The following is a 259,316-nucleotide window of genomic DNA, read 5'->3' as shown; positions in this document are numbered from 1 at the left end:
TTTTTTTTTTATTATACTTTAAGTTCTAGGGTACATGTGCATAATGTGCAGGTTTGTTACATATGTATACTTGTGCCATGTTGCTGTGCTGCACCCATCAACTCGTCAGCACCCATCAACTCATCATTTACATCGGGTATAACTCCCAATGCAATCCCTCCCCCCTCCCCCCTCCCCATGATAGGCCCCGGTGTGTGATGTTCCCCTTCCCGAGTCCAAGTGATCTCATTGTTCAGTTCCCACCTATGAGTGAGAACATGCAGTGTTTGGTTTTCTGTTCTTGTGATAGTTTGCTAAGAATGATGGTTTCCAGCTGCATCCATGTCCCTACAAAGGACACAAACTCATCCTTTTTTATGGCTGCATAGTATTCCATGGTGTATATGTGCCACATTTTCTTAATCCAGTCTGTCACTGATGGACATTTGGGTTGATTCCAAGTCTTTGCTATTGTGAATAGTGCCGCAATAAACATACGTGTGCATGTGTCTTTATAGCAGCATGATTTATAATCCTTTGGGTATACACCCAGTAATGGGATGGCTGGGTCATTGGTACATCTAGTTCTAGATCCTTGAGGAATCGCCATACTGTTTTCCATAATGGTTGAACTAGTTTACAATCCCACCAACAGTGTAAAAGTGTTCCTATTTCTCCACATCCTCTCCAGCACCTGTTGTTTCCTGACTTTTGAATGATCGTCATTCTAACTGGTGTGAGATGGTATCTCATAGTGGTTTTGATTTGCATTTCTCTGATGGCCAGTGATGATGAGCATTTTTTCATGTGTCTGTTGGCTGTATGAATGTCTTCTTTTGAGAAATGTCTGTTCATATCCTTTGCCCACTTTTTGATGGGGTTGTTTGTTTTTTTCTTGTAAATTTGTTTGAGTTCTTTGTAGGTTCTGGATATTAGCCCTTTGTCAGATGAGTAGATTGCAAAAATTTTCTCCCATTCTGTAGGTTGCCTGTTCACTCTGATGGTAGTTTCTTTTGCTGTGCAGAAGCTCTTTAGTTTAATGAGATCCCATTTGTCAATTTTGGCTTTTGCTGCTGTTGCTTTTGGTGTTTTAGACATGAAGTCTTTGCCCATGCCTATATCCTGAATGGTACTACCTAGGTTTTCCTCTAGGGTTTTTATGGTATTAGGTCTAACATTGAAGTCTCTAATCCATCTTGAATTAATTTTCATATAAGGAGTAAGGAAAGGATCCAGTTTCAGCTTCCTACTTATGGCTAGCCAATTTTCCCAGCACCATTTATTAAATAGAGAATCCTTTCCCCATTTCTTGTTTCTCTCAGGTTTGTCAAAGATCAGATGGCTGTAGATGTGTGGTATTATTTCTGAGGACTCTGTTCTGTTCCATTGGTCTATATCTCTGTTTTGGTACCAGTACCATGCTGTTTTGGTTACTGTAGCCTTGTAGTATAGTTTGAAGTCAGGTAGCGTGATGCCTCCAGCTTTGTTCTTTTGACTTAGGATTGTCTTGGAGATGCGGGCTCTTTTTTGGTTCCATATGAACTTTAAAGCAGTTTTTTCCAATTCTGTGAAGAAACTCATTGGTAGCTTGATGGGGATGGCATTGAATCTATAAATAACCTTGGGCAGTATGGCCATTTTCACGATATTGATTCTTCCTATCCATGAGCATGGTATGTTCTTCCATTTGTTTGTGTCCTCTTTTATTTCACTGAGCAGTGGTTTGTAGTTCTCCTTGAAGAGGTCCTTTACATCCCTTGTAAGTTGGATTCCTAGGTATTTTATTCTCTTTGAAGCTATTGTGAATGAGAGTTCATTCATGATTTGGCTCTTTGTTTGTCTGTTATTGGTGTATAAGAATGCTTGTGATTTTTGCACATTAATTTTGTATCCTGAGACTTTGCTGAAGTTGCTTATCAGCTTAAGGAGATTTTGGGCTGAGACAATGGGGTTTTCTAAATATACAATCATGTCATCTGCAAAGAGGGACAATTTGACTTCTTCTTTTCCTCACTGAATACCCTTTATTTCTTTCTCTTGCCTGATTGCCCTAGCCAGAACTTCCAACACTATGTTGAATAGGAGTGGTGAGAGAGGGCATCTCTGTCTTGTGCCAGTTTTCAAAGGGAATTTTTCCAGTTTTTGCCCATTCAGTATGATATTGGCTGTGGGTTTGTCATAAATAGCTCTTATTATTTTGAGGTACGTTCCATCAATACCAAATTTATTGAGCATTTTTAGCATGAAGGGCTGTTGAATTTTGTCAAAAGCCTTTTCTGCATCTATTGAGATAATCATGTGGTTCTTGTCTTTGGTTCTGTTTATATGCTGGATTATGTTTATTGATTTGCAAATGTTGAACCAGCCTTGTATCCCAGGGATGAAGCCCACTTGATCATGGTGAATAAGCTTTTTGATGTGCTGCTGAATCCAGTTTGCCAGTATTTTATTGAGGATTTTTGCATCGATGTTCATCAGGGATATTGGTCTAAAATTCTCTTTTTTTGTTGTGTCTCTGCCAGGCTTTGCTATCAGGATGATGTTGGCCTCATAAAATGAGTTAGGGAGGATTCCCTCTTTTTCTATTGATTGGAATAGTTTCAGAAGGAATGGTACCAGCTCCTCCTTGTACCTCTGGTAGAATTCAGCTGTGAATCCATCTGGTCCTGGACTTTTTTTGGTTGGTAGGCTATTAATTATTGCCTCAATTTCAGAGCCTGCTATTGGTCTATTCAGGGATTCAACTTCTTCCTGGTTTAGTCTTGGAAGAGTGTAAGTGTCCAGGAAATTATCCATTTCTTCTAGATTTTCTAGTTTATTTGCGTAGAGGTGTTTATAGTATTCTCTGATGGTAGTTTGTATTTCTGTGGGGTCGGTGGTAATATCCCCTTTATCATTTTTTATTGCGTCTATTTGATACTTCTCTCTTTTCTTCTTTATTAGTCTTGCTAGCGGTCTGTCAATTTTGTTGATCTTTTCAAAAAACCAACTCCTGGATTCATTGATTTTTTGGAGTGTTTTTTGTGTCTCTATCTCCTTCAGTTCTTCTCTGATCTTAGTTATTTCTTGCCTTCTGCTAGCTTTTTAATGTGTTTGCTCTTGCTTCTCTAGTTCTTTTAATTGTGATGTTAGAGTGTCAATTTTAGATCTTTCCTGCTTTCTCTTGTGGGCATTTAGTGCTATAAATTTCCCTCTACACACTGCTTTAAATGTGTCCCAGAGATTCTGGTATGTTGTATCTTTGTTCTCATTGGTTTCAAAGAACATCTTTATTTCTGCCTTCATTTCGTTATGTACCCAGTAGTCATTCAGGAGCAGATTGTTCAGTTTCCATGTAGTTGAGCGGTTTTGATTGAGTTTCTTAGTCCTGAGTTCTAGTTTGATTGCACTGTGGTCTGAGAGACAGTTTGTTATAATTTCTGTTCTTGTACATTTGCTGAGGAGTGCTTTACTTCCAATTATGTGGTCAATTTTGGAATAAGTGCAATGTGGTGCTGAGAAGAATGTATATTCTGTTGATTTGGGGTGGAGAGTTCTATAGATGTCTATTAGGTCTGCTTGCTGCAGAGATGAGTTCAATTCCTGGATATCCTTGTTAACTTTCTGTCTCGTTGATCTGTCTAATGTTGACAGTGGAGTGTTGAAGTCTCCCATTATTATTGTATGGGAGTCTAAGTCTCTTTGTAAGTCTCTAAGGACTTGCTTTATGAATCTGGGTGCTCCTGTATTGGGTGCATATATATTTAGGATAGTTAGCTCTTCCTGTTGAATTGATCCCTTTACCATTATGTAATGGCCTTCTTTGTCTCTTTTGATCTTTGATGGTTTAAAGTCTGTTTTATCAGAGACTAGTATTGCAAACCCTGCTTTTTTTTGTTCTCCATTTGCTTGGTAAATCTTCCTCCATCCCTTTATTTTGAGCCTATCTATGTCTCTGCATATGAGATGGGTCTCCTGAATACAGCAGACTGATGGGTCCTGACTCTTTATCCAGTTTGCCAGTCTGTATCTTTTAATTGGAGCATTTAGTCTATTTACATTTAAGGTTAATATTGTTATGTGTGAACTTGATTCTGCCATTATGATATTAACTGGTTATTTTGCTCGTTAGTTGATGCAGTTTCTTCCTAGCCTCGATGGTCTTTACATTTTGGCATGTTTTTGCAATGGCTGGTACCGGTTGTTCCTTTCCATGTTTAGTACTTCCTTCAGGGTCTCTTGTAAGGCAGGCCTGGTGGTGACAAAATCTCTAAGCATTTGCTTATCTGTAAAGGATTTTATTTCTCCTTCACTTATGAAACTTAGTTTGGCTGGATATGAAATTCTGGGTTTAAAATTCTTTTCTTTAAGAATGTTGGATATTGGCCCCCACTCTCTTCTGGCTTGTAGAGTTTCTGCTGAGAGATCTGCTGTTAGTCTGATGGGCTTCCCTTTGTGGGTAACCTGACCTTTCTCTCTGGCTGCCCTTAAGATTTTTTCCTTCATTCAACTTTGGTGAATCTGGCAATTATGTGTCTTGGAGTTGCTCTTCTCGAGGAGTATCTTTGTGGCATTCTCTGTATTTCTTGGATTTCAATGTTGGCCTGCCCTACTAGGTTGGGGAAGTTCTCCTGGATGATATCCTGAAGAGTGCTTTCCAACTTGGTTCCATTTTCCCCCTCACTTTCAGGCACCCCAATCAGACGTAGATTTGGTCTTTTTACATAATCCCATACTTCTTGCAGGCTTTGTTCATTTCTCTTTCTTCTTTTTTCTTTTGGTTTCTCTTCTCGCTTCATTTCGTTCATTTGATCCTCAATCGCTGATACTCTTTCTTCCAGTTGATCGAGTCGGTTACTGAAGCTTGTGCATTTGTCACGTATTTCTCGTGTCATGGTTTTCATCTCTTTCATTTCGTTTATGACCTTCTCTGCATTAATTACTCTAGCCATCAATTCTTCCACTTTTTTTTCAAGATTTTTAGTTTCTTTGCGCTGGGTACGTAATTCCTCCTTTAGCTCTGAGAAGTTTGATGGACTGAAGCCTTCTTCTCTCATCTCGTCAAAGTCATTCTCCGTCCAGCTTTGATTCGTTGCTGGTGATGAGCTGCGCTCCTTTGCCGGGGGAGATGCGCTCTTATTTTTTGAATTTCCAGCTTTTCTGCCTTGCTTTTTCCCCATCTTTGTGGTTTTATCTGCCTCTGGTCTTTGATGATGATGGTGACGTACTGATGGGGTTTTGCTGTAGGCGTCCTTCCTGTTTGATAGTTTTCCTTCTAACAGTCAGGACCCTCAGCTGTAGGTCTGTTGGAGATTGCTTGAGGTCCACTCCAGACCCTGTTTGCCTGGGTGTCAGCAGCAGAGGCTGCAGAAGATAGAATATTGCTGAACAGAGAGTGTACCTGTCTGATTCTTGCTTTGGAGGCTTCCTCTCAGGGGTGTACTCCACCCTGTGAGGTGTGGGGTGTCAGACTGCCCCTAGTGGGGAATGTCTCCCAGTTAGGCTACTCAGGGGTCAGGGACCCACTTGAGCAGGCAGTCTGTCCCTTCTCAGATCTCAACCTCCGTGTTGGGAGATCCACTGCTCTCTTCAAAGCTGTCAGACAGAGTCGTTTGCATCTGCAGAGGTTTCTGCTGCTTTTGTTGTTGTTTAGCTGTGCCCTGTCCCCAGAGGTGGAGTCTACAGAGACAGGCAGGTTTCCTTGAGCTGCTGTGAGCTCCACCCAGTTCAAGCTTCCCAGCGGCTTTGTTTACCTACTTAAGCCTCAGCAATGGCGGGCACCCCTCCCCCAGCCTCGCTTCTGCCTTGCGGTTAGATCACAGACTGCTGTGCTAGCAATGAGGGAGGCTCCGTGGGCGTGGGACCCTCCCGGCCAGGTGTGGGATATAATCTCCTGGTGTGTCTGTTTGCTTAAAGTGCAGTATTGGGGTGGGAGTTACCCGATTTTCCAGGTGTTGTGTGTCTCAGTTCCCCTGGCTAGGAAAAGGGATTCCCTTTCCCCTTGCACTTCCCAGGTGAGGCAATACCTCGCCCTGCTTCATTCAGCTCTCGCTGGTCGGGCTGCAGCAGCTGACCAGCACCGATTGTCCGGCACTCCCTAGTGAGATGAACCCAGTACCTCAGTTGAAAATGCAGAAATCACCGGTCTTCTGTGTCACTTGCGCTGGGAGTTGGAGGCTGGAGCTGTTCCTATTTGGCCATCTTGCTCCGCCCCTCATGTTGTGAATCTTCCACTTTTCAATGGGGTTGTTTTTTTTCTAAATTTGTTTAAGTTCTTTGTAGTTGCTGAATATTAGACCTTTGTCACATGCATAGTTGGCAAATATTTTCTCCCATTCTGTAGGTTGTCTGTTTACTCTGTTGATAGTTTCTTTTGCTGTGCAGAAGCTCTTAAGTTTAATTAGATCCCATTTGTCAAGTTTTGCTTTTGTTGCAATTGCTGTTGGTATCTTCATCATGAAATCTTTGCCAGTTTCTATGCCCAGAATGGCATTGCCTAGGTTTTTTTTCAGGGTTTTTATAGTTTTCAGTTTTACATTTTAGCCTTTAATCCATCTTGAGTTGATTTTTGTATATGGTATGAAGAAAAGGCTCAGTTTCAATCTTCTGCATATGGCTAGCCTGTTATCCCAGCAGCATGTATTGAATAGGGAGTCTTTCCCTATTGCTTGTTTTTGTCAACTCTGTCAAAGATCAGATGGTTATAGGTGTGCAGCCTTATTTCTGGGGTCCCTATTCTGTTCCATTGGTCTATGCGTCTGTTTTGGTACCACTACTATGCTGTTTTAGTTATTGCAGGCCTATAGCATAGTTTGAAGTTGGGTAATGTGATATCTCTGGCTTTGTTATTTTTTCTTAGAATTCTCTTGGCTATTTGAGCTATTTTTTGGTTCCATAAGAATTTTAAAATAGTTTTTTCTAGTTTGGTGAAGAATGTCATTGGTAGTTTGATATGAATAGCATTAGATCTGTAAATTGCTTTGGGCAGTAGGGAAATTTTAATGATATTGATTTTTTCTATTCATGGGCATGGAGTGTTTTTCCATTTGTTTGTATCACCTCTGATTTCTTTGAGTAGTGCTTTGTAATTCTCATTGTTGAGATCTTTCAGCTCCTTCATTGGCTGTATGCCTACATATTTTATTCATTTTGTGACAATTGTGAATGAGATTGCATTCTTGGTATGGTTCTCAGCTTGGCTGTTGTTGGTGTATAGGGATACTAGTGAGTTTTGTACATTGATTTTGTATACTGAAACTTTGCTGAAGTTATATCAGATTAAGGAGCTTTTGGGCAAAGAATATGGGGTTTTCTAGATATAGAATTATACTGTCAGCAAACAGAGATAGTTGGACTTTCTCTCCTTCTGTCTGGATTCCGTTTATTTCTTTCTCTTGCCTGATTTCTCTGGTTAGGACTTCCAATACTATATTGAATAAGAGTGGTGAGAGAAGGCATCCTTATCTTGTGCTGGTTTTTAAGGGGAATGCTTCCAGCTTTTGCCCATTCAGTATGATGTTGGCTGTGGTTTTGTCATAGATGGCTTTTATTATTTTGAGATATATTCCTTCAATATATAGCTTATTGAGAGTTTTTAACATGAACGGATATTGAATTTTATCAAAAGCCTTTTCTGCATCTACTGAGATGATTATGTTCTGTTTATGTGATGAATCACACTCGTTGATTTGCATATATTGAACCAAGCTTATATCCCAGGGTTAAAGCTTACTTGATTGTGGTGGATTAGCTGTGTGATGTGCTGCTGGATTCAGTTAGCAAGTATTTTGTTGAGAATTTTTACATCAAGGATATTGGCCTGAAGTTTTTTTCTTTTTCTTTTTTTGGTGTGTCTTTGCCAGATTTTGGTATCAGGATGATACTGGCCTCATAGAATGAGTTAGGGAGGAGTCCCTTCTCCTCAATTTTCTGGAATTGTTTCAGTAGGAATGGTATCAGCTCTTTTTGGTATATCTGGTAGAAATCAGCTGTGAATTTGTCTGGTCCTGGGCTTTTTCTGGTTGGCAGACTATTTATTACTGATTCCATTTTGGAGCTAATTATTAGCCTGTTCAAGGAATCAATTTCTTCCTAGTTCAGTCTTGTGAAGGTGTGTGTGTCCAGCAATTTGTTCATCTCTTCTAGGTTTTCTAGTTTGTGTTTGTAGTAGTTTCTGATGGTTATTCGTATTTCTGTAGGGTCAGTGGTAACACCTCCTTTTGCCATTTCTAATTGTCTTTATTTAGATATTCTCTATTTTTTTTTATTAGTCTGGCTAGTGGCCTATCTTATTAATCTTTTTAAAAATCCAACTCCTGTATTCCTAATCCTTTGAATTTTTTTTGTGTCTCAATCTCCTTCAGCTCAGCTCTGATGTTGGTTATTTCTTGTCTTCTGCTACCTTTGGGGTTCATTTACTCTTTTTTATCTAGTTCTTTTAGTTGTGATGTTAGGTTGTTAATTTGAGATCTTTCTAGGTTTTTGAAACAGGCATTTAGTGCTATAAATTTCCCTCTTAACACTGTGTTAGCTGTGTCCCAGACATTCTGCCCTGTTGCATCTTTGTTCTCCTTAGTTTGAAATAATTTCTTAATTTTTGCCTTAATTTCATTATTTCTTTCCAAATTATTCACAATCAGGTTAATAACTATGTAATTGCATGGTTTTGAGCTTTTTTAAAGTATTGATTTCTATTTTCATTGTGCTTTTTATGATTTCAGTTCTTTTGCATTTGCTGAGGATTGTTTTATGCCTGACTGTGTGGTTGATTGTAGAGAATGTGCCATGTGGCAATGAGAAGAATGTACATTCTGTTGTTTTTGAGTGGAAAGTTCTGTAGATGCCTATCACATCCATTTGGTCCAATGTTGAGTTCAGGTCCTGCATATCTTTTTAAAATTTCTGTCTTGATGCTCTTTTTAAGACTGTAAGTGAAGTATTATTGTGTGGAAGTCTAAGTCTCTTTGAAGGTCTCTAAGAACTTGCTGTAGGAATCTTGTGTTGGGTACATATCTAATTAGGATAGTTAGGTCTTCTTGTGGAATTGAATTATTTACCCTTATGTAATTTACTTCTTTGTCTTTTTTGATCTTTGTTGGTATAAAGTCTGTTTTGTCTGAAATTAGGATTGCAACCCCTGCTTTTTTCTGTTTTCCATTTGCTTGGTTGATTTTCCTCCATCTCTTTATTTTGAGCCTATGGGTGTTACTGTGTGTAAGACAGGTCTCTTGAAGGCAGCATATCATTGAGTCTTGCTTTTTTAAAAAAAATTTTATTTTTATTTAAATTCAGCTTGCCACTCTGTGCCTTTTAAATGGGGCATTTAGGCTGTTTACAGTCAAGGTTAATATTGATACATCTGTATTTGATCTTATCATCATGTTGTTAGCTGGTTATTATGCCAGCTTGTTTGTGTGGTTGCTTTATAATGCAACTAGTCTGTGTACTTAAGTGTGTTTATCTATTGGCTGGTAATGGTCTTTCTTTTCCATATTTAGTGCTCCTTTCAAGATCTCTTGTAAGGTGGGTTTGATAGTAATGAACTCTCTCAGCATTTGCTTATCTGAAAAGGATCTTATTTCTCCTTTGCTTAGGAAGCTTGGTTTGACTGGATGTAAAACTATTGGTTGAGGATATTTCTCTTTAAGAATGTTGAATATTGGCTTTCAATCTATTCTGGCTTGTGGGGTTTCTGCTAAGATGTATGCTGTTTGCCTGATAGGATTCCCTTTATCTCTAGCTGCCTTTAACATTCTTTCTTTCATTTCAACCTTGAAAAATCTGATGATTATGTGTGTTGGGGATGATCTTCTTGTGTAGAACCTTGTAGGAATTTTCTGTATTTCCTGAATTTGACTGTTGGTCTCTCTAGTGACATTGGGAAAGTTTCCATGGATGATATCATGAAACACACTTTCCAAGTTGTTTGCTTTCTTCCCCTCCCTTTTAGGTATGCCAATGATTTATAGATTTTCCCCCTTTACATAATCCCATGTTTCTCAGGGGTTTTGCTCATTCATTTTTCATTCCTTTTTTCTTTATTTTTGTCTGACTGTCTTATTTCAGAAAACAAGTCTTCACGTTCTGAGATTCTTTCTTCAGCTTGGTCTATTCTGCTGTTAATACTTTCCATTGCATTGTGAAACTCTTGTAGTGTGTTTCAGATCAGTAGCTTTACAAGATCAGTTAGGTTACTTTTTATACTGGCTATTTCATATGTCAGCCCCAGCATTATTTTATTGTGATTCTTAGTTTCCTTGGATTGAGTTTTGCTGTTCTCCTGAATCCTGATGATCTTTATTCCTATCCACATTCTGAATTCCTTTTCTGTCATTTCAGGCAATTTGGCCTGGTTAGGAAACCTTGTTGGGAAACCAGTGAGGTCATTTACAGGGCATAAGACACTCTGGCCATTTGAGTTGCTGGAGTTCTTGCATTGTTTTTTAAATTTCTGTGTGTGAGTGTTCCTTTAAATGTGGTATAGATTGAGTACAATCAATAGACTTCTTTTCTGGACATTTTCACATGACCAAGGCTTTGTACAGGGTCTTTATTTATAGCTGATTCTTGTCTTTGGCTTCACATGGGGGTAAGTTAGTGAGGTATTTTTGGTGTTGAAGTTTTGGGGTTTGATCTAACAGGTGGTGCTTCAATGTAGTGGTCAGTTGGTAGGCTCCTGCTGAGTTGTGCCACTCTCCTATATTTCTTCACAGTTGCAGTCATGCTCCCTTTAATGCTTAGAAACTGTGGACTCCTGTTCCACTTGAGTGCTGACTATAGATCATGGCTTGGCAGTCACTGCAGGCAGTCAGTGCAGTCTATGCACTGCAGCTCTAAGGTGATTTCAGGGTTTATATTTCCTCCACAACTTGGAGGCAGTAGAAGAAGGGACCTTAGTAGTGGTCGTGGCTGAGAGTCTTTTACTCATCTCCTAGAGAGATGCAGGCCAGCAATTGCTCAGTGTGAACAGCCTGGGATGGGGGGTGGTCTGTGCTGTGGGCCCAAACTGTGGGCTTCCTGCCTGGTGATAAGCAGTGAGGATGGGTAGGACCCATGGGAGACAGACTGGCCTCCTTTCCTTAGGTTGATTGCAGCTTGTTGGACATGTAGATGAGGTACTCGGGGTTGTTACTCCTTCATTAGTCCAAGGTTAACAGTGGTAGTACCACTGCAGAGGCAGTGGCAAAGAGGCTTTTGATTGCTCCTGGTGGTTCCACCTCGGAGAAACACACAGCTGCTGTTACTAGGACTGTTCAGCCAATGGAGTAGGGCAGTTGCCCTGTTGGTGTGAGCTTGGGCTCTGCCTGTCAGGGAGCAGAGAGCCAAGGCATCACTGAGAGAAGAGACTGATTTCCTCTCTATATGGTGATTGTGCTAAAAGCTTGGGTGTAGCCTCAGGCTCTTTGTTTCTTCCCAATACCAAGGGGCAGCAGGGATAGATCTGCTGTTGTAGCAGTGGCAGAGGGGCTGTTGTATGCCTCTGGGAGCTTCTGCTCAGAGAAATTCTGGGCTGCTACCAGTAGATATGCTCAGCTCTAGGGGGGATGACTGTACTTTGGTCATGAGCTGGGGGCCCTGCTTGGTGAAGTGAAGAGTTGGGGGTGAAGGTTCCTAGGGAAGAGGGGGTGAACTTCTCTCCAGGGTGTTTGTGGTGTGCTGAATATACCATCGTGGTTTCTAGGCCTTTTGTTCCTTCCCCAGCCCAAGGACTGCTAGGGTGGTAACACTGCAACCACGATTGCAGAGGGGTTGTGGCTCTGAGATTTCCTCCTTGGAGAAATTCTAGACTGCTTCGGATTGAAGTGGTCAGGCAGGGGCAGGGTGGTTTTGCTGGAGTCCCAGATTAGGCAGTCCTGCCCAGAGAGAAGTGAGGACCGGGACCTGTGTGAACAGTCCAGCCACTTTTCCGTAAGGTTGGTGTTCTGTGCTGGGGATCTGCACCAGCCCCTGGACCCTACGAACTCTCCAGTGCTTAGAGATAACAATGGCAAGGGCTGTGAGACAGCAAAGATGGCAACATGCCCCTCCAACTGGGAACTGTCTCCCAAGTTGTTGCAGAGCTGATATTGGTTCGATAGCCCTGGTGAGGGGTGGTTGGAGTCTCAGACAGGGAGGACCCACCCAGTGAGGAGATACAGGATTAGGGACTCACATAACAAACAGTCTTGCCACTTTTCCACAGGGCTGCTGCAGTATGCTGGGAACCTGCTTTTGTCTCTGGTCACCTCAGATTTTCCAGTACCTGAAGGTATCAACACTGAAGGCTATGAAACAGCAAAGATAGTGGCCTCCCCTCCCTCTGGGAGCTCTGTCCCAAGGAGGTACAGACCTGTTGCTAGCCTGAACACACTGGCAGGAGGTGGGTGGACACCCTGGTTGGGAGAGCCCACCTAGTCAAGAGGAATAGGATCTGGGACATGTAAAAAAGCAGTCTGGCTGCTCTTCTGTAGGGCAGCTGTGCTTTGCTGGGGTCACATTAGCTCCTGGTCACTGTGAACTCTCTAAAGCCTGAAGGCAACAATGGCTAAGATTGCTTAAATAGCAAAGATGGCAGCCTACCTCTCCCATTGGGAGCTCTGTCTAAGCGAGGTTTGAAACTGCTGCCGGCTGGAAAACAGTGGCAGGGGCAGCTGGAGGCCCTGGTTGGGAGATTCTGCTCACTGAAGAGAAACGGGATTCAGGACCTATGTGGATAAGCAGTCTGACTGCTTTTCTGTAGGGCAGTTGTGCTATGTTGGAGGATGACTCCAGTCCCTAGTCATCACAGACTCCTTGGAGTTCAAGGGCAACAATAGCTAAGGCAGTCAAACAGCAAAGATGGTGGCCATCTTTGGATGGAAAACACTGTTGAGCCAGTGGCTGGAGACCTGCTCAGCAGGCCCCACGAGGTGAGGAGAAGCAGGGTCAGGGACCCATGTTAAAAAGCAGTCTGGCCGCTTTTCTGTAGGGCGGCTGCACAGAAGACAACAATGGTTAACTCTGTGAAACAGCAAAGATGGTGGACTGCCTCTCACTCTGGGAGCTCCATCTCAGGGAGATGTAATGCTGCTACCAGTGGCTAGCTGGATCCCAAGCCAGTGGGTCTTATCCTGTAAGGTACTATGGAAGCAGGGCCTGCAGCTCATCACTGCTTGGCGTCCTGTATTCAGCCCCTTTCCTAGGGGTATCCGTGGGGCAGGGGTGTGTGTAACCTCTTGCTTTGCCAGAGTTGCAGCTGCTTTTTGCTGGGAAAAAAGAGCCCCAGATATCTAAGGCTCCCAGGGTTCTGTGTGTGCCTAAGCAGCTACTCTGCTGAGACTCCACAGAGTTCTGCATGTCAGACTGAAGGCCCTGGTGGAGTATGTTCATGAGGGGATCTCCTGAGCCAAGGGTTACAGAGATGCATGGGAAAAGTGTGGATCCCCAGGGTTGCTCACTCACTCACTGCTTCCCTGGCCTGGGGAGGCTCCCCTGGCTCCATTTTGCTGCCACATAGGTGGTCGTCTTGCCTTGAATTTCTCCATTCTCTGTGAGTTGAGTTGTTTCCTTGATGAGTCTCAATGCATGTACGTGGATGTTTCAATTGAAGATGCTGTATTTACCTGCCCTTGCTGTATTTTCTTGCCCTTTCTATTTCTCTCCATGAGTGTGCACACCAGCTACTTCTAGTTGGCCATCTTTGCCAGCATTTTTATTTGATTCTTTTTTATGACTGAGTAGTATTCCATTGTGTGTGTATGCGTGAGTACACACACAATGGAATGCTGTATTGTCTTTATCCAATCATCTGTTGATGGACACTTAGGTTAATTCCATGTCTTTACTATTGTGAATAGTGCTGTGATAAGCATATAGATGTAAATATCTTTTTAATATAATGATTTCTTTTATTTTGGGTAGATACCCAGTAGTGGGATTGCTGGATCAAATAGTAGTGTTTTTTTTTTTTTTTAAAGTTATTTGAGCAATATCTCTACTGTTTTTCATAGAGGTTGCACTAATTTACATTCCCACCAACAGTGTATAAGTGTTCCTTTTTCTAGGCATACTCATTACATCTGTTATTTTTTGACTTTTTAATAGTAGCTGTCCTGACTAGTGTAAGATGATATCTCATTGTGGTTTTAATTTGCATTTCTCTGATGCTTCATGATGTTGAGCATTTTTTTCATGGTTGTTGGCCATTTGTATGTCTTCTTTTGAAAAATGTCTATTCATGTCCTTTGCCCACTTTTTGTTTGTTTATTTTTTTAAATTATTATACTTTAAGTTCTGGGATACATATGTAGAACATGCAGGTTTGTTACATAGGTATATACGTGCCATGGTGATTTGCTGCATTTATCAACCAGTCATCTACATTAGGTATTTCTTCTAATGCTATCCCTCCCCTAGCCCCCCACCCACCGACAGACCCTGGTGTGTGATGTTCCCCTCGCTGTGTCCATGTGTTCTCATTGTTCAACTCTCACTTATGAGTGAGAACATGCCATGTTTGGTTTTCTGTTCTTGTGTTAGTTTGCTGAGAATGATGGTTTCTGGCTTCATCTAAGTCCCTGTAAAAAAACATGTACTCATCCTTTTTTATGACTACATAGTATTACATGGTGTGTATGTGCCACATTTTCTTTATCCAGTCTATCATTGATGGGCATTTGGGTTGGTTCCAAATCTTTGCTATTGTGAACAATGCTGTAATAAACATATGTGTGCATGTGTCTTTATAGTAGAATGATTTTATAATCCTTTGGATATATACCTAGTAATGGGATTGCTGGGTCAAATGGTATTTCTGGTTCTAGATCCTTGAGGAATCACCACACTGTCTCCTACAATGGTTGAACTAATTTACACTGACACCAACAGTGTAAAAGCATTCCTATTTCTCCACATCCTCTCCGGCATCTGTTGTTTCCTGACTTTTTAAATGATCGCCGTTCTAACTGCTTTGCCCACTTTTTAATGGGGCTATTTCTTTTTTGTTGTTCAGTTGTCTGAATTCCTTGTAGATTCTGGATATTAGTCCCTTGTCAGATGAATAGTTTGCAAATATTTTCTTCTATTCTGCAGGTTGTCTGTTTATTCTGTTGATTATTTCTTTTATTGTGCATAAGTTTTTTAGTTAAGCCCCGTTTGTCTATTTTTGTTTTTCTTGCATTTGCTTTTGAGGCCATAATTGTTGTGAATACTTTGCCTAGGTCAATGTCCAGAAGAGTTTTTCCCATGTTTTCTTCTAGTATTTTAATAGTTTCAGGTCTTACATTTAAATTCTTAAACCATCTTGGGTTGATTTTTGTATAAGCTGAAAGGGGAGGGGCTCCAGTTTTATGCTTCTGCATATGGCAATCCGATTTCCCCAGCAACATTTATTGAAAAGAGTGTCCTTTACTCAATGTATGTTTTTGTCAACTTTGTCAAAGATTGGTCAGCTGTAACTATGTGGCTGTATTTTTGGGTTCTCTATTCTGTTCCATTTATCTATGCATCTATTTTTATACCGGTAGGATGCTGTTTTGGTTACTATAGCCTTGTAGTGTAAAGTCAGGTAATCTGATACCTCCAGCTTTGTTCTTTTTGCTTAGAAATGTTTTGGCTATGGGTTCTTTTTTGATTCCATATAAATTTTAGGATTGTATTTTTCTGTTAAAAATTGTATTCATATTTTGATAGGAATTGCATTAAATCTGTAGATTGCTTTGGGTAGTATGGTCATTTTAATGATATTGATTCTTTTAACCCATGAGCATGGGATGTTTTTCCATTTGTTTGTGTCATCTATAATTTCCTTTACCAGTGTTGTTGGGGTCCGTGCTGGGGGTGGTGGAGAATGAAAGAACACACACAAGACAAAGACACACAGAGAACATGGCGGCCGCACTCAGAGCCTCTGCCTTACTTTATTTATACCCCATAAACCCCACGTCAGCAGAAAGAATGCAATACAAAACAAACTTTCTTTTCTCAGATGTAACCTTCTACTCAGTTCCTTGTTTCTATGCTCTTCCTTACCTGCCCGCCTTCTTGGCGCCTACGGGAGTTCATTAAAAGTTCAATTGGAGATACTGTCCTTGAGCCCTATCTATTCTCAGCATACTGTTTTCAAAGGCCCCTGCAAGTGTTTTGTAGTTTTCCTTGCAGAGAGCTTTTACTTTCCTGGTTAAATATATTTCTAGGTATTTTGTTGTTGTTGCTATTGTTAATGGAATTGATTTCTTGATTTGATTCTTAGCTTGATCATTATTGTTATATAGAAATGCTACTGATTTTTGTACATTGATTTTTGTTTTATCCTAAAACTTTCCTGAACTCATTTATCAAATTTAGGAGTCTGTTGGAGGAGTCCCTAGGGTTTTCTAGCTGTAAGATCACATCATCAACAGAGATAATTTGATTTCCTTCTTTCCAATTTGGATACCTTTTATTTCTTTCTGTTGCCTGATTGCTCTGTCTAAGACTTCCAGTACTATGTTGAATAGGAGTGGTGAAAGTGGGCATCCTTTTCTTGTTCCAGTTCTTAGGAAATGATTTCAAGTTTAACCTGTACAGTATGATATTGGCTGTGGGTTTGTCATATATTGCTTTTATTATTTTAAGGTATGCTCCTTTAATGCCTAGTTTGTTGAGGGTTTTTGTCATTAAGAGATGCTGAATTTTATCAAATGCTTTTTCTGCATCTATTGAGAGGATCATATCGTTTTTGTTTTTAATTCTGTCTAAGTAATGAATCACATTTATTGATTTGCATACGTTGAACCATTCTTGCATTTCTGGGATAAATCTCACCTGATCATAGTGTAGTATCTTTTTGATGTGCTTTTGGATGTGGTTTGCTTGTATTCTGTTGAGGATTTTTGCATTTATGTTCATTGGTGATATTGGTCTGTAGTTTTCTTTTTTTGTTGTATCTTTGTCTGGCTTTGGTATTAGGATGGTACCAGATTCATATAACAAGTTAGGAAAGATTCCCTTCACCTCAATTTTTTTAAAAGAGTACCTGGAGGATTGGTACCAGTTCTTTATATGTTTTACAGAATTTTGTTGTGAATCTCTGTGGTCATTGGCTTTTATTTTCTTGGGAGATTTAAAAATTACTAATTCAGTCTCACTACTCGTTATTGGTCTGTTCAGAATTTCTATTTCTTCCTGAATCAATCTTGATTGGTAGTATGTTTCCAGGAATTTATCCATTTCCTCTAGGTTTTCTAGTTTGTGAGCATATAGTTGCCCCTAGTAGTCTCTGATTATCTTTTGTATTTATGTGGTATCAGTTTTGGCATCTTCTTTTAAATTTCTGATTACGTTTACTTGGATCTTCTCTTTCTTTCTTGGTTAGTCTAGCTAATGGTTTATCAACTTTATCTTTTAAAGAATTAACTTTTTGTTTCATTAATCCTCAGTATTCTTTGGTTCTTAATTTTATTTAGTGCTGCTGTGATTTTTGTTATTTCTTTTCTTCTGCTGGCTTCGGATTTGGTTTGTTCTTTTTTTTCCTAGTTACTTGAGGTGCAATGTTAGGTTGTTACTTTGTTATCTTTCTTTCTTTTTTTTTTTTTTTTTTTTTTTTTTTTTTGATGTAGACATTTAACACTATAAACTTCCCTTTTAGTGCTGCTTTTTCTACATCTTAGAAGTTTTGGTATGTTATGTTTCCATTTTCATTTGTTTCAAAAAATTTTAAATTTCTATCTTAATTTTGTCATTGACCCAAAGATCATTCAGAAGTATGCTTAATTTCCATGTATTTGTATCGTTTTGAGAGTTATTCTTGGTATTGATTTCTAGTTTTATTACACTGTTGTCTGAGAAGATACTTGGTACAATTTTACTTTTAAAAAATTTATTAAAACTTGTTTTGTGGCTTAATACATTATCTGTCTTGGAGAATGTTCCCTGAACTGATGAGAAGAATGTCTATTCTGCCATTTTGGGGTAGGATGTTCTATAAATGTCTTTCAGGTTCATTTAGTCCAAAGTCCAATTTAAGCCCAGTTTTTCTTTGTTGGTTTTGTGTCTCAGTAATCTGTCTAGTGCTATGAGTGGAGCAGTGACATCTCCCGGTATTACTGTATTGCAGTCGATGGCTTTATTTAGGTCTAGCGTTATTTGTTTTATGAATCTTAGGGCTCTAATGTTGGATGCATGTGTATTTGTGATCATTATGTCCTCTCGTTGAATTGATCCCTTTATCATATTATGACTTCTGTCTTTTTTTTTTTTTTTAACTGTGGTTGGCTTAATGTCTATTTTATCTAATGTAAGTATATCTACTCCTTCTTGCTTTTGGTTTCTGTTTGCATGGAATATCTTTTTCCACTCCTTTACCATCAATCTATAAGTGTCTTTTCCAGAAGGTGGGTTTCTTGTAAGTAGCACATAGTTGGTTCATGTTTTTGTATTCCTTCTGTTAATGTATATCTTTTAAGTGATTCATTTAATCCATTTATATTTAATGTTAACATTGATTATGTGATTTTTCATTATTGTCATAATATTAATTGTTATCTAGTTGCTTTGTAGATTATTTGTTTCTTTCCCCCACCACCCCCATCTGTGGTTTGGTGGAGTTCTGTCATGTTGCCATTTATTTATTTCTCTTTCTCCTTTATGTGACTGTTTTATAAGACCTGTGAGTTTTATACTTCATGAATTTTTATGATGGTGAATAACAACCTTTTGTTTTCCATGTTTATAACTCCTTTGGACATTTCCTATAGGGCTGGCCAAGTACTCACAAATTCCCTCAGCATTAGCTTGTCTTGGAAAGAATTTATTTCCTCTTCATTTATGGAACTTATTCTGGCAGGACACAGAATTCATGATTGGTAGGTTTTTTTAAGCACTTTGAAAATGAAATATCTTCTGGCTTGTAAAGTTTCTGCTGAAATTTCCACTGTTAGTCTGACAAGGTTTTCTTTATAGGTGGCTGGATGCTTTTCTCTTGCTGATTTTAGGATTTTTTTTCTTCATGTTTACTTTAAACTGTCTGATGACAACATGTCATGATAAAGTCCTTCTTGCAGTGTATCTTCCTGGTGTTTATTGGGCCTCCTGTATCTAAATGTCTAATTCTCTTGCAAGACTAGGGAACTTTTTATGAATTATTTCCCTTAATCAGTTGTTAAAACTTTTTGCTTTTTATTCTCCCATACAAATCATTGGCATTCCCATGGACTCCATTGTATACCATGAGTCTATATATTGGTATTCCATTGGAATACCAATGATTTGTATGTTTGGAGACTTTACGTAGTCCTATACTTCTTGGAGATTTTACCTAGTCCCATATTTCTTGAAGACTTTGTTTATTCTTTTTTCATTCTTGCTTCTTTATTTTTGCTTGACTGGGTTAATGAAAAAAGCCTGTCTTCAAGTTTTGATGTTGTCTCTTCTGTGTATTCTAGTCTACTATTGGAGGTTTCAACTGTATTTTGTTATTCATTCAATATTTTTCATTTCCAGAAGTTCTATTTTTAAGATATTTATCTCCTTGGTAAATTTCTCATTCATATCCTGAATTGATTTTTTTTGTATTCGTTTTCAGATGTCTTCTGAATCTTACTGAGCTTCTTTAAAAATCAATATTTTGATTCTTTATCTGGCATTTCAAAGATTTCATTTTGGTTAGAATCCATTACTAGAGAGTTAGTGTGATTTTTTGGGCAATGTGTGATAACACCCTACTTTTTCATACTTTTAATATTTTTATTTCTTATGTTTCTTATGTTTGCTAGCTACCTTTCTCACATCTATACCAGCACTGGAAAGGACTATGATGAGCATGTGCTGCCATCCATCACTATAGAGATCCTCAAGTCAGTGGTGGCTCACTTTGCTGTTTCTTCTCATCTGAAGAAACAATCATTTCTTATTTCTTATTTTTGCATTTACTTTTATTTGGACAGGATTTTTTTTTTTTTTTTTTTTTTTTTTTTTAAGATCCGAAGTGATTTTACTTTTATTTCCTTCACTTTAAGCCAATCTTGAAATTTCACTGTGATTTCTGGGGTCAGGGCAGAAGGAAGGTGGTGTTAAGAATCATCAGGGCTGTAACTCACTTGGCCCATGGAGGTGCAGGCAGGGTGGGCCCTCACTGGGGCAGCTAGAGGAGCACAGACTGCCTGCTGGCAGGTAGGTGATGTTCCAAGAGCATGAGAGCTGGTACACGATATCCTCTGTGGCTTACAGCTTATGCAGCTCAATCAGACCATCCCCTGTGGTGGTCAGTGAGTTGGCAATCTGCTTGGCTGCTTTGGAGTTGCCCTCAGCAGAGATGATGGCTGCCTTTTTCTGCTGCTCAGCCTTTTTCCACCACAAATCTGGCCCTCTCTGCTTTCTGCTGAGTCACCTGTTTGGCTTTCACCACTTCTGTGAACTCCTTCCAGAAGCTCTGATATGCCAATGACATGTTGTCTAGGATGAGCCCAAAGGTGGCTGCTCACTCCTTAAGGTCATTGCTCACCTGCCTGGAGACCAGCTGTCTCTATGTGATTAGTTCTCCAGCATCAAAGTGAGCCACCACTGACTTGAGGATCTCTATAGTGATGGATGGCAGCACATGCTCATCATAGTCCTTTCCAGTGCTGGTATAGATGTGAGGAAACTGGCTAGCAAAAGCCAGAAGAAGATGTGGAGTGTGATGTTGACATTCTGTAAATCTTTGCTACCTATGATGACTGGCACATTACATAGCTGAGATGGCAGTCAAACGTAATTGGTTTCTACACTCATGGGATGAAAAAGTGAATTCCTTTCCCTACCACAATGTTCTGTACTCCATGGAATTGGTCAAAGACAATAACTCTGCACCCAGCATCCACATTATGTAAGGCAGAGTTCGCCACATCTGCTGCAACAGCTAACGGTGGGCCAAACTTGCTAATGAGCTCAAACACTTTGGCAGTCATGTTTCCTTGTGCTGGAGCTTCCCACACCTGCTTCCACTCTGACCTCCACAAGAATTCCCCAGCCACAGATGGAACTTTTTAATTTTTCCTTGAAGCTGTGACTATAAGGTATGTTGAGTAGGGCCATTTTGCTTTGCTTCTGAGTGTGGTCAGTGGCAAAGACTGGTTACAGATAACCTTAGGGTGGTAGGTTTCTCAAATGCCAGTTGTAGTAGTTGTGTACCAGTTGAGACCACAGGCTTACGGTCTCCTGAGAAGCTGGAGGCGTGGGGGCCAAAGAAGCTTCTCTCATTCTCAATTGCTGTGCAGTTGTGTCCGCAGATTTTGTATTTGGTTGTGCTACTTGACCCCCAGGCCAGTAGGTGGCACTTGCAGGTAAGAGACGGCTAGGGTGGCAGCAATTGGGTTTATCTTGATCTTTGTTTACCAGGAGAAGTTTTCCAGTGTCCCAGGCATTGGACTGGGCTGTGGGATGCTCAGTGGTTGGGATTCTAGGCTCAGCCTCAGTGGGAGTTGTGGGGGTGAAGCTGTTGGAGCTGGACTAGCCTAGCCTGCCCTCAGCCTTCCTAATTGTGGGTGCAAGTATCTGCTCTGATGAGCCCAGGGTGCAGTTGCCAAATGCCTTGAGATGTTCCCAGGTAAGGAGTGAAAAACAGCCACTGCACGAAGTTCCTTGCATGGGAAGGGAGGGGTGGCACTAGCTCCTAGACTAGGTGAGTGGGTGTGGTACTCACTTATCTCTCACTCCCCAGATCCAGCTGTGCTCAATCCCTCGTTTTGACCAAGAGAGCAAGGTTGGGCACTCAGTAAAGTTGCATGCAGATTGCCTTTAGATTGCAAAGCTGTTCATGTCTGCAAATTTCACCACCTGTGCAAAACCACAGCTCTCCAGAAAATTTCCTCCTTCTCTGATCCCATGAAGAGGCAGAGCCCAGTTCCAGTGCCCATAATTGCAGCACACTCCAAACTTGCTCCTCAGTTCTGGCTATGGGAGCTCCTCCCTCACTCCAGACCCAGGACTCCAATCTCCAGCCCAAGACTCTCTAATGCCCACGGCAGGCACTGCTGCTAAGTAGCCTTATCCCACCAAGTTTGGGATGGGCCAGGATTGAGAATACTATCCTCCAACTGGGTCCCAGATTTGAGAAAATGCCTAGGACATTTCTCAGTGTCTTTTCTTCTCACAGTATCCAAGCCTTTCCCCCAGTTAGCTCCAGGGCTTGGGAGGGACAAGGTGCTTTTGGTACAGTTCCCCAGTGGAAAGGTGGAATGTAGACTGATATGCTTTGGGTCTGTGTGCCCCACCAAGTCTCATGTCGAATTCTAGTCCCCAGTGTTGGAGGTGGGGCCTGGGGGGATGTGGTTGGATCATGGGAGTGTATTTCTCATGAGTGGTTTAGCGTTATCCTTTCAGCACTGTTCTTGTGATAGTGAGTGAGTTCTCATAAGATTTAGTTGTTTAAAAGCGTGCAGCATCTCCCCTCTTACTCTATCTTGCTCCTGCTCCTGCCATGTGAGACACTTTGCTCACCTTTTGATTTCTGCCACGATTGGAAGCTTCCTGAGGCCTCCCCTGAAGCAGAACCTGCTATACTTCCTGTATAGCCTGCAGAACCATGAACCAATTAAACCTCTTTTCTTTATAAATCACCCAGTCCCACATCTTTTTTACAGCAATGAGAGAACGGACTAACTCGTAGAAAGACACTGTCTTGGCTTCTCATGTACTGGGGCTTCACTCACATTTCTCAGCCAGATGTTGCTGTGCAGACTGCTTGCCTACCTTTTTTTTCCTGAGATCTGAAGTGTCCTTTGCTTTTCTGTTGAATTCTCAGGTTCCTTCTTGAATAAAAGATCACAGTGTGAATCTTGAAATATTGTTTTGCTTCTTCCAAGTAGGTGAAGGATGCTAGAAAAGCATCTAATCTTCCATCATGGAGGAGAAAAGCAGAATTGTTTTTTAAATGTTTATTTTACTTGGGTTTTATTGAACTTCTAAGATTTGTGGCTTTATAGTCATCAAATTTGGAAATATTTTAGCCACATTTTTTCAAATATTTTTTTGTCCCCACTTTAGTTCTCACCTTTTATTCTGGACTCGAAATACATGTATTTTATTCTGCTTGATATTATTCCACTAGGGCTTTTTTAAAAACTTTTTTCCCTGTGCTATTCATTTAAAGTAGTCTCTGAATTAGGTATTTGTTGCTGCTCAACAAATTATTCTAAAACTTAATAGGTTAAAACAATGATAAATATACATCAAATGATTTCTGTGGATCATGAATTTGGGTGTGACTTAGCTAATGGTTCTGGCTTGGAGTGTCCCTCATCAAGTTGCAGTCAAGATATTGTCTTAGGATTGCAGTTATTTGAAGACTTAATAAGGGCTGAAGATATACTTCCAAGATGGCTCACTTACATTGTTGGCAAGTTGGTTCTGATTGTTGGCAGGAGGTCTCTGTCCTTTGCCATTTGGACTGCTCCATAGTTGCTGTCATTTGAGTGTTTTTGTGACCTGATAGCTGACTTCCCTCATAGCAAGTGATTCAACTGAGCAAGATGAAAGAGGAAATGTCATTTATGACAGCTTTAGGGCATAACTTCAATTTTGCTCCAGTCTGAAGATCACACAGACATATCAAATCCAGGTATTACACAATGGGTGGGTATTACACAATGACACAAGTACTAGGAATTGAAGATCATTGATACCATCTTGGAAGTTGGCTACCATGGTTTCTATTGTTCTGTCTTTAAGTGTACTGATATTTTCTTCTGAACTATCCACTCTGTTTTTCAGTTCATTAAGTGACTTTTTTTTTTTTCATTTTGGATACTGTATTTTTCATCTCTAGAAGTTCCATTTGGGTCTTTTATTATACTTTTTATTTCTCTTTTCCTCATGTTCATGTTTTCATTTAGATTCTTAAGCTTATTAAAAATGTTTGTAAAAACTCTTTTAAGGTTCTTGTCCCTGAATTTCATTATTTCTGCCATTTTGAGCCTGTTTCTGTTTATTGATTTTCCTTCTGGTATGGGTCACATTTTTCACTTCTTTGCATGCCTAGTTATTTCTTATTGGATGCTAGACATTGTTAATTTTATATTTTAATAAATAAGTTATATTTTGTTGTATTTTTTAAAGGAATACTGAACTTCGTTCTGGCAGACATTCATGTTACTTGATTCGCTCAATCCTTTTGAAAGTTGCTTTTTATCTTTGTTCAGGAAGGTTCAGAGCAGCCTTAACTCTAGAGTTAATTTATCCTCACTTTTAAAGCATGACTTTTCTGAGGACTCTACCTAATTATGTATTATAGTACCTCTCCACTCTGTCTTATGGAAGCACAAACTATTTTTAGATATAAGTAAACTCTAGGAATTGTTCGGCCTCCTGATTTTCAGTGATCTTTCCTTGGCTTCATAGTTTCAACCCGATCATATACAAATTGGTCATCAGTCAAAGACTCAGTGAAAACCCCTTTCAGATCTCCAGATTTTCTTTCTAGGCAGCTCCCTCCTCTTCATTTCTCTGTCCTAAAAATTCTAGGCATTTCAGCCTCCCTGAACTTCTATATGTGTCTTCACAATTCCTCAAGAATATCGTCTCTGTTTGGTTGCCCCTCTCTGTGCTGTAGCCTAGAAACTGCCTTCAGGTTTCTAGGACAATCATAGGGGTTAACTTATTGGTTTCCTTTCTTTCAGTATCAGCCTTGTGGTTCCTATTATCAAAAGTCTATGAATAATTGTTTCATATATTTTGCCCTGTTTTCTAACTGTTTTTAGTAGAAGAGAAATTCTTATACCAGTTAATCCTTGATGGGTGAAAGCAGAAATATGTGGGGCTTTGGGGAGAAGCTGAATAGTCTGGGCACTGACAAATGAGAACAGTTGTTGGTAGTGCTGGAGTAGAAACTGGGAGGCCTCCTCTTGTGCCAGGCAGGGAAGAGCTTTTCCCTACTCTTGACTTCCTTGAAATCAAAATGTGTTTACCTAAACACATTTTGGTCCTCTCCTTATTCTTTTACTTACTTTACCTATGGGGAGGTTCACGAAACCTGGTTCATGTTTTGGGCTAGAATAGCTGGCTTAGTCCTGTTCTCCTGCCTTATTTTGGGAGTAAGCCCAGGGGGCGATATGCTGATATAAGAATGAGGCATGTAACTCAGTCCCTGGGATTCAGGGTGCTCACTGAGTTTGGAGTTCCTGTGGAACATCTAACTGGAGATGAAGACAACTCCTACAAGATAGGGAGTTGGATACATGGGTGTGGGGCTCAAATGGACTGCTATTTTATAGCTGTGTGAAGAAGATGACTGGTAAGAAGGGATTTCTTGAGGGCAGTGTCTGGAATGAGGTGGAAATATCATAGATTTGTTGAACAAATGAATTAATGAGTTCATGAATAGCCATTGTTCCCAATAGAAGATAATTCTAAATACTAGGAAAACTCATACATATGTAATGAGACACGTTAACTACATTATGGATTTATTATTCTGTGACTACCACTGATTAATTTGCTAACTAAATTTTTGATTGATTTTTGCATATAATAATACTGTGAACTTCTTTAGAAATAAAAGGTGTGCTAAAAAAGATAAGAAAAGTTAAAAATTTTTGGGTGAGATTAACAGCATATTGTTCATTAGTTGCTGAGAATTGGTTACACCTATTATTGTGAGTACGGTTAATACAGCTCACATTATTCAGCCAGAGAAATAATATCTAATTACCAGGGGTTATATAAAGTAACATAAGTAGGAAGAAAGATATTATACTAAGGGACAGAGAAACTAGTTTTGACATACGGGTAAGGAAAATTAGATACCAATCTGACTTTATAACACTACAAATTTTATTACAGAAGACATTAGCAATTTCTATTAACATTTATAGATGACCTTAATTTAAAAAAATGTTTTGAAATAGAAAAGAACTTGCATACATTCATGTAAATCTGGTATACAAGGGGCTTTAATCTGTTACCAAAAGAGAGAAGCAAATTGACACAATTTTTATACATATTAAATCAATTTTGTCTTCTCACTTGAGAGCTTTAAAATAATAAAATGATCAATATGCAAATAGGGTGAACTCTATTTGCTACCAATTATCTGTATTAAGGAAAAAAGCATTGAAAGGAATTAAGTAAACAAACAGGTTTTGTTTCATGTTGCAGGCCATTTTAATATGATTCTTACTGATAACTCAGACTTAAGATGACTAAACCGATTTAAAAAAAAATGTCTATATTGACCAGGATTTTAGAATTGTATGGATATAAAGAATAGTAGGAGCTAGAAAAGTACCCAATCTTTGGGGTAAAGGATAATGTCAGTAAATCTGATTCATATTTTAATGCCACTTCTCTGTTTAGCTAACTAAAGAGTGTGAAAATGAGTTAAAATTTTAATGCAACAAAAACGATGTCAAGAAACTTGGATGTTAGCCTGACCGTTCCTGTAACTATCTATAGAACATCAGAGCATTAAGTAACCTCTCCAGGGATGCAAAATGTCAGAATAGGATCTATGTTTCCATTTATTTATGTAATCAGTATTTACTGAGTACCTAATATATAGCAGAGGCTGGTTTGGATTCTGAAGATATGGTGATGAGCAAGACAAATAAAGCTTCCATTTAAATTGCTTACAGTCTAGTTGGAAAGGGAGAGACAGAGAATAAGTATATAAACAAATATAGTATCAGAAAACGCTGAGTGCAATGAAGAAAATATGAGATAACAGGATAAAAAGTGACAGTGGCAGTAGGCTGCATTAGACTTGGTGGTCAAGGAAGGGTTTTCTAAAGAAGTAATTTTTAAGCTGAGATGATAAGGAGAAAGTCATTCAAAGACTTGTGGAAAGGTTGCTCCATAATAAACAAATAGCAAATGTAAAAGCACTGTTCCAAGAACAAGTTTGGAATGTTCGAAGAGACATAATAAATAAAAGGTGGAGGGAGGTGGGTATGACATGAAGTTAGACAAATAGGCACAGATCATTTCCACCTACCGTATTTTTTATCAGTTTTATTGAGGTATAATTGACATACAATAAATTGCATGTATTAGTTTCCTAGGACTGCCATAACACAGTACCATAAACTGAGTGGTTTAAAACAACAGAGATTTATTTTCTCACAGCTCTAGAGGTCAGAAGTCCAAGATCAAGGTGTCTGCAGGGCCATGTTCCCTCTGAAGCTGCTGAGGTAGGATGTATTCCAGGCCTCTATTGTAGCTTCTGGTAGTCCTTGGTTTGAGGCAACATAATTTCATTCTTCACATGGCATTCTCCTTGTTCATGTGTCTGTGTCCATATTTCCTCTTTTTGTAAGGGGATATATCCAATCATATTGGCTAGTGGCCTACTTTACTCCAGTGTTATTTCATATTAATTAATTTCATTTGTAATGAACTTATTTCCAAATAAGGTCACATTCTGATATACTACAGGTTAGAACTTCAACATTTGAAATTTGGGGGTACATAATTCAACCCCTAACCCTGCATATATTTTGGTAGGTTTTAACATATGTATATCTTGTAAAACCATCATCACAATCAAGATAATGAACATACTTTTCACCTCCTAACTGTTTCCTCTGCCCCTTGGAAATCCTCTTTCTTCCCCTTCCTTGTCTTTCCTCATCCCCAGGCAATCATTAATCTGCTTGCTGTCTTACATTAATTTGTATTTTCTGGTATTTTATATAAACAGAATTATATGGCATGTACTCTGTTTTGGTCTATGTTAATAATATTAAGATTATAACATAATTATTGATATTAATATCACTGCTATGTCAGTAGTTTATTCCTATTTATTGCTGGCAAATATTCTATTGCATATGTATGACATATTTGTTTATCACCTGTGGATGGACATTCAGTTTGTTTCCAGTTTGGGACTATTAAAAATAAAGATGCTATAAATGTTTGTGTACAAGTTCATGGATGAATATATCCTATTATATCTCTTAGATAAATACTTAGGAGTGGAATGGTTAGGTCATATTGTAGGTGTATGTTTAACTTTTTGAGAGACTTATGAACTGACAAACTTGTACCATTTTATGTTTCCATCAAACATTGTACGCAAATTTCAGTTGCTCCACATCCTTGCTAACCCTTGGTATTTCCAATTTTTAAATTTTAGGCAGCCCAAGAAGTGTGTAGTGCTATGTCATTGAGGTCTTAATTTGCTTATCTCTGAGACTAATGATGAAAATTTTTCATCTGTTTAGTTCCCATCTATATAATTTTGTGAAATGTCTATTCAAACATTTGCTTATTTAAAAAATTGGATAATTTTTTCTTACAATTGAGTATAGCAAGTTCTTCGTATATTCTGCATACAAGTTCTTTATCTTAGGTATAATTTGCAAGTTTCTTTTCTTTTAGTTTGTGGTATGTCTTTGTTGTTTTAACAATGACTTTTGAAGAGAGAAGTTCTTAATTCTGACAGAGTCCAATTTATTGTTTTTGAAAATGGATCATGCTGTTGGTGTTATATCTAAGAAAGTTTTGCCTAATTCAAGTTTTGCCTAACAAAAGTTTTATTCCGTGCCTTCTTCTAGAAGTTTTAGAATTTTAGTTTTTATATTTCATGTTAACATTTGTATATAATGCAAGCTATGTATTGAAGTTATTTATTTTAAAAAAGTATTTATTTTTATATATGGATAACGAATTGTTCCAGCACCATTTGTTGAAAATACTATTTATTCTCTACATAATTTCATTTTCACCTTTCTTGAAAGTCATTTGATCACATGTGTGCAGGTTTATTACTGGACCATATTTTGATCCAACGATCTGTCTTACCACCACTTTCTTAATTACCATAGTTTTACAATCTTGAAATCAGCGATTCAATAAGATTTTCTACATAGATGGTCATGTTGTATGTGAATACAATTTTACTCCTTCCTTTCCCACCTGAATGTCTTTTTTCCTTTGGCTTATTGCATTAACATTGCACGTACAGAACAGTGTTTAATAGAAGATGCAAAAGCAGACATTTTTGCCTTTTTCCTGATCTTGGAGGAAAAGTATTTTGTCTTTCAATATTAAGTATGATATTAATCATAAATTTTTGCTGATGCCTTTTATTAAGTTAGGAAGTGTTCTTCTATTCCAAGTTTCCTGAAAATTTTTTCAGGAATGTATGTTGGATTTTGTCAAATGCTTTTGTGTATGTGGTTGTGTGTGCGTGTGTGTTTCCATTGAGATCATTGTAAGCCTTTTATTTTTTAGTCTGTTAGTATGGTGAATTTTCTTAATTGAATGCAAACTAAACTTGCATTCCTGAAATAAATTCCACTTTGACCATGATGTATTATTCTTTTTATGTATTGTTTATTTTGTTTTGCTAAATTTTGTGAAGAATTTTTGTATCTATGTTCATTACATGAGGGTTATTAGTTTGTGGTTTTCTTTTTTGATAATGTCTTTCTTGTGAACTCTGTCTACCTTGGGGATCCATGGACTCCCAGGTCTATCTCTTCAATTTGGTGATGCTTCTGGCCTCTGCCTTGGTAACCTTTCCTGCCCTATGGCTCAGAAAGTTTCTCCAGGCAGTTTCTTCCTGTTTGTTTCCTATGTCTCTCAGATCACGTACTTTTGTTACCTGACGTCCAAAATGTATAGAGACATTATTTTATATATTTTGTACTGTTTTATAATTATTTTGGGTGAGAAAGTAAACCTGGATCAGAAGCACAAATTCAACATGCCTGGATTCTTTTAACAGTATGAGATCATATACATTAAGGCCTCTTTAGCAAGAAAATCACTACCCAAATGCATGATATTTATTATAGTTCTTCTAGTAACAGGCCAAGTGTTTATATAGTTGCCCATTACATATGTACACACACACATACATATATATATCTCCCAGGGATAGGTATATAAATCCACTAGAAAATGAGCTCCTGAATCAATGCTTTATATACAAAGGAGGCACTCATTCCATTAGAAACACATATCTAATATTCTTCCATTTATCATACTCTTGTGTTAGCATCTTGTCTGAAATTAGATTGGCACCCTCATTTCCAGTTTCCCTGTTTTCAAAATTATCTTATTACATAGTAGCTCACATTCCCAAGACTTTGGAGCCCCTGGCATGGCCATTTCTCAGTATATATCTGTTAAAGGAAATATGGCCTGAGGATACCTCTGTGTTGTGAGTTCCTACATAATGAACTGCAACCTAACTTAGTATGTAAACTAACTGAAAGCCTAACTTAGGAGTATACTTTGGTAACAAACAGCTGAGTTTCAGCTCATCACAGCAGCTGAGATTCAATCAATTATAGGCAGCCAGCTGATCAGACTTTGTCCAAGTAAGGCAAGTGCTGATCTATAATGAAATCAAGCTGTTTCAGTATCTCATTTCTACTTTCTGTTCATAAATGCTGTCTGCCCACATTGAGAAGCAGAGTTCTGTGAATCTCTTCTGATTCTGAGGGCTGCCTGATTCAACAATCGTTCTTTGCTCAATTAAACTGACAAAAACAAGCAATGGGGAAAGGATTCCCTATTCAATAAATGGTGCTGAGATAACTGGCTAGCCATATGCAGAAGATTGAAACTGGATCCCTTCCCTACACTGTATAGAAAAATCAACTCAATATGGATTAAAGCCTTAAATGTAAAACCTAAAACTAAAAACTCTGGAAGATAACCTCGGAAATATCATTCCAGATGTAGGACCGGGCAAAGATTTAATGACAAAGACGACAAATGCAACTTCAACAAAAACAAAAATTGATAAATGGGACCTTTAACTAAAGAGCTTCTGCATTATGGCCCAGAAACTTTCTCCAGTCTGTTTCTCCCTGTCTGCTTCCCATCTCTCTAGGATCGTGTACTTTTGTTACCTGGTATAACAGCAAAAGAAACTATCAACAGAATAAACACACAACCTACAGAATGGGAGAAAATATTTGCAAACTATGCATCTGACAAAGGTCTAATACCCAGAATCCATAAGAAGCTTAAACAAATTTATAAGCAAAAACTGAAGAACCCTGTTAAAAAGTGGGCAAAAGACATAAACAGACACTTTTCAAAAGAAGATATATATGTGGCCAAGAAGCGTATGAAAAAATGCTCAACACCAAAAATCATTAGAGAAGTGATATTACCTTTTCATAGAAACTAAAGTGGTCAAGCATGCCAATGTCATATAGCAAGCAAATGGCAGGGCCAAAATTTTATCTCAGGTCAGCTTGACATCCTGTCAGATGTGGCCATGTTCCTCAGACAGTCATTCTTTCACACGTGTAAATTTTACTTAATATCTTAAAATCTCCCCCAAAATATTTTGAACTACACATTTTGTTCTAAACAAAATTTTTAGATGAGGAATAATTTTATATATCTTTACATGAACATTTAGGTAAAACTTGAAGCACTCAAGCCCCAAATAAATTTTTATTCCCAAGACTTACTTAGATGATGTTAGAGTGTTTTTTGAATTTGGCTTTTCCCATTCTGTATCTATCTTTTATTAATATTAATAAATAAATATTAATAAAGAATAAATTTAAAAGGTAATTTATTTTGAAACAGGAGAGAGGAAAATGCATGCTTCAATAATGTCAGCTTCCAGGGAAAGATATTGTGAGCTTGTTTGTCTAAATACATTTTATTTGTAGTTCAGTATGAATTTTCAATAGATGCTTTTCAGATAAAAAAGCAGTAAATCAAATGCAATTATATAAACAAGAAGATCAGAGGGGATTATCCTGAAGGGTATAAAATGAACCAAGAGCTTTTAGTTTGGGTCATCACAGCATCTGCTCACCAATGCAAAGTAAGGTAGGTATCTATAGTAAGAAGGCTCTGTGAAATGAAATGTTCTTAAGCTATTTTTTTTCATTTTCACCATTTTACCATTTTTTAGAAAGTGGAAAATGCTGAAAGATAATTTGCTTCAATAGGCTCTAATATTTTAAATTATTGCTCCAAATTGTTTAGTAGTAGATGAAGGTGAGTGAACTACATACATAAGGATAAGGAAAAAATTCATTGACTTAAAGAAAGAGAAGCAACTGGTTAGTTCCCTAATGAAGGATATTTGATATTCATGGCTTTCTTCTGTTTTCATTTTGATTTAAATATTGTTGTCAATTTAATGATCTGTGTATTAAATCCTCTCAATTCCTGTACTAATGGTCATCTTTTATGAAAATATGCTTCTGGAAATGTTAGAGCAAATTCATTTTTGAGTACCTGCAGGGGTAATGTGCTCTGTATTATAAGTTCTTTTTAGTTATTTAACAGTTAAACCACCTTTGATAGTGTTTAACACACACACACACACCTGCTGTATAGCACATTTTGCTTTCTAGAAAAATATGCTGCTTTAATGAAGTTCCAGGATTATTCATAGGATAGGCAATTAGTTCTTTTCATAGTAAGGGATTTGGAGTGTAAAAATTAATGAAGGAAATTGGCAGAGCAGAGAGGAAAGTGTTTATTAAGAATGAAGCATTGGGAGCAAAAATAGGAGGAAAAAAGAGAGGAAAGGGGCAAAGGAAAGAACATATCTTGGAATAAGAAAATATGTTGAAAGTAGGGACATATATGGTCATGCATCTGAAGAAGGCATCTCATTATTTAGGCCCTGCCTGAAACCATGCCTTCTATGTTTAGGTACCCAACAAATTATTTATGATGATTTCAGATGATTAAGTGGCAAAGATGAGAACCCAGATGATGATGAAGAAGAAATTGTGGCGTATCACAGAGGAAGGGATTAACTAACGCTGATTTGTACAGTGTTATATAGCTATATGATCTTTCTTATATAGAGTGCCAAGTGTTTCACGTGTATTGTTTTATTCTTTTTATGACTTTAGGAAAGGACATATGGAAAAATGAAGGCACAAAGACATTAAATTACTCAGTTGCACACAACTGCAATTAAATCCTGAAGTAGAATTTAGATCACTAACTCTTAATCAATCAATCAGATCTGACACTAATTTATCATATAGAATTACAGACTATTTGTGCTGTGAAGATTTTCATGATCATCTTCTGGTTCTAAGCCTTCCTTTTATAGATGAGAAAGTTGAGGTCCAGAAAGATTCTGTGGGTGAAGTTTTACTATTTGCAATAAAGAAATAATGGAAAAGGCACAGTTCTTGCTTTCTTTATGCCCACAAAGTTGTACAGCTACTGTGGCTGGTAATTCAGCACTTTCATTTTCTACTTTTGTTACTTTAGAGTTCTACATTTATAGGAGAAACTTAAAAAATATAGAGTATCCATAGTGAGTATGACAATAACAGGAAAACCAAAACAAATTTTCATCCTACATTTTAAAAAGGGTCGCTTGTACTTGTCACTTTCTATTTTGCAGATGGGGAAATAACACCCAAACAGATTATACATTTTAGTCAAGTTCTCATAGATTTATGGAAGAATTCTGTTTCTTAATTTTTAGACCAATATTTTCATCACCAGGTCACCACATCGATTTTATACAGAATCATAGAGCTAAAAGGTAAAATATGTGAAGTTAATTGTTTCCTATAGAAAAAACTCAGTAGCTGGCTGTCTAAACAAGCCAGAACTATAATGACCATGATGGGTAAGCATTTTACATAATTTAGCAGTTAGTAATGTTAAGATCCTACAGAGGATCCTCAAGGTCTGTATCTCTAAAATACTGGGACCAACTCTGTACCACAGAGGGAGCTGACATTTGAGAAGCGCTTGAGAAAGCCAGGTTCCATGAGTAAGGAATTTGTATGGTTTTTGCTCCTTAACTCAAATACCAAAAAAAAAAAAACCCTCCATAGAATGTTTGAATATGCAACATTTCATTTAAAAGAATTTGTGAGAAAAACCCCTGTTATTTTAACCTTTAAAAGTTAAGTCTTCCTAAAATGGGTTACTTTCTTGTGTAATAAGAAGTATAGTAAACATAAATCTTTGATAATTGTAGGTCTTAAAGTCATAATCTGGACTCTTTCAGAGCACTAGAACAATCTGTATTTTTATTATTTGTGTTCATATTAGCTCCTCCACTGGACAGTCACCCCTTTAGGTAAAGGACCGTATCTTTTCCATTTGTGTCTGTCAGTGCCTGTTTCAGACACTCAATATATGTTTATCTAATTTATCTGCAATTCTTATTCTAGGAATAGAAGGTTGATTGAAATGACCACTAATCTCTGGAATCCGACATTTAAAATAAATCCCTGGTAACCTGTGTAATGTGGTTTTCATGGTTTCTTATAAGTTGATTGAAAAAAAAATCCTGGTTAACTGAGGCTGAACCTATGAGGTTTCAGTTAACATAGGTTTTAGTGTATATAGCTTAAAGATGCTGTTTAGGTATAACTGACAGATTTGGGGGAAATCTTGGTACTTCTGATTATTGAACAAAATATTTTGTAAATTATAATTTATTTAATAGAACAAGCAAACAAGTTTATGTTCATAGACAACAATAATACTCCATTAAGGTATATATTTTCTTTACTGACAATGATACTTGAGAATGAAAAAAATCCAGACACATCTAGCTAGCTGTACAATATTTGTAAGATTAAAAAAAAACTTCTTAAATCTTCAAGGTGATCAACTTACATCCAAAAGTCTGAAATTTAATTACTCTTCCTCAGTAGTAGAACTAAAATATTTATGTCATAACATTATCCAGAGGTATAATGATATCAATATCATATCAATGTCATATTGATATGATATATCCAATATATCATATAAATATAACTATATCCGATCAATACATATTGATAATGATATCCAATTGATATTGAACAAGTTCTTCATCACACAAGCTCTATTGAGATGCATGTTCTGTTTCTGCCTCTGAGGCACTGTGGATCCTCTATTTTCTTCCATGCATCCAAAAATTATTTAATATTCCTGGCTAACCCATAATGGAGCTGTCATCCTTGATTGTATTCTTCTAATTGTGTCAATCTTTTTTTTTCTTTTTTGCCTGTTACTCTTTTTGAGAACAAATTACATACCTCTTTCTGTGTAAAATAATCTTTTATTTGTTCCAACTGTACATATTTCAACCTTAAAGGGATATCCTAAGGGTTTGGAAGTGGGATCGGGGGTTCCTAGATTTCTGAGTTAGCCCCTTAATGCCAGTAGTAATTTTAGCTGACCTTTTTTGGACTTTATCTTTCTGGCATCTTCCTTGACCAAATGGTAGAATTATAAGCATGATTATATGCATTGGGATGGTATTGAGGTTTGGTTATACTTTTTCTTGGCTTATTTGCCCTTTCTGATTTTAACCAATAGGTTCTTTAATTTTGTCTTTGATTTAGCATGACGGCTGTCTTTCTGATGTCCATGCTTTTTGGCCTTGCATGTGGACAAGCGATGTCTTTTTGTATTCCAACTGAGTATACAATGCACATCGAAAGGAGAGAGTGTGCTTATTGCCTAACCATCAACACCACCATCTGTGCTGGATATTGTATGACACGGGTATGTAGTTCATGTTACTACTTTTGGCTGTAAATTATATAAGCCTTTAAGAAGTCCGTTCCTATATAGAAAGGAAATGAAATAAATCACAGCCTCGTTTCCCAAATCTAATGGTTATTGACTCCTTAGAAGCAGCGTACACAGGTTACAATATTATGTGAATCTAGTCAGCACAATGGATGCAGATAATTTTGTAACAGTTTTATGTCCCAGATTTACTTAAACCTTATCTTGTTCCCATGATCAATGATAAAAGAGAGGAGGGTGTCACTTTTATCTCTGTAGAATTCAGCGTGGTTAAGTTGGTATTGGAGAATGGGGCTAAAGAATTCTTTCCCAGTTGTATTTGTGATGAAGGAATGTAAGTGAATTTATTTTTATGTTTCTATTTCTATACGTTTCCTAAAGTCCTGTCACATTATGTTCTCTTTTCTGTTCTTTCCTCAGGATATCAATGGCAAACTGTTTCTTCCCAAATATGCTCTGTCCCAGGATGTTTGCACATACAGAGACTTCATCTACAGGACTGTAGAAATACCAGGATGCCCACTCCATGTTGCTCCCTATTTTTCCTATCCTGTTGCTTTAAGCTGTAAGTGTGGCAAGTGCAATACTGACTATAGCGACTGTATACATGAGGCCATCAAGACAAACTACTGTACCAAACCTCAGAAGTCTTATCTGGTAGGATTTTCTGTCTAATAGTGATATAATTTGCAATTTGGTTAAATGTGCTTGCCTGAAATAAAGCTAACAAAAATATTATGTTTCACAATATCTTATGTTCATTTTGAGAATTATTTAATCCATACCCATACCTACACAGGCGTTAGAGAGCTTAAGCGGTTTTAGAAGAAAAGTTGAATGAGTGGGCCTTCTGGGCTCAGTCGAAGGATGGTTTTCACGTGAAAGAGCAGAGTGGAGGTTAAATGGAAAACAGGGATATGAAATGCCAAAAAACTCGCATTGAGCAGTCTCTCCTAACAGAGGGCCAGGAGGTTTCTGTGATATAGAAAGTGAATGTGGGATGACTACAGAGTTATGAAGAGTAATGTGATCAAAAGCTGAAGGAACACATGGTGTCAGAATACTGGAGACATCTACTTCAAAAGGCTAGAAGCAGGGCTGGCATGGAGGTGGGGAGTAAGGAGCATGTGGAATCTACAATGTAGTGCTTTATTCCTGGTCATTCAAATGCACTGGATAAAACTCCACCCAAACTCAGAAAAGTCTAGGAACTATTTTCTTTTCTTTCTTTTTTCTGTTTTTTTTTTTTTTTTTTTTTTTTTTTTTGGGAGTGGGGGAGATGGAATCTTGCTCTGTTGCCCAGGCTGGAATGCAGTGGTGCGATCTCGGCTCACTGCAAGCTCCGCTTCCTGGGTTCATGCCATTCTCCTGCCTCAGCCTCCCGAGTAGCTGGGACTACAGGCGCCCACCACCATGCTCGGCTAGTTTTTTTTGTATTTTTAGTAGAGATGGTGTTTCACCATGTTGGCCAGGATGGTCTCGATCTCCTGACCTCATGATCCACCCGCCTTGGCCTCCCAAAGTGCTGGGATTACAGGCCTGAGCCACCGCGCCCGGCCTATTTTCTTTAATTAATTACTCTGGTGCACCAACTGACCTATAAAAGTTATACCCCAAAAAGTCAGTTTACAAAGCCTAGAAAAGAGGCCACGATCACTTTACATGTGAAAGTATAAATCCTTCGTAGTCCTTCAAGTAATAGGAGATGCTTTTCAGCATTTATACCAAAAGCAACTGGGGCTGTTTTGACTTTTAATGTAATGAAAAACTAGTATGACTGTAAAAGGTTTTAGGGATGGGGGAGAGTGCAAAGGGATTTGAGAGAGTGGAATTATCCTAAATTTTAATCTAAACCTTCATCAATATTGAAACACTGTTTTCTGGTAAATGTGCTTGGTAAGCAGCTGTTTATTTTTCTTCTCCTTCCTTAGATACTCTTTCATGAGAATTTGGTTTCAACAGATGACTGACATGAGACAGACCTAGTACCCTGCAGACTTGATCTCAAAAAGATGATATATCCTCTATTTGTCCATTCCTTTTCATTCACACTGCCCCCACCAAGGCAAAAAACAGTTTTCAGCAGGGCCAGTTGCCTTTGCTGTATTCTACAGCCACCAGTTAAATTCAGCTAGGCATACTGTAAATGTCTGTATGCTGATAGTGCACGGTGGGTGGGGGTGAGGAGGGTGGTGGTGGTAGTGGTGGGGTCCTGTAGATGGATTAGTACAACGAGGAGGGAATAAATGTGTATTTACATACAAAAGTCAGAACCCACATTATTTTACTTTAATATCTGAAGTTGATATTTGTGTGGTCTCCACATATTAATCTAGGGTTTTGGGTTCTCATATCAGCTGATAACACGGACATTTAAAGCTGCATACCACTTAAAACTGTATGTCAAATATAGATCTTTGATTAATAAATACAAAGTCTAATGTTCAAATCTAACTGGCACTAGTCACAAATGCCTTCATGGATTCTGAAAAAGTTTTTTCAAGGATTTGAACTGAGTCTAAGTGTAATAAAAATCCGTTGATAAAGGTAACTTCCACTCTGCTGTTCACTGTTGGGTTCTTCCCTACTTGCTCATCTCTCCTGGTTAATTCCCACTTATAAGACAACTCTAGCTCACTTTCTCTACTTCTGCTACCCTCCTTCTACCTGATGTTTCTGCCTGCTTAGCATCCATGTCTCTTTTTCCGGTAGCTGCACCTTGATTTCCCTCTGGTGTTCTCTTCACTTCCAGTTTGAGTTCAAGTGGTTTCAGTGGGGATGATGAGGGTGGGTATGCTACTAGGCTCAACCAAACCTGGACTATTAGAAAGACAAGTGATTGGCCTGTTGGGGTTCCTAAACTGACAAAATGTCAGCCTGGAGTTGCTGCTGGCCATCTTTGGCATCTCTTGGAAACAGCTAGCTCTCCAATCCAGTGGAGAGCAAGAGAGACTGAGGAGAGAGAGGCCTATTGTTATCATTTGAGCCTAACCTGAAGCTGGCTTCACCCCTTAAAAGAAACCATAACTTCCCTTTTCTGCCCAGTTAGAGTTAGGTTTCTGACACTTGTGCAACTGAGAAGTTCTGATGAATTCAGCATCTTTCCCACTAGTTTCAGAAGATGCTCCTAATTCCATTCCTCATCTCCCCCAGGACTTTGCTGTTTGCTCTTGTATTTTCTCTTGCTTCCTTTTTCTTCATTTCTTTTCAGTACGAAGCATCCTTAAATCTCTTCCCATCATAAAAAAAGCAAAAGCAAAAAAACAACCCTCTCTTGATCCTCTGCAACCATCTAGTTATTTGCTCCCCCTCTCCTTGAGTTCTTATTTCAAGTTTTTGTGTCTGTGTGTGAAAGAGCCCACTACACTAACCAGCTACTTCCTCGCTTCTCATTCTCTTCACAGTCATCACAATTTGGCTTCCACTATTGTCCCCTCTTGAAATTGTTTTCAGTAAGGTCAACAATGACTTGCTAATGGGCCAATATGCAGGACAAGTGTTAGTCCCAATCTGCCCTGACCTCCCTTCTTCCCTAGAGGGCCCAGTGGTCCTCACATATCTGGATTCAAAATGCAATACATCTTATCCTAGCAGCCTTGCCAATGCACCAGGATGTTTTAGTTTTGTTGTTTTTAAGTAGGACCCAGAGTTCTTTGTCTTACCACCAAGAAAATTAAGGAACATGAACACTAGGGTGAGGATGAAGCGAAAGTTTAATAAGCGAAAGGAGAAAGCTCTCCTTTAGAGGAGCTGGGACCTGAAAGAGGGTCGCCATTCTACAGTGGAATACAAGGGCTTTTATAAACAGGCTAGTAGGGCAAGATATTTCATTTACATAAGGTGTGAAAAAGTAGTTAGGACTAGGTGTTTCATTTGTATAAGACACGAATTCCTGACAGCTCCTCCCTGTCCTTTTGGTATGCATGTGGACTCTTAGCCTAAGTTACTCTATGTTACTTAGTTTCCCTTACTGTGCATGTGTAAGGGGGCAGAATTCTCCATTGTGGACTTGCCAGTTTCTGTGTTACTGCTCTTGGGCATGTTTCAAGCAAGCCCCCCCTCCCTCCCCTGTGCAAACTCCCTTATCTGAATATGTTCAAAAAGGAAAGGAATGTGCTCACTGAAGCCTACTGTGTATAAGTGACCCTTGCTAATTACACAGAAGGCATCTTCGTAGTGGACCTTACCTCCTTATCTATGCTTGCAGTCTGATCTTTCAGGCCGTTCCTTTGTTAGACAAAAGGAATCCTATGGAGGACTTATCCTAGCTATGTGCCTAACTGGTTCCTTTCTCTCTTTTTCCTCATTATGGCATTTATAACCAGTCTTAATCAAGATGAAATCCACATTTTCTTCTTTTTTCATGTTTTCTTTCTACCCTCCTTCTCCAAGAGGACTCAAAAGCTATGCCATGGTCTTTAGCAGGCAACAGTAATGTAGGTCTGGACTGTACTTTTGCTTGGTGATTTTGCTTGATTCTGTAGTGACGAAGATTCCAAACTTTGTGAAGGAAGGCCAGTGTGGAGATAACTTTATGTGTCATATTGACACTTTGGGCATTCATATTGACATTTGGAGCATATGAGAAACTTGGGTTTGTATTAATTCAGCCTTGGATATCCTAAGGACTTATACCCATTAAAGACAGTTTTGGTGGCAGTTGTTCAAGTAACTGTTATCCCCAGGAGATAAGCCCTATGAACAGTGGATTTCTGGAATGTATTTACCCTTTGTTGTTATAATGAGGATATTTTAAAAAATCATTTTGCATTGGTGAAGTCTTTTTACGTTTCAAAAGAAACTTACATATAATACCTTACAGGTACATGTTATTGTAAAAAATGAAGGATCATGCTGAAAAAAAGTAGAAACCTTTTGTCCCTCTTAAAATATAACAACATAAATTTGATTTGGATGAGCCTGAACTAAGATGATGCAGTTAATCTACTAGCTTTGAAGGCCCATGAGTGTTCTTCCCAGGGATGGGGAAAATGAAGTTGTTGAAATTGAGGAGCTGGTGGTCAAAGAGGATATCAAAGGGGCCATGAACCAGGAAAGCTGGGGTGTGGTGCACCTATTAAAGATCTAGTGGCTTTCCCAGTGGCCATGGAAACTGCATTTTACCCATGACAGAAGGGTACCTCTTCCTTTTCATCTTTGATAAACTTGTTTCAGAAGGGAAAACATGCTATCTCCTTCACTGCCATCTTCCCACCAGCCTCATTCTCACCCAGTCAAATCTATAAACACTGTTCACAGGGTAAGGAGAACAATTATTGTTGCTGACTGCATGGGGAAACACATTGGACCCTGCATCAGTGTGCAATTTTATAGCTTGAACCATGGATAACAAAGGAGCAGTTCTGCAGAAAAGAGGTATAATTTACATAAAAATATTAATTAAAATACAACTATAGTTGATCCTCAGTATCTGTGGGTTCTGCATCTGTGGATTTAACTGACTACAGATTAAAATAATTTGGACCAAAAAAAAAAAGGTTGCATCTGTACTGAACATGTATAAAATTTTCTCTTGTCATTATTCCCTAAACAATAAAGTATAACAAGTATTTACATAGCATTTACTTTGAATTAAGTAAATGAGTAATCTAGAAATGATTTAAAGTATACAGGAGGAGCTAGGAAGTGGGGCAAGATGCCGGAATAGAACCCTGCAGTGACAGTGCCCCTACCCGCAGGAACATCAAATTGAACAACTATCTATAAAATAAAGCATCTTCGAAAGAACTAAAAAATCAGGTGAGAGATCACAGCACTTGGTTTTAATAAAACAACAAGGAAAGATGCATTAAAGAGGGTGGGAAGGACAGTATTGCATTGCCTATACCACCCCATTCCCAACCCCAGGCAGTGCAGCACAGAGAGAGAATCTGTGTGCTTAGTGGAGGGAGAGCAAAATATGAGGGATTTTGCACTGGAACTCAGAGCTGTTCTGACATAGAACACAACACCAGGCAGAATTTCTCTGATGCTCAAGAAGGGAGCATTTCAACCAGTCCTGGGACAGAGGGGCATCTTTTGCAGCAGGAGGAGGAACACAAGTCACAGCTGGCTTCACTACAGGCTGACTAAAGTGGTCTGGGGCTCCAAATAAATTCAAGTGACAGTCAAGCCATAGTGACTCTCATCTTTGGGCAAACCTTGGTTTTGCATCGGTCTTGGAGGCAGTGGGATTGGGATGTGACCTGGTGCAAACACCAGCTGCAGCAGCCATGAGAGTGCTGGTGTCACCCCACCCCAACTCCAGGCAATGCAGCAAGGAAGGAGACTCTTTCTACTTGGGGGAACAAGAGGTTACTCTTTGTCTTGCAACTGAGTACCAGCCCAGCCACAGTAAAACAAAGCACCTAGAAGAATCCTGAAGCCCCTATTTCTAGGCCACTGCTCCTGGACCACACTTCTAAACCCACTCCAGACCAGGAGGGAATCCACTGCCCTGGCAGGGCAAACCCAATTCTTGGCTGGCTTTATCACCTGTTGACAAAAGTGGCCTTGGGCCTTGAATAAACATCAGTGCAGTCAGACAATAGCAGCCATGGGCCTTGAGTATCCCAGTCCTATGCTGGTTTGGGAGGTCATGGGTATCAGATGCAACTCAGTGCACTGCCAGCTGCAATGGCCACAGAGTGCTTGAGTCACCCTTCCCACAACACCAGGTGGCCAACCCCAGAGAAGGACTCCTGCTTGGGGGAAAGAGAGGGAAGAGAGTGAGGGACTTTTCCTGGGTATCCAGGAAATTCCCTTATTTTCCCCAAGTCCATCAGGGATGGATATCCAGGAATCTGCAAAGAATCTTAGTGTACGTGGGCTTTGGACACCCTCTAGTGCTGAAATAGCTGTAATGACACAGGCTTACTGAACTCAAAACTCTTCAGAATTCTTGGAAGGCCTTCTAAAGAAGGATGAGGGTAAACAAGGCCAGACTATGAAGACTGGAATAAATACCTAACTCTTCAATGCCAAGACATTAATGAGCATCCAAAAGCATTTACACAAAACTTCAGGAAAATATGACCTCACCAAACGACTAAATAAGGGGCCAATGACCAACATTAGAGTGGTGGAAATATGTGATATCTCAGACAGGAAATTCAAAATAGATGTTTTAAGGAAGCTCGATGAACTTTAAGAAAACAGACAGAAAAAATTCAGAAGTTTATTAAAGACATTTAAAAAAGAGATTGAAATAATAATAAAAAAGAAATAGAAATCCTGCAGCTGAAAAGTATAACTGATTAACTGAAAAATGCATAATCAGAGTGTCTCAACAGCAGAACTGATCAAGCAGAAGAAAGAATGAGTGATTTCAAAGACAGGCTATTTGAAAATACAAAGTCAGAGGAGAAAAAAGAAAAAAGATTGAAGTACATTACGAGATCTGGAAAATAGCCTCAAAAGGACAAATCTAAGAGTTACTGGCCTAAAGAGGAAGTAGAGAAAAAGATGGGGTAGAAAATTTATTCAAAGAAATAACAGATCACTTTCTAAACCTAAAGAAAGTTATGAATATCCAGGCACAATGAGGTTAGAAAACACCAAGCACCTTCAACCCAAATGAGACTACCCCAAGGTATATAATAATTACACTCTCAAAGGTAAAGGATAAAGAAAGGATTCTAAAAGCAGCAAGGGCTGCTTTTCTTTTGAAACAAATAACATATAAAGGAGCCCCAATATGTCTGCAGAAACCTTACAGACCAGGAGGAAGTGGGATGACATATTCAAAGTGCTGAAGGAAAAAACTTTCAACTGAGAACACTGTACCCAAAAAAGCTATCTTCCAAACATAAAGGAGACAAAGACTTTGCCAGACAAACAAAAGCTGAGGGAATTCATGAGCACCAGATCTGACTTACCAAAGATGCTAAAGGCAGTTCTTTAATCTAAAAGAATAGAATGTTAAAGTGTGACAAGAAATCATCAGAAGGTATAAAGCTTATTGGTAAAAGTAAATACACATTCAGAATATTCTCATACAATAATTGTGGTGAGTAAACCACTCATATCTTTGGTATGAAGACTAAAAGACAAATCTATCAAAAATAATAACTACAACATTTTGTTAAGAGATAAGAGACATAAGGCTGGATGTGGTGGCTCATGCCTGTAACCCCAGCACTTTGGGAGGCCGAGGGGGGTGGATTACTAGAGGTCAGGAGTTCAAGACCAGCTGGCTGAAACCCTGGCTCTACTAAAAATATAAAAAATTATCTGGGTGTGGCGGCAGGCGCCTGTAATCCCAGTTACTAGGGAGGCTGAGGCAGGAGAATAGCTTGAACGCATGAGGCAGAAGTTGCAGTGAGCTGAGATTACGCCACTGAACTCCAGTCTGTGTGACAAAGTGAGATTACGTCTTTAAAAAAAAAAAAAAAAAAAAGAGAGAGACAGAGAGATAAACCACAAAAAACGTTATAAATGGAGACAATAAGAAGTCAAAAAGTGGAGGAAGATGGAGTTAAATTGTAGAGTTTTTTAGTTGTTTCTAAAAACAACTAAAAAAGAAACAACTAAAAACATGCTTGTTTGCTTCTTTTCTTTGTGACCAAAGTTATCAGTTTAAAACAAGTTATAACTTTAAGATTTTTTTTTTGTCTCATAACAACCACAAAGCAAAAACCTACAATAGATACAGTAAAAATAAAAAGCAAGGAATTAAAATGTAATACGAGGGACAATAACCACAGAGAAAGATAGTAAGAATAAAATAAAGGTCTTACGAACCAGAAAACAAATAACAAAATGGCAGTAGTGTTTACCCATCATTAATTACATTGAATGTAAACATGGACCAAATTCTCCAATTTAAAAGACACAGGGTGACTGAATGAATGAAAAAACAAGACCCAACACTTTGTCTCTTTTTAAATTAGAAACTGTAAAAGGAGACAAAGAAGGTCATTATATAATGGTAAAGGGATCATTCTGTAAGAGGATATAACAATTGTAAATATAATAGTACCCAACATCAGAGCACAAAAAGAGAGCTAGATTCCAGTACAATAATAGTAGGGAACCTCAAAACCCAACTTTTGTCAATAAATAGATCATACAGAGAGAAAATTAACAAAAAAAGAAACATGAAAAGTAAACTACACTCTAGACCAAATGGACATAACTGACATTTTCAGAACATTCATCCTACTGCTGCAGAATACACATTCTTCTTGCCAGCACATAAAAACAGTCTTCAGAAAAGACAATATGCAAGGTCACAAAACAAGTCTTGAACTCAAAAAATTGAAATAATATTAAATATTCAGGCTGCAATGGAATAAAATCTAGAAATCAATAACAAGAAGAATATTGAAAATTGAACAAATACATGAAAATTAAACAACACGCTCCTCAATGACCAATGGGTCAATGAAGAAATTAAAAATATTTTTAAAATTCTTGAAACAAATGAAATTAGAAATACAGCATACCAAACCAATGGAATACAGCAAAAGCAGTATTAAGAAGGAAGTTTATAGTAATAAATGCATATATCAAAAAAGTAAAAATACTTCAAATAGATAAACTAATGATGTACCTTAAAGAACTAGAGAAGCAAGAACAAACCAAATCCCAAACTAGTAGAAGAAAATAAATAATAAAAATGAGAGTAGAGATAAAATGGACACTAAAAAACAATGCAGAAGAGCAACAAAATGAAAAATGAAATTTTTTAAAAGATAAAAATATGACAAAATTTTAGCTAGACTAGGAAAAAAGAGAGACCTAAGTAAATAAGAGACAAAAAAGGAGACATGAAAACTGATACCACAGTAATACAAAAGATTATTAGAGACTTTTGAACTATATGCCAATAAATTGAAAAACCTAGAAAAAAATGAATAAATTTCTAAATACATACAATTTACCATGATTGAACCATGAAGAAGTAGAAAACCTGAATAGATTAATAACAAGTAATAAGATAAAAGCAGTAATAAAAGCCATCCATCAAAGAAAATCCCAGGACCTTCACTGCCAAATTTTATCAAATATTTAAAGAACACCAATTCTACTAAAACTATTCCCCAAAACTGAAGAGCTAATTCAATGAGCCCAGCATTACCCTGATAGCCATACCAAACAAAAATACAACAAAGAAAATGACAGACCAATATTCCCGATGAACATAAATGCAAAAATACTCAACAAAATACTAGCAAACAGAATTCAACAACACATTAAAAAGGTCATTCACCATGATCAATTAATTGGGATTCATTTCAGGGATACAAGGATGGTTCAACATACACAAATCAATAAACATTAATAGTAACAAGGACAAAAACCATATGAACATTTGAATAGATACTGAAAAGGCATTCGATAAAATTCAGTATCCTTTATGATAAAAACCCTCAACAAACTGGTGATAGAAGGAACATAATACAAAACATTAAAAGCCATATAAGATAAACCCACAGCTAACATCATATTGAACACGGAAAAATAAAATATTAAAAGTCTTTCTTTTTTTTTTTTTTTCTTTTGAGACAGGGTCTCACTCTCTTACCCAAGCTGGAGTGCAATGGCATGATCTTGGCTCACTGCAACCTCTGCCTCCAAGGCTCAAGCAATTCTCATGCCTCAACCTCCCAAGTAGCTGGGATTATAGGCATGCACTACCATGTCCTGCTAATTTTTGTATTTTTAGTAGAGACGGGGTTTCACCACGTTGGCCAGGGTGATCTCAAACTCCTGACCTTGTGTTCCACCTGCCTCGGCCTCCCGAAGTGCTGGGATTACCAGCGTTAGCCACTGTGCCTGGCCAAAAATTAAAAGATGTGGAAAAAGACAATAATGCCCACCACCTTCACCACTTCTATTCAACATAGAACTGGAAGTCCTATCCAGATCAATTCATCGAGAGAAAAAAAGGGCATCCAAATTGGAAAGAAAGAAGTCAAGTCATCCTTGTTTGCAGAGGACATGTTTTATATTTAGAAAAACCTACAGATTCCACCAAAAAAATTGTTAGAACTGATAAATGAATTTGGTAGAGTTGCAGGATATAAAATCAAAATAATAAAAAAATCAGTAGTATTTTTATATGCCAGCAGTGAACAATCTGAAAAAGAAATCAAGAAAGCAATCCCATTTACAATAACTACAAAAAAATGTAGGAATAAATTTAACCAAAGAAGTGAAAGGTCTCTATAATGAAAGCTATGAAATGCTAATGAAATGAATTGAAGAGGACAGAAAAAAATGGAAAAATATTCCATGTTCATAGTTGGAAGACTTGATATTGTTAAAATGACCATACTACCCAAAGTGTTCCACAGATTCAATGCAATCCCTATCAAAATACCAATGACTTTTTTTCACAAAAATATAAAAAAAAATGCTAAAATTCATGTGGAATCACACACACACACAGAAACCCAAATAGTCAAAGCAATCCTCAGCAGAAAGAATAAAAGCTGAAGGCATCACACTACCTACCTTCAAAATATACCGCAAAGCTATGGTAACCAAAACAGAATGGTATTGGCATAAAAACAAACACATAGACCAATAGAACAGAACAGAGAACCCAGAAATAAATCCATGCATTTATTTTTTTGACAAAGGTACCAAGAACTTACACTGGGAAAAGAACAGTCTCTTCAACAAATAGTGCTGAGAAAACTGGTTATCTACATGCAGAAAAATGAGACCAGACCCCTATTTCTCACCCTACAAAAAATTCAAATGTATTAAAGACTTAAATGTAAGACCTGAAACTATGAAACTACTAGAAGAAAACACTGGGAAAATGCTTCAGGACACTGGTGTGGGCAAATATTTTTGGGGTAAAACCTCAAAAGCACAGGCAACCAAAGTAAAAATTGACAAATGGGATTACATCAAGCTAAAAAGTTTCTGCACAACACAGGAAACAATCAACAGCCACTATGCAAAACAGTTTGAAGGTTCCTCAAAAAACTAAAAATAGTACTACCATATGACTCAGCAATCCTACTGCTGGGTATATATCCAAAAGATAGAAAATCAGTATATCAAAGAGATGTCTGCATGTTCATATTTATTACAGCACTATTCACAATAGCCAAGATGCAGAATTAATCCAAGTGTCCATCAACAGATGGATAAAGAAAATGTGCTATATACACACGATGAAATATTACTCAGTCATGACAATGGCTGATTAATGAATAAAATCCTGTCAATTGCAGCATCATGGATAGAATTGGAGGATATTAAGTGAGATAAACCAGGCACAGAAAGACAAATATCATCAAGATAAATCATGTTCTCAGTCACATGTGGGAGCTAGAAAAATTGATCTCATGGAGGTAGTAAATACAATGGTGCTTACCAGAAGCTGGAAACGGGAGCAGGCAGGGAGGGATGAAGAGGGGTTGATTACTGGGTACAAAAATACAGTTAGATAAAATGAATAAGTTCTAATATTTGGTAGCACAATAAGGTGACTATAGTTAACAATAATTTATTATATATTTTAAAAGGCCTAAGAGATCTGGAATGTTCCCAACACAGAGAAATGATAAATATTTCACGTAATAGATTTCCCAATTACCCTGATGTGATTATTACACATTGTATGCTAATATCAAAATATCACATATATCCCATAAATATGTACAACTATTATGTAATAATAAAAAAATAAAAATTAAAAAAATAAAGTATATGAGAGGATATGTATAGGTTATATGCAAATACCACACAATTTTATGTAAGGGGCTTGAACATCTGTGGATTTTGGTATCCACAGGGGATCCTGGAACCATTCTATGAATACTGAGAGATGACTGTATATGCAATAACAGTCCTTAGGGTGTTGCTTTTAAGTCAACTATCAATAGCAAATTATAGAAGGGTTACCACTGTTTTTTTTAAATCACATTATTTGATTGGTAGTTAGACATTTAGATAAGTTGGGTGAAGGTTTGTAGAAAGACACTATAGGACTTTAAGATAAATCAAGCAGGCAATTTCAGTATATAGAAAATTTAATATGAAATCACTTAAAATATTTCAACATTAAGAAGTTTTAGTTCAGTGCCTTGGCATGAGACGTTTAAAAGCATATTTGGGTCTAATCTCAAATTAGTTCAGGGGAACAGAAATAACTGAAAATTTATGTATATGTGTATGTGTATATATATACACACACATATCTATATATACATGTATATATTCAAATTATATATGTATAAAGATATTTGTAGAATCAAGATATATAGGGATTATATATCTATATAGATATACTATATGTGTCTATACAGATATATATATTTATCTTCTGTGTGTGTCTGTGTATATACACATGTATAAAATCTATATATAGATTTTATATATAAATCTATTGTACATATAAAATCTATTGTAGCTTAGTGGTGGAATTTTCTAATTTTTCTCACACACATATTTTGGAAAGCTTACCCCCAAAGGGGCACATTAATCATACATGGAACAGAACCCTTCTCTTCTACTTTAATTCATTTCTTTTTAAATTTATTTATTTCTATTCTTCCACTTTTAACTATTGTCGTCTCCTTTAAAGTTGTTAATTTAGGTAGGAAATTAAACTCACTTTTGTGGAATCAGAGATAATTCTGAATTGGAAAGAACCCGAGTATGCACTTGGGCCTGTTTCCTGTCTTCAGGCAAAGAGATAAACTAAAGCTAAGAGAGATGGACTGTCTGTTCTTTGCCTAAAAGGTCACATTTCTCAACTACTGGGATACAAGCTATATTTCATGAAGTAATTTTTGTAAAATAATTTTTCTTTAGCTATAGACACAGTAAAGTAGCTATGTATAATTAAGATTTTAGCTTGCCTCAAATATGACCTTTATTCTTCTAGAAAAGTTTCCTCCTAAATCAGTAGCAGTAGCAAGTATGGCAGAAAGAGAAATGTGGTTCTCCATGGGAGAGAGACTATTTCAAGCAGTTATATCTTTTTAGCAAAATGTTTTGTGAGGTTTTTTGGGAGTGTGACACTTTTAGTGCACACTCAAAGACTTGTGTTTTCACATGTATAGAAGTTCACTTGGGGGTTTCCAAAGCCTCCCGTATTTTCACTTAAGTGTGGCCTTACAAAATGCAGTTTAAAAAAAATCTATGGTTTACTAAATGTAACATGTTAAAAATTACTGAAAAATTTGCCAATGTAAATCCTAAATTTGGGTTTACTAACTTAAAATGAAGCATTAAGACCAAAAAAAAAATTGAAAATTTTATTTTCACAGGGGATTTGCACAAAAAGAACATATTTTTGTTCTGTGTGTATACAAGCATTTTTGTTTCCTTAACTTGTTTCTGTTGTCTGCACACAACTAGAAGATGCTTTTCTTTATTTTAGTTTGGCCAAAGATGCTAATGGTTAAATTATGAAGGACTTTGCTTTATTTATTTTAAGTGGTGAAAACTGTAGTTCTTAATCTATGAAGAATTCTCCAGGTGGAGATATAAGAAAAATACAAAAAATTGGGAAAACATGTAAACGTAAGTTATGAGGTATTTCAAAGATACAGTGCCAGTAAAAATTCTCTTTCCCACAATTTTCAACTGCCAGATCTCTTGCTTTAGTCTTTTTGTCCTTATATTTGGAGAAATAGAAGAGTTTGAGATAAAAGTCCCTTTGAGGATGTGAGGGTTGCAGTAGTTTACAGCAGGGTCAGAAAAGGAAAGTAATAAAGCAATATTTACATGTTTTTGTATAAGAACAAAAATATTTCCTTAAAAAGTTGTTAAAAGGTTTTTAGTCCTATAAACACTCACTTTTATAGGGCACATGATTGTCTGTGTGACTTCTCTTTCCAGAGGAAGGCTTTTTTATTTTTAAATTCTAGGAAAGCATGACTTATTCAAATTAGATTTTCCATGCTATATTTAGTTTTACAGATGTGTTTAGTTCTAAAACTGTGGTTTACTGTATTCTGGGGAGAACATGTATATAAAAAAAACCCAGGACACCCTTACAACCAACTTAGATACAGTCAGTTTTAACACTCCACTGTGATCTCTCAATTCTTACAGCTTATTGCTTCCATTAAGAAGAAATCTCTGAATTCTCTGCATCCAATTTTCAATGGCTACAGTCTGAGAAACTGACCCATTATCACTTTTTCTAAATAACCAAGTTCTCAAAGTTTCTGGAAGCTCTTTGATCTTTTCTTCTGGGAGTGAAATAGGTTGTTTCTCTTATATAACAAGAATCAGGAATTCCCAGCAAACAGATTTCATTATGTATAAAGCATATTTCAGAAACACACAGACCACACATGAATATGCTCTCAGTCAACATTCACAGGCATTCACTCAAGGGGTAAACCAGTAATGAGCCAAACATATGTACTCATGCAAATGTACAATTGACAGCAAATTATTTTAGATACTAATGTCATTTCAGTATTAAAAATGAGCTGGGAGACAGCTCCTGTGACATTTGGTATGAAAGCTTTAGATTGCAATTTTCATGTAGAAGTAGCTTCATATCACATCTCGTGAGTTTCGTATCGCACAGCAGAGGACCATACTGAATATCATGCCAAAGATCTGAAACAGAAGGAAACACTCATCAGTGACTTTGAAATGGGTACTGATTGGTAAAAAGTTCAGCAGACTTCCTGTGTGTCTAACTCAAGTTAACAAATAATTATAACCAATAATTACCAGTTACAAATCACATTTTAGTATGTTACTTAAGGCTATGGGGTAAAGATTTCCAGATTAACTGTTTAAATGTATATGATTATTGTTAACAAGTAATAAGGCTCTGCGGGGTAAAGATTTCCAGATTAACTGTTTAAATGTATATGATTATTGTTAACAAGTCACAAGGCTCTGCTTTAAAGGAACCTACCCTGCTTCAGAATTATCAAACCGTTCTGACTACTTGTGAAAGACAGATACAATACTGGCTTTGGAATTTTATATTTCAGGTTAATCCCAGATCTCTTTTATAAGTTTATTTTGAAAATTGTGTTCATAACCATTTGTTGTTTAGATATGCTTGTGGTCTAAATAATTTTCTATTGTTGGAAAAGCTCTGATTTTTTACAACAGTGTCTGTATAGCAAAAAATGGAGTATCAGCTGGGTGCAGTGGCTCATGCCTGTAATCCCAGCACTTTGGGAGGCTATGGTGGGAGGATCGCTTGAGCTCAAGAGTTCCAGACCAGCCTGGGAAACATGGTGAAACCTTGTCACTACAAAAAATACAAAAATTAGGCGAGTATGGTGGTGTGTCCCTACAGTCCCAGGTGCTTGGCAAGCTGAGGCGGGAGGATCGCTTGAGCCCAGGAGGTCGAGGCTGCAGTGAGCTATGATCGCACCACTTCACTCCCTGGTGACAGCGAACCTGTCTCACAAAAAAAGAAAAAAAAAGTAGAGCATCACTTCATTTTTGGTTCATTTTTAAGGGCAAATGATACTTCACTGTTTAATGCAACAGTTTTAGCAAAGCATAAACTGGTGTTTATACTATGACATTATTGACTTTTACCTTTTGGATAGTTCTCTGAGAAGTCGAATACTTGATTGAAATCAATATCCACTTCCATGGTTTAAATAGAAGAATGCCAAAGATACTTCTTGTCTGCAGTTATTTCCCCTACAATTTTGTAGAGCCCATGAAACTCTATCTGTAGGCACCATTCTATAAACTACTGTCAATGCTTATTTTAAAAAATGGGTAATGTAACTTTCTGGTTCTCTCCTCAATTCCATCCTAAGTCAGACTAAGATCTGTAAATGTTAAATTCAATAAGATGAATGATCAGTTGTTTTGAAAAGGGAGGGACAGAAGCAGGTAAGCAGGGCATGGCCAGGAACAGGATTTCAAGCTTCTGGATGACAGGACTCAGTACCAGTATGCAGCACAGGAGACACCCAATGGACATTTAGTTAACTGATTACATTGTGCAACCCTCACTTTACAGAGAAAAGAACTAACGAAGAAACCTGGAGGTGCCGACTCAAGATAGGCTCGCTATGGGCATTTCCCCTTTACCACTGCCATAAGGTTGGATGTAATCTCTACCCCATCGTGGCTTCAGTGAGACTTCTTCAGTCTCAGCCTACTGCTGACACGAGTCAGGGGTGAATGCTTCTAGGCTTCTCATTTGCTGAGATTGTGAAACTCTCCATTATGTAGCACATGCTCAGACCTACCTCAGGATTGTCCTTTGGGGAGCTGCAGAACTGCAGCCAGGCTATCCCCAGAGCAGATGGGGAGGACCTGAGAGCTGTCCCTTGATTTGGAGGGCCTCAGTAGAGTATTTCCAGCCACTTCCCCACCCCTCTGTGCTCTAAATACAGAAAAGGGGAAGGCGCTTGTGTGTCCCCTGATAACTGCAAATTCACTGATTTCCTCACAATTCCCACAGCCCTTGCCTTAGTTTAGGCCATGAATTAATCTACATAGAGGGCTAGAGACTAAGTGCCATCTTAGTATTAGCTATTATCACCCAACCCCTGGAAAATGGAAATCACCCTTTAACCAGCCTCCCAAATCCAATCTTGCCTCCCTCCAACCTTTCCTCTATCCTCTACCACAGGTTCTTCCAACCCTTGGTGACTTCCCTCCCCTCAAGGATGAAGCCCACCCTTTCAAAGGGGCATGCAAAGACCTCAATGATGTGGACGCAACACTCTCTCCGTTACATCTCTTGCAACTCCTGCCATACCTGTCCGCTGCTCTCCGTTCTTCTCACACACTCTTCTTTTGTACTTTAGAAGTACAGAGCCACCTGGTGGTGGCCTGGATGCACTACGCTTAATACCTTCTATGGCATTGCCTTTGCCTGGTAGATTATTCAGAGAGCTGGCATTTGTTGAGTGCTATATGTCCCAGACACTTTACCTGTAATAATTTGTAATACTACTTTATATGTAGTATCCCATTTAATTTTCACGGCAGTCTTATGAGGTTTATATATTAACAAGATGAGGAAATTGAGGTGTAGAGAAGTTAAGAAACTTTCCTATGATCTCAGAGTTTGCAAGTGGTGGAGTCTAGAATTAAATCCAAACTATGTGATGCCAGAGCTCGCCCTATTAATCTCTATGCTCTGCTGCCTCTTAAAATCATAGATGAGAGAGATTAACTTGATATGTTGCATTGAATTTGTAACAGTAGAAAGAGACCCAGAACTGAAAATCATTTATCTGGGTTACGGATGGTAGCCTTAAAATGGGAAGTTAATAACAATGGTACACTCAAGGTCATAATGAGTTAAAGTTGAAATTTGTATTATATTTTAGAGGACAAACTATTAATATATTTAATGAGCTTTGTTCTTAGAAGATATAATACATTATGAACAAAGGTCTTTTTTCTTTATGAGAATTCTCTCTTAAGATACTATTACACTTGAAGAGAAATGAGATGCAAAGTTTCAAGGCTTTTAGAGGGCAAAAAAGGTAAGTTCTAGAACTTTCTCACCGTGAGACCTGCAATTCCAATACCGACAATTCCAATGAGCTGGAGCTTAACACTGATTATGGTCTCAATTTCATCGATGCAATTCTGTTTTGAGGAAAAAAAGCCAGGAATAAAAACTGATTGTATGTGTCAATCATTACCCTGATCCAATCCTTTCCATCCCTACAGTTCATTCTGTGAGAGTCAATCCACGCCAGCTTCTACTCGTGTTTCAACAATTCATCTTTGATAACATAATCTTGATAAACTTAACGCAAAAATGCAGTTTGGGGAAAAAAATAGAAGTCTCTCTTTTGGGTGAGATTTTCATGTTTAGGACATTGGCTTCTTCAGAGCCCTGAAATATAACTGGAGGAAGTCTGGTTCCAAGGAATCTAAAAATTTGGAGCCACTTCTTACTTGTAGCAAATAAGTAAAATGCCCTTAAAACAATAACTCTTTGTTTTCATATTGTCATTTACAGTCTAAAATACTTTCTATGTCTTTGATCCAATTTACTATGCAAGGTAGGCATGACCTATTAAGAAACTAAAAAGTCTTAACAGATTCAAGTTAAACAAAGGAGAGCCAAGAATTAGAAAAGCCAAGTCTTGGGAGCTAAAAGACCATTCTTTTCTGTGGTGGCTGGGCTGGGCTGGGTGGGTTCCTATCCTTTCATCTGTGCCCATAAGAGACCTGTGCAGCATAGATTCAAAGGGCCTTCATGGATGTGGGGAAACTTAGACAGAAAGCCAAATAGATCACCTGTAACTATTATTAGTTTCCCCAACTTCAAACACTCCTATTTGGAGTGCTCTTAAATAGCCGGATGCTCTCAATCCAACAGTATCCTCGGGTTGTTCAGATCTGTTCGCTTGTCACTGGTTGGTTCCTTCTGATACCATCTGAGCTATGTGAAACCCTCACTTCTCTCTTTGTATTTCCGATCACACTTCATTCATTCAACAAACATTTCTTGAGCCTCTACCTTGCATTAGTCACTGGAAGAGGGGTGGCAGATGCAGAGACAATAGGATATGGTTTCTCCTGCTTTCTGGGAATTCACAGTTTAGAGAAGGACACAGATCCACAAGAGAAAGCTATAATACATTCTGCCAAAAGTATGAAAACTACTGTTATATAGATTGGCTCCCTTACTTAGTAGAAAAAATGAGAGGCAACCTATAGCAATTCTTTCACTCTTCCTCTCCTTCTCCTATACACTTAGATGCTTCCTTCCTTCAGTGCCAGGCATTGCTGTAGGTAGCAAGCACACTCCTGACTCCTTTTTCTCTAATCAGAGTCAAAGAGGTACCCTTCTCTGTTGAAAGTTAACCTCGTGGCTGGGTGTGGTGGCTCACACCTGTAATCCCAGAACTTTGGGAGGCTGAGGTGGGTGGATCACCTGAGGTCAGGAGTTTGAGATCAGCCTGGCCAACATGGCGAAACCCCATCTCTACTAAAAATACAAAAATTAGCTGGGCATGGTGGCACCTGCCTATAATCCCAGCTACTAGTGGGGCTGAGGCAGGAGGATCACTTGAACCTGGGAGGCAGAGGTTGCGGTGAGCCAAGATCTTGCCACTACACTCCAGCCTGGGCAACAGACTGAGACTCCATCTCAATAAACAAATACATAAATAAAAATAAAAGAAAGTTAACCTCATATCCTGCTTTGGGTCTCTCCCTCAGCTCCTCAGGAAGCCTGTGCTGCCAGTTACTTTTTTTCCTTCCTATACATTCAGCCTCTCCTTATCCATTGACATTTCCACTTATCCTATTACCATGCTCAAGTTCTTCAATCAAAACAAACAAAACAACACTCAAGATTGTCCTCCTCTAGTTCTGCCATTAGGCCCTCCTTCCCTTCATTGCCAGTTTCTTTTTGTAAAAACCAAATGTACAAAAGATATATTGGCTTTAGTCACAAAAGGAATACATGCTTCTTGTATAAATCTGGAAGAGAGATTGTTTTAAAAAAAGAAGTATCTGTACTCTCACCATAAAAGGTAATAAATTTGTTGGTGATACTTACACACACAAACACATCTTTATATTCAACATAAAGAATATATAAACACATTCTTTATATTCAACAGTGTGCTTTTTTAACTTAACAACTTCAAAAATGCCTTGCTTCACTAAAAAATTCTTTGAAATCATGATTCTTTTTTTTTTTGGAGACAGAGTCTTGCTCTGTCACCCAGGCTGTAGTACAGTGGCACAATCTCAGCTCACTGCAACCTCTGCCTCCCAGGTTCAAGCGATTCTCCTGCCTCAGCCTCCTGAGTAGCTGGGATTACAGGCACATGCCACCATGCCTGGCTAATTTTTGTATTTTTAGTAGAGATGGGATTTCACCGTGTTGCCCAGGGTGGTCTTGAGCTCCTCAGCTCAGGCAATTCACCTCCCTCTGCCTCCCTAAATGCTGGGATTACAGATGAAATCATGATACTTAATGGTGGTAAAACATTTCATCATATGAATATACCACAATTTATCTAAACAATCCCCTACAGCCACATATTAACGGCCTATCCAGCGTTTTGTTCTTATGAATAACATGTAATGAACACGGTTTGCACAAAAATGTGTGTCTGCATTTCTGATTCGTTTTCCTTAGAATAAACTCCGAGAAGTGGAATTTCTGGATAGAAGGGCATAAACATAATTCATCCTCCAGTCTTACACAGTCATACTGATCTTTAAGACTATTTACTAATTTCTCTGAACAAGCTCATCACATCACTCTCACCAAAACTGTGTATTATTAAGGGGGAAAAAAAAAACACTTGGTCAATTTCATAGGTTAAACAACAGCATCTCTTCATTTTGATGTGCTATTAATTTTAAATATTACTTTTAATTTCCTATATTTTCTATATGTTTAATGGTAATGTGGACTTTGGCTTTTGTAAACTTTCTTTTTGTGTCCTTGGCTCAAATCCAAACTTCTTGAAAGGATGCTCTCTCTCCTCACATCTTGCTCTCTGAAACCTGGGCTCTGTCCTCACTCCATCCCTCATAGCACGCACCAGTTGGTTCCTTACATGCTAAATCCTGCCAGCTTTTCAGTAGTTATTAGTGGACCTTCTTAGGCTTTTAGTTCCCCACACAAACCATGGCATTTCTACTTCTGTGCTGTTGTTTACCCTGGTCTCTCTGCAGGCAGGCCTCCCCCTCCCGCTTCCTGCCCAGTGCTAGCATAATTACTTTCCATTCTTGAAGATTTAGCTGAGACATCATTACCTCCAGTCAGCCTTCCCCATCCCCCAGCCTCTGGCCTCTCCTAAGTGTCTTTCCCTCTGTGCTTTCGGAGCACGATGCACATTCCATGCATGCCTAATCACTGCACTGTACGGACTTCATGTTCATCCCTCCTACTAGACTGCAATGCAAGCTCCTTGGGAGTAGGAACCTTTTCTCCTTCCCCTTTGCATCCACAGTGCCGAACATAAGGTAGGCAGCTGATCAATACTGAATTGCCCTCAACAGCAGCATATGGGCCTGGTGACCATTCCCTCTCCTTCCTGCAGTGTCTCCTCACTTGTGTCTGGCTGCCCCTCCCAGTTTCCTTCTTTGGCACCTCTTCTTTTGCCCACCCTTAAATGTGGTTGTTCCCCAGGGCTCTATCCTCATCCTTCTTTTCTTCCAAGTCTAACGGATCAAATCCGTATTTATAGCTTTAAGTTTCCCATCAAGTGCTGACACTCAGACCTCTCTCCTGAGTGACAAACCAGATTTTCCAACTGCCTACTGGATATTTCCACTTGGAAGTGCCACTGGTTCCTCAAAATCACCATGTTAAACACAAAGCTCATTTTTCTCCACAACTGGCTCCTTTTCCTCTCTCCCTCAGCTCCGTAAATGACACCATTATCTATGTAGGTGGTGAAGCCAAAAACCCAGTAGTGGATTCTCCTCTGATTTTTAACTGGTCACCACTCCTATAGACATCACTTTCTAAAAGACCCTCTTTAACATCTCTTGCTAACAACAAGGGCAGCAGCCTTCCCAATGGGTCTCTTAGCTCAATGCTATTCATTTTCCATCAATCCTCTATGCTGCCACTAGAGCAAATTTGGTAAAATGCAGATCCCATCCCAGATTCTACCTTCAATGGCTTCCTAAGCTAGCAGCATGAAGGCTAGACTTTTGGTCTCACAAGAGTGCCCTTGGCCCTTTGAGTACAGGTCCCTCCTTTCTGAAGTACTCATCTCCCACAGGCAACCTGGGCTTTCAGACACTTCCACCGCTGGCACTCGCCTGCAGACAGCTACCTTTTCTCTCCTCCATGCCTTTGCCCTGTGTTTCTGCCAGAAATATCCCACTCTTTTTTGCTTGCTTACTGAACTCCTAGTCATCCTTCAAAATTCATCCTGAGAATCACGTCAGGGAAGCGCCTGTGGACCCTGGAATCCTATGCCAGGTTCGTCTGCTGCACCGTCCTGCATAGCCTTAACTCAGCCCACGTGCTGTACATGGCTCCTGTGCGGGTCTCCCCTGCCAGACGTGAGCACTTTGAGGGCAGTGCTGTCTTGTTCGTTTCATCCAACTCAGAAAGACCCAACCAGTGTTAAATGGGCAATTCGGGACACAAGCTGGAGCTACAATCTCATCCACCCCATTCACAGCCGAGGATCTAAGAACATCTACATTATTGTCTCCATAGTCTCATAGTTCCCTCTCTCGTTCCCACATTGTATTTTTCCCCAATTACTTTGCTGACACTGTATGACAAAAGTCATTAATGATATTCTAACCAACAAATCCAACAAACTATTTTTGGTCTTCATTTACTTGTCTCTTCCCAGCATTTGACTTTATGGGTGAACCATCTCCACTTTGGCTTCCCAAGTAGACTCTGACTCCTCCTTCACAGTCTCTTGTGCTGGCTTCTTGGCCTCCGTCTGCCCCTGAAATGAGGGAGCCCCTGCTCCTTCCTTGTTCTGTTCACTCTCCCTGGTGCTCTCGTTAACTCCGAGGGCTTCGGCTACGGCCAAACTGCTCAGTTTCCCACACCGTGTCTTCATCTCAGCCTACCCATAAGTTGACAGGCACATAAAGTACAAACTTGACCAAAACCAAAGTTGTCATCTGTCTCCAGGATCTGCGCCTTTCCCTATAATCAGGGAGTGGAACCTCTACCCACCCAGCCACCCAAGCAGAAGTCTGGAAATCTTAGCCCCCTTCCTTCCATTCACTCACCACTTGTACCCACTAAGTCACCCAGGCCTGTTGATTTTGCCTCCTGAACGTCTCTTCAACTGTCACTTCCTTTCCATCCCTACTGTTTCTGACTTGCTGTGGCCGCTCATCCTCTCTTATCAGGGTGACCACAAGTGCCACCTAAGCGGTCTTCCTCCATTACTCTCCAACCCTATTCTATCCTTCACACCCCAGCGGCCTGAAAATACTCTCTACAACTCAAAGCGGATTTGCTCATTCTCTACTAAAATCAATGGCTTCCTCAAACTTCCAGGTGTAAAATCCTGCCTTTGCCTGCTTTTCTCAACATGTTACCCAGTGCTCTCCGTGGGTTCCCTGTTCTCCTGCAGTCCTGGAGTTTTTCAGGTGGCCGTGTCTGTGTTCCTGCTGCTTCCTGGGCTTGCAATGACCCTCCTTTGTTAGAACTCAGCTCGGGGACCCACTCCTCTATGAACCTTTCCTAAATCTGCTGCTTTAGGGCTCCCTGTTCAGACTTCTTACATAGCACTATTGCCCTTGACTAAGTCTGTGAGGCCGCTGAGCACAGGGACCATGTCTTTTTCATCTCAGAGTTCCCAGAAACTGGCATAGTGTCTGACACACAGAACTGAATAAAGGAAGCATTTATCAGTGCTTGGAGAGGTGTGGGACAACATTCTTGGGCACAAACTTCAGCCCTGGTGACCTTAATTAATACCATAAGCAGGTGGCATCACTACTGGAAGTTGGCATACCATCTTTCCCCAGGGCATCGGGGGACTGTGACACCGCATTGCTTCACTTATTTCACATGGAATAAGGCCAAGCCACAGAAGCCACTGAGAGAGGGCCTCCCAGAATCCCTGAGGTAGGAACTGAGCCCCTGGCCCTACCCTGAAGGCAAAAACACCCCACACTACAGGTAGAGCAGGAACCTTGGTAGAAGCTTACCTTGTGTCCTAGAAGCTCCTTTGGGCATGTAGGCTGAACCTGTTCGGAGCTTTCCTTTCCACAGCACTGAAACTAGAGAGTCAGAAAAGAGACTTCAGGGCCAGGAAGGAGGAGCAGCAGCTACAAGTCTGGGCACCCTGCTAAGGACTGGGGTGCCGAGGCGGCAAAGCAGCTCCGAGGCCCAGTCACTGCAACCCAGACTGCTATTTCTGGAAGGAGAGCGAAGAATCACACAATCATGCTGGCAAAACAAGAAAATGACTTCGCTAAAGCCATCTGAGTTTATGATGGGAAGTGACTCAAGGCAACCCAAACAAGGCAAGAAGCTAATTGACAATGTCTGTGTAAATGGTTGCTTTTTAGAAAGGGGTTGGGGCTTTAGATTCCTTCTTTCAGACTGGGGGTCATTTAACCTGCTGAGGAGCTCAAGTTTTAAGAGCTTCAGGAAGGACTCATTAGCTGGGAATAGTCTGGGAAAGAGGGGAGAAGTGGCTGCAGGAAATTCCAGGGTCCGAAAGACAAGATTTGAAGATTGGCCAGCAAACAGGTATCCTGCCTTAGGCTAACTGGCCCTTTAAGACAAAAGAACCTGTGTGCTGCCTCAGGTCCTGAGGGCAGCTGAGGTGAAACTGTGTAAATGTATAAATGGTAGCCACTTTCCAGGACATAACCTGTCCTAGACGAGAACTAGGTACCTGAAAACACCTGACCCAGAAATTCACAGCTACTTCTCCATATCACAGTGTCTAAAAAATGAGAATGACTCTGGCCTGGCCCATCTCCTCTGCAAGCCTTCCGTGATTAACTGCATGTAGCTCTGAGCACTCCATGGACAGCACAGTCCCACTGAATGTTCCAGAAGGGAGTGTAGCTATCTCCCATGACCCTTCATTTTCCAAATGAGAGAGTTAAGTGAGTATCAGGGAGGCCAAGTAACTCGCTCAAGGTCATGAGCCTGTGAAGTGGCAGAGTGGCAGCTAGAAATTAGTTTTTCTGACTTAAAGATCACACTTGTTTCTGTTACACCACAATGCTGCCCTCTGACAGAGCCTGCTATTTATTTGGGCTCCTTTCTCCGTAACCTCGTTTGTGCTCTTTTGTCTCTTTGGGGCATGTGTCTTTTGGGTTCATGCTCTTCTGTCCCTCTTGTGAACTCTGTGTGACAGGCATCTTTCCCTTCTAGGGTTCCACACATAACGCAAACTATGGCCCTCGAAAGGGCTAAAATAGGGGATGCTACTTGGCTTTACTGAATTTATTTTTATTTTTCATCCTGGTGATTGGTGAGAACCTGGCTCAGACATAATCTTGAGAAGCTGCGATTTGAAGGAAGAAGTGAAGTTACTCACTGTTGAGTGGAAGGTGATGAGCGTCCCATTGCCTTTTCCCCTATCTTTAAGGTAATCATTATAAGCCTCTTCATACATGGTCTGAACATGGCGGATAGCCTGAAAAAATACCAGGAAAAATGAGGGACTACTGAGTGGGAAGTTTCAAACATTCTCCTTTCATCAAGGAAAATCCCTGCTTCCACATCTTTCAAAAATACTGCCTGTCTCATAAGAATGATACAATGGACTCTGGGGACCTGAGGGAAAGGGTAGGAGTGGGGTGAGGGATAAAAGACTGCACATGGGTACAGCGTACACTGCTCGGGTGATGGGTGCACTGAAATCTCTGAAATCACCACTAAAGAACTTACTCGTGTAACCAAACACCACCTGTTCCCCACAAAACCTATTGAAATAAAAAAAAAAACACAAAACTGCCTTTCCATAGGTATTTTGGGATAATTCTGCACATCTGGAGAAGATTATAGTTTCTGGAGTCTCCAAGATGCTTTTGAGGATGGAAGGATAGACTAACCAGAACAGTTTTCATGGACTAGAAAGATTTCTGACAGTTCCCAAACCCGGCTGGGCTTCAGCATCAACTGGGCCCCAGATTCCGGGGCTCCACCCAGGTGATTCGGATGCATAGCTAGAATCGGGACTTATACATTCCTGTTACCCCATTGGGTAAAAGCATTCAAAGCTTTTTATGACATGGTTTAAAAGATATTCATCACCAAGGAAAACTTTCTACATTCAAATATCACATAAAGCTTAGAGAATGCTTTTTCTAGTATAAAAGCTTGTGATTTCAAATCCACAGAAATCTCAAAAGGTCCTAAGATTCCATTCTACTTCTGTATGTAGCTGAATTTAAACTAACCTATGAACACAGCCAGCTACTTTAGAAAAATTCAAAAAGAGGTGACATTTACTATTCTACATGTTTACTGTTTTTATAATCTAAAATAAGTTCATAAACATAATATTAATGACACAGGAGTTAATGTGAAATACAGCAGACTTAAGTTTCCATTCTTCCTCCTTTTCCATTCCATTCTCTTCTATCCCACAGTGTGTTTTACCCTCCTAGAAAGGTTACTTCCTCTGTGTGTCCTCCTGATAAGCTATTCTGGACACCTAGAGTTGGGCAGCAAATATAAACTGGCTTCACTAGCCCACAGCAGGGCAGGCTCTGGTCTTTGAGAATGAAACGGCCCTGTCCAGGTCAATCCTTAAGAAGAAATGACAGTCTGACAGGGGATGAGAATCTAGATTCTTTCTCAAGTCTGTACTCTAACTCTTACCCCATTTCAAACTGGGGAAGAATCTTAAACTAGAGATCCTTTTTTTTTTTTTTGGTTTTATTATAGACCACTTCATAAGTCTAATGGAAGATATGAACTATCTCTCCAAAAAAATGTGAGCATGTATATATGCACACTCATACACACATATGCTCAGTTCTGCACACCACTTCTAAGTTAAAAAGTTCTGTTAAAACTACAATAATGGAGATTATTTGGTTTCTTAATAATATTGTGGGTATCAATATTCTAAAACTTTTAACCATCACAGAAAAACATCATAAGTAATTTACTTACTACCCCCTTGCCTATAAAAGCAAACACTCCAGTGGTTACTTCAGCAGCAAATATCACCAGGAGGCAGGTAAAAAACTGTAGAGGAGAGAAAATACTAATTTCATTAATTTAATACCTTCTCAATTTATATATTTCGCACCTTAGTTTCCTTATGTAACGGCTGAGTCGCTTACATGTGGTTCGTTCGTTAATTCATTCATTCATTCATTCATTCATTCAGCAATTGTTTATTGGGCATCTATTCTGCACCAGGTACTGTCCTTGGTGCTGAGTATTCAGTGGTGAACAAGATAATATTCCAATGTCTCTGCTACCACGGACCTTGGATTGGACAGGGGAATATACGATAACTGAGTAAAGAAATTAAAAAGTGAATAAGGTAAGTTCAGATAGTGATGTAAAAATCCCACCACCTAGAACACCACCTGGCACCTATGTGCTCAGTAAATACTTGACAAACACAAAACATCTAGAAAGATATAAAATAAGGCCAGGAGAGAGAGAGTCACTGATGCAGCTTGGGCATGGGGAAGGGGGTGACTTGAGACTCTAGTCTGGAAAGTCTTCTTTGAGGAGATCGGAGTAGAGGTGAGGGCGTGTCCTTCTGGATGGATTTCTGTTCTGGTCTATGGATTTGCTCTGATCAAACCTAGTTCAGTGATAAACAAGACAGAAATGTGCTCAGCAGTAGGAGAAAGAGAAAGAATGAATGGCAAAGAAACAAGTTAGACATTTCATGTAGTAAGAGATCAGAGGCTATGGCCAGAGTTAAAAATCCAAAGATCACAATGAGTAATGAGATGAGAGGCTGCCTCTTAAAACTGCTGTTTCTGACTCCCTGTGGAGAAATATCAACACTTTCTCTCCTCCTGCCCCTCTTCTTCCCTTCTGTTTCTCTTAGGTTACACTGGCATTGAATGTATAGCAGTTAATTGAAATTATCTGATTTTTTTTAAACAGAGGTTGCTTGTTAAAATAAGCCACAAGAGGGATTTTGGTTAAGTTATTGATCTCAAACATAAATGTTTTCCTCGTAGATAACAGTGCTTCCCTGGCTATAGAAACCTTTCAGCTGTCTCACCCACTGTGAAATATACACACACACACACACACACATAATGTATACCTATATATGTATATATATACACATATATATGTATATGTATATATACTCATATAGGTATACATACATATATATACACACACACATATGCATATTTTTAAGAACAATCATAGTCACCCCTTACAATTACTAAGTACTTTTACTCCCAAAACATCTTTACACCAATGACCTCATTTCTTTTCACACTTCCCATATGAGGCAGGAACAAAGATAATATTTTTTTTCTTTTTTCTTTTTTCAAGACAAGGTCTTGCTCTGTCGCCCAGGTTGGAGTGCAGTGGTACAGTCATGGCTCACTGCAGCCTGCCAACTCCTAGGCTTAAGTGATCCTCCTGCCTCAGCCTCCTGAGTGGCTGGGACCACAGGTGTGTGCCATCACACCTGGTAGAGACTGGGTCTCCCTGTGTTGCCCAAGCTAGTCTTGAAGTTCTGGGCTCCAGAGATCCTCCTGCCTTGGCCTCCCAAAGTGATTACCGGTGTGAGTCATGGCACCTGGCCCTAGGTAATATTATTCATATATAAGAGATGGAGAAACCAAGACTGAGGGAGGAAAAGTGCGTGCCAAGGGTTCAGAGAGTCCATGGAGGAGCTGCAGCCAGGGGCCAGAGGCACTGACTCCCTTCAGATGCAGGCAGTTCCATCACTACCATCCCACCATTTACCCCCACACCCCACTTACTGATCCAAGCACACATTGCGACTCCCTCATGGCTCCACAGCACCCGAAGAAACCCACGGCCATCATCAGGGCCCCGGCTCCAACCAGAACGTAGAGCCCTGTGGGGAAGAGATCAGAGGAGACCATTGACAGCCAACCGAATGCCTCCATGACCAACTAGGCTTAAGACTCTGGGCACTGCAGAGCATTCTAATAGTACCACAAGGTACTATCGTTACTGCCGTGTTTAACACAGAGGAACTGAGTCCCAGAAGGTTAAGCAGTTCGCGTCAGGTCATAGAGCTGGTGCTTGGCAGAGCCGGGAGAAAAATAGCCGTGAGCCTCAAAAGGCTGCCCACATCCCAACTCTGTCCTGCCTCTCCAGTGATGGAGGCAGCCATCATTCAGGTGGGGATTTCACTTACTACTTAGTCAAGCCCCAGGTTACATTTCTTACAGAGAAAGGAAAGGGCAGAAGTGCTCTGGTTCTGAGAGAACTAAAGCCAAGCCTTTTTGTATCTCCTTCTCTGATTCTGAGATAAGTTAGAATACAATGTGCGACCTGGCACTTGTCTTACTTGGAATCATATTAATGGTCTCTATTTCATTTTTTGCGTTTTACTCATATGAGTCACCTGGAAACCACGCCCATTAACAGGGAGGGTGGGGGCTGGTGCCCTGCCTCCATGGGGAACCCCTGGGCCTGGCATTCAGGGTGCTTCCTGGGGCTCCTCTGGGTTGCTGATGGTGGTTTGTGGGCAGATCTGACAGTTCACAGACCTACTAGGAGCCACAGGCGAGGCTGCTCTGCTTCCTGCCCCACCCCGGGCCTGGCCGCAGGGTTCTTTTCAGGGCCCTGAGGCCCTGCTGCTCTGTAGCCCTGAGGCGGGTATTTATTTCCTGCTGTTCCAGCTCTGGCACCTCCTCCCTTTCCCTTTTCTCTAAAAGAATAATTTCATGAGGGAATGGATGTGGTAATGCGAGAAACGATATCATATTAAAAATAATAGTGTTGTTGGCCCCACTGCTTAAACACTTTATTGTTTTTAAAAATGTCTTTCACCAAAGGTCTAATATCCAGAATCTATAAGGAACTTAAATCAACAAGCAAAAAGCAAATAACTCCATTAAAAAGTGGGCAAAAGACATAAACAGACAATTCTCCAAAGAAGACACGCAAGCGAGCAACAAACATGAAATAATGCTCGTCATCTGTAATCATCAGAGAAATGCACATCAAAACCACAATGAGATACCATCTCATAACAGTCAGAATGGCTTTTGCTAAAAAGTCAAAAATAATGGATGTTGGCAAGGCTAGGAGAAAAGGGGACACTTTATACACTACTGCGAATGTAAATCAGTACAGCCACTGCAGAGGGCAGTTTGGAGATGATTCAAACAACTGAGTTGAACTACCACTCGACCCAGCAATCCCACTGCTGGGTAAATACCCAAAGGAAAATAAATCATTCTACCAAAAGGGCACATGTTCACTGCAGCACTATTCACAATAGCAAAGGTATGGAATCAACCCAGATGCCCATCAATGGTAGATTGGATAAAGAAAATGTGGTACATATACAGCATGGAATACTATGCAGCCCTGAAAAAGAACAAAATCATGTCCTTTGCAGCAACATGAATGCAGATGGAGGCCATTATCCTAAGCAAACAATCACAGGAACAGAACATCAAATACCACATGTTCTCACTTATAAGTAGGAGCTAAATATTGGGTACACATGGACATAAAGATGAGAATGATAGATACTGGGGACTATTAGAGGGGCACAGTGGTTGAAAAACTAACTATTGGGTACTGTATTCATTACCTGGGTGACAGATTCAGTCATATCCCCAATCTCAGCATCACCCAATATACCTTTGTAACAAACTTGCCCATGTACCCTGATTCTAAAATGAAAGTTGAAAAAGAAAAAAAAAAGTCATTCACTGTGTTGCAATGTTTTCAAAGCTCTTTCACTTCCATCATCGTATTGGCTTCTCAAAACAACCTGGTTAGGTAAGCAAGGACTGTTATTTCTGTTTTACAAATGGAGGTCTGAGAGACAAGATGGCCGCAGGTAGGATGCCCTGGCAGGGCGGCAGCAACACCACCATATTCAGCTCCTTCACGAATGTCTCCTGGTGGACCACCTTGCTACAGAACATGCCATTGCATCCGATTGCTACTGCCACAATTGCTACATGATGCCGTTTGCAGACCTATCATGAAGTCACAGCCTGCAGACGAGTTGCCCCCCAAATCCTTATCCATCCTATGCTCCAGCCACCTGGGAATTCACCACAATCTGACTGTGACCTGCTCTTTTCCATTTTGTGCTTTTGCAGGTTCTCATATTAGTCTCTCATTATAGATTTCAAGTCGACAAACAAACCTTATTCATCCTCTCTAAAGAATGCCTTGCACAAGGCAGAATTCTCGGTCGGTGTGCATTGCATGAGTAGATAAGACAGAGAAAATCAAATCAGTTCCAGGCTGGCTGGCTGTCATCACCCATCTTTGCTTAGAGATACATGCTGGAAACACATCTTAGCAAACATCCACAGAGGAACTACATAGCTGGGCTCTCCAAAGCCAAGCACAGGAGGATGGTTGCTTCACACCCCGAGAAACCCTGGAATAAGGAAAGAGGGAGGCTCCTGAGGAGGCGGGAGGTTCACTGCACAGGGGCACAGAGGTTTGAGGAGGCCAGAGTTGCTCCCCACTGTAAAGGAAACTGTCTGCTCCCTCCAGGCAACAATCCTTATCCTGCTGAAATAATGAGCTTTTCAGGAAAACGTGCTTATGTGAACAATATTTCATTCTTAGGCCATCAGAATCCCAGAGCTCATGGCAACAACAACCTGAAGCTGCCCTAGCAGCTTCAACTTTAAGGCCTCTTCTCAGCCAGCCTCTGTTTTGTATGTGTGGGCCTGTGACTCAGCCCAGCTCCAAATGAGCATTGCTTACTGGAGTTGAAGGGAAAAGCAGAAGAAATTCTACAAGAGGAGAGGTTCCCTGGGCCTGCTGGATCCAGTTCCAAATCTGGCTACAATACTCTGCATGCCATAAGGCTACCTGTGGCTTCCAAGGATACTTTATCCTTCTTATGGTGTGCCCCTCAAAAAATAGCTGCTGAATGTAATTAATTAATTTACAGCCACATTTTAAATTCCAAGATGGTTACTGTAGAGCGCTCTCCTTCCCATAGGAGCAGGTGTGACAAACGTATGACCTACTTCCCGAATCCCTCACGCTTTCCGAGTCCTATTGCCTTTGATTTGAAAAATAGAAAACACTGAAATTACATTTTCATCATGAATAGCTGAGCTTTGGGATGCCAGTGATCTCTGGGACATGCTACCACAAGTACTTTCCTGGGACACCTTCTTTTTAAAAAATTTAAAAAGTATTAAAAAGTTTTTTAAATTAATATCTCACTGATAGATAATATTTATACATATTTTGGTGGTACATGTGCTATTTCAATGCATGTATACAATGTGTAAGGATGAAATCAGTGTCATTGGGATATCCATCACCTCAAACATTTATCTTTGTGTTGGGAAGTTAAAATCTAAAAAAATTCTTCTCATCTAGCTACTTTGAAATACATAAAAATTATTGTTAAATATAATTTCCTTACTGTTCTACAGAACACAAGAATTTCTTCCTTCTATTTAACTGTATTTTTGTACCCATTAAGCAGCTTCTCTTTATATTCCCACCCCTCTACCCTCCGCAGCTTCCAGTAACCATCAATCTACTCTCGACCTCCAGGAGATCCACTTCTTTAGCTCCCACATGAGTGAGATCACGTGATATCTGACTTTCTGTGCTTGGCTTATTTCACTTAACATAATGGCCTCTAGTTCCATCCACGTTGCTACAAATGACAGGATTTCATTCTTTTTATGGCTGAGTAATATTCCATTGTGTACATGTACCACATTTTCCTCATCCATCCATCTGCTGATGGACACTTATGTTGACTCCGTATCTTGGCTATTGTGAAAAGTGCTGAAATAAACATGGGAGTGCAGATGTCTCTCCGATTTACTGATTTCCTTTCTTTTGGATATATACCCAGCAGTGGGAATGCTGGATGATAGCTCTAAATTTATTTTTTGAGGCACTGCCATACTGTTCTCCATAGTGGCTGTACTACTTTACATTCCCACCAATAGTGTATGAGGCTTCCCCTTTCTCCATATCCTCTCCAGCATTTGTTATTCTTTCTTGCTTTGATAATAGTCATTCTAGCTGGGGTAAGATTTGGAACATGTTCCCAGGCAATTCCATCACTCTTTTCTTAGGTTTCAGAGTTTTCTTTTAAGCTAGAAACATGATTTTAGTTAACATAAAAATGAGAGAGAGCCTTCTAACGGCCTACTGGGATAAACTCATTTAAAAAAGGTTCCCCCCTTTTAGGGACTGGATGTGGTCATCAATTTTAATGGCTTTCTAGCAGCAGATGGTTTTACATAATCTGCTAATGACCATTTTTTATCTAAAAAAATTTTTATGTCCCTACATTTATGTCCCTTCTCTCTCCCTTCCAGTATCCCCTGAATGCATATAATAATGCAAATATCTAGAATATTGAATGCAACTTAGTTTTTGGGAAGGGCAAGTGTTTCAGCTTTAGGATGTTTTCACATTTTGAAATGTTTGCATTACACTGGTCGAGCATTCCTAATCCAAAAATCCAAAATCTGAAATTATCCAATGAGCATTTCCTTTGAGAGTCAGACTAGTGCTCAAAAGGTTTTGGATGTGGGGGAATTTTGGATTTTGGATTTTCAGATTAGGGTTGCTTGATCTGTAGTAACAATAGCCAATATTTACTGAGGGCTCACCACAAAACAGATACTATGCTTAAATATGTTCATATTTCACAGCTGAAGAATCTGAGACACCAAGAAATTAAAAAATTTATGTAAGATTGCATAGCTAGTGAGGGGAAAAATTGGAATTGAACCCAGGGGAGCCTACTCCAAAGTGTACCCCCTGAACCCCTATGCTTTCCTTTTAGCAGTAACTCTGAAGGACAATAATGCTCTTAGTTAGAAATTAGTTCATTTTGCAATTTATAAATGGCAGTACAGTTATTTTTCCTCTTCCTTGAGAAAAGTACTTGAGATATCTAGAATTGACGGTTCCTGGTTTTTCCTCTGAAAGTACAGGGCTGGCAGCCAGAAATCCAGGCCTGCCAACTATGGCTTTAGGTAAGTCCTCCTACTCTTCAGTTTTGTTAGCTACAATATGGAAATGATTGTCTATTCCAACTTCTTATAAAAATGCTCTGGAGAAACTGGCTCAACAATGTAAGCTACAACACCTCTCTGGTATCCAGTTACCATGGATGTCAGGTACAAGTGAAAACGAAGTAAAAAAATACGACCAGCGTGAGTCAGAGTTTTTAACAAGCCAAGCCACCCCCTTGGTGTTCAGCACTGGAATGCTTTCCTTATACGTAACATTCAGCCACAATCGGAGCCAGGCTTGGAGACTCTGAGTGCCACAGGGAGAGACAGCTGCAGTCAGGCTGCGATCCTGGAGAGCCGAGTGGCTCCTGTGTGTGTGGGCAACCCCTTCTTGGAGAAAACCTGTTAATATTCTCTGCTCACAGACATGACTTCATGCCCCAAGCACACAGTCTTTCCAGTTTTCCAAGGTCTGAGGGGCTCACTCCCTACTCTGTAACTCTAGAAAGAAGCCCCCGGGGTGTCTGCCCACTCCAGAGAGGGACTGTAACAGGAAGTCCGATGGGCAGGTTGCTGGAATTTGGAAGACATGGGGCTTCTCCCAAGAGTGCCCTGAAAGAGACTAGCGTGGACGGGGTCTAGGAAACTCTGAGCAACCCAAGCCCTCCTCTGCCAGCATCACTCCGGCCAGGTCCTCTCTTCTACCCTAAGCAACCAGTGGACACAGAGACCTTGGAAGGGCCTCCAGGCCTTGGCCTGGATGCAGAGGGCCCTGAGAAGAGACACAGGTGGCAGTCAGTCAGACCACCCTCTCGCCCTGTCCTCATTTCCCACAGTTGAATCCTCCCGCCCTGGCCTGGGATTGACCACTCCCCTGGCTTGGAGGTTATGTCTGATCTTTATCACAGGGAGGGAAACTCACTCCATCCCCAAGGAGAGAGAACCAAGGATGCCAGAAAGGAAAGCTTCCCCCAGAAGATGGGACAATTTCCCTTACAAAGTCTGGCAGTCATCTACCCCGAAGCAGGGACCTAAACAATGTGTCTTCCTGGGGTTCCTCTCAGAGAGGAGAGTCAAGGCTGGAAGGGCTTACTTCTTTAAGAACCACCTGAATGTACCACGCTAGTTTAGGACACTCCTTAACAAAGGGGTGATAAGAGTTCAATGGACTGATTTATCTGGAACCTATTCTGAAAAGGAAATACCCAGATCAATGAACGGTGCCTTGTGACAATGGAGCGAGATTTTCCAAACACTGGGCCTGCTTGTTTCCTAAAGTGCTATCACCTCACACTGTGTGCAGTGCAAATCCATAAACAGTATCCTAGTGTATTTTTCTCCTTGTTTTATTGCTGGAGAGCAGGTATCTTTCTTATTTGGAAAATTATTCACTAAGGAAAAAATGTCAATTTCTACAAACATGTCTATTGCTCTTTCTATTTATATTATAAGACGTATTTGAAGGAGAAAAAAGGTACCTGACTTCACAAAGACTTCTTATTGCCACTATCCAGAGAGGCAGCACTGGGAGACAGAGCAAGCACAGACCTGGCTGTCGGCAAACCTGGGTTCCAGGCCGAACCTCACCAGGAGGAGCTGAGAAGCCCTGGCTGACTGCCAGCCCCAGGTGCTTATCCACAGTCTGTAGTTTCCTTATTCTGCATGGTGCTAAGTTTCTATGATGACCCACTTCGCTGAATTTTGAGCATGGATCGTAAGTGCCTTTACCACCAACCACTCTGGGCTGCCTTAGGGAAGGGAGATGTGGTGGACGAGGAACGAAGGGTGGGTAAACCCATATCATGCCCTGTGACACCAAGGGCAAGCAGGAGGATTCAGGCCCTGCTGTGGCCTGCTGTTTTCCCTGCCCAGGATCCACTTCTTTTTCTCTACTGGGTAAAGGGAACTCCTCCATTCTCTGCCCATGTGGTTTGAGAGGGCTGACTCACCTCCAGCTCCATGGTGGGCATGAAGCCCAGGCATATACCCACAAGCAGCTGTCCACAATGACAAGTTCAAGGATGGGCACGAGGTCCAATATTGCCAATAAGAGTTAGGCCCGGGGCGTTAGATGGATCTGTTGGAATGAAAGAAGCATGTTCTATTTCTGGAGTCACTCTGGAAATGGAGCCTAGAGCCACTGGCAGCCGTTTTATCACATGGAGAAGAAACCTGCCTAAGAATGGAGCCAAAGGAAAGCAGGGCCAAGAGATGGCTCCAGACTGAACTCTGGTCACATCACCTGAGTCCCTGAGGCCAGTATTAACCCTTGACCTTTCAAGTATGTTACTCAATAAAGGTCTGTGTTGCTTCAGTCAATTTGAGTAGGTGTCTGTGATTTGCAATACGAAGAGTCCTGATAGACATGTCCATAAAGATAGGACATAATGAATAATTCCTCATATCTCAGGAAGTGTGTGTATTGTTTGGTTTAGATTAGAAACAAAATCAGGAATGTGTGTGCGGAGCCAGTTCAGCCTCCGGCTCAGCACAGGAATCTCCTGAATAAAACACACAATTCTGATTCTTGCCACGATAGTGGTTAAATATGACATGAAGGAGAGCTCACTTTCATCTGTGGAAGTCTATTCAACTTTTTGATGTATCCAATCATGAAGGTTTTTATGTGGAATTGACATCTACAGCTGTGAAATGGCTAGCAGCCTTTTGTTTCTGGAGAAACACAGACTGAGGCTTCTCCCGGGGAGGTCTTCCATCTGTAGCTCCACGCAACGGCCCCTCCCTCTGACGGAGCAGGGACCCCTTACTCATACCTGTAACTCAGGTTTCCATCAGAAAGTCATGAATTATTACTGAGAGGCTTGACTCTGCCTCTCACTCACCTCTTTTGCCATTTTGATTTCTTCTGTCCCTGAGTTTGATTAGGCAGGCTTAAAAATGTTTAATAATGTTTCTTGTCTTTCTGTTTCTTTCTTCTTAATTCCTTCTGCAACCACTGTGGGTTATATCCTAATTTCCCAGGCCTGATTGTATCAATCATCTGCCTTTTTTTTTCTGTCCTGGGATTCCCCTCTCATTCTACTTCTGCCATAATAATCTCTTTAAAATGCAGTGCAGATCATACCTTACCCCTGGCCCCAAATCATCCTTCGACTGTTTACCAACTTAACCCTGACATTCAAAGGCCTCTATACTTGTCCCCTCTCCCTCCCCAACAGTCCGAATCCTACTGCCCACCATGTCCCAGTCCTCAGACTCCATTAGAGCCCCCTGCCCCGCCCAGCTTGCTAATCCCTCCCCACAGTCATGCTTTGTGCATGCCTTCCCAGTCCCCATTTTTCCTCTTCTCCATTGATAACAGCCTGGTCTTTAAAACCTAACTTAAATTCTTCTTTCCTTACCAGTTTAGAATGACCTCTAAAGCACCCACTGCAAATACCACTTAGTTGGCATTTAGTCACATGCTAATTTTTATTGTAATTTAAATTGTGAGGTCTATGAGTCTTTTCATTTATATTACAAGTTACACGGGAGCAGTTACAGAATTCTTATACATTTTGAGTGACGGCAGAGCCCAGGACTGTGACGGCTGGCCAATGGATTATATTGAGGTTATACTGATAGGTTATATTTTCTTGTCTCAAATGTCCTTGTCCTGTGCATACTTCCTGGAAACCATGTGGGTAGAAAGGAGCATTTCAGTTTTATGTCTACGGCAGATTCCTCTGCTTCTTCATTGTCACAAAATCCCAATCTTGTCCAAGTGTCACAGGCCCTGTGGGGGGCCCAGGCCCCTCCCCAGGCCCAGGGGAGGGTGTGAGGGTGTGAATATCAATTAGTCAGAGATCCAATCATAGTAATTCGCTTCTTGGCCATGATTGGCTTAGGCCTGAATACAGAATGCAATTTTGACTAAGAAGCTGCAAGGGGAAATGTGTTGGCAGATTCTGAAAAAGGTTTTACTCATTCAAAAAAGGGACAATATGAAGCGAAATTTTCTTTGTTCTCTTTTGGATGTTGCTGTATGAGAATATGATGCTTGGAGCCACTGCAGCTATCTTTTAAGGGGAGATGTCTAAGGACACTGAGGACAGCAGAGACGGGGAAAGAACCTGGGCCCTTGATGACTTTGTTCAGCCTTGAACAAATTCTGGAAAATCCCCATCTCCAGACTTCTTTTACTATATTTCATCACTGTTGAGATGGTTTATTTTTTGGTATATCTTAACATGCTGAAATTAGAATGCAACTTTTATGGTATGTCATAGCTAAACTGGTAGCATTTTTTCCTTTCTTAGTGGAACCTAAAATAATTGAGTGTTTTACAAAGAGCCACATCTAAGATTTCCTGAAATGTGGAATGTCCTTATTGTTATCCATCTTTAGTAGGTTTTCTGCTACTCTCCTCTAAAAGTATCCTAACTGACACAGCTCTTCTCGTCGCAGGAGGATGCTGTGTGGGAAGAGTGTTTGTAACAAGAGGCAGCACAGCTGCAGGCTGGCCTTTCTGGAGGATGTCCCTGCTCTGAGTGGGGCCTGCACTCTCTCTGTCCTGGAAGAGACTCTACTCTTCTTGTGATTTAGAGCAAATGACCTGTGCAGGATGCTCCTCCTCCCCGCCATAGAGGTCACCACAGCCACTGAAGCTTACTCTATGGCTGGTGCAGATCCTAAAAGAGCCAGTCATATGGGGGTGTCCCCTATAATGACGATGGTCTTGGGCTTTTTGAAATTTACAGTCTTAGTCCATTTAGCTGGAGAATGAGAAAAGGCCACAGGAAATGCTAGAAGTAGGTCAACTAATCCCAGGGCAATAATGCTCAGCCCCTACTAAGAGCACTGCCTTGCGGGGAGGCTGCACCTTACCCTACACTCCTCACCCCTTCCTACTGTGGCAGGGGCGGAGCTATTGCCCCTTCCTGCTGGAGCCTCTTCCCAGGGGTAGCCCTCTCATCTCCTCTCCCTCCATCTCTCCCTTCCCTCCTTCTTCTCTCTCCTCTCCTCCTCTCTGCAGTCCCTAGTCATGGAGAGACTGAGATTAGCCCCTTCAAACCTGTATTTTGAGTTATGTTTTTTCCTACACAATTTAAAACATAAGATCAGAAAATAAAGTCCTGCAGGGGTCCTGTGTCACCCCAGATGGGCTAGTGAATGACACACTTGTGGTGTAACCACTTTACTCCAGGGGCAATAGGGACTTTTCTCATTCTTTGAAATAAATTTTAATTGCATTTCCTTGAGACTTCTTTCCCTGAAATGAAGCACAACAGGCTGCTCTGACTGGCTCCAGCCTCCCTTGATTTTGGAGAGTGGAGGAACAGGCCACGTGAAGGCAATGGGAAGGGGTCACAACAGCTTCTCTACCTGTCTCCAGCACACAACCAGTGCACAGGGGCTCAGGGGGGGCTCCTTTCAGGCTCTTTCCCTGCCCCTCTTCCCTCCCGCTCCCACCAAAGTTTAAGTGCTGCTTCTGCTCTAAGCCTTTGCACAGCCCCATCTACTCCGAGCTGGAACTTAGGGAAGCTGGAGTCACTCACCCACATAGAAATACTCTGGGGACTTGTCCTCTGATGATAACTCCTTTATGGCACCTCCGAACCGAAACCATAGTCCAAAAGCAATGACGGCCGATCCAGCCAGCTGGAAGGCAAACAACACTGTGTTTACAGTGGAAGCGGAACGAGCACGCACAGATCCGAGAGCAGGCTCCAGGCACAGGATGCTGACGAGGTCACCCCTTTAGAACTCACTTAGACCACCCTTCCCATTTTATAGGGGAGAGAATGAAGGCTCAGAGAGGTGAAGTGACGTGCACAAAGTCCCTCAGGCCCTTGATGTGACATTGGACTGGGTTTTTCGGATTCTGAGAGCAGGGTTTTTCCATGATGCCAGGCTGCGCTCTGGTTATGGGGCACACTCAGCACAGCCAGGGAGGTGTCTCAAAAGCAATATTCCAATCACATTCCCTCTGGAAGGCATCTGCCCCCTGCCTTTTTGTCCCTTGCTGGGCATGTCGGATCTCTTCACCCACACCACAACGAGAGGTGACAACGTCTCAGCTGCCAGGTCACCAAGAGCAAGATGAACTCCAAGACCTCAGGGAAATCCACTTTTCTAAATGGGAAGACAATACAGCAACCTCAACCTCAGAACCCACCCACACCTCGTGAGTGCACAGTCTCCAAATAGAAAGCTGTTTTAGGGGCACCTGTAACCCTCTCCCCCTATCCTGTATGGTCACTGCCCTCACTGGGGATGGTTTTGCTGGTAGGGAGATAGCCCAGTCTTTTTTTTTTTTTTTTTTTGGTTGCTATTTTGAGTTTCCATGGAAAGTGAGAAAGGAAAAAATAATTTTCTGAAAAAGCATGGTCTGTGTGCTGTGTGGCTCATGGAGAGGCTGAGTGGCTGGCGCAAGCAGTGGCTGGGCAGGCTGGCGGCTGGTAGAGTCATCATCCGGCTTCCTTTGCTTCCCTACTCTGAAGGCTTTTGTGAGGCTCAGCATGGAAGTTGGAAGCCCTTTCTGACATCTCAGGACTGTCACTGCTGCGTGCCAGCAGGCTCTAGCCACGGTGTTCCCTCCCCACAAACACTGCTCTCGAATTTCACTGTATCAATCCATCAACAGATACTTACTGGGCACCTTCTGGGCTCAGGGCACCACGGGAAAGTAAGCAGAGATATAAAAATAGCCTCCTAATTCTGCTGGCCCATCTAGTTGCTGTTGGGCTGCCCTCGCCTACCACTAAATGAACAATTTAGAGGCTTCCCCTGCCCAAACAGAGCAGAGCACACACAGATGCTGGGAACAGGAGCATGGAGGATGGAAATCAGAGGAGCAGAGGTCTAAAAGGCAAAATCACACCAGACACAGCATAGTCCTTTTTACACAGGAGACTTCTATCTTGCCAGGCAGCTTATAAAGCACCCAGAACTAGCCTTCTGGACGATCTGGCTGGATTTCTATGAGGACTCTATCCCTCTTCTCCTTCTATCCCCCAAGGCCAATTCCCTTTGCGGCCAGTTTCTTCAGAAAAGAGGTGTGATTTCAGTGAGGAGGAGTCAGAGGGGCAGAATTCTACCAGCTGGACTCTCCCTTGTGGAGTAACTAACAGTTTCCAGTACTTAGAGGAAAGCACTAATTGGATAATGTGAGGGGCAGCTAAAGGAACCGGGATCAATCAGCTTTTGAAAGACGTCTGCGTTAAAAAAAGGCTGGCATGGCATGGAAACATACTGAAAGGAGTCTTGCTAAAACACCAACAATATCTTTTTAGGGCAGGATTTCAGGTGACTTCTTTCCTTCTCAGTATATTTTCTAAGTTCTCTGCATTAAGCGTGTATTTCTCTGTGGCTTTAAAAATATATTTTTAAAGTGTTACACGGTAGTTTCTATATTCAATCCAGAAAAAGTGGGGAGAGTCTTCTTGGGCCATGCTTTAACTTGGGAGGACACCAGCTTTGAGGTCCTCGCTGTTCCTGTGCAGGAAAGAGAGCAATGCCGTTGGTCAAGCACCTAGGTTCCTCCTAGGAGCACTTGGAGGCTGCCTGGGACAAGTCTGCCCAGCAAAGCGTCTCAGGCAACCCTGCACGCCCTCATCTCTGTGGCGACTTGATGGAAAGACACAGTTTCCAAATACAAAGCAAAATCTATTGACAGAGGCATCGGGCCAAAGCCAGCAGCCACCGAGCAGACTGTGGAGGAGGTGACTGGTCCCAGGGACACCCTACCGCGAGGCCACAGTTTTGGAATCTCTGTACACAAACTTTAATTTATAGCTGTCTGGGATTATCCTTCCAGACGGAATACATGTGTCCAGTTCTGGCACAGATGTGTTTGATGCATAATGGAAAATTAAAAGAGAGGTTGCAATTTAAAGCCATAGGGCAATGGGGAAAAATCTGCGCTTGCTCATCCATGCCCCTAACCCCAAACCACACGGGTTTCCTCCTGGGTCAAGGAAACTGTGGCTTAGCTGAACGTCATCACTGTGTGGAAGGGAATCCTCCCAGCAGGCTGCTGCCGGCTGTGTGAGGGATGCTGTGGGTAAGGACCTGGCCAGGGCTGATGCTGCTTGTGACAAGAGACAGGGTGATCACTGCTTTGGAAAGTGGCATCGGCACAGACCACACAGCCGTTTGGTCCTTCTTAACTCACCATTCCTGTAAGATTCATGGAATGCTCTGTGTTCACTGGGCTTTGGTTGGTCTATCACACACTAGAAATTGCTTGAAAAAAATTCACACCGGTTCCAGTCCAGTCAGGAACAAAGTGAGCATGTCAGTGTCACTAAGTTCTCAACACTCCCTGTATTCCATAGAGCTGGAGGAAATGGTCTCCCCAGTGACCTGAAGGAAGTCTTCAAACCTCTGTAATCCTAAATGTTAACCCAATGAGGCCAAAACTGCCTCATGCCCACATTTCTCTCTTCTCCCTTTAATCTCAACCACTCTTTTGCATTCAGACATAACATTGCACCTCAGCCAATGTTAAAACAAATAAGAAATGAGAAGCTACCATTTTTTTAATGGTTCCTTCTTCTGCCCTAGCCACATCTTTCCCTGCCTTTCTTCTTTGCATGTTTACTAAGAATAAACTATGGTCCAGGGCAGGTACTGTGCTCAGTGTTAGGGAAACGATGAAGAAAAAGACATGGTTCACAGTCTAATGTGGTAGATAGCCACATAAAGTACTGAGTGCACTATAATGCAGGAAGTGTGCTGAAGAGGAACAGCGTGCACACTGCCAAGGGACTGGAGCAAACTGTAGCCACTGGCATGCAGAAGGAGTCATTACATTTTGATTTACATCTTGAAGAATGAGTGAGAAGTCACTGGGCAAGGAAGGACTGGCAGCAGAGGCAAACTCCAGGCAGAAATGGCAGCACAGGCGTGCATTTCCTTACCTCGATGCTGTGTTTGTTAAGGAGAGTCTGGGGGAGGTCGGAGGTTGGGGTTTAAGAGGGTGTGGGGCAGACCATGACTCGGCTTCTACTTTGCTTGCTACCATCTTGGAAAGCCCATAGCAAGGTCTGCCTGAGGGGAGGAGGAACAGAAGCCCACATTTTGATGGAAACCATCAGGAACATGAATACTACCTGGATGTTAGACATAGCAAGGAGCCAAAGGCAAAGGCTTGAATGGCTGAGGACCAGAGACAGGACACCAGGGGAGTGGATGTGGAGAGCTGTGAGAACGATGATGTCACTGTACCCACTGAAGAACTTTGCTGAGGGTTGCCCTGCTTCCAGCACCAGCGCCAATCCCCGTGCCTTTGGAACAATTAAGACTAGAAACATTGTTGATTTTCAGAAACAGACCTTTTCATACAGAAGCAAAAGTTGGACTTTGATGTTAATCCCTTAAAATACACGTATTGAGCACCCATTATGAGTCAGAAGCTAGAGTTTCAGAGATGAGGAAAGTCCAGTCCTTCTCCTGGGGCTCGAGGAGACGCTAATCCCCACTGGGTGGCCCAGGAGGGGATCCAACCCTGCGGGTGGAAAGTCAATCCAGAAGCAGCCCACCAGAATGCACGTGAGAAGATGCCAGAGAGCATCATTTTTTGAGTCCTCCCTCCCTTTTTTTTGACAAGGTCTCACTTTGTCGCCCAGGCTGGAGTACAGTGGTGCCATCATAGCTCACTGCAGCCTCAACTTCCTGGGCTCTAGTGATCCTCCACCTCAGCCCTCCAAACAGCTGCGAATACAGGCGCACACCACCACACCAGTTAATTTTTGTATTTTTTGTAGAGACGGGGTTTCACCATGTTGCCTAAGCTAGTCTCGAACTCCTGGACTCAAGTGATCTGCCCACCTCAGCCTCTCAAAGTACTAGGATTACAGGCATGAGCCACCGCGCCCAGCTTCATCATTCCTTTTCTGAGGACCGGTTGTATGTGAGGTACCCACAGAATGTGATAAAATAGTATTTAAGGGCAAGAGTGTGCCAACTATTAAAAAGAGGATGAGAAAAATAGTTTAAAAAAAAAAGAAAGAGATAAGAATGCAGGGAAAGGAACAGATAGTGACAATAATTCCGAGTCATTAAATAGGGGATCATCAGATATGGTTATAGTATGTATTGTCAGGGGCAAGTTCTTTCAGTAGCTAACCATATTCTAGAGAGTTTGGAGGACACAAAATTGCAAATTGTAAGCATATGTCTTTAGTGAAAACAATGTGTGTTCTAAAATTGCAGAAACAGAAGAAGGACTGAAAACCTGATTAGAAAGCATTTCGAGCAAAGTGGATGGACAAAAAGTTTTCTTTAATAATGGCTATCTGCCAAAAACAAGTCATCGTACATGAAGCAGAGCTTGCTAATAGATTTTTATTTTACTGTACTTACTTCCATTTTCCTGGGATTGCTGATGAGATGTCCTATCTTGAGGACATATTTTTTCATTTTAAAAAAAGACAAGTTTCACGAATTGCAAACACAGTTCCTAGGGAGGCGCTGTGGTCGGAGTGGGTGGTGCTGAGATGTAGGAATGCAAAGATCATTCCCCATTCTGGGCTCCCCTAGTCTGCCCAGCTGTCCTCCTTTTCCCTAAAGTTAGCCAACCAGATCACCAAGAGCAAATACCTGCTATCCACTTTCTAGCAAACCCAGCAAAAAAAAAAAAAAGCCCACTTTTGGGGTAAGAAACATCATTTAGGGAAGTTCTAGATAGCATGTGCACATATACCTAAGTGGGAATCACAGGTGCTGGCCCTCAGATGCTCCAGCTACAGTTTCAGATCCTTCGTGCCCCTGTGGAGGTCTCTGTTCTTGCTGTTCCCTCCTCCCCCTCCTGACACCCATTCACAGCTCTAACATCAGTTCCTCAGGGAAGCCTACCATGGCCTAGTTAGGTACCTTCCTTTATATCTCACATCATGTTTTCTACTTACATATGTCCATTTTTTTGGTAAATTAAGGCCTAAGCACTGTGAAGGCGGGGACAGGGTCTATATTGCTATTTCCCAAACATAATCCCCTTTGCCCTGCAGAGTGGGCTCCCAATAGACATTTGCTAAATGAGTGAATGGAGGACCTTCACAAAGATGCTATGGACTGAATTGTATCCCTCCAACGTGCAAAATTAACAGGTTGAGGCCTAACCCCCAGTGTGAGGGTATGTGGGGATGGGGCTTTGGGAGGTAATTAGGTTTAAATGAGGTCACGAGGGTGGAGCCATCATGAAGAACTAGTGTCCTTATAAGAAGAGACACCAGAAAGCTTGCTCTCTCTCTCTCCACCACATGAGGACACGGCAAGAAGGTAGCTGTCCACAAGCCCTCACCAGGGAGCCCTCACCAGGGAGCCCATGCCAGAACCCAACCTGACCTCCGACCTCTAGCATCTGACCTCTGACTTCTAGTCTCCAGAACTGTGAAAAATAAATTTCTGCTTCAGCTACCCCACTCTGTGGTATTATTTTTTTTTTAATGTCAGCTTGAGCTGATTAAGACAGGCTGACAGGAGCAAATGCGAACAACCTCCTTCACAAGTCTCCAAGGGAATACTTCACAAAGTGCTATTTTCAAACTCGTCTGCACCTGGGAAACACTGCAGATACCTTGGAAGGCACTGTGTGAACACACTGTCGAATATGTTCAGCAAAACACTTGCCCCAGAAACAGAAAACAAAACTAGAGCACGTAGTATCAGTTCTGTGTTTTCCTAAGCCTGCAGAAATGTGTGTTGTGCACCATCCGTGGGCATAAAGAAAAAATCTACACAAAGTAAATCTACACAATGTATATATGCCTTCCACTGGCAGGGGCATATGAACACAATACAATTATGGTGACACACACACACACACACACGTGCATGCTGCACTCAAATGAAAGAATGAACAAAATCAGTTCTGTATTCTGGCTTTTCCAGGGTGAATACCAACTCATTTGCAATTCTCTTCTTTGGGATGAAGTCACAAAATTGGAAATGATGCTTCAACCCTAGAATTTTCATTAAATGCTTTTAAGCTAATACTTGCTCTTGGTGGCAATTCTCATCCGCGTTGGAATCACATAATGAACACTTACGATTCTTGATCTGATTGTAAATCCCATTATGACACCCCATAAGGATAATGGAGTCTCACCCTCTTAGCAGGCAAAAGTCAGAAGCACATTTGCTCTGGAAGATGATCTGAATTTTCTCAAATAGGAAAACCGGCTCCCAAGATTTTTATTATGTTATACAGTGAAAGCAAGGCAAGGATTCAGATGGCACTTCTTCAAAATCAAGGGTTTTATCAGAAAAAATGTGAGAATTGAATGCCATACGACATCCACATCAAATAGTCTCTGAGGGACCTTGCTACCTTAGCCTTCATCAGGACCAGGTGAGTGGGAACTGAGAGGCAGGACTGTGGCAGCATGTGATGATAAGGCTGTGTTAGTTTGGAAATGCATGGCAGCTTCTTTAGGTACCAGTGTTTCTGATCTCCCCATTATTTTCCTCATACAATTTCCTAAGAAAAAGCTCACTCTAAGAAAGACTTTGTTCAGGTAAGAGTATATTTTACAATCAACCAATGCTTAATTCTTTGCACTGATGGAAGGGTGCTGCAATTCAGGCCACAATAAAATCAGGAGCGTTCCATTCATTTCTGGAAAGAACAGTGGGCAACACATTTGTGCCAGATGTACCTTCAGTTTGTTTAAATTGTTATAAAGTTAACTTGCATGGGTCAACCAACATTGCTGGGGGCAGTTTATAAGTGCTGGAGAAATATAAGCTCAGGGGAAGGAAACTAACTTGAGATGAAAAGCTTGCTGCAAATGATAGAGCAGATAATTTACACATAGACAGTGGAAAGTGTGTTGTTTATTCAGTGATTATACATAATGTCTTTTCTCTTAAAAATATAGGGGGAAGGAGGAGGAGATTAGGGAACATCAAGAATTAGGAGAAAGATGATGGCTGTGTAGTTTTCTTGCTTTTTATTTTTTTGAGACAGGGTCTTACTCTGTTGTCCAGGCTGGAGTGCAGTGGCCTGATCACAGCTCACTGCAGTCTTGACCTCCCAGGCTCAAGCGATCCTCCCACCTCCTACTCCCACTACGGGCATGTGCAACCATATCCAGCTAATTTTTTTTTATTTTTTTGTAGAGATGGGGCCTTACTTTGCTGTCCGGACTGGTCTCGAACTCCTGGGCCCAAGTGATCCTCCTGCCTCAGCCTCCCAAAGTGCTGGGATTGCCACCATGCCCAGCCTATGTAGTCTTCTTTATACAGCAAAGTGAATGTCATAGACTACTGGCTAAGGATTCCAGGGAGCAGATGGCTTACTCAAATGAAGATCAAATATGTACAGAGCTAAAATCCAGCCTACCAAGTCACAGAAGTGAACTGAACACAAAGTCCGCCTTACTTACCTCATCAAGGGGATAAGCCCAGGGAGGAAAAAATGGTCTTTTCTAGGTTCTCTGGACTTCCTCCTTGGAACACCCAACTGGCTCTCACCCTAGGCCTGCCCTCTGCATATATAATCACTTCTCTTGGAGGCCACAGTGACTACTGTGACATCTCATCTATCTAGAGCTTTACATAAGCAAAGACAATACATTAAACACAATTTATGTATAGTGGTTGGGAGAACTACTTTGGAGCAGATAAACAGATTCTTAATTATTGATCAATAAATATGATCTTCATCCAGTTTTAGTTGTTACAGAATGACAATGGTTAAAAAGATGTTTCAAGTAGAACTAAGGCTAGATTAGAAAAGCCAAAACAATTTGTTTAGTAAGAAGTTAGCATGGGTGGAATCTAGCAGAAATTGTGAAAGTCTAGCTTGGTGCGCTATAGAGATTTTTCTTAAAAGCCATTTTACGAGGACCTGTTTGAGGTCAGGAAGGTGCAGCACTGGGCCGTTCACACAGGGCTAGATAGACTCTGGCGTGAGCAGGGAGACAAAGTCAGCTCCCTGGATGAGTGACAGCAGCCTCCAATGCACCCCTGGCCCTGCTCAGCCTTGCTCTGCCACCTCTGTTAATAAGCTGACTCCCAATCACCATTATAACGTGGGGGACAGAGCTTGATACACATCCTGGAATATCTGCCAACTGCTCTTCTAGAAATTCACCTCTTCTGGGTGTTCAGAGTGCATAACGATGCCCTTAGGGTAATAAACACATGCGCGCATACAGTACTTAGGTGTATAAAGGAGTTGTAGTGGATAAAAATGGGGGTTCTAGGCATTTGGGTTTGAATCAGGCTCTGGCACTTACTGGTCCTATAATCTTGGGCAAGCCACTTAACCTCTCTAACCCCAGCTTCCTCATCTGCAAAGTGAAGGTACTATTAGTGCCTCCTAAAGAGACTAAATGAGTTCATGTTACACACTGAGAGCAGTGAGTGCCTCACACTTCGTGTTATTATGTTGGTAGACTTGCTAATGTTACCTTCAAACTGAAAGCTTAATCTTCAAGACAGGAAACATCGCTCCCACGGTTCCAATAATGCGGTCTGCTGCAGCCGTCCTCTACTCATTTTTATTTTAGATCTACACTCCCTCTTTCCATGACAGCTGGAATTCCTTTCGGTTTTTTAAATCTTCTATACTAGAAAGTCAGTGGCCTTTTGTGGAAACTATGTCTTCTCTCTTTAATGGTTTTAAGGACTCATAAGAGAAAAATATGAATAGATGTATTTATGAGTGAAAGAATAACTATATTTAGGCTAGGGCTGTCAAGTAGAACTTTCTCCAATGATGTAAATGTCCTATATCTGTGCTGTCCAGCATTGTGGCCATTAGGCACCTATGGCTATGGAGCTCTGAAATGTAGCTAGTGGGACTGAGAAAATGAAGGTTACATTTCATTTAGTTTTAATTAATTTAAATAGCTACATGTGATCGGTAGCATAGCCCTCACATTGGACAGTGCAGATCTAGAATTCACAAGCTCGTCAGAGCTTCAACCTTCCTCTCTGATCGTCTGTAAACTTCGAGTGGTTACGAGTGTAGACTCTGGGGACACACACAGAGACACAGCTCTGCTGCCGGCCAGCTCTGAGACCTGGGCAAGTCTCTTCAATGCTTCAGACCTCTGTTTTCTCATATGTAAACTGGGGATGATAACTGCTACTATTTCATAGGGTTGTCGTGAGGATTAAATTAGTTAATAATAAAATGTGCCTGGGAAAGCAGCCGGCACATAGTGTACATTTATACAGTGCTTACTATTCTTCAAATTTTTGCTCCTGAAATTAATTTTTTAAACTGTCTCTTGATATATACCCTTTCTCAATTTCCATCTTACTTTTCCTCTGCCTGAAACTGATCAGCAGTGTTCCCAACCTCTCTCCTGCTTCTTCTCCCATATGCCTTAGTATTTTAGGCATCTCTTTGTACCTGTGTTTCTGGAATGCATCAAGACTAAATCTGACACTGAATATAATCTCCCTGATCACAGACTTCACATTCTCCAAGTTGGCAGCATTTCTTATACCTTATATTCTACATGCTCCAATAAATTAAAACAATGAAAAGAGCATGGGGTTTAAAGTCAGAAGACCTGGGACATACCACCTACTGTGCCTGACTTTCAGCTTTCACAACTGTAAAATGGGAATAATTACACTATTTCACGAGATTGTTGTGATTCATGATCAGGTGGGATAATGCATATGAAAGCACTTTATAAACTGAAACATCGTATGAATGTTAATTAGCATTGTTATTTTTGCTCCCAATCAAATTCAAAGAGGATGAAAAAGGCAGGCCAAGGTAACCCGAGGTAATTCATCTGTAAGACGTGCTCCCAGCCCAGCTGGTATTTCCATCTTACTGGCAGCATTCTCGCTTTAATTCCTTAGCAACCATGACATGATTTGTTTCAGTGCTCAGTATAGCATCACTTGTTTTAAGGGAGCAGCTTCGCAATATTAACTGTCAAGGTTGGGGGATAGAGGTTACGTTCTCTTTTGCCACACATGGTTGGAGACCCAAAGATACTTCATGGCTGATGTTCTAGAATAACACGGTGAGATGCAATGAACAATGGACAGGTGGCCTCCCAGTAATTCCAGAAAGTATCAAGTATTTGCATAAAAAAGAGACTTAATAAAGGTAAAGTGGTAACTGAAATTAAAAGAACAGCCAAAAACAAGCCAAGTGAGTAAGCCAAGAAGTAGGGCACACCCTGCTTCAGTCAGAAAAAAAGTGCCACTGCTGAATCTCTGATCTCTTCAGACCACATCTAAAACAGGGGTTCTAAAAGCATGTGCCCAGACCAGCAACAAGAGCATCACCTGGGGGCTTGTTAGCAATGCTAGACCCACTGAATCCGAATAGAGCTGAATAAGCTCCCTAGGTGATCTGTACGCACGTTAAAGTCTGAGAGGCACTGATCACCAAAGGTTTTCCCATTGCTCTTCCTTGGCCTCCACTTAGTAGCACAGAAGCGGGAAAGGAAATAAACAGATCCTGCTCCAAGGTCAGTGCACACAACTCCCTTAGCTGGAGCCATGCTTAACTCTATTAGGTGCTGAGGGACTGGGAGAAAGGGGATGCCAAAAGGACATAGTCCCTGCCCTCAAGGAGCAAAGACTAAACAGGGAATAAATTCTAATCAAAGGCAAAATGGAGGCTAAATAAAGGCATGAGTGCCTCAAGATCAAGGACTGTGTCTTAATCATCTTTGAATTCCCAGCACTTGGCAGGGAATTGTAGAGGAAGTGATCTTCCCTTTTGACTCCACGCCCTTGATAAACTCCGACTCTTGCCACCTTGCTTGCTTAGTTGGATGTAAAACACCTGCCTGCTTCATCGCGCCTTTATGAACCTCTTGGATTCTAGATTCTACTTTCCCATTTGTACTTCTAGTATTTAAAAACAACAACTACTACTATCTTATGTTATTATTTACTGTATGCATGAACCATACTTAAAACCTTACATATATTAACTCATTGTATCTGCACAAAGTTCATAGATTGATATTAGTACTTTAATATGTCCATCATACAGATGAGAGAATGGAGGCTCAAAGAGGTTACACAACTTGCCCAAAGTCCCCTAGGTAGTAAATAATGGAGGCAGGAATAAAGTCAGGCAGTGTGATGCCAGTATCCACTGCCCAGGTTTTCGATTCCTGGATTTGAACTGCCACACTGCATAGGTCTGTCCGAGGTCTACCAGAACCCTGGGACCATAGCTGTGGCTTCTTCAGACTGTCCCCTCTGGTAGACTCCCTGTTCCTCCCAGCAATGCTAGGTCCCCCTCTAGGTCCACACTAGGGGACACTGGCCCCTGTTGCTCTCTTTCCACCTTAACAAAAATCAGAAATGAAGATTCTCCTACAGCGAAGCTGAGAACATTCCTATCTGCCTTATGGGCTGGTCTCCAAAGGATACTTTCTTGAGGTATTTTTTCCTAAACCAACCTCTCTGACAAGTGATTGCTCTGAAGTTACTGTTTGAAATAAATTTGGGAAAGAGGGGAAGGTGACCTCTATAAGATTCATGTGAGTCAAACTTCTTTGACTCCCAAGCCTGCAAGACATGGTCTTTCTTAAACTCACCTGTTAGGCATCTCCAAGTGAAAACCCAAAGCTGTATTAAAATGGTGAGAAGGAAAGGAGGGCAACTTCAAACTTGCCATATATGGAATCTGCTTTTCAACAATGAACAGCTCTGCTTCCTGTGGGTCAGTACTGCTGAGCAGCTAGTGCAGCACAATGATAGGAAAACGCTGACCATACAACAATAAACCAAGGAATAAACAGCGCCCAGGTTTTCCTTTAAACCAACATATGCGGCTTGGTGGGGGTGTAGTGTTTTATTTATATTGCTATGCAACGTAGGAAAAAAATAAAGGTGATTTCAATGAAAGGCACAGGAATATGCTGTGCTATCTGATCTCGGGTCTGAATTTAGACATGACAGATGTTGGGAGGGGTTTCACCTTAGACATTAACCATGATAAGAGAAATTAATGTAGTGGGGTTAATGGCTAGGCTTGACTTTGTTTTTAAAAATTCAGCGGTGAGTACAGTCAGCGGCCCTGGGCCAGGGAGTACTGTGCTGGCTCTGGCAGGGTCTGGTTGGATGTTTATGAAACCAGGAGCACAGCCTAGGGAAACTTAAAGCAAGCTGCCAGAAGAGGCTACAAATTGATCTGTTAAATTGCAGATCACCAAACGAACCCTGCCCCGCCTCTGTGCTTACCTCTGGCGAGGTTCTGACTGGAAGGAAGTGCTGTCACCCAGGGAACCGCGTAACTCAGAGGGGCAGGCATGTGAGCTTCTAAGGGCGTGTGTGTAAATGTTACACTGTAGTCACAGCTAAAGCCTGGCCTTCCAGGAAAACGATCCCCCACCCCTTTCCCAAACTTCCCACAAAGCCCTCCAACCAGGAGAAAACAACTTCAGAAACTAGAGTGGGGCTTTTCTGGAATCAGGTTCCCTCAGTTACAGTGAAGGCAAATATCTAGATACTTTATCCCACACAGCTACTTTCCTTAAGTCATGAGGTGCCTGTTTCAGTTGCCACTTCACTCTGGTTGCTGCCTCCGCCCCCACCCCCATGAAACTGGGGGAGAGGAAGGTCCTTCAGTTCCCACTGCATGCCTTCTATACGCCACGCACTATTCTAGCGCTGGGGATACAGCTATGAGCAAAACAGAAAAAACAAAATTCCTGCTCTCAGAGTGTTTTAAGTTCTAGTGGGGGAAAATCCACAAGTACAAATTGACAAGATAAGGTATAGTTATCCTCAAATGAAGACAAATTGCAAGTCACTTGGCAAACTTATATGCTATTCCCCAACATGAAAAGAATCAGGAGAAAGAGAGCTAACACTTACTAAATGCTTCCTATGTGCCAGGCACTTGATAACAAAAATAATAGTTAACATTTTTTGCATATTTCCTATGTCCTAGGCTCATAGGAAGTTGAGGTGACATACTTTACATATTCCCTCTTAATCCTCTCAATATTTCTGTTACTCCAATCGTACAGAGGAGAAAATAAGCCTAGAAGCAAGAATAACTTGCTCAAGTACACCCTGTTTGTGCAGGCACGCCCTGCTTGGGATCTCTGCACTCCAGCCTGATGGCTTTGACAGTCAGATGGTGGCACACACTCCCCCTTGCTCTGCTCCTCTGCTGGTGGATGGTCAGTCACCCCCTCGCCTTTGCCCAGCTCCATTCTACCAGTCCTTCCAGGTTCAGCTTAAATAGCTCCTTAAGGAGAACTTTTCTGGCTTCTCATGATGACTCTGATCCTTTCTCTAAACTTCTTACTTAGATCACATATAGAAAAGGTCAGATCTAACCTCACTGGTTACACATTCAGGCACTCAAACATTGCATGGCTCCTACTTCCTTTCCTTACTGTGTCTATGGTCAACAGTGTGATACTTGTCACTTGATTCCACACTGTCTTATTTTTGTGTTGTTCCATATCCCTTGGTCTCGTTTCCTCAGTGAGATGAGCAGCTTAGGGAACTGTGTTTATATTTATACATTATTATTTGTTTAATCATTGTTTAATAGAGTGGGTCTCAAATTTGAGCATGGATCAGAATTATGTGAATGGCTTGTTAAATTAGATTGCTGGGTCCTTCCCCCAGAGTTTCTGATTCAGCAAGTCTGGGATGAGCTGAGAATGTTTTGTTCATTTGTTTGTTTGTTTTTGAGATGGAGTTTCGCTCTTGTTGCCCAGGCTGTAGTGCAATGTGGCAACATCTTGGCTCACTGTAACCTCTGCCTCCCGGGTTCAAGAGGTTCTTCTGCTTCAGTCTCCCAAGTAGCTGGGATTACACGCACCCACCACCATGCCTGGCTAATTTTTGTATTTTAGTAGAGATGAGGTTTCATCATGTTGGCCAGGCCGGTCTCGGACTCCTGACCTCAGGTGATCCGCCTGCCTTGGCCTCCCAAAGTGCTGATCTTACAGGCATGAGCCACCGTGCCTGGCCTGAGAATGTGTATTTCTGACAAATTCCCAGGATATGCTGACGCTGCTGGCCCAGGAACCACATTTGAGAACCACTGGTTAATTGAACGTACCACAATGCTTAAGAGAAGGTAGGCGGCTGGGTGCGGTGGCTCATACCTGTAATCTCAGCACTTTGGGAGGCTGAGGTGGCCAGATCACGAGGTCAGAAGACCAAGACCATCCTGGCTAACACGGTAAAATCCTGTCTGTACTAAAAAGACAAAAAAATTAGCCCGGCATGGTGGAGGGCACTTGTAGTCCCAGCTACTCGGGAGGCTGAGGCAGGTGAATGGCGTGAACCCAGGAGGCAGAGCTTGCAGTGAGCGGAGATCGGGCCACTGCACTCCAGTCTGGGCCACAGAGCGAGACTCCATCTCAAGTAACTTAACCAATTTGAGCCTCTGTTTCCTCATCTGTAAAAAATGGGGATAATAATAGTATATGTATATCAGGACTCTTGTGAGGATTATATGTAATAATGAATGTCATATGCTTAGCACTGTCCCTGACGCATTGAAAACATTCAATGAATGCTTCCAACTATTACTGGAAAGGCTGATACAATATCAGGCACTAAATAAGGACTGAACCCAGTTGAAGAATTCCTCCTCAGGCTTAAAACTTCTTTTGAATTCATAAGCAGTGAGAACGAAGGGTGTCACTGTGGCATGACATCTATAATTAACAGCTTCTGAAATTAAGCCAGATTCCTAAAAAATACAACACAAAGGGTCTTCAGAAACCCCTCTCCCCATAGTATGCTTAATGTAAATCCCCATGTGTACAAAGGCCATGTGTCTCTTTAAAGTTCAGGGGATGTCTGGGAGGTACCTCCTTCACACCTTCCACTGCTGAAGGATACTGAAGAGCTTAGAGTTGCTGGAGTCATCCAGGCATCTGAGCTAATGGGTTGACAGACAAAAGCGGAACCCATCATTCAATAATTAATTACTTGCAATCATGGGAATACAACTTCCCCCAGAGCAGATAGGACAGCCACCTCCTCCAGCCTGGTAGTTTCAAAGCACCCAGGCCCTGGCTGCTCTCAAACCTCTTTATCCAAAGCAAGACCTACGTTTTCCCTCAGGGTCTAGCTAAGCAGTTACACTGACTGACATTCTCTTAAGAAAGCCCAAGAGGAAATGTGCAGAAAAGACAATTTCCAGACCTTGTCTCACAGTCCTCCAGGGCCTGGGACAGGGTATCCAGGGATGTAGGTTTGGTCTAGCTGTATCCCTGTCTCGATAATACAGGAGACAAGGGTCAAGATCCTATCACTCTGTGAACCATGAATCCTGGGAATGCTGTCAGTTCAATGAAACCCTGCAAAGTTGAATGAGATCATCTCTGGGAGGATTAGTATTTAGCAGGGGCTGCGGCTGGGGGTTGTGGAGAGATGCTGCTGCCCTTTGGAAGCCCTTCCATTCCCCATCCCCTTCTTAGAAGAGCAACCACCACCTCCTCTCACCCAGCGGTACCCTTACCCTGATGCCCAGAAAAACGATGATCCCCCGCCACCACAATGTTCATTCCTATCTCCAATTTCTTAAACAAAACCTTCAGAGCCAGGTACTCTGTCCACACACTCGAACGGAGCACCACCCCAGGCAGCCCCAGGGCAGGCGTTTCTCTCCCAACACCCTGGCCAGGCCCTGGTTCCAGCTGGTAGGCAGAGTGAAAAGGGGGTGTGTGCAGGGGAGGCTGGAGGGGAACAGGGACCGCCAGGGCCCCAAGTCCTCCGGGGGTGAGGAGAGACCGGGTTCCCGCACCTGGGGTCACCAGCTGGGAGATAAAAACCAAGGCAGGTGGTGTTCCTTCCAGGAAAGGGCCACACGGTGTATCTCCCCTTCTCACCATTTCTCATTGATCAACCTTCTGTGTTCCCGTTCTCTTCCCTCCAGCCCTCCCCTCCCTCTTTGTTTGCCTTCTCCTCGCCTCCGCGTTTGAGCACCCTGCGCTCCCCACGAGCGCGACTCGGACGCCGCAGTCAGCTCCCCGGGGACCCCGGCCCCGCGCCCGCCACCCGGCCCCCTGCCCTGCCCGGCCCTCCCGGCTCCTGGTCTCACCCAGAAGAGCAGGTTGAAGCCGAGCAGCAGGTACTTGATGCACCGCAGGCCCCCGCGGAAGCGCCCCATGCTGCGGCCCGGCGGCGGGATCCCCAGTCCCCAGGCCCGCGCTGCCAGCGCCGGGAGCGGCAGGCGCCGGCGGGGAGGGGGAGGAGCGGGGAGGACCGGGGCGGGGCCTCCAGGGGGCGGGGCGGGGCGCGGCGGGGAGGGGCGCGAGGACCCCAAGCGGCGAGGCTGGCGACGCGTAGGGGCGCCGGGGGATGGAGATCCAGCGGCCCGAGGGAGCATGTCCGCTCTTCCCCCGGACCCAGGGACCACCTTCCTTCCCTCCCGTGGGTGCACTGCTGCTGGTGGCTATCCGAGCACCTGCAGGGCGTGAGCGCCCACCGGGGACTGGGGACCTATTTAATCAGCGCCCAGTGCGGAGACTGGTTTGAGGCCCGGGCGATGCTTGAGGGATAAGCACTTGGTCTCGTGGCTATGGAAATCTAGGAAGGTGACCTCGGGTAGAAGAACTAAGTGGGGTCCGAGGTTGCCCCGAAGCTGACAGGACCCGTGGCGGGGCACCCGGCTGAGTGTCCAGGGCTGCGGCACCGCGGTGAGGAGCAAGCGCACAGGCCGCTTCTAGGGGACCCTCCCTCCGGCCCCTCCCCCTCCTCGGGGGACTCTTACCTTAATAGGCAAGAACTGGGAGAGGGCGCGGGAGGCGGCGCCCTGCGTCCTGAGAGTTGCCCCCAACCCGGTCGGCCAGTGAAGGGAGTCTGACTTCTCACATCCTGCCGGGTTCCGCTGATCGGAAGACTTGGAAGGATCCCAGATTTTCGGGATCTTAATTACGATGTGGAGATGGGAGAAAGGGGGCGGTTTTTGTTTTGCTTTGTTTTTATTAAGTTAGGCTGTTGGCAGGAAAATCAGACTCCCACTTCCATTGACTAAGTGTCTACAATATGTGGTGTCAGACAGTATGGGGGAGACAAGAAAGTGTAAAATTCGGAGAGCTTATGCATAAATTCAGCAAAACTTTGAGTGCCTATTATAGGCCAGACATAGTAGCAAGCCCCAGGGACTCAACAGTGAGGAGACCGCCAGGCCCGGAACCACATCTCTGGTGGTGCAGACAGATCTGTAAGCAAATAAGGTGAGAAGAGGTGGGCTGGGTGCTAGACAGCTGTGCCTGGCCTGACTGCCTTAACCAGAAAAGGCATTGCTAAGGAGAGGGGCCTGATCTTGTCTAGAAGAGGGAGCCCAGGCGGAAAAGATCAGTCCGGGAAGACGGCATGTGCAAAAGCACAGGGCTGGAGAGAACAAGGCCTCCAAGGGAGTTCTGAGAACCGCAGTTAGCCTGAGTGAAGCCTGATGGGGCAGAGTGAGTCAGGAAGGCAGGAGGGCCAAATCACAGCTTTCAGTCGGCTGACCAATGTGCAAAACTGTCCTTGACCCCGAGTATCCCCACGTGCAACATGGAGATAATAGTACTCCCCTCATAGAGTTGTGAAGATTAATGAGTTAGTATTTGTGAAGTGCCTAGAACAGTGCCTGGCACAGAGTAAGTACTGCATAAGGGTTAGTATTATTGTATCACACTCTTATCAGTTAACCATTCCGTTTCTACCATGTTGCCATCTTTGCCTACCTCTGTGTCTTTGGACATTTGTTTGAATATCGACTCATTTATAAAAATGAGTAGAAGACAGAAGAGTGAAAGTGCTGATTCTAGTAATAAACATGTCTCCAACAATGAAATAAAGACAAAGATGGAAGTCATTAGGTATGCAGAGAGAAGTGAATCATTAGCTTCAATCAAACACTTATAGTTCTATATCTGTCACCTCTGTTTTAGTATAAAGGAAAAGAAGTTAAAGAGTAGTGTCTGGTACATAGAAGGCGTTCAATAAATCAATGAAATGAATAATGATATTATACTTTAAATATATCGTTGAATTTTGCATCTCTAAGACAAGAGATTACATAGAGGGAAGAGAACCCCTATTGTAACATATACATCTATTGTTTGTTTTTTTATGCTACAATTTTAGCACATATGTATTAGAGACAGATGCTGGCTGCCTGTCAACATAACAGTTTCAGATCTTTAGTATAGACTTGCCCAGTCACTGTTTCACAAAGTTATATGTCTTAGGGGAAGCTGACCCTTGACAAGAGTAAGCTAAGGTAATCCCATTTGCCTTGTAGTTAGTTCAGGAAACAAACTGACAAGCACTCTGACTAATGGGATGGGAGTGGTGTCTACTGAGGGGCCAGATGGTCTTCTTCCTCTTGAGGCTGTTGGATCTGGATAATATACATAGAGTTGCTATATCCATCTTCATACCAGCCTGAGGACAGATCCAACATTGAAAACAGCAAAGCAGGAAGCTGAAAAAACCAGTCATAGGTGACATTAACCATAACTGAGTTAGCCATTTCTGAAGCCAATTGAGGTTTAGGTTTTTATGTACATGTATGTGTATGTGTGTGGATGCATGTGTGTTAGTCCATTCTCGTGTTGCTATAAAGAAGTATCTGAGACTGGGTAATCTCTAAAGAAAAGAGATTTAATTAGTTCACAGTTATACAGGCTGTACAGGAAGCATAGTGCTGGTGTCTGCTTCTGGTGAGGCCTCAGAAAGCTTTCAGCTGTGGTGGAAGGTCACAGGGAACCAGTGTGTACATAGCGAGAGTGGGAGCAAAAGAAGTGGGGAGTGCCACACTCTTTTAAACAACCAGATCTCACGTGTGAACTCAGAGCAAGAACTCACTCATTATAGGGAGGATGGCATCCAGTCATTCATGAGAAATCCACTTCGATCCAATACCCCCCACTAGGTTCCACCTCCAACATTAGGAATTGCCATTATCAACATATATGTATGTATTGTGCCTGAAAGGCATCCCATACATTTTCAAGGGTATATTACTATAAGAAAGTACAGGACTACATTAAATGACATAATAAGAAAGTTAGCCTTTAAACTGTCACTGGCATTGCTCCCTTTTCTTTCTTTCCTGTCTTGAGCTCAGACATGATGCTTGAAGTGCTAGAATGTTTTGTGACTATGAAGAACGGGCAAGACAATTGCAGACCTTCCAGTTAGGACATCGTGGAACCACTGAACCAATACCAGCAGCCACCTAACTCCAGATTTCTTAGTATATAGGAAAAATAACTCTTTTTGTTTGACTTTGTGTTCTGTTGCATGTAGCTAAAGATATTCCTAACTGGTAGAGGGAAGCCAATGCATTCATTTTTGGATCTGCTGAGTTTTAGATATGGTGGGAAATCCAGATGACATGGAAATATGATTGGATTCTGGAGAAAGGTTTGGATGGTAAGTTTAGGGTAAAGGTTCTTCAGCAAATGGTGATAAATAGAAGTCAGTGGTCTTTAAACTTTTGCCCACACATGCCCTCAAATAGTTACAAAAATATTTTCTCTTGCATTTTTTCCCAATATTTTATTACATACAAAATAATTGAAATAGTTGGGCAAGGAGCACCGTATACTCACCATCTAGATTCTACAATCAACATTTTGCTTCGGTTGCATTTCTTATCTATACACTTGTCCATTTCTCAATCTACCTTGTTTTTTGATTCACTTCCAAATAAATTTTAGACAATATGTTTCACCCCTAAACTCTTGAGCATGCATAACATTACCTAGAGTTCAAATATCTATTTACTATTTTTCTAAAATTTACCTCAATGAAATGTACATTTTAAGTATATTATTTAATAATTCTTGACAAATGCTTTTGCCTTTGTAACCCCAAATCCTATTAAGATATAGAATATTACTGTCACCCCAGGAAGCTTTCAAGTTTTCATATAACCCTTCCCAGTCAATCTTTGCCCACATCCCTCCTACAGGCAAACACTGTTCTGATTTTCTTTCACTATAGATTACATTTGCCTGTTTTAAACCTTCATATAAATGGCGTTGTATAGTATTACCCTCACACATTTTTAAGTTACGTGTAAAATTATTTATTATAAGTTTGAATATTTTCAGAGATGTCACTTCTGGTGTGTCTTAAATATTGACTTTTAAAATCAAATGACCACATTACTCATTTTAATACCTCCAATAGAAACTGAATGCCAGTATGATCTGCTACCTGTTATCATCCATTTAAAAACTACATGAACAAGGCCGGGAATGGTGGCTCACACCTGTAATCTCAGCACTTTGGGAGGCCCAAGGCAGGAGGATCACTTGAGTCCAGCAGTTTGAGACCAGCCTGAGAAACATAGTGAGACTCTACCTCTACAAAACAAATGGACAAAATTAGCCGGGTGTGTTGGTGCTCACTGTAGTCCCAGCTACTCCAGAGGCTGAAGTGGGAGGATCCCCTGAGTGTGGAAGGTCTAGGCTGCTGTGAGCTGACATTGCACCATTGCACTCCAGCCTAGGTGGCAGAATGAGACCATGTCTGGGAAAAAAAAAACAAGTTCCTTTTTAACAGGGTGAAAATTTTAATCTTTCCTTTTGCTTCTTGAACTTGTATTTCCATTTTACAAAATGTCATCCTAAATTAATGCATGTTTATGCTTGAAAGATTTTTCTTGAATGTCCTTTTATATCTGTCTGAACAAAATTTACTATGTTTATTAAAAGAAATTAAACTTTTCCCCTGAGACCATAAGGCTGTGTTAACTAATTTCTTCTAGATCAGGGGTGTCCAATCTTTTGGTTTCCCTGGGCCACATTAGAAGAAGGATTATTGTGTTGGGACACACATAAAATACACTAACACTAATGATAGCTGATGAGATTTTAAAAAATCACAAAATGCTCATAATATTTTAAGAAAGTTTATGCATTTGTGTTGGGCAGTATTTGAAACCATCCTGGGTCACATGCAGCCCAGGGTTGGTCAAACTTGTTCTAGATTAAGTTACTGTTAAAATTATTTTTGGTACACAAGTGGTTAAAATCGTATACTAAATTTAAAATATAGCTTTAAATAAATAGTCACTAAACTTAAAGGTAAAATATTGCTGGAAATGCATCTCTTAATGATATTGGTGGGATTGGTATTTTTTTTCTACTAGTTCATATATCTCTGAATGAATATTATTGCTAAAATCACAAGGCTCACCATAAATTCCCTTAATGGTTTTCATTGTTTTGATATGAATATTGAAAAACTCTGTTTAGACAAATAAGTAGATAAAGATGGAAGATGTTTTTATAGCAATGCCAATCAATTCTTTAAACCTCTTCTAAATTATGTACCCCAATTCACACACTGATACATGCGTATATGGTAATTCCCAGTGTTGGAGGAGGGACGTGGTGGGAGGTATTGGATCATGGGAGTGGATCCCTCATGAATGGCTGGATGGCATTCTCCCTATAATGAGTGAGTTCTTGCTCTGAATTCACGTGTGAGATCTGGTTGTTTAAAAGAACATTGCACCTCCCACCCTTGCTGTCACTCTTGCTATTAAACTATTTTTAATGATTAAATCAGCTGACAATTCCATTTGGCCTTTCTTCAATTTTTTTTTTAATTATAATTTTTTTTTTTTTTTTTTTTTTTTTTGAGAAAGAGTCTCGCTCTGTCACCCAGGCTGGAGTGCAGTGGCATGACAAAACTCACTGCAGACTCTGCCTCCCAGGCTTAAGTGATCCTCCCACCTCAGCCTCCCAAGTAGCTGGGACCACAGCTATGTACCACCACATCTGGCTACTTTTTGTATTTTTCTTTTTTTTTTGGTAGAGATGGGGTCTCACCATGTTGCCTAGGCTGTTTTCAAGTGATCCCCCTGCCTCGGCCTCCCAAAGTGCTGGGATTACAGGTGTGAGCCACCTCATCTGGCCCTTTCTTCAATTTTATTGAAAGCGTAGAGTTGGAACCCTTCTAACTTACAAAGGCATTTATTACGCATATTATAGTTATTTACTTTCTCAGCACCTACAGCAACTTTGCAAATTGGTGACCAAGAGATTTCTACAACCTGGGGAAATATACCCGATTCAGAATGAGTGAGCAGTAGCTTGTGGAAGATATCTCGGTTGTAGGCATATTCCCAGGCAGATTGATTCTAGGAAGGAATACACCTGGAAATTAACAAGCGGCAAACTGATTTTCTTAAAACTGTTTGTGTTGGAGCACCTCTGGAAAGAGTTCTTGTATCCCCAGGACATGCATGCCTCAGAGATATACGGCTATCTTAAGCCATAAGAATGGATGATATGCCCGGGAAGAGTGTGAAAAGGGTCGAGAACAGAAACTTTAGAGCAACAACATTTTAAGATGTGGACAAAAGAGATGTGACACTTTAAGGAGACTGGTAAGAAATGACCAGAGACATAGGAGTAAAATCAGAAAGAAGTGGTGTCACAGAAGCTGAGTGAGGAGTTTCTCGATGGAGGCAGTGTCCACAGTGCAAAATACCTTAGCAGTGTGAGGTGAGAGAAGAGTTCATTGCGTGTACTGATTTGGTACCTTAGGACACTGACAACCTCAGCTATTGCCACCGCAGAAAAGTGGGGGTGGACTGGGTAAGCTGGGCCACAACTTAGGAGGGAATGAGTGGTAAGGAAGTCATAATAATTGCTCTCTCTCTCTCTTTTTTTTTTTTTAAGTGAGAAATATGCTTTTTGGTTAACTTTTATTTTAAGTTCATGGGTACATGTGCAGGTTTGTGATATAGGTAAACTTGCACCATGGGTTTATTTGTGCAGATCGTTCGTCACCCAGGTATTAAGCCCAGTATCCATTAGTTATTTTTCCTGATCCTCTCCCTTCTCCCACCTTCCACCTTCCTATAGGCCCCAGAGTGTGTTGTTCTCCCCTATGTGTCCATGTGTTCTCATCATTTAGCTTATCATTGAGAACATGCGGTATTTGGTTTCCTGTTCCTACATTAGTTTGTTAAGGATAATGTCCTCCAGCTCCGTCTATGTCCCTGCTAAGGACATAATCTTGTTCTTTTTTATGGCTGCATAGTATTCCATGGTGTGTAGGTACCACGTTTTCTTTATCCAGTTCACCATTGATGGACATTTAGGTTGATTTCATGTTTTTGCTATTGTGAAGAGTGCTACAATGAACATAGGCTTGCATGTGTCTTTATAATAGAATGATTTATATTCCCTTGGGATATACCCAGTAATGAGATTGCTGGGTCAAATGATATTTCTGTTTTTAGTTCTTTGAAGAATCACCACATTGCCTTCCACAATGGTTGAATTAATTTACACTCCCACCGACAGTATATAAATGTTCCTTTTTCTCTGTAACCTTGGTAGCATGTGTTATTTTTTGACTTCTTAATAATAACCATTCTGACTGGTGTGAGATGGTATGTCATTGTGGTTTTGATTTGCACTTCTCTCGTGATCAGTGTGATGGTGAGTATTTCTTCATATCCTTGTTGGCTGCATGTATGTCTTCTTTTGAAAACTGTTTGTTCTGTTCATGTCCTTTACTCACTTTTTAATGGGGTTGTTTTTTTCTTTTAAATTTGTTTAAGTTCTGTATAGATGCTGGAGATGAGACCTTTGTCAGATGCATAGTTTGCAAACATTTTCTCCCACTCTGTAGGTATTGAAACTGGGTATTGAAGGAACATACCTCCAAATAAAAAGAGCCATCTATGATAAACCCAGAGCCAACATCATGCTGGATGGGGAAAAGTTGGAAGCATTCCTCTTAAAAACTGGCACAAGACCAGGATGCCCTCTCTCACCACTTCTATTCAACACAGTATTGGAAGTCCTGGCCAGAGCAATGAGGCAAGAGGAAAAAAATAAAGGGCATCTAGATAGGAAGAGAGGAAGTCAAACTTTTTCTGCTTGCAGACAACATTATCCTATATATACAAAATCCCATTGTCTCAGCCCAAAAGCTCCTTAAGCTGATAAACAACTTCAGCCAAGTCTCAGGATACAAAATCAACGTGCAGAAATCACTAACTTTTCTTTTCTTTATTATTATTATTTTTAGATGGAGTCTTGCTGTGTCACCCAGGCTGCAGTGCAATGGCACTACCGCGGCTCCCTGCAACCTCCACCTCCCAGGCTCAAGCAATTCTCCCTCAGGCTCCTGAGCAGCTGGGACTACAGGCGCGTGCCACCATGCACAGCTAAATTTTTTTTTTTTTTTTGGATTTTTAGTAGAGATGGAGTTTCACCAAGTTGGTCAGGATGGTCTCAAACTCCTGACCTCATGATCCGCCTGCCTTGGCTTCCCAAAGTGCTGGGACTACAGGCATGAGCCACCACGCCCGGGCAAAAATCACTAACTTTTCTATAAACCGACAACAGTCAAGCTGAGAGCCAAATCAGAAATGCAATCCTGTTCACGATTGCCACACACAAAACAAATAAAATACCTAGGAATACAGCTAACAAAGAAGGTGAAATATCTCTGTAAGGAGAACTACAAAACACTGCTCAAAGAAATCAGAGATGACACAAATGAATAGAAAACATTCCATGCTCATGGATGGGAAAAGTCAACATTGTTAAAACGGCTATACTGCCCAAAATAATTTATATATTCAATACTATTCCTATTAAACTACCATTGACATTCTCCACAGAACTATAAGAATTATTTTAAAGTTCATATGGAACCAAAAAAGAGCCCAAATAGTCAAGACAATCCTAAGCAAAAATAACAAAGCTGGATGCATCACATTACCCAACTTCCAACTATACTACAGGGCTACAGTAACCAAAACAGCACAGTATTGGTACAAAAGTAGACACATAGACAAATGGAACAGAATAGAGAACCCAGAAATAAAGCAGTACACCTGCAACTATCTGATCTTTGACAAACCTGACAAAAACAAGCAATAGGGAAAAGACTCCCCTGATAAATGGTGCTGGGATAACTGGCTAGCCATATGCAGAAGATTGAAACTGGACCCCTTCCTTACAACATATTAAAAAAATCAACTCAAGATGGATTAAAGACTTAAATGTAAAACCCCAAGCTATAGAAACCCTGGATGACAACCTAGGAAATACCATTTTGAACAATTAATTGCTCTTTCAAGAGACTTCGTTGTGAGTGGTGCAGCAAGATGGGTGGAAGCAAGCTTCCTTTTCTTTTTTCTTTTCTTCCTTCCTTTCTTAATGGGGAAAGATTTAAATGTGTTCATAGTCCTGGGAGAAGGTGCCTGGGGAGAGAGAGGTTGAAGGAGAAGAAAAGCAAGAGGAATGTTTCTGAAGAAATAGAAAAGGACTGAGAACCAGACACTGATGGGGGCTTGCATTTGGAAACAAGGAAAATAAACAAGGGTGGAGCTGTAGAATCATTTTGTATTATATATGTCATAGCCCTGGTATCTGAACGCTCTGTGATCTGACTTTGCTGCCTGTGGATTTTTCTACGTATTGATTTAAGTGTCTTGTTCCTTGTGTATTATGTGATTTTTTTTTAAAAGCTGTAAACCGTTTACTTTCCTTGAAAATTTGTGGGAATTCTTTAAGTCCTTTGTTGAGATTTTATTCCTGCAGAGAGGATTTTCTTTGCCTTCTGCAAATCATCTCGAGGCAGTACCACAGTGTTAATTCAGACAACAAATCCATTTGAAGGCTGGCTTGTGGTTACAAGGTCTCAGGGGAGATTTTCCCCACTCCAACACCAAGATCAAAACATATACATTTCTTCGTCCTCTTTCGCACAATGGGTTTATTTTTCATCTACTCTTCCCTTGAGGGTGTATCCTTTGGGAGGAGGTACCAGGTTTGGGTGGGGTCTCCTAATACACTGTCTATGTTAGTGGCATTTGAGGCTTTACTTCACAAACCCCAAGCCGTTGCAGCTGTCGAAACAGAAACCCAGGGCAAAAGGTGGCTCTGGTGCCTGCTTACTTCGAGTTCTGGTTTTCATTTCATTTTGGCCTTTGTAGATTCTCTTCCTTTTGCGCTAGCCCAGCAATGTGGTTTTATTTTTACATTCTTACATATTTTATCCAGTGTCTTAGTTTCAGTCGAGAAGGTAGTTCAGGATATCAAATCTGCCCTACTGCTAGAAAAGGAAGCCTGGTGTGCCTGCTATCATAACTTTGGTTTTGATAAGCAAACATGAACAGGTTTTGACTGCTGGGTTTACAGCATACGAACCTTGTTGCTATGCAGCTGTTGTTGGAAAATAGTCTGTGGGCTCAGAGTTTCTAAACCAACCGTTTATTGGATGCCCAGAGAAGGAAGGAAAGCGAGGGCCCTGGCTTGCTGATTACAAACCATCTCCATGGTCACAGGTTGCTGGGTGCTCCTTTTACAATGTTTTCCCAGCAGCATTCAGGCAGCAGTAGCTTCCTTTGATCATTTTTCAGTTTCTGTTATTTGCTAATGAGAGAAAGTTTATACCTGCTTGTGGGGACATGAGTGAAGAAAGAGAAGGGACTTTGAAACAGGAGAAGAGAGCAAACTCAAAAGGTAACTGATTGTTTCCATAGGACCCTATGGGAACAACTAGCCCATTTTTGTTTTCATTTGTGCAGCCAGTTGGGGGAAGGAGAGAAACATAACTCATCCAGGTCTGAGGTCTAAGTTTGAATATTTATTGTGCCTCACAGATGATCCCCATTTGAATCATCCAAATTAGGAAAGAGTTTAAAAAATTACTGAGTAATAGCCTGGCAGAATGTTAATGTGACTTTTCTTATTGTCTTTAAGTTTGAACAGAGGCCCCAAAGGCTGAGAGCAAAATTGTAGGTACTTAAGTACTTTTACAATCTAAAGCAAGGTGCAAGATTGTCTATATTAGCCAGACATTATGCATTTATATAAGAGATTTATTATAAGGAGTTGGCTCATGTGATTATGGAGGCTGGTAGTCTTGAGGTCTGCAGTCAGCAAGCTGGAGACCCAGGAGGGCCAATAGTGGGGTTCTAGTCTGAATGCTGTCAGGCTCCAGACCCAAGGAGAGCTGATATTTCAGTTCAAGTCCAAAAACAGGAAAAGATCTTGTCCCAGGTCAAGCACTCAGGAAGGAGTTCCTTTCTACTTGCAAAAGGGTCACCCTTTTTGTTCTATTCAGGCCTTCAACTGAGCAGATGAGAGCTGCCCTTTAAGAATGGCAATCTGCTTTACTTGGTCTACCAATTTAAATGTAAATCTCATCCAAAAACACCCTCACAGGCATACCCAGAATAATGTTTGACCAAATATTTGGGGTCCCCATGGCCTAGTCAAGTTGACATATAAAATTAACCATCACAGGGAACAAAAGAAATGTAAAACAGTTGCCCAAATTGAAAACATACAATGAGATGGTAAATTTATACCCACATATATCAGTAACTTCTGATGAAAATAATCAAGAAAAAGAGAGATTGCACAAATAACCAATGTCAGGAATAAAAAAAGATTAGTAACTCCAGATCTGCAGACATTTAGATAATAATAAGAGGATAATATAAACAACTGCAAATAAATTTGAAAGCTAGGTAAAATGGACTGATTCCTTTGAAAAGTAACATCAGAATGGACTCAGTGAAAATTAGAAGTTTGAATGGTCTTGTAAGCATTAAAAAAATTGTGAAAAATTCTTTTCACAAAAACAGAAAAGTCTAGCCCAGATTGTCCTTCATTGGTGAGTTCTGCCAAATGTTTAGGTATGAAGTAACTCCAATCTTATGTAAACTCTTCCAGAGAATAGACAAGGAGGGAGCGTTTAAAAAATACTAAAATGATGAGACTCATAGCATGATCTTGAAACCCAAACCTGAAAAAGACAGGACAGTAATGAAAAGGAAAATTATAGGTCAATTTCACTTATGAACATAGATGCAAAAATCTTCAGTGAAGTAATAGCCAACAAAATAGTAATATCTCACTTATTTGTGGGATCTAAAAATCAAAACAATTGAACTCATGGACCTAGAGAGTAGAAGGATAGTTACCAGGGGCTGGGAAAGGGAGTGGGGAGTTGGAGGGGAGGGTGGGGATGGTTAATAAGTACAAAAAAAAATTAGAAAGAATGAAGAAGACCAACTATTTGATAGTACAATAGGGTGACTGTAGTCAATAATAACTTAATTGTACATTTTAAAATAAAAAGTATAACTGGATCATTTATAACTGAAAGAACAAATGCTTGAGGGGATGGACACCCTCTTCTCCATGATGTGCTTATTTCACATTGCATGCCTGTATCGAAATATCTCTTGTACATCATAAATACATACACCTATGATGTACTCCCCCAAATTTAAATAGATATGTAGTAATACATAAAAAGTCTAATACGTCATGACTGTATAGGGCAGGAATACAATGTTGATTTACATTTCAATCAGTATAATCTACCGCATTCATAAAGGAGAAAAATTCTATGGTCATCTCAGTAGATACAGAAAAATCTTTTGATAATTCAACATCGATTTGTTGTAAAAATTCAAGCAACTAGGTATAGATGGGAATTCATTGCTATAAGATAAAGTTTTGGTGACAAGACAGATTCCTGCCATCACTACTACTACTCATCACTGTACCACAGAGCTTAATAAGATAAATTAAATGTATAAGGTTTAAAAAGAAAGAAATAAAGTTGTCATTATTTGCAGATGATCTAATTGTGTGTTTATTTTGATTTTCTACATAAAAAATAGGTTACTAGAATTAATAAGAGCGCTTACTAAATTTTCTGATGATTACAATAAATGTGAGAATATCTTTTCATTATATCAGTAATGAATAAGAAGCTAAAATTTAAAAGAACATAGCTTAAAATAGCATAAGAAGTATCTACTCTCTAGAAAAGACATGTAAGAACTTTACAGGGAAAAATTAAAGTCTTTGTTGGGTAATGTTAAGGAAGCTGTTAATGAATGGAGAGATAAGCTATGTTTGAATTAGAAAAACTGACATTTTAAAAATGTCAATTCTCTCCAATTTGATGTATAGATTCCAAGCATTTACAATAAAAAAATCTTCACAAAGATATTGTTTGTAGGTTTTTCATGGTGGCATGTGACAGGGTGATGTTGAAAAATTTATATGGAAATTCAAAGGATCAAGAATAGCTGAAACATCATTGAAGAACAAGGTGGGCTGGACTCGCTTTACTAGATATCAAGATTTATAAGCAAGTACAGTATTTAAGACAGCGTAGTATTGGCACTGGGATAGACAAAAAAACTAAAAGGAAAAAGAGCCCAGAGACTGACTTTTGTGGATGTGAACAGTTTGTTTATGATGAAAGTACCACTGCTATGCACTGTGGGAAAATGTCCTCAAAAAATGACACTAGGTCAATTGGGTATCCCCACGTAAAAACAATTAACCCCAACCTCACATCACACACAAAAATTAACTCCATTTGGGGTATGTACTTAAATGGAAGGTAAAACTATTAATATAAAGTTATAGAGAATATTGTTTATTGCTTTATTGGCCCCAATTTTTCTCTCCTCTCTGTGCCCATGCCCTTTCCCAGGTGACTTTGCAGTTCCTCTCACAAAAGGGGAAGAATATGTTTTTCCTCCCTGGACTCTATATGTTTGGCTTAAGTCCTTTGGTGGAAGTGACAGTGTGCCATTCTGAGCCTAGGCCTCAAGGGACCTTGGACATCTCTGCTTGCCCTCTTCCACTTATGCCATCCCCATGAGAAGGATATGCCTGATCCAGTCCACTGACCCTGAAAGGGAGATGAGAGACACATGGGTGGAGCTCTCTGGTGAAGCTACCCCAGCCAAACCCAGCCTGGAGCCAAGCCCAGCCAAGATAAAGTGAGCCCATCCTAGACCAGCTGACCCGGGCACCTGAATGAGAACAAATTGATTTTTGTTTTCCATCACTGAGCTTTGGGTATGTTTGTTAGGCAGCAATAAACTAACATTAGAAGGTGATATAGGCTATATGACTTCCAGATAGGCAAATGTGTTTTAAGCTAGTCACAAAAGTACCTGCTCACCATAAAGAAAAATAGTTTTTATGTTAAAATCAAGAATCCTCATTTATCAGAAAATACTATTAAGAGAGTAAAGAAGCTTGCCGTAAAATGGAAGGTGATATTTGCAACCATTCAGCAAAAAACCAGTATCAAGACTATTTTAAAAATTCCTACACAGAATTAAGAAAAGATAATTTGACATTTTATATAAAAGCCCATCCACTTTTTATATGCACCTGTTGCATATAAAAATGAGCAAAAAGACTTGAAAGAGTATTTTGTAAAAGGGTAAATCCAAATGGACAATACACATATGATAATGTTCTCAATCCCAGAAACCAGGGAAATGTCGATTAAAGTCAACAACAAAGTGGTAGCTTAGAGCCCAAGATTAAAACAATGTCAGTGAGAAAATACCAGCTATAGAGATAGTCAGGAACCTTTAAGAAGCAAGATGCCGGCCGGGCGCGGTGGCTCACGCCTGTAATCCCAGCACTTTGGGAGGCCGAGGCGAGCGGATCACAAGGTCAGGAGATCGAGACCATGGTGAAACCCCGTCTCTACTAAAAATAGAAAAAATTAGCCGGGCGCGGTAGCGGGCGCCTGTAGTCCCAGCTACTTGGGAGGCTGAGGCAGGAGAATGGCGTGAACCCGGGAGGCGGAGCTTGCAGTGAGCCGAGATTGCGCCACTGCACTCCAGCATGGGCGACAGAGCGAGACTCCGTCTCAAAAAAAAAAAAAAAAAAAAAAAAAGCAAGATCCCAAGATGCCAGATGTTACATTGAAAAATATGTGCTGAGCTGTGCTGCTCTGTAACTACCTGCCCTGTTGTGAATCTGACCCACAATGCCTGTGAGAATGGTGTTTTCTCTGGAGGATTGAAAGGAAAGGACAGTTGCCTTCTTCCTTGTGTTGCTATGGGGCAGAGAGAATACTGCAGCAGCTGAGGGGCAGAATAGAGTGTATGAACTCAACTGCAGTGTGAAAATGTTGGTTACCTCCACCATGTCTTAGGGTATAGCAGCCATATGTTTTGAGTTGGGTTGATTTCATCCACCTTCAGGAATAAGCCCCGATTGCCCTAAGCCATTCATCGTAATCCCACTTCCTTGGCCATGGATGACTATATAACCTAAATTGATTCAATCAGACTGAAGTTCTGGACTCTTGCTGAATATTAAACACACATATGACCTGAAAGTGCTGCAGCCAGTTTGCTACTATGAGGAACCCAGTCTGAAGATAAATTGTATACAAGGGAAGGGGCAGAGCCAAGAGAATTATGGAATGAAATCCAGTTTGATTAGATCATGCCTGAAATTTTTCTAATTACTGTACCTTTCAGTTATATGAACCAATGAATTTCCTTTATTGTTCAAGCCAGTTTGAATTGGCTTTCTGCTAGTTGCAATAGAAGCATCTGTAGAAACTAGAGCAACAGGTGATGAGGAAAGATGTACTGAAATTTCCACAGGATCTGGTGATGAGAAGAAAGTACAAGTTATACCACCAAATATGGAATGGAGGCTTAGTAGGTTTAAAAATAATATTAAGGGGGAAGTTTGACTGAGGAACTCTGGCAAATGACAGTTGACTGACATATATATCTAGTAGCTTAGTGAAGTTTAGGGATGGGTCCTTGAGAGAACCAACTAGAAAGCCTTTTAAAACTCCTTTGAAGATAATATAAGCTCTTAAAAGGATCCCAAAGATCAATCATTTCATCAAACAGCTGGGGAAACTGAGGCCCAAAGAGGTTATGGTTTAGATAGTACTTAAGATGGGGCCAGGTTCTGGGTGTCCAGAATTCTCATGAGGGTTCTATCAACTCATGAAAGCTCATCATCTTAGATGTGTATAATGAAAAACTTTCATTTTCATCTACTCACATTGAATCTCACTGACTGTATTTTTTCTTCCTCACTCAACTTCTAAAGATTTTTTAGCAATTTAGCAGCAAATAGGTCACTGCCACTCAAATTTACCATCACTTGCTGATGTGGGGAATTCCTGGGGTGCCCTGGGGTGTCCAGATCAGTTATGTAAGCCCTGAGTGAGATTCATCTGTCACAGAGGCTTTCACTCTGCTCATTGCCTCCTTAGCTCCTGGTGGTTTGAAGCTTCCCTTGGATTTGGCATCTCGTCCTGGGTTCTTGCTACTACTCTCCTTGGGGTTCAGTTCTCTCTCTTGGATTTTGAGCACAGTGGCACCAACTCCCTAATTCCTGGTGCAGGTGGAGCCTGCTCTGGCTGTGGTCGTGGATTCTGCCATGATGTCTCCAGGTCCTACCTGAGAATTTGATAGTCCTTGACTTTTCTGCTTTTACCCCCGACATGGCTTTGTCACACAGTGTGATTCTATCTGGTGTCTACCACCATTTTTGTCTTTACACCACTCTTTCAATCCCCACCTCATTATCTTTTGCCTGGACCATTACAATAGTTACTAAAGGCCCTAAACCAAAAAGATCTGAAGAAATGTGTACCTTTTCTGTGGCAATAATGTAAATAATAGAATTTGTTAAGCACTTAATGTGCAGAGCTCTATTCTAATCTCATTATAGTTATTAACTCTCCAAACAACCCTATGCACTATTGCCATTTTTTAACTGTGAAACTTAAGCACAGAGGAGTTAAGTAACTTGCCCAAGATAACAATGACAGTGGTTAGTTTTGAATCTCAGAGGTCTGGCTAGAATAATGTTTGACCAAATATCAGGGCTCTTCATGGCCCAGTCAAGTTGACATATAAAGTTAATCATCACAGGGAGCAGAAGAAATATAAAACAAATAGGATAAATTGAAAATATACAGTGAGATGGTAAATTTATACCCAAACATATCAGCAACCTCTGTTGAAACTAATCAATAAGAGAGAATGTACAAATAACCCATATCAGGAATTAAAAAAGATTAATCACTCCAGATCTGCAGACATTCTCCTGAACGCTCCAAGAGCCTGCATTCTTAACTCCATACTAGTAATTCACCAAACACTGGAGAACTGTTATGTGTCAGGCACTGCGCTAGGCACTGAAAATATTGAGTAAATACCTGCTCCTGGGGAGCTTATGGGCTAATGGAAGTGACAGTTATAAACAAAACATTACGTCATCTATAAGTGCTTTAATAGAAGAATGTATACCATGATGTGGCAATACAGAGGACGGACCTAGGGAGCTGTGTGCGGCTTCAGGAAGACATCCCATTTTAGCTAATGTGTCAGAACTGAGTTGGAGTTTAATAGACAGTGAGGGAATGTGTTTAATGGATGCTGGAAGGGAGACTAGCCCAAGGGATGGTCTGGCTTATCCAGGGAATGCCAAGGAGCTGGGTGTGGCAAGAGCATGGAGTGTGCATTTGGAGGGGCAGGTGGCTGGGGGGCAGGTGGGAAGAGGTGGGGAGTAGTGGATAAAATGGCATTTGAGACCAGATTTAAAGGATCTTGTCTCTATAGCTGCTAAGTTGTAAAAACTTTATTTTGTGAAGAGCAGGAGAATGACATGATCAGATTTATGTGCTTTGTTTTGTTTTGTTTTTTGAGACAGGGTATCTCTCTGCCACCCAGGCTGGAGTGCTGTGGCATGATCATGGCTCACTGTAGTCTCTGCCTCCCAGTCTCAAGGCATTCTCCCCTTCAGCCTCCAGAGTATCTGGGACTACAGGTGCACGCCACTACACTGGACTAATTTATTATTATTTCTTTTTGTAGAGACAGGGTTTTGCCATGTTGCCCAGGCTGGTCTCCAACTCTTGGGCTCAGGTGATCCACCCGTCTTGGCCTCCCAAAGTGCTGGGATTACAGGTGTGTGCCACCATGTCTGGCCTCTCAGATTGATGTTTCATGAGATAGAGTACTGGCCGGAGTGGAGGACACATTCATCTAACAAATAAATTTTCATTGCACAAGACCCTATGCAGATAATTAGATATGATCTCAGATCTTGAGAAGCCCACACATGTTCTGAAAGAGAAGATGTCCAGCAAAATCTCATATTTCAAGGAGCTGACCATTGAGTCCTATGTGAGGAGTCCTGAACGCTCTAAGTGCAGTGACAGTTCAGACAGGAAAGATTCCTTTAGGCCACAGAGGGTTGCAGGAAGTGGGGCTGGTATCAGAAGGCTGGGTCCTGAATGATTATTATGATTTCAATATGGCTTGCCCCTTGACACACGTTCTGTCACAGCTAGGTGATAGAAATGACCGTTGTGAGTGTGTGGAAAGGTGGAATCCACATCGGCCAGGGCGCTGGTGTGTAAAGCCAGGTCTTGGTTGACCAGCTGAAACATGATTCCCAAAGTGCAATACCTCAGGCGATGTCCTAGATGACTTTCGGTGGTACATGGTAGACATTCAAAGTTTATTAGTTAGGTGTTTATGTTAATATGTACTGAAAATACTTAAACAAGAAATGATAATGTTGCTTCTGACCATACAAGAAAATGAGGCAATTTAATCAATAACTGGAAGTGGTAATATGGATGGTGCACAGATATGACAAAAAGTGTTGAGGAAATATGCAAATAACTGAACATTTGGGGGAACTGGGCTAAGGAGTTTAGGAAAATTTAGGAGGGTAGGCACCGTAAGTGTTAAAGAGTGGTGCTTCTCTAGAAAGATCAAGCTGAGAGCTGGTGTAAAATGGATTCAAATTTTAAAAGTAGAGGCCTGAGCTAGAGATACCAGTAAGGAAACTGTGGTATGCATCAGTGGAAAGAGTTTCCTTTATAAGGCATCTGTGCTACTTTTCCTTCACACGTTGCTATACTTGCTCAAGGTCTCACTGTAAATGTATCAGCTTGTTTCACATGGAAGTGACACTTGCTGTCAGAAGCGCCCACAATCTCTCCTGCTGCTTTGCTGAAAAATAGACATTTCTTGATTTTGGCAGTGGTCTTTTGACGATTTGACACATTACACATCACAGTTTCATTTCTGGACTCCTTTCCTTGGAATCAATGCCACTCTTTTTGCATCAAAAAGTTTTCATCTGAATGCAATGGGAGAAGTCTTCCAGGAAAAAAGGTAAAAATAAGACTTTCAAAAACTATCAGGCCAGTGCCTCAAAACTGCACAGAAGCCTGAGCTCTAACCCAGTGAAACTAAGCAGTACAGAGGCAGCAAAGGCTCCTCATCCCACCCCAATGTCCAACTCTTGTACAATATTTATCTTCAGTCCTTTTGCGATGTCTGCTTTCTTTGAAGAGCTGTGGATTTCTTAAGATACTGTAAGCCACATTTGCAATGTTCTTCCTGTGAGAAATTATGTATTACATTAGCACATTTTGAGCAAATCTTGCTTATTCAGGAAGGAAATTACTGTAGCTATTTCAACGGATGGATCTCTTAGAGCAGGAGAAGTGGCTCTGGTCCCTCTTGGACGCTTTCTGCTTAAAGCCTTGGATGCTTTCTGCTGGCAGATCCTATGGATTCGTTTTCTTGACATTTTGAACATACAGAATCTTGTCTATAGATAACACTTATCCCTTCCTTCATTCTCCCAAGGAGGGGAACACTTCGGGGTCAAACTTCATCTTTAGATGAATAGGTTTAGACATACTTATTAGCAGAATAAGTACACTCCTCAGTTTCCTCTGCCGCCTCTTACTACTTTTGGTGGCTTATGTGTTGAGTGATGCCCTATCTCTCTGAAAGCTACAGAGGAGTCAGAGAGCGAGGCGTGGGGAAGGGTTGTGTGACATGTGACCTTATCTGAGGCGCCATCTAGCAGCTTCTTTGTCTACTTCCCATCTCCCAAGCCTCCATATGGCTTGCCTCCTGAAAAGATGGTGTCTGAAAGAGTTGCTGCCTAGGCAAAACCACAGGTAAATCCACTTTGTCCTTGATGATCCTCCCACCTTTCCTTTGGAACCTGTAGTAGATATCTGATGGATTTTGTTTGTTTTGCCAGAATCCCTCTCAGTTCTTTGGAAATATCACCACAATTTCTTTGTGATTTTCCTATGGGAACAACCCTCCCCCTTGGAAACTGTTTTTTGTCAAGGAACTGTCACTTTAGGTGTGTTGTCTTCTGGCAAGAAATGAGCATGTGACTGGGCCAGGCACGGTGGCTCACACCTGTAATCCCAGCACTTTGGGAGGCCGAGGTGGGTGGATCATGAGGTCAGGAGATCAAGACCATCCTGGCTAACACAATGAAACCCTGTCTCTACTAAAAATACAAAAAAAAAAAAATAGCCGGGCATGGTGGTGGGCACCTTTAGTCCCAACTACTCAGGAGGCTGAGGCTGGAGAATGGTGTGAACCCAGGAGGTGGAGCTTGCAGTAAGCTGAGATTGCACCACTGCACTCCAGCCTGGGTGACAGAGCAAGACTCTGTCTCAAAAAAAAAAAAAAAAAAAAAAAAAAAAAAAAAAAAAAAAAAAAAAAAAAAAAAAGAAAAGAAAAGAAAAGAAAAGAAAAGAAAAGAAAGAACAACAACAACAAAAAAGAAATGAGCATGTGACCCAAGTGTGGCCCATCAGAGTCTGTCTCTGTGGAACTTGAATCTTGAGAAGAGTGACACAGGGTTCAAGAATGGCTGGCGCACATTTATCCTGAGGTGGTGTATCTCAGTCCCTGCCACCTGCATCTCCCTGCAGCACCTTTTTTCCTTCCGTCCATCTCAAGGACCAGTTGTTCAGCCTTTCCTTTGATGCTACCACGTCTTCTTGAAGTAAATTAGTTTTTTTTTTTTTTAATGAAGTAAAACAGATTTTGTTACTGTTGCTTATAATCAAAGAAACTTGAAAAATCCATCCTCTACTCGTTTTCTTAGTCCACTTCTAGGCTTCTTCCCAACTTAAAACTCTTTAATGGTGTCTTAGTCCATTTGGGCTGCTATAAAAAAATACCATACAGTCAGTACCTTATAAAAAACAGAAATTTATTTCTCATGGTTCTGGAGGCTGGAAAGTCCAAAATCAAGGTGCTGGCAGATTTATTGAAGAGTGAGGGCCCACCTCCTGCTTCATCGGTGACACTCTGTTTGCTGTGTCCTCATGTGGAGGAAGGGGCAGAGGAGCCTTCCAGGCCTCTTTTTATGAGGGCACTAATCCCATCACAACCCAGGACCCTCATGACCTAATCAACCCCTAAAAGTCCCCCTCCGAATACCATCACATTGAGATTAGGTTTCAATATGTGAATTTTGAGGGGACACAAATATTCAGATGACAGAAAATGGCTTCACATTTCTATGAGAATAAGACCCAAGTCTCAACCACAATCTGTAAGGCCCAGCCCTGTCTGGCTGTCTGGCCCATGGGGACTTCTCCGCCCACCCTCCCACCCTGACTTCTCCTTGGCTCCCTCTTCCACCCTACTCACTTTCTCTCGTTTCTTTGGGTGCTCCCTGCTCTCTCATCACAGGGATTTCACAGCCGCTCCCCTCTGCCTGTAGTGCTCTTCAATCTGCCTTCCCATGCCCTCCACATGCCCTTGGCACGGTTGATTAGGTTAGGGGCTTTCTTAATGCACCGGGTACTCCTGCATCATGGCACTCACCTCAATTTGTAATTGGATATCTACATGTTGATTATTTGATTATTGCTTATCTCCCTCAGTAGACTCTAAGCTTCATGAGGACAGGAACTATGCTTCTGTCCATGATTATATTCTGGTGTTTGCAACAGATGTACATATGAAAAACCCAAAACATCTTTCAAATTTCTTTTTTTTTTTTTAAGACGGAGTCTCACTCTGTCACCAGGTTGGAGTGCAGTGGCATCATCTCGGCTCACTGCAACCTCTGCCTACCGGATTTGAGTGATTTTCCTTCCTCAGCCTCCTGAGTAGCTGGGACTACAGGCACGTACCACTATGCTGAGCTAATTTTTGTATGTTTTGTAGAGATGGGGTTTCAACATATTGGCCAGGATGGTCTTGATCTCTTGACCTTGTGATCTGCCCACCTCGGTCTCCCAAAGTGCTGGGATTATAGGTGTGAGCCATTGTGCCCAGCCTAAATTTCTTAATTATAGGTTCATGGGTACATATGCAGGTTTGTTACATGGATATATTGTGTGATAGCAAGGTTTGGGCTTCAATTGGACTTGTCACCCAAATAGTGAACATAGTACCCAATAGGTAGTTTTTAGACCCTTGCCCCCTGCCTCCTTCCCTTATTTTTGAAGTCCTCAGTGTCTGCTGTTCTCATCTTTATGTATACCCAATGCCAAAAAGTTTTTGTGGAATTAATACATTTTAGAAAGTGAAGTCTGACCTTGTCAGACCACCTGAGAGATGAACCTGTGTTCCCAGCCTTCTTCTCATAATAAGATTTCTGAGCTTCCTTTGCTGTCTTTAGGGCTCTGGTCTGCATTAGCATTTTACGGCTGGAATAGTTTAATAGAATACATAAGCATGGTTTTTGCTAACACGCTTTCCTGCAGTTCTTTCTCTGGCTTCCTATTGTACTCCTGTCTAATGTTGACCTCCTACCACTTGATTATGTTCTCCTACTGAGGCCTATTTTGTGATAGAATGATTACATTCTTGAAAGCAAGAACTAGGGGGTTAAAGGCTAACTCTTTTCCTGGTTCTGCCCCATTGTAGCTGGGTGGACATTGGCTAATTCATTTAATTTCACTGAAACTTAATTTACTCATTTTAAAAATGGGGATAATATCTGTTCCACTAAATATAGCTGTCCCTTGATGTCCATGGTGGAGCAGCTACAGGACTGCCTGCAGACACCCCAACCCCCAGATGCTCAAGTTCCTTATGTAAAATGGTGTAGTATGTGCATATAACTTACACACATCATCCCATACTTCAAACACTCTTTACTTAAAATACCTAATACAATGTAAATGTTATGTAAATAATTGTTACACTGTATTGTTTAGGAAATGATGACAATAAAAAATGTTTGGTACAGACACATCCATCTTTTAAAAGAAAAGGTTGAACCTGTGAATGCAAAGAGATAATGAATGTCAAGGCACTTCAGAAAGTTGCTAAATTAACATATAATGTAAGAAGTATTTATCATTACTTTACACCTGCTGTGGTCTAAATGTTTGTGTCCCCCCCAAAATTCACATGTTAAAATCTAAACCCCCAAGTTGATAGTATTAGGAGATGGGGCCTTTGGGAGGTTATTAGGTTATGGGGTGGAGCCCTCAGAATGGGATGAGTGCCCATATAGGAGAGGTCTGAAAGAAAACCCCTTCCCCTTCCACCGTGTGAGGACACAGAAGGCACCATCCATGAAACAGAAATCAGGCCCTCACACATTGAATCTATCAGCACCTTGATCCTGCACTTTCCAGCCTCTAGGACTTCGAGAAATAAATTTCTATTGTTTAAAAGCTATACAGTTTATGGTATTTTGTTGAGAGCCGGAGTGTACTGAGACAATACCTTTCTGATATTCATAATAAGATTTGGTTTCTGGTAGGCACTCTCTAAATGCTATAGTGCTTTAGTGTAGCTGCACTTATTTCAGGTATTGAGTGAAATAAGATGTACTACTAGTTACCCTGAGTACCTACCAAGAGCCAGGCACGGAGCTAAGGGCTTCGCATGTGCTGCTTCCACAGATCCTTGCAATATTATAGAACTGACATTAGTTTTTCTCATTTGACTGAGGACAAAATGAGGCTAGAAGAGGTTAAGCGACTTATTCAAGGCCACACAGCTTACAGACTGGGGAGCTGGGATTCAAGTATAAGCCACTGACTCCAAGGGCATCGCTGTTCACTAGGGTCCACACGGCTGCCCTTACCCTGCACATCCTTTCCGGGGCAGACCAAAGGTTATACTTTACTGAGGGCCTCTTAGGTTCTGGGCACTAAGCAGGCTGATACATGTACTTCCCCTTACTTAATGTTTACATATTATCGTCATTTCACAAATGAGGAAACAGAAGCTTAGAGCAAAAGCCTGCACTGTCGCCTCTAGGTAGGATACAGAAAGCTGCAACAGGCCCCCACTGCTACTGTTGCAATAATAGAGAAAAGTGGATCAATTGTGAAAATCCCATGTTTAAAGACAATGGAGACTAGTGGAAGCAATGAGCAGGACAACTGAACTAGAGAAGGAAGTGTCCTTCCTAAGCCCTCATCCCGCCTCACTTTTTTCCCTGGGGACATTTGCCTTTTCTGAGCTTGGGTGAGGGCTTGACCTAAGCCAGCAGAGACTCTGAAGACAGAGAGAGAGGAAATAGAGGTTGTGGCAGTCTCTCGGGGCTGGCATGACAGACTGGAAATCAGAGGAGCCCTAAAGGTAAGACAGGTTTTCCCCAAGGGACATTTGCTGAGCTCTGGGATGCCGATAAGGAGGTTCAATAACATAGGATCTAACACTGACTAGATCTGGGGCTGAGTGCCCACACCACAAGACAATTTTGTTTTGAATTTCTTTCCTGGGGCCTGTCAAGCCGAGGGGATCATGATTTGCCCACCTTTTCCTTTGGGCATTTACATTCCTCAGCACCAATCGTCTGGATTTTCTGTGGCAGGTAGATTTTTCCCAGACATTGGCGCCCCCTGCTGTCAGACAGCAGCTTTGCAAGGACTTGGAGCCTGGCTCACAAACCATCATGATGCTGATGGGGACAGAAAACAAAGGGTCACTCAATGTCCTCAGGGTATTGCTGGGCTTGGTGGGCTGCCCAGGAAAGCACAGGTCATCTGGAATGCCTCAGAGTGCCCCAGCCCCACGCTGCTGCTGGCTGCCTCCTAGTGTGGGTGGCAGAGTCTGGGACCTTGGGAGCCTTTTACCGTGCTCCCAAGAATCAGGGATTTAACCCCAATGGATGATGATTTCCAAAGTCTGATATGGGCTAGTCTCACTGCTCTCTACCAGTGAGACTTGTCCTGAGTGTTAACTCTACCTGACTTGTCCTGAGTGTTAACTGTCCAGATTGGTAGATACCCGTGGCTCCAAGTCCCTGTCTGTAAAATGAAGTCAATGGTGCTGGCTGCACAGGGCTGTTGGTGCGTTAAATGAGACAGTGTGTATGGAGTGTTCAGCATTGCCTGACATACAGTTAGAGCTGGGTTACTAGTGAGAATAGCAGTGGTAATTCTTGTTGTTAAGGTCAGCCCCCATCCTCCTCAAGCTCCTCAAAGCTGGGCTGCACTGGCCACCTCTTAGTAGTGGTGAGAGCTGGTCTGAACGTTCTGGGCCGTTCAGACATCCTCAGCCTTCCTTCACATGCTGGGTGCTAGGGAATCCTTGGGTGTGGGGGTGAAATGCTGTCTGGGGACTTCTTGGTGCCAGACTTCTGGGATGAGACAGCCTGGATGTGGGCCTCGGTCCTCCAGTTTCCTGGGGAGCTGAGACCTTTGGAATATGCACCTTTGTCTCTGGATTGTACCCGTTTCCTGTTTTGTAGTTTCCCTAGTTCTCAGGTCCCCCAGTCACCAGCACCCTTAGCAGCAGTCTCACAGAGGTTTATTTCCTGGCAAGAAGGAACACTTCTCATCACTCTATTTTGAAAGCACACACCATTCCTTGGGTGCCCATCTGCACTCCCAGGTCTTGGCACCCACTCCTTCATGGGCCCTGCTGTGATCCTGTCCCACAGTAGGCCTTGCCTCACCTCTGGCTGGAGAGATTGCAGCTGGTTGCCAAGCCCCTGGAATGCCCTCCCAGGGTCCCAGACTCTGCCACCCACACAGAGATGGAGCCAGCAGCAGTGTGAGGCTGAGGCTGAGTCTGAGGCCTTCTAGGTGACCTGTGCTTTCCTGGGTAGCCTGCCAGACCCCAGCAGCACTCTGCAGACATTGAGTGAGCCTTTATTTCCTGTCCCCATCAGCATTATGACTCAGTTTGTGACTTTTTTTACCTGCTCACGTATGTTATCTTAGGTTTGGGCCTTGTGACTTTGTTTTGTCCTAGGGTTGCCAGATAAAATGCAAGATGTACAGTTAAATTTGAATTTCAGACAGATAAGGAATCTTTTTTTAAGTGTAAGTATGTCCCAAATATTGCTTTTTAAGTTTGAGTATGCCCCAAATATTGCATGAGTTATGCTCATCTTAAAAAACGATTCCTTGTTTATCTGAAGTTCAAATTTAACTGAATGTCCTATATTTTTATTCACTAAATTTCTATTCACAGTTAACTGGCTGTCCTGTATTTTTATTCAGTAAACTTGGCAACCCTGTTCTCATCTCCCCCATCAGAGGGGCCCTTCCTGAACTCAGGAACTTTCTGAACTTTCTCGGGGAGGCTTCCAGCCTGACTGCAGAGACTTAACCCCCCTTGTTTAGAAGAATCATAATGGATGATTTCTTCCTCAGACTGGGAGCTCCTTGAAGGTAGGACTTGTGTCCCCTCCCTCTGCCACACCTTAGATGCTTGAACTAGGGCTAAGGGGCTCAGCACTTTGTAAACAATGTAGGTCCCATTGGGGCTAAAACCACAGGGACCTTGGTACTGTTTGCCTGCTCAAGGGACCATATTTCCTGAAATGGCACAGGGCTGGTGAGCGGCAGGGAGCCTTGAGAAGAAATTCCCTGGGATCACATGTCCTGTGACAGCTGCCGGGCTGGGGAATGTGCACTGAGCAAGGTGGGCTTCCTGTGGGAGCCTCACGTCATTTTGCCAGATACAGAGGTGCATTTTACCCTTTCTGCCGCATGTGATGTGAGATCATGGGCAGGCCTGGACCCTGTTTTCTCCGCCCGACGGCCTCTCAATTTCTTGCCTCATCTCAGAACAAAGGGCTGACTCCTTATATAGATGAGGGGAAATAATTTGCCCAGACACCAATCAAATTAAGGGAAGAATTGGGACCAGGATAAGTTCTTTTGGTTCCCAGTCCAGTGCTCAGCACAAGGCTGTCTTTCTATGGGCAACAAGGACCTGAGGCAGGACGTTTACTGGAGCCCTGAGCCCTGGCAGCAGCAACTGGTTATTGCTTCTGTTCTCAGCAGTGATGACAGAGAGTGTCAAAACCGAATATTCACTGGAGGCAGAGTCTGAACACGTCAAATAAGATGTGGTGAATCATATGGTTGAAGGGAAGTCCCTGCAGGTTATACACTGATAGCCTAACTCATTTTAGGGAGATAGACAGGAAGAGCTTCTAGTGTTTGTGTTTTGAAATTTCCCTTTTTTTCCTCCATAAAGGAAAATAAACTTTGTCCTTGGGTGGTGAAGCCGAGGAGGCCTCTGGAAGCTGTACTCAGTTAGTGACAATGCCAAGGACTGAACACTCCTGTAGATTGCCCCTGGGCTCACAGGATCCATTGCCTTCTCTTCCCCTGTCCTTAGCTCTCCACTCATTTCTGGAAACCCTTGCAATGTGCATGGGCCACTCCAGATGTTACTGTGTTAGAGGCATAGAGGTTACTGGGTCCTACCTGCAAGGGTGTCTCTTTCTCAAAAGGTCAGGCTTTTCTGCTTTTGCCTGAGCTCTCCTTAGTATATTATCTTTCCCCCACCCACATCATTATCATCCTTTTTGCTATATATCAACCCCCCTTAGAATGCTCTGTTGGGACTTGCCCACTGTCTCTGACAGGAGACGGGTACTTCTGCAGTTGGGATTTTTAAACTGGAGCCCTTTTCCCTGGGGCAAACTCTTCCCCCAACCTCTTGTCAACCTGGCAGCTCTTAGGAGTGATTAATGGGGTAGTCTCTCATTACATTGCCAGAGGGGAGAAGGTGAGGAGGCTGAATGAAAGGGAGAGGGCCCTGGGTCTTGAGTGGGTGGGCTTGTCTCTCTGGAGGGGCCCTGAGGTCCTTTTAGTACCTGGGATTTCATGCACAGATTCCTCTGTGGTCAATAAATTACATTTAAAAATAATTTAACTAAAACAAAAGTTTTAGAAAGGACTGTCTCTACAGCCTTGATGCTTTAACACAAGAAGAATAGTTTATTCTTAAACAAGGCACACACAAAATATTTACCATAACATTGATTATATTACAGTAACAAATTTGTTTATTTGACATCTTAAAGACAAGTTGCATATTAGGAGAAAATATTTGGGATGCATGTAAGTTGCAAAGGTTCAGTTCATATTATATATAAGAACTACCATAATTCAATGAAAAGAGATCAAACAACTCAATAAGGAAATAGATAAATGACACAAACAAGGGTTTCACAGAAAAGAAAATATATATGGTGAATAAATACATGAAGAGATATTCAACCTCATTAGTTTTCTAGGAAAAATAAAGACAATAGTGAATTAACATATATCTATTCAATTGGCAAATATTACAGCTTGTTAACATAGGGAATTGGAAACAATTAGAGAGTCACCTATATATTTGATAAAAATGTATTGACCCCTACTTTGCACGTGTAAACCAAAAATAAAAATCTAAGGCCCCACTCACCCATCTAAATGGACTCCTTCTCTTGGCCAAGGACATTCCAAAGTTAGTCTCAAAAACTAGTTTTAGGCCATGTTAGGAAGTGGGAGCCAGACATGCCTCATTACACCGTCCTCTCTTTTGGAATTACTGATAGAACAGACTCTTTAAGTCCGATACAATTTATTCTCTCTGAAGCTTGCTACCTGGAGGTGTCATCCGCATGATAAAACCTTGATCTCCACAACCCCTTATTATAACCCAGATGTTTCTTTCTACTGATAATAACTCAACCAATTGCCAATCAGAAAAACTTTGAATCTGCCTGTTACTTGGAAGCCCCCACATCCAGTTGTCCCACCTTTCTAGAATGAACCAATGTACATCTTACATGTATTTAGTGGTGTATCATGTCTCCCTAAAATGTACAAAAACCAAGCCGTACCCTGACCACCTCAGGCACACGTTCTCAAGATCTCCTGAGGGCTGTGTCATGGACCATTGGTCACTCATATTTGGCTTAGAATAAATCTCTTCAAAGATTTTATAGAGTTTGACTCTTTTTGTTGATACACTGGATTCTCTTTCGGGTACTCAGGATATGGCAACAAACAAAGAAGATAAAAATCCCAGTTCTTGTGATAGCTTACATTCTTTTGGGAGGAGATAGAAAATAGACAATAAATGTAATAATTAAATAAGTTTTATCTTATGCTAGAAGGGGAAATATATAGGAGAAAAAGAGCAACTGAGAGTGACGGTGGGATAATTTTCCAATTAAATGGAGCATTCAGGATGTACCTTATTTAGAGTGTGACACTGGAGAAAGACTTGAAGGGCATGAGGAAGTGGCTTGTGCAAATGCCTAGGGGAAGAACATTCCAGGCAGAAGGGACAGCCTGTGCGACAGCCCTAAGGTGAGAGATCAACAGAATTTCTAACACCTTGTTGAAGGGAATGTAACTTAGTACAACCTCTTTGAAAATCAATTGGCATTATCTTGTAAATTTGAATATCTCGTAAACAGCAGTTCTACTCTTAAGTACATAGCCAAAGGACACTGTTAACATGTGTACCAGGGGAAATGTGCAAGAATATTCATAGCAGCAATGTTCAAAAATTAAGCAACTCAAAGGTCCAGGCATAAAAGTTTTAAACCGTATTGTTTAGGCATGTTTCAATTGTCTATTGTGCATAACAAATAATCCCAAACTTTAGTGACTGAAAACAACAACAATCATTAAGAATCCTTTATGGTTCCTGTGGGAAACCAGAAATTTGGACGGAGCATAGAAGAGATGGCTTATCTCCATTATTACACCTGGGGGCTCATCTGGGAAGACTTGAAGACTGCAGGGGTGACTCAACATCTATGGTTTACAACTATCTGGAAATGTAAGGAGTCATATGTTTTGTGGTTGATGCTGCCTATTGGTTATGATCTCAACTCAGCTGTTGACAGGAAAACCTACATGTGGCTTCTCCATGTGGTGTAGTGTCATTTTTTCTTATTTTATTGCTAGAGGCAGACACAAGGCCCACCTATGTTCAAGGGGAGGGAACACAGACACCAGCACTCAATGGGAAGAATGTCAAGATGTATCACTCTGTTCTTACACTGCTATAAAGAAATACCCAAGGCTGGGTAATTTATAAAGAAAAGAGGTTTAATTGTCTCATAGTTCCACAGGCTGTACAGGAAGCATGGCAGCATCTGCTTCTGGGGAGGCCTCAGGGAGGTTTTACTCATTGTGGAAGGCAAAGCAAGAGCAGGAGTCTTACATGGCAGGAGCAGGACCAAGGGGTTGGGGGAGGTGCTGCACACTTTTAAACCACCAAATCCCACGAGAACTCTTCCATGACAGTGCCAATGGGATGATGCTAAACCATTCATGAAATATCCACCCTAATGATCCAGTTACCTCCCACCAGGTCCCACCTCCAACATTGTGGATTATAGTTTGATATGAGATTTGGGCAGGGACACAGATCCAAACCGTATCATTCTGCCCCAACCTCTCCCAAATCTCATGTCCTTCTTACATTGCAAAATAGAATCATGCCTTCCCAACAGTCCCCTAAAGTCCTTTCAGCATTACTCAAAAGCTCAAATTTCAAAGTCTACAAGACAGGTCCCTTCCTCCTATGAGCCTGTAAAATCAAAAACAAATTAGTTGTTTCAAGACAAATGGGGGTATAGGCATTGGGTAAATACTCACTTTCCAAAAGGGAGAAATAAGTTAAAAGAAAGGGGCTACAGGCCCTGTGCAAATCTGAAACCCAGAGGGAGTTATTAAATCTTAAAGCTTCAAAATAATCTTCTTGGACCCCACATCTCACATCCAGGGCACACTGGTGCAAGGGGTGCTCTCCCAAAGCCTTGGGCAGCTCTTGGCTTTCCAGGACTTGTGGCTGCTCTCATGGGCTGGTGCTGAGTACCTTCAGCTTTTCCAAGTGATGGATGCAAGCTGTTGCTGTATCTACCATTCTGGGGTCTGGAGGACAATGGCCCTATTCTCACAGCTTCACTAGGCACTGCCCCAGTGGGGACTCTGTGTGGGGATTTTAACCCCACATTTCCCCTTTGAAATGCCCTAATAGAGGTTCTCCATGAGGGCTCCATCCCTGCATTAGTCTTTTGCCTGGATATCCAGGCTTTTCCATACATCCTCTGAAATCTAGGTGGAGGCTCCCAAGACTCAAGTCTTACACCCTGCACACTCACAGTCTTTAATACCATGTGGAAACTGCCAAAACTTATGGCTTGTACTCTCCAGAGCAGTGGCCTGAGCAGTACCTGGGCCCCTTTGAGCCACAGCTGGAGTTGGAGCAGCTGGGATGCAGGCAGCAGTGTCCCAAGGTTGCAATGGGTGGCAGGGCTCTGGGTCTAGCCTACAAAATCATTCTTCCTTTGTGGGCATCTGGGCCTGTGATGGGAGGGGTTGCCTTGAAGGTCTCTGAAATGCCTTTGAGGCATTTCTCCCATGATTTTGACCATTAACATTTGGTGCCTCTTTACTTAAGCAAATTTCTGCAGCCAGTTTGAATTTCTCCCCAGAAAATGGGTTTTTCTTTTCTACCACATGGCCAGGCTGCAAAATTTTCAAACTTTTATGCTCTGCTTCCCTTTTAAATATAAGCTTTAGATTTAGATTATTTCTTTGCTCATGCATATGAGGTTGTTAGAAGCAGCCAGATCATATCTTGAATGCTTTGCTGCTTAGAAGTTTCTTCTGCCAGATGCACTAAATCATCACTCTCAAGTTCAAAGCTTCACAGATCCCTAGAGCAGGGGCACAATGCCTCCAAGTTCTTTGCTAAAGCATAGCAAAAGTGACCTTTACTCCAGGTCCCAATAAGTTTCTAATTTCCATCTGAGACCTCCTCAGCCTGGACTTCACTGTCCATATCACTATCAGCATTTTGGTTACAACAAATTAACAAGTCTCTAGGAAGTTCCAAACTTTCCTTAATCTTCCTGTCTTCTAAGCCCTTTGAACTGTTCTAACCTCTGCCTGTTACCCAGTTCCAAAGCTACTTCCACATTTTTGGGTATGTTTATAGCAATGCCCCACTCCTTAGTACCAATTTTCTGTATTAGTCCTTTCTTGCACTGCTATAAAAAACTACCTAAGACTGGGTAACTTATAAAGAAAAGAGGTTTAATTGGCTCATGGTTCCACAGGCCCTATACAAGCATGGCAGCATCTGCTTCTGGGGAGGTTGCAGGGAGCTTTTACTCATGGTGGAAGGCAAAGCAGGAGCAGGTGTCTCACATGGCAGGAGCAGGACCAAGTGGGGGCGGGGAGGTGCTACATACTTTTAAACAACCAGACATCATGAGAACACTATCACAAGACAACACCAAGGGGATGATGCTAAACCCTTCATGAAGGACCCACTCCTACCAGAATCCACCCCCTGGTGGGAGGTGATCCAATCACCTCCCATCAGGCCCCACTTCCAACAATGGGGATTATAATTTGACATGAGATTTGGGTGGGGACACAGATCTAAACCACATCACAGGTAATGTTGTAAGAAAAGCATATAGGATAAAATATATTGTTTTGATTATTTTTGAAAAATATAACTTGCCACAGTCCACCCTCTGGCCACAACAACTCACATTCCTCTCATATACAAAATGTACTTGTCTTCAAGACTCTTAAGGCTTAGCCTATTGTGGTATCAGCTTGAAGAGTAGGTATCATAACTTAAATCGGGTCCAGGTGTTAATGAGGATGCTCAGGTGTGGTCTTCAAGGATAAACTTTAATATGTTCCTCTTGATCTGAAGAACTGTGAATTAAAGAGGTAAGATTTCTTGCCCCCACACATCCAACATGCAATGGTGGGTTAGGCATACATAAGTTATAGACACTTCAGTTCATAAAGAGGCATAGAGCAGTCACTGGTCCATAGCAATTCTGAAATCTATCTGGGTTCATATTGCCAGTTATAATTAGGTTTAATTCTACTCTTTGGAAGTTGTTCTGAGTATCTCTTCACTTTCCCCTCTGGGCTCTTGGGCTCTTGAGCTCTTGGTGTTGCCTTCTGAGTTGTTTTTCTTTTCATATATAAAATAGCTCATGTTTATAGCTGAGTGATTTTCTAATTCTGTTCTCTTCTTGTAGAGGGTTTGGAGTCTAAAGTCCTCTTCATTTTGTACTGTTCCCTTCAATCTAAACTGGAAAAATCATTTTAAAACTGTGTGTGCTTTTTATGTCTCAATTTATATCCACTTCATTAATTCAAAGCCACATTCATGATGATCTGAGAGATAAGGCCTTCTCTACCTTGGGCACCCAGTGAGGTTCTGTGGGACAATGCCCTAAGATTTTAAGAAGGTCTTTTTTTTTTTTTTTTTTTTTTTTTGAGATGGAGCCTTGCTCTGTTGCCCAGGCTGGAGTGTAGTGACGTGATCTCAGCTCACTGCAACCTCCACCTCCTGGGTTCAAGCAATTCTGTCTCAGCCTCCTGCATAGCTAGAATTACAGGTGCATGCCACCACACCCAGCTAATTTTTGTATTTTTAGTAGAAACGAGGTTTCACCATGTCGGCCAAGCTGGTCTTGAACTCCTGACCGTAAGTGATCCACCCACCTCGGTATCCAAAAGTGCTGGAATTACAGGTGTGAGCCACTGCACCTGGCCTGAAGTTCTATTTTTTAATAGAGAGGATCTGCAAGCCATGCCCTTCATATTATAAGGGAGAAAGCCCTTCAGACTGACAGAGTAAAGATCTCTGAATATCTACTCCTCTGTAAAAGCAACTGGAACATTGGCAAAAATAGCATTTCTCAATTATTTCCATAACTCTGGAAATTAACCAAAAGCTTGTAAAAGTTCGAGGAGTGTTTATTTTAAAAAATTGGGTTAATCTTGGCAAGAAAAAGCAAGATTTGTGACATTTTTATTTCTCAATTCTCATTCCCCTTGCCCCAGCTCTGTGGTAGCCTTGAAAATCAACAGCCTTGGAGCCCTGATACCTGTGATAATTAACCGTCTTGCCAAAACTAACTAGAGAGGGGCAGGATGGGCTTGGAGTGCCCCCTAAAAGCTCCATCTCCAGAGAATTATCACTCTCTGACCTCCCTGGAAAAGCCTTATTCACAGGACTTATCTTTATTTGCCTGACTAGATTCACTCAGAAAAGCCCTACTCCTAGGGTATGTTTCAAAAAACAATCAGCTACAACTGTTTCACATCAAGCTGCTTGAGTCAGTGAAGCCACCTGGGGCAAGTGGCTGGCCAAGAAACTTAAAAAAATCTAAGGAATGAAATATCCACAGGGATCTTGGTAAAAGTATAACATATTCCTGTGGATCTAGGACATGAGCATATATGGGCAATATGCATATGCCCAGGAAAGACGTGAGAAAGTCCACATCTTTCATCTCTGGCTGACGTTGAGGCTCTGCACAGCAAGAAGTGAAGGGTTAGCAGAGTTGTAAACTGCTGGAAACTGAAGATATGTCCCAACAAACATAGAACCCTTGGCATAGGATGGGAGATTAATTGCTTCAAGGCATTTAAATAAACCTCTCCCCAGTTATTAGCCAATCACCAAGCTAGTTGAATACAGGCTGCACATGACAAAGATGATAGACTACATCTTTTAGATAGATAAATTATTCTAGGAAACAAACAGCAGCACTTACTTCACTAAACAAACAACAGCAAAAATAACAAACTTGGAGAGGATGGGTGGGAGGAAAGGAGGATCTCATTTTCAGAGTTGCCACATTTGATTATTTAAAATGTCCAGTTTTAAATAAAAGATTAAAAGCTATGCAAAGAAAGATGACCATATGGCCCCTACACATGGATATGCAGTTGACAGAAACTCTCCCAGAGGAAACCCATATGTTGAATTTATCAGACAGAGAATTTAAATCGGCTATTATAAATATATTCAAAGAACGTAATTAAAGAAAATTATATCTAAAAATTAATTATGTCTAAAAATTATGTTTAAAATATTGCAACAATGTCTCACACAAATAGAGACTATTGATGAGTCAGAAATTACAAAAGGAAACAAATAGAAATTCTGAAGTTGAAAAGTACAAAAACTGAAATTAAAAAGTCACTAGACAGTCTCACCAGCAAATTTAAGCTGGCAAAAGAAAAAATCAGCAACCTTAAAGGTAGGTTAATTGAGATTATTCAATCTAAGTAATAGAAAGAAAAAAGAACTGAAGCTCAGAGATGTGTGGGTCTCCATCAAACACACCAACATGTGCATAATGGGACTCACAGAGAGAGAGAGAGGAGAGAGAAAGGAACGGAAAGAATATTTAAAGAAATATTGGATAAAGACTTCCAAAAGCTGATGAAAAATAATCTTCCCATCTAAGAAACTCATAAGCTTGAAGTAGGATAAACTCAAAGAGCTCGAAACACATTATCATCAAATTACTAAAAGTCAAAGACAAAGAGAGAATACAAAAAGTCGCAACAGAAAAGCAACTAATCATGCAGGGGCTCATTAATGAGACTAATAGCTAGCTTCACATCAGAAGGCAGTGAGATGATAAATTGAAAATCCTGAAAGAATAAGGCTGTCAACCATGAATTTTATATTAAGCAAAACTATCTTTCAAAAATGAAGGAGAGGCTGGGCATGGTGGCTCACGCCTGTAATCCCAGCACTTTGGGAGGCAGAGGCGGGTGGATCATGAGGTCAAGAGATTGAGACCATCCTGGCCAACATGTTGAAACCCCTTCTCTACTAAAAACACACAAAAAATTAGCTGAACGTGGTGGCATGCACCTGTAGTCCCAGCTACTCAGGAGGTCGAGGCAGGAGAATCGCTTGAACACAAGGGGCAGAGGCTGCAGTGAGCTGAGATAGCACCACTGCACTCCAGCCTGGTGATAGAGCAAGACTCTGTCTCAAAAAAAAAAAAAAAAAAAAAAAAAAAAAAAAAAAAAAAAAAAAAGGAGAAATTTAAACATTTCAAGATAAACAAAAAAATTAATGAAAAATAACTAGAAGAACTTCTCTATTAGAAATACTAATAGGAGTTTTTTCAGGTAGAAATGAAAGGACTGTTGCAATAGCTTGACTCCATGTAAAGAAATGAAGAGCATTGTTGAAGGTTACTACGTAGGTAAATTTTTAGCTACACTGACCAAGAAAAAAAGGGAAGACCCAAGTTTCTAAAATCAGGAATGAAAGAGGGAACATCACCGCTGACCTTACACAAATAAAAATCAAGAATGAAAGAGGGGACATCACCACTGACCTTACACAAATAGAAAGGATTATAAGGGAGTACTTACACTTAACAACAATACTCACACTTAACAATTATACTTAACAATTATATGCCAACAAATTAGATAACTAAATGAAATGGGAAAATTCCTAGAAGGACACAAACTACTAAAGCTGACTCAACAATAAATACAGAATCTAAATAAACCTATAGCAAGTGTTAAAGACTGAATGCTTGTATTCTCCCCAAATGTGTATGTTGAAGCCTTAAACCCCAGTGTGTTGACATTTGGAGATAGGGCCTTTGGGAGGTATTGGGTTTGGATGAGGTCATGAGCATGGAGCCCCTAAGATGATATTAGTACTCTTATAAGGAGATGAAGGGACCAACACTCACTTTCTGCCACATCATGTGAAGGTACAAGAAGAGATCTACCTGCCAACTAGGAAAAGGGTCTTCACCAGGAACCAAATCAGCTGGTATTTGATCTTAGACTTCTCAGTTTCCGGAAGTGTGAGAAATGTTTGTTATTTAAGCCATACCACCTATGGCATTTTTGTTACAGCAGCCCAAGCTAACTAAAGATAGCAAGTAAGGAGATTTAATAAGTAGATAGACTGCTTAAATGTCTGCCTCCTTCCCTTAGAGAGGGCACCCCAGGAAAGCAAGATAAAAGTGCACAGCATTTTTTGACTTAGCTTTGGAGATTACACAACTTAAGCTCCTTCATACTGATAGAGGCAGTCACAAAGGACTGCACAGATTCAAAGAGAAGACATAGACCCTCTACTTTGATGTGAGAAGTATTAAAGTCATTTGGCAAGATGAGCTTGTAAGTGGGAAATACTGTTGAGGTCATCTTTGGAAAATATCACCTGCCACAGCAGACATATATATGTAAACTATATTTAAAAAGAAGGTTGTGGTTAGCTCTTTAGGAGAGAAGAGGCAGAAGGACAAGATGGGAAGGAGTACATGTGTGTTTTGATTAGTAGTCTAGTTCTGGAATGGGTGGAAAGCAAGGTCATCTAGTATCGCTGTACAGGCTGGGATTCAAACAACTCCAGGAACCATTATGAATTACAATGTGAGTGGGACTCCCAGAATTGTGCAATGTGACCATCCTGGGGGTGGTTCACAGATGTTTACTATAATATAACTTAATATATTATCTGAAAGTAACAATAGAAAATAAATACATGAAAGGAAAAATAAATACACAAATTAAAAGAGGACAAATAATAGTTTTAGTCAATGAAATAGTCAATGGCATTTTGGGGGCACCCAGGAGCCACTTCCTGGGAGTGTCCCAGAGATACAAGGGCTCTCTTTAGAGAGATTAATGCCTCACCACAGTAGATTGCACTGGAGTGCTGCTCGGCTCATAACCATTCTTTCTCTTCTGGGACTAGCAGAGGTGGGTTCCAGGTGACCCTGTCTGTGCTTCATGGTCTGTGTTTATCAGAGAATGCCCTTACCATGACCACAGGGATGGCCATCTGACTAAGTTAGGCGTATTAATTTTTTCTCAAAATTTGTCCAAGCTGGAATTGAGAAAAGGGATTCAGCCTCTCTCTGGCAGTGGAAGCCAAAAGTTGTGAGGCTCTGCAGTCCTTGGCCACCAGGTGACTTCCCAGGGAGATGGTCAGTCAGCAGAAGGGAATGAGGCAGCAGGCAGAGAAAAGCAGGGGCGGGAAGACAATGGTGAGCTGGTCCAGTTGCATTCAGCTACATTCTTATAGTCCCTTTGGTTGCTTTCCCTTTTAGCCTGGCCTAAAGAGAAAGCTGGGTTTTTGTCGCTTCCCATCACCAGGTCAAGAGGAACGCATACACACCCTGTCCGCAGAATAGCTCTACATAGCCATGTTTCAACATGCAGATTTAAAAGTGAACACCTAAGTGCTCAAGAGTTTCTAAAAAGAAAAGTAAGCGTTTGAAATCCATCTGAGTAGCCCAAATGCATTCATTCATTTATTTACTTTATTCAGTCTTTAAACCAACATCTATTAAGCACCTTTTGTGTGCTAGGTTCTTTTGAGTCCAGGCTATTCATAGTTGGACAAACCTGCCATGGTACTCATGAAGCTTATAGTCTAGTGCAGAGGCAAACATTAAACCACATTATCCAACATGTAAATATGTAATTATAAATTCTGATAAGTGCTTGGAAGGAAAAGAATATGATGCTGTGGGAGAATAACGGGATGGGAAGAGTTAAGAGTGGGCAGTCAGGAAGGCCTCTCTGAGAAAGGGATACTTAAGCCAAAACCAAGATGGGGAAAAAGTCAGCCAGGTGAGAAATGTTATTAAGTTCATGCTCGGCACAGGGAACAGCATGTGCAAAGCTGTGAAGGAGAAAATGATGATAATGAAAACACAGTGCTTACTATAAGCCAGACAGTCTTAGAATGAATCCTCACAACAATCCTGTGAAGTGAATACCATTATTAAGTCTCTTTTTTTCTTTCAGAATTGGAATCCAGGGCACAGAGAGGTTAAGTAATGTGCCCAAGGTCACACAGCTAAGTAGTAGAGCTGTGGCTCATATCTAGGAGGAGGCCATTGCGGTTGGAGCTGGTAGGTGATGGCAAAAATGGCAGGAGATCAGGCTGGAGCTGTGTGGAGGGTCTGCGTCATGTCCAGCCTTGTAGGCCATGGAAGAGAGTTTGAATTTTATTCTGCATAGCATGAGAAACAATGAAACACATTTAATCAGAAAAGTTCATGATATCTACATTTTGAAAAGCCAGTGATGGCATTTTAAAAATTCTATTTTATGATTATAAAACTTATATATGCTCATTTGGAAAACACAGAAAAGCACCAACTGGAAAATAAAAATCGTCTCTAATGCCACACCCTGCAAAAAACAGAGAGTCACTATTAACCTCAGAATATAGTCTTCCAATCATTGGTAAGTATGTGCATCATAGCATAGTTAGAATTATGCTGCACCTATTGTTTTTCAGCTACCATCTAGGAGATATACAGTATCATATGGTAGTTTTGATCCAAGATATTTCAGAAAGAAGTATACATTAGTGATGTGGGGTGTGGGATGGGAGGACAGAAAGAAGCTCTTGTTTCAGAAGAATTAGTCCAGCAGGAAGACAGGTCGTGTCTGGGACATGGGTTTAGGTTGTCACTTTGGAAAGCTGCTTTTGAGCCACACGTGAGCTCTCTGAAGATTCGATTTTCTCTGAGTTCTCCAAAGAAGAGACTAGTGCCAATACCTCTCCTTCCCCGTAGGACTTACCCACACAAAGCAGCTGTCCTGTGCCACTCACGCGGAGGAGAGACTGTCCCGCTGTGCTGCTCTGCAGCTTCTCTTGTACTCATCTTCCTTTCTGCCTTCAGGAGGTCGTAAATCTGGGATGAGGTGATGAGTAGGTTATAGGCCTCAGATGGCTCCACCTGTTTATACACACAATAAATTACCAGCTTTGTATCAGGCATGGCCACAAGCACTTTTCACATGCGTTGCTTCAGTGAATCCTCCTACAGCCTCTGAGTAAGTGGTATTACTCCTCACCTTCACTGATGAGGAAACTGAAGCCAGAGAAAGAACAGCTGTAAAGTGTCAGAGCCATCACTTCTGAGCCTTTTGGTTAAGATCAAATGTAAGTGGCAGAATCAGTTGAACTTGAGCATGTCAGACCCAAATTCCATGTGTTTAACTGCTTCTTCATACAGAATATGTCCCTTGAAACCCTCTCACATTTTTCTGCTTTGTTGGAGGCAAATGTTCACTACTTTCCCTCTGACCCTAGGATTGCGCTGGACTGAAGGATGGCCACAAATTGTAGGTGAAGCTGACCAGCCCCAAAGCTTGGGATATTTAAGACATATGAATAATGGGCAGGTGCTTGGAGGGTAGAGAGCCAAGTGCTAGAAACCCAGGCTAGAACTACCGTGCAGACCCCGTGAAGAGAGGAAGCTGGACCAGCTTGTGCTTAAGATCAGGGCAAAGGTCCGAATCGTCCCACATCCATCATGGCCTCTGCCACAGCTGGATCAGGTTGGAATAACTTCCCCAAAGCTGGCTGGGAAAATCCCCAGGAGGACAGGCCACCAGGCAGCACTCCCAGACAGCACCAGGTCAGCAGCTCCCAGGGAAGCTGACCCTGCTGCTGCCCCTCCCTTCCATTGATGGAAAAGTACAGGCAGCGCTGGTGCCCCTCAAGCCTTCAGGCAAATGCCTCGCTGCCCTCTGGACTCACCAACTGCAAGTAATGACTCTTTTGTCCTTGGTCCAAGGCTGAAGGAAAATAGTTTCCCAAAAAAGCAGTTTAAAAAATGTGGAAAATATCCACAACCCAAGTGTCTGCGTAGAGTGGGGTGGGAAGCCTCCTCCTAGACAGGCTTGCAGTTGAAGATTCTGCGATCCTCCTGCGAAGAGGCAGGGAAGGAATGTGAAACCATATCACTTGGGGGGCAATGTGCAGTATGCCTTTCACTTTCTGGCCACTCTGGGAAGGAAGGGGTCAGGGCTACAAATCATGCTGGGGAATCGCAGCCTCCTGAGAGTCAGCTCCACATGCCAGAAGTTCAGCACATGCATAAGTCAGGATACCTGTCTGATCCCCGGGAAAGCTCAATGGAGACGTGGAACACACAACTATTTCCTTGTGGACGCTAAGGTCTCCCAGGCCTTCCAGTTCTAACCTACTCTTTATTATACTCCCTTCTCTTCCCACCTCATGTAGTAATTCACAGGTTTACTTATAATCTCATTTGACACTTGGCAGCAAATGAGGAAGTGATGTATAATAGATGGGTATTATTTGGTTTATTGTACAAAAGGGGAGCCTAGGGTACAGGGAGGGAAGTTGTCTGCTTAGGATCATACAGACCTGGGTCTCCTCTGAATCCCGGTTCCTTGCCGCTAGACCATGGCATGTCCCATCATCTTGTACCTGCAGCTGTTGTCTTAGAAGCAAGAAGTATGGGGAGTGAGCACTGGTCTTCAGTCAGTAGGCCTGACTTTCTGTGGCACTGTGCTTGGCCCATGGTTGGCTACTGATTGTATGAGTAAATGAGTGATCTTGGGCAAGTGACTTTACCTTTCTTTGGTTTGGTTTCCTCATCTGCACAACGCAAGTGTTGAGTGGATAACCTCTGACATCCAAGCCCTATCTGGTTCCAGTTTTAAGTATCCGTATTTTTTGATTCAATCCAAACTTCCTAGGCCCTGCCAAAGAAGCTGTTCCTTTCTCCTCAGTCCACTCATCCTCGTTTCCCAGCACAGACTCTCTGACATGACCTTTCCTGATACCCACCTTGCCCTAGTGGAGTGAGTGGAGTGCAGGGTCTGCCAGGCCAAGGCCTGCTCTGCCCTGCATCTCCACACAGTGCCCAGGCTGAGTTGTCCAAACAAAATGCTTTGCAGAGTCTTTGATCTCTTGCATAGTCCAGCCATGGAAGGATGAAGTGAGGCTGGTATTTGGGTGAGACACTGAAATGTGTGGATGAAAATCATGGGTACAGAAACATCAGGATCTCAGTGTTGGGGTTGGGGGTGAGGTATTTAGGATGCGGATCATGGCGAGAGACTAAGAAATGGTGGGTGGTGGAGGTGAGGCTTTTTAACTGGAAGAGGGGAAAATGCTATGACTGTCATCCTAGGCTGTCTTCTGGATCTGGAATGGATGATTCAGAGGGTGCATTTCCTTTTTCTGGTCTTAGATGGCTGGGTGTTCCATGATTGGACTAATGGTACGGAGGATAGAAAAGGCAGGGAGAGCTCTGACAAGGGTCAGGGACCGGAGTCCACGAGTGCTGGGTTAGCCTGAGGGGGTCTGAGGGCTTGGTTTTCCACCCTGTGGATGGCTGAGCATTGTCTGGAGGTTCCATCAACATGGCCACGCATGGCTGACCAGGGTTGGTCTGGTGGTGCCAGTGGTTTGGGGAGAGAATGTAGAGGCTGACTTGGGGAACAAGGAGAACCTGGCACTGGGATGTGGGTGGGGCCACATCTCCGGGCTGGAATGGCCTACTTCTGTTATGTGGAGATGGTGGAGAGGGGTGGGGGTGTTGTGGCTCCAGACTTCTCAGCCCAGCCACCATGTTGGAAATCAGTTTATTGAATTTACAGTAAAGGTTTTATGGGGCTTTCCTGGAAGCTTCCCATTATGGAAACTGTTGTGCTGGCAGTTTGGTGGCTGGTGTCTGGTTTGCTTGGGAGAGGTTGAGTCAGGCTCTGTCTTGATGGAAAGTTCCTCTGCCTGGGTCACTCAAGGGGAGCAGGCTGGGGGCCTGAGTGGGCCTGCCAGATTCTTGGAGAGGGTAGGCTGTCTTGCAGCTTGGTCCTGTGTGGGATCCCTTTTGTTTTCTCTCTGAGAATCCTCTGTGGGTTCTGGACATCTGCTCTTCAGGGGAAGCCATGGTGAAAAAGCCACCCCGTTATTAAAGCTCTTTTCATTATTTTCCACATATTTGAAAAGTATGAGATGTTGGTCCACTGAGCAAAAAAAAAACCAACTCCACAAAAATGGATTTGTTGATTATAAACAGCAGGAACACCACAACTCACCGGACCACATCTGAATTGAGTATCCTTCAGCCCTGCTGTGAAGTCCCAACTACTGCCCCCTTGCTGTCCTTAGAAGTTCATTTCTCTGGCATTTCCAACATCCTCTTGGACTCCCACTATATTAGTTCATTCTTGCATTGCTGTAAATAAATAACCGAGACTGGGTAATTAATAAAGAAAAGAGGTTTAATTGGCTCATGGTTCTGCAGGCTGTACAGGAAGCATGATACTGGCATCTGCTCAGCTTCTGCGGAGGCCTCAAGAAACTTACAATCACAGTGAAAGGTGAAAAGGGAGAAGGCATGTCACATTGTGGGAGCAGGAGTGGGGTGTGGGGAGGTGTCACACATTTCTGAACAACCAGATCTCATGAGAACTCACTCACTATCATGAGAACAGCACCAAGAGGATGGTGCTAAACCATTTATAAGAAACCCACCCTCATAATCCAATCACCTTCCACTAGGCCCCACCTCCAACACTGGGAATTACAATTGGACATGAGATTTTGGTGGGGACACAGATCTAAATTGTATCACCCACTTTCCACTTTGCACTGTCCTCTATAACTAGGCTCACATAGCCACTGCAGGATGCCTGACTTCATTAAGGAGTAGAACATGGGCTTTAGGCTCTAGATCTTTGAAAAGGCCCAGAGCCTAGTTTGTGATTGTGATGACTTCGTCATGCTCAGACCCTGAAACGGAGACTGATTTGCACATTACCAGCCTCCCTTTGGCTATCAGCAGGACTATTAGATCTTGTGGCTCTGGGCCACCCATCCTCCCCCATGTACTTTTCATTTAAGCATTTATATCGCTGGTGTCCTTATTCTTTAAAACACAGGTACATTCACAGAATAGAACATCCTGCTTGGTATATGAATGACATTGTGAAATCATTGAGTTGTTAAGGTTTCTGCAGGTGTCCAGGTGGGCCCCTTTTGACAAGGGTGTTGAGGAGGATCTCAGCAGCAGCACTTCTATGGGAAGTGATGCTGCCTCTCCTCAGCGCTAGTGAACGGCCACATTTTTAATGGTCTCAGGTGTCCAAATGTGTTCTGTGCTGCCACGGGAGACAGTAAGCTGCCCATCACGGGAGACGCCAGCTGGAATTTTCACTGACTGCGCAGAAGGATGGTTGACCTGAATAATCTCTAAGTTTCCTGACCTGAGATGCGAAGGGGAATCTGCTTGTAGCAGACAGGTGTCAGCTTTGCAGTCTGCCAGACCTGAGTTCAAGTCTCAATTTTCCCACATACCTGGTTTCCTTATCTGCAAGGAAGAAAGAGGAAAGTAATATCAACTTTGCAGGACTCCCGTGAGGAATCCATGACACAGCACCTGGAGCTACGCTGCCTCTCTTATAATTCTTCCCTCTTCATTTCAAGTCAATTGTGTGCTCAGGGTATGGACTCCACACTGGAACCAAGCCCACATTTAAAAATAAACAGCCACTTAGCTTCATTTGATACATGATCTATACACCCACATGAGTGTTTTGTCTTGTTTGAATTTCTCCCCACTGTCTGTGTTTCCATCATGTGTGTCTGGGTGTGTCTGTCCTACTTGGCCAGCCCTGAGGCATTCTGAGTGGCACAAGCACAATTATCTGCCTCGCAACGATGAGGATGATGATAACAACATCGTTTTACATTTGTGATTGCATTTGACTTTCGAAGTACCACTGGGAGGTAGGGAGGACTGATGAAGTACGTGGCCGCAGTTGATGAGAGACTTCCCAAGGACACACAGCTGGCTGTAGTAACAAGACCAGACCTAGAACAGGGGATCAGTTTGTGGATTTAGTGGAAGGCTTTCCTGGATGACCCTCCTTCTCACCCCTTCCTGAGCATTCTTTCATCATGTGCTCCTGAGCCCCTTTGTTCTGGGCTTGGCTTGAGCCCAGATGACTCAGCTTTCCATGTGGTAGCATTATCTGGAAGGATTTTCCCAGAACCTGCCTGGCCTGGGTGTCTGGGGTAGCGGAGAGCTCAGACGCCCATCATGTGAATGCCCTGGGGAATTACAGCAGTGGGCCCCGATGCAGACTCCTGCATCCCTGAGGGAAGACCAGGGCAGAGGAGCATGGCCAGAGTGGGCAGGTGACCATTTGCCCAGGAATCTGCAGGGCTGTCTTGCTTTAGAGAGTGAGGGTCAGTCAGTCTTTTTTTTTTTTCTCCCTAAATTAATGTATTTCTTCATTCATGCTTCTGGCCTGCATGAAATATTATCCTCAGTGCTTTGTCATATACAGGAAAGGTGAGATCACCCCTGGTCCCGATAATTTTGTAGTCTAGTTAATGAGTCAACTAGACAATGGAAATAGACAAATGGAAGCACCAGAGAATAATCCAAAGACACAGAGAGAGAAACATTACTTTAGCAAAAATAGGGTTTAAAGCCTTGCTCAGAGTGGGAAGCAGGGATTCAGCTGAAGGCTATTTTGGAATTCCAGGTGTGAAGTTAAAAAGCCTAACCTAAAGTCATTGTGGAAGGGAAAAGGAGAGATACATGTGAGTGCAGGGACTTGGCAGTCATTGTCTTATCTGCCCAACTTTTCACTCACAGCTCCTAGCTCTGGAAAATAGCCCGAAGCTTTTATTTTTGCCCAAGACTAGCCCTGGATTGGTCAGGGCATCTGACTCAAGTGCCACTAATCCACAGGCTTGCCAGTGGCATGGCTCGTTTGAAAAGAGGAGCCTGGCCAAGCCAGATTCCCCACTAAGTCTCTGAACCAGAAAACACTGAGAGAATGGACAGCACTGGGACTGACGCTGCAAGATCACGATGTTGCAGAGAGTGCAGCCTGGATGGGCACGTGGAAGAGCAGGTGCTCTGAGAAGCAGGAGCTATGAGGTGGGGGAAAGCAACAGAGAGTATGGGGTATCAGAGAGCCGTTCAGTGCTAAGGAAGGGACAGAAAAAGTCGTTATCTGTCAATGCAGAACATTAGGTGGAAATGTACAAAGTCCCACTATCGAGGGCCTGAGGGCTACTGCAGATCTAGAGCCAGCTTCTGCGTGCTGCTCCCACCCTGCAATGCCAGGCCTTTTGGCTTTCTCTGGGTGCCTGGGTCCTTGCATCCTTCAAGAAACCCCCACGACAAGAGGAAAGATTGGTTAGTCTCAGTCTTATGCAAACAGAATTGATGCTAGCCTAAGTCATTTCTTAGAGACCTGGAGAATGAAAGTCAGTGGAATGTCCTCAGGCACACACACATGTGAGTATCTCAGTGTAAATGGATCTGCAGACTGCACCGCAACCCAGAAGTCCTGTGAGTGCCGGGCAAGCATGGTAGGGAGGGGGAGGTGGGGAGAGTGCCGAGTGCGGGGACACGAGGGATCAGGGAGGAAAGCTGCCTTCCCTTCCTGGAGAGTCCAGTTGGAAGAACTCATGGGTCACAGCAGTAGAAAGTGCTTCTTTTAGTTTCCTTTAGGATGTAGATGCCATTTAAAGTCAAACTATTTCCTAATACTGGTGCCCAGAAAATGATTCACTAGAGAATGCTGATGTTGTTTTCTGTGCCCAACAAGAGGCAGTGTGATGCTGTTTCAGAGCAGAGGATATTGACCCAAAGGGCAGTAACTCTGCGCTGTCCCCAAAGGCCGTTTCTGGGCAGTGTTTATCTTTTGTCTGTCTGAGACTCTCCGTGTGGCTGACTCTTCATCGTGATTCTTTGAATGCCTGTAACGTGTGTCATCTACACGTATTCTTTTGGCACCCACCACCTACAGTTTTGGTTACTACCCTTAGAGGCTTGTGTTTGTGTCTGGGGGTGTCTTGCTTTCTTTGCTTCCCCAGACCCTGGATCCATACTCAGGAGTCCCTGTTCCGACACTCTGTTGTGTGAACTTCGACAAGCCATGAATGTCCCCACACTTCTATTTCCTCACCTGTAAGATGGGAATGATGACATCTGATGACAAGCAACAATGGCCAACTTATCTAACAGAAATGAAGGTCCAATGCCAATGTTGGAGAAAGCTTTGTAAATTCTGAATTGTAGTGTTCAGTGAGAAACTGATAACATTTTCTTCTTGTAAGGACTGTACTTCATAGATTTTTAATGGCTGTCTCAAATCACAACCCCAAGATAACACACTGCTGAGCAAATAGGAGGAGCTCAATAAATAATTGTAGAATGTGATCATCGTTGTTCTCATTTTTACAAATTCTTTATTAATGCCGTTTTGTTGCTGCCAGAGAACTCATTGTCTTCCCATGCTGACATTAGATAAGTCTGGGACACTCATGAACATGGGAAGACATCAGAAAGTTACATAAGTGACCAGTAGAGAATAAACATCAGTTACACAAAAAGGGTAAGTGCATTTTGGAGGTTAGAAAAAGTGATGAATGAGTAATTGAGATAGGAAAGTGGTTTGTGGAAACAGCTTTAAGATACAGATAGAGGCAGGTGGGGTTGGGGAAGCTGCTTTTATCTAATTAATCTAAGAAGCCCTTCCAGAGGAAGTGGGTTTTCAGGAGCAGGTAGACAAGAGGGCAGAATGGGCTTGGTGAACAGGTGGCCAGGGAACAGTCCAGACACATGAGTGTCCTCCGTAGGCTGTGGGGGCAAGATACCTTCAGGGTGGTTTGCCCCTCTTGACAGCTTGGAATGGCTAGAGGTGTGTGTGTGCGTGTGTGTGTGCGTGTGTGTGTAGACATAGGGAAGAGGAGGGCAAGGGACAGATAAGAAGGGTGGGAGAGAGGAAAGGGGGACCTGCTGGGGGTGATGAAGAAAATGTAAGACTGATAACCTTCAGGTGTGAGATGTTTTGGAGGAGCCCTGTAGAGATTTCTTTACACTATCCAATGAAGTTGTCCTCAGCTTCTTTGTTTGGATTTGGCACTTGGAAATGGGGCTAGTTTAAAATCAGAGGGAGGGATAAGGTTAGGAATGTGGGCAGGGTAAAGAAACCAGGTCCCAAAATCTGTATAACAATTTACAGACCTCACGCCATTTTAGTTTAGACTTGGCCTAGCACCGTTTGGTTTGAAGGTTTATCATTAAATAGCTTTTATTTACTTGCTTCTCATTGTGAAAAATTGTTGAAACACCCAGGTTCCTATTTGTTTTAGGCCTCAGAAGTGAGTAAGTGGTCATTAGGCATCATAACATTGGTCCAGGACTTCTGAATGCGCACATCCACTTAAAGTGAGACAGAGGATGGGCCTCCCCTCTGTCTAAGCCGAACAGCTCAGTGTCACTTTCTGGCTTCACCTATTTCCATGGATCCTGCAGCCCAGACATGATCTCATCAAGGCCACTCCTTAGAAGGAAGTGGGGAAGCACAGGACTATTCTGTCTCATTTTCCAAACAGAGAAACTGAGGCACTGAGCAATGAGAGACGCTTAGTAAGGATGAGATAATGAGCTAGCTGCAGGGCTGAGAACAAACTGGGCTTTGGCTCAGAGTGGCTGCTGTCCAGTACTCTGTGTATGTGTGTGTGCACACGTGCACACTCGCACGTTCCCTCTGATCCTAAATCTTCCAAAGGGACACCCTGAAGATGACACAGTTTAAAAAGGGACCCCATTTTGCAAGACAGAATGTGTGACAATGAGCTAGTTATAGAACCTCTGTAAGTCCAGTGTCCTCACCTGTAAATAGGGAATAATGGTATCCATCTTTACAGTATTGTAATGAGTCTTTAAGGTTAGTAATGAATCTGAATATCAGGATCTAATTTCTGACCCCCAGCAAACACATGAGCCACCTGATGACAGCGCCCACTTGGTGGAGTTTATGTACTGACCTGACACCATTCTTGGTTACCTGGTTCAGTAGTGGAACCACTGACCCGGTCAGCCTGGAGACCAGCTAATCTAACGTGCATCTGTATTCTATTAAATTTACTTTCCTAAGTATGTTATTTCAGTGGGGGAGGAAGCTAACTTTGAGTGCCTACTATGTGCTGGGCAATTTTCTAGGTGCTCTATGTAAATGATTCTATTGAATCCTTCTCATAGTCTTGTGACAGGTGTTACCAAAGCAAAGGTTTGCATCCCCTAAGAAATAGTTTAACTGAGTGTCCTGAACAGAGAGTGGTAGAGGGAAACAAAACTGACATTTTAAGAATCCAAATTGAAAAGATCACAAAGCTGAATGCCGGCAAGACAAAACTCCCTCTCTCATGCCCATTAACTCAACTCATTGCAAGACATTGTCTTGGTAGCCATTTCATGAGGTTGGTCATACCCTTCTTCTTGCGGCTCCCTCTTTTCTGGCTTCAGCTCTTTTCTTGTTCTTTTTCCACCTCAATCTCCTTAGTCTCCACGGGGACTGCTCTTTCTCTGATTGCCTCTTCAACATTAGCTTTCCCTTAGGGTCTGTCCTCAGCTCTTTTCTCTCTTCATGTTGAATGCTTACCTTGAGAGAGCTTTTCCCTTCCAATGCCATAGGTCACTGCCAACTCCCAGATCAGTTCCCAGTGCTTCAGACCCAACAGTCAATTACCAGTTACCTCCCAGAATTTCCTCTTGGTGTCCCTGGCAAGCATATGCAATTCTGCATGTTCAGAATTGAATTTACCGTCTCTCTTCTTAACCCGCTCCTTCTCCTTTACTCCTGGCTTGACGAATGACATCACCATCAAGCTAGCCTCCCAAACTGGAGCTGAGTTAGTTGAGTCCCCTCTCCACTAACAGTGGAGACCCTTCTATTTCCTTTACCCTCCACACCCAATCTGCGCCAAGTCCTGCTGACCTTCTTTCCTTCGCATCTGTTCCCCCTTGCCGTTCCCTCATCTTGATCCTAATTTAGGCCTTCGTTTTTAAACTTGGCATCTGTTTTGCTTCCCTGCAGTTCAGCTGCTGCTCCCTTTACCAGAGTGATCCTTTTATAAATCTGCAAAATTGATTGATGCCTCTGTGGCTTCCTGTCATCTTTAGAATGAAGGCCAGGCTCTCCATGATCTCCCCCTATACACCCCTCTCCAGCTTCCTTTGTGGCCATGACCCCCACCTTCTTTATCTCCAGGTGGCGTCAGAACATCTCCAGTTTGTGCTAATGCCCACCCCCCACTTGTCTGTCCAGCAAACATCTCCTCAGCATGAGGGTCAGCTCTCTTGGGAAGACCTTCCTGGCCCATCCACCCCTTCTGCCTTTGCAAGCCTGCATCCTTGGCACACACGCCTGCCCTGACTCGTCCCACCCCCTCAGTCTGGCCATAAACCTCTTGGGAGTGGCGATCATGCCTATTCACACGTCCCCCTGGTGTTTATCATAGTGTTTAGCACATAGTGGGAATTCAACCAGTGCTTGTTGACTAAATGACTGAAGCAGGGTCATGGAAAATTCAAGTCCATGCTGATCTATTAATACCTGGATCTGAGGGGTGGTGAGCGCTCGTTCCCCCCGCTAGAGGGCACTCTGGTCGTGTGCTTCACTGGAGGCCGCCAGCAGTGTGGCTCCACCTGGGAGCCTTGTGAAAACAGCTAGGTTCCCGTTGCTGGCGGCTTGAGCCAAGCTGCACAGGCACACTTACGCTCAGGCCAATCCCTTAACAGGCGCCATCATTCTCTTCACACAGACCCTTTGTTTCTCTCCTTGCCTTACCCTCACTTCACCTCACCTCATGCTCCCCCTGGAGGTACACGACCTTCACCTATGGCAGATTCAGAACTTTTCCTACTTCCTTTAGTGGTAGCCAATAATATCTGAAATAACTTCAGCTAAGACCCTAATTAGTGTCCATTGCTGAGGGTGGCTTCCTGCTGTTCAGATAGTTGGGACTTACCACTGCTTTTAATACCTTTGAGTGACACGGCACAGTGATGTGTCCTGGTGGTGGGGATATTTTTGATGGGAAGGATGGGGTTGCCCTAGAGACTCTCAAGTCACCCCACACAGTGGCCTTCCTAGGAATGCTCAGCCTCGCCTGTCGTGCTAAGGGCACGCGTCCATCGGCGTTGTCTACTCACAACGTGCCTATTTATGGGAGTGTGGTGGCGCCTCGGAAGGTTAGTGTCCAGTTTTGAACAGGGTTGTACTTTTTATTTTTATTTTTGAAGAAAATGTGGTAAAAAGTAATGCATTTTTCAGCTTCATTCATAAAGCTTCTTTTTCATGGAGTTCCACGGTCTTATGTGTTGTGAAACCACGCTTGAATTATTGTGGATAATTACTATTATCCACATCGGAGTGCTGGGGCTCTGGGAGCTGTGCCATTGGAGGGTCAGTTGAAGAAATGGGGGTGGTGTAGACTGGAGAAGAAAAGACATTAGAGAAGTATGACAGCTTCCTGACATGCAGATGCTTCTATTTGCATCAACATGTTATAAAGAATTTTAAAAATAAGTGTTGTCAATACTAAAGAAGCTCCTGGGATCTCTTTTGTAGAGCAGAATCTGGGGAGAGGGGTAAGAGAGGAAACAATAGAAAATTAAAAAGCAAGAGAGGCTGAGAGTATCCACCATCATTAGTTGTGCAGGATAGGGGTGGGGGTCTTGTGGAGAAAGGCTGCAGCCTACTTTCGGGCTTGGTTGGGAATGGTCAGAAGAGGGAGAGTTTTGGGAGCCTCTACACTGAGTAGGAGATCCAAAGAAAAACATGAGGAAAGAGGACTGTAAGAGGATGATTGCTTTTTCGTTATTTTTGAGAACTCCCAGCATGTTTTGAATTGCATTTTCACCTACTCTAGGTTGTTGGACTCTTATTTGAATGAGATTGTGTTGAGACAGGAATACATGGAACACTGGGATTACCTGGGTTAAATGAGGAAGCATTTTTCTAATAACCAGTCAAGAGCAGGCCAGGCTTCCTCACCAGGATAAGGTGAGACCTACTGAGTTTGGATGAGCATCTGTAAGGAATGTAGGGGTGTTCTGCCCTAGGTGGAAGGCTGTGATGGCTTCTGGGATCCCTTTCAATTCTGAGGTTCTATGACTTCATGAAAACAAGACATTGCTGGACAAGTTTGAGTGGCCCACCTTCTTACCTGCCTATCCCACAGTCTGAAGTGGCATTTATGAAAAGCTGGGAACACAGAAGGAGATGATGGGTCTCCAGTGTATGGCAAACAGTTCTTTTCTGGCAGCTAATTTAGCTCTAGGAGACTCCAGTTCCCACCAAAACACTGAAGGATCATCCTGTAGTTTGGGGCACACAATCAGAATGTTAAATAAAAATGCAAGTGGTTAGTTTTACGTCTGCTGGGGACATTCCAGGGCCAGCTACATAGAAGTCTAGGCATTCTATGTCTCTAGCCCTAGGAGCTAGGGATACAAACGTCAGTGAGACATCGCTCTTATTCTTGAGGCATTCATCATCTGTGAAAGAGAGAGCCATGGAAACCAGTGATTACAATCCAGTGTCCCAGCATGGATAGAAATATGCATAAGGAGGGGGCTATGGGAGGGGAGGACAGCCTTGCTGCAGAGGCTGTTCTTGAGCAAGCTGGAAAGAGTAAATGTGGTCTACCAATGAGACCTACCAAGAGCAAGGCTAGGGAAAAGGCATTCCAGGCAGACAAAGCACCATGGGCCCAGGAGCAGACATGTGAGGCCAAAAAATGTATTAGGGGAGTTGAGACCACGGAGGGGTGGTCAGGCTGAAGCCTGAAGGTCTAGTTATGAAGTTGTATGACATGAGACTGCAGAGCTGTGAAGGGCTTTGTCTTCCATGCTAAGGAGCTTCAGCTTTATCCTACAGAGGTTTTGTATTTCTGAAGCATTTTAATCCTACCCCTTTTTGGTGAGCAAATGGAGGACAGATTGGTGGGGTGTGAATGAGTGTATATACATGTGAATGCACATTTATGGCTGTGCATGGTCCAGATAAGAGCCCTGGGCCATGGGGAAACTTCCCAAGCAGAAAGCCTCACAATCTGTTTCTAAACCAAGCTTCTATCCCCAAAGTGTTTCACTTCACTCTTGTGGAATAATAAAAAAAAGTCATTTAGCTCAATTATCTCATTTGACAGAGTTGGAAATTGAGGCCCCAAGAGGGACAGTTCCTTGCCCAAGGCAACATAGCTAGGGATTAGCAGATCCCATGGATTGTTGGCTCTTGATCCAGTGCTCTCTTTATGATGTAATTCTGCTTTCTGAAATTCTCTGATACCCATAGGACAATGTTGGCTCTCTGGAGAATGGCTAACAAGGCTTTAGCAATCTGGGCAAGCTGTCTTTCTTCCCCATTAGGTCCCCAGCACATAGTATGCCTGGGGACATCTCTATGCATCACTTAAAAAATCTCCTGATTCTACTCTTCCTGAAGAACTCCTACACCCTCTTTAAGGTCCAGGGCAAATGTCACCTCTCATCTGAAGTGGTCCCTTAGCTCAGTGACTCCTCTGGGCAAAACAGATCATGTATCCTCCCTGTTTGCACAGCACCCAATATGGCAGGTTTATTAGCTTCCTGCTCCATGAGTCTGCACGCTCCTTGAAGACAGGCATCATTTCTATCTGCTTCCTGGCCATAGCTCCAGTGCCTGTCATGGTACCTGGCACAGACTCGATGTCCACAAAATGTTTGTTGAATGACTAAATTAATGAATGTATCAATTAAAAGTCTGCCCTCAAATCCCTCCATGTGGGTCTATTGTGAGGTCCTTGGGGCTCTAATTGAGTTCATGATTTTCTTATTTTAAAAATCATGAAGTGGCCGATGCTGGTGTTCTCAGTAGAAACACATTAGAGTTGGGAAACTTTCTATGCATTTCTTTTCTCTAAAGCAAAGTGAAGGTGGGGACTCCGGGCTCATTGCTCCTTTGTAATTCCTCTGTATTATATTGAACTGAGGAAGTTAATTTCCCCTGAATACTTTCAGCATTGTAGATTTTTTTTTTTTTCTCATGACTAACTTAAAGCTATTCTTACAGTTTAGATTTGTTTTGGGTTTTTAGGGGAAAAATTCTCTTGCTTTTTTTTTTTAGTTTCGTCCTTCTCTTTCTCAAATTCCATGCTTGTTTAATCTTGTTTAAACAATTAGATTCACCTTAAGAAAGTCAAAGTTGGAGCCACTATGGGGCAGCACTCCTGCCCAGCCAGCTTTTCTCTCCAGAAGAGCCTTTTTAATCCGGGTCCTTTTGCCATCTGATCAATACCTCATGAGCAGCACCCAGGCCCTGTCTTTCCAAGAGTTAGCTGTTTCTGGATGGAGATGACTTTTTCTTTGTTTAAGGGAGAGCTATTTACAATTTTTCTTTTTCATTGGATTGAAACTCCTGAACCTGGTGCAGGCAAAGCTGAGAGAGGATGACCATAGGGGCTAGGTGGATGTGATGTGTGAGCAGAAGACCTGCTTGGGTTGTAGACATGTGGACACCTCCTTCCCTCACCAGCTTCATTTTTGCCTGAGCCTCAGCTTCCTGTCAGCTGGTGGTTGTGGGCAGGAGGTTACACAGGGCACTGAAGCCCTGGAGTCCAGCGGTATTAAGTGGGAACAGAAGTGTCTTCCTAGAGCTCAGGGAAGTCTGAGGACGGAGTTGATGTGGAATAACAGCCCTCTGGGAAGTTGAATTCAGAAAGTGATTGCAGGGAAGGGAAAGGAGTGGTGTTTCTGGATCACCTTGCAAACTTGAGGAATTGGACTGGACATGTTCAAAATGTATTTTCATTTAGTCCTTGGGATAATGATCACTACCATTTGCTAAGCACTTAGCTTACACCAGGCAAATTACACACATGATTACATTCTGTCCTCAAAATGTTCCCCAGGGAGGACATGATATTATTTCCATTTTACAGAATTGGAAACTGAAGCTTGGAGAAATCGGGTTAAAGAACTTGCCCAAGGGTGGGAACCAGAGTAAGCTCAAAATCCTGTGCCCGCCACCAAGTCTACCCAGGCAGGAGCTGAGGTCTCGAAAGTCAAGAGGGATTTTCAGAATACCATAAAATATGACCTATTGATTTTCCTCAAATGAGCAAGGAACAATTTCCCTAGCAAACAAATGATTATATTCTGTGTCCACATTATTAAACCACAAGCAGCCTGGGGCCACAAAAAAGCCAGCTGTTGAAGGACACATGCACATTGGTTTCTGAGTTTTTTCCATTAAAAGTTTCTACTCATTCATTTTTTTGTCTTATGCTAATTCTGGCTAACAGGCAAGTGGTAACAGGCACTGAGGGTGGAACAAAAATTGAGAAAAGTCTGTATGCTCACTTTTTTTTTAGTGCATCAGGAAAGCTGATAATATTTAAGCAGTGTACCCCCAAGGCATGCTTCCAGAACTCCACTGTTATTGATTCTGAGCAATACTCAGCATGAATGATGAAAGCAGATGTTTGCGGGGGAGGGCTTGTCCCAAAGAATGATCTTTCCTCTGAGCTCTCAACGATGTTGCACACCATTTTATGGGCAAACAATTTATCTTCCGTGTCCTTTTGCTTAAGGTTATTACCGAATTTGAAATGCTCAAGGACACTCTTGGGCCTATGAATGTGGCCCGAGTGTGCTAGAATGGGGTGGAGGTGGAAAGGTACTATTTCCCTGGAATTTTAGAAACGGTTGGGGATAATGCCTTAAGTGGACCACTGAATTCTCAGAAATCACCTAGTTGATCATGTTCTTCTTGGGAAGTTCTCCAACAGGCAGACTCACCGACCATCATTTTCTCTAACTTGCAACATTCTCCCTGGGGGAGAACAAGAGCACTCTGGTGTGCCTTCCTGTCATCATTCCTCACAAGGGCTTTAAAGGTGTGAGCACTGCAGATTCCCACAGTGTTCGGAAGGATAGGGCTCTCTCTGCTTTACTGCTGTTGTTATGCACAAGATCAGCTCTGTTGACAAAATCTCATGTGGACCTCCTGTTGCTCCCTCCCTTTGGATGGTAAGGGTGGGTGCATGGGTTGGGTGGAGGCGTGATACCAAAGCTACAGCAATGCTAGTGCATTTCTCCAAATCATCTCTATTAAAGTCTCTGGAGTGAACAGGGACTGGGCCCCAGATGATAAGGCATTAATGAAATGATTGTGCTGCACTTTGCACTTGCGTAAAGGAACAGGTGTTAAATAACAACAGAAACAATAGTAATATGATTTTGGTTTGGCGCTGAGGCCTCAGAATTTCAGAGATGGAATGCATATGGAGTACATTCATGGCTCTGTACAATACTCTATACGCTGATTAGGTTCAGATGAGAAACATTTGTTAGTGAAGTTCCCATTACTGGGTGGGGTGGGGTCTGACTTGGGCTTTTACTGGAGGGGCTGCCTTAGGAGACAAGATGCTGTTGTAAGCTGTGATAGTGGGAAATGTACTGCAGGCAATTCTCGTTATCTTCACATGTGCTCTAAGCCAAGGAATTGTTGAAGTGGTTTGTTTCAGTCTGTTACACAGAAGGTGTGATGGATTAAATAGGAAATTCTTAGTAGGAGATCTGCTCAAGTTATATATAGGTCATGAGAATTTTAGATTTCAAGTTCATCCCCATAAGGCCCCTGCTATTCTCTTGCCAGTAATGGGATATTGACTTTGGTGAAGTTATTGCAGGTTTGGGTAATCTAAAAGACCATATGTGATGAGTTCCAACATACTGATGGTTGGTTGTGGTAAATTGTGGTGGTGTTTGGGTGCAGTATACATAATAACAAAGCCTCTGTCATTCTAGTGTCTGGGCTGGGCACCACTTTCATGATAAGGTAAACCACCATGTGACTACATGTTTGCTCTGGGAAAGAGAAAGCTGAAGGTTTCCCCAGAGGGCTGTGTCCCTGGAGTTTCCTGCTCCTCTGTGGTTTGGCTTCCTCACTTGGGTGGTCTTAGTGATCTGCTGTTTTTATCCAGTGTCTTTGCTTCTATTTTAATCATCATCACTACCAGTCATTGTTGTATGTTCCAGTGGAAATTTTACAAATATTTAAAAATGTAATTGAGTTAGAGGTTTATCAAATAGAGATGTTTGCCACATTTAGGGAGTATTTTAACATATGCAGAAAATTACAAAGCCAAAGTCTATTTTAAGCAGGTTTCTCCTTTGTGACATGAATTGGGTTTTCAAGTTTTGTTTTATAAAACTTAGCTTTTGCAGAGCTTCTCAGGGGTATGGATAAATAAGAGACCTTTGAAGAGTCTGGAGGAGAAGGGTGCTGGGAGCTGGAGCCAGTGGGGGGCTGTTGAGGAAGGAGTCAACAATGGGAAAATGGACAATTTACAGACGGTGGATACTCAGATGGATGACGTAACAACCACCATTATCATAAAAAATAATAATCATCATCGATATGATCTTTTATCTAGAAAAACCTAAGTACTCCACCAAAAAACTCTTACATTTGATAAATGAATTCAGTAAAGTTTCAGTATACAAAATCAATGTATAAAAATCAGTAGTGTTTTTATACACCAACAGTGATTTGGTTGAGAACCAAATCAAGAAGGCAATTACACTTACAACAGCTACACACACAAAAATCCTAAGGATATATTTAACCAAGGAGGTGAAAAGATCTCTACAAGGAAAACTACAAAACCCTGAAATTATGTTGACACAAACAAATGGAAAAACATTCCATGCTTATGGATCAGAAGAATTAATATTGTTAAAATGACCATACTACCCAAAGCAATAAACAGATTTAATGCATTCCCTATCAAAATACCATGGCATTTTTCACAGAATTAGTAAAAAGAATCCTAAAATTCATATGGAACAAATAAACAGCCCAAATAGCCACAGCAATCTTAAGCAAAAAGAACAAAGCTGGAGGCATCACATTTTTTGACTTCAAATTGTACTACAAGGCTATAGTAACCAAAACAGCATGATGCTGGAATAAAAACAGACAGATCAATCAATGGAAAAGACTAGAATACCCAGAAACAAATTTACATATTTACAGCCAACTGATCTTTGACTAAGTTGATATGAACATACACTGGAGAAAGGACACCCTTTTCAACTAATGTGCTAGGAAAATGGACTTGCCATACACAAAAGAATGAAACTGGACCTCTATCTCTCACTATGTATAAAAATCAACTCAAGATGGATAAAAGACTTAAATGTGAAACCTGAAATCATAAAAGTAAAAGAAGAAAACCTGAGGAAAACTCTTCTGGACATTGGTCTAGGCAAAGAATTCATGACTAAAACCTCACAAACGTAGGCAACGAAAACAGAAATAGACAAATTAAACCTAATTAAACTAAAAACCTTCTACACAGCAAAAGAAATAATCAACAGAGTCGACAACCTGTGGAGCAGGAGAAAATATTCGCAAACTACTCATTCTATATATCTGACAGGAGGCTAATATCCAGAATTGACAAGGAACTCAAACAGCTCAGTGACAACAGAACCCCTGATAATCCCATTAAAAAGTGATCAAAGAACATCAGTGGACATTTTTCAAAAGAAGACATATGAAAAAATGCTCAACACCATAAATCATCAGAGAAATGCAAATTTAATACCACAATGAGATATCATATTAGACTGGTTAGAATGACTATTATCAAACAGACAAAAATAACAGATGATGGCAAGGATGTGGAGAAGAGGGAACTCTTATACATTGTTCATGGGAATGTAAATTAGTGCAACCTCTATGGGAAACAGTATGGAGATTTTTGAAAGTACTAAAACTAGAGCTACCTTTGGATCCAGTAATCCCACTACTGTCTCTCTACTCAAAGGGAAGAAATTTTTAAATCAAAATATACCTGTACCCATATGTTTATCACAGCACTATTCATAATAGCAAAGATGTGAAATCAACCTAAGTTTCTGTCAGCAGGTGATTAAAGAAAATTATATATATATATATATATATATATATATATATGCAGTAGAATACTACTCAGCCATAAAAAAAGAATGAAATTATGTCTTTTGCAGCAGCATGGATAGAACTGGAGGCCATTATCTTAAGTGAAACAAGTCAGACACAGAAAGACAAATATTACATGTTCTTGCTTATAAGTGGGAGCTAAATAATGTGTACATTTGTACATAGAGTGTGGAATGATAGACAGTGGAGACTCAGAGGGTGAGGGGGTGGGAAAGGATGATAAGAAATTACTTATGGGGACAGGGTACATTATTTGGGTGATGGATACCCTAAAAGCTCTGACTTCACCATATGCAGTCTATGGATGTAACAAAATTATACTCGTACCCCATAAATTTATACAAATAAAAAAAGACAGAAGAAGAAAATAAAATCATCATCAAGTGCTTCTGTATGCCACTAATAGAAACATAGGGATGACTGATATGGCCAAATCTAGGAAAAGAGTCAGGTAAGCTAGTGTTTCTTATCTTACCAAAACAAGAGGGCTTCCTGGAGGAGATGAAGCGTTTGGAATGGTGGATGGGAAGAATGCTGTCTCAGCAAGAGGGCGAGGAGGCTGGACTTCCTCCTGTGTGGGCTGTTCTTGTCCTATTTACTTCAAAAAAACTTCACTATCTTTGTTAGTCTTTGGTCTAGTTAAAATATTCCAAAGCAGTAGAAAAGTTTTGGCAGGAAGTTATGCTAACTTTCAGCAAGGTAAACCCTACCTTCACAGTTTAAGCCACCCTCTCTCTACAGACTTCGGACCTTGACTTCCTGCCTGAGTCCCAGCTGTGCATTTCACTGTATGTTGAACTTTTTCAATTGCACGTCCATTTGGTAGCTCACATTTGAAATGCGCAAAATAAAATGTTCTTATTATTTCTCCTCTTTTTTCTTTCCTGACATCCAGGTTTACTCTGAAATGCATTTCACAACCTTCTTATGATTTTCATTCCTATCACCACTACCACAAGCCTCTTTTGAGACCAACTTACTTCATAACAGTGTACTACCATGGCCATATTTCCCATTGCCCTGCCCCACATTCTCACTTCTCCCATGTTCTGAAGCTAGAATAGCTTCTCATATATAGTCCAGTTTAATAAATGTTAACTAAGTGCTTAGCATGTGCACAAGGTCTGGCACTTGTAGGCCTTTGATAAATGTGTCCTGTATTACACCAATTGAGAAGCATATGATCTCTTTCAGGATGACAAATACAAAGTCATAAAATAGAACTGAACAACAGGAAGGGAGAGATTAGTACAAAAGAAGAGGACAGAGAAGAACTTCCCAGCCAGTGCTGAAGGAGGATCTGGGAATCATTGCTCATCAGTGGTAGAGTTGTAACCCTGTGCACATTAGGTACCAGACCTTGGGCAAATTATTCACCACCTCTGGACCACAGTGTTCTCATTTGTAGAGTGATAATTAAACACTAGATCATCGCCAAGGACCTTCCTAGAGGGACAATTCTTTGATCATTTTGCTGACTTTTTGTCATTTTCCAGTTCTGCCTAAGGGCTTAGAATTGGGGTGATGATTAACAATTTAGTTCTGAAATAAGCAAGTCAATAACTTCCCTGAAAATTTGAGTCCTTGAGTTAGTAAACATGACAACAGGCACACCAGTTCATATTGAACTAACAGACAGATGCACAACTCATATGCTCCTGCAGGACTTTAATCTGCATCACTATTCTTGGGAGTGACATTGATGATTATGGCTAGCCACCAAGACGGGTGTGTATGTAAGGTCCCCAACCTGGAGCAGTACTTAGCTACCACCCCTGTGCTCCTGTAAGAGTTCACCTTATTCTTGACTCTCAAGTCCCAAAGTTCAACTACAATCCTTGTTTATAATGCTCTAAATAGTGCTTTGAAAGGCCCAGGTAATACACTATGCTAGTCTACCAGATACATCCTGGGACACTGTTAGTTAAGGTCACCAAACTGTGAAACGCAGAGAGGCTGCTGTCACTCTGAACACAGGCTTCTGGAAATCTGACTCCAGAGTATGTATTAACTCAACTGTCATAGAGAAATTATGAGATCAAAACAACTCCAACTTTAAATATTACTTAGAGTCTTATTTTAAATTGGCTAATGTTGAGTACATGGCCTAATTTCCCTGGCTTATTAACTGCCAAAATAATACTTTTGAGGAGCAGTGCTAGGGGTCTGGAAATCATCTCAGGAAAAGTAAATCATATGTCTTTTAATTCTTCCCAAACCTGGGAAGAGTTATTGTCATCAAGGATAAATTTTATTAGCCTAACAAGTCTAGGAAAAGTTAATTTTGGTCCCAGGATAAGATTAATAGAAGGAAATCATTCATATGCATTCTTTGCTCTTCCAGCCAAGCTAATTTGCTCTCAGCATTCTCTCTCTTCATGCAACTTTTTCTTTCCTTCACCTCTATCAACGTTTGCCTCTCAGGTTTTGACTCTTCTCTATCAGGACTTGAACTTCACCCACTCATCATAGAACTCTGTTATTGGTGCTCTCCCAAACTCATTCCCTTTGAAGTTTTTCATTATCAAGATAACCAATTGGAAGATCACACAATTGTGTGATAGTGGACAAGACTCTTAACCCCTGTGTCTCATTATGTTTAATCTTTGAAATGAGAGCGTAGACTATGAAGGGCCTAACTTTAAGAGCTATGGTTCAAGATGTGGGAATTTGTATGCATTTTCCTTCTTTGTAGGATCTAGATTGAAGATTCAGATATAAGGGGAACAGAAACAGATCTGCGGCTCTGTTTGAATAGAAATAAAACATAGAAGACACATTTCTATCCCTCTCTGCAAAGGGGACCACCCTCTTCTTCAAATTAATGTTATCACTATTCTTCCTGATATCCATCCTGTAAGGCAGGGGTCATTCTGATTCTTTCCGTTCCTATAGGTTCCCTCCCCATTTAAGGTCACCATGGTGTGGACTGTAGTATTAGGTCGAACCATATGAAATTGTCTTTATTTTGCAGGTCAAAAATGGTCTGATATTAGCAGTTTCATCTAGTCAACATAGTACACAAGCCTTTACTGAAACTTTTCCCTCAGTCTTGCCACTATTGTTATGCCCTCTCTCCCACCATATCTCTTTGACCAGCTGACAAACTTCTACTCATCTTCCCAGGTTTTGCTCAGGTGTGAACTTTATCACTGCAACTTTCTCTGATCTCTTGGAGTACTTGTACTCATAGTACTTCACATACTTCATTTGTGATGTCAGGGTACCAGTAGGAAATACATGGCATACTCAAGTTGGGGAAATAAAGGAGAGTTTAATGAGGGCACCATTTATAAAGATGTGGTCATAATGAAGGGGAACTAGCAAGCGATGTTGGAACACCTGGGGTTAGCAACAGCAGGGAGCTATTGCTCATCCCAGGGCCTGAAGAAGCAAGATGAAAGAGAAATTACTGCTTCCTGGAGAGAGCCACAGGAGAACCGAAGAGAGGCCTACACTTAGGAGATGCGGCCCTCAGTGGAGAAATGTTGCCATTTCTAACCTGCAGGTCAACAGGGAGGAAATCAGCAAAGAAACACACCGTTTTTTTCTCTCTTCTTGTCATGCCATCTCTGCCTCTGCCTCCAACTTGTCAGACCCAGTTTACCCAGAAGACAAGAATCCTGTTGTCCTCACAGGTCAGCTTCCCAGGGCTAGAGCAGGGTGGAAGGGGATCTACTGAAAGTCAGAGATGCTTCTGTGTCAGCAACTGGCCAAGGTGAGTTGGTGACCTCTCTGCCAACTTTTGTTTATCATAAATTTCCATTTGCATCTTGAAGAAGAAGGCACATCTAGCAGAATTAGACAATTTATCCTTTGTGAGGGAAACAGGAGCTTGGAGCATGTTTCAAGAGAGATAATTCACATTCTTTTTTTAAAGTTAGGAAATATTTCGAACATAGAAAAGGAAACAATAATGTAATGGACACCCAATGTTCCCACCACTAGGTTCAAGCAATTGTTAATATTTTGTCATATTTGTTTCAGATACTTATTTAAAGAAACAAAATGTGAGAGATTCAGCTATAGCAGTCTCCCTTGAATCCCATCCCCCTTCCTTCGCAGAGGTAACCATTTCCTTGAAGTAGGTCGCTTTTCCATAATTTTGTTTCACATTTATAAATGATATGCATTGTCTCGTATGCTTAAATGTGCATAAATGGCGTTTTATGGTGTAAAATATACCCTTTGCAACTTTTTGTTTTACTTAACTGCATTTTTGAGATTTATCTATGCTAATAAATTAGATCTGGTTCATTCATCATAACAGCTGCTCTTTGTGTGACTATATCATAATTTATTTATCCATGCTTATATTGATGGATATTTAGGTTCTTCCAGATTTTTTTTCTTTCCTCTTTGCTGTTACAGATAATGCGGCATTAAACACTGTTGTACCTGTGTATTGCGCAAGAGCACTTCTAGAAGTGGAATTGATGGCTAACAGGAAATATGCATCTTCAACTTTACTGTTAGTGTTAGTGCTAAGTTATCCTTCAAATTGATTGCACCAATTTATAAAGTTGTGGATCAGAGGCATGCTAAGGCCTCTTCGTGGTTGCCCTAGGGTGTAATTCCCCAAGATGTTATTTCTAGAGAGTTTAGGACAGTCATAGTGAAGACTACCTCCTATGGAGTCACTATATTTATGCTAAATCTGGCGCTGCTGCTCAGAGACGTGAAGAGACTTGCCTGGCATGGCTCCCTGTAGTCCCATGGCTGAGTCAAGGGAGCACAACTGCTGTGTGCCAAGTGGCTTGACCTGGAGAAGCTTGAGCCCGTTCCTGGGACGAGAGGCAGTGGTGACTGATCATGTAACTGAGTGTGCTTAGAGCTCCTTCAGATAAAAACAATCCTTGCAGAAGGCAGTGGGGGTCATGTAGATTCTTGTAAACAAAGTAAGAAAGGTCACTTTATGGTTTCTGAGTCTTGAAAAGAGGCACAAACTCAGCAGCAGCTGATTATGCTCTACATTATTCTGTATACTTTCTCTGTGTGCCCAGACCCTTCAGTTTGTTTTACTATTAAGTGGAGGAAGATGCAGGTTGTTTTTAAGAGCCTGCAGCTTATACAGTTTGGGGGGTATGTTTTAGGAAAAAGTACAAAATTGCCAATATAAAATTAAGGTATTGGTAAAACTGCCTCTGCTTTGGTGATGTTGTGAGGGAGAAGGAGGGGAAGGGGTATCTGTGAAGGTATTGCCAAGGCGCCCAGGCAGTGAGGAAGACGGAGGACAGAGGTGAAGAAGCAGTTATTAGGCACACATCAGGCCTGCACTAAGCTTAGGAGGTGACATGTTGGGAGGGCGCGTGTGTGTGGATGCACAAGAGAGAGAAAGGACGGTGGAGGAAAATCTGGCAGAGAGTGGTGTAAATGATAAGAAAAAATTAAACATTAAAGGCAAAGTCCTATGTGAGATGAAAGAAGGAGGGATGTTGGCACCTGTAAGTATCCTGTGATATCCACTCATTGGCTCCACTACTCCCTAGAACCAATATGACCAGTGGTATACAAAGACAGGCCGATGGTATACCAAAGTGCAGGGAGGAAATACAAAGGAGCGTAAGGACCCACTCTCTGAAACCCTTTGCATATGGGAGAATAAAGTCTACAATGGCTGGAACAAGGCACCATTTGGGTTCTCACCAGTGGTTCACGTATCTCTGTGGTTTATGGACAGTCTTGAAAAACTAGGTATTTGCACTAAAGAGATAGGCACATGGCAATATACAGACAACATTTCGTATGAAGAGTCAGGGAGAGCAACGACTGCCCCTCATTCCCAAGGAAAGAAACCCAAATCCATAAACTAGTTTGTGGGTCCTGGGAAGGGGAAGAGTAGAGTCTTTGTGGAAATCCTCAGTGCAGGGTAGGAGATGGTGTGGACATGTGCCAGAGGTTTTCTTTCTCTAGAAAGTATGCAACTTTGAGTAAAGGAGGGTCATATTTTCTAAATCAAAAATGAGGAACATAGTCCAGTGAAGAAACAGAATATTTGAAACCCCGATTTTCCAGGTGCATTCTGGTCCCAGGAAAATACTTTTGGATGCCTGAACTTCCTTGGAGAACATTGGAGAGGGACAGAAGATGTTAGGTTTATAAAGAAGCTACACTGGCATGGGCACTTTCATAAAATCATCTCATTTAGTTTCCTAACTGAATCCATGCAATGACCCTAGGAAGTAATATAATGATTCTGAGGCCTGGAAAGTTTCAATAATTTTTCCAAAGTTACCCTTGTTCATACATGGTAGAACCTGGACTCTTCAGTAAGATCTGGTCTCCAGCTCTTAGAAAGGGGGGATGATCACAAGAGTCTACCCTTAGTCTGAGTCTGGGGTAGCAATGAAGAACCGCTTCTGGGTCCCTCCTATTACCTGTAACTTTGGAGGGAGAGGGAGAGGGAGAGGGAGAGGGAGAACACGTTTGCCTGTGATAGCTTGTATTTTCCTTGGAGAGCCGTCTGGGAGAAGAAAGTCTGTTCTGTGTGCTCAGGGGTGAGAGCAGTGCTGAGAGAATAACAGTGAAAACTTTATTCTGAGTGCTTGTGGCATACCATGCACTATTTAATTAATTAATTCATTTTTAACTTTTTAAAAGAAGTTTAATACACATATAGAAAAAATATATATCACAAAAAATAAATGTGCTCAATAAACTAAAACAAGTATCTGCACAATCTCCACTAAGGTGAAGAAAGAGAACAGTCACCACCCCAGAAACCTCTGTCATGCCCAGTCCTCTATCTTCACACTAGAACTTTCCTCAATGTCAACCATTACTTGACTTTTAATGCTACAGTTTAGTTTTGCCTGTTTTGAACTTCAACCAGAACCATATAGTATTTTTTTCTTTTGTGTCTGTTTTCAAGTCACTCATTCATGTTGTTAAATGTACTTGTAGTTTACACATTTTCATTGCTATATAATATCCCATTGTAGTATACATCACAATGTATACATTTTACTGTTGATGGGCACTTAGGTTGTTTTCAGTTTTAGCTATTACAAATGAAGCCACTATTACATATTCTTGACCCTGTCTCTTGATACTCCTATGCATGCATTTCTGTTGGGTATGTGGCTTGGTTATAGGATATGAGTACTTTCATCTTGAACACTTAATGCCAAAGTATTTTCCAAAGTGGCTGTGCCAATTTATGCAACAGTGTATGAGAAATTCTGTTGCTCCAAATTCTTGTCATTGCTAACTATGTGTAGTGTTTTTAATTTTGGCCATGCTGGTAGAAATGTACAGCTACTATCTCATTGTGGCTTTATTTTGCATTTCCATAATGACTAATGAGGTTGAACAACTTTTCCTTTTTATTAGTCATTTGGATATTATCCTTTGTGTCTTAGTTCATTCTTGCTGCTATAACAGGAACACCTCAGACTGAATGATTTATAAATAATAGGAATTCATTTCTCATAATTGTGGAGGCTGGAAAGTCTAAGATCAAGACACTGGCAGATTTTATGTCTGGTAAAGGCTCATTCTTTGCTTCCAAAAATGGTGCCTTGTTGCTGTGTCCTCATATGGTGGAAGGCAGAGATGGGCAAAAGAGTCTAACTAGTTCCTTTGAATCTTTGGAGGGTACTAATCCCATCCATGAGGGCAAAGCCCTCATGGTTTAATCACCTTCTAAGGTCCTGTCTCTTAGTACTATCACATTGTGTCTTCGGTTCCAATATATGAATTTTAAGTGGGGGACATACCCTCAAACCATAGAAGTTTGTAAAGTGCCTGTTCAAATTTCATGCGTACTTTTCTATTGGGCTATTTTTTAAATTATTGATTTGTAGGAGTTCTTTATATACATTCTGAATGTAAGCCCTTTGTCAGTTACATAAATTGCTAATACTTTATTTCACTTTAAGTTTTTGATTTTAGTGAATTTTATTAATCTTTTTCTTTACGGTTGATGCTTGTTTTCCTCCTGTTTAAGAAATACATTCTTCCTCACAGTCATGAAAATATTATTATATTAATATTTAGGATTTTTATTTTGTTTTTCACATTTAAAGTTATGTTCTTCTTGGAATTGATTTCTTTATATGGTGTGAGATAAGAGTTAAGTTTATTTTTTTCCATATGGGTATTCAGTCAACTCAGTACCAGTTATTAAAAATATCGTATTTTTTTCCAGTACATTGCACTGCCATCTTTGTCACAAATCAAGTGTTCCTAGATGTAGGGGTTTTGGAAATGCTATTTATTCCATTTGTCTTGTTTGTTTATACTTGCACAAATACTACTCTTAATTTTTGTGGTTTTATAATACTTTTGATATTTGGGGAAAAAATTTCCCCATTTGTTTGTCTTTGTCAAGCGTCTTTGTTATCCTTGGTTTTTGTATTTCCATACATGTTTTAAAATTAGCTTGTTAAGTTCCACCAAAAAAATTCCTACTGAGGCTGGGTGCGGTGGCTCATGCCTGTAATCCCAGCACTTTGGGAGGCTGAGGCGGGTGGATCACGAGGTCAGGAATTTCAGACCAGCCTGGCCAACATGGCGAAACCCCGTCTCTACTAAAAATACAAAAATTAGCTGGGTGTGGTGACAGGTGCCTGTAATCCCAGCTACTCGGGAGGCTGAGGCAGGAGAATCACTTGAACTCAGGAGATAGAGGTTGCAGTGAGCCGAGACTGTGCCATTGCACTTCCGCTTCGGCGACAAGAGCAAGACTCCGTCTCAAAAAAAAAAAAAAAAATTCCTACTGAAATTTTTATTGGAGCTATGTTGAATTTACAGATCAGTTGCAGAGATTGATAACTTTACAATATTTGTTTTTCCAAGCCATGAACATGGATTATTATTCCATTTATTTAGGTCTTCTTCAATTGATCTCATTGATGATTTATATCTTTCTCTGTGAAAGGCTTGCTCATTTTTTATTAGAATAATTTCTGGGTGCCTAATATTTTAATGGTTTCATAAATGTCACCCCCTTTTAAATTGAGGTTTAATTTGTAAACAGTAAACTGCATAGATCATAAGTATACAGTTTGATGGGATTTTGACAATAGTATACATTTATGCATACTAGATATGTATAAGATACATGAATTTTCATGACCTCTGAAAGATTTCTTTTCTTTCTTTGAGTCAATCCCTCTTCCCCCCCGCCCAGATGTAACCACTGTTCCATGTTCTTATTTCTTTCACCATAGATTAGTTTTGCCATTCAAAATGTCATATAAGTGAAATCATGCAGTATGGACTCTGTTGTGTCTGGCTTCTTCAATTCAGCATGTATCTTGAGGTTCACCTATATTATTGTGTGTATCAGTAGTTCTATCTTGTATTTTGCTTAACAGTGTTCAATTGCATAGATGTTCTACAATTTGTTTTTACATTCTCCTATTGATGAAAATATGGATTGTTTCTAGTTTTTGGCTATTACAAATAAAGCTTCGCTGAACATTCTTGTATAAGACTTTGTGTGGACACATGTTTTCATTTCTTGTGGGAAGATACCTGGAAATGGAATAGCTGGGTCATAGGTAGGTGTATATGTAACTTTATTAGAAACTACCATATGTATTTCCAAAGTGAATATACAATTTGACATTCCCACCAGCAATATTTGAAGTTTTACTTGTTACATATCCTCACCAATATTTGGCATTGTAATTGTTTTCCATTTTAGTCATTCCAGTGGACGTGTTGATATCTTATTATGGTTTTAATTTTGTTTCTCTGCTGGCTAATGATCTTGAGTATCTTTTCATGTACTTACTAATCATTTACAGATCATCATTTGTCAAGTATATATTCAAATCTTTTGTCCATTTAAAGAAAAATGGATTGCTTATATTTTTATTGTTGAGTTGCAAGTGTATAAAAAATATATTCTTAATATGTCCTTTGTCAGAAGTTGTGAATATTTTCTTTCAGTCTGTCTTGCGTTTCATTTTTTTCATAGTGCCTTTTGATGAGCAGAAGTTTTTAAATTTTGCTACAATAATTTATCAAGTTTTGTCTTTTATAATTACTACTTTGAGTCCTATCTAAAAATCTGTTATCTAACCAAAGATTGCAAAGCTTTTCTCCTACGTTGTCTTCCAAAAGCTTTATAGTTTTAGCTTTTGCATTTAGTTATGTAATCCATCTATAATTCAGTTTATGTACTGGTTGAGGTTCTTTTTTTTCAGATATGGTAGGTGATTTTCCTAGAACCGTTTGTTAAAAAGATTTCCCTTTCCTTATTCATCTGTTTTGGCACATTGGTAAAATATTAATTGGTCATATAGTGTAGGTCTATTTTTGGACTCTGCTTATTCTATTGATCTAGTTGACTACCTGTTTATCTTTATACTATTACACTGTCTTAATCACAGTGGGTTTATAATAAGTCTTGAAATCAGGTAGAGTAAGTTCTCAGAGTTTGTTTTTGGAAGATTGTTTTGATTATTAATGTTTCCATATAGATTTTAGAATCAGCTTGTCAATTTCTACAAAAAGTGTCTTTGAGGATTTTCACTGAGATTGTGTTAAATATACAATTCAATCTAAGGGAAACTGACAAAATATTGAGTCTTTTCAACCATGAACATGGTATACTTTTGTATTTATTTAAAACTTCATTACTTTCTTTCAGCAATGTACAGTAGTTTTTTATATGGGACTCTTCCACATGTGGCTTCAAATTTATCTTTGAATGTATTATGTTTTTGATGCCATTATCAATAATACTTATAATTTCATTTTCCATTTGTTTTGCTAAAAATAAAAATACAACATATATTAAAAATATTTGAGCTCATTTATTAATTTGTTATCTACTGCTGTGTAGCAAATTACCTCAAAACTTAGCAGCTTAAAAAAATGCAAGTATTTATAATCTCACAGTTTCTGTGGGTCAGAAATCCAGGAATGACTTAGCTGGCTCAAAGTCTCTCATGAGTGGCAGTCAACTGTTGGCCAAGGCTGCAGTTGAATCACAGATTAGGGGCTACAGAATATTCTTTCAAGGTCACTCACATGGCTGTTGGCAGGAGGCTGTAGTTCCTTATCATGTAGTCATCTGCATAAGACTACATGTGATATGGCAGCTGGAGTTTTCTGGAGTAAATGATCTGAGAAAGAGAGAGTAAGATAGAGTACCCAAGGCAGAAGTTGCATAACCTAATCTCAGAAATGATATACTATCATATCTACCCTATATTTAGCCAGACAAACTTTGGTACAATATGGAAGAGGGCTGCAAAAGGATGTGAATGCCTGGAAGTGGGAATCATCCTGGAGTATCTTGGAGTCTGGCTACCATAGTCTCTTCTCCAGTCCCCAATAACTCATCTCTTTCCCACATGCAAAATGTACTCGTCCCATCCCCAGACGCACAAAAAATTTATCCCATTACAAAATCAGCTCAGAGTTCAGAATTTCATCTTCTAAGTCAGGTCCAGGTCCTCATACATAGTTCCCTAAGCACAGCTCCATGAGTACAGTTCTTCTCAGTTTGTAGACCAATGAACTTAGGAAACAAGTTATCTGTCCCCTGCACACTCAACATACAATGGTGCCATAGGTAGGGGATAGCCAACATAGACACTCCTATTTAAAAAGGGTGAAACTAAGGGACAAAAGAATCACTGGTTCATATCAATTCTGAAATCCAGTCAGATAAATGGTGTAAGTTCTATTAGGACTCAATCCTACTTCTGCCTGAAAATTACTTTATAGTTCTTGGATTTGTTCTCTAGGTTCTTGGTTCACCTTTTGAATCATCCTTCCTTTCTCATGGAAAGTATAATGTATTTGCAGCTGAGTGATTTTTTTTTCAGACTATTTCTCGCTTATAGAAGTTTGAGGGTTCAAAGGTTTCTTTTCATTTTATACCATCTCTGTCACTTTCAGTTTGTGTCATGAGTATATCCGGTGATATAAATCTCTCAAAATCTCTGTGGTTCTCCTGTGAATCTCATTGGGGTTTGCTTCATTAGACAAATTTACACCTATAGATCTCTTTGAGATAAATCCCTCCATGTAAATCTTCTGTTGAGAAGGGTGAGGAACTTAAGCTTTTTAGAACCCTTATTATTTTATATGTAGGTGCCACGAAGCAAAACTTTAAAATCTTTGGTGGGTCTTTTCTCTGACTTAATATATTCTGAAAAACCACCTTTTAACTTAAAAAAGCTTCTAAAAAAAGGATTTTGTATTTACACCCTTGGCTTCATCTCTAGAACACTGTTTCTAGAGAGTGTCCTGGATTTGACCTTTGCTTGGGAGCAATTTCTTAATTTTAGTGTTGTCTGCCATCTGGAGTGCCTTTGAATCTTCACAACCAGCCAGATCCCATCTTCTTTTGGTTTAATAGTGCTTTCCTTAGCTTCTCTCTCTGCTCTCACATATTAATATAAGCAGCCACAAGAAACCAGATGGCACCCTCAACACTCTGGCTGGAAATCTTAGCTAAATTTTCTACCTTTCACATTACTGCAGGAGACAGTGCTGCTAAACTTTCTGCCATGGCATAACAAGGAGCTCCTGTCTTCAAATTTCCAACAAGATTTTCCTTTTTTTAAAGACCTCACAAACAACCTCTTTAAAGTCTAATTTTGCTAACCGCCTGTTTGAGGCAATTTAGGATTTCATTAACGTTTTCCTTAAAGTCCATATAGCCATTCCATCTTCTGCTCACTGTCTGGTTCAAATGTCACTCCTGCATTTTAGATTTTTGTTATGCTAGCACCCCATTTCCAGGCACCGAAATTTGTATCGGTAGGTATAGTAGAAAGTAGACATTTTTAGGTTATAAAATGGTGAGTCACTTGACTCACCAAGAGAAAACAAATAAAGGAGAGGTGCCTTGGCATATACTGCTTCTTTCAATGAATGGTCATCGGTTGCATCTAGAGTCCCTGAGGTAGTGTGAACCAGACCTGCAAAACTCTAGCGGCCTTAGGAGGAGTTGATGATAAACACATATGGAAAAATGTAGGTCAGTGCTAAGTGTTTAAGAACACACACATGCATACACACACACAGAAAAAGAGAGAGAGAGAAACCTAGACTGGTCTCATATGACAGATGAGGAAGCTGTGATTCAGAAGGGTAAAGTGACTTGTCCAAGGTCACCATGACCAATTAATAGTTGAGACAGGAATAAAACCAGTTCTTTTAATTTTCTCCAGTGTTCTTTCCAGGTACCATATGGCCTCAGGCTCCCATCATGTTGCATGCCTTCAACAAAACATCTCTGCCTTAGAGCTCTCAGTGGCAATGCACGGGAAGAAAACAAAGGGAATAATGTTGCAGTTTCCTGTTAGAATATTTTACACTCTGAAGTAAGTCAGCTTACTAATGCTTGGACAACTAATTGTGCTCATGGGAACTTTTCCATTGAGAGTCTGAAGATCTGAGAAATTCACTATGACATCTTCAGATACAAAAGGGCAGAGGATGATCCATGGATCCTTCTCTTGTCTTTGTTTTGGTTTCAGCGGTGATGAAGCAGGAATCTTTAAAAACAGTTTTAATTTTCTTGTTTACTTTTTTCTTTGGAAATAAACTTTTCAGCCCTTGTTAACAACAGCAACAACAACAATAGCAACAACAACAACAAACTGGATTCTCAACAATTTGGTTCAACTGCCTCAATGAATGGTCGTAAGTGAAAATCAGGCAGTGAACTCTTAGCAGCTCCTGACTTAAAGTTCCAGCTGCCCACTGGACTTTAGGCCCCTGGCTAATGGACACCTCAAACTCAACATCTTCCTAACTCAACTCTTTATCTTCCTTTCTCTACCTGCTCCCACTCTTGCATTTTTAAATGCAAGAAAAAAGTGTTGAAAACTTTATTTTCAAAGAAAAAGTAATCAAGAAAATTAAAACTGTTTTTAAAGATCCATGCTTGCATTTTAGTTGCCCAATATAGAAACTTTGGAATTTTCCCTCTTACTTAGACCAAATTCTTTAGAATCTAATTCAGAAAATATTTCTTGAATCTACCCTTTCTTTGTATCCCTACTCCTACTCCCCCTTTTTATGTCTCAATTTGTGCACTCACCTATGAATGGTGTTTATTGCATGCCTATACTATGTAGCACAGGCAACCTGCTCTGTGCTAGGGTACAAAGGTGAACAGGACATGATACTTGGTCACTGGAAACTTATCTCTGTGTGAGGGCTAAGGAAGGAGACAAAAACAAATAGTGATGGTAAAATATGATCTTTTTTACATATGCCATTTTTCTCCTGAGCCATTGCAATAGATCTTGACCTCTTTCTGCCTTCCTTCTCTCCCTCTTGATCCATTCTCTTCATTGCTATCAGCATTACCTTCCTAAAATACAGACTGGATCATGATCACAGTCATCTTTGCCTCCCTGTTGCCTAAAGAATGAAAGCTCTAGTCCTCAGTATGTTGGTTAAGGCCTTTATAAGCAGACCCAAATCTACCCGTCCACCTCTCAACTCCTCTCCCCTCTAGCATTGAACACTATGCTTTAGCCACACATAGACTGTTAGTAGGTCTCCAGTATACCTCATAAACTCTCACATATCTGCCTTTTATTTTCCTGTCCCTTTAGCCTTGAATGCCCTTCAAATCTCATTCACCCTCTGGCTAGTTCTTACTCATCTTCCAACTCTTACTCATCATTTAAGACTCACCGTCCTCAACTTCCCTACCTTGAGGCAGAATTAATTACATCCTCCTTTGATATACCATAATTATATAATTTATTTCATATATTATAGATAATTTATAGAGACTGAATACCCTCTTACCACCTACCATAGTTCTCAATATATGTTGAATGATTAAAAAAATGTAAAATATTGAAAATATACAGTGCACCACTGTAGGAGGTGTTCTTATTTTTACTGGTAATGACATTGTGAAAAAATAAAAATACTCAGAGTCCCTAAGTGCCTTTCCAGGGTAATAAAAATTCCTGCATTTGGAAATAAAAGGAAGTTTCCATGTGTTTTTTTATCCTGTCTCTTTCATGTAAAGTTTGGGGATACAGGTTGAGACATTTCTGTTAGGTTATATTGAGTTTACGAAGTATGAGATGAGACTAAATGACCTCAAGGATTCCCATCAGAGAAATACGCAGTGGTGAGAGAGGATTCCTCAGAGATGCGGGAGGTCAGGAGAAAGTCCCACTTTCACTTTATGGATGTGGTTGAAGTTCTTTCACAATCTATTTCATGGTGCTGGTGGTGAGGTATATGTGAATGTGTGTGTGGCAATACTTGGAGATAGTTTGAAACTTAGACATGACATGACCTCGACATGACTCACTAGTTGCTGTCAGCGCATCTTCCCTAATAACCTGATGAGTAAGTGGCAAAATATCTGGCCTAAGCTCTTTTTCCTACCAAACCCTGCTTTGAGAATGCAAACAGGATGCTTCAGAAAAGAATATGCTCCACATTCAATTAGATAAAGATTTCTCATACATTTGGGAAAAATCACTCAGAAAATTTTCAACCCTCATTGCAGATTAATCTCCAGAATTTCGTTTCATAGACAATCCACTATTTCAAAACATTTCCCATAGGAAATTCTATCAATGGGTAGGAAGTCTCCAGAAGGTTACAGATAGTAGCTGGAATTCTCTCCTTTTTTTTTTTTCTTTAACAAAAAAACTACATTTCCAAGAACTAGACCAGATGATCCCTAGACGTGGTTTAGTGTTTTGTGTTTTCAGGCTTTTAGAATGTTGGTGCTGGAAGAGACTTATGGGAACATCTGGTTCAGGCCCCTCGCTTTACAAATGGTATCAGGAAAGTTAATGGCTTTTTAAGGTCATCTAGTGTGTCAGGAGTGGAGCTGGGACTAGGACTCTCAGGCGCTCTAACCCTTAGCCAGTGGATCATCTTTCCTCCATGCCAAGTTAGACACAAGACAAATTACAAGATGAAGAGAAATTTTAAAGAAATGCAGGCCTTTGAACACCCTGAATATGGTGTGTACCACTGTTTTCCTGAGACCTGAACTTCACTGTAGGACCACCTCTTAAACGGAGACTTCTAAGAGACTTCTGCTGCCAGCCCTTGCCTTGCACATCACCTTAGAGGACCTGGAGATGTTGATGTGATAATGGATCAATATTTAACTTATTTAACTTAGATTTTAGGGGCTGGTTAATTCAACGAACTTAATTCGTATTTGCTCTGTCCTCCCATAACAGACAAGAATCTCTAGCGCATCTCCAACTTAGAGCCTCCTTTATCCCTTAATCATTAAAAACTGCTTCCTACTCCCCTGTGAGTGAGTCCCACTTCTCTCTCTTTCTATCCTGTTCAGGCCCACTCCCACCCTTGCTGCTCCTCAATGGGACGCTTCACTTGAACCCATGGAGCCCTGGTTCTATTAAGAGCAAACTCCCCTTAACCTTTCCCTCAAGCCCTTTTTCTGCTTCCTTATCAACAGCCTTGCCTTTTCCCTGGTTGCTGTTTTTGCAATTTTCTTCCACAGAGATTTTCTTTCTTACATTCCCGGTGGAATAGGAGGGTGAGGAGAGTGGGTTTCTTCATTTCTTTCAAATTGTGCCCATCAGTCATCCTCAGGCAATCTCAATACCTCTACTTTTATTTCAAAGTTTATTAGTGGCTCACTAAGCCTCCTCCAGGAGTCTATTTTTTCCTCTCTCTTTAAACCTTGAACAATACTTCCACTTCCTCAGGCTTTGTAGATAGCCTCAGTCCTTCTTTTGGAGAACACTGAAGCTTTTCCTTCTATTTCAAAGTTTCGATGTATTTTCACCCTTTAAAAATGTCTTTCCTCCTGTTTCAGACAAAAAAGTCAAAACTTTAGTGCCAACTTCCCCATGGTTCCTGGATTCTTGCCCCTTCTTGCTCTTGGACATCAAGACCCACATCTCTGAATTGCATATCTTTGTATTTTCTTTTCACTGCATGCAAACTTTCCTCCCCCATGTGCAACAGAATTATCTAAGGTATTTCAAAATGCAGTATCTTTAGTCTCTTCCAAAAGAGTGCTGTCCAGCTAGTGCTGTATCCCCAGTGGCTAAATAAAATTCTTTGGATCTGGTTCCTTTATCCAGATTCAAAGATTTGGATTATATGTTTCAGGTTCCAAGGTAATTCTTAAGCACAATAAATGTGAGCCTACAATCATGTGCAGACTTCCCTTACAAAAAATACCCATTCCGTATTAGCTACCTATTGCTGTGTCATGAATTATCCCAAGATTTGGTGGCTTAAAACAACATTCATTATCTCAGTTTTCTGTAGGTCAGGAGTCAGCATGTGGCTAAGCCAAGTCCTCTGCTCCCAGCTGTCTCACAGCAGCAGAGTGCCGGTTGGGGTGGCTGTCCTTGTCAAGGCTCAAGGAGGGAAGGATCTGCTTCCAAGCACATTCATGTGGTTGCTGGCAGCACTCAGTTCCTTGTGGGCTGCTAGTCTGAGAACCTTATTTCTTTGATGGTTGTTGGCTAAAGGTCATTCTCAATTCCTTGCCACATGGGCCACTCCTTAGGGGAGCTCATAACATGGCAGCTTGCTTCATCTGAGTGAGTAAAACTGAGAAAAACTAGAGAAACGGGGAAAGGAGAGCGCAATCAGACAAAAGTCATGGTCTTTCATAACCCAGTCTCCGACGTGTCATCTCACTCCTTTTGCCATGTTCTGTTTATTAGAAGTGAATCACGAGGTCTGGCCCATACACAAGGGGAGATGTGAGCACTGGGAGGAGGATTATTGGGATCCTTTTAGATGCTGATTGCCATATACCTCAACCCCAAAATCTTTTCCTTAAATGCTGCCCATTTAAGGCGTCAACCTAGTTTTCTCCTTATCTTTAGCACTCAGCTTTCTCTGGAGAAGAATATGAACTGGTAGCCTTCACTCCTAACCACATGCTGCCTCCTTAACCTATCCCGTTGTGGCTTCCACTCTCACCACTTTACATCACTATTTTCTTGATTCCAAGTGAACTCCTGACTGCCAAGTTCTTCTTTCCTCCTCCTCTAGCTGGTCTCTTTCAGTATGGGATTGCCCCTTTTTTCTTAAGATTCTCTCCGCTTTGGCCTCCATGATATTCACCTTTGTCTACTCCTCTCCTGATTCCTGCCCCACAATTTTGACCAGTTATTACACTATTCTGTACATATTATTTGTATCTGAATAGGACATATTATCTGAGGGACATCCAAAAAGTTTGGGACCAGCTCAATATTTCATGGCGACAGAGAAATGACAAGTCTACTAAGCCTGTTTGCAAAGACGGTATGAGAAAAATAAGATTGCTTTAAAAATACGCACCTGTCAAGGAGACTTGATCAAATTCAGTGTGGTACTCTGGATGGGATTCTGGAAGAGGAAAAAGACACTAGGTAAAAACTAATGAAATATGAACAAAGTAGGCACTTAATAATTAATCAATATTGTTTCATTAATAACAAACGTACCATACTCATGTAAAATGTTAAAAATTGGAGAACTTGAGTGTGAGGTATACAAGAACTCTGTACTCTGTTCATAGTTTTTCTGTTAATCTAAAGCTGTTATAAAATTAAAAGTTTATTTTTTTAAAATGTGTCTTATCAGGTTCCCGTCTTTGTGTGGAAAGGTCACACTAATATTATGGGCATTTACATATATGTCTCATGTCTCTACAAGATCCTGCCTTCAGGTTTGTGGTCACCTTTGTAATCCTTAGAACTAAGCCCAGGGAATTGCATGGTCTGCAAGTAATTGTTGAATGAATGAGTGAATGAGTGAATGATTGTGAAATACCAAAGTAAACTGTTGGGCAGGACATTCTGTAAGGACGTAATTAACCTGATTGAAGCCAAGGGTAATGGGAATGATTTACTGGCCTTTGTATTCAGTTCATTCAGTTCAACCAAACCTCTAAAGTGGCCTGTTTCCACTTTCTTCTTCAAATTACATGTTCCTGCTCTGTTTTTATCTCTGTCACTTCCTTTTCTTTCTTTCCTTTTTTTTCTCTCTATTATTGTTTCTTTTACTGTGGTGCACTTTCCACCCATTTTGACCCAAACAGTAGCTATCCTTCCTAATGTGTTGTGGTCTAGTGGAAAGCTTCTTGAGCGTCAGTGACGAGCTCAGATTGAAGGACATGGAGAACAAAGACATTTGGCTGTGGATGCATGCCACCCAGGTAATCAAGATCCTGGATCCAGCTCCGTGCCACTTCCCATGGAATTACTCAAAATTTACTTGTCTTTACTAGCATTAGACAATTAGACTTAATCCCCAAATTTCATCATTTTGGAACAATTGTTTTGACCTCCATTAGCCACAGTTTTAGTGTTTGCTCATGGATATGGTTGTCAAATAGAGAGGAAAGTCTCTTCTTTAATGATCACTCATGGAGCTCCCATCTCCACATGATACCTAACATTTGTGTATTTAGAAATATCTGTATGATTGGCCACATTTTTCTGCTTCTTTCTCCTCCTCTCTCTCCAAGCATATTCTCTTCTCTTTCTCTTCCATCCTCTCCTCCTCCTTCTCTCCTCCTCCTTCTCCTCTTTCTTCACCTCTAGATAAATGGCTTGCTTATTCATGGATTTGGGTTTTCCTGGACCTTGCTAAGTGTCCTCGTTCTGTTTCTTTCTTCATGTGTTAAACAAACAAACAAAACATACCATCCTCTGTAAAGGAAGCTAGTGCTATTGGCTGATGCTCAAAAGGATGGATGGGGGTCAGCTGGTTTCCAGTGGCTTTAATCAGCTGTCCGGGGTTTAAGTCCATTCTGTTAAATGAGAACAAATGCAGTTAATTGGACCGCAAGGTTTTGACTTTGTCCATACCATTTTCTGATCCTCTGACTTAATTGGTTATGGATTAAAATTTTAAAATGCTTGTATTTTTATAGTGCTTCATGCTCTTCAAGAACTTTATCTGGGTTTCACAGTCTTTAGACATCATTCTTGCAGGAATCCTAGTTCTCAGGTTTTCAGTCCAGCATGGTGCTGGGTGGAAAGTGTCACTGTAGCATACTGGCTGTTGGGAGGGAAGTAAGCTTGGAGTGGGCTTCCTTGGACTGTGTTTCAGAGTGATGAAGGCTCACTGTAAGGAATTTATGACCCTTCAAGGAAGCAGGGACTGCATCTGCCCTTTGAATGCTCTATCCTGGTATCCAGAACAGTCCATGGCAGCAAGTATGCACCCAGAGAAAGTTGGCACAATATCTCTTATTCTGGTGGAGGTGAGAACAGGAAGCTAAAATGAGCAAAAGGTATAGTTTACTCTCATCATCCATGTCCCAAAATAGAGGCTTTGATCAACAGTCTTGAGGAAATTGTTGTTAAATTGCTCCTATTTGTGGGAGAGGAATGGGCTTGGCTCCATTCCCACGTCCCTTCTTATGTTGACAAGGTGATGAGTTGTTAATTAGATTAGCCACAATCCTGGACATAGAGCCACATTTACCAGTGGACAATATATATATATATTTTTTTGAGACGGAGTCTCGCTCTGTTGCCCAGGTTGGAGTGCAGTGGCCTGATCTTGGTTCACTGTAAGCTCTGCCTCCTGGGTTTATGCCATTCTCCTCCCTCAGCCTCCCAAATAGCTGGAACTACAGGTGCCCTCCACCACGCCTGGCTAATTTTTTGTATTTTTAGTAGAGACGGGGTTTCACTGTGTTAGACAGGATGGTCTCGATCTCCTGACCTCGTAATCTGCCTATCTCGGCCTCCCAAAGTGCTAGGATTACAGGCGTGAGCCACTGCACCCGGCCCAGTGGACAGGATTTGAAGGACAACAGGCTGGTGTGTTTGCCAACCCACACATGTTTGTGGGGACTCAGTTTGTGGTTGTCCATGACTGGCCAGAAGGTGGTAAGACCCTTCCATTGGACTGGACCAGGAAGCTCTGCAGTGGAGTTTCAGGCCCAAACCCATTTAGATGGTTATGTAGTGGTACGTTGGTTTTCCCTTTGCCATTTTTCCTCATGTTCACATCTTTCCTGGGAACTCACAAAAAGGAGGGGTGGCCAAGTCAAAGCAGGTCTTGGATACTCCTTGGGCAGGACCACCACAACTAAGAACTCTCAACCTCACCCAGGTTTCAAATGGAATCACTATTGAGGTGCTATTCTCCCACTGCTCTGTAGTATCGCTTTAATCTGAATGTGTGCTGAACAGATGCAAACATCAGTCACCAATGAATACCTCTGTGTATAGAAGATCTCACAGACTATTCGTCCACTTGTTCTCTCCTTTTCCTCCCATCTCCAGGCTTGTCTACAGTAGCTTCTGGAAATAAGCAGTCTATTAGTTTCCTGTGGCTCCTGTAGGAAATTGCCACAAACTTGGTGACTTGAAAATAGCTTTTATTTCACAGTTCTGGAACCTGGAGGTCCAAAATCAAGGTAGGGTTGTGCTCCCTCCAGAGGCTCTGAGGGGAACCTCCCTGCATGCCTCCTGAACTTCTGGTGGCGGCCAGCATTCCTTGGCTTGTGTTTGCATCACTCCAATCTTTGTCTCTGTCTTCACATGCCATCCCCTCTCCTGAGGGTGTCAAATCTTCTGTCTCCCTCTCAAATATATATATGTCACATCTTCAAAGATTATTTTTCCAAATAAGGTATATTTATAACCTATATAAATATTATAGGTTCTAGGGACCAGGACCTGATAACTTTGGGGCCCCCAATTCAGCCCACTACAGGAAGACTCTAGAATTTTGCTATCACTTCTTTTTCTGAATAAATGCCCTTATAAAAACAGAACAGCATGTCCACAACTAAATTTATTCGAGCAGGCTAAACCCCCAGGTTTTTTCTTGGGTGTGGTGCTGGAAATGCCTTGCTAAAGGACAAGTGGCCTCTCACTTCTTCCAGTTGTTGCAACTTATTCCGAATTGTAATAGAAAACACAACTTTTAGCTGTGACCGCAGGACTTCCATGCAGGGTCTGCATTACACCAACATCTGGATTAAAAGCAAAAAACAAACAAACAGAAAAACCCCAGCCAATTAACCAGATGCTTCTTTCCAAGCATCTAGATATTTAGCTCTTGTATTTGGGGTGCGGGAAACTTCACAGGCAGTCCTGAGTAAAGAAGAAGCAAGTTTCCCTTCACCCAGATGGGACAGGACTGAGGGAAATGATGAGACCAGTCTGCTGGGCAGGGGGCAGGGCTGTTGGTGGTCTGGAGTTTAGGGCCCACCTTCAGCAGTGGGTGAGATGAAAGGGAAGAAGGTGAAAGTCCTAAACTGTGTCCAGGAACTTGGAGTGGAGGTGGACTCTGTGGAGAATGAAGACAGAACCAGCTGCAAATGTGAGCTCCTGGCCCTGCTGAGCAGCCATATTGATCAAAGGGACAAAGGCTGTGCATTCCAGATGGAATCAGGCAGCAAAGCACAACTATGAAAGCATTCTTGGCTTTCATACCCTCGAGTGCCATGAACGGGCTCTTTGCTCAGCACTCTCTTCTGCCTACTGAGTCAAGAAAGCTCCTGCACACAGTCAGAGCTGTGGCAGGGAAGATTGTCAGTGCAATCAAAACAAGATGCTTCAGTGCAGTGGCTCCTCTCTGCTTCCATGGGGACAATTGGGGGGCTTTGGGAATAGGAGAATGGGGTGGGGGAACTCGATCTCCTTGGTTTCTGGCCTTTTGAGAGCAATTTCACCAATTCATATTTAGGTCAGGTCTTTTTGAACAGTCACCTGGTGGACAGCCCATTTTCTCTTTTGGGCCTTTCTGAGAGCTCAAGATTCCAGGTTCCTGGTCAGAGTGTGCTTGACCAAAGGCGGAAAGAGAAGTTGCTTGGGTCTGAGCCTCTAAGCCTTTGTTTCTGGGATGATGGTGTGATTTCTCCTTGTCTCAAATGACAGCAACTTCTATTACCTGCCTCCCCTCCCACAGTGGCTAGCTTGGATGTTAGATTGGCTAGCATATGCAGGCCATGTCAACTTGGTAATAGCTCAGCCAAAACTAACATCCAGATGGGCCACTGGCATCAGTGTAACTGGGTATTAAGAGATAAGCTCTGAACTTAGTGGCTCTGCCATTTACTAGCTGTGTGACCTCGGACCTTGGCTTCTTCCTCTGAAATGTGTGATAATAATGCCCACATGTTAAACTGTTTGTGAGGACTACATGAGATAAATTTTGTAAATCACTAGCTCTGTGGCTGGACTATAAATATGATGCTCAATAAATGTTATTTTTATTGATTGTAAAAGTACTTCTCAGAGAAAGCCCATTTTTTCCTCTTTTTTGTGCTTCCTTCCACTTGCTTTCCTTATAGGATTCTACATCTAGGAACCAAAAATTAGAGGAAGAGAAAAAGAGAGAGAGAGAGAGACACCATGGATTCTTCCAGGGGCCTTCTCACCCTGGCTGGGAGCTTATTTGTAAAGCAGTTTTGGGTCACCCATGCTCTGAGGCAATTAATTATTTTTAGAAATTTCTAAATTCCAACTAAAGAAAAAATTGTGAACCACCGTTACGGTTCCCAGGTAAAGTTAAATCCAATTGGGGCGTTAATATGTCTTTCCTACAAAAAGTCATGGTGCCAGATCTTTGGACCAAACTGCTGCGTATTCTCTTCACTCTCCACTTTTATCTTACCCCATCTCCTTCCTGAGGTTCAAGTTTCTAGTTTTTCTGATATTTCAAACTTATTCTTCACATGTGGGTCATGCCTATCTGATTTTGGAAATCCTACTGAAGCAGAACCCCTTGTTCATAGTAGGTGTTCAGTGAAATTAGGTTGAATAGTTTAGCTTGCTTTCAAGGCAGCCTATGAGTTTTGTTAGCAAGCTTCTTTCTTCATGAAAGGAAGGCTGTGCTCATGACTATCTGTAAAGTTAGTGTGTGATTGCCCAGGTGGGGTGGTTTAGAGGTGCAAGTAAAGGCCCCCCACTTATATATAGAGCCCACCTTCACCTGCCAGCTAAAATAGATGGTGTATGATCTTTAGAGTCCGCATCCTGGCTTCCAAAACCAGCTCCACTGTGCACTGTGTGGCCTTGAGCAGGCTTATACCCTGAGAACCTTGGTTACCCCATCTATAAAACAAAGATAGTAATATATATCTCAAGGGTGTTGATAAAGCTTAAATGGGACAAAGTAATGTATATGCCTGAACATAAGTGAGAATTTATCCAAACGATTCCAAGGAAGAAACCTTATATTTGAGACTGCACAAAGGCTGGACTATGATGGGGAACTCTCTCAAATATGTTATTTTGAACAACAGGTTAGTGTTTGGGTAAGGCCCAGCCTGAAACAATCTTAATGCCCATTTGAGGGGCTTTGGAGATTTTTAGATAGAATCTATGGGGAAAAAAGGGACAGTAATTATGACTGGAAATGAGGCTTCTCACTTGCAAGTGACAAATGTAATGGTAAATAAGCCCTTTGAAGATCATTCTTAGATCATAAATACCTACCGATGAGAAAACGAGGCCAGGTGTGGTAGCTCATGCCTGTAATCCCAGAATTTGGAAGGATTGTTTGAGGCTAGGAGTTAAAGACCAGTTACAGACCCTGCTTTTAAAAAAAAGTTAGCTGAGCCTGGTGGGGCATGCCGATAGTCCCAGCTACTCAGGCAGGAGGATCAATTGCACTCAGGGATGTGAGGCTGCAGTGAGCTATGACCTCTGGACTGCACTCCAGCCTGGGTGACAGAGCGAGACCCGGTCTCTAAGAAAGCAAACAAACAAAAAAAAAAAAAGAGAAAAAAGTATGTATATAGTCATTCTGATGTTATAAATTGTAAGTTGCTGATGTTATAAATTGTAAATTACTTTTCTCCTTCCTTCCTTCCTTCCTTCCTTCCTTCCTTCCTTCCTTCCTTCCTTCCTTCCTTCCTTCCTTCCTTCCTTCGTTCCTTCCCTCCCTCCCTCCCTCCCTCCCTCCTTCCTTCTTTCCTTCCTTCCTTCCTTCCTTCCTTCCTTCCTTCCTTCCTTCCTTCCTTCCTTCCTTCCTTCCTTCCTTCCTTCCTTCCTTTTTTCATTCTGTGGCTTGGGGTAAAATTTCCAGTGGCAGGCTTATGTATAATCTTGAAAAACATACATGGAAGAAGTTGAAATACTCTAGAAAACAAAGTCTGATAATTCAGAAGGTGGCTTCAGGGAGGTCAGAACACTGGTATTATAAATGAATGTGAGAAGTTTGAATACAACTGTTTCATGAACTGTGGGTGTGGAAAATAGCATTTTAAAATATTGTATCAAGTTATATACTGTGTGATTTCAAATATTTTTCTAATTAAATGTTCTATCGTTAAGTGGACATTTACCTATTTCATCTACTGCCCTATATGTCTGTATATTAAAATTGGGGGAAGTTCTTTTGGGTAGTATGGGTCCCTGGGGACTGTAAGGGACTGGGGGATATTTTTTCTTCTGCATCCACTTCGCTGCACATGTCAGCTTCCTTCCTCCTTCACTGTGACTTGCCTTCTGAGCTTTCCTGGTCATGTCAAGGGAAAAATAGCTCCCACCATTCCTCAGTTTTTACATCTTACTTGTTGAAGGCTTTGGTCCACACCGAGACTGGAATTCCTGAGCCTCTATTCCCAGGTGAGATTCAGGCTGTCCTGGGTCAGGTCGGGGGCTCAGCCCTGGACCACTGAGCTGTGGCCAGGGCCACTTTGTACAGACATGGCTTCGGGAGCTTTCCCTCCCACCCTATGTTCAGCTGGCAACAAAGTGTCCAGTGTAGGGGACAAGACATTTCTAGGGGTCCTGAAGACATTTACAGGGACTGAATTTGGTATGAGATGGGAGTTTTTGAGCAGTGAACTACATCCGAGGAAGGCTGATCTGGTAATAATGTAAGGAACGATTTCAGGGGTGAATAACAATTTACTAGGAATTATTTTATGGGATTGGGGGAGGGGAATTGGGAAGGCTTTGGGGCATTCAAGAGTTTTCTAATAATAAATTGCAAAAGGTAGCGAGGGAAATGCCTTTTTTGCAGTTATCCCCTATGAGTTGATAAAAACATGGTGTCTGTGAGGGGAAAAAAGCCAGAGGAGGGAGGCTTTGTGAGGAGGACCTGTGGTAGGGCTTGGGGTAGGGCGTCCTGCTCAGCCTTGGTCCTGGGCCCCATCTCACCAGGGTGCTCCCGGTGAGGCAGAAGTGCAGTTGCTGATACCTGACAGGACTGGCTAGGAAGCAGAGCTCTTGGCCTGACACACCAGGGGCAGGCTGGGTTTCACCTCTGTGGGCAAGGTGGCAAGCAGTGAGTCAGGGCAGCATGACAGGACAGTGTGGTGACAGAGCATAGTGAAACGTGAGGGGAGTCCTGAGTCACCGCAGCTGGTGGAGTCCGCTGAGTGTGTGGTGTAGATAAAGACACCTGCGAGCACACCCCACAGCCCTCACCCAGGAGAGCAGGTCCACCGGGGCCAGGTGGTGACTCAGAAAGCAGCCGTGTAGATAACCGCTGACTCAGTTATAAATTCCTCAACTCCTTCGGCAGGACTGGGTTTGAAGGATAGGTGACTCACAGACTGACCCTCTCTTTGCTCTGGTATTTCCAAGGGTTATCTTTAGATCTCCAGGTCATCCCAACCTCTGGGACACCCCTGGTCTGGAGGCCAAGCCAGCCATGATGATGTTCTCAGCCTACACTTGGTTTACTCACTGGGATTTCTGTTCCAGCAGCCTCTCTGTTCTAGTTGTGTATCCACTACACACATTTTCAGTTGGCATCTACAATGCCTCGGCTCCATGCTGGGCACTGAAGACACAGCAATGCATCAGAAATGATCCCTGCCCTGGAGGAGCTGCAATCGCCTTTTGGTGACTGTTTCTAACTCACTTTATGTGGAAGTTGGTTCAATCAGGAAAGAGACACCTTTGTGGAACCCCATCTCTCACCCAGGGGTCCACACTCTGGTGGTGACTGGTTGGCTCCCTAGTTCCCTGGTCTCGCCTGAGCAGCCGGATCTTCTCCTATGTACCTGCTTCGTTTTTCCTGTTGCTTGAAGAGAGTGAGTCTGCTTCCTTCCACTAATGGGTGGTAATGTGGGAGTGTTTTGGTAGCTAAAGGGCTGCTTGTGTGTTAGCGCTGAGTTTCACATACATGCAGAGGCACCCAGCCCTGCACTGAGACTCCTGGAGATTGTTCGTGGACTCACCCTGGAACAAGAGTCACCCCATTTAGTGAGCCTGTGTTTTATGTGCAATTTGATGATCATAGTAGCTGTGAGATAGAGTTTCATCAGATATTTAACATCAGACTGTATTAACATCATTATTACTTTACAGGTCAGGAAACTTAGGCTCAGAAAAGTTGCCTAAGATCCCACAGCTTTTAAGAGACAGTTCTGTTTCACCCTAAAATCTGTTGCTCTTAATGACTTGTACATATTGTTCCAATCCTAGGGTGAGTTCTCTGCCCTCTTGGGAGCATCCTCATTTTGAGATCAGGGATTCTTCATCTTTTGACTTTCCAAGGTCCCAAACCTCATCGGGGCACAGCAGGTATAGGCTGGCAGCAGAAGGAAGGGAAAGATCCAGATAAGAGTGTGTGGGTGCAGATTCAATAAAAGTAGAGAGCTCAGTATTGTGGGGGCTGGGTGACCAGGGCTTCTGATGGACTACAGGATGAACTGCGGCAAGGCTGTGATATAGATATGATTTCTCATCAGGCTTCAAGCCCTTTAGTAATATTTCCTCATAGGCCTGGTTTGATGGGCTAGTCTTTCAGATGAGCCCCACCTCTGCTGCCTATTCTAAGAATGTGAGGAGAGAAGGGTGCTAGAATCATGATCACATGCTTTTGAGCTGGAGGGGTCTCAGAGGTCATTTAATCCAATTTCCTCATGTAATAGGCAAAGAAAACGAGAGACAGAAGAGCTTCTGTGACTTTCCTGAAATGGTGGCAAGACCGAGACTTGAACCCAGGTCCCTCTTCTGCCTAGTGCTTTCTCTGACATCACCTCTCAATACTCTGAACAGGATTACAGGCAGCCTGAGAGTCTATACATTTGGCATAAAATACAATGACGCTTTCACCTTACAAGTCCACACAGATGGGCTACTCCTTTCCCATCCTCTGACCTCCCCTCTCCAAGTAACCTATCTCATTATTCCATTCTAGGCCCGTTGGAGCCCATCCTCCCCTGTCCTTTATTTATATAGTCTTATGAATAATCCGCAGTGTAAGAATTACTTTCTAACAATGGCATCTAAGAGTGGAAAGTTTAACTGTAAATTTGGCGGGCAGAGCAAGCATCGTATTCATCTGCAGATGGCCTTTCTCTCTCTTTTGGCATTGATAACTGTCAGTTAGTTCCCCTCCACCCGACAAGAACCTGTATTTGGCAGAATAGATATGTCAGCACGCTTGTAAAGTACATTTTTTTCATTGTGAGAGGCCTTGCAAAGTGAGTCCTTAGCTTTCTTCCACTGGCTTCGAAGTGTCTCCTCCTGGGAACATGCATGATTCCCTTTAGACTGTGTTGTGATGAGGTGTGATGTTACGGAAAGATTTCATTCCTGAAGTCAGATGGCTCCTAGGCTGAGTCCTGGCTCCACCGCTTTCACAGTAGTGAGACCTTGGGAAAGATACTTAGCTCTAAATCTTGACTTTCCTGCTGATAATATGGGAACACTGGGGATCTCACAAGAAAAGGTATATGAAGGGGCCTCCCATGTGAGATGGTCTGGATGCCTCCTGGAAGAGACAGCTTTATCTTTAGGAAGTTGAGGAGATTTGGCTGCCAGTTGTTGCCTGAGAAGGGTAAAGACTTTAACTTCAGGTAAACTCCACAGTCATCGCTTTGGTACACATGTATTTGTGTACCAAAAATAATAAATAACAAATAATAATAATAAAATTTTAATAAAAACAATTTTTAAGATAAAAAATATTTTTAAAAATAATCATTTAAAAATAATATATTTAAATAGATATTTTTTATTTTTAAAATAAAAAAATTTTAATGAAAAATAATTTTTTCTCTTGCTGTTGTTCATGTTATTTTCCTCGGTGGCATCATGGGGAGAGTGGTTACCATCTAGGGGAACAGCAGGGCACAGTGTGGGGAAGTGTGGCTCAGAGGGTCCTGGTCCTTCTCCCAGCTGCCATTTACCAACCATCTGAGACACTGGGCATGGTATTTAACTTCAGTTTACTCATCTGGAAAGTAATAGGAACACTTACGTGTCATGGGATGACTAGCGGATTGATGGGATGGTGCTTGGGGAGCACTTACTGTACGGGGCTTGGCATATGGCAAGTGTTGCTTATTGAGTTGGCATAATTTCTGAAATCCTTGTTTTGAGGGTATTTCTATATTATTAATGATAAGCAATAGATGCTTACAGGAACCTCCCCTAGGAGGTGATAATTTTCCTGGTTCCCCCTAAAACTTTTCTAATTGGCTAGGCTATGTTTCTGATTTTGGAACACAGGCCTTCCTTAGCAGGAGGGTCGCTGGTCTATGTGGTAAGTGTGGCTTATTCTCGGTTCCCTCCACTCTTTCTGGAGCTTGAAGCTTCATAATCTTGAGCCTTGATATGACTGTACAGAGGAGAGTCTGGTGGAGGGTGTGTTGTTCATCTTGGACCCTACTTGGGATAGGAGAGAGAATAGGGTTAATTTTCAAAGTGCCAAATTACCTTTGATATTGTTTCCTCTGCCTGGAATGGCCTCACTGCTTCTGGTAGGTCCCTAGTCATCCTTTAAGAGGCTTTTTTTTTGGTCAAAGCCTTTTCCAGCCACCCTCAGTAAGTTCCATCACACCCTCATCTGTGCACCCCCTCTATTTAAACTCCTGCCATGTGTGGTCCAGGTGGCTCTGCTGGCTGTCCAGCTTTATCTCTGACCCCCTCAGCTGCTGAATTCTATGCCCCCATGTTACTGTGTCCTCTTAGTTTCACAGGTGCGCTAGGCCGTCCCTTCCCTCTGAGCTTCCATACCTAGTCCTTCCATGTGTAACACTGGCATCCTCCTCTGACCCCAATTTCCTTGGCCCCCCAGCCCCATGTGGTGAACTGCGGCCCATCCTCAAAAAAGCCAGTTAAACATCCTTTTCCTGGTTAGAAGTCCCTGTGCTCCCAAGCCTGGGGTCTCGTTATGGGTTCCCGTGAAGCCTTCTCACAGACCCCATCACACTTTGTGTTTTATATCCATCTCCCCAGCTAGACTGTAAGTATCTTGTGGGGAAGAGGCTGTGTATCTTGCTCCCTATTGTATCCCTGAATCTAGTACAGGCCTGTAGTAGCTGTTCATCATATTCAAAACCAAAATCGATTTTCATGCTGTCTCTCCCCAAGATTGCTAGCCCCTTATCTGTGTTATCGTTGAGTCCAGTGGTTAGCACAGTGCCCGGGGCTTCTCATCAGGGCCAACTTAGAGCATGAACTCCTAGGCCCTGTCACAACCCGCTCCAAAGTTACTTTTTCCCGAGCAATCAAATTTCTCTTTTTAGCATCAGAGGAGCAGCAAGCTGGAAGGAGTCCCAGAGCCCCGGCTCCTTTCAGAAGGCTTCAGCTCCCTTCCCCTCCCTGGCGAGTGGTCCTGCACGCCTTCCCTCCCTCCTCTCTTCACTTCCACTTAGCCCCACTCCCCACCCCCTACCCAGTCAAGCTGTTATTGGCAATTAATGTAATGTTTCTGGGCTTTTCTTCAGGCTGAGACTCACTCTCGTTGTGCTTAAGATCATGAATCAATTTTGTCCACGCTTGGGCCTGCCAATGTCAGTAAATGATCTTCTAAATCTGGTCATTGCAAGCATGACTCTATCCTTTTCATTTGATCAATATGTTGAGCAACCAGGTCAATGGGAGTCTCCCCATGGGTTCCAGGCCCATTTATTAAAAATGTGGAACAATTTAAGTTCTTGCTGCTTTGACTGAAAAGTTGTAGAGCACATGTTGTTTCCAGCAGGCTCCAGGGCTGGAAGGTCAAGTTTCAGATGCGATTAATTCAGTGTAAAGGTGAGCCTGCCAGGCTTGGAAGAAAGAAAAACTGACAGCTGATTTATGATGTGGCTTTTAAACAAATCACCCTTAAAACCCAGCTCGTTTCATTATGGCAGAGGTTCAATTTGTATTGAAGTGTCATCCTTGGACATTGAGTGCTGTCCCTATAGTCAGCAGCTGGAAGAGAGAAATGGAATTTCAGCCTTTCCAGAAACCCTCTCCACAATGCTTGGCAAAAGAAATACTGGTGCCTTCAGGTCCCTCTCATATCTACTTAATGACAAAATGTACCATTGGCTGCTGGGCATGTGTATGACTGTACAAAAATAACTCTGTGAGTCCCCATTCTTGGGGCCAAGGGTGACTGCCTATGTAGAAACACCTACTCACAAACTGCCCTTTGCTTCTGTGGCCTGGATGGGTTTCTGGAGGTGAATGAGATTAGGAGTAGTGACAGGTATGGAGATGGAGCTGCTCTATGCTTTTGGGAAGTGACACCGGCCTGGAAATGTTGACGGTCCCTTTTTCTAATTAGCATTTTTCAGTTTACTGTGTGCCGTGCAGGAAAAAGAAAGCACACGTCAGTGCTGAGGAGAGGAGAGTGTGACTAAAGCCTTCTCTTAGGTTTTGGGGAGGGCCTGACTTCCAGGTATTTCGGTGCTTAATGACAGACTGCTTTTCTGTTCTAAATATGAAATGGAACATTTCGCCACCATTCAGGCACACTGGGGCCTGAGGTGGACCTCCCGCCCCACTTCTCCCAGTATGACAGTGTGAGGAGTGGCCGTCAGACAGAGACTCGGTTCACTTTCATAGGTTTGGTTTTCCCATCTCTGTCCCAATAACAATGACTCAGTGGCAGAAAAAGTGGAGTCATTTCTGAATCCCAGACACACTGCCGCATGGGCTCCTAGTTAGTGGCCAATCCAGGCAGTAGCTGGCGGACTGTGAGGGAGCCATCTGTGTGGCTAATGTGGGAGGGCGATGCTGAGAGCCAGAGGCTCTGAAAAGCCATGGTGACAGGGGAAGAAAACTTCTCTGTGAGGGGTGCGTGCACACGCCCATGTAGGTTTTTGGCCAAATAATCCTGGGTTTCCAGGTTATGCTCTGCTCTCTGCTTGGCTTCAGGTAGACATGTAACCGCAGATTGCTCCTAGGATGGGCAGCCCTTACTCTGGGTGTCTGCAGACAAAATGCCTGTTAGCATCTGGAGCCCTGAGCCAGAGAAGCCAACGTCTCTTGGCTGGGCAAGTGGCTTCCTGGACTGTGGAGCTGCAATCCATAAAAGGAGAATTTGTGAACAAACAAGAAAACCTGTCTATTTTCTGCAATGTTAAAAAATACATTTTCAACATGACGTCTTCACTGCTGCTGTTTTCTGGTAGTCAAATTTAACAAATATACTATCGTTCCATATACTATATATAGTATATATACTATATACTATATACTGTAGTATATAGCTATAGTATACAAACATAGTATATAGTATATAACTATAATATACAACTATACTGTAGTTCCCCACTGAGTCTGCAGTGGGGTCACCTACCATCCCCCCACCCCGACCGCCTCCAGTAGGCTGTTTGTACTTCTCATCTTGCACATATCACATAAAACGCAGAGCTTGGGGGCATTTACATTTGTCTATGTCCTCAGTATGGCTTGATGAAGATAGTTTGAGCTTTAGAGCCAGACAGACACAAATTTGAATCAAAATCCAACTTCTCGGTGGCCGTGTGAGCTTGAGAAATCTAGCTAAATTTTCCTAGTCTGGCTTTCCTTCTCTGTGAGATAGAGCCACTCTTATTTCAGGATGATAGTGAAGATTAAGTGGGGCAATGCGTATACTGTAATTCTGCTGCAGTGAGAGGCCTGGCAGAGGGTAGGCCTCATACTGCATGTTAGTACCCGTCTCTCTCTCCACCTCCAACTAGATGGTCATTCCTTAAAAGCAACATGGTATCGTATGTGTTTGTATATCTCTCTTCTTGCCCAAAACTTAATCCATTGCCTTGTATCTAGTAGGCACTCAAATAATGAAGGAGCTCATTTTATTTTAACGTCAAAGTGGAGTGAGAAGTGAACCAAAGGTCAGGTGAAAGAAATGTCTAATTGGACTAAAGCCTCCCTACTTGAAGTGAGGGTCAAAGATCAGCAGCATCAGCATCACCGGAGAACTAATTAAAAATGCAGAATCTCAGGCCCCACCCCCCAGCTACTGAACCAGAATCTACATTTTAACCAGAGGGCCAGGTGATCCATGTGCATGCTGAAGTTTGAGAAGCCCTGGCCTAGAATATTTTGTCAATAACCAGGTACTATATAAACAAATGAAGGAGTAAGATTAGGAGGCTAGCAAAATAACTTATTAGAACTCTACCGGTTTTATTTAAAAGGAAAAAAAAATCTATCAAATTGAAATACAATACTAAGAATTTCAAGACCAATGGCAATTTTATTTCAATTCTAACAGACGTTGTCTTTGGCTATGATTCTGCAGCTGCAAACGTGGACTCTCTGACTTGTGTTTCCCTCTCCCTCTCTGAGCCCCTGTGAACTCTTCCCTTGTGTTGCCTTCTGCAGAAGGCCATCTCCACTCCCTAGGTCTGGGAGCTACTTGGGGTCTCCCCGATGAGCCTGTGAGCCAGGATGCTCTCAGTTACTGCAACTGCCTGCAAGTGCCCAGTGGGGATCACACTCTGCTTTCCACAGAACGTGTATTGTTCTTGTTTGGATCACTGCCCTAAATTCAAGCTCATTCAAAAGTGCCTTTGAGAACTTGGCTCTCTCTTGCATCTGCCCTTCAGAGTTGTGTGTACCTGGAGGGCAGCCTGGGGACCACTGCTTCCAGGAAGACGAAGCGTCCCTTTGTGTCTGTCTGTCTTCCTTCTAGGTGGGGGTGCGTAGCGTTTCCTGCTCTTCCTTTGGATTTATGTTTGGCAAATCATCTCATCAAGTCATCTGCTTGAGCTGTAAACTCTGTAGCTGCCTGTAAAACCTGTTTTCCAATGGTGGTAGAAACAGAGCTATGAGCACCTGTGGATTCTGTCTCTAAAATATCTCCCAAATGCCTCTGCTCTCTGCCTTGACCGCCACCACCACCTCTCCGGGCCACCACCTTCTCCTGCCTGCATGACAGCAATACCCTCCTGGCTATATCCCTGCAAGCTGTTCTCCCCACAGTGAGTCAGAGATCTTTTCTTAAACATAAATTGGGGTGACTTTTTCCTGCAGAAAGTGTCTTTTTCCTCCCCAGTGTCTCTGCACTCCCCTTAGAACAAGATCCAAACTCCTTCTGGTGGCCTCCAGAGGCTTCTGTGACCAGGCCTGCCTGGCTCCGGGGGCCTGTCACCTCTTCCCTGTCTAGTGTGCTCCTCTTCCAGAAGGATTTGCTGCTCTTACAGCGTCTCACACCCACTCAGCTCTTTCCTGCCTCACCTGAGACATTCCTTCCGCAGACAGGCCTTCCTATCACCCAGTCATCATTCCTCAGCTCCTTCCTTCATTCAGCCATCACTTTTCTAGCTGTTTTATTCATTCATTGTCTTTCTCCTTGTCCATCTCCCCTACTAGACTGTAAGCTCCACGAAGGCGGGGAGGTGCCTGCTGATTCAACAATGTCTGGAAGGGGCCTGGCACATACTAGGTACTCAATAAACACTGGCTGAATTGAATGCATGAGCCTATTGTGTGGTAAGTGTTTTCTCCTGAAAGTCCTTTTCCCGTATTGATTTTCTTCACTCCTCTGGGTGCCCTCCATCAGGTGGATGGACTTCCTTCATGAGGACTTCCTAACCCACTGTAGCCTGGAATCATCCTCTGTCTTAGAATCTATTGTCGTCCTATTCACCAACAAATCTCTCACCTCACTGAAACAGCTTCCTGCTCCTCCTCCGTACACCCACACTCACATGCACACACACCTGTTCTTTCTGTGTTGGCGGGATATTTTTATTCTTAGGAGGTGGTAAGGAACAGTGGTTAAGTACCTAGGCTCTGGAGCCAGACTGCCTGGGTTCAAATCTTGGCTCTGTCAATTACTTGTTGGACAGGTGATTTAACCTCTCTTTGCCTCCGTTTTCTCATCTGTAAAGCAGGGGCAATGCTAGAACCTCACATGGTTGTTGTGAGAATTAAGTGGATTAAAACATATCAGATACATAGAATAGTGCTGGGCACATCTTGAGCAGTATAGAAGTACTGGGTATTATTGTCATTTAAATGAGGAAGAAATGATTTTGCACTGTGATATTCTCATGGAAATGGGTTTTCAATCTGGATTTCTCCTAGACTGCAGGCCTTTCTACCTTCATTACGGCTGCTAAAGGATTCCTTTGGAACACATTTCCCCTGGCATCTCTTAGGGCTTAGTCTGGTCAACAGAGGAAGAAGAATTTAGGCATGAGCAAAAACTTGATGCCATTTAGCAACTTGGCTCACTCTACTGACCCCTGACTGCCAGCTGGAAACAGGAGGCCAGGACTGGCTGTGGTTCCCTGGACAGACTGACAGGAGAGGGGGGACCGTCTCAGCAAGTGATGCCATGAAGGTGTCTGCCCACACATCTGCTTCATTCTCAGTGGCAGTGGGGAGCTAGCCTTCTCTTTCCTGGAACCTTCCCTCCCTCTATCCTGAAGTCTTGATGGCCTTGCTGTTATTTTGGGATTAAATCTTTTGGGATTTGTCTTAGTTTAGTCGTACCTCTCTTGATCTCTCCCACCACATTTTTCTTCCCCTCCTCTCCGCCTCTAACAGCTGAAATGTCTCAGCCCCTGGAGCTGACTCATGGTGACCCCTGCCCTTCCTAAGATAAGAGTCAGTGGGGGCACAGGTTAAATACACTGTTTACCAGGTTTTTTTCCTGGAAATTCTAGAGGCCTGGATCAAACTTTGGGAATCCATACCTTTAAGTGCTCCTGGTGACTCTTATCTTCAGGGAAGCTTGGAAGTCACTGCCCAGGACTTGCTCATGTTTTTCATTCTCCACAAATTCTCATGGTTTCCTCCAGCCCAGAATGTGTCTCATGCCTTTGACAACAGACAGATCTTGTTTTGTTACCCTGTGTTGCTATCTAACTCTCAACAACCTATACCTTTTCTCTTCAAACAATAGAAACTTCTGGAGAGTAGGCATCAAGTTTTTTTCTTATGTAGTAGACCTTCAATAAATATCTGGTTGAAGTTTTATGTTTTCCTCTCATTATATTCATTTGAGGTGAACATTGAAATTGTTTCACTTAAGCACTATCAAAAGGCCATGAAGGAAACGGCTTAGAAATATGTGAGGTGGGCCAGGCACAGTGGCTCATACCTGTAATCTCAACGTTTTCGGAGGCTGAGGTGGGTGGATCACTTGAGCCCAGGAGTTCAAGACCAGCCTTGGCAACATTGTGAAACCTGGTCTCTACCAAAAATACAAAAATTTGCCAGTCTCATAACCCAGTCTCAAAATAAATAAATAAATAAATAAATAAATAAATAAATAAATAATCGATCAAAATTTAGAAATAAAATTTAAAAAAATTTAAAAGAAATACATTAGGTAAAAGAGGCATGTTAATTTTTGATTCCACATGCCTTACATATTCAAGGTTTGACTAAGTAACTCAAATGAAAATATCTCTGGTGTCTGGAATAACTTGCTGCTGTCTAAAAGTGATGAGTCATGGACAGAGCGGGCAGGGATGTGTTACCTGAAGAACTTCTCCAGTTCTTGGCTCCACCATGAATTGTATGGTGACCTTAAGTGAGATGTGTCTGCAAACTAAGCCTCAACTTCCTCATTCTAAAAAAGTTAAATTCTGACCTCATTGGGTGCTTGAAGTCAAATGAGATATTGGGTGCAAAATCATTTTATAATTGGTACAGTGCTGTACGGAGGGTAGGAATTACCCTTAGTCATCCTTACAGTTAGTTTTCCAGCTCACCTGCCTTTCTGCATTCCCTCGTGGCTTTCCTATCTGAGTCATGTGACTAAATTTAAATGCTGTTCCAGGGAGCTAGGAAATCTACTTTCCAGCAAGAGCTGTAAAACCTCACATCCTAATTAACAGAGACAAGGAGGAACAGTGATTCAGAAGCAGCTCTAGGGGAGCAGCCAGCTCAGGCCTGAAAACGTCTCCTTGGATGGGTCTGCTGGGGAATGGGAACAGATCCATTCTAAGCTTCGGTTTGTTTCAGACAGGAATTTAGAAACCGGACTATGATTGGAGAAATGGTTAACATCCATGAAAATATACACGATTTTCAGATGGCAATGCTTACAATCTCAGCAACAATAAAAAATCATAGCAGCATTACAGCGAAAGGGGGCTGTTGTCCTTTAAATGAACCCTTAGAAAGTCAGTTTTCTGAACTTGATAAGAATATATTACCAGAGACAGTTTTCAGAGTTCTGTAAGCTTTGGCAGGGATGGGCTGGTACATGTGAGAAAAAAGCGACAGATTTAAAAAATCTGTAGAAACACTGATAGAAATAAACTTGCTTCTTGTTGCAACGTACCCATGCTGTTAGAGATTTTGCCCTTAACGTCTCTCTTTTAAATTTGACTCCAGGAAATAGATTTGGAACCTGATCAATCCCATCCTTGACTCTGCCATCCTTCTCCCAGAATTATAAACATAAGATTATTACAGCGCATTTCCTGCATGTGCCTTCCATGTGGCTCCAGTCTCCACCTCACAAGTGTAGCAAGTAAACACTCCCCAAGTGTAATTCTGAAGTGTAGCCCATATGGTGTGGTCTTGATGAGAAGGGCTGGAGACCAAGGGTGCAGACAGTGTATATATTGTGAGAGGTTGCACTTTAGGGAGGGAAAAGGTCTCCCGGTGGCAGAAGAGGCATCCTTCCTTCATTTCTTTGCATGTTTGGTTGGTATATGGGAGCTACGAAGGAGGGTTGAAAATGTTTTCCTTTCTTTCTTTCTTTTTCACAAATCTATTTCAATCCATCCCATTCCAGGAAAAACCACAATCTCCCAGCACTCTCTAAGTCCTTCACTTTTGAAAAGCACACAGCTTCCCTGCTACCCCTTGCTTCTGTGGGTCTGGCTGGAACAGCAATTATTTCGGTGTAAATGAGTTTGGGGCTGAGGCTTTCATTCATGTGTTAGGGCTCCAGGGTCCTGTGGTTTGACACCATTTGAGTGCACAAACTGTTAGCTTTATACATTTTCAGCAATTTTCCTTCCTCTCCTGAATCTCATATGAAGCTCATTTCCCAAGGAACTGACCAAGGATCTCTGACCTCTTGCCTCAATTGCTTAAAGGCCACCAGTTCTTTTTCTTGACCTTTTACTCAATATTAAAAGATGAATTGAACTTCAAAGGGCAGTAAGCCAGATGCCTTCTTTCCCCCATGAGGGGCTGGCTTCCTCTCATTTGTCTGCACTCTGTATAAATTCAGGTTGGTATCCATGTCCCCTGGGCCTCAAGCTGTTTCTACTGCTATACCCAGATGCCTGGGTACAAGGCTCTGATTTGTGTGGTTTGCTGGTCCCGATGCTGATATTTGACAAAGTTCCTTAATTTATGCTGCTCTGGTATAAACATGTGCATATGTATGTGCACGCATGTGTATGTGTGGGTATGTGTGCACGTGCATGTGCATTGTGTACAGATGTTCATGTATCCATGTGGGCACGTGCGTGTGTCCTCCATCAGCACCAGCAGCCCACTCTAGACCTGCACTGTCCAATACGTGTGGCTATCAAACACTTGAAATGTGGCTGGTCCTTATTGAGATGTGCTGTGAATATGAAACATACACCAGATTTTAAAGACTTATATGAAAAATAGAAATGTGATATATCTCAATAAGTTTTTATGTTGATTGCATGTTAAAATGATAGTATTTTGGATGTATTGGGTTAAACAAAATATACGATCAATATTAATTTCACTTATTTCTTTCACTTTTGAAAATGTGGCTACTGGAGAATGCGAAATCACATATATGGCCTGTATTATATTTGCACTAGACAGTGTTGATCTAGATTGCCAGTTGAGGCCCTAAGTCACGTTGTTGCTGAGTCATAGGCTTTGACCTCACTTGCTCTGGTGTCCTCCAACCTTCAAGTTATGCAGCATGTGAGTAGCTGAGTTTCCATAAATCCTGTTTCATAACTTGGAGCTGCAGAGGACACTTTGCATGTGTCTTTATGATCCCACCTCATGTTTCCTCTGGTGTCCCTCTACCCTGACCAGGTTGGTCTCCTGTGCACATGCTCATGTACAGAATGAGAGACTAGTGCCCATGGGTTTGGGGGCCAGGAGGAGGCGGCTGGTGACTCATACCTGCTTGGTGGCCCATACTATGCCATAGGTGTTGATATGGTTTGGCTGTGTCCCCACCCAAATCTCATCTTGAATTGTAGTTCCTGTAATCCCCATGTGCTGTGGGAGGGACCCAGTGGGAGGTAATTTAATCATGGGGGCAGTTCCCCCTTGCTCTTCTTGTGATAGTGAGTTCTCACAAGATCTGATGATTTTATAAGCGTCTGGCATTTCCCCTGCTGGCACTTATTCTCTCTTCTGCTGCCCTGTGAAGAGGTGCCTTCCACCATGATTGTAAATTTCCTGAGGCCTCCACATGCAAGTCAATTAAACCTCTTTTCTTATAAATTACATTGGGTGTTTCTTCATAGCAATGTGAGAACAGACTAATACAGGTGTATTTGTCCTGCAGATTACCCATTCGCTTCTCACTATGTCTGGGTTGGACCGCTTCTCTTTGATATTGACGTACTTAGAATGTGGTTTAAGGGCTTTAAAGATTATCTAGTCTTATCTTTTCATTTTACAAAAAAGGGCGCTAAGACCCAGGAGTACAGTGTTAGAGGGAGATGATTGTAAGTTTGGACTTTGACAGAGGCAGCTTCAAGTTCAAATCCTAGCCTTGCTACTTCTTTGCCAGTCTCCAGCACAGCACTCCCCAATCTGTACTGTAATGATCTGCTCAATCATCTGTGTCCCTCTGAGTACTGTAGACTCCTCGAGGACCAGGTCTGTCTCTTACACATTATCATAGCTCTTTTGTTTTTTCAACAGTGTGTTAAAGATGTGCCATATGCCAAGCCTGTTGTAAACTCTTGGGATGTATCAGGAAGAAAAACAGAGAAAGCCTATTTGCAGCTTATATTCTAGCTGTGGGAGATGGATACCATGTCGGAAGGTTGTGTGGGTTTCAGTTTATGCACAGTCCAGATCCACACACTTACCTGGTCTTGCAGGAGCAGCCCTGGCAACAGCTTGCTCCACTCCTACAGTCCTGGGGCTGCTGGTGTCTCCTCTACCCACTGCTGCCATTCCTGCAGGCTCAAGGGCCACTGTGAAGATTACCCCATCCCTCCTGTTGCTCACATGCAGGGCCCGTATCTCCTCACTGACTGCCTGAGCTGTATACCTCTCCACTCTCAACTTCTGCCCTGGGGCTTCCTGATTGACCCTTAGGTAAGGGATTGAGTACACCCTTGTTCTCATCACCTGGAAGTATGAGAAAACCAACACCCACAGGGCCGACTTTGACCAATGGGAGTAAGATACTGAAGATACATTGTTTTTTCTTCTTCCCCTAGGCAGACAGTGGAGACACATTAGCCCCTTTCTGAAGATGTCCTGTGGAACCCAGCCAGTAGCTTGTTACAGAGCTGTGGTCAATTGCAAACAATTCCTTTAAGTTTGCTCTTTGTTTTTCCCTCCTTACTCCTCTATTCCCTCCTTTCTGCTTCCCTGGAATTCATCCTTTTGAGCCATGTTTTCTAGAGATCCTGGCCAAGGCAGTAGGTGCTAAGTGCGATGGAAAAAGCAAACCCAGAGCAGGCAGGCTCAGAATGGGGATCAGGAGTGCTGTGGGGGGTCTGCAGTTTTCAACAGCACTGTCAGTTTAAGCCTTGTTGAAAAGGTGATATTTGAGCAATGAATGAAGAAGCTGAGGGAGTTAGACACTCTGGGGAAAAGGTGTTCTATCCAGTGCAAGGGCCCCAAGGCCTGACTGTGGGAGAGTGGAGACTAGGAGTTTTGTAGAAGATGAGGTCAGGGAGGTGGGAGAGGGGGTCATCTTAGGTCTTCTAGGCCATTGTAAGGGTGAAATTGGAGCCTGGGAGGAGTTTTGAGCAGCTCTGGGACTTGGCATCTAGCAAGTGCATGATGCCTGGCACATAGAAGGCACTCATTCAGAGTTTGTTGATTTGAAAGAAGGCATGCAGTTGATCTTCCACAGATCTCCTGCCACCCCTTTCTTCAGGGCAGCACTTTGCAGAGGAGCCCCTCACCCTGCAGAGGGGTAGAGCAGGACTTGTACATTTCTAGCCAAGAGTTGAAAACAGATGGAAACAAGATGCTAGCATTAATCCAAAAGGCATGTGGAAGAAAGATCAAATGGGAGAAGAGGATGAACGTGTTTTCAGCAGAGCTGTGTGCTTCCTATAGAATCCGATTGTGGGAAGCCAGCTGAGCTAGTCTTGTGCCTCTTGGCAGAAAATGGGTTTTGCCTGGAGCCTTAAGATTGGAAATGAGGGGTGGGCTCCCTGCTAAGAGCCAGACCAGTTCTGTAAGCTTTGACTTGTTGGGGATGCACACAACGAAGTTTGCCATATTCGTTTCTGTAAAATCCCCTTGGCTGAGTCCTTTCAAGTGTAAGTTCTGTAGATCACATGCTTTTTAGGTCCTTGGTGCAGTAGCTGGCTTTTTTTCCTGTCACGAAGGCCAGCCGAGAGCAGGAGGAGCCTCAGGGATAAGAACCTACAACATAATCCTTATTTTCCCCGAAGGGCTTTTCTCCTTGGCCCCTTTCTTTCATACACACCTTTAAAAGATTATGAGTGTAAGAGGAGAAAGAGTCTGTGGTGCTGCCTGGGAATGCTTGGAGTATAGGTAAGGGAACAGGACAGTGGAAACATCCCAAACATTTTCTCTCATACGGGGGGATATTTGCTTCCAAAAAGCAGAAAACAGGGGAAGTGTAATTACATGAATCCTTCTATTTTAGGAGCTGTGGCTTGGGCGGAGGGAGGGATTTATAGGCCAGTGGTTTTACAGACTGAATTTGACATGATATTGATTATTTATTTTAAGGAAATCCAGAGACTTGTTCTTAAGCCAAGGAAAACCACTGGGCTCTTTTTCAAGAATCAAGTTCGTCTTCCCAATGATCTTATTTTGATGCACAACTACCCCTTGGTTATGTTGTTAGAAGAAAAGACAAAACTCAAGGATTTTCAAATATTTTCCAAACAAGGTCACATAAATTTTGGAAACTAGAAAAGATCATTTAGTATCCAGTGAGGGAAGAGATAGAGATTTGTGAGGGTAAATCAATATTGTGTTTCTGTGGAAGGTCTGAGAATCTCACAAGTAAGAGCAGCCAGTTGGCAAGAGCAGGTCCTAAGCATTTTAAGAGGTTCTGTCCATTTCCCAGATGGACAACTGAGGCCTATGGCGAACTGAGAGGTCCAGCTGCTCGTGGCCTGGCCCAGGTGTCACCTGGACTACTTTTAGTAGCCAGAAGAGCATATGATAGCCTGGATATGTATTTCTGTTTATTTTTTGTTTTGTTTTGTTTTGTTTTGAGATGGAGTCTCACTTTGTCACCCAGGCTGGAGTGCAATGGCGAGATCTTGGCTCACTGCAACCTCTGCCTCCCAGGTTCAAGTGATTCTCCTGCCTCAGTCTCCCAAGTAGCTGGGATTATAGGTGCCCACCACTAAAATTTTTCTACTAAAGTTTTTGTATTTTTAGTAGGGATGGGGTTTCACCATGTCAGCCAGGCTGACCTCCAATTCCTGACCTTAAGTGATCTGCCAGCCTTGGCCTCCCAAAGTGTTGGGATTACAAGCATGAGCCACTGTGCCTGGCCTGCTTTTGTTTTACTATTTAGTTTTTTTTTTTTTTTTGAGGACTTTAATTACCCTGATATAGTTTATAGAAATATAGGAAGCAGTATTTTAAAATTTAATTAATATAAAAGCATGTAAAACCCCATCACTACATCCTTAATTGTGGGGGAAAGGGTGGTACAATCCATGACTAAACAACTTACTGTTAGAGAAGTACCTGTGAAATTCATAAAAGCATAGAGGGCAGTTCTTTTCTTCAAGTTCAGTCCAATATTCCATCCCATACAGATTCCACAGGAGTGTAGGAGTGTAGAGAGTAGCTCCTCTATGCCAGCTGACCCATCCTGGCTCCCCATCTGTCATGAGATCCTTTTTCTAGGCCAGGGATGGCAAACCACACTCTGCACACTAAATCTAGCCTGCTGCCTATTTTTGTATATGATCTAAGAATAATTTTTACATTTTTAAATGGTTTTTAAAAATGTAAAAAGAATAGTATTTCGCAATGTGAACATTTTATGAAATTAAAATCTCAGTGTCCATAAATAAAGTTTTACGGAAAGAGGGATGCTCATTTCTTTATGTGTTATGTGTGACTGCTTTTCTTCACAATGGTAGAGCTGTGTAGTTGAGGCAGAGTGAATTCACACGAAGCCCTTTACAGAAGAAGTATGCTGACCCCTGTGCTAACCCTTGGGGAACCCCTATGATATCCAGGTTGTAAGGAAATCTCTTGCTTTTTGACAGTCTTTCTCCGTCTCCAGGGGTCCACCCTCCCCAATTGTGCTCCTTCTTCTTGGCACACTTCTCAGCCAGTCACTCCTGACAGCCCGTGGATGACAGGGAGTGGGGCTGGAGGCCAGGATGAGAAAGGAGCAGAGGAAAGGGGCTCTATCCTTGTCTGGTCGCAGCCTGAAGTCACCATACGACCACCAGCCTTTCCATGCCACTGGGGGCCACTCTGTCATATCTTTTCTGGATTTATAATTGAGAAGAATTTTTGAATCTTTCTCTACCTTGAGCTTATTTTAGGCTCTCTTTATGCCTAGCCTCAGGAAAAGAGGGGATTTAGGGGAGAAAATACAATTTATCCTGCCGCAAATGCTTTCCCTATGATGAGGATGAGAATTCACAATGTAGAAGGCATGTTGAAGATCACACACTTTTACCGCCAACTGACCTACTTCTTATGTAAACACCACCTAAATAATGCTGCTTCTTTGGCTTTGTCAATTCTGTTTCCCTGCCTGAGATCTGCCCCCCTTCCCCACCTAGGTCCCTTTCTTCTTTAAAGGGCTACTCATGTCCCATCTCCTCCATGAAGCTTTCCCAGACTGTGTCTATGACAAAGCCTCTCCCAGCATTTAAGTATTTCCTTTCTACTTCTCACTGGGCTCTTGGGATCATTAAAGACAGTCCTGCCAGTTGATTTCCATCTCTCTCGTCTCCATCCCTATGATCACTGTCCCAATCCGAACGCATTTTCCTTCTGAACCCTTCAAGGTAACCCCTAACTGCAGCCAGGCTTGTCCCATGCAAGTCTTCCCTCCAGAGGGAACCTGGAATCCCACAGGGCTGCAGAGGCTTTATTTGAAATGTCACTCTGGCTACCTTAATGCCTCTCTCCTCAGCTTCAAATCCTCTGTTGCTCTCTGGATATGGTGTACAGAACCTCATATGAGTTGGTTCCCACCCACCTCTCCAACCTCATCCCCTGCTTCAAATTCTATGCTCTGGCAAGACTGCACTGTTTGTGGTTCTCTAAAATGCTGTTGCATGTGTTTTCCTCTCGCCTAGGATCTTGACTACATTCCACCCTGTCCCTTTTTCCTAACTAACTCCCACTTATACACTAAGGTTCAGTTCAGGGGCCACCTCCCTTCAAAAATCCTTCCTGGACTTCCCCTCTTCCCACACCAGATTGGATGAGGTGTTTATCAATCTGTGTTCCCATATGCCCAAGGCTACGATCGCCACACTATATTGTATTAGTCTGTTTCGATTATTGCTTCTCCCTCACTGAAGTACAGTAAGGGCTGTGTCCTATTTATCTTCATACCGCTAGTTCTTCTTTTAGTCTCTGACTTAGAGGAGGTGCTAAGTGTTTATTGAGTAGATAAAGAGATTGATAACAAATTCTTTTAAGACAAGGTAGAGTTTCATGCATTTTTACATCCTTAGGACTTGGCTCAATACCTGTTTTTGCTGTGGATAAGGACGATTCCAGGTTACTGTTCCTTGTTTTAAAGATACCGCTGCAGACTCCTGGCCAAACCTGTGGCTCACAGCAGGCCTAGCAATGCCTGTCTGTTCTCCAACACACTTCTTGGTTCACACTATGTAACGGTGACAAAATTAATTACAGACTGAGTGGTTGCTCTGTGTGCACTAGGTGTTTAACATATAATCTCTAATTCTAAACACAATCCTGCAAGGTTAACATTATTCTCTGCAGAGAAACTGAGACAGAGGGACGTTAAATAACGTTTCCAAGATCATACAACAAGTCATTGGCAAAAGTGGGATGTGAATCCAGGCTTGTCTGTCTATGAAAGCCTTAACATTTCTGTTATCCCTTTTCCTATCTATAGTTTATATTTTAGCAACATAAATGAAACTATAAAGTAATGGTTTATAGTTTAGAAAAAGAAGGAAAGAAAAAAAGGGAAAGTTTGGCCATGACCCTGCCACCTGAAAAAAATCCAGCTGTTTTAATTTGCCCATGTTTTCATCCTGTGTGTGTCCACATGTTTATCAAGTGAATATGGTAGACATGCCATTTGTGTTTTGCTATCTTTCTCTCTCTCTCTCTTTTTTTACCAAATGTTACATCAGAAGCATATTCCAATGTCTGGTCGTAGTCTTTGTGATTGTAATTTTAACGACTTGCACTTCATTTTTGATCTTGACCTTAATAAGACTCTTCCAACTCCAGTGGCTCCCCTGTCCCTTCTCCTTTCCAGTCACTGCTCTGTAAGTGCATTTGGCTTTTATTGGAGGCAGCTGTGAAGAGCGTGCTGAACTCGTTGCCAGAAAAGTTGGACTGAGTCCCAGATCTGACAGTTACTAGTTGTGTGACCTTGGGCGAGTCAGGTTCATTCAGTGTCAAGCTCCTCCCTTGGTCTGTGAGCACCTTTAAGGCAGGGATTATTTTATTTCTCCTTTGTAGGCTTTGTTTCTGGCACAGAGTATGAGATCAATACATGCTTGATAAAGTCTCTCAAATTCCTCATCTGTAAAATGGGATCATTAAGCATATCCCATAAAGATATGGTAATTAAATAAGGCTTTATATACACACACATACACATACACAAACATACATTCTCTGCAGTTGTAAATCATAATATAAATATAAGTCGGTATAACTATTATCATTGCTGGGTTTATACAATTCACATAAAAGTCCATTCAATTATCTCGAAGAGCGGCAAACTTCCTGACTGAAATCTTCATCTTTCAACCAGATGTTTGGTATGCTGTAGGCACAGTAGACCACAGACTTAAAGGAGTCAGTGCTTATGCTGACTTGTTTGTACTGCTTTGACATGATGTTGTCTGCCTTGACAATAGAGATTGCATATGTTTAACTTGCTGGGTACAACACCATGCTCAGCCAGGACCTAAATAAGTTCACTTTAGCGTGATTAAAGTGAGAGATGTGGAATGTTTTTTAAAAGTTCAGGTCCAAGTGACAGAGTAGTTTGCAAGAATTCATTCTAGTTGGTGCAGTCATTTGCTGGGGGGCATACTAGGATTAGTTGGGTTTATGCACGAGGAAACAGTCCAATAGTGTGGGAGCAGTTTTCCATTTTTTCCAGGTATAAAGACAATGGCCCTACAGAAACAAAAGGAAATAGTCCAAAGACTTGTGAAATAATTCTTATCTCATCTGTTCTTGTGATAATAATAATTCTTTTTCACAAAGTAAGTCCTAAGAGCCAAAGTTTTCCATCATCTACATAATATCAACATTGTAATTCTCAGTATTAACAAAGATTAAGTTGTTTTCAAGGTTGGTTGACTCAAAAACCCCAGAAACATGCTGGCACATAACACTGGGAAATAAATACTTTAAAAAATTTTAACATTTTATTTAGAGTGTAGTATTGTTATCTGCAGGAAGGTTAATACAATGCAAGCTACTCTATCATTACTAGAAGCACACTTTTTCATACTGCTTTTAAACTACATTAATCAAATTAAACAATATTTTAAAAGTATACACCTGAAAAAATGACCACAAACAATATGTGTGATGACTGACAAACTAGAAAATCTGGAGGAAATTGATAAATTCTTGTAAACATACAATCCCCCCACTTTGAATCAGGAAAAAATAGAAATCATGAAGAAATCAATAACAAGTAGTGAGATTGGATCAGTAATGAAAAGTCTGCCAAGAACAACAAAAAGCCTAGGACCAGACAGATTTACAGCTGAATTCTACCAGATATTTTAAAAATAATTGGTACCAATCTTAGTGAAACTATTCCAAAAGATTGAGAAGGAGGGAATCCTCCCTAATTCCTTTTACAAAGCCAGTATGACCTGGATACCAAAGCTAGGAAAGGACATAACAACAACAACAACAACAGCAACAACAAAACAAAAAACTACAGACCAATATCCCTGATGAACACAGATGCAAAACTTCTCAACAAAATACTAACAAATCAAATCCAAGAGAATATTTAAAAAATTCACTACAATCAAGTAGGTTTCATCCCAGGGATCAGAGAAGGTTCAACATGCACAAGTCCATAAATATGATGCAGCACGTAAACAGGATTAAAAACAAAAACCATATGATCATCTCAATAGATGCAGAAAAAGCACTTGATAAAATCCAGCATCCCTTTATGATAAAAACCCTCAAAAAAATAGGCATAGAAGGAACATGCCTCAAAATAATGAAACCATATATGACAAATTCACAACCAACATCATACTGAGTGGGGAAAAGTTGAAAGCATTCCCCTAAGAACTGGAACTAGACAAAGATGACCACTTTCACCACTTCTGTTCAACATAGTACTGAAAGTCCTAGCCAGAGCAATCGGGCAAGAGAAAGAAATGCAATGTACCCATATGAAAAAAGAGGAAATCAAACTATCTCTGTTTGCCCATGATATGACCTTGTATCTAGAAAACCCTAAAGACTCCTCCAAAAGACCCCTAGATTTGATAAATGAGTTCAGTAAAGTCTCAGCTTACAAAATCAGTGTACACAAATCAGTAGTACTGTTATACACCAACAATGACTGAGTTGAGAATCAAATCAAGAACTCAATCTCTTTTACAACGGCTGTAAAATTAAAATAGAATACTTAGGAATATACTTAACCAAGGAGATGAAAGAGCTCTACAAGGAGAACTACAAAGCAGTGCTGAAAAAAATCATAGGTAATACAAACAAATGGAAATACATCCCATGTTCATGTATGGGAAGAATTAGTGTCATAAAAATGACTATACTGCCCAAAACAATCTACAGCTTTAATGCAATTTCTTTCAAAATACCAACATAATTCTTCACAAAATTAGAAAAAAAAAACCCTAAAATTCATATGGGACCAAAAAAGAGCCTGAATAGCCAAACCAATCCTAAGCAAGCAAAACGAATCTGGAGGCATCACATTACTTGACTTCAAATTATATAAGGCTATAGTAACCAAACCAACGTGGTACTGGTAAAAAAGTAGATACATAGACAAATGGAATAGAATAGAGAACCCAGAAATAAAGCCAAACACAACCAACTGATCTCCAACAAAGCATACAAAAACACAAACCAGGGAAAGGACACCCTTTTCAATAAATGGTGCTGGAAAATTTGGATAGCCACATGAAACTGGATCCCTATCTTTCACCATATATAAAAAATAGTTCAAATTGAATTAAAGACTTAAATCTAAGACCTGAAACCATAAAAATTCTAGAAGAAAACCTAGGAAAAATTTTTCTGGACATTGTCCTAGGGAAAGAATTTTATGATGAAGACCTCCAAAGCAAATGCAACAAAGACAAAAGTAGACAATCAGGACTTAATTAAACTAAAAAGCTTCTGCACAGAAAAAAAAATAAGTATCAGAGTAAACAGCCAACAGAATAGGAGAAAATATCCGCAAACTATACATCCAACAAAGGAATAATATCCTGAATCTACAAGGAAATCAAACAGTCAGCAAGAAAAAAACAAACAAACAAATAATCCCATTAAAAACTGGGTAAATGACATAAATAGACATTTCTTAAAAGAAGATATACAGAAGCCATATAAAAAAAATGCTCAACACCATAAATCATCAGAGAAATACATTAAAACCACAATGAGAGACCACCGTACTGCAGCCAGAATGGCCATTGATAAAAAGTCAAAAAATAATAGATATTAGGTGGATATGGTAAAAAGTGAACCTTTACATGCTGATGGTGGGAATGTAAATTAATGCAACCTCTATGAAAAATAGTATAAAATTTCTCAAAAAACTAAAAGTATATCTACAATTTGATCCAGCAATCCCACTACTGGGTATCTACCTAAAGCAAAATAAATCATTATATCAAAAAGACACCTGTATGCATATGTTTATTATGGTGCAATTCACAATTGCAAAGGTAGGAAATCAATCTAAGTGCCCATCAATTGGAAAGTGGATAAGGAAAATGTGGCATAAATATATCAGGCAGTACTACTCAGCCATAAAAAAAGAATGAAATAAAGTCCTTTGCAACAACTTGGGTGGAATTGGAGGCCATTATTCTAAGTAAGGTAACTCAGGAAAGGAAAACCCAAATACTGTATGTTCTCACTTATAAGTGGGAGCTAATCTATGGGTATGCAAGGGCAGAGATAGTAGTATAATGGACACTGGAAACTCAGGGGCGAGCAGGAAGGGGGTGAGGGATTTGAAAAAAACTACCTATTGGGGTACAATATACACTGTACTACATGTGATTTAACACACTAGAAAATATTTTTTCTGTGTAATTTAAGGCTAATTCATTTTGCCACTTTAGCAGAAGATAGATAAATAAATTACTATTATTTATCTGTATTCTTTGATTCTTAAATTCAGTTTACCTGGGTATATGTTCACTCTGAATTTTCATCAAATTTATTTATAAACTAATGAAACAAATACATATTTTTAATAATCAGCAAACAAAATAAGACATGTAAGGAATAGTGGAGAATAAAAGATAAAGAACTAGTAGGTTGGTGCAAAACTAATTGCGGGTTTTGCCATTGAAACCCGCAATTACTTTCACACCACCTAAATAGTATCTTTAAAGTGCTGAAATTAAAACAAAACAAAGCCTGTCAACCTAGAATTCTATACCCAGCAAAAATTTACTTCAAAAGTGAAAGCAAAATTAAGATGTTTTTAGAGAAACAAAAGCAGAGAGAAACCAATTCAAGCAGACATAATTATAACTGCTAAATAACTTCTTCAGACTAGAAATTTAGACCTATAGAAAAATGAAGAGAACGCAAAATTGTAAATATGTAAAAAAATATAAAACATGCTGTATTTTTCTTCTCTCAATTTCTTTAAAAGATAACTTAGTTATAGTCATGATGGAATAACAGAACTAGACTTACCCTCCCACTACAAACAACTAGAAAGCTGAACAAATATATGAAACAATGTTTTCAGCAAAGGACAACAGGCAGCATGAGCTTACAATTCCTGTAAGAATGAAAATATATGAAGTGAAAGCTATATAACAGGCCTGTATTTCTGTTATTCTAGTAGAAGGCACATTCTAAATGAAAGTATAGGAGGAGTATCCAAAGCAGAATAAAAAGTAGTCTCATTAGGTATTATACAGAGCTCAGAGTTGAGGGAGGTTGAGATAACTGGAACTCATGGGGCAGAGTTCTGTGGAGGAGGAAGCTAAACAGAAAAAGAGATCCAGAAATCTGTATCTTAAATGTCCAATTGAGTCTCTGCTGAGTACCAAGCTGCACATGTGTAGAGTGAAATTCCAGGTTGGGCAAACAAAGTCTGTGGAGATATAAGCTGAGCAATGACTAGATCTCGCACAGGACTGGGACACAATTGTATTCCAACCAGCAAAAAGAAAAAGTCCTCTTTAATCACCCAATGGCACAAAATAGAGACTCCTGGTTGGGGTTGAGGGGTGTCATACTTTATTAGTAAGGTGAAAATATCTCTAGAAAAATGAGTTCTATTGTAGACTCACAACAAAAAAAAGCTTAAAAACAACTTCTGAAAGGATTAAGATTACTGAACATTATTTACTTTCCTGAAGAAATGAAGCATAATTCTATTGTTTAAAATGGCAACAAATTGAGGCATGCAACAGCATAAAATTCATAATATTCATAATGTCCAGCAATTAAATATTTCTAGACATGACAAGAAGAAGAAAAATGTGACAAATAACAAGAAATCAGTCAATAGAAATGAACCTCAAAATAAAAATGATAATGGGAAAAGCAGGCAAACATGCTAAAATAGCTCTTACAAATATATTCAAGTATTTTAAGAAAACACAAACATAATGATAAGAGAAATAGTACAAAAAGAACCAATTAGTACTTTGGGAATGGAAAAAGTCTAAACATTTCACAACATCTGAAATAAAAACTTACTGGATGGGATTAACAAAAGATAAGACACAACAGGAAGAAACATGAGTGAACTTGAAAACATGCAATAGAAAATATTCAATTTGAAGCACAGAGAGAAAAAAGAATAAAAACCAGTGCCTTAGTGATGGGTAAAATAATATCAAGTATAGTCTAATGTAAAATAAATATCAAGGTGGTAGACTTATATCCAACCATATCAATAATTACATTGAAGGTAAAAGGCATAAACCATCCAATTAAAAGGCAGAGATTGTGAGACTAGTTAAAATGCAAGACCTGACTATGTGCTGTTGAAAAGGAACCTAACCAAAAAATAGTTTAAAGGTAAAAGGATAGAAAAGATAGGCTATTGATCACTTATACATTGCTAGTGAGAATGTAAAATTCTATCATCATTCTGGAAAGGATTATGGCAGTTTCTTGCAAAACCAAACAATCTAATAAATGTTAGTTACAAAAAACTTGTAGCTAACATAGTGCTCAATGAAAGAAAGACAGAGTTTGCCTGCCACACCTACCCCCAATATCATAATCAAGGCAAAAATATTAATACTCACTACTTCTTTTCAATATTTTACTATAGGCTTCAAATGATACAATCTTGTATATATTATTTATTTTCTTATAAAAATAAAGCATAGTGCTATTTTCCATTAAATTCCATAAAATCCTAAGGAATCTACAAAAAAGTTGCGAAAAGTAACGTGAGGGTAGTAAGATCACAGGATAAAAAGACAAAATCAAAAAATTAATAGCAATTCCATATACTAGTAATGAAACTTGAAAATGAAGTTGAAAAACATTACCATTTACAGTAACATCAAATTTGGAATTCTTTAAGATAAATTTAACAATTATAGGCCAGACTGTACAATGCAAACTACAAAACATTGTTGAGGGAAATTAAAGAAGACCTAAGTAAAATGAGGTATAAACCAATGTTCTCAGATGAGACGACTCAATATTGTTAAAATGGCAGTCTCCCCAAATGGTCCATAGATGCAATGCAATCCTACCAGCAATCCCAGAATGTTTTCCATTGCAAACTATACAATCTAGTTCTAATATTTTATAGAACAGCAAAGGACTGACGATACCCCAGGCTGGAGTGTTGCTCCGCCTCCTGGGTTCACACCATCCTCCTGCTTCAGCCTCCCGTGTAGCTGGGATACAGGCACCTGCCACCAAGCCCGGCTAATTTTTTTGTATTTTTAGTAGAGACGGGGTTTCACCGTGTTAGCCAGGATGGTCTTGCCTGACCTCGTGATCCGCCCGCCTTGGCCTCCCAAAGTGCTGGGATTACAGGCATGAGCCACTGCACCCGGCCAATAATTTTTAAAAGAGAAAGAAATTCAGAGGATTAAACTACTTGATTTTAATACTGTGAAGCTATAGTAAACTGTGAAGTTATAGTAAACTGTGAAGCTATAGTAAACAAGAGAGTGTGATATTCATGTAAGGATAGATAACTATGCTAATGAGACAAAACAGAAAATTCAGAAACAGACCCACACATTCATGGTTGATTGATTTTTACTAAAGGCATCAAGATAATTCAATGAGAATAGGTTAGTCTTTTCAACAATGGTGTTGGAACAATTGGCTATCCATTTAAAAAAAATAAACCCCAGCATTTAACTTATTCCTTACATAAGTATTGTCTTGAAATTAATCTTAGATCTAAAAGTAACAACTAAAACCATAAAACTTCTACAAGAGAACATTGAGGAAAATCTTTGCAAACTCAAGATAAGCAAAAAATTTTACAGATAGAATTAAAATAACTGTGAACCATGAAAGTTGTTAAACATTGTTTAGTTTTCACGAACATTAAAAACTTTTGCTCTTTGTCATTGTTAAGAAAATGAAAAAGGCAAGCCACAAACTGGAAGGAAATATTTGTCTCACATGTATCTGACAAAAAACTTCTATCTGAAATATATAAAGAATTCTTACAGTTCTGTATTAAAAAGACAAATGATCCAATAAAGATTTTAACAGGCTCTTCACAAAGGAAGATATACAAATAGGCTCTAAGGGAGAGCATGTGATCAAAGAAAAGAGAGGCATTTCATAATAATAAAATGAGGGCATCATAATGAATTCATTAGGAAGACATAACAATCATAAATGAGTATTCAGTTAATAGCAAAGCTTTTACATTTATTATTATTATTATTACTTTTTTGAGATGGAGTCTCATTCTGTTGCCCAGGCTGGAGTGCAGTGGCGAGATCTCGGCTCACTGCAAGCTCCGCCTCCCAGGTTCACCCCTTTCTCCTGCCTCAGCCTCCCGAGTAGCTGGGACTACAGGTGTCCGTCACCACGACCGGCTAATTTTTTGTATTTTTAGTAGAGACGGGGTTTCACCGTGTTAGCCAGAATGGTCTCGATCTCATGACCTCGTGATCTGCCCGCCTTGGCCTCCCAAAGTGCTGAGATTACAGGCATGAGCCACTATGCCTGGCCAGCTTTTACATTTATGAAATGAAAACTGACAGAACTAAAGGAAGACAGACAATCCATGTAATAGATGAAATTTTTAACAGTTCTTATTCCAAATTTCCCACCTTACAACTTTTCTATAATGTATGTTACCCTGGATGAACCATCTTGGCTTCAGAAATGTCAGGCAGTTGGGTAGAATGAAAAGGAGGAGACCTGTGTTCTGGGACTGGATCTGACCCTAAGGATCTTTGAGCAAACTTCATTTAGTCATTCAACAAATACGTATCGAGCTTCATCCATGGGTCCCAGATTCCCTAGAAGCAGCAATCCGGAGACAATCTATTCTCTGGGTTTGTGGTTTAATGGCACACACAGGTGAGTACCTCTCTGAGACTCCGATTTTCTGTTTCTGAAATGTGGGCCACAGCAACAATATGGAAATATCATAAATGGCCAGCCACATACGGACGCACAAATACACTGCGGTATAATCATGATAATCTATATAGCAGTGAAATGGATCAACTGGAACTACATTTATCAATGTGAATAAATAAATAAAGTGAACCAGAGAATGATACATTAGTAGATTATTCATATAAGGTTTTAAAATGTGCAAAACAATAATGGGTTATAGGCACGTATCTACAGTAAAGGCAAAAAAAAATCATGCATGGGAATAATATATCAAATGTGGAGAAAGATCTTTGGACTTCTATGGTAAGAAAAAGAGCTCTTGAAAGTTATTAACATAACAAGTTAAAATTTGGTAGAAAGATTGAAAGATAAAATGGAAGAAATATTTCAGAAACTATAGCAAAAAGAAATGAAAATTAGCAGGAAAAGATATAAAATTAGAGGAATAATCCAGGAGGTCTGGTAACTGAATAATAGGAGCTCAAAAAAGAAACCAGAGAAGACAAAGGGGAGGAAAATATCAATGAAATAAAATTTTCAGAACTAAAGGCTATGAGTCTTCAGGACCCACTGAGTATCTAGCACAATGGTTAAAAATAGATCCACATCCAAGCACATACATGTGAAGTTCCAGAATATTGGTGTATTCGTCAGGATTATGAATGCCAGCTCCTGAAGCAGACAATCCTCAAAAATCTCAGTAGCTTAACGAAACTGTTTCTCATTTATACAAAATCTAGTGCAGGAGTGTCCAATCTTTTGGCTTTCCTGGGCCACACTGGAAGAAGAAGAATGATGGTCTTGGGCCACACATAAAATCCAGTAACACTAATGATAGCTGATGAGCTAAAAAACAAAAAACAAAAAACAAAATTACAAAAAAGTCTCATACTGTTTTGAAAAAGTTTACAAATTTGTGTTGGTTCGCATTCAAAGCTGTCATGGGCTGCATGTGGCCCATGGGCTGTGAGTTGGATGGGCTTGGTCTAATATCTTTCAGGTGGTTCCACTTCACCTTGTAAACATGTCACTTGAATCATGTGTCCCTTGAAGTACCTGTGGCAGGAGAAAATAGGGTTGAAGGAGGCACACTGGCTTTTAGCTTCCTTAGCTTGGAGTTGACATCTGTCACTTCTGCTCCCAGGCCACTTGCAAGAACATGGCTCCAACCTAACTATGGGAGAAGCTGGAAAACCCAGAGGGGCACATGCAATACTTAATGTTTTGCCTACCAATATTGGTTATAAAGGGAAGATCCTATACATTTTCAGAAAAAAACAAACTGTTCATACACAAAAGATCACGAAGCAAAAAGGCTTTGGATTTCTCAATAGCAACACTGGAAATGAGAAAAAAATGGAGTAATGCTTTAAACATTTTCAATGTAATCAACTTATACCTGGAAGTCTATACCCAGCCAAACTATCAATCAAGGGTCAGTGCAGAGTAAACCCCTTTTCAGACATTGAAGATCTCAACTTGCCTTCCATGTACCTTTTCTCAGGAACCTACCACAGAATGTGTTCCATTAAGGGAGACAGAAAATCAAGCAAGAGGAAGACAAAGGATCCAGGAAGTAGGAGACCCAATACAGGAGAGAAGTGAGAATTCTCAGGATGATGGTTAAGGGAGATCCTGTGATGAGAGATGTGCACCTGGAGGAGGAAAAAAAAAAAAAAATCAGATAGTAGCAGATGAGAAAACTCCAGGACAGGCGTCTTCTAGAAGATATAGTTAACAGATTACCTGGAGTATCTGAATATGTTGAGAGAAAATGCAAACAATTGGTACTGAGTTTGTTGAATTAATCATAGTTAGGAAAAGAAGAAAATGGGGGAAAAGATAATTATTAAATCTAGAGAAAGCAAAAAGTTCTGCAGGGAAGGAATTAATTAGAGCTTACCATAAAACTCAGCTGTGAGTTGCATAATAGTCATTATATGAAATATTGTTCTAATCAAAGTTGTGATCTACGTATATTGAGAGGTTGAAGGGATGGGAAGAATGTATGTGGCAGAGTGGGCAGGGGGTGGGGGGAAGGGAAGAGCCAAACTTCACCTTTTACTGTGAAAACTTAGTTGATAATTCCTAAAACTGGAGAAAAACGTAGCAAATATTTTAAGAGGTAGGAAGTAAATACTCAAAGAACCCAAAGAACCAGCAAGAGGAAATGCAAGGGGTTGACGCAGGGAGAAAGAAATGCAGGGGGCAGGGAGGCTGGGGACGGCCATTTGACTTCATAAACTTTGATCTAGTTGACTATTTGCTTGTATAACTTTGATTAAAAAACAGTTAAAAAAAGGCAAACCAAGTTCTAGCATGATATAGTATAATACAACTTTTATAAATTTCTCCACACTATATTTTATAGACACATACATGGATGTGTGAGTGACTGGAGAAAAACTAGAATATGCACCAAACAGAAAACAGTGTTACCTCTGGGGAGGTTAGCCTGGCATAGTGTTTAGTGGAAAATTTAGTTTTATTGTCATAAAAATGTATTCACGTGTTACTTGTTATATTAAGCATAAATAAAAGACAAACAATAAAAGAAAAAAACGCATTTTAGATCTGGAATCTAATGGCCTAATTAAGAAGCCATTTTTGAACTTATCCCACTTTCACAGAGTTGACAGTGGAAGTGTCAACAGGGAGGGTCAAGCTGAGTAAAGAGGTGACCATGAGAGGAAGTAGCAGGGGCTGGCACCAAGGGAGGGACAATGCATGGGACCTTTACTTTGTCTCACTGTACACAACTGTATGTGACTCGTCTGGTCCAAGGCCTACAAAGAGATTTGCACATTTTCAACTAGAAAGTCCTTGCAGGTGGTAGCTGATTATTACTGTCTCCATAATCCAGCCTTGAGAGAAAGCCCAGATACAGGGTGGGGGTGGACGGGGACTTGCTCAGTGTCAAGCAGTGAATTAGGATTGGTGCTGAGTTGCCCAGGAGTTTTACCCATGCTTAGAGCTTCTTACTGCTGACCACTCAGGCAAATGGATCTGGATTTGAATTCCAAGTTCCCTACTTACTGGTCATGTAAGGTTGGCAAGTTCCTTAACTTCTCTGAGCTTTAGCATCCTCACTTACAATGATAATAATGCATGGAACATCCTTAGTGACTATGTACTATATGCCTGGCACACAGCAAGCACTCAATATATGTTGATAACAATAAATATAATAATCAGAAAGTTGGCTAGGCACTGTGGCTCGTGCCCGTAATCCCAGCACTTTGGAAGACCGAGGTGGGTGGATCACCTCAGGTCAGGAATTTGAGACCAGCCTGACCAACATGGAGGAACCCTGTCTCTACCAAAAATATAAAAATGAGCTTGTAATCTCAGCTATTCAGGAGGCTGAGGCAGGAGAATCACAGCCAAGATCGCACCACTGCACTCCAGCCTGGGTGACAGAGCAAGACTCAGTCTCAAAAAAAAAAAAAAAAAAAAAAAAAAGAAAAAGCAAGTCGAACCTTTTACTTTCCCTTCCTCTTCCCTTTGAAATCAAATGGCATGTTCCAGATCCAAGCAGATATGCTCAGGGTTATCTGTTGTTTTGGGTTATTCATAGACATTAAACGTAGTATTAAACTTTTTTATTGTGATATATTATCGGTAAACCAAAAGTATAAATAATAATATAACAAACTCCTGTGTACCTAGTAGCTCGCACAAAAGATAAAATATTTCAGGTTCAATCGAAAACTTCTGAGTGCATCTTCCAATTCCTCTCCTCCCCAAAGATAATAATTTTTCTAAATTTGGTGTCTTGTTCCCATGCTTGTTTTACTACAAAGACATGTGTCCATAATCTATTAGTAAAGACCATTGTGCTAATGGTATTATGCATTCATAACGATTGACACATGTATACAACTGAGTCATCTGTGTTGTATACAATGATTGACACATATATACAACTGAGTCATTTGTGTTGTATACATGCTTCATCCTGATAAAGCAGATCCTCCTCAACTTCCCCTTGCTTTCACCAATATCCTGTCAAAAGTGCAGTCTTACTGTGTATGCAGTCCTGTGAATGGTGATTGGTCCTGACCTAATCACATGCCGGAAGGAAAAGAAATTCCTCACTTGGAATTCCTCACCTTACCTTTCTACAATGTATGTTGCCCTGGAAGAGCCTCTTTGACCTCAGGGAATGTCAAGAAGTTGGGTAAAATGAAAGGAAGAGATCTGTCATCTGACACTAAGTTTCTTTGAGGAGTCTTCATTCAGTCATTCAACAAATATGTATTGAGCTTCATGTATGTGCCCAAAATTCCCTAGAGGCAGCAATCCAGATGCAATCTGCTCTCTGGATTTATGATTTAATGGAGCACACAGGTGAGTACACATCTCTGAGACTCAGCTCCCCTCGGCTTTGATTTGGTTCCTGGATTTCTGCCTATTCCTCATTATTCTACTTGCTGCCACAGCGAGATGCACCTTCCAGCCTAACAAACTATTTTTAAAGTCTCCAGGGGAAGCTCTCATCATTCAGACAGAAGCTCCAGGGAGATTTTAGTGTTCCCAACAACTTCAGGATGAGGGTTTGGGAACTGCCAAACCCTGCCTGGCAGAGCCAGTCCTGTGACATATGAAGGCTTAATTTACCCACCCAGAATTTAGTGCCCACTCAGAGCTGGCCAATTCACAGTCTTCTGTTTACAGGTTGCTCCGAGCCCTGCTGGCCCCTCCTTCCACCTAAGCATGGGGGACCCCAGTGGCTCACTGCAGGCCCTGTGCCCTCTTTATGACACACCATGCTGGGATGATGTCCTCTGTGGAAACCTCTTGAGTGCAAATGGCCCCTTTATGACAGAAGCACCACAAGTACATTCCCCAAGCGTACTGTTTGCTGTGGTAGTCCGTCTACAGATTTTCCCACCAGGATCCTGGAGCAGGTCCAGTTTGGAATTGCCACTGACATGAGAAAGGAACAGATGACCATGGAATGAAGTAACAGCCCTTCCCCCTTCCCTCTTCAACCCTTTGATTTTGGAGGATCTGCACTCACTATTAGTGGTCAGGAGTCCTGCAGCTTCCTTTTGAATTAGGAAGATATGGGAATAAGAGGTCTTTTAGGCACTTAAAAGTGGCAACAAATAACCCACAAAACTACTATCTGCAGATTGAGCAACCCTTACTATGAACCTCCCTGGATCTTAGCCATGAAAACAACTCAAGCCAACCCCCAAAATAGGCTCCTTGCAGACACTTCCTTAAAAAAAAAAAAAAAAAAATTCATCCAGAAGGAATAATAATATTTGTAGAATGCATTTTTACTTTTGCTCACTTGGCTCAAGTTTAAATGTGAAAAATATGTTATCGGCTGACTAATAGCGCGGCTGTCAAGAAATTTATCACCATTTTCCCCCCCAAAGCAGCTGGTTTCAGATTCAAATGAAGCTCTGCACTGTGATTTTGCCTTTACCAAAGCTGCCAAGGAAAGGTCCATGAGGCATGGAGAAGACTGCTGCTGAGGGTGGTCCCCACATTATTCTTTGCATTTTCTAGAAGGCTTTCAGATTGAATACTCTACCATTTATTGAAAAAGGCTGGCTAGGCCCACTGGCTCACACCTGTAATCCCAGCACTTTGGGAGGCCAAGTTGGGCAGATCATGAGGTCAGGAGTTCAAGATCAGCCTGGCCAACATAGTGAAACCCTGTCTCGACTAAAAATACAAAAATTAGCCGGGTGTGGTGGCGTGCACCTGTAGTCCCAGCTACTCAGGACCTTCAGGCAGGAGAATCGCTTGAACCCAGGAGGTGGAGGTTGCAGTGAGCTGAGACTACACCACTGCACTTCAGCTTGGGTGACAGAGCGAGACTGCCTCAAAAAAAAAAAAAAAAAAAAAAAAAAAAGAAAAAAAAAAAGAGAAAAAGGTCTACATTGTGTTAGATACCTCCCTATGCAGGCACTTTTGCAAATTTTGGCTCCTTTGAGCTTCAGGACAATGCTTCTTGGTAGATAATACCACGAATTCCATTTCACAGACAAACAAAATGAAGATCAGAGAGGGGGAAGCAGCTTGCTCAGAAAGTGGCAGATTATTCTGGTTTTATGAAGCTGAGTTAGTGTTCCTTACTGTTCTTATAACCACTTATTCTTTTTTTTATGACAACTTAATGAGAGGAGTTAATAAGTGATCACACTGAATCATGGCCATATCCTACCACCTTAGAACTGTGCCTTGCAAACCTAACCTCTACCTGAAATTATGGACTAATTTCCAACTGTCTACTCAACATCTCCCTTGGATAGCTAGTATGCTTCTCCAAGTTGACAAAGACAAAACAAATATTTTGAGGTTTACCTCCAAGTCAGCGACTCCCATAGTTTTCTCTATTTCTGTAAATCACCCTGTTATCTACCCACTAGCCCAAGCCAAAGTCTCATCCATGAGAAATCCTACTGAAAAATACAACAAAATCAGTGTACTTCTTTCTTCTCTACCACTCCTGCTCTAACCCTTCTTCTGTCTCTTACCAAGATCACTATAGAAGAGCAGTAGTAGCCTGTTCTCTGATTCTTCTATTTTTACTCTTTCCTTCAATCCCTTCTTCATTTTCCATACACAAATCAAATAACAATGCAAATTCTTACTTAAAGTTCTTCAGTGGCTTGACCCTTCAATGGCTTTTAGGTTAAAATCATAACTCCTGCATGACTTCCTTATTCTATCCCTCATCTCACACCAATCTCACATTCCCCAACATGCCAGCTTGCTGGCATCCTCTCTGTTTCTTGAACATGCCAAGCCAATATCATTCCTGCTGCAAGACTGGTGTTACTCCCCTTGTCTCTGATTGTTGTATGCCTGGCTCCTGCTTGGCATTAGATCTTAAGTGTCACTTCCTCAGAGAAGGCTTTCCTGATCACCCAACTTAAAGGAAAACTCAGTTATTTTCTATGACATCATCACCATTTTCCTAATTTTTCTTTATGGTACATACTGATACCTGGTTGTATTCATACACTTATATATTTACTTCCCCCTGTAGAATGTAGATTTGGACTGACTTTTCTTATTTATCTCCAACACCCAGAACAGTTTTCCCCAATACCTAGATCAATGCATGACACATAATAGGCATATCATATGAAAGCTTTTGTGGGTAGCTGCAAAGAATGGTTTCTGGGAGATTTTTCTAGGTGTTTTCTATGACCCAGTCCTCAGGGGTAGAGATGTACACTGTTCTATGTTATATGTCCAGAAAAAAGGTGACAATTTCAGAGATTAATATTGTGTTCAAAGACACAAACCTAGTTCATGAGAGAGTTACAGTTAGACCTCAGGTCTCTTTTCACGGGACCGCTATCATCTGTCTCTCACTCTGTCTCCATGATGTCAAGGGCTTGCTGTGTGACTAGTGAAGCCTTCTTCACCTCCCTTAAATAAAAGTGTTTCTTTAATTAATTCAAATAATTTACTCATTTCTTTAATCTTCATGCATTTATTCGACATATACTCAATGTTCAGTGTTTCCAAACACTTTGATATGATTGTAGAAGAGGTTCTGTATTCGTGGTTTGAGCTTTCTGAAAAGGAAAAGGAACTGATTGCAGCTGCTGGGGGATTTCTGGCCAATCAGAAGGAACATTTGACTAAAGAGCTGAGTTTACTCCTAGGAGACTGAGAGTTGGCCTATGGGAAAAATTCTCAAAGACCCTACTGCCCCCACAACATCTCCCTCACTGTGTTTGTCATCCAGAGTTATATGGGTACCATTGTGTGTGTACCTCTGGGGCTAGCAATGTGGGAGCTCTCCCCCACGGACCCTCGGCTTGACAGCCTGAGGTCTGGCTAAAACTTTACAGGCATGTACAGGTGAAGGCAAATAGTATGACTCATGGAAGAACAATGACAGAGATGTGTTGGACTCTGGCCTTTCTGGTCACATTTTGAGTGCTTTGCCCCACTGGTCCTGCCCTTCCCTAATGTTACATACCCTGAAGGAAGAGACTGAGCATATATTTTAAGCAAATGTCATGTGAGTGAGCCTATCCTGGCAACCTTAGTTACATTTGTAGTTCTCCCCCTACTTGGTCCTCCCCATCCGCATTCCCTACCTGCTTTCCCCCATAGCATTTATCAGTCTCAAACCCACTAGATAATATACTACTTCTTTGCTTATTGCAACCTCCCTTTACTGAAGGGAGCTGAATGGAAGCTCCTCTGTGAGGGTGGGATTTTGTCTGCTTTTTTCACTTCTGCATCCCTAGCACCTTTAAGAGTGCCTGGACATTATAGATGATTAGTAAGTATTTGTTGAATGAGAAAATGAATCTGACACCATGAAGTATGCAATATTTTTGACCTAGAAATTCTATTTCTAGAAATCCATTCTTCACAAATAGGCACGAATGAATGGAGGATATGTGAACTAGTATTGTTCATTTCCTTATTACTTAGAAGTGTGAAAAATGAGAAACAGCCATTCAGCAATAAGGGATTATTTACATAAACTGTGGTACATTTATACAATAGAATGTTATAAACTTAAAATTCATGTCTGAGAAGAATTTTTAATAACATGGAAACATGTTAGGATATGCTGTAAAATGCAAATAGTGAGTATTGTATAATTTGATTGCAAATTTGTAAAATGTCTATGTATGCATGTACAGAAAAAATAGTGGAGAGATAACCAAAAGTTGACAGTAGTTATCTGTCGGAGATGGAGTTAACAGATTATTTAAATTTTCCTTTTCTGTGTTTTTCTCTGTTTTGAACTTTGCTATGATGGAGAGAGGAGGGGATTGGTGATGGTGGGTGCTTTCCCCGGCCCTGGGGGACCAGGAGAAATGACCTTCTCTTTGTTACCTCCAGGTAACCACAGCCTCAGGGAGATCCCTCTCACACAGATGCTGGGGCTTGGTCATGTGACTTGCTTTGGCCAATGGAGCTTTAGCAAACATGAAACAGATTTAAAAAGCACTTTTGCATTGGGACTATCTTGCTGCTGGGAGTTCTTCTCCCACCATGTGAACAAACCTGCACTGATAAAAGCTTGATGGGAGAACAAACCTACAGGATAAGAGGCTGTATGACAAGAGGCTTCAGCCATCCCAGCCGTGCCAGTCATCCCAACTGAGAGACCTCAGACGTGAGTGAGGTCCTGAGTGACAATATGGTGGCTACTAAACATTTAAAACATGGGTAGTCCATGTGCAGATGTACTGTATATATTTTTTAAAATGCGCACTGGATTTTGAAAATTTGTATGATAAAACAAATGCCAAATATTTCATTAATAATTTTTCTGTAAATTATATACTGAAATAATAATATTGTGAGTATATCAGGTTAAATTTTAAAATATTAAAATTAACTTTACTAGTTTCTTTTGATTTAAAAATGTGGCTACTTGAAAATTTTGAACACGTATGTGGTCTGTATCATATTTCTATTGGACAGCTCTATCCTAGACCATGTAGCCACAGCCAAGTCATTCCAGACCAGAACCACCTAAGTGACTCAGAATTGAAGCAAATAAAATAGTTGTTGCTATAAATCGCTGATTTGAGATATTTCATTCTGTAGCAAAAACTCTCTAATATCAGAAGTATACTGTGTTTTACAGATCCTACCAACTTCACTTCTTGGCCTTATAGGAAGGAGTCAGCGTCCCAAAGAAGTCTGGAGAGAGTAGGATGTGGCAGAGAACAGTGATCGGTGCCTTGGTGTGGAACGGGGAGCACTGGTGAAAGGGTGCAGAGTTTGGGGGAGGGGAAAGCTGACGGTTCTTGGCCTTCTCGGATTCCCAGTCTGGAAGGCACACTTGCTCAGCCTGTGGCCTGGAGAACAGGGGCTTGGGAAATGCTGGAAAGGCCCTTTCTCCCCTTTCCCGCTCACACCCTCCTTTCCTATCTGCCCTGTCTGTGCTCTGCTGTCCTATCCCACAGAGTTCTGTGGGAAAAACACACTACATCAACAACAACAAGATAATAAAGGGCATGTCCATGAGAGAGTAGGACAGGGGAGGGGGAAAGGGTGATTTTGGCAGCAATACCCCATCATCTAGTGCCTCTGCACTTCCCTCACCTCCCTCCTCCCTGAACCAGATGGGATTGGAAGTCAGAGCTGAAGAAAGCCATATAGATTGCCCACCTAACCCCTTTCACTTACAGATGAGGAAACTAAGCCCCAAAGACATTAACTGATTTGCCTAGGGTCACACAAGAAATTTGTGATGGTCAGATCAAGAATTCAGTTTTCAGACTCTCAGCCCAGTGCTCTTTCTGCCACTCCCCATGATACTGACTTGTCAGGTATCAGTCATGTTACACTCAGCCTTGACTTTTGGAGACCCACTTTCAAGAGTAGTGTGAATCCAAGGGTTTCTTTTTGCCTGAGCACTGTTTCTCTCTCTGAGCTGATTCCTCCACTGCTACTTGACTTTGGCTCCAAGATGTCAGAGGTTCAGAGTCCATTTCCATGGGGGCCAATCTCTCCTCCTGTGGTGCTCTCCTTGGGTGGACTCTCACTTCTGTCCCCTCTCACCTTCTGCTGTATGCTGATTAAACAGAGCTATAGGCCCTGGAATGTTTCTGCAGCCAGCACACAGAGACTGATCCTGTAGCACAAGGACAAGGATTGACAGCCTTGCCAGAACCTCTCAGGCAATGGGATGAGGGAGCAGGATTGGCTGGGAGTAATGTGGAGGAGGATGAGGAAGTCCTGGGGGCACCACTTCTCTCCCTGTGCATGCCCAAATGATGAGCTGGGCTGGGATAATCCTTGTATCTACTCTGCTTCTGAGCACAGCCCACTTTGGAAGCCAACTCTTTCATACTTGCACCATTTATTGCCTCACTGCATTTATAACGTGACTCCAGTGTGGACAATCTGTGGCTGTTCTCCATGATTTGAGCACATGCCGAGATGCTGTGATCATCTCAGGGATGTTGGCGTCCACTCGGACCCACTCCTGCACTCCCAGCTCAATTTCTTGAGGGAGTCAGCTCCACTGACTTATCTCTGTTTCTCTTTAGCTGTTGTTGTCAAATCTTGGGTCTAATTGCTAGGCCATCGCCAAACACAGACTTGCTTATCTTCAGGATTCCACAATCTCTGGCTCTACTCTCCTGTGCATTCAGTCTTTTCACTCCTCTACGTCTGTGAAGTGTTCTTTTCCTCTTAGTTCTCCTTGCTGACTCAGTCCCCTATCTGGGTGAAGGCACGCAGTGCTTCCCTTCTAGAAGCTTGCTTCCTTTCCTTGGGACAGAAGAATTCATGCCTGAAAGGCTGCTTGATGTCAACAAAACAACATGCAAAGAGGCATTGAAACCAACAACCTAAAACGGAGCTGATTTAAAAAAATTCTGTCCAGTATCTAGAACTTTGTCACCATGATGTTAAGCATCTTAATTTTTTAAAAGCATTTTCCACTTTTCAGCCAGATGTTTGAAGTCAGGCAGATGTGCCTAATATTGCATAATCACAAAGCTGCTCACTCTCAGTTTCAGGAGGCAAATGCGGCCCAATCCAGGGAAATCAACTGACGGCATGTCATGGCCATCACAGATCTGAGGAGCTGGCCTTTGGGTGATTTCTGGTTCACATGACAAACATTCAAGATGAATCAGAGGAGAAAAGCTACACGAAGTGATGTGCAAGTTGAAAACAGAAAAGGGTGGGGTGCTATCCAGGAACTGTCTAATGAAAAACCTCTTGCAAGGTTGATTGAGAATTTTAAAACAACACTCTCTGACCCAACTGCCCCATGACATCTGTTAATACAAAAGGTAGAGCTATTTCCAGGAAAGGCTCTCAGTGTTTGCAAGGCTGAGACCCTCCTGATGTTTTTGCAACTTTAATTAAAGAGACAAGGGATGGATTCACATCCTCAGCATTTCCCGCAGGGGAACTCACAGGCTGGTTGTACACAATGGTGTACATTCAAATGAAAAGAGAAGAAGTCAATCAGTTATCCAGATGTTTTTGAATTGTACCTGGACATAGTCACAGTGGGGATTTGGTCTATGGTAATAATGTATTATTCTTGCAAGATAGTGAGAGAAAAATGTTCTGAAAGGAAGAAGAGTGTGTTTTCTTCATACCCTTTTATACTTTCTTCTCCTTTTTGGGTTTATGTTTAGCAACATCCAGCAAAACAGAACATGGAGACTGAGGACATGAAACAGAAAGAAGCATAGGACAAGACCCCTCCTCCAAATTGCAGGTGGGTGCTCCTGGTTGGATAGAAATAGCCTTGGAGTGGGGTAGGAGTTGTGGAAACAATACTTAGACAGAGCCTGGCAGCTCCAGGGTGAAGGAGCAGACACATAGTAGGTGAGCCCTCAGAAAGTATGAATGGCATTAAACACGACAGTTTGTTTCTCACGTAGATTTTACTATTTCTTTCTTCGAAGTCTAAAATTTCACCATTAGAAATCTAGTTCTTTGACTTAAGGAAAAGGTTCTCAGACATAAGTGTGCATAGGAATCATCCTAGAAATATGTTAATTTGCAGGTTTCTGGGCGGAGGCCACTCTCAGAGATTCAGATTCGGTAGGTCTGGGGTGGTTCCCATGAATGTGCACTATGAACAAGTATCCCAAATGGTTCTAGCATGTCTCTACTTTGTGAGACAATTAAGGCATTGCCTATTCCAGCTATTCTCTTTCAAAAGAAGACACACAGGCTGCAAAGAGTAACCATCCAGCCGCAGTATGGGAACCAGGCTCCAGAAAAGCTACGGTCTGATCTCAGCTCTCCACCCTTCTTGCTCTGTGATTTTGCGCCATACAAATACACTCTAAGAAATTTAGTTTCCTCACCCACAAAATGGAGAAGAAAATTGTAGCCTAAGTACCTGTCTGACTGATGGGTCAATGTAATAACATTACTAAATAAAATGATTAATGTAAAAGCCTTGAAGAGGCTTTGAAAAGTATTTCATTCAATACATGTAGAAATTGTTCTTATTATTTCCCATTATCACCCATTAACACATGGGTTTGAACTAGTTTGCGAGATTAAGCATTAGGGTAAGAGGTGAACTTAGAGCGTAAGGGATAGCTCAGAAAGGGAAGGTGTGGGTAGTGCCTCTGCGGCTTGCCCAAGGCTGCCGGGAAGGCTCAGGAGGACGCCGAGATGGGGAGATAGACTGGCGAAGTATGAGGATGAGGGGTGGGGTGAGCGTTGGAGAAAATCTGAACTTCACAGTTTTGTTTCAGGATTCAGGTTATTGGGCACTAATAGTGTGCTTGGGGGTGAGTTCTGTGTTTTTTACTCTCAAGTTAATTTAATAAGCCTTGAGAGACCCAAACGGTGAGGGGTAGGAGGACAGTGTTTTGTGGAAAAAGAAAGAAGACAAACATTATGGAAATGGTATGGGAAAAGAATCAGCTTCAATGTAAAACTTAAAGAACGTATTCAAACCAACCACAGATGGCCTCTCACCTTCTGGATAATCTTGCTCTCTTTTTGGACAACAAGAATGGTCGGCTATCTTCATATCCCCTAAGCTGGTTTTGAAATAGCCACTTCCTTTGGGAAGTGGGAATAAAGAACCCTGCCTTCCAAGGGTAGAGAACCAAGCTGTGTGTGTGTGCATTCATCTCCCACAAACAGGGGCGTAACATCTCCATCTCCCCTGCTGCTTGCGATGAGCAAATTTGGGAACAGGGGAATGATGCCTGTCCCTTCCTTAGCACAGAACATCAGAGGCCTGAAGATATGATTCCTAAGGGAAGGGAGGAAATAGGTGCAAGGGTGGACTGGGGAGTAGGGCCAGTTGCACAAGGAGCCTCCAGTGGAGAGCTCAACATGAGCCCGGATCCAGCAGATTACATCTTGGCCAGCTAGACCACTCTGAATCAGACAGATCCTGAAGCTCCCTGCCCGTGTTGTCAGCTCAGGACACCAACTAGAGTTCATGCAGCCACTTGGCATGGCACTTTTGGGGCACTGAAGGACATCTGCTTCTGGGGTTGGGGGATGGGGGAAGTGGCAGACTTTAAAAACCGGTGGAGAGGGTGAGACAGGAAATGAAGAGCAACACATTTCTCATTTAAAATTTTGTGGAGAGGGGAAACAAATGGAGACTGGATTATCAACTGGGAATTTAGCCTGGAACTGTGGAGTCAGGAATGCTGAAGGGATGGGGTCCAATCTGCCTGCAGAAGGCCAGGGAGGCCTTTTGTGGTCAGGAGGAGTCGGTCAGGCGCAGAGGCCTGGCTGATGGGCTGGATGAGACCCTGTCTTGCTAGTGAGTCCCCCACTGAAAAGTCTCTTGCTCATCCTGAGCTCGGAGAAAGGAAGGCGCCATGCAAATGTGGAGCTGTTTTCACGTCTCTAACACGTCCCAGATTTGCACCGCTGAGAGTCTGGTCCAATCCTGTGAAATTCCTGCTGTTTTTCTGTTTCTAACAAAAGCACAGGGTGAGATGTCAAGACTGCTGCTTCCTTGATCAAGATAACAGAATGGGCCACAGTGAAGGCTCTAGAGGAACAGGAATATGGATAACCCCTAGCTCTGGAAAACACCCCAAATCATGAAGAATTCACTTTGGAATTGTATGTGCCTGTGTGCTCCTGTGCGCCTCTGTGTATGTGAGGAGGAGGCATAAAAAGAGAGAGTGGGGGTGGGCAGGGGAGGAGAGTAGCAGGCTTACACGTATTGTGCTTGTTTTGGCTGATATTAAAATGCATCAGCATTTCCTGAATCCTCATGGACTACTGACAGGTTCTGAGATACCTTGAAACATTTGTGGGCAGAGAGGTGGGGGGAATGTCACCCTGTGATGCCAAATTGGGTGGAAAACTTGTTAAATAGTGAAGTCATATATGTGTAATGGAGTGTTTACTGCACTTGAGGATTCTTTTTAAATGGAATGTGTTGTCACTTCTTGGTAATGTTTCTATTCCTTTTCATTAGTTTCTTATCAGTCTGGGAGTGGAAGAGAATTTTTTCTTCCTTTTGTAAAGTAGGTTTTAAAGCATCCCTGTGGGCCAGCTTGGCCCTCTGAGGTGGCTGGTGACTCCAGCGCACCTGGGGAGTCTGATTAACTTATGGATATATTTCTGGGAGAAAAACAGAGAGGAAAAGCACAGATGGGCTCCTGAGAACCTGGGCTATCATTCTGGGACAGGAGCATGTGGTTTTTGACACCCTGCTTGAGGACACTGCCTTTATATCCCCAGTGGCAGCAAACTTGCTGCTTACTACCTAGAACACAGAAGCATTTTTTGTTGCTGCGGTTTTGCTAGACTCGTGAAGGGGAAAAATCCTTTCATTTTTACATTGCTTTGAGTGTTAACCCTTCTGAGTTAGGTGTGAGGTTGAGATCTTTGGCCTGTTGGGGTGGAGAGCTTGCTTTCTTGGGCTGTTTTGAAACGTAGCTTCATGGTTCTCTCCCCTTTCTCTTCATGCAGTCCTTTAGGAATTTCTGGAGAGGTAACCTGGAGTCTCCCCAAGCTTCCTGCAGCCCAACCCACCAACCCACCAACCTGGCTGATGCATATGTGGAATATCAGCTTCCTGTTCTTTGAAGGGCAAAAAGGACACCGAAGTATAGCCTACGGGCTCTGCGGCCCAAAGCTCATTAAGAAGATAGTAGATTTAGGCCAGGCGCAGTGGCTTACGCCTGTAATCCTAGCATTTTAGGAGGCCTAGGCGAGTAAATTGCCTGAGCTCAGGAGTTCGAGACCAGCCTGGGCAACACAGTAAAACCTCGTCTCTACTAAAATACAAAAATTAGCCGGGCGTGGTGGCGTACACCTGTAGCTCCAGCTACTCGGGAGGCTGAGGCAGGAGAATTGCTTGAACCAGAGAGACGGAGGTTGCAGTGAGCTGAGACTATACCATTGCACTCCAGCCTGGGTGACAGAGCAAGACTCTGTCTTAAAAAAAAAAAAAAAAGAAGAAGAAGATAATACATTTTGAAGACACACAAATAATTGTTTAAAAGAATGGCTCTAATGTGCTGCAGTCTGAGGTGGAAGGTTAGTAAGCTCTGGACTTCCTCGGAACATGACTGAGTTTTCAGATCATGTGAGACGTCTTCATGGAAGACACTGAGGTAGTTACCACGTCTTCTGGATGTCCCACAGCCAACAGCATATCGATTTGGGTGAGTTTTAAAGATTTAAAGATTTGGTCCTGATAATGGCATCCTGACTTGAAGTCCCTGAGACCCCAGCGATATTTAGGAAGGTCATGTGACTTCCAAAGTGTCCCCTGATGGAATGCTTTCTCTCCTACTCATGGGGAAGAAGGTGGCACAGCATGCGGCTAAATCCTCACTCCATCCTTACTCATGTTCAAGCAATCCCAGACTTACTGATCCATGAAATGTGTCTCAGGTGTGTCTGTGGTTTCTGGGTTAGGAAGTAAATGGACTTTTGCAATTCTTTCTTATATAAATAGGAAAACTGAGATTTAGAAAAGTTGTGACACGCTCAAGATTGTGACAAAGCCAAATAGGAACTTGGTTCTCTGAACTTGCAGTTTCCGTCAGACATTAAAAGCAGGAATTGGATGAGTGTAGCTGCCCGAGGTTTCCCAGCGTCTCCACTCCCAGTTTCCAGGTGCGTTTCCTCTGGTGCTCATGAAGCGTGCAGCACCGCTGTGGTGAGAAGTTGTCAAATGACTCTCCAGTCTCAGAAGGTCTATGTAAATGGGATTTCAAGTCATCACAGGGACTGAATTTAGTCTCAAGTACCATAAAGAAAATACTTTTAAAGCTCTTCTAAAAATAAAGCTCCTCTGAAGCGATGTTTGGCCTGTGGCGAATGTGTTTGGAAACATGTTTTCTGTAAAACTCAACCTTATTCATCTACTTGCAAATCCAGAAAGACAACTTTCACTGCACACATCAGGGCTTGTCCCAAATTTTCCCTACTCACAGTGGGAGATGCCGGGTGTGAACCATCGGCTTAAGGTGCCTCTGCCTTGCTTCCCTCAAAACAGTTAGGAAGGGAGGATTTGGGTCTAGTGTCCAGCCTGGGCTCAGCTCTGGATGCTGGCAACCTGGACCTGGGCACCCCAGGGAGGCTGCTTTCTTTGCCCTTGTCTTGCCACTTCCCATCCCCCATGTCAAAGGAGGAGCTTGGAAGGAGCTGAAGGCTGTCACCTTCCTACAAATCAGAGAGAGGATCTCTTCTCTCCAAGAATGGCTTTTGCTGCCCTCTGGGTCCTGCTATTTCCATAGCTCCTGAAGAATCAGCCTCTGATGCTTCAATTGCCCCTTCATCAGAATTGTCAAACCTGGTGAATCTCTTCTCCTTTTCTCTGGCTCACTCTCTCTAAAACACGCATCTTAAACAAGTTTTAAATCACTGAAGAAAGGTAGAAATACAAAGAACTCAATTCCAAATAACATTGTCATGTTCTGCTGCGTAGAACATGTTGAGGTAATCACCGTTCAGTAAGTGCTGGCGTGGGCGACTCTCTAAGAAAAGGATGCAAGTACAGTGGGCAGGTGAACCCATGGCCCAGACTCGGGCACTCACGGCCTGCCATGTTTCTTCTCTATTTCACAATTGCTGATCCAAGGCGGGAGGGGTGCCGTTCATGTGTGGCATTCACATGAGAAAGGTGGGTGTTGTGGGTCTTCAGCGCAGGACCTGTTGTGTCCTCAATGGACCCAGGATTGAGTCCCACATTGGATAGACTTTGCCAAGTTTTATAAACCTCTCTAAAGACACTCTCCTCCAATATCGCTCCTCGAACTGATGTAATTTCTTGTAGCGAAAAAATTAACCCCCCCCCCCTTCTTGACCTTCCTATTCAACATGCATATCAAGAGAATTGTCTTAGCAGCAGCAATTTTATGTTGGGAGATTTGAGCATGGACTGGCTGTTGGGAGAGCTTTATGAGGCGTTCCATGATGTCTTGGCTTCAATTTTGCTTTTATTTTGATGTGACAAGATGTGTTGGACTGAGATGCCTTTGGGCTCTAGTCCTGGAATTTACAAAAAGAGAATACTGCAGGGTTATGGCGGGGGTGAGGCTGGAAGATGTTACCCACTCACAAAACTTCAGCACACCAACATATGTTAGACGAATAAACTAACATTGGAACAGTAAATACACACACACATACATACACACGCACACACACAGTGTGAGAGAGTGAGAGAGAGAAAGAGAGAGAGCAAAGTCAGTGTTAAATTCTGGATATCCCTGCCAGGTCCTCATGCCTGCCTTTTTCTCTTATTCTTGTGGGAGTGGGAAACTCTTTGGTATCCTCCTTTCTCACCTGTAGGAATATAAGGAGGAAAGGAACCAGAAGCAAAGTGTCTGGGCCTCTCTCAGTCATGCTTTCATTTCCACTTATTATCTGAAGTCATTCATTACTACTTCTGTGCTCTCTTTTCATCTTTTCCTTGAGCCTTCCCCTGAGATCCCTCGAATGTGGCAGGTGACAGGCTGGCTTGTCCAGAACAAAGACAGTTATCCCTGGCTGCCACCTGTCTCCCAGTGAGTGCCTGCCCCATCTTGTCACACTTTCTCTGTGTATCTAATTTACCCTGCAAGCCCTCTGGGCAGTGGCTCTTTTTTTTTTTTTTCCTTTTTTAAAAATTATGTGCTCTTCTCTGCTTACGACTGATGTTTAACTTCTCCACCCCAACTCCTCCTCATTCTTAAGAAAATGCCAACAGAAAAATATTTAAAATGACTGCTGCTGTATGTAAAAATAGGAGGGCAAAACCGAGACACTGGAGGCTTTGGGTGGGTGTTGGTGGAGGCCTGGAAGCAGTTGGTGGTTGACAGGGAGAAGAGCTGAGTTAGTTAAGGAAGGGTCTCCTGGGTTTTGCTGGGAGTGGTGGCCAGACACAGTCAAGGACAAGGAACAAGGCCAGGACCTCTGATTGCTTTTCTCAGAACAGAAAAGACATTATTATTTGAACCTAGAGGCTGGGCAGTTTCCTGTGGTAGAAAAACTGACTGGCCTCATGGCCAGAGAAAGGTACCAACTACTTTCTTTGTTATTTACGGTTCTTGTACCCAATGTAGGAAGTTAGGGCTAGACAAGATCTAGGGCCTGGTAGAAGTATCTATTTATTTAAACCAGCCATCCATTCATCTAGCCATCCATCTGTCCATCCACTGATCCATCCATTCACAATGACTAACTGCAGTGAAACAGAAGAAATTTTTAGAAGATAAATGTGGTCAAATGTCCTAAAGTTTTATCCACTTGCATTCAAGTAACTGTGATGTGCCCGGAGGACTGGAGGACTGGAAATGAAAGGAGAAAGGCAATTATCTGGGCCCCTGTATTTGGGAAGCAGACATGGGGATCCTGCTGACAGAGCCCCAGTAAAGCATCTGGAAGGGTTTTAAACAGAATGAAAGTGTAACAATGACAGACGTATTCTTCTTCCTCCAAAATCCACAGCAAAATAAACAACATCCAAAAAAAAAAGAGGAGAGGCCAATTCGGGAAACTTTCCTAGAAAAGTGCATGAGGTAGAAAAGAAAGGATAGGGAGGAGACCAAGCATTCTAGGTTGTGAGGAAGACCTAGGGGATGCCTGAGGGTGGGGATGAAGGGACTGACAAACATGTTCCATGGGCCATCTGTGGGTAGGGCACTCAGTCAGTGAAAGCAGTGATGGCATCTGAGGCAGGGCTAGAGGAATAGATGAGGTAGGAGGGCCCTGTCAGGGTGCAATGAGCATCCCATGGAGAAGGCACTCACTGTGAGCCTGGGGCTTACTGGGGAGGTGGAACAAGCAGGGAAGTGGCCCTTGGTGCAAGTGAAGATGCACGTTCCACATCAGGCTGTCCGCCCACAAGGAGAGCCCACACCTGTGGCTCTGAATCCATGTGGAGGAGGAAACGGTCTGGTTAAGATAGTGACAATGTGCTTTGTGTTTGTGCCTGAAGGGCCAGGGACCATGCTGTGGCACAATGAAGGTATTGAGAGTCAGCAGTCCCCAAGACTAGGTGTCCTAACAAGATGCCAAGGCCCAGAGAGACAAGAGCTGAGTACTTGCCATGAAGGTGCCGAGAGCTGTGGTCTCAGTCCTTGGAAACATCATCAAAAGAAGCTGTTCTGAGCAAAATGCATTCCATGTGTTGGCCCTGCCCATGTGTTTCTTGTCAACCAGGCCGATCTTCCTGGGTTTGGAAGGGTTTCGTTTGAAATTTTATGAGCCTTGGCTGGGAAGCAGCACTTACCCCTGAGTTTGTGGGAGTTAATGGCCTTTTCTGGCGGCACAACTCTGGGGGCCTCAGGGAATTCCCAAATGTCAGGAAAGAAGAAACCCATAGACCATATTTCAACTGAAAATTATGCTTTATTTATAGGCAGCCAGGGAGAAAAGACTCCCCAGAACACTTCTCCAGCGTCACCTCAGTGTGGTGTGTCTGGGCTCACAGGCCCTTCCCTGGGGCGACCCTTACAGCTCATGCTAGCACTCTGTGGAAAAGATATGCCTCACTCCCCAGTGCCAAATAAAGACATCAGCCTACATCCAGGGCAGAAACGGCATTTGTTCCTGAGTCTTCCATTTTTTGCCATTTAAATAGAGAAGTCAAACTATTCCTTGATACACTGACGTCCCCCTAATTTACTTCAACCGACATGTATGGGGCACAGACTGGAAACTGGTCATTGTATTGGGCATCATTATGAGCACAAGGGGACAGATATGAGATGGGCAATCCAGAAGGTCTTGGTTCAAGCCATTTCCTTCTGTTGTCTATCAAGTTCTCTTACTGGGACAAATCATTTCCCCGCCCTGGGCCTCTGCCTCCTCATTTGGCAAATGAGGAGCTTGGACCAAGGAATACAAATTCTGAAGAAATTCAGCATGAGAGGAAGAGTCTTAAAATATTAGTCCTAAAAGGTTAATTGAAGGAGATTCATGGAAGTGAATCAAATATTGGTGTTTTGTATGAGTGACACTTAACTGCTTCTTGTCTATGGCAAATGATGTCCCTGGGGTAGCTAAGAAAGACCCTTTTGCTGCCTGGTGTGGCCCTTTGTGAACCCTGCTTGCCTGACATGTCGTATCAGAACTCCCTGCAGAGGAGTTGCTATTCACAGCAATCATCAGGGCCAGGCTCTTGACCTGTACCCCTGTCAGTGCTTCGCTGTCTTGGCCTGACCCTTGGCCTTGGCTGTTCTCTGCCCTTTGGACTTAGGATTGCTCTTTTCTCTTCCTGTCTTGATTCTCAGTTTTCCCTCAAGGTCTTGGCTGGGACCCATCCATGGACTCATCTTTCTTTTTTTCAAACTACTTCAGATAGGATTTGAGTGTCCTGTTTGATCTCTTGTGACTCAATTTCTGTTGCTGGACAAAGAAAAAAGAAAGGCAAGGGAATTGGAAGATTTACAGTATAATACTCCTTGCTCGGCAGTAAGTATTGCACCAGAATTTTAGCCAAAAGGAATATGTATAAAAGAAACCATGTTAGATCGAGCTAAAATATGACTCACTGAGAATTCCAACTCTTAGTCTTAGATTTTTCCTTTGAGGTCACACATGAACAAGCCGAATTCCTTCTCATATGATAGATCTTCACATATTTAAGTATAATGATCAAGTCCCCAGCCTTCGGTGACCACCCCCTCTCCTGCCAAGTCAGTTCTTCTCTAGGCAAAACATGTCAATTTCTCTAGCATTCCTCAGATATTTCAGTTCTGAATCCTTTTGCCAATGTGATGGCTCTTCCTAATCCAGTTCAACTGATTTCTATTCCTCTTCCTTTGAGGTGCCTGCAGCTGCACGCAATACTCTAGATAGGCTCCAATCAACCCAGGGAATTGAATTCCTTTGCCTTAAATTGATGTTTCCCAAAGTGTGTCCCATCAATCCCAGCCCCTGTGACATGCTCTGGAGGTCAAGGGTGGGTGATCACTTAGTTTCACAGTCAAATATGTTCAGGAAATCCTGCAGACTAATATCCCTCTTGGAGATTTCAGAATGTATGTTAGAGTACTAAAGGATCTGAGTAGTCCTGTCTACCTTTACTTCATCTAATTTTTCCCGAATTATTTGACCACTGAGCCATTTGTTAAAGTATTACTCATTAACCTCCCTAGTGTGCCATGAAGCTTTGGGTGGCACTGTTCAACTTCCATTTATGCCACCTGAAATCATTTATTTTTTCCTCTTTCCTTCCTTTTCTCTCGTTTCTTCCTTCTTCTATCACACTGTCATTACATATTGATTTTAGTGTCAGTCAAACCTCCTACATATCTTTCAAACCTATTGCTGATAAATCACGTGTGAAGTTCTTCACCCTTCTTCCCTTTATTTGGGCAGTTGCTATTTGATATTCATCACTTATGTATTAAGCATGCCTTTATTTAAGCCCTTAATAAAAATGAAACCTCATAAATATTTGTTGAATAATTTAAGTACAGGACTGAGGCCTACACCCTTTGGATATGGTAATTCAATTAGCTATTAATTGTCCTAATCACACTAGTATTCAGTCCATGTTTCTCTATGCTTGCCCATGAGGCTATCTTGAAATGCTTGTCAAATGCTTTGCTGCAATCAGATTCACTACAAAGTTAGATTCCGTAATCTACCAGTCTAGACCCATCTTGTTGAAGCAGGAGACGAAATTGATATGGCAGGACTTTGTACTTCAGGGTCCTGTGCAGGAGTTTAGAAACACAGGTGAGCCTTGATGAGAGGGTAGGATTTAAAAAGTGGAGGGGATCATAAAAAGGATTGTGAACTGGTTGGGGTAAGCATGAGCAATGGACTACAGGCAAGTGTAGACATGATGGAAATGGTTAGGATAAATTTAACAATATTTATCCAGTGTTCACTATTGTGAGGTTTCATGCACGGAGCTGGCAGCAAGGGGGTTGGTTGAGATGGATAAATAGCTCATAATTAACTTTGTAAGTACACTTAAAAGATAAAATGTGATAAGTGTTACATAAAAGGAAGGAGTAAAGTAACATAGAACATTTGTTCTGCAGAGTCAGGGAAGGCTTCACAATAGAGGTGGCCCTGAGCAGCTATGAAGACTGGGCAGGGCTCTGCCAGGGAATGATAGAGGGCTTCAGGGTTCAAAAGTTTGATGATGGAACAGATCTGTGAATGGAGGTGTCAATCTGACTGGATTAACGTGGTAAGCATGATTTCTGGGTGTGTTTGTGAGGGTGTTGCCAGAGTAGACTGGTTTGTGAGTTGGTGGACAGAGTGGGGAAGAAGATCCATCTTCAATGTGGGCAGGTGCCGTCTAATTGGCGGGGGCATGAATAGAACAAAAAGGCAGAGGAAAGGCGAATTTTTTCTTTTCCTGAAGCTGGGACACTCTTATTCTCCTGCCCTTGGACATCAGAACTCCAGGCTCTCTAGTCTTGGGACTGTAGGACTTACACCAGTGACCCCTCAGGTTCTCAAGCCTCAGCCTTGGACTGAGAGTTACACTATCAGCTTTCCTGGTTTTGAGTTGGTCAGAGCCACACTACTAGCATCCCAGAGTCTCCAGCTTGCAGACGGCCTGTTGTGGAACCTCTTGGTCTCCATAATCTTGTGAACCACTTCCCCTAATATGTCCCCTTTCATCTCTCTCTCCCTCTCTCCCCCTCACGTCCCTCCCTTCTCTCCATCCTATTGGTTCTTTCTAGAGAACCCTAATACAAGATTCAAAGGACGACAAACTCAATGCGATTAAGGGAAGACAAGACTTGGTAGGAATGAGGTGCCACTGGCATGACATAAGGGCATGACATGAAAAATCTGTGTTTAGGAAGATTGGTAGGACACCAACATGCTGACAGTATATGGAGGTGTCCTCCCAAGAGGGTCTTAAAACAATCACAAGGGGATGAAGGCCCAGGCTGGGGTTGTAGCCATCTGGATGGAAAACCAAGAGCAGATGTAAATGTTTTTCAAAAGAAGAAATGGCAGGACATAATGACTGTTAGGATCAGGAAGGATGGAAAGAAAGGAGTCGAAAATGCTTGCAAAGCTTTCAGCTCAGGAGGCTGGAGGGGGAAGATGAGGGCGACAAGTTCAGTCACAACGAAGGGGTTTTGCTAAATGCCCTGCTGCCCACCAGTGGGTGAAAATCTTGGGATTAAACATTCTGAGTGTTTAAAGTTGATTTGGCACGAACTGTGGTTTTTGTTTTATTTCAGACATCTCTTGATATGGTAAGATTAGCTCATATCACTTTAATGAGCCAGCCTCACAGAACAAACACATTTTTGTATTTGCTGAACACAGGGCAGTGCAGGAAGTAATTCTGGCATATATTGTCCTGAAGCCTAATGGCTCAACAGGACTTTGTATTTGGAGGTTTTCTCACTGTGGGACTTTTCATATGTTCAAATACTATGGCTCCTGTTCTGAGGCTGAAGTGGGTCTGAGACAAGCCCATATAGGTCCCTAGAGCCTCCATCCTGGCTTCCTTTTGCTCTTTTCCTAATAGACCTCTGGCATCAACCCACTGAAGAACCAGCTGGGATAATTGCAATTCGTTAATTCATTGATACATTGCTTCTTTCATTCATGAAAATTCTACCTGTTAATTTCTGGTTGTCCCTTGTGGGAAAGAATCAGTTCTTACTTCCTCCTTACTTGCCTGTTCCCATCTTCCCCAGAGTATTGTATCACATTTTTGGTCTGTTTTCCTGATGGTTGCCATTTTCTGGGTGAGAACAATCCCAGAGCAAGCTGCATGCTGCGCGATGACCAACAACGGTCACCCATCTGCCCACCCTGCTACATGCTTTTCACTTTGCCACTCCTAAATGTGCTTCAAAATCTTCAAGGACTATCAAAGTTGGGATAGGGCAGCTAAGGGATGATGACTAGCTGTGGCTGCCTTTGCTTTTTGTCCCTCTTAAGAAGTGACAGGCTGGCTCTCAGCTCTCTCCAGGCCAGTGAGCCATTCAGCAACAGCAGCAAGGAACGCGGAGTCAGGGAACACTGTGAGTAAGAGGTGCAGAGCCCCCACTGCATGGTCACAGTGACTTTTGCTCTTTAGCCGGAAAGGTGCTGTAGAGAGGATGCTCTCTGTACAGCAGCATTGGTCTTTGTACCCCACTCCCCTAACCCAGAACTTTAACCCATGTGCTCTCAGGGTCCCTGCCCCCAGGTCCTGCTCCCCAGACAGAGGGGAGTGCTGAGGAGAAGGACCAGCCACTAGCCTTTGGGGACCTGTGGGACTCCATACTACCTATTTATTTTATATAGTTACTATATATTTTATATAGTTCCTCTTTAATGTGCCTGTCTTGCCCATTTGAAAGAAAGCACATTTTCTTCTGATAGTCTCAAGATTTATTTAAGAAAACTTGGTATAAGATAATCTGAATTTGTCAAACAAAAGAACGTAGGCATTGTGGCAGGACTCACCCACCAGTTGCCAAAAATAGTAGTTATAATCTAATGAGTGCTTATTAAATGAAAAGATCTTCGTGCTATTTCATTTAATTTTTAAAAAGACTCTATATGACCAGTGATCAGATTCATTTTACAGATCAGGAAACAGAGGTTGAATAACTCTCCTGAGGTCACACAGGTTATGAATCAGAACTGTGCCACTTCAGGGTCATGCCTTCAGCTTCCACATCATTCAGCATCCCTCTGTCAGCTTAAAATGTCACATCTGCCTCCCTAAGAACACATTCTTGGGGTGAATGCCTCCTTTCTCTCTCCCTTCCCCAAGGGTTACTCTTGGCGTTAGAATAGTAAATACCACCCAGCTCTATTTCCCACATCAATGTCTGGGATGCTGGTGAAGTGGTCTCAGATGATAAACTGTTAACAATTGTGTGTGAGTCTCCCTAGTACTTTGACCCTTTGCTCCTCCCAGCGAAGCTGGGACCCCAGGTTTTGAATTTGTTCAGAGTTTCATGGAGAAACCCAGAGGCTATAGTTGTCCATCTATGAGGACATCAGGGTGAGTGTGGTCCTAGAGTCTCTTGGCTCTTTATGTAGCTGGGCAGATGGAAAGAGGGAAAGGGCCATAGCTTTCTCTAGGCCAAACATCAGGTTATGCCTTTTTGGTCCCCAGATCATTTAAAGATTGGGCATCCCTTATGCGTTGAGGACAAGAACTGTTAATAACACAATCTCAAAGGAAATAAATAACAACCTTATTTAATATTACTCTGGGACACTATCAAATGCAGTAGTGTCCACTTAAGTGTTGTCGACTGTGTGGCTTAGAGCAGAGGGATGTGCACAGAGGGATGGCTGGTGGGACTGTGTGTCTAGGGTAGGAGGGGACAGGAAAGATCAATGGAAGGGAAATAAATTGTATAGATGGAGCTCCAGTGCTCCATGGGTGAGGGGTCCTCAGGATAGGGAGAGCTCTCTCCCAGTGCAGTAAGCCTATAATGACTGCCCTGGATCAGACACTCCGAGAATGCAGACATGGTGGGTTCTAATGTGTCATCAAGGCCAGGTCTCGTTTTACAGATGTGGCATCTTGGGCCCTCAGAAGGAAGATGCTTGTCCAAGGGCACCCAGTTGGTTTGGGACAAAATAGTAGCTAGAATTCACTTTCCAGACTTTCAGACTCATAACCTCTGTCTTGGACCTGGGCAAAACCTTGGGGCATTTTAGATGGAGCTGGGTTTTAGAGTCACCCACACCTGTGTTTGATTAGTCACTGACTGGCACCATGACCTTGGGCTCTGCCTGAACCTCACGTGGATCACCTATAACATGAAGGTAGTAGTATGACAGTGGGGGTGAGGATTGCATAAATAGTAGAAGTAAATCTCCCACGTATCAGGGGTGCTTACTGAACCTCCTTCCTCTCATCTCTTCCAGCCACTCCAAATAGGGAAGAACAGTGAGCACTCTGGTCTATTGACCACAGATCCTGGACCCAAAGTTACTTAGATCTTTCACTTTATTCAGCTCTAACCAGTTTACTGGCATACTAAGTAATAATAATTGGCAATAGTTGTTACAACAATAATAGTTATAGCTGGAAACAGTGGCACAGCCCTGTAGTTCCAGCTACTTGGGAGGCCAAGGTGAGAGGATCATTTGAACCCAGGAGTTGGAGACCAACCTGGGCAAAATAGTGAGACTCCATCTCTTTAAAAAAAAAAAAAAAGCAATAGTTAACAATGATTGTTTTGTTCAAGGTGCTATGCTAAATACCCACATTATCTCATTAAATCTTTACAGCATTAGAGATTCTTAGAGTAGGGATTATTACTATGCTCATATTAATAGAAGAGGAAACCAAGGCTTAGAGAAGTGAAGTAATTCACAGGATTACAAAGCTAGCTAGCAGCAGAGCTTGGATATGAACTTAGATTTGGCTGGTCCCAGAGCCCCTCTTTTAGCCACTGTAGTTTGCATGACACACAATATATAAAGCTCTGTGGAAAGTCTACTGTAAGTCCACCCAGCCCGCTACCCCCAGCCTCCCTGACTTAGATCTAGAGGAGGCTGGCAGGCCTGCCAGGGCCAGCTGCCAGGAAGGACTTGTCTTCATCACTCCCACGGGGACTGCGACATGTTAGGAGCAAACAAAACATGAAGAGAAGGCTTCCCAAGGCGTCCAGCCTCCCTGATTAGTCAGGCTGGCTGTCTTAAACCCTTCAGCCACAGCATCAAGGTCGTAAAACGGAGGGTTGCAATTTCCTCTCTTCAGTCCTGGCTCCGGCGGCATTAGGAATTGATGGAGGAAGGGGACACTCCAGCAGGTCTTGACTCCTCGCTCAGCAGGGTCTGGGATGTTTCACAGACTGTGCTGTAGTTAGGACTGAAATGGCATTTACATCTCTGGGCTCAGAAATGGTGTCTAAAAGAAAACAGCCATCACCACTAACATGTTGTAGTTTTGTAATTTATGGAGCATTTGTGCTTTATACCTGGTGCCTGTAGCTCCTGATTGGTTCTTAAGTTTCCTGAGCCAAAGTCTGTGAGTCTTTTCAACTATAAATATTACAGTTTTCAATAAAGGCTAAAGTTTTCAAAGACTTGTCAAATTACTTTGGTTCTTTTGCCCTTGAAGGAGCAAAATAATGCGGTTCTAAGCATTATCTTTCTCATCTCTAAAAGGAGGTAATACTGACCTTGCCTGATGTACATGGATGTTGTGAAGATCAGATGAAAGGCATGTAAATTGGTGTTGGAAGCTCTAAAGTCCTAAAACCATGTAAAATAATGTAAATTTATGGTTATTTAAATGCGTGTATATAGCTTCCTGTGCAATGCAAATACTTCACTGTCCATCTATGAAATGTATCTGTCCCTCTCTGATACACTGTAGTAACTGCAATCACTAACATTCACGTAGCAATAAATGGTGTATTATTTCATGTTATCTAAACTGTTAACTTGAACTCTTATTTAACATTTCATGTAATAATACTTCTTTCTTTTTCAATTGTATGATAAGTGCCATCCTGGTGGAAACTGAATTTTAAACCATTTCTAGATCCTGTCTGGTGTCACATGTGGCTTGCCTAGGTTAAGAATTCTTTAAAGGGGGCAACTTTCCCAAGCTTCCCATTCTTGGCACAGAGCTTTCACAGGAAATGTCAGTGGAGTCCATTTCAAGTATTCATTAACAACTTTCAAGAAAAATCACTTTATGCTGAATCGAATACAATAAGGAATACAAGAAAATGAGTTGATAGGAACTGAACCCCCACCATGGAAAGAACCGGGTAGAATTTTTCAAGCAGCTAACTCAAGAGCATGGTGAGTATATATGTGTATGTGTATATACCGAAATCATACATGTTAAATAAAAGAAAACCAAAGTAGCAGAATAGTTTTGATTCTGGCATTTATTACCAAAAAAACATGCTCTATAGAGTATTAGTGAGATCCTGAGCCAGGCGTGATGAAGGAGAGTTTTTCTAGTGAATTGAGTTTTAGGCCTCTACCTCTGTTGTCCTCTTCTGGGTGTCAAGTTGATTCAGAACGGTACATACGTCACTTTCTTTGATTAATCACAGAGCTTCACACTGACTGTGGAGAAGGCTCATTCTCTACCTATGAGTGGTTTATTTATTTATTTGCTCTGTTGCCAAGGCTGGAGTGCAGTGATCCTCCCATCTTAGCCTCCTGAGTAGCTAGGACTATAGACATGCACCACCACACCTGGCTAATTTTCAAATTTTTTTATATAAAACGGTCCTCAGGATCTCACTATGTTGATCTCAAACTCCTGGCCTCAAGTAATCCTCCCACTTCAGCTTCCCAAAGTGCTGGGAATGTAAGTGTAAGCCACCATGCCTGGCCTTATGAATGGTTTAAGGTACAGAATTGTCATCCCTCTGATTACTTCAATATTTATTCTGATCTTGCTATTTATTGTGTGCAATAAATTGTGTGCAATGCTGGACCTAAATGAAGAAGAACTTTTTTTTGTCTTTTTTTGTAAATTTTGTAGTGTATTACAGAATCCCTGCTTTCTTTGGCCTATGGCAGTTGAGAATTTATAAGATTCCATAAGAGAACAAATTTAGGACTGATGATACTAACTTCATCATCTTTCATCACATATGGTTACTTCCGTTGCACTCTCAAACTCTTCCTCTCCACCTGCTGAAGTAGGCTGAGCCTTTGCCGTTTAACAATTTCATATCTGCTGCACATCTTGCACACAAAGCTTCATTTGTAAATTTTGTTAATGTGGTTCCTACTTTGGCTTAATGACCTCTATTGTATTGTCTGTCCTACACAGTATTAACATTAAGAAAACACAAAAGCGGGAGGTGAGTTTTTGTTCTCCCGGGCCTTTCCTTTTCTGTCCCTTTCTTCCCTGGAATGGGACGAGGATCAACGGTCACTCATTCGGGTAGCCTGTGGGCTCATGCAGCCTCTTTCAGATAACAGGCTGCAGTTTATGGCAGCTTTTCTTGTAAAATAAACTCTCAGCTAGCTGTCACAGAGAAAAGGTAGTCACCCCCAATGTAGGCTCTAGGTAAAATCATGTCCTTTCAGGAAGAAAAGGCGAAAGAACCTGAGCACTGCACCATTATGCTTCAAATTATTAGGTAATAAATGAGTCCTGGACACTCAGCCAAGGTAGAAGGAATAAAGTAGGATAGAAGATGTCAGAAGGAAATGTGTCTTGAGGAACGAGATGGGGATCGAAGTGGGTGCCCGGGATTGATTGCATAAATAAAAGAAAGACTTCAGCCCAGGGAGGAAGACAGAAGATAGCCTGGTGCTGTTGGATATATATGTCTTTGGAGATTATACATACATACACACACAATATACTGTGGATATATTTATAATCTCCATAACATATTTTATATGTTTCGTATAAATAATATCCAAAGACGTGTGTGTGTGTGTGTGTGTGTATGTGTGTGTGTGTGTGTGTGTAGCCTCCTAAAGGCTGCTTTAGGAGGAAGTTAAGTTTAAAAGTAGAAGGCAAAGAATTGAACATGCTGACATATTGAGTCTTTGAAGAGAAATTTAGAACTCGTATCTAACCCATGGAAGGAAGACCTACCCAAGGTTAACAGAGACATGTAAGAAGAGTGTCAGAATTCCTAAACTGCAGAAGATGATCAAAGGAGACACAGGTCCACTTTTTGGATGGCTGGTGAAATGTTAATGGACAATGAAAGAAACCAGAACTACTCAAACTCTAATTTTATATCCACTGTCTCCATAAAGGAGAATATCTTCCACATAGGAAAGGTGTGGACCAGTGATAAAAATGGGTAGAGGCCTGAGAGAGGTAAGGAGCTGGTGAGAGGGCCTGCAACATAGTCTTTCAATGAATTGCAATTCCCAAAGCAGATAAATTGCATCCCAGGGGCTGGATGCAATTGCAGATGTAATTATGGAATATTAAGTGCTTCAAAATTGGGGATGGGCAGATGCCTCAGTATTCAAAATGGTGGGAAAAAGTATATTCAGGAATTCAGAGACCAGAAAGTTTGCTTCCATTTTGAATCAGAATGGGCAAGTGGTATGGACAGAAGCCCATAAGAGCAGATATTCACAAGAGGATTCCTCCACCTGAGGCCCTTCACTTCCTGGTGGCAAAAGAATCAGGAGATGCAATTCGGTGAGGGCAGCCCTACCTCCAAGGGAGAAGTTGAGGGCAGGAACTACCAGAAAGTATTGAGTTTACATGGCCTTTTCAGTCCAGTCCTTTAGATGTCTCCCACCTCTGAACCTTCTTTTTGGGTCTTCAGAAATCCTTTATCAGCCCCTTGATTTTACAGACATGAAAGCTTGGGTGCCTGGATTGGCAAGGTCTGGAGAGTAGAAGCAACCTGTCCAAGTTTACACAGCTATTAATGGCCAAGCTGGGATTAGAGCCATGTGAGATGACGCACCACCTGGGGTTCTCCCCATTTATTCCCCACTTGTACTGCCTAGCATGTACTTTTAATCTGTACTTACATATCTTTTATCTCTCCAGTAAGACTGCATTCATTTTACATTGATTGAGCATTTAATGTGTGCTAGGCACTGTGCTAGATGCTTTGTGAACATAAAGATGATTAAAATCTTGTTCTTGGATTTAGTGTGCTTCTAATGCCATAAGGGACTTAAGCAGACTCACAGAATAGGTAGAGTGTTATGAGATCACAGTGGAAGGGAGAATTGTGAGTTCGAGGGTCCAAAAAGACTTTACCAGGAGGCATGAACTTTCCAAGGGCAGGGAGAATACCTGACACAACTTGGTATTTTTTCCAGTCTGGAACAGCATGCTAGAAGCCAGGAGAGTTAGCTGAGACCTCAGCAGAGCTTACTGTTTTAGAATTTAGAGAACTAGCTAAACCTGTTCTTGATCCCTGCTCTGAAGGATGCTAGGGACCAATACATTTTTCTTTCTCCTTCCTCTCCTTCTCTCTCTCTCTTTTTTTTCCTCATGCCACTCAATTCTCCTGGGCTCCTCTTCAAAGATTTAAGGAACTTTGGAGCCAGGATATATCACAAGCTGGGAATAGAGAGGCCAATGAATCACACCAGGAGGCCGTGAGTTTCCACCCCTTGCACTGGCTCTGAGGCTGGGCTGCACCCAAGGCTGCCTGCAGGAATGAAAGGAAGTTATGGGGTGGAAAGCATTGCATCTTGGGGCCTTCTCTCTGAGGCAGCATGGAAGCATCCACAGCCCAGTCAGGAAATTCAGAGAAAGAAACGAAACCAATGACACGGATATTAGGAACACATTCTTTCCCACTGAGCCTTGCTCCCTGGAGTGCGGGCCTATGGGGTGGTTTGTAACAGAGGCAGCTCTCTGGGTGCCTAGACTGGCAAGAACTGAAATTTGGCCTGAGACTACACCAGGTTCCAGATTCCAGTGGTGAGCTCCAGGATCCTGTGGGGATAGTCTGCTGTAGGCTCTGCCACCAAGGCCAGGCACTCATTAATCTGTACTGGGTATCTGCAACAGGAGCCTGGTCTGAAGTAGGTAAAGTTGGGAAGGACAGAGCCATGAGAGTCATTAGGTTTTAAAAGTCAGCTTTATTATTCTCCTATTAGGTTGACCTAAGTGCACAAAGCCAATTTTCCAAAACTAAGAAGGACTTCATGTTACTGATAGGTGGGTTGGAATATAGAGCCTCTAAAGCTCTTTTCATCTCAGGAATCTAGAATTCCATAAGACAGACTTTGAAAGAGCCCATGTATCCTCTGCTTTTTCTTTGTCATGATGTTATCGTTCTCATTTACTCGGTGGGTGACCTTTGGCTCTTGCCTTTTCTGGATGTCCTATCTTCAAATGTAAAAGAGGCCTAATACTTTTCTACTGCTCTAGGTTGTCTTGAAAACTACATGAAGTAATACATGTAAAAGTGCATGGTTAAAATTCACAGAGGCTTAATAAACATAAAATGTGTTCTCTTCCTTCCTTCTGTGCTCTCTGTCTTCAATAACTCAGAAGGAGACTGATGCAGGCAAGCATAATAAACTGAAACCAGTCCTGTGCAACAGTGAAGTTGCCAGTGAAAATGCATTAAGAAGACCCTCCTTGCCCTACCCCAGACAAAAATTTTATCTCCCAAGTCCTATGATAATGTCTGTGATAATGCCTGATGTGGTGCCATTAGTCATTGTGTGTGTCAGATGGTCATATTATACATATTAGTCATTAAAACCTTAGTATAAAATAATTTTAAAATCAGAGCTTCTTAAGGTTGGAGACCATTTTGTCCAACTCTCACCACCCCCCCTCAAAGAATTATTTTGGTAAGTTTCCTGACAGTCATCTAGACTCTTCTTGAATGATTCCAATGATAAAGAACTCACTACTTTATGAGACAGCCCATTCATTGTGGTACAGCTGAAGTTGATTAGATATTCTTTTTTAAGTTGAAATAAATCTCCCTTCTCAAAATTTTCTATCTTTGGTCTGAGTTCTGTAAGATAGACCAAGCAGAGGTAAATCTGCTGCCTCATTCATCTGACAGCACTTTAAATCATTAAAAATAGTGATCTTCTCTTTTTCAGCCCCCTTCACTTGGTTTATCTGATTTATTTTCTCACGTAATAGAGTTTCTAGATCTTTTAGATCCTTTATAATCCAAGTCGCTCTTCTCTGAGGATGCCCACGTTTTCCAGCATTCTCAACTTATGGCACCTGAACACTACCCCAGGATGGTTCTGACAGTGTAGTGAATGGGAGGTTATAATCTCCCTTGGTCTGGATTTAGGCTGATAGTATTACAGAGGGTTTTCGTTTGTTTGTCTAATCAGATTACATGGTTGTTTAATATTTAGTGTCTAATAAATTAATACCTCAAGATATTTCTATAGGAGTTGCTATCAACTTATGCAGTCCCCTGATTAGACTATTACATTAAGCAATTTAATGTTTTAATTCTAAATGCAGATAATTTTATTCTTAGTTAAAAGCTCTCTCTCTTTCCCCATTTGTTTCAGGCCATTGCTTTGTCTGTTTACTGGATCTTAACTTGTCAATCCACCCACTAGTGGTTCCTCCCAGCTTTGTGTCATCTATAATTTTAACTAAGCAGGTCCAATGACAGAGCCCTTCAGCCCAACACTAAAGGCTTTATTAAAACTGGCACATATCCATCATCCCTGAGTAAGATTGCTGAACTGCAAAATTATTTAATAGTTCTCTCATTGAGGCTACAACCTTGAGAATTCCCAAGCTTGGCCATTTCCAGTCATTCAGTTAGTAAGTGAAAGTTTATTTGTTAATCTGGGTGGGGTTCTTAAAATGCATATACTTGGCAGAAAATGTTAATTGGTATGAGGTTTCTGGATGCCTACAATGCCACTTACCCAGGTGGAGTGATGCAGAAATTATTATTCTAACCCAGGGGCAAAATATTCATTCGTTGACTATGAGGAACATCGGGAAATGCACATGAGAAATTATTGACTTGTCTTGATGTCTCAGAACATTAAGGAAGAGCTGACTAGACCTAATTCTGCTAGTAAAAGGATTCCTCACCCACCCAAGGATGTCCAGTCTTCAAGGGATTCTCTGTTTTCACTTTGTTCCTTTCATCAGCAATTACATGAGCAGCTTCTGCTGTTGTGAGGAACTGCTAAGAAAATCAAGGATTTGGTGATTGGGGAAGGAGGAAGTATTGTCATTAGGAGGAAACCTAAAACTTGGCAAAAGAAGCTTTGAACATTGGCCTCCATGGTGAGAGGAGTGGACCTGGGAGTGAGGCCTGGTATCAGGGATAGGTCAGAGGGAGGAAGGGGTTGTTTATGTAAATATTTTCCTGAGACCATAGGCTTAGCTTGGTCATCTGGGTTGGTTTTTGCCTCTATCAACTGGTATATATTCTTGTAGGGGGATGAGCATGAAGCAGTCATCACTCTCAAGTTTGATCCAAGATATTTGGAATCCCTCAGCATACCAGCCTCCTATGGAAACATTTGCCAACTTATCAGGGATGTGGAAGACACAAATTTTGGGTGAAAGCATCATATGTTCATGTAATTTGTGAAGGCCAAGGAAGGGTCTTCTTGTTTAAATGGCATATGGCTTGCAGTTTCTGATACAGCTTCTTAAAATATCCGAAAGATATAAATATTCCTGAAGGACCAGAAAAAAAGACAAAACCCTATAACACTAAAAATTAGTATTAATGGACAATTCGTGCTATGATCTAAGAAGAATCTCCTTAATATAAGAAAGATGGAGCTAAGTTAGAGGAATAAACCTTGCATAGGTTTCTCTATATGACACAGCCAGGTTTTATTTATTTAACTTCATGAAACAAAACACCTAAGCTGCAGGGGGAAGTAATTTCATAATTCCTTGATGTCTGCTTCATTGACCAGAGGCTGAGGATGTTTACAAACCATAAAACAGGAGAACATTCATTTAGGGAATGGGATAGAGCATTTTGATCTACCTGAAAACTGTTCTTCCACCACTCATTTATCTTCCTCTATTTGTAGACAGATATAGTCTGGTCAGTTATGAAAATAATATCATTTTACAATCCCACCAACAGTGTAAAAGTGTTCCTGTTTCTCCACATCCTCTCCAGCATCTGTTGTTTCCTGACTTTTTAATAATTGCCATTCTAACTGGTGTGAGATGGTATCTCATTGAGGTTTTGATTTGCATTTCTCTGATGGCCAGTGATGATGAGCATTTTTTCATGTGTCTGTTGGCTGTATAAATGTCTTCTTTTGAGAAATGTCTGTTCATATCCTTTGCCCACTTTTTGATGGGGCTGTTTGTTTTTTTCTTGTAAATTTGTTTGAGTTCTTTGTAGGTTCTGGATATTAGCCCTTTGTCAGATGAGTAGATTGCAAAATTTTCTCCCATTCTGTAGGTTGCCTGTTCACTCTGCTGGTAGTTTCTTTTGCTGTGCAGAAGCTCTTTAGTTTAATTAGATCCCATTTGTCAATTTTGGCTTTTGCTGTCGTTGCTTTTGGTGTTTTAGACATGAAGTCTTTGCCCATGCATGCCTATGTCCTGAATGGTATTACCTAGGTTTTCCTCTAGGGTTTTTATGGTATTAGGTCTAACATTTAAGTCTCTAATCCATCTTGAATTAATTTTCATGTAAGGAGTAAGGAAAGGATCCAGTTTCAGCTTTCTACTTATGGTTAGCCAATTTTCCCAGCACCATTTATTAAATAGGGAATCCTTTCCCCATTTCTTGTTTCTCTCAGGTTTGTCAAAGATCAGATGGCTGTAGATGTGTGGTATTATTTCTGAGGACTCTGTTCTGTTCCATTGGTCTATATCTCTGTTTTGGTACCAGTACCATGCTGTTTTGGTTACTGTAGCCTTGTAGTATAGTTTGAAGTCAGGTAGCGTGATGCCTCCAGCTTTGTTCTTTTGACTTAGGATTGTCTTGGAGATGCAGGCTCTTTTTTGGTTCCATATGAACTTTAAAGCAGTTTCTTCTAATTCTGTGAAGAAACTCATTGGTAGCTTGATGGGGATGGCATTGAATCTATAAATAACCTTGGGCAGTATGGCCATTTTCACGATATTGATTCTTCCTATCCATGAGCATGGTATGTTCTTCCATTTGTTTGTGTCCTCTTTTATTTCACTGAGCAGTGGTTTGTAGTTCTCCTTGAAGAGGTCCTTTACATCCCTTGTAAGTTGGATTCCTAGGTATTTTATTCTCTTTGAAGCAATTGTGAATGGAAGTTCATTCATGATTTGGCTCTCTGTTTGTCTGTTATTGGTGTATAAGAATGCTTGTGATTTTTGCACATTAATTTTGTATCCTGAGACTTTGCTGAAGTTGCTTATCAGCTTAAGGAGATATTGGGCTGAGACAATGGGGTTTTCTAAATATACAATCATGTCATCTGCAAAGAGGGACAATTTGACTTCTTCTTTTCCTAACTGAATACCCTTGATTTCTTTCTCTTGCCTGATTGCCCTAGCCAGAACTTCCAACACTATGTTGAATAGGAGTGGTGAGAGAGGGCATCCCTGTCTTGTGCCAGTTTTCAAAGGGAATTTTTCCAGGAGGCATCACGCTACCTGACTTCAAACTATACTACAAGGCTACAGTAACCAAAACAGCATAGTACTGGTACCAAAACAGAGATATAGACCAATGGAACAGAACGGAGTCCTCAGAAATAATACCACACATCTACAGCCATCTGATCTTTGACAAACCTGAGAGAAACAAGAAATGGGGAAAGGATTCCCTATTTAATAAATGGTGCTGGGAAAATTGGCTAGCCATAAGTAGAAAGCTGAAACTGGATCCTTTCCTTACTCCTTATACGAAAATTAATTCAAGATGGATTAGAGACTTAAATGTTAGACCTAATACCATAAAAACCCTAGAGGAAAACCTAGGTAGTACCATTCAGGATATAGGCATGGGCAAATACTTCATGTCTAAAACACCAAAAGCAACGGCAGCAAAAGCCAAAATTGACAAATGGGATCTAATTAAACTAAAGAGCTTCTGCACAGCAAAAGAAACTACCAGCAGAGTGAACAGGCAACCTACAGAATGGGAGAAATTTTTTGCAATCTACTCATCTGACAAAGGGCTAATATCCAGAACCTACAAAGAACTCAAACAAATTTACAAGAAAAAAACAAACAACCCCATCAAAAAGTGGGCAAAGGATATGAACAGACATTTCTCAAAAGAAGACATTCATACAGCCAACAGACACATGAAAAAATGCTCATCATCACTGGCCATCAGAATAATGCAAATCAAAACCACAATGAGATACCATCTCACACCAGTTAGAATGGCGATCATTAAAAAGTCAGGAAACAACAGGTGCTGGAGAGGATGTGGAGAAATAGGAACGCTTTTACACTGTTGGTGGGATTGTAAACTAGCTCAACCATTACGGAAAACAGTATGGCGATTCCTCAAGGATCTAGAACTAGATGTACCATATGACCCAGCCATCCCATTACTGGGTATATACCCAAAGGATTATAAATCATGCTGCTATAAAGACACATGCACGCGTATGTTTATTGCAGCACTATTCACAATAGCAAAGACTTGGAATCAACCCAAATGTCCATCAGTGACAGACTGGATTAAGAAAATGTGGCACATATACACCACGGAATACTATGCAGCCATAAAAAAGGATGAGTTTGTGTCCTTTGTAGGGACATGGATGCAGCTGGAAACCATCATTCTTAGCAAACTATCACAAGAACAGAAAACCAAACACCGCATGTTCTCACTCATAGGTGGGAACTGAACAGTGAGATCACTTGGACTCAGGAAGGGGGACATCACACACCGGGGCCTATCATGGGGAGGGGGGAGGGTGGAGGGGGGAGGGATTGCCTTGGGAGTTATACCTGATGTAAATGACGAGTTGATGGGTGCTGACGAGTTGATGGGTGCAGCACAGCAACATGGCACAAGTATACATATGTAACAAACCTGCACGTTATGCACATGTACCCTAGAACTTAAAGTATAATAATAATAAAAAATAAATTAAAAAAAAGAAATTAAAAAAATAATAATATCATTGTATTGGGTAAAGCCACTGTACTTCTAGAAAATAAATCTGATGACAAAAATGAACAGAAATTGGAGAAAAGATGGAGGGAAGAGCTGGAGAAACTAGTGGTTGAACACTTCATTTAAATAGGTGTAGTTCTCATGAGTAAAGTAGGTAGAGCCAGAGAGAAGAACAACATTGATAACAATACATGCTGGAAACTATAGATTTCCTGGAACCGTGTTTGTTAAAGGTATTAGAGACTCAAACAATGAGTTTAGGAAAAAATGCCACTGAAGTTAAACTAGATGAAAGTCTGTTAAACACGTAGTAACTTGAGCTGTGAATATCAACCCACCCTTTATCTGTTGAATGGAGGAGCCATCCATTAGACTAGGAGTTAGAGTGGACTCAAGGACAATTCATATACCCTGGTGTTGGCAAAGACTCTTAGTATATAGTTCCTGCCTCATAAGAGGATGAATGAAGAGGAGAAATTGTTCATGGAGAGCACCAAAAAATACTACATGACAAAGAAAATTTAACATCACTGTGAAAACTCAGAGGAAAGAATTTCTATTTCTAATGACGTGAAAGAGACTGGAGAAATCCTCCAAGTTTAGAACACCTAAAAATGCTGGATAATTTATTTAAATGCTTTTCTAAGTTGGTGGGAAAGTAAAATACATCTTCAAAGCCTGAAAATGACAAGAGAGTTATGGCCTGCATTTTTCATGGAGCATATGTGGATCCCTCATGGCCTAGAGCCTAGACTTTAATTAGGCAGAAGATAAAGTCCATGTAAGGTGAGAGTGTAGTCAGATCTGAAACTACTACATGAAACTGGCATCACTGTAAGGTAGAATCCTCAGTGGTCAGTTAGAATAAAACTTCACACCATCAAGATTATGGGGAACCTTGCCTGTTTGGCTTTGATTCTGGGTGGAGTGAAATAAGGTAAAAGCCTTCTGCAAGAAGTTTTCACCTCAAGTTTGCCTTCACAGGTATCTGGGACCAAACTCCCCAACAACTCTAAAACTTAAAAAGCAACCTCCAAGCTGAATATTTACTTTACAGAGGTGTCAGGATTGGTAGTCTACCCAGATCCATGGAAGAATCAAATGAAAATCCTCTGTAGGAATATTTTCAACACACACACACATACACACACACAGCCATCATGTGCTAGAATCAGAACACACAATAAACTGCAGAATCAGATGCACAATGCATTAGAATTGTTAAAAATGGAAGTAAATAGGGCATTTAGAAATAGAAAAGAGGCAATTATAAGAGTGACTAAAATATTTGAAAAGGAATCAAATAGAATTAGAAATTCAGCATATGGATTAAAGAGGTTAAACAACAGTTTAGAATCACCAAAAGAAAAAATCAGTGAGTTGAAAGACAGACTGAAATATTATCCAGATTTTAGCGGAGAGACCCAAGGAAAAGAAAAACAGAAATGGAATATTGGAAAGCACGGAGGTTAGCATAAGGTATGCCATTACCTTAATCATACTTGCACAAGGAAATATTATAGAGAAGGAGTGGTTGTAAAGGATAATATTCAAAGAGATAATGGCTGAGAATTTTCCATCATTAAAAAATAAAACAATCCTTATACCAGGAAGCCAAAATAGAATAAACAAAAGGAAATCCACACCTAGACACATCATTGTAAAGTGCAGAACAAGAAAGTTCATAAAAATCATAAAGATCATAAAAATCATAAAGATCATAAAAGCCACCAAAAGAGAAAAAAATCAATAACCTGCAAAAGAATGCCAGTTAGATTCACAATAGACTTTTAAACAGGAACAATGGAAATCAGAAGACAATAGTATAATGCCTAATGCCTTATAATTGTAAACATAGAAGTATACACCCAGGAAAAATTTCTGACAACAATAAGAGTAAAATAAAAACTTCCACAGAAATAAAAACTGAGAGTTTACAACCAATTTATTCTTATTAAAGAAAACTATAAAGGGTATACTTAAGGTAGAAGAAGAAAGCTGAAAAAGAAGATGTAAAATGCAAGAAGAAATAGTGAGCAAAGAAAATGGCAAATGTAGGGCCGGGCGCGGTGGCTCAAGCCTGTAATCCCAGCACTTTGGGAGGCCGAGACGGGCGGATCACGAGGTCAGGAGATCAAGACCATCCTGGCTAACTCGGTGAAACCCCATCTCTACCAAAAAATACAAAAAACTAGCCGGGCGAGGTGGCGGGCGCCTGTAGTCCCAGCTACTCGGGAGGCTGAGGCAGGAGAATGGCGTAAACCCGGGAGGCGGAGCTTGCAGTGAGCTGAGATCCGGCCACTGCACTCCAGCCTGGGCGACAGAGCAAGACTCCGTCTCAAAAAAAAAAAAAAAAAAAAGAAAATGGCAAATGTGGGAAAATATAATCCTTAACTAAATCAAAGTTACAATAAAATCCAATTTTGGAGAAAAAACAACATAAAATTAAAATCATGGAGAAAAATACATGTAAATATGACTGGGGGTGGAAGGTTGCTGTGATTTAGCAATGAAGTGTTCTAAGCTCTATTTTCAGGGAGATGGTAAAAACTTTTGCTTAACTTTGACTTTGTTAGGTTATATGTGTATGTTAAAAGTCTAGGATGACCAATAAAAGAATAGAAATTGTAAAAATTTTAAATTAGGCAATAGAAAAAATATAAGAAATAAGAAAAAGCCCCTAAAAATCTAATTAATCTAAAATAAGACAAAAAATCAAATGAGCATATATGAAATATAATAAATGGAAGCACAAAATATAAAATTTTAATTAAGTAAAACTATATTATGAATTACAATAAATGTCAGTGGACTAAATTCCCCAGTGAAAGTAAAAGGCTGGATTTCAGAAGATAAAAACAAAAGCAACATCTAGTTTCATGCTGTTTATAATTGTCAAAAGGAAAAAATTACAACAAATTAATTTAAAGATCTTAATTTGCTGATTTTCATGGTTGTATTGTGGTTATGTAGGAGAATAAGGAAATACAAATTAATGTGTTTAGGCATGATGAGAGCATCAGATTGGCAATTTATTTTGAAATAGTTCAGAAAAAAGTTATTTGTACCTCACACAGCTTTTCTATAAGTTTGTCATTGTTTAAAAATAAAAAATATCTTTTAAAAAAAGAAGAAAGAAGAAAAAGAATTTCCAATAAAATGACAAATATTGAAGCCAAGCAAAGAAGATGCAACACATGAATAATAGTTTCAAAAGGAGAAACTCAACAAATACTAAAAGAAACAGAAAAAACACTAAAAACTGTAAATGAATAAAACTTTTCTGACAAAAAATGAAAACACAAATGGGAAAAACACACATGCATTTGAGAATACTCACCCAGTATAACCAATACCAAGACATATACAAATATAGACTTCGTATACTAAAATTGGACTTTAAAGAAAAAGAGAAAATCCTTTTTGGATCCAGACAAAAAGATCCTGTGATTTATAAAGAAAAGAAAATTATGGTAACATCAGAATTTTTCACAGTAAAATTTTATGTTGGAAGAAAAAAGGAATATCATTTAAGATAGCCTGGGAAAGAAAATAAAAAACAAAAACTTTTATATTCAGCAAAACTGACTTTTAAGTAAAAGCAACAAAAACTGTCAACACACAACAACTCGTGGAACATTGTTCTCATGAGCTTTTCCTGAGAAATCTAATAGAGAAAAACTTAAATGATTAGAAAGACATTAACAGAAATGCTGCCACCTAGCCTCTATTTCAGGATCCTATTATCTTCATTGTTGTCAGCAAGTTAAGTCCTCTAACAGCCTCTTTTACTATCAGCCATGGCCTGCAGAGGGGAGCCTTCATTTCTTTGCTGGCTATTTCACCAGCACATTCTTTATTGTTTCTGTAAATAATGTGTAACTATGTTCAAGTGGAAAATAATCATCTAGCAGATCTCCTAGTAGTACATAGTATATTCCAGTATTCCCAATTTCTTGAGATTTCCTGCCCCTACCTCCCCATCCAATTGGATATTTAAAACAAAAACAAAAACAAAACAAAACCTCTTCATCTACCATATGTCATGGCAAGTCTGGCATTTTCAACTCTACTCAGTGTGAGCCACTGGTTTTTCAGTGCTCCGTTAAGCCCTCCTATTAGGAAATTTGAATCATCTCTGGGGGCCTTGCCAGTATTTTAAATCCTGTGTCTTATGAGAATGTTCCCAAGTCAATGAACTCTTTTCTATCCAATTATATCTTGAGGCCTCTTGACTAATCACTCTCAGAATCCAGTCCCAGGAAAGCTTGACTGACTCCTCCTGAAATATGCTGGCTAGTTGTTAAAGTTCCTTTGGTATATAGACCACTTTCTCTCTTACTAGTTCCAGCACATCCCCCACTGGGATTTGTTGCAACTGAACCGTAGATGTAGGGCTAGTGAATGGCTAGGAGAGGAGGTGGGAATGGTTACTAAAAGGAACACATGCTACTTTCCAGAGAAGAAGATTCCAGGCTCTTTTCCAGCAAGAGGATGGGAGGAAGGTAAGGGAGACCATGCTGGTTTTTAGGAGTGGGGCTGCATATGCAACCTAAGAAACTTTGGAGGAGTTTTGGTAGTCAAAATACTCGGGGTCTAGATATCCAGATATCCCTATCTCATGTTTCGAAGTTCCAGATTTATCAAATAGGGGCCTGATCTTGTTAAAACAGACGTACTTTATTGTGCGTTTAACCATGTTTGATGTTTAGCCATTCTATTAGGTGACACTAGGCAATGAGAGATTCTTTGTAAGCACCTAAAGAGGCTCTCTGGCTTTCACAGCAGATTTTCAATTGCATGTTACACTTAGTTATTCCTTACCTTTTTGTAGTGCATCAGTGGTGCTTATTTATAGCCATCTAATCCTGTCCTATTTTCTCTATACATATCAAACAACTGATACATCACCCGTACTACATTCTCTTTCCCTAGGATATTCTCCCAATTCATCACTTAACGGTTTTAATGACTGAACCACCACCTTGTGCCAGAGGCCATTGTTATACTGTCTTATCATCAGTGACGGGGTTCTCATTGCCAGCTAAGCATTGAGCAATCCAGCTTCAAAATATGATTTTATTGCCTGTTTTCTCACGCCATTTGTGGTACTAACTGTTGTAGTTTGGATTCTTTAGATGCAGACATTGAGATGGAGTTTGGGGCTTAAGATGTTTATTAGGGAATCAACACTTATGAAAGAAAGGGAGAGAAAGCAGGATTGTTGGGTTATCATACAAACCCAACAAAGTCTTAGCCAACTTGGCAAGAAGCTCTGGATCAAGTATTGACTATCAGAGTATCTGCTATTAGCCCAAAAAGGCCAGGTCTTTATACCCTCTCCTCTCTTAATCACTAGATGAAGACTGCAGTAAGAAGAGCATAATCTCAGGAAAGTATCTCTTTGCAGCTGAGGTAGACTCTGAAGTAGCTTCCAGGTGTAGGCTCTCTACCGCTCCAACTTCTTGAAACTGGGCAGGAAGTCCCTCTGTGAAGGAGAATTTGGTAACTTATCTCTGTGGCACACAATATGTAATGGCATACATTTGACAATGTATGCTTAGTATTAGCATAAAAATTGGGCTAGAATAGGAATAGCATATGCAAATATATTTTATAATCATGATTGGTGGTGGCAGTAGTAGTATTATGCTCAGACAGATATGTGTGAAATGTGGATTAAAGCAAATGAGTAGTAATAGATATTTTAATTCTATTACCCTTCATGTCCTTGAGGATAAAAACAATTTTTATATATGTATATCTACTGAAAGGCCTAGAGAAAGACTAGGCCAGTAGCAATGAACATTGCTAGAACCTAGAATATAATATTGAATTATCATTTTCTTCTAAAAGAAACCAGGGCTTTTTGGAGAAATGACTGATTCAACATTTGGCAAAGGAATGTATTAGATTAAACTAGAATATTTTGTCATACAAAATAGCAAAGAAAGTAACAGACTATTAAAATCATAGCAGAAGGACTAAGGAACCAACTTGAAGAGACTCCTTTTGGCAAGAAGGGATAAAGAATCAATGAGGATAAGAAAATTGAAATATATTTAAATTCTTGTGTTTATAATGATATTTTAAAAACTAATTGGGTGATGATAGAAAATCAATTCATTTTCTTAAAATTAGTAAGGAGAAAGAATAAGCATTTATTCTGCCTTCCTAAATGAACGGAACTACTGGGTAACAAAATAGCAAAATGAGGGAATCATTTCTTTATAAAGTTCTCCCAGCTAACGATAAAAACAAAATTATAAAATTAGAAATATCACCATAATCCAACTGCTAATTAAGTATTGGATCTGGACGACAAGCAACAATATCACAAGAAGAGAGACAACCAGGCATTATATGCCTCCTGATGAATAAACATGACACCACCTGTAGTATTGTGAAAGAGATCAAGCCTAAATCTGATTGAACCTCTAGATGCAGCTGCCATTTTTTAAAAAAAAATCCGGGGAACAGAACAGAGGAATGTGTTGAACTCCAGCATGGGCATGCAATAAGCAAAATATAGACTGTAGGAAACTCTGGGAGTCAAAAGTCTTGGGTTTCAACAGCTAAATTATAAGAAAAAGAAAGAAATGGATGAAAAACTGTAGCGTAAAAGAAATGTTAAAGACATAACAATATTTGTCAAATGGACATGACAAAACACTATGGTATCTAACGATGCATACTTAGGTGAGGGAAAAAAACATTAAAACATATTCTTATGTGATTACCATAAAAATCAGGATATGGTTACTTTTGTAGAAATAGGCAGTTGAGATTGGGCCAAGACAAATGGAAGGCTCCTGGGTGGCTGGCAAAATTCTATTTTCTTTTTCTACCATAGTGATGGTTCAGGAATGTTGACTAAAATATTTCACTTGTCTATACATTTGTTTATGCTGTTTTATGTATATGTGTTTCATTTTACAATAAAATGGCTAAACATTTTAAAAAAGTAATAACAATAAAACAGCAACTTTTGAAGTTGGTTAAAGCTGTACCCAGAGGAAAATTTACAGTCTCAAATGTTTACATTAGAAGAGAAGTTAGGTCATAATTAGTAAATTAAGTTAGAAAAAAGCAAAACCAAGTCAAATAAAGTAGAATAAGGGAAATCAAGACGATAGGAACTGAAATTAATGCATTAAAAAACTAAGACAAAAGACCAATGAAGCCTGAGTGCAGACACTGATAAAAATTATAACATCAATTATAAAATTGATCAAGAAAAGAAGGAGGTACGACATATATAGATCATAACATATCTATAGAAACAGGAAATATTTAAAAGACAAGAGAATACAATGAAAAACTTTATACCAATAAAATTGGAAAACATAGGTGAGAGGGAAAAATTCCTGGACTCAACATTATAAAATTTTTTCAAACCTAATCCAAGAAAAATTAGAAAAGATGAATGTTTGTGTGAACATTTAAGGAATTAAGTATTGAAAGAGCTTCCTAAAAACACCATGCCCAGACTGTTTTATAAGCAAGTCTTATAAGAATACCTTCTATCACACTTCTATTTAACATTTTTCTAGATGATATACCTAGCAAATAAAACAAGAATTATAAATGAAACTTACAAGATTTGAATAGGAAAATAAATGAAAAAATAAAAATGTAGTTTATAGATAATATATCAATACAAAAAACTAAAATAATCTGCAAATAAATAACTAGAATTTAGAGATTCATGTTTGTCAGATATCAATGTATAAATACAAATGTCTATATATAAATAGAAAAGTCTATAGTGTGTCTGTATAATGGCAGCATTTACTTAGAGAACACATTTATATTGAGTTTGAGGGATTCCAATTAATAGCACCTATCTTCCCAGCCTGAGTTCTGAACCAGACAAAAGATAGGGATTCAGAAAAGCTAAACAACACAATTAAAACATGGACAAAGGACTTGAATAAACACTTTTTTTAAAAGAAAACATACAAATGGCCAACAGGCATATAAAAGATACTCAATATCACTAATTATCTGGGAAACTAAATGTAAGCCACCGTGAGATATCATGTCACACCTGTTAGGATGGCTATTGTTAAAAGTCAAAAGATAGTACGTGTTGGTGAGAATATGGAAAAAAGTGAACCCTTGTATACTGTTAGCCAGAATGTAAATTGATACAGCCATTATGAAAATAGTAACATTCCTCAAAAAATTAAATATAGAACTACCTTATAATCCAGCAATCCCACTTCTGGGTATCTATCCAAAGGAAATAAATCACTATCTTGAAGATATATCTGCCTTTTCATGTTCTTTGCAGCATTATTGACAATAGCCAACATACGGAAACAACCTAAATGTCCATCAATAGATGACTGGATAAAGAAAATGTCACACACACGCACGCGCACGCACACACACACACACACACACTCTTCAGCCTTGAAAAAAATATAGTGTTGGCCGGGCACGGTGGCTCATGCCTGTAATCCCAGCATTTTGGGAGGCCGAGGTGGGTGGATCACGAGGTCAAGAGATCGAGACCATCCTGGCCAACATGGTGAAACCCTGTCTCTACTAAAAATACAAAAATTAGCTAGGTGCGGTGGCACGTGCCTGTAATCCCAGCTACACAGAAGGCTGAGGCAGGAGAATCACTTGAACCTGGGAGGCGGAGGTTGCACTGAGCTGAGATCGTGCCACTGCACTCTAGCTAGCCTGAAGACAGAGCAAGACTCTCTCTCTCAAAAAAAAAAAAAAAAAAAAAAAAGGATATTGTACTGTTTGTAACAACATGGATGAAGCTTGAGGACATTATGCTAAGTGAAATAAGCCAGACACAGAAAGACAAATACTGCATGACCTCACTTAACATGTGGAAACTAAAAATAATTTGAGCTCATAGTAACAGAGAGTAGAATGGTGGTTACCAGGAGCTGTAGGGTGGGGGAAAAGGGGTATTGATTAAAGGTATTGATTAAAGAATACAAACCTTCAGTTATAAGTTAAATAAGTACTGGAGACCTGATGCAGGAAACATGGTGACTATAGTTACTAAAATGTGTCATGTACATGAAATTTGCTAGAAGAGTAGATCTTAAGTGTTCTTACCACTCACACACACACACACAGACACACACACAATGGTAACTATGTGATGTGATGGATATGTTAATTAGCTTGATTGTAGTAATCATTTGACAATGGATACATATACTAAAATGTCACATTTTATACCCTAAGTATATACAATTTTTATTTGTCAATCTTACCTCAATAAAGCTGAAAAAAAAAGAACAGGTAGATAGAGGCTGAAATCCTTTTATTACCGCAAACATCGATTTTGGAGAACGTCGCTAATATTTATGCAAAAGAAAGATTCATAATCCTGAATTCCAGAACCAGACAGCCTTATCCAGTGAGTCACCAGCAGCATATGAACACCAGATGCTGGTGTTCCTGTATCTCCTGTAAAGGAGGGGTTGTTTCTGTTAGGCTTTCTGCATGACTTAGAGTAATCAAGGCCACATATTCTCACAGACAGAGCATCTCCTAAGAGGAAGGAAAGAGGAAGGGCCTGGGCATGAAAGCCAAGTTTATCCTTTCAAATCGTTAATCAGATTATGCCGCTTCTTCTCCCCCAGGGCCAGAGTGAGTGAGGGGCAGAGACAACCAGGATTGTTTCAAGGGTGAAGCTCCCTCCACGTGGAAGAGAATATCAGAGTAGAGAAGGATTCCCTACATCCTAGTCAAAGAAGAATTTATAATATCACTCCCTCTCAAAAAGGCTGGCCCCTAAGAATAGATTTTAAAAAACATATGCAAGATTTTTATGGAGAGAGGTATAAAAATTTATTGAAAGATATTAAAGACAACCTAAATAAATAGAGATATATCATGGTCACAGACAGGAAGACTGACCATTGTAAAAGTTATTAATTTTCCCCAAATCAATCCACAGGATCAATGTAATTCTAATAAAATTCTGAAGTAGGAATGTGAAGAATTTGACTATTTTTAAAGTTTATATGGATGATCAAAATGCGGTACACAATATACTCCCAGAGAAAAATGTTAGATAGGAAGACTTGCTCTACCAAATCAAGTCTTATTTCAAGTTATCATAATTAGAAGTGTGGTTTGAGTGCAGAGATAGGAAGAAAGCCCAATGGAACAGAATAGAGCCCAAAGACAGATGCATACATAACTGATAAAAGCCATTACATGAAGAGCTGGCATTGACAATAAGCTGGGAAAAGAGTAACCATTTACCAGATGACATTAAGACAACTGCTCATCTATGTGGGGAAAGAACTGGATCCGTGCCACAGACACACACTCTAAATAAGTGTAAGGATTCCACTGAAAAAGGAAAACTACAAAATGTTTAGTGAAAAATATAGAAAATATCTTTCAATTTTGGGAGTGGGAAAGAATGCCTTAAACAATATTCATAGGAGGAAAACCTTATAAAATTAGATTATAAATTTGACTGCATCATAATCAAAAACTTCTTTCTTTCAAAACACACCATAAAGAAAAAAGCCCCAAATTGTTAGAAAATAGTTGCAACATACTCACTAATGAATAATTAATATCTATTATATAACAAAATTCTGTGATTTAATAAGACAAAGAAACATGGGCAAAACGTATGAACAAGCCTTTCGCAGAGAAGCAATAGGACTGGTTAATAAATATGAAAAGATGTTCAGCTACATAAGTATTGGGTAGCACTTATATCTGCTATATTTTCCAAAACTAACAAATCTTATAATACTAAGTACTTTAAGAATGTGAAACAAGAAAAACATTCCTACACTGCTGGCTGGAGTATAAATTGCCTTAAGCACACGGGAAAACCATCTGGCATTCCTTGGTATAGTTGAAGACGTGAATGTCCTGTGATAGAGGAATTCTACACCAAGGTATCTTTCCTAGAGAACTTGCACAAGTGCCCCAGGAAACATGAACAAGACTATGATTGTAGCATTGTTTGCAACAGCAAAAACGGAAATAATGCCAATCTATCAACACTAGAATGGGTAAATAAATCATAGTACATTTATGTAATGAAATATTACACAAAAGTAAAAATGAGTGAATGACAGTTATACACACCAATAGAGATGAACCTCATATTGAACAAAAAATTAAAAAAAATGAAAGAATACATGTAGTATGATTCAATTTATATAAATCTAAAAAGGCAAACAAACTTATTTTGGGGGATATATTAATTATGGTAAACATATAAAGGAAAGCAAGAGCATAATTCACAGCAAATTCAGTTATTTCAGGGACAGGGATAAGGGGAAAGGCTTACATGGACTTTCAAACACACTGATTGCCATGACCTAAATGTTGTTGTTCCCTCAAAATTTATATGTTGGAACTTCATTTCCAATGTGATAGTATTAATACATAAGGCTTTTAGGTGGTGATTAAGTGATAAGGGCAGAGCCCCATGAGTGGGATTAATACCATTATGAAAGTGAGGGAGACTGTTTGCCCTTTCTGCCATGTAAGGACACTTACAAGTCACCATCTATGAGGAACAGGTCCTCCCCAGACACCAGATCTGCTGGCACCTTGATCTTGAACTTCCTCCAGAACTGTGAACAATAAATTCTGTTGTTTATAAGTTGCCCAGTCTAGCCGGGTGAGGTGGCGGGCGCCTGTAGTCCCAGCTACTCGGGAGGCTGAGGCAGGAAAATGGCGTGAACCCGGGAGGCGGAGCTTGCAGTGAGCTGAGATCCGGCCACTGCACTCCAGCCTGGGTGACAGAGCGAGACTCCGTCTCAAAAAAAAATAAGTTGCCCAGTCTAAGGTATTTTGTTATAGCAGCAGGAACAAACTAAGACATTATCATATTCTATGTTTAAAACAAAGAGGTGCCTGCATGTGTACTTATTTAATACATGCTTTTATATAGTAGACATAAATTACACATACTATATATTAACATATGATACAATGTATTTTATTTGAAGAGTGAAAGAATATTCCTCTAAAAATGATATATTGAAAGGTTCAGAATAAAACTCTAGCAAATTATTTGGGATCTTCAGTGAAATGCAAGAAGACGTAGTTTCTATAGCAAAGGAGCAGAAAATTCTAAGGAGACAACAGGCTGGAATGAAAAATCAGCAGGTTGAGAAACAAAAAAAAAGCATAGAATCAATTTAGAGGGCCGGAGATAATTTTTAAATTATGGAAAATTAATATATAAGAGTGGAGTTTAAATCCATATTGGAAGCAAAAGGAAGATGATTTTATAGTTTAGAAAATTGTATCAATAATGTGAAGAACAAATTTAAGATTTTCCAAAAGGTAGATAAAAGAGACAAAGACATAAAACTCATGTGAGAAGATGAAAGATGTGGATGGGTCCAGTTTTCTCTTTTAATCCTTCCTGGACATCTCCAGAACTAGGGTTGGTACCTTTCTCTTGTGTTCCCACAGCAACCTGCATTACCCTATTGGAGTATTTATCACATTCTGGTGTGACTACCTGCTTGCTTTTCTCCCTCTCCTGCCTTGGAGGTTATTTTGTAATATTCATAAACTCTATCTGATTCGTGATGTATCGCTCAGAGTATAGGCAGGGTTTGCAACATAGTATTTGAATCCTTCAGGGTAGAGTCAGTTGTGTCTAGCAGAAAGTCCTATTCAAAATATCTTAGACCAGTGGTCAGCAAATCACAGCCCACAGGTCAAATCCAGGCTGTTACTTGTTGTGTAAATGATGTTTACAATGGACTGAATGTTTATTGCCTCCCAAAATTCATACTTCGAAATCCAAGATGATGGTATTAGTAGGTGGGGCTTTGGGAGGTGATTAGGTTTTGAAGATGGAGTCCTCATGAACAGAATTAGTGCCCTTATAAAAGAGACCTTAGAGAGACCCTCACCCCTTCTGCCATGCGAGGCTATAGCAAAAAGAGAGCTAGCTGTCCATGAGTGAGGAACTGGGCCCTCAACAGGCACCAACTCTGCTAGTACCTTGATTTTGAACTTCCCAGCCTCCAGAACTGTGAGAAATAAAGTTTTGTTGTTTATAAGCCATCTGGTCTATGGTATTTTGTTATAGCAGCCTGAATGGAGTAAGACAATGTTTTATTGGCACACAGCCACTCCTTTATGTCTTGTCTATGGCTGCTTTTATGCTGCCATGGCAGAGTTGAGTAGTTGCTACAGAGAAAATATGGCCTGTAAAGGACACAATGTTTATGCAAAGTTGCCAAACCTTAGCTTAGACAACAATAAGATTTTAAAAAATCTTATATATCATGAATTTCAGAGGTACTGTGGGTCCAAGATTGATTGAGTGGCTCAATGACATCATTAAGAGCTCAGATTCTCTACACCTTTTCACACCGCCATTATTGGCAAGTTGGCTATATTCCCTGGTCCCTGATGGGTATCCAGAAACAAAAAAGAACTGGCTTTTTCTTGTGTCTCTTTTATGAAATTAACACATATGTTCCAAAAGCCCCTCAAGGAGACTTTCTCTCATGATTGGCAAAAACTGAGTCCATAAACCACCACCTAACCTACTCCCTAAATCAGTAACTGACAAAATTTGCAGAGACACCATGATTAGCCTGTATCAAGCAGGATTAACCTAAGTCATTTGGAAGAAGAACAAATACTGGGAAAAAAATTGAGGTTCCATGAGCATTTAGGAAAAGGGAAATGGCTTTTAGATAGGCAATCAATAGTGGATGCCATAACACTCAATAAATGTTTGTTGAATGAAGTAATTACAAATAAAAGCTCTAACATTTTGGATAACTGATGCTTCTGAAGAGTCCAGGGGAAAATGAGCAGAAGAAATATTTAAGGATGCAATAGAAAAAATAGAATAACCTTTTTCTGCTCTGAACAAGGACTGGTGTATATAAATTACAAATATTTATTGTGTTCCAGGGAAAACAACATCAATGAAAAGAGATTCTTGGCTAGATTTTTCTGACCAAAATTTTGAATTATAGAATAAAAAAAGAATTCCCCAAGTAACAATATGAAAAAAAAAAATACTGCAAATGAACTGAGATCAAGCTGTCCTTAGATGTATACTCTTCAACATTAATTACCGGAAGATAGTAGAGCAATGTATACGTATGTAGACACCAAAAAGCTGTGACTGAAGTGCATTTTCACAGTCAAGTTGTCTTCCATGTGTGAAGGTAAAAGAAAGCTATTTTCTGACATGCAAGGACTCAGAAAATATACCTATTTATACCTTCTAGGAAAAATAATTTCTAACGATGTACTCTTACTAAGGATGAAGAAAAATTAAGTGTTCAATAATGGTGAGGCCATGGTATAAAGAACCTGATATCTGCTATTTGCCAGATGGTAGGGCAGTAACTCTCAACCAGGGAGTCTGTGAAAGTGTCTTTATTGCCCTAGGAGGCATGTCCCTGGCTTCCTTCTTCTACCCCAACTGAAAATCAGTGTGTAATAAGGGGTGGTACTATAAATCTAGAGCCATCTAGGGCAGTGCTCCAGAGCCCTGATAAAAATATCAATGCTTGATCCCATTCCAGCAGTTCTGATTTGTTTTGGGGTGAGACCCAGACACAGTAATCTTTTTAAAGCTCCCCAAGTGATTAGAATATTCAGTCAAGGTTGGGGAGTACTCTTCTAAGAGAAGAAAGCCTGTATTAGTTTGCTAGGGCTGCCACAACAAGTTCCACATACTGGGTGGCTTAAGCAACAGAAATGTATTGTCTCAGGTCTGGAGGCTAGAAGTCTGAGATCAAGTTGTTGGCAGGGTTGGTTTCCTCTGAGGCCTCTCTCTTTGGCTTGTAGATGGTCAACTTCTTCCTGTGTCTTTATGTGGTCTTTCGTCTGTACCTATCTGTATCCTAATTTCCTCTTCTTACAAGGACACCAGTTTTATTGGATTAGGATCTACCCTACTGAATGACCTCATGTTATTTAGTTTCTTCCTTAAAGACGCTATCTCCAAATATAGTCACATTCTGAGGTACTGGGCTTAGGACTTCAGCATATGATTGTTTTGGGGAAAAAATTCAGACCACAACAAAGCCTTTGGCTCTTCCACATCTGAAGGAGTAGGAGGGATAATGAAGAGTCATCAAATTCTAGGGAATTTGCCTAGACCAAAGAACTAATGGTATGGTCTGCCTCTCTCTTAGGATCTCAAATCTTAGAAATTCCACTCCTGTTCCATAGTGATGCATTTTTTGCTTCTACTACAAGGCTGATGAAAGGAAGAGAACTGACTGCTGCTTCTGCCTAAAATTTCTGTAGCAAGTAGCTCTAGGCACTGGAAGACTCTCTTCCTTGCTTTGTCTAACCCACCCCCCTAGTACTTCCACTCTGTTGTGCTAATGAGATGAGGCAGCCAGGCAACTCCTTGTTCCATACTGCTGCGTTCTGCTCAAGACCCTGGTACTACGCTCACTTGCCTTAGTGCAAGGAATTTAGAGTTTAGCTTTGAAGGAAGGATGATAATAGTCTCTCTCTAAAACCAAACCCCTCCTTGTTTGGAGACTGAAACTGCCTCTGTAAAACTAATAAAAGCTGACAAGACTAGGATTATGGGGGGGGGGTGCCCAAATTCTGCTAAGATGTAGGCATAGTTAAATGATAACCAGCCATTGTTCTCCAGCTTGCTTTTCTATAATCCCTTACTGCTCAGGGTCAGAAGTCACAAGATTTGTGACTTTCCCAATTTCTCCTATAGATAACATCACTATTTTAGAACCTAAGATTGGTTTTTCAGACTTTCACATTCTGGCAACTGACTGACTTCACCCAGACCTGTGACTCGTAACTCAACTGGTTCCATGGCCCCCACCCAGAGGCTGACTCAGCACACCCAGAGGCTGACTCAGCCCACAAGGTCCATTTTCCACACTCCTGTGATTTCATCCCCAACCAATCAGCAGTACTCATTCCATAGCCCCGTGCCCACCAGATTATCCATAAAAACCCTAGCCTCTGAGTTCTTGGGGAGGCTGATTTCAGGAATAAACTTCTGTTCTGTAACTTGGCTAGTTCTGCATTTATTAAACTCTTTCTCTATTGCAAGACTGCTATCTCAGTAAATTGGTTTTATCTGTGCAGTAGGCAAGAAGAATCCACTGGGAGGGTGTTGAAAATTAAAATAAGGTGGTCAGCAAAGGCTTTATTTCCTTGAGAACATGATGCTTGAGCAACGCTTGAAATGGGAGCAAGAAAAAAATCAATCTACAAAGGGAAGCACAGAGACTGTTAAGGGGACATTGAGGCCTGATTTAGGAAAGAAGAAATAAGAGATCACTTAGTCACTTTCAGTTCAAACTTCCAGGCTCAGTAAAAAATGTATCCTAGAGGACTTAAAAAGATGCATAGGAGTTTATTCCCACTCAAATGGAGACAAATAAATAGTGTGTTCTTTCAGAAAATAGGAAAATATAGATTCTAATACCACTTGATTAGATTTCTCTGTTTCCTTGACAGAATTCTAGAACACATTCACAAACAGGTGATTTGTGTGCATTTAGACAAGGAAGTAGTTATTGGTGTTCAAATATACCCATATTATATAACATACTCCTAATATCTCTACACAGGGTGTGTGTGTGTGTGTGTGTGTGTGTGTGTGTGAAAAAGAATGAGAAAGAGTGAGAGTGAGAGCAAGAGAGAGAGAGGAAGAGAGAGCACAGATTCCCCGGCCAACTAATTTGAAATTCTTCACAGAATGTCACTCTAGCCAAAAATTCACAATGCACATTAGCATACGAAAGGCTCTGCAGTAAATAAAATAGTTTAATTTTATTTAACCCAAGAATACTCCTTAAAAAAACCCAAAACCTATTATCTGGTAGAAAGAATGTTTTATAAA

General features: G+C 41.3%; 2 protein-coding genes, 2 long non-coding RNA genes and 1 pseudogene across 7 annotated transcripts; 3 read left to right on the top strand and 2 right to left on the bottom strand.

Moving 5' to 3' along the window:
* Positions 1 to 20,023: 20,023 nt before the first annotated feature.
* On the bottom strand, positions 20,024 to 20,849 carry LOC119624227 (prohibitin 1-like; annotated as a pseudogene).
* Positions 20,850 to 31,551: 10,702 nt separating this feature from the next.
* Positions 31,552 to 36,117, top strand: TSHB (thyroid stimulating hormone subunit beta). The gene is made up of 3 exons (XM_007977460.3): positions 31,552 to 31,677; positions 35,178 to 35,340; positions 35,788 to 36,117. The coding sequence occupies exons 1-3, from the start codon at positions 31,619 to 31,621 to the stop codon at positions 36,040 to 36,042; spliced, it is 477 nt and encodes a 158-aa protein (XP_007975651.1). The 5' UTR covers positions 31,552 to 31,618; the 3' UTR covers positions 36,043 to 36,117.
* Positions 36,118 to 47,820: 11,703 nt separating this feature from the next.
* TSPAN2 (tetraspanin 2) lies at positions 47,821 to 91,959 on the bottom strand. Of its 3 annotated transcripts, XM_037998053.2 has the most exons (9): positions 91,814 to 91,959; positions 75,348 to 75,450; positions 64,657 to 64,754; positions 62,855 to 62,929; positions 61,269 to 61,367; positions 59,920 to 59,991; positions 53,803 to 53,886; positions 51,612 to 51,717; positions 50,711 to 50,913 (listed from the first exon to the last, which is right to left on the bottom strand). In XM_037998053.2, exons 1-9 carry the CDS (start codon positions 91,880 to 91,882, stop codon positions 50,759 to 50,761), a joined length of 861 nt encoding a protein of 286 aa, XP_037853981.1. In that variant the 5' UTR covers positions 91,883 to 91,959; the 3' UTR covers positions 50,711 to 50,758. The 3 variants fall into 3 exon arrangements, with proteins under 3 accessions (XP_007975648.1, XP_037853981.1, XP_072864559.1); XM_007977457.3 differs by lacking the exon at positions 51,612 to 51,717 and having other exon boundaries at positions 47,821 to 50,913; XM_073008458.1 differs by lacking the exons at positions 51,612 to 51,717; positions 53,803 to 53,886.
* Positions 91,960 to 99,776: 7,817 nt separating this feature from the next.
* Positions 99,777 to 220,893, top strand: LOC103224158 (uncharacterized). 2 transcript variants are annotated; one of them, XR_005240355.2, is made up of 5 exons: positions 212,721 to 213,264; positions 213,742 to 213,841; positions 215,621 to 215,793; positions 216,260 to 216,342; positions 219,540 to 220,893. It is a non-coding gene; the product is annotated as an uncharacterized lncRNA (long non-coding RNA). The 2 variants fall into 2 exon arrangements; XR_012089971.1 differs by lacking the exons at positions 212,721 to 213,264; positions 213,742 to 213,841; positions 215,621 to 215,793 and adding an exon at positions 99,777 to 102,218.
* Positions 136,387 to 138,366, top strand: LOC140709477 (uncharacterized). Its single transcript, XR_012089972.1, has 2 exons — positions 136,387 to 137,441; positions 138,023 to 138,366. It is a non-coding gene; the product is annotated as an uncharacterized lncRNA (long non-coding RNA).
* Positions 220,894 to 259,316: the final 38,423 nt, after the last annotated feature.

The sequence above is a fragment of the Chlorocebus sabaeus genome, chromosome 20, assembly GCF_047675955.1.
Source record: "Chlorocebus sabaeus isolate Y175 chromosome 20, mChlSab1.0.hap1, whole genome shotgun sequence".
In the NCBI taxonomy this organism is placed as follows: domain Eukaryota; kingdom Metazoa; phylum Chordata; class Mammalia; order Primates; family Cercopithecidae; genus Chlorocebus; species Chlorocebus sabaeus.
This window is presented reverse-complemented; position numbering and strand designations above follow the sequence as displayed.

What these genes read in the sequence shown, in the direction of transcription:
- TSHB (XM_007977460.3), top strand. Translation starts at nt 31,619, where the DNA reads ATGAACCAAGAGCTTTTAGTTTGGGTCATCACAGCATCTGCTCACCAA. An exon ending in GCTCACCAATGCAAAGTAAG is followed by an intron (nt 31,678 to 35,177) that starts GTAGGTATCTAT and finishes TCTTTGATTTAG; the next exon opens with CATGACGGCTGTCTTTCTGA. An exon ending in CTGGATATTGTATGACACGG is followed by an intron (nt 35,341 to 35,787) that starts GTATGTAGTTCA and finishes TTCTTTCCTCAG; the next exon opens with GATATCAATGGCAAACTGTT.
- TSPAN2 (XM_037998053.2), bottom strand. Translation starts at nt 91,882, where the DNA reads ATGGGGCGCTTCCGCGGGGGCCTGCGGTGCATCAAGTACCTGCTGCTC. An exon ending in CCCAGAGTATTTCTATGTGG is followed by an intron (nt 64,755 to 75,347) that starts GTGAGTGACTCC and finishes TCTTCCCCACAG; the next exon opens with GGCTCTACGTTCTGGTTGGA. An exon ending in CGCAATGTGTGCTTGGATCA is followed by an intron (nt 62,930 to 64,656) that starts GTAAGTGGGGTG and finishes TCTCCTCTACAG; the next exon opens with TTTTTTACCTGCCTCCTGGT.